The sequence below is a fragment of the Pinus tabuliformis genome, chromosome X, assembly GCF_031772625.1.
Source record: "Pinus tabuliformis cultivar Carrire ecotype Pingquan chromosome X, CPIR1, whole genome shotgun sequence".
NCBI classification, from domain to species: Eukaryota; Viridiplantae; Streptophyta; class Pinopsida; order Pinales; family Pinaceae; genus Pinus; species Pinus tabuliformis.
The window spans coordinates 955,374,307-955,662,664 of NC_142308.1; the positions used below are offsets into that span (position 1 = coordinate 955,374,307).

General features: G+C 39.4%; 1 pseudogene; it reads right to left on the reverse strand.

The window, feature by feature from the left end:
• Window positions 1-9,691: 9,691 nt before the first annotated feature.
• On the reverse strand, window positions 9,692-116,853 carry LOC149142864 (glutamate synthase 1 [NADH], chloroplastic-like; annotated as a pseudogene).
• Window positions 116,854-288,358: the final 171,505 nt, after the last annotated feature.

The following is a 288,358-nucleotide window of genomic DNA, read 5'->3' on the forward strand; positions in this document are numbered from 1 at the left end:
GTGTAAATATCAAAAAACTCATTTTTAAAATCTTTTCGTTTTATAAATGCAAATGCTAATCTTTCCTTGATCTTTGGCAAGGGAGACAAGTGTGGAGCAAGAGGGTTAAAATGGTCTTGATGGCATGGATGTCAAATAGAGGACTAATCCCATATTCAATGATGATTTTTCTCAATTCGGGCTCAAAACAGGATTTCCTATAGGATGCTATAGGATTTCCTATAGGACGCTACAAGATTTCCCATAGGATCCCCTGATTTACTACAGGATGTTACAGATTTACTATACGAAATTATAATTCATCGAATGACCAAGAAAATCAAATCCAAATTGGATGGGACAATTTTTTTTACTGACTATGATGTCTTAGGCCCCCATTCCAAGTGGAATCACTCAGCAATACATTTGTTAACCCATGCTAAAAAATAGAAGAAACATTACTAGTTGAAAATATAGAAATTCGAGAACTAGTGAGCTAGTAAATCTAAAAAATTCCAAACTTAATCAAGTGCAAATGTAGTAGGGTAATTTTTTTTATGAACTAGAATGTTTTTGTGATCTAATGCAAGTGGAACCAACTTGATTGAAGTTCGTTAGCATTCTCTAAAAAATAGCAGAAATTTACTATTCTTTGCCGCAAAGGAGTTCCATAAATCTAGATTTGGGAATAAGAAAGCTAATCCAAGTAGTTCAATGATTACTATGACCTTCCAAAGCTTTTCCAAGGATGAAATTATTCTTGCGATCCTACAAAAGAACTTACATTAACCATTTAACTCAATCCTACAATAAGAAATCATTAATACTAAATGCAGAAGTAGAAGAAAATTAAAACAAGAGATGCATGTGAATAAGAAGTGAAAAGAAGGAAAGAAAATGATACAAAAGGGCTATGAGGCTCTTGGGATGGCCAAGCCCAAGGAAAATCAAATACCTATGGAGGAGAACAAGATTTAGAACCTGAACATGACACGAATCTTCATTATTTTCGTCAATACAATTACATCCTTACAAGAAAATACAATGGAGCTGCAAAAATATGAGTTCTCTCCACAAGAACATTAATGAAAATCTCCTCCTAGAGGAAAATTAAGCTTGGTACTTATAAAAAATGATTAGGAATCATTCCCCATGAATGGAGGAAGCTTTCCCCACCAAAATCCCTTGATTAGTGGATCTGGTCCCCAATACTAGGAATTTGCATTAAATGGTAGGGAACACATTCCTAGATTTTCTCAATCATTGGAGTTCCACAATCTGTGCCATAATTCCATAATATATTGTTGATTTATTATTTATTATTGATCCTCCTGTAGTAGGGAGAAATTCCCTAAATTATCTCCTTCTCCAAATCTTCATAATCTGCCCAATATTCTCATAATATTCCACAAAAAGAAATAATATTAGGCACAAATATGAAATTATTCATAAACCTTCCTAATGAATATATTAAAGTTAAAAATGCATTACCTAAAGCAAGAAGAGAGGTTTAATGTGATGAAGGATGGCCATAGGCCTTAATTTATGTTTAAATTAGAGGCATGGGCCTTAATTTATGTCTAATTTAGAGGCCCATCATACTCCTTGTTGAAAGTGTTGCTCATCCTTTGAGCAACTTAGTGACCTCATTGTGCCTCATTCATGGCCCTGGTGGTCTCTATCTTGTGCATTAATAATCTTGGCTGTAAGTTCTACAAGGACAAGCCCAAAAACATAATTGTGCAAAGAAAAACCATTGTTTCTTGAGACCATTAGCTTGCCTTCTTCCCCTCATTCAAGACGGGTTCTTGAATATTTTTCATTTTAGCAAGGTCTTCCACATCCTTATCAACCTTTTGCTACCTTGTTCCACCATTTGGACACCTCTAAAACCTTCAAAATGTGTTTAGATGAGAACTAGGTCATCCTGTAGTAATTCCCGTCAAAACTACAGGAAACCTACATGAAACCCTTTTTGAGCATAAATGATATTCTGAGCCTAGGAGAGTCCCTCAACTTGACTCTCATGCCTTTTTCCCATTTTTAGGCCTTGGAAAAAAGCTAGAAAGAGATTGGAGACCTCTTGGAAAACATCTTTTCATCATTGCAGTTTGAGTTTTGTTTTGATGGTGAATGCCTCATTTCCTTTTGTTATCTTCTTCTTTTCTCTCGTGGCCTAGATGACTGCCTAATGGCCTTGGAGTTCTTTGTCTTGATTAGGTCTTGCTTACGCTCTGCCATCTTGGGGTTTAGCATAATTTTTTCATTTCTTCCATCTTGTAGCAACATTATGCCTTCCTGTAGTAGTTGTTCCTCCTCTTTTAGGGTCTTCTAACTGTATGGGAGTGATGAGAAATGGTGAAGAGGGATTGGATGATGATGCTAGGGCTCAAAGGGAGTAGTGTAGGTTTGTGAAAATGGAGAGGATGCTCTGTTTTTTTTTTCAATAATGAAATGGGATGGATGAATGATGAATATATAGTGAATATGAAGTGGATAGAGGGCTTGGAGTGTTGTGGTGACCTGGCCTTTGCAAAAATTTCTTCTTTTAACTGTTGTCCTCATTCCTTGAAATCATCACCCTTCATAATTTGAATTTTCAACATTTTATGAGTGAAGGAGTGAGCTGCAATTAACTAGTTGAAGGCGTGTGATACTACTGACCCATCCTTAGCTTATAAAACCTCATCTCTCATGCATTGACAACAAATTTCTAACTATAATATGCTCAAGAGAAGAGGTCAAGAATATTGCATACCTGTACCTACCTGATGGTTGTTGGAGAGACATGCATGCTGTTGCTGAGTTGATGTTGATGTGCAGGTGTTGGGGGACCTATATCAACCTTCCTAAAGAATATCTGACCCATTTCTCCATCATATTTCCTCTTGTAGCTTCTTCTTGGCCTTCCTGTAGATGTTGTTTGTTGGAGAGTGAAGTCCTTGCTTGTATTTGTTGCATGTGTTTTTCTCTTTCTTTTTTTTCTTTGATGTTTTTCCTTGATGTGCAGGTATTGGATGGTGATGCTGATGATCTTAATGCTGCTGCTAAGCTATGGAGGAGCTTCTTTGACCTCTGGATCTCCATGTTGAAGCTAAATGCAACCTGTGATTTTTTGTTTTGTGGGACAGGCTGCTACATGATTTCCTACAGGATGTCTTGTAGCTGCCTCTCCCTCAAATTTTTTTAATCATTTATTCACTTCTGGAGCATGAGGATGGTTGGAATGGGTAGAGAAGGGGTCTACGGATTGGTAAATGAGAGGTATAGCTTTCAGGTGTTGTCCCCTTGTTCTTTGTCTTCATCCTCTTTTGTTTGTTTTTTTTTTTTGAAAACTGTAAATTTTTTGAAACTAACTTTATTGGATGAATGTAGGGGTGATCATGGTGGAGAGAGGCATGGTGATGAGTTGGTGAGGTAGAAATTTATTTTTTGACATAATCAGGTCATCCCCTTTCTCTAGGGTTACTTTTTTTGGGATTCCCAAGCCACTGTAATTCCTATAGGATCATCCTGTAGGTTTACAGGGAATCCTGTAGAAAACACAGAACCCTTGCAAACTGAGCTAAATGAGAAGAAAAATGGAGGGAATGATGGAATGATGAAGGATGTGGAATGGAGAAATGAAAACATGAACTGTATAGGTCCCCTTTGATCCTCTCTTGTTGCTTTGATCCTCCTCTTGTTGTCCTGCAAACAATTTTTTCAAAATTCAGGACAACCTCTTGTAGCAGACTTATTTTGTCCATATCTCCCAAACGGTAGAATGGATTGACCTGAAAATCTCTTAGAATATTTCCATCATCATTATGAACCTCCCCATAAAAACATTTTGGTCAATGGATGCATGGATCTCGAGAAAAACTAAAAATGGCTGAAGGTGATGGAGGCTGATTTCTTGGAAACCGTGCATTGGAATTTGCTGAAATTTCTCGGACATGTTACCATCATCTATATGCATATCCCCATGAAACACATTTTTAAATGGATGAACAGATATCGATAAAATGAAAAAATGGCTGTAGGTGATGACGACTGATTTCTCGAAAACTGTGCACTGGAATTTACTGAAATTGCTTGAGCATGTTACCATCATCCATATGCATCTCCCCCTGAAACAACTTTGCAAATGGATGCATGGTTTTCAAGTTATGACAAAAACAAATTTCTTCTCTATGTATTTTTGTTTCCTGTTGTAAAATAGAGCCTTCCTGTGGTTTTTTAGGGCAGCAAGCAACTGAATGGAAAAAGCTTGAGAATGATGGGTGGATGGTGGAAATAGATGTAGGTGATGGATTGGAATGGCCTTGGTCTTGTTGGAGCATTTGAGCAAAGGAGGAGAAAGTAAAAATTTGACTTATTTTGACTAGGTTTGACTATTTTTTCTTTCTTTGGTGGCAACTTGTTTTTGTTCCTTGTAGATGTTGGAGAGCACCTATATTCATCAAAGAGATACATGGAGCAAAGATTTTTTATTTTTTCCCCTTTTTTTTTCTTCTAGGCCTACTAGCTGCCTCAAGGAGGTTTTCAACTAATAGGTCTGCCTATGCACTTCAAAGGAGGTTTTCACCCAGGATCTTTTCTTTTTTCTTTTTTTCTTTTTTTCCAACTCATTGACCACCTCATGGATGTTTTCAATCAATGAGCCAATCTGAGGTGCCTCCAAGGAGGTTTTCACCTAAGATTTTTATTTTTTCCTCTTATTTTTATTTTTATTTTTTTCTACCGACCCTAATTGAAAAACAAAATCACTTTCAAGTATAAAAATACTTCCAATGGAGCCATGTGCACATCAAGATCACAGACAAAATGATGTGGAGGCTTGAAATGTATGCTTTGACATGTACCTGGATTTGAGTGATCAAATGATTTGACTTTGATTATATCAAGCACAATTGAAGAAGAGAGTATTACTACAACTTAGTGACTATTTGGAACCATATTTCAATATAGTTGTGATGCCTCTGGTCCACTTACTGATTTGGATCATCTTGGATGTCTTCTTCTACCATGACCTTGAATTGTTCCTCTATTTGCTTATTGATCTCTTGAATACATGGAGGATTTGATAGTAACCATGAGGGAGATTTCTCAATCTTTAATTTTGATGTCTTCTCTTCATCAAGTGTAGCCCATGATTCTTTGATCTTCTCTTTCAAACCTTCTTTTTTTGGATGTGGTCCTTCAATGATATCAAAATAATCTCTTTTTTTCAATACTTGTCCTGAGCTATGGTGAATACTATTGATCTCAAGAGGAGATGTTTGGAAGTGTTGTACCTCAACATTGTAAGTGGGTTGAGCTACTTCAATATGTTGGTTTGAAAATGGTGGTACAGGTAGTTGAGTGGGAGTGGATATTTGAGATGGATGTGGTTGGGGTTGTGGTTTTGGTGGAGGTGAATGGTAAGGCTAAAATGGAGTTTGGTATGGAGGATATTGTGGATGGATCCCATAAATTCCTTTCCAACCTTGTTGCCAAGATTGGTTTTGGGGTTGAGATGGCCAATGTTTCCAAGGAAATGGTGTGTTCCAATTACTTTGAGGTGGATGTGCATAAGCTTGAAATTGTGAATTAGGCTCTTGCATCATATCAGGACGAATAGGTTGCCATGGTCCTCTTGGAGCTACATAACATAGCTGCATTAGAAATTGACTTGCTCCATTGTCCTCTTGGTGAACTTCCTTCAAACTTGGTAATGAGGAGCAACATTTAACATCATGTGATTTTGGATGGACAACACAAACATCTTCTTTTGGCTCATTTTATATTCTTAACATTTCTACTTGTTCGGTTAGATTTATAAGAAATTTTGTTTTAAAGTCATCAACCAAATTTCCAAGTTTAGTTTGACTTACTGATCTTGATGTTGATTGACTTACTCTTGCCCTTCCTCTTGATATGTGTTTGCATGTTTCACAAATTTCATCAAATTATAATTGGTATACATCACCTCTACTCATGAGATTAAGGAGATCAATCCATTCATCCCTAATTGTTCTAAGTAAGAGGGTTTTTAGTGTGTCAGATCTTAAATGATGTATTTTTTCCCTCTTAACATTATACATGAACCTCTCTATTAAATCCTCTAGACTCTTATCTTCTTTTTGATTCATTTTAAAGATTTCTTCTTTAAGATCATGATACTTATATTTTTCTAGAAATTTCTTTTGCATATCATTCCATGATCTTATTGAATTAGTCCCTAAACTCATGAACCATTTAAGAGCTCTATCCTTCAATGTTGTTAGAAACAATCTCAGTTTTTGAGTTTTTAATAAGTAACCATAAGATCTACAAACAATTTCAAATTCAAAAAGAAAGGTTTCCGGATCCTCTGACCTTAGACCATGAAATTTTAGAAGAAAAGATGGAGGGATGTTCTTCATGTGCACACTACCATCAATATCTTAAATGGGAAATCCAAGAGGATCTTCCTCATTGTCATAATCTACATCCATTTCTTCTACATTCTTTGCCATATTCTTCTTATACCTACAAAAGTGAATGGTGATGTGGCTCTTACTGCACCACGTGATCAAATGGAGGGTGGGTTGGTGTTGGAGATTATTTTTGTTTTTATGATTGAATGAAAACACTAATGTAATGAAATTTTCTATTTTTGAAATGAAATATGCCTAATGCAATTATTTTTTTGTTTTTGCAAAAAGTACAAAGAAATGAATCAACTAGGGAAGAAAAAAATGCATACTTTGGCACCTCCCTGGAAACGACGCCAAAAAGTGATGAGTCTTGATATTGCAACAAGAATGCTGCAACTCCCAATGTTGCCGACTTTAATTATCAACCCAGGGTTCATACAAAATTAAGAGGTATTAGCACTATATGTGCAACATACAATGTGTCATTCCTTTGCTGTGATGATGTAATGGAGTGCATGTACTGAAGTCAAATCCTAAACTAAATGTAGAGAAATGTTCGAAATGGAACATTAACCTATTGCAAGCAACAAAGTACAAGGAAAGAAACCTATTCTAAGCATAAAGATCATGAACTAAATGTAAAAAAAACCTAGCTTGACCCTATTTATCACATGTGATGATTTAAACTAACTGAGCATGAAATCTGATCTAGAGAGTACTACTACTGTGTGCATGTGTAAATATCAACTAACTCATTTTTAAAATCTTTTCTTTATAAATGAAAATGCTAATCTTTCCTTGATCTTTGGCAGGGGAGACAAGTGTGGAGCAAGAGGGTTGAAATGGTCTTGATGGAATGGAGGTCAAGTAGAGGCCTAATCCTAGCTTCAATGATGATTTTTCTCAATTCAGGCTCAAAACATGATTTCCTACAGGATCCCTTGATTTACTACATGATGTTACAAATTTATTATAAGAAATTATAATTCATCAAATGAACAAGAAAATCGAATCCAAATCAGATGGGAATTTTTTTTTTTATTGAATAGGATGTCTTAGGTCCTCATTCCAAGTGGAATCACTCAAAAAGACCTCTGTTAACCCATGCTAAAAAATAGAAAAACGTTACTAGTCGAAAATCTAGAAATTTGAGAACTAGTGAGCTAGTAAATCTAAAAAATGCTTAACCTAATCAAGTGAAAATATAGTGGGGTAATTTTTTTTTATGAAATATAATGTTTTTTTGATCTAATGCAAGTGGAACCAACTCAATTCAAGCTCATTAGCATGCTCTAAAAAATAGCATAAATTTATTGTTTTTTGCCGCAAAAGGAGTTCCATAAATCTAGATTTGGGAATAAGAAAGCTAATCCAAGTAGCTAAATCATTAATATGACCTTCCAAAGCTCTTCCAAGGATGAAATGATACTTATGATCCTGCAAAAGAACTTACATTAACCATTTAACTCAATCCCACAACAAGAAATCATTAATACTAAATGCAAAAGTAGAAGGAAATAAAAACAAGAGATGCATGTGAATACGAAGTGAAGAGAAGGAAAGAAAATGATACAAAAGGGCTTTGAGGCTCCTGGGATGGCCAATCCCAAGGAAACTCAGAGACCTATGGAAGATAACAATATTTAGAAGCTGAACATGACACCAATCTTCATTATTTTCATCAATACAATTACATCCCTGCAAGAAAATACAATGAAGCTACAAAAATATGAGTTCTCTCCACAAGAACACTAATGAAAATCTCCTCCTCGAGGAAAATTCAACTTGGTGCTTATACAAAATGATTAGGAATCATTCCCCATGAATGGAGGAATCTTTCCCCACCAAAATCCCTTGATTAGTGGATCTGGTCCCCAATACTAGGAATCTGCATTAAATGGCAGGGAACACATTCCTAGATTTTCTCAATCATTGGAGTTCCACAATATATGCCATAATTCCATAATATCTTGTTGATTTATTATTTATTATTTATCCTCCTATAGTAGGGAGCAAGTCCCTAAATTATCTCCTCCTCCAAATCTTCATAATCTACCCAATATTCTCATAATATTCCACAAAAATAAATAATATTAGGCACAAATATGCAATTATTCATAAACCTTCCTAATGAATATATTAAAGTTAAAAATACATTATCTAATGCAAGAAGAGAGGTTTAATGTGCTAAAGGATGGTCATAGGCCTTAATTTATGTTTAATTTAGAGGCACGAGCCTTAATTTATGTCTAATTTAGAGGCCCATCACATTTCCTTCGCAAGGGGACATACATACTATTAGAGTCTGACGAGACTTGCCTAAAAAATCCCGTCAATGGTCTCTACCTCAAAAAAAAATTCATGCATGAAATGTTAGAGTAAGCATGTATGTATAATGACTTATTGTTTATGATGATCACCTCATCATGTATGTATTCTAAAAATCGCTCTCTTATCTCATGTTAATAAATGGATCTTCTACCAGCTTATCACCACGGGTTTGCAGACGATGCATCTCGATGGTCGCAAAATCTTCCTGTTGCAACATGGGCCATATACTCTCATGAACGGACACCTTGTCTCTTCAATGGAATTTGTATTGGGTCAACCACCAACAATGAAGAAGAATATGATGTCATCATAGGCCTCTTGGCCGATGCCTACCACCTAGGTATTTGTCACATGCATGTATTCCTTGATTCCTAGCTCGTAGTATCCTAGTTAAATAGGACATTCCAAGTTAGCTAGAAATATCTGCATGCACAAATGTTAACTAGAAAGTTTGATCAATTCACATTTACACATGTACCCAGAGATCAAAATCATATAGCTGATTGCATCGCTAATCAAATCCTAGACTGGCATGCATCACATATATATAACCATAAAGATATATAAAACATCAACAAAAGATACATCTAGAAACACAAATGCAAAAATCGACTAAGAAGTATGGACACATATATCACATAATGAGAGCCACAAAAAATAGCCTCGTATATACATCAAAAAATATACATGAGTACAAAAATCATTGGCTTGTGACCAGGAAGGATAAGTCACCAAAAATACAGGGGAGCATCCTCATAAATGGGTGCTTGCCTTGGTGGATACATCATCTTGAAATAAAATAAAAATAAAAATACATAGCCAGTCTCCCTAGGGCCCTGGTGGCACCATCTGTGCATCAGGAGCCAAGATGGGACATGCTGTAGCTATCGCCATAGCAATACAATGCAAAGTCAGTCGATGTTCTTACTCTTGGGACATTTTCGTCTCAACCACAACCTCTGGAAGGTGAGCCCACCCCTCAAAGGGCACATGTCCGATCAAGGTCTCTGCTTGTCTATAGGAGTTATGGTACCGTTGTAACTCCACCTCAGCAGTATCTTGAGCCTCAGCTTCCTCAGCTCGCACGACCAGTCTCTTTGTATCCATAGTCCCCTCTCCGGAGGGCCCAACAATCTCCAACGAGGCCATTTCATTGGTCGCTCTAAGCCATCTCGAGGATAAGGTGGTGGCCTTGGTACCCAGGGTCTCTGAGGAACAGGGATGTCCCCCACAATGCCCATGTGCCTTGAATCATGGCCAACCAGAAAGGCCAGTGGACATCCTCGAGTCCCCACATCTGTAAGTAAACAAAGCATAATGTCGATATCATTGTAAATCATAAATACATGAAAAAAAACATATGTATACAAATGACAAATGAAGAAATAACAAGCATATACTTGATGGTCCCCAGGCAGCACTTGGAGGAAGCCCCATATCCGAATCTCCCCGGAAGTCAACCCCATGGTACGGGTAGTCCAATATAAACTGGGGGTTGGACTCGAACCAATGTTGTACCATGTTGGTCCAGTACTGACCCACCTCTCCTCTGCCCTCCCGCAGCATCACCCATCCCCAACGATGCATGCGAGTCTCTCGAGGAGGCCCCACTAGTACTGCAATAACAAGGCGGAGCATAACCACCTCTCGTAAAGTATGCTGCAAAGCACACTCCCATAACCAAAACTCTTCAACATCAAACACTGAACCTGGGTAAGTTATGACATCATCCCCTACTGCACTAGTTGTGCCAAGTCAAAAAATTCCCCCGCCTGAAGTCGCTGCAGAATCAAAATATGCGGCCCTGAGCACCGGTTGGGGGACGTCGAATCCACTAGTCTAACGATCATAGCCAACACTACTCGCTCAGAGAGATCCTCCACTGTTGTGATCCTCATGCAACCATCTAAAATAGGGTTAGCACCATAGTTCTGATTAGCCTAAAACCTTATGTTAGCATCACCTCTCGGAAGTGCATATAAAAACACCTCCTCTCGCGAGATCAAGCCACTAATAAAGTAGATGTCAGTCTTCGCCAATATAAGGAGGTTTGTATGGTGGATAAACATCACCTGGTGATCTGCATCCCAATAACTAAACAGATATCATAGGAACCTGTTCTGTGACCTCATCAATCGGTTCTGAAGAAAATTCAGCAACCCCCACTGCACTAGCTGATGCCTCGCACCAAAATTCTGCGACACAACATTCCAGAGAATATCCTAGTGTTGCTCTCTCTAGATCATCCTATCACCAAGGATGCCACAAGTCAGAAAAGAGAACCCCTTAGGTCCTCAAAAAATCAAAATGGGGGCAAAAAACCAATTTTCCCCCCACTGCGTGCCTGTTGTCCAAAACAACACACGGTGAGCATGCCTGTATCTCATACAGGCACGCACTTGGTGGGAAAATGCTTGGAAAAGTTGTGATGAGCCCTAGTAGGGTTCATCGCGCAAACCCATAACTTAGACGTGCAAAACATGCGTCTGAGTACCCATTTCACATGGGGTCTTCGTGCATAACTCCTATTTTGCACGATGACCGTGCTATTCAAGGAGAGTCACTCGCGCGGTCCTTGAGATTACACCTAAAAAGGCCATACAAGGTAACCCTGTACGAACTAGCTAACCTGACAGATTGGAAATCACAAAGTTTAGGGCTCAAGCTATTACCCTTCTCTAATGACGCGAATCCTGGGTGCACAGGCTGACCAAAATGGAAAGAAACGCTTCAGGAAAGCTCTCTGACCTCCATAGCTCAACAATACAAATGATTGATATTTGGGCCCCATGGCCCTATCTATCACCCTTTTTTCCATCTCTTGGGATACATTACAGAAGCCTGGGATCTCCATTGACAAAACTGAAAAAGACGTGAAGATTAGTCCCACAACACTTCATCATGGCATAATCCCCATAAACAAACAAAAAAATCATTTTCTCGACCTATCGCACATGTCAGGTACTTCTCCAATTCTCTAAGTCCATACCATTCATTTTGTATGTATGCATTAAATGATTATTTCACTTCGGGGTTTGGTTGTGTCCATTGCAAGAACATCACACATGGTCAACTTCAACCAACACCTCGACAAGCAAAAAGAGAGAAGGTTTCATTCTCCACTCAGCATGATAGGATCCCCCTTAAAAATATTTTCATATCTTGACATCATTTCTTCAAAATATGACATAAGTTCCAACATCTCGACCATGTTTATCACCATCTCACACTTGTACATGATAAACATTCATGCTGGTTGACAGAAACCCCCCCCCCTCCATGGCTCTCTTCATCATTGTAGATCCTTCTTCACACAAAGGAGCCATGACCACTCACTCTGACCCGTGAACCATCTCACATGAGTATCTGAAATATTAGCCTCATTATGTTGCATTCATTATGCATTCATCCTATTTTCCCGGACCCTCTCACAATACTAATGGATGCACCTCCATGTCCTACATTTGGCCTATCGTTCATCCGCATCACATAGCCCATTTGTACCAGTTCACCCAACCACCCGACATGAAGACCAACCAATGGGCCCCCCACCCTCAGTATACACATTACACCTTCACACTTGTTATTGTCATCATGGGGCACCTGTCTTCGTGGTCGTACATCCAAACCAAACCATATTCTTTTGGCAAGTGTACAAAGGTTTTTCAAAAAATAAAAAGGAAAAAAAATATACCATACACATTTATTTTTTACAATTCATGGCTCGTTCTAGCCTACAGTCTCTAATCACCTTTGGTCAAAACTCATCAGCAAATCACCCCCATTTTTCACGTCCGTCAAAAATCACTTACACCCATCCTGGAAATCCTACTGACTCCAGGATCATCAGAAAGATTTTTTTGACCGCGTCCATTTGCATATCAAGCTTTGACCTCAGAATAACTAATAAACTATCCATATCCTCCAATATTGGTAACCTTTGTTATCATGACTATATGACCCAATTTATAACAATCTGTTTCTCACATTGATTTCCCAACTCACCATGTTGGGTGGATGAAACCCCTTTCCCGTCGAGTTCAATTAATATATTCCAAGAAAGAGGTAGTACCTTTGATACTCCCTCCCTTAATAAGGATATCCTCGGGTGGCACAATGCGAACCATTATTGCCTAGAGATGTCATCAACCCCCTTGACATTCGACATCAACTCAATCATTCATGTCAAGGTGGTGCCGTTCTTAGTTATTATTGCAATTCATTCACATAGTCGAAGACCCCCACATCACTAAGCACCTCATACAACAATGCTTATATTATGATGTGGCGTAGGTACCTGCCGCCAAATACATGTGCATAACACAACACCCATCAACAAAGTGCTTCACCAAGATATGCATAGGAAAATAATATTTTGCCTATTTGACCAAATAGCACCCCTGAGGGCATCAACGATTTTTCATCGTCAACTACGAGCACATCAACAACCACCACGTTGACTGGACAAAAAATCACTTGTTGTCCGATTGTAATCAATTTCGATTAACCATAATAACGAGCATAGGACATGCCGACCTCGTATAGACTAACCATTATTATAGTTTTTTCACTAGAGCATGGGTATCATTCATACTTAGTCAAGGGGATTTTCTCTACTCATCTCCGAAACACACTATCCTCTCTCTCGAAAAGTTAATCAGACTCCCCAAAGGAAATGAAAACATGATGTATTTCAGCTATACGTTTGTTCCTAACCTCATACATCCATGGGCAACTGTTAACATTGAAAAATCATAAACCTACTAGTATAATCCAAAAGACATTAAAAGTGTCCAGAAGAATATAAAGGAAATCAATTAAGGACGCATGTATATTTCTACGATAAATGTGGGCACGTGGCATATTCTCAAAATTCCGCGTGGTTGCAGAAAAGATGACTCAGCAGTCCAAGACCACTCTACACACTTGAAGCTGATTTTTTGATACAAGATCGGCCTAGTACAACCGAATTTGAGTTTCCTTAGAGAAGTGCAACCCTCAATGGAATCTTCTTATCCTACTCATGTGTCTTTATCATACGTGTACCAAGAGAGGGAATAGGGATTCAAAAAACTCTATATAAACATGCCATGGGAGAGCCAAATTATGTTGGCCAAATTTATGTGTGAACAAAACACCATTACATTGTTGAAACCAAGGAAGTGAAGAGCACTAGCATGTTGGCCCAATTTCTCCTAAGAAACTCAACATCTTAGTGAGTGAAGAGGAATCCACCCTTTGGAGAGTGTTCCCACTTCTTTGAGAGAGAGGAGAAACTTGCAAAGAGATTGAGGAAAAGAAACCCCTTTGCTGAGGATTTTTGAGCTCCCTAGCTCAAAGAGTTCTCTTCAAGTGTATGAGATTCTAATTGTATTCAACCTCTACCACCAACAACCAATAATGGGAGATTTTTCCATATATTATTGATGCGTTTTCTCCATTTGAGCATTGTTTTGTTCATGCACCTCTTTGTTTAAGCTTATGTTTATGTATGCATTGTTTCTAATATTTACAATGTTGTGTTTATTTCATTCTTTCCACTTACAACACCAATTTTTATTGCGATCCTTTACATGTAACAATCCACTTCTAAGGGGGTGTTTTTTGGTACACTTTTGCTCCAAAAGCACTACAACACCAAGATTCATGTCATTTGTAATTGGCCAAACTTGATGACTGTGATTGACCTGCATAGCTTCTTGGGCCTTGCTAAATTCTACCATAGGTTCATCTTAGGGTTCTCTCTTACTTTTCCATTACGTCAAGTGACCAACCATGAAGCTAAACCCAAGTTCTCCTAGTTTGAGTCTAAATAGAAAGCATTCTAGGATATGAAACAAGACATTTTCTCTACATTGGTCCTCATGCTACCAAAATTGAAACAACCATTTGAGATCAAAATAGATGCCTTCAAGTATGCTATCAGTGCAGTCCTCAATTAGTAGGGAAATCTAGTGGTCTATCATAGTGAAATGTACTCCATTAACAAGGAGATCTAGTCCATTATGAAGACATGATGATAGTGGAAGAATTATAGTTTTGAAAAGGAAAAAGTCATATATATTGATCACAAGTCTCCATAATTCATGCAGAAACAAGGAAAGTTACCAAATTAACTCCATCAAAAGTGGTCCAAATAGCTTTAAAAATTCCATCTTAACATTAAATACATGAAGGGTATCAAAACCCATGTTGCAAAATACCTTAGTCAACACCTAGTTGTGACTGTAACCATAGTTCTTAAATATTGTGGGCATGAGACTTCCAATTGAATAGAATTATACCATGGTAACTCTCGCTTTGTTCTCTACATTGGTCCTCATGCTAACAAACTTGCAACAACCATTTACGATCAAAATAAATTCTTTCAACTATGCTATTTGTGCAATCCTCAATTAATAGGGACATCTAGTGGTTTATCATAGTGAAATGTACTCCATTAATAAGGAGATGTACTCCATTGTGCATACATGATGAGAGTGGAAGAATTATAGTATTGGAAAGGAAAAAGTCATATATACTTATCATAAGCCTCTATAAGTCATGTAGAAACATGGAAAGTTATAGAATGAACTCCATCAAAAGTGGTTCACATACCTTTAACAATTCCATCTTAACTTTAAATAAAAGAGGTTATCACAACCCATGTTGCAAACTACCTCAGTTAACTCCTAGTTGTGACTCTAACCATAGTTCATAAATATTATGGGCATGAGACTTCCAATTAGTTAGAATTATACCATGGTAACTCTGGCTTTGTTCTCTACATCAATCCTCATGCTACCAAACTTGCAACAACTATTTGAGATCAAAATAGATGCCTTCAGCTATGTAATCTGTGTAGTCCTCAATTAGTATGGACATCTAGTGGTCTATCATAGTGAAATTACTCCATTAACAAGGAGATGTACTCCATTGTGCATGCACGATGAAAATGGCATAATTATAGTATTGGAAAGGAAAAGGTCATATATACTGATCACAAGCCTCTATAATTCATGCAAATAGAAGGAAAGTTACATAATGAAATCCATAATAAGTGGTCCACCTATCTTTAACAATTCTAGCTTAATGTAAATGCAAGAAGGGAATCACAACCCATGTTGAAAAATACCTCAATCAACTCCTAGTTGTGACTCTAACCATAATTCTTAAATATTGTGGGCATGATACTTCCAATTGGCCTAAATTATACCATGGTAACTCTAGCTTTGTTATTAGTTATCAGACATTGAGTGCAGGCAAACTAGTTTTAGAATTCCACATCTAAGGTAGACTCTTGAGCTATATGGGCCATCTTTATGTTTATTCAAGCAAGCATGAAAAGCTAATTTGAAATACACATTATAGTTAGGTGGTAGGGTATTTCAGTGTGGAGAAGGAGGTGGCTATACTTTAGAAGTATCTTTATTAGCCAAATATTTGTCAAGATGTTCGCTAGAATATTAGGGTGTGCATTGTCTATGTTATCACTAAACCAATGATCTAGAATCAAGGGTTGTACATTGTTCTATCTACCCTACACAAGCCCCAAGGGTTAATCTCCATGGACTACATGTTAATATTTCCCTCGACCAAACATGATCAGGATTGTGTCTTTGTGTTTCTTGATCGATTTCTTTAAGATGAACACTTTAATACCATGTAAAAGGAGTATCCCAACTGTAGCCACTACTAAGATATTTTTTTGTCATGTCTGTATTCATTTGGGGCTACCGTAGACCATTATTTCAAATAGGGATAGTAAATTCTTCAGTACTTTCTGGTCTAGCCTATGGTCTCTGATAAACACCAAGTTGACCAAATTAACTTCCTTTCATACCCAAATAGATGGAAAAACTAAAGTGTTCAATAGAATTACAATGCATATCCAATATATATACAGCCCTAAGCATTTGCATACATGCGATAAGAGTCTCCCATTTGTTCAACATTGTTATAACAAAGAATTCAATGGATCTATTGACCATAGTATTTTTTGGATGAGCTAGCTATTAGTTGTAGGTTTTAAACTTGTACAATTAATTAATGCAATAGATTTTTAATAAAATAAAAAAGATGCAATGGAAAACACACACATTGATATTGAGATTTTATCTTGGAAACCAAAATTGGGAAAACTAACTAACTATATATATATAAATATAATTCCAGTCCATTTTACATGTATTAGAATACAACCACAGTTCCTTAACCAAAACTACAAAACTATGAGAAAAATACCCATGCTCCACAAAATCACTAAAGGCAAAAAATATGTGCTAAAAACCATTAATAATGAATGAAAAGAAATGCCCAAAAATATTTTTTTGGGGTGCTAACCTTAAACATACGTGTAGAGGGGATTTACGCCCCCTTGCAAATCCCTCAAGAAATGGCGGGGGGGGAGGCTTCACTCCACCAATGACCCCACCACTATGTTCTACATAATGTACAACAAATGTGGATAATTGTACAAAGAATATAACACATACCCAACATTAACCCACATTGTTTTCTTTAAACACAAGGGGTTGCAAAGTACATGATCAACAAAACATGGAAATAATCCCCATTGTTTCTTTACACCAAGAAAACTTCTTGTTGCTAAGATATTTCATTAATGAATTTTCAAAATCATTCAAAATGTCAACCTTTCCCAATAACATCTTCTTGTCTTCAATCATATCTCTCAAAAAGTGATACCAAACATCAATATTGTTTGTCTTGAAATGATAAATTGCGTTCTTCTCTAAGAATATTTCACTCTGACTTTTATAATGTATCCTCATAGCTCACTGTATCAACCCAATACTTGAACACAATATTTGTAACCACACCAATTTTTTTACATGTTGGCTTCCATGTGTTTATCTTCTGTAATTGAGAATGCCACAATAGACTATATCTTGATCATCCAGCTGATTACTCCTCTAAATAGGTTAAATACATACCCACTTGTAGATCTTCTACAATCCACATCCCCATCTTAATCTACATCAAGACATATATGTCCAAGAATCTATCCAATTTCGGTGTTCCTTGGTAGCACAAACCATAGCTAGTAGTTATACAGAAATATCTCAAAATCCTCTTTAATATTGTCTAATGCTCCTTCCTTGGTTTTGACATATACTGACTCACTACTCATATTGCATGTGCAATGTCTAGTCTAGTACATACCGTAACATACATTAAGCTTTTGATTGCACTGGAATATGAAAGAAAAGACATATCCTCTTCCTCTTCGCATGTCTTAGAACACTGATTTGTAGATAAATTTACACCTACAACAATAGACACCTTTACTGGTTTACATTTCTGCATATTAAACCTCTACAATATTTCTCGACATACTTCCTTCAACTTAACTAGAGTTTCTTATTTGTTGATCTCTTTTAATTTTGATGCAAAAAAATGAAAATTGCAACATAAAAATCCTTCATTTAAAATTTAGAAAATAACTAAGTTTTCACTTTCTGGATGATTTCCTTGTCATTTCCAATCAACAACATATCATTCACATACAACACCAAATAAATAATATGATCACTAACTAATTTGAGATACACAAAGTGATCTACTTTTCTCCTTGTGAAACCAAGTCCCAATATATAAGTATCAAATTTTTGATACAACATCCTTGGTGATTACTTTAACCCACACATGGACTTTTTGAAGCTTGATTCCTAGCTTTTTATTTCCTTTAACAACAAAGACTTCTAGCTAATTCCTGTAGATTTCTTCTTCCATATCCCAATGTAGGAATGTTGTCTTCACATCCATCCATTCTACTTCATAATCATAAGAAATAAGAATAGATTAAATAAATATAATGGAAGTTAGAAACAAGATAAAAATATCATCAAAGTCAATTCCCTCTACCCAGGAATATCCCTTTGCTACTAACCGAGCTTTATATTTATCCATTCATCCTTTTGCATTCAACTTCTTCTTAAACACCCATTTTCTGCCAATGACATTTCTTTTAGATGGAAACTCCACTAGATGCCAAGCCTCATTCTTGTCCAATGCTGTCATTTCTTTAACCATGGACTTTTTTCTAGAGTTTTCCATCCCTTAAATCCACTATCTCCCTAATATTTCTAGGATCATCATCACTAATAAAAAAATAAAAATTTAAATGGAAATAAGGTGGATTATTCCTTTCTAGCGACCTTCCTTTTCTGAAGTGATCTCCTCAATACTAGAGTATGTGGTACTTCTTCTTCTTCTTCTTGTTCTTTTATAGAGTCTAATTCATCATCATTCAATTCAAACTCTATCCTTTTTAGTCATTTCTCACTTGGTAGGAATTCTTTTTTGACATCTTTGATTTCTCAAAATAGCACATGTATACTATACACAACCTTCTAAATTTCTAGGTTCCAAAGCTTATAACATTTCAGATTATCTTTATATCCAATAAAGATACACTTTTCAACTTTCTTATCTATCTTGTTCCTATTCTCCTTTGGAAGGGTACATAGGCATCATAACCAAATACCATGAGATGTTTAAAAGAGGGTTTCTTACTAGTCCATACCTAATGTGGAGTATAGTCATCCTATAACATCCCCGGGTTAAAAAATCATGTAATAAAGTTAATAAAGGCAAAATAATAACCAAAGTCATGGGACACCTATTCCAAGATGAATTTTGGTAAAAACATCCTAGCAGGTGTTCATTTGGTTTATTAATGGCTAAGGAAATTGGCAAAGGCAATAACAAAGGCTTTGGAAAGGCAAGAGGCATTAATTGGCATTTTATTTCTGAAAATAATGGAAAATATGAGAAAAGGAAGGTGAAAGGTCATAGGTTGCCTGTGAGGAGGAAAATGAAGGAAAAATAATGGAAATTGAATAAAATAGAGGCCTCATTGATAAAAAGGCTTATGAAGATCAGTCCACAACATTTTGTCAGTTTAGCTTTGGATCTCTCTCTCTATTCTCTCTAATCTCTCATACTCTCATACACTTAGGCTATTCTTGGAGCACTCTAGCATTGGAGGAAGGAAGATAAAGGAGGGAAAATAAAGCAAAGGGAAGTAAAGATAAAGCAAGGAAGAGTGGGATCAAGTAAATAGAATGGGATTACTTGTAGGTATTGAGTTGCATGTATGATTTCCTTGCTAGTTTTGGCATGCATGGTACATGCATGTGTTTTTTTGGTTCTCTTGCTATCATTGGCATGGGTTTTTCTAGGTGTGATAGTGGTTCTCAACCTTGCCTTGCCATTTCCGGATGGCCATGGTGTGATGGGGTTTTCTTATTTGATTGAGTTGGATTACTGAATGGTTTTGAAACTGAGTTGGGTGGTCTCAGGGAGAAGCACAAGGCCTAGGAATCCCTAGACTGGTGAAGGTGGGATTGCGGTAAAGCCTGATTGTGTATACCCTCGTTGAGCCTAGGAATCCTTGACTAGTGAATGACGAGATATACATTAAATATTAGAGGGTGGAGATGAAAAAATTATTTATGGTTTAGGTGGAGAGATCTAGAGGCGTCCATGCTTATATAGGCCTAGTGATCCTTGGACCGGTATATGGTGGATTGCGGTAAAGCCTGGTAGTGTTTGTTTCTTGTTTGGGCTTAGGAATCCCTTGGTGGGATTGCGGTAAAGCTTGGTTGTATAGATGAGAGCTTGGGCCTAGGAATCCCTTGGTGGATTTCGGTAAAGCCTAAGGAAGCCTTGGTTGTTTGTTGTAAGTCCCACATTCATGCTTGGAATATGACACAGGGGTGATTGGATGAAAGAAAGATTTGGTTCAGTCCAATATATAGTCGGGTGGTACGTGGAAGTCCTTGGACTGGTTGGCTTTTGCATATGTTAATAAAATCTCTTTTCCTCTTGTGTTTTATGTGTAATGTACTTGTTATTATGTGGATTTAATGGTTGTTCTATCATTATCATTATGTTGGTTATATGTTGTTTATAAGCATGGTTTATGATAGACTTTGGTTATGGATCTCATCATGTTTTGATTCATAAATAAACTATTAATGAATGTATGACCTAATAGACGATAATACAACTATTGTGAGATGGCATCATGCATTTTTTATAATTCTCAAATAAGTATGAAGTCCTTATGCTCAGATGTGTTTATATTATCGGTAGATTACACGTTCATGATGTGTTTGACGAAATATCGGTCATGGCTAGGCCTTGTTAGGTCAGGTCCTTGTTCAAGTTTTGCATTAGAGGCATTTTCATATTTTTATTTATCATTTCTGGAAGTTTCATGAAGTTATGGGAAAAGGCCTAAGTCTTGGCCCTGAAAAAGTGGCTCAGAATCTGGGGTCATTGGCACAGAACTAGCTGAAAAGGGCCACAGACACATGGAGGTCTTGCTGTGGGAGCGACTGGAGGGTCTTAGTCACATGGAAGGATTTTCATGGGAGTGACTGGGGGTCTAGTTTAGTCAAGAAGAAAGTTCTCTCAAGGGTTAGATACCTGGGGGGGTTGGTTGGCTCTTGGAGGTTCTCTAGCTCCCAAGGGAGGTCTTTAAAGTGTTGGTCTATTGGTTCCACTTCCTTAAGGTGATCTAGGAGGTTGAATCATATCATAGTAACTCTTCATCACATGTTTACCCTGGTGGACTGATTAGCTTGGGTAAATGTGGGAGAAGGGTGTTACAAATCCAACATTGATGAGGGTGATCTATTTACTAGGTAACACACAATATCTATTTCCTCTACAAAAAATTATTTTCCTAACCTAGAAACACTAAGAATGCTCCTTGCTTTCTCCATTAACATGCTATTCATGATTTTTTCAACTCCATTAAGTTAAGATGTGTATGGAGTAGTATATTTCCTTGCTATACCACACTTCTTACATAGTTCTTCAACTTCATTTCCACATATTTATCCACCATTATTTTTCCTCAACCCCTTAATTTTATTCTTCATTTGATTTCCCAAAAAATCCTTGAAATCTTTGAATTCAAAGTCTTCAAATTTATTTTTGAGGAGATAGATCCATGTATACCTCAATAAGTCATCTATAAATGAGACATAATACACATATTTTCCCAATGGTGGAACCAATACAGATTCAAACACATCATTTTGCACCAATTGTAATATTCCCTCTAATCTCTTAGCACTAAGGGAGAATATTACTCTATTCTACTTCCCATATAAAAAATGTTCACAAAAATAAAAAAATCCAGAGAGAATTTAGACATACCTTCTACAATACCATTACCATTTATTACTCAAATTCCCTTCTCTCCGATATGTCCCAATCTATTATGCCGCATCATATTATTTTCTCTAGAGATTGTAGGATTTTTTTTCTTCTTCTTATCAACTCTCAATAACAAGAGAATTGTTGCTCCCATCACCAAAAATGCTTCCTAACAACTTATACATATTTCCAATATGAACTCCCCTTAGAAATACCATTTCTCTTTGAACCATTCTATAGGTATCCTTTTCCAAACTTATTTTTACACCTGCATCAATCATCTTGTTTAGAGAAATTAAATTTATGGCCAATCTTGGGATGTGTAGAACACCACGATGTGTTGTAATCCTTCCACTCGTGAGCTTCATATTGACTCTTCTTTGTTCTATGATTCTAGTTTTTGATCCATTTCCAAATAAAACATCACCACCATCATAACTTTCATACTTTCAGAACCACTCCTTGTGAGGATACTGATCTAGGTGGATATTGGTGTCCACCCACCTATTCCACCTAGACCTCCAGTCGATTTCATCTGTTTCCTTTTTTGTTTAAGCATTTACTATTTTTAGCAGTTTTTCGAGTCCTAAACTTTTGAAACAATTTTGACGCCCTAAATGGCATTTTTTTGAGGTCTGCAACAAGCATGTGGTCTTGGCGAGCCAATCAAAAGTCCTATAGTATTTAGAGAGACCTTTCTAATGAGGTATCATACGTGCCAAATGGAGATAATATTACCAAGTTATGACCTCAGGAAGTTGGCTGCCCAACTAACCCCAATGGGGCCCACAAACTCTTGGTGTTACATCTACTGGGGTTAGGGTTTTGGTTGTTTATGGTTTTCTCTTGTTGTTCAATAATAAATAGGCTCTTGAGCCTTATTGTAACACAGTTTAGAGGCATGTAGCCACCACATCTCCTCTCAGAGATAATCTACCATCACCTGAGCTAGTTTATTTCCATTCTATTTGTAAGCATATTTCAATATTTTGATATTAATGAAGTGAAGTGTTATTTCTACTGCATCTCTGTATTTATGGTTATATATGTAATTTTTTACATTCCCGTTTAAGTTTGGATTAGTGGTATCAGAGCGGTCTACTCTTTCTATGTTTTTCTTTTCATGTCCCCAACGAGGTCAGGGTATAAGGAGTAAGGGATCGAACTGGTTGAACATTTGCAAGACCATCCCCACAAACCTCGAAGGCCTCCCATGGCAGAAGAAAATAAATACGAGGGGAAAGGAGATCCTTTCAAAATATTTTTCAAGGAAGCTCTCGAGCGATAGAGGAACGCGATGATAGATAAATTTTCCAAGATGCTCCGACGGCTACTCATAGGCGACACATATTCATCCATCAACCACTCTGGAGGCACCACTCCTTTTAAGGTATAATTTAACTTTGATATTCCTATATTTTAGGGCCAGATAAATGCAGACGCTGTAGATAAATGGTTGAATTTGTTGGAAGGATATTTTTCAATTCATGACTTTTCCAATTAAGAAAATATTACTTTTTCACTTCTCAAAGCCACCCCACACGTCAAGGACTGGTGGGAAACCTAATGTGAATTGAAATAATGAGAGGGAATCCCCACTGTTTTTAGCTGTACCCACTTGGGATTCTTTTCAAGATGCCATCAAGGAACAATATTACCCTGTCAGGAGCTATGAAGATAAATACATAAAGTGGACCACACTACGACAGGGAAGGGACCAAGATGTGTTGGAGTTTACAAATGTTTTCCATACCTTCTGCATGAATTTGGGTATCAAGGATTTTGAGCAGCATTTGGTAATCAAGTACTGCGACTGTTCTACACAAGTACATCTAGGAAGAGATAGAGTTCCTGGACATCTCCCTGCTTGTCACGACATACTGATACATTGTCAAGGTTGAGAAGAAGTTTAAACAGAAGAAGCGAGACTTTGGATTTGCAAATCTGAAGCAAGGAAAAGGTGCCTCGAAACCATAGAGCAAATGCCAAAGCCAAGGCGGGGCAACCCAAGACAACCTGTCAAAGTTGCAAGCAAAGAAAAACACCATGAAGACAAAGAAGGCCACGAGAAAATGGTGTGAGTTCCATAAGATCTCCACTCACAACACAAGTGAGTGCCAGGCCAAGTAGTCACTGGTGGTTGAGTTGAAGGCTTTCGATTCAAAAGAATGTTCTGACTTTGAGTCAGAACCCAATAAGGGGAATGACAAAAGGAAGAAGATCATTGATGCAGATCTCAGTTCCACTGTGGCCACCACCAATATCTAGAAGAATGAGCCTGAAGATCCAGAGGAGGGGGAACACCTCTTCCACTCACATATGTGAGTGAAGGGTTCTCCGTTGGAGTTCATTGTCGACAACAGGAGCCAAAAGAACCTCATTTCAGTAGAGGTCGTGAAGTAGATGGGTCTACTGATGACAACACATACGCAACTATACACCATCGGGTGGCTTTGCCAAGGACGAGATCTCCATGTCAGCCAAAAGTGTCGCCTTCCTTACAACATCAAGCCCTTCATAGATGAGGTACTGTGTGACGTTGCTCCTCTTGAAGTTTGTGATGTGCTATTAAGACAACCATACTTGTGGAAGCGACATGTTGTATATGAATGTAGACCTTGCTGTGTGATTATTACTTTGGGAAATAAGTTGTATAGGATACCAGAGGTAGCCCCACCTACCGCCATCTATTTGATCACTGCAAGGTAATGTAGTAAGATCAATTCCTAGACTAGGAAATTTTTTTTCCTTATGATTCACCCTCAGGGCAAGAAGAAGGTTGTGACCATGACTTCCTAACAAGGCTCCTCCGCACAGCAGCAGCAGATGGACAAGGTCATGGAGGAGTACATGGACATTTTTGCCTCACTTACAAGGGTACCTCTACATTCTCAGGTCAAGCACTCCATTGATCTAACCCAGGGTGTGCCACTACCCAATGGACTAGTCTATAGACGCTATGTTACGGAGAACGATGAGATCAAGAGGAAAATTCAGGAGTTTTTGTAGAAAGAGCACATCAGCTCAATCTCATCACCCTGTGGGAGCTCAATTGTATTAGTACAGAAGAAGGACGAGACATGGAGACTCTGTATTGTCTATCGAGCATTGAAAAAAAATCACTGTCCGAAATAGGTACCCAATCCCACAGATAGATGACCTTCTGGACCAGCTTAAGGGGACCAAATATTTCAGCAACATTGACTTGAAGTTCAGTTATCACCAAGTTCCTATAAAACCCTCTGATGTGTGGAAGAATTCCTTCAAATCGAAGGAGGGCCATTTCGAATGGTTGGTCATGCTTTCCACATTGATGAATGCCCCTTGTGAGACTTCAAAAATGAATTCGCGGTGGCGTATTTAGATGAAATATTGATCTTCAACCAGAGTTGGGAAGAGCACCTCCACCATGTTTGATAGGTCCTTCAAAACCTGCGACAATACAAGCTGTGTGCCAATTTGGAGAAATTCACTTTTGGCATGACCCAGGTTCAATATTTGGGGTACATCATTGATGAGTAGGGTGTGCATGTGGACCCAACCAAGATACAAGTAATTCAGGATTGGCCAACCCAAACCACTCTAACAGAGCTCTGCAATTTTCTGGGTCTTGCCAATTTCTACTATAGGTTCATGTTGGGGTTCTCTTATATCACTTGGGCTTTAAGTCAATTCTCTAAGGGTGGAGCGAAAGAAAAGTTTTTTTGGTCTGAAACCCAACAGAAGGTGTTTTCCAAGTTGAAGCATCCCCTCTGCTCTGCACCAGTGCTCACATTACCTGACCTGCAACAACCATTTGAGATTGAGACAGACACCTTCGACTATGCTATTGGTGCAGTTATTACTCAGCGGGGGCATCTAGTGGCTAAGTGAGACACTATCAGACACAGTCCGAAAGTATCCCACTTACGACAAATAAATGTATTCCATTGTGCAGGTCTGCTGTAAATGGAAGCATTACATTATGGGGAAGGAAACAGACGTCCACATAGACCACTGACTAATGTAGCTCATACAAGCACAAAGGAAGTTGTAGAACGATCACCATCAGAAATGGTCCACCTACCTGCAAAAATTCCATTTGAACATTAAGGAAACACCAATAATGTTGTAGAATTCCTCAGCTGACCACCAGTCGTGGCGTTGATCACTGTGCCTAACTCCTTTGGGCACAAGACCTTGAGGTGGCTGAATCTTTATAAGAGCAATCCAAAATTTGACAACACATAATAGACACTCCTGAAAGGGAAGCAAGTTCCAAATTTTCACCTTTAGGATACACTATTATGCCACTTAGGACACATATTTGTTCCTTCAAATGAGCGTGCCAAGAGGATTTGGGAGGCGTGTTACAATTGGGTCGCTGGACATTTTAGAGTAGAGAAAACAATGGTGGTACTGAAGAAGTAATTTTATTGGCAAAAACTTCATTAGGATGTTGGGAATTACATTAGATCTTGCATTGCCTGCACCATTTCCAAACCAACCATCAAGAAGCAAGGCCTATATACTCCTCTACCTACTCTTAGCTGACCTTGGGAAATTATTTGCATGGATTACATGTCGGGCCTTGCTTATACTAAGCATGACAACGATTGTGTTTTCATGGTTGTTGACAGATTCTCTAAGATGGCCATCATGGCATCTTGCAAGAAGAGTATCGTAGCAGAGGCCACTGCTAAGCTCTTCATTGAGAGAGTGTGGGTACACTTTGGGATCCCACAGTCCATTGTCTTAGATCGGGACAATAGATTCCTGAGTGCATTTTGGTCAAGTCTTTGGTCGATGTTGGATACAAAAATTACTAAGTCCGCGAATTTCCATCCCAAACCAATGTCCAAACAGAGGTTGTCAACATGACAACTATCGACATTCTGCGCATATACAACTCGAAGCATCCACGCACATGGGATGAAAGCCTCCCTCATTTCCAACATAGTTACAACAAAGCTCTCCACAACTCAACAGGCCATAGCCCATTTCAGGTAGGGCTGGGATTTCAGCCATTATGTTCCATTGATGTGGCCATACCATTTGCGGTTACTCAGGCAGATTCAGCTCACGTCTAATACGAAGCTGACAAGGCTAACAACTTCATTGAATGCATTCAACACATCTGCCAACAGGTCCATGATATATTGGACAAAGCCAATGCTAAGTACAAGCAGTTCCATGATCAACATTGAGTGTTGCCCAAGTTCCAGGTGGGCAATAAAGTTTGGCTACAATTGTAGAAGGAGCGCCTCGTTGGACCCCATCGCAAGATTATCCTGCTCCGATATGAGCCATACTCCATACCCAAGGATGTAGGTGACAATGCCTTCAAGCTCAAAATCCCACCGTTCCTTGGTAAGCACATAGTGTTCAATATAGACCACCTTCGGCCATACTTTCCACCATTGTTGGACACATCCGACATTGCAAGACAACTCACACCAACAAAGCTCAATCCAGACTGAATGGAACAGGCCACAACTAATCTGCTCATCGACACACAAATCAAGAACACTCACGAAAAAAAGATCCAACTATACCGATTTTTCAAAGAAAGCCAACTCCTTCACCAGGGCAAGTGGTTCACCAAGGACCGGGTTCAAAATAATTTTCCTGACCTCATGGAGGCTCTACATGCAATGGGGACCATTGCTTCCTAAGGAGGGAGGATTGATCCAAGTGGATATTGGTGGCCACCTGCCTATTCCACCTAGATCTCCAATCAGTTTCATGTGTTTCCTTGTTTATTTCAGCATTTACTATTTTTAGTAGTTTTTTGGGTCCTGAACTTCCGGATCAGTTTTGACCCCCTAAACGACATTTTTTTGAGGTTGCAATAAGCCTTATCCTATCACAGATCCTATAGTACTTGGAGAGACCTTTCCAATGAGGTATCGTATGCGCAAAACATAGATAATATGACCAAGTTACAACCTCGGGAAGTTTGCTGCCCAATTAACCCCAATGGGGCCCACAAACTCTTGGCATTACATCTCTTGGGGTTAGCGTTTTGGTTGTTTAGGGTTTTCTCTTGTTGTTCAATATAAATAGGCCATTGAGCCTCATTGTTAAATAGTTAAGAGACATGTAGCCACCACATCTCTTCTCAGAGATAAGCTACCATCGCCTAATCTAGTTTATTTCCATTCTATTTGTAAGCATATTTCAATATTTTGATATTAATGAAGTGAAGTGTTATTTATGCTACATCTATGTATTTATGGTTATATCTATAATTTATTGCATTCCTGTTTAAGTTCAGATCAATGGTATTAGAGCGGTCTGCTCTTTCTTTGTTTTTCTTTGCATGTCCCCAATGAGGTCAAGGCATAAGGAGTTAGGGATCGAAATGGTTGAACCTTTGCAAGACCAGCTTTGCAAACCCCGATGACCTCACATGGCAGAAGAAAAGAAAGATGAGGGGGTAGGATATCCTTTCAAAATATTGCTCAAGGAAGCTCTCAAGTAACTGAGGAACGCGATGATGGATAAATTTGCCCAAATCCTTCGACGACTACCCATAAGTGATGCATATTCATCCAAAAACCACTCTGGAGGTGCCATTCCTTTTAAGGTACATTAACTTTGATATTCCTATATTTGAGGGCCAGATAGATGAGGACCCCATAGATAAATGGTTGAATTTGTTGGAAGGATATTTTTCAGTTCATGACTTTTCCAATTGGTAAAATATTAATTTTGCACTTTTCAAAGTCACCCCACACTTCAAGGACTTGTGGGAACCTACTGTGAACAAAAGGACGAGATGTAATCCTAACTGTTTTGAGTCACACCCACTTGGAATTCTTTCTGAGATGCCATCAAGGAACAATATTACCTAGTCAAGGGCTATGAAGATAAATACATAAAGTGGACCACACTATGGCAGGGAAGGGACCAAGATGTGCGAGTGTTCACAAACATTAGGGGAAGTTTGAGGTCTAAAATGGGCCTCCTAAGGAAATTATAAAATAATAGTGGAAATAATAAAATAATATTAGATTACATCATCAAATTTTAGAGGGAAAAAAAGAAAAAACTTTTCAACTCATATTTTCAACTTATCTCCCTATGGGTTTACTCAAATTTCAAGCAACAACACTTGTTGGATGTAGAATTTGGTTCCTCATCCAAGGAGTACCCATGTTTCATACTTTTAATGAGCTTTGCTACATGAAAAATCAGAAATACATGAAAAACATGATTTCAATCACGTTTTTCCATGTATTTCTCATTTTTCATGTAGCAGGGTCCATCGAAAGTATGCAACATGGGTACTCCTCGTATGAGGAATCAAAATTTTCATCCAATGAGTACTCCCACTTGAAATTTGAGTAAAATTTAGGGAGATAAGTTGAAAAAGTAGTTTTATTATTTTTTAACCTTTTTACGTTTTTACTTTAAAAATGGTGAATCATTCCCCATGGTTGACATCATCATCTTGAATCCTATTGGTTCTTATAAAGTTTATTTTGGTTGTACATTTTTCTTGGGAGTCCCATTTTAGACCTCAAAAATACCCTAATGTGTTTTCCATACCTTCTGCATGAAGTTAGGTATCAAGGATTCTGAGTGGAATTTGGTACTCAAGTACCATGACTATCTACACAACTACGTAGGAGGAGATGGAGTTCTTGGACATCTCCTCTCTTGGAACGACATACCGATACATTGTCAAGATTAAGCAGAATTTTAAATAGAAGAAGCAAGACTTTGGATCTGCTAATCTGAAGCAAGGAAAAGGAGCCCCCAAACCACAATGCAAAGGCAAAAACTAAGGCGGGCAACCTAGGACAACCCAACGAAGCTGTAAGAAAAGAATAACAGCACGAAGATAAAGAAGGACACATGGAAATGGTGTGAGTTCCATAAGAGCTCCACTCACAACACAAGTGAGTATTGGGCCAAGCAGTGACTGGTGGCTGAGCTAAAGGCTTCTGATTCAGACGCATGTTCTGACTTTGAGTCAAAACCTAACAAGGTCAATGAAAAAGGGAAGCATATTATTGATGTGGAGCCCAGTGCCACCGTGGCCACCACCAAGATCCAAAAGAATGAGACTGAAGATTCAGAGGAGGGGGAATGCCTATTCCACTCACATGTGGGTGAACGGTTCTCCACTACAGTTCATTGTCGACAACAGGAGCCAAAAGGACCTCATTTCAGCAGAGGTCATGAAGCTCCTAGGTGTACCGATGACAGTACATCCGAAACCTTACACCATTTGGTGGATTCACCAAGGATGAGATCTACGGGTCAGCCAATAGTGTCGCCTTCCCTACAACATCAAGTCGTTCACAGATGATGTACTGTGTGATGTTTCTCCTCTTGAAGTTTGTGATGTGTTATTAGGACAACCATACTTGTGGAAGAGGCATGATGTATATGAATCTAGACCTCGCTCTGTGATTATTACTATGCGAAATAAGTTGTATAGGATACCGGAGGTAGCCCTGCTTTCTGCCATCTCTTTGATCACTACAAAGCAATGCAATAAGATCATTTTCTAGACTAGGAAATTTGTTTTCCTTATGATTCGCCCTCAAGGAAAGAATAAGGTTGTGGCCATGGTTTCTAGACAGAGCTCCTCTACACAGTAGCAATAGATGGACAAGGTCGTGGAGGGGTACAAAGACATTTTTTCCTCACCTACAGGGGTACTTCTGCACTGTTAGGTCAAGTACTCCATTGATATGACCCCGGGTGCGCCACTACACAATGGACCAATCTATCGACGCTCTGTTCATGAGACCGATGAGATCAAGAGGAAGATTTAGGAGCTATTGAAGAAAGGGTACATCAGGCCAAGCTCATCACCCTTTGAGACCCTGATTGTATTGGTAGATAAGAAGGATGAGATTTGAAGACTCTATATTGACTATAGGGTGCTGAAAAATATTACTGTTTGGAATAGATACCCAATCCCATATATAGATGACCTTTTGGACTAGATCAAGGGGCCCAAATTTCTTAGAATGATTTACTTGAAGTCTGGTTATCACCAGGTGCCTATCGAACCCTCTGATGTGTGGAAGACTACATTCAAATCCAAGGAGGGCCTTTTCGAATGATTGGTCTTTCCTTTCGGGTTGATGAATTCCCCCACAACATTCATGAGATTGATGGATGACATCTTGCGACCCTTCATGAATGCATTCGTGGTGGTGTATTTAGATGACATCTTGATATTTAGCAAGAGTTAGGAAGAGCACCTCCACCATATTCGACAGGTCCTTCAAACCCCACGACAACATAAGCTGTGTGCCAATTTGGAGAAATGCACTATTGACATGACCCAGGTTCAATATCTAGGGTACATCATTGATGAGCAGGGTGTGCATGTGGACCCAACCAAGATACAAGTCATTCGGGATTGACCAACCCCAACCACTCTAACAAAGCTCCACAACTTTTTGGGTCTTGCCAATTTTAATCACAAGTTCGTGTTGGGGTTCTTTCATATCACTTTGCCTTTAAGTTAAGTCACCAAGGGTGAAGCGAAAGCATTTTTCTTGGTCTGAACCCAACAAAAGGAATTTTCCAAGTCGAAGCATCGCCTCTGCTCTGCACCAATGCTCATATTACCAAACTTGCAAGAACCATTTGAGATTAAGACAAACACCTCTGACTATGCTATTGGTGTAGTTCTTACTTAGTAGGGGCATTCAGGGAATTACCAAAGTGAGACACTTTCATAAATAGTCCAAAAGTGTCCCACTTACGACAAAGAAATGTGTTCCATTATGCAGGCCTGCTGTCAATGGAAGCATTACATTATGGGTAAGGAAACGATCATCCACACAGAACACTGACGCCTATAGTTCATACAGACACAAGGGAAGTTGCAGAACGATCTCCATCTGAAATGGTCCACTTACTTGCAACATTTCCATTTGAAGATTAAGTACAAGAAGGGAAGAACCAATAATGTTGCAGGCTACCTCAGCTGACCACCAGTCATGGCACTAATCAATGTGCTCGATCCCTGTGGGCATGAGACCTCGGGGTGGCCGCATCTTTACTAGAGCAATCCAGAATTTGGAAGCACATACCAGACTCTCCTGGAAGGGAAGAAGGTTCCAAATTTTCAACTTCAGGATGCACTATTATGCCACCTGAGGCACATATGTGTTCCTTCAAATGAGTGTGCCAATATGATTTGGGAGGCACATTATAGTCAGGTCGCTGGACATTTCAGAGAGAAGAAGACAATGGTGGTATTGGAGAAGTATTTTTATTGGACGAAACTTTGTTAGGATGTTGGGAAGTACGTTAGATCCTGCATCGCCTACACCATTTCCAAACCAACCATCAAGAAGCAAGGCATGTATACTCCTCTACCTACTGCTAATTGACCTTGGGAATTTATTTGCATGGATTACATGTTGGGCCTTGCTTACACTATGCACGACAAATACTGTGTTTTCGTGGTCATTGACAGATTCTCTAAGATGGCCATCATGGCGGCCTACAAGAAGAGTATCATAGCAGAGGCCACTACTAAGCTCTTCTTTGAGTGAGAGTGGGTACACTTTAGGATCCCACAGTCCATTGTTTTAGATATCGACAATAGCTTCCTGAGTGCATTTTGGTCGATGTTGGATACAAAACTTACTAAGTCCATGACTTTCCATCCCCAAACCAATGTCCAAACAGAGGTTGTTAACCTGATAACCATCAACATTCTGTGCATATACAACTCGAAGAATCCATGCACATGGGATGAAAGCATCCCTTATGTCCAACACAGTTACAACAGAGCTCTCCACAACTCAATGGGCCATAGCCCATTTTAGGTAGGGCTGGGATTTCAGCCATTATGTGCCATTGATGTGGCCATACCATTTGCAGTTACTTAGGCAGATTTAGCTCATGTCCAATACGAAGCTGACAAGGTTAACAACTTCATTGAGTGCATTCAACACATCCGCCAACAGGTCCATGATATATTGGACAAAGCCAATCCTAAGTACAAGCAGCACCATGATCAACATCGAGTGTCGCACAAGTTACAGGCAATAAAGTTTGGCTACATTTGTAGAAAGAGCGCCTCGTTGGACCCCACCGCAAGATTCGCCTGCTTCGATATGGGCCATACTCCATCACCAAGGATGTAGGTGACAATGCCTTCGAACTCAACATCCAACCATTCCTTGGTCTACACCTAGTGTTCAATATAGACCACCTTTGGCCATACTTTCCACCATTGTTGGACACATCTGACATTGCAAAACAACTCACACCAATAAAGATCAATCCATACTAAATAGAACAGGCCACAACTAATCTGCTCATCAACACGCAAATCAAGAACACTCGCCAACAGAGGATCCAACTATACCGATTTTTCAAAGCAAGCCAACTCCTTCACCAGGGCAAGTGGTTCACCAGGGACTAGGTTCAAAATAAATTTCCTCACCTCATGGAGGCTCTAAATGCAATGGGGACCATTGCTTCCTAAGTAGGGAGGATTGATCCAGGTGCATTTTGGTGGCCACTTGCCTATTCCACCTAGACCTCCAGTCAGTTTTAGGTGTTTCCTTGTTTATTTTAGAATTTACTATCTTTAGTAGTTTTTTGGGTCCTAAACTTCCGGATCAGTTTTGACCCCCTAAACGATGTTTTTTTGAGGTCTGCAATAGGCCCTATCTTGCTGTAAATCCTATAGTACTTGGAGAGACCTTTCTAATGAGGTATCGTATGCGCCAAACATAGATAATATGACCAAGTTACAACCTTGGGAAGTTTTCTGCCCAATTAACACCAATGGCACCCACAAACTTTTGGCATTACATCTCCTGGGGTTAGTGTTTTGGTTGCTTAGGGTTTTATCTTATTGTTCAATATAAATAGGCCATTGAGCCTCATTGTAACATAGTTAAGAGGCATGTATCCGCCACATCTCTTCTCAGAGATAAGCTACCATCGCTCGATCTAGTTTATTTCCATTCTTTTTGTAAGCATATTTCAATATTTTGATATTAATGAAGTGAAGTGTTATTTATGCTACATCTATGGATTTATGGTTATACCTATAATTTGTTGCATCCCTGTTTAAGTTCATATCTGTGGTATTAGAGTGGTTTGCTCTTTCTTTGTTTTTCTTTGCATGTCCCCAATGAGGTCAAGGTATAAGGAGTTAGGGATCGAAATGGTTGAACCTTTGCAATCCCAGCCTTGCAAAACCCAACGACCTCGCATGGCAAAAGAAAAGAAAGATGAGGGGGATGGAGATCCTTTCAAAATATTGCTCAAGGAATCTTTCAAGCAACTGAGGAATGCGATGATGGATAAATTTTCCCAGAACCTTCGATGACTACCCAAAGGTGATGCATCTTCATCCAACAACCACTCTGGAGGTGCCATTCCTTTTAAGGTACATGTTAACTTTGATATTCCTATATTTGAGGACCAGATAGATGAAGACACTGTAGATAAATGATTGAATCTATTGGAAGGATATTTTTCAGTTCATGACTTTTCCAATTGGGAAAATATTAATTTTTCACTTCTCAATGTCGCCCCACACATCAAGGACTTGTGGGAACCTATTGTGAACAAAAGGTCGAGAGGGAATCCTCATTGTTTTGAGTTGCACCCACTTGGGATTCTTTCTAAGATGCCATCAAGGAACAATATTACCTAGTCAGGAGCTATGAAGATAAATACATAAAGTGGACCACATTATGGTAGGGAAGGGACCAAGATGTGCATGAGTTCACAAACATTAGGGGAATTTTGAGGTCTAAAATGGGCCTCCTAAGGAAATTATAAAATAATAGTGTAAATAATAAAATAAGATTAGATTACATCATCAAATTTTAGAGGGAAAAAAGAAAAAAAAACTTTTCAACTCGTATTTTCAACTTATCTACCTATGGGTTTACTCAAATTTCAAGCAACAACACTCGTTGGATGCAGAATTTGGTTCCTCATCCAAGGAGTACCCATGTTTCATACTTTCAATGAGCCTTGCTACATGAAAAATTAGAAATACATGAAAAACATGATTGCAATCACGTTTTTCCATGTATTTCTCATTTTTCATGTAGCAGGGTCCATTGAAAGTATGCAACATGGGTACTCCTTGGATGAGGAATCAAATTTTGCATCCAACGAGTACTCCTGCTCGAAATTTGAGTAAAATTTAGGGAGATAAGTTGAAACTATGAGTTGAAAAAGTAGTTTTATTATTTTATTATTTTTTAACCTTTTTACTTTTTTACTCTAAAAATGGTGAATCATCCCCCATGGTTGACATCATCATATTGATTCCTATTGGTTCTTATAAAGTTTATTTTGGTTGTACATTTTTCTTAGGAGGCCCATTTTAGACCTCAAAATTACCCTAATGTGTTTTCCATACCCTCCACACGAAGTTGGGTATCAAGGATTCTGAGTGGAATTTGGTACTCAAGTATCGTGACTGTTTACACAACTACATGTAGGAGGAGATGGAGTTCCTGGACATCTCCTCTCTTGAAACGACATACTGATACACAGTCAAGATTGAGCAAAAGTTTAGACAAAAGAAGCGAGACTTTGGATCTCCTAATTTGAAGAAAGGAAAAGGTGCCCCCAAACCAGAAATCAAAGGCCAAAGCCAAGGCAGGGCAAGTTAGGACAACCCAATGAATCCGTAAAAAAATAATAACACCACGGAGACAAAGAAGGACACGGGAAAATGGTGTGAGCTCCATAAGAGCTCCATTCACGACATAAGTGAGTATTGGGCCAAGCAGTCACTGGTGGCTGAGATAAAGGCTTCTGATTCAGATGCATGTTCTGACTCTGAGTTAGAACCTAACAAGATGAATGAAAAAGGGAAGCATATTATTGATGCGAAGCCCAGTGCCACCGTGTCCACCACCAAGATCCAGAAGAATGAGCTGAAGATCTAGAGGAGGGGGAATGCCTATTCCACTCACAAATGTGGGTGAAGGGTTCTCCACTACAGTTTATTGTCGATGGCAGGAGCCAAAAGAACCTCATTCAGTAGAGGTTGTGAAGTTGCTGGGTGTACCGACGATAGCACATCAGTAACCTTACATCATCAGGTGGATTCACCAAGGACGAGATCTACGGGTCAGCCAACAATGCCACCTTCCTTACAACATCAAGTCGTTCATGGATGATGTACTGTGTGATGTTTCTCCTCTTGAAGTTTGTGATGTGTTATTAGGACAACCATACTTGTGGAAGAGACATGATGTATTTGAATCTAGACCTCGCCCTGTGATTATTACTTTGGGAAATAAGTTGTGCAGGATACCAGAGGTAGCCTTGCTTACTGCCATCTCTTTGATCACTACAAAGCAATGTAGTAAGATCATTTTCCAGACTAGGAAATTTGTTTTCCTTTTGATTCTTCCTCAGGGAAAGAATAAGGTTATGGCCATGGTTTCCAAATAGGGATCCTCTATACAGCAACAGTAGATGGACAAGGTTGTGGAGGGGTACAAAGATATTTTTTCCTCACTTACAAGGGTACTTCTCCACTGTCAGGTCATGTACTCCATCGATATGACCCTGGGTGCGCCATTACACAATGGAATGATCTATTGACACTCTGTTCTGGAGACAAATGAGATCAAGAGGCAAATTTAGGAGCTATTGAAGAAATGGCACATCAGACCAAGCTCATCACCCTGTGAGAGCCTGATTGTATTGGTAGATAAGAAGGACAATATTTGGAGACCCTATATTGACTATCGAGCGCTGAAAAATATTATTGTTCGAAATAGGTACCCAATCCCATAGATAGATGACCTTCTAGACCAGATCAATGGGGCCAAATATTTCGACAAGATTTACTTGAAGTCTGGTTATCACCAGGTGCCTATCGAACCCTCTAATGTGTGGAAGACTACCTTCAAATCCAAGGAGTGCCTTTTTGAATGATTGGTCTTTTCTTTCGAGTTGATGAATTCCCCCACAACATTCATGAGATTGATGGACGACATCATGCGACCCTTCACGAATGCATTCATGGTGGTGTATTTATATGACATCTTGATATTTATCTCAAGTTAGGAAGAGCACGTCCACCATATTCGGCAGGTCCTTCAAACCCTGCGACAACATAAGCTGTGTGCCAATTTGGAGAAATGCACTATTGACATGACCTAGGTTCAATATCTAGGTACATCATTGATGAGCAGGGTGTGCAAGTCGACCCAACCAAGATACAAGTCATTTGGGCTTGGCCAACCCCAACCACTCTAACAGAGCTCCACAACTTTCTGGGTCTTGCCAATTTATATCACAAGTTCGTGTTGGGGTTATTTCATATCACTTGGCCTTTAAGTTAAGTCACCAAGGGTGAAGCAAAAGAATTTTATTTTGGTCTGAAACCCAACAGAAGGTGCTTTCCAAGTTGAAGCATCACCTCTGCTCCGCACCAATGCTCACATTACCAAACCTGCAGGAACCATTTGAGATTAAGACAAATGCCTCTGACTATGCTATTGGTGCAGTTCTTACTTAGTAGGGGCATTCACGGAATTACCATAGTGAGTCATTTTCATACATAGTTTGAAAGTATCCCACTTACAAAAAATAAATGTATTTCATTATGGAGGCCCATAGCCAATGGAAGAATTACATTATGGGGAAGGAAATGATCATCCACACAAAACACAGACGCTTGTAGTTCATATATACACAAGGGAAGTTGTAGAACGATTGCCACCCGAAATGGTCCACTTACTTGCAACATTTTCATTTGAACATTAAGTACAAGAAGGGAAGTGCCAATAATGTTGTAGGCTACCTCAGCTAACCACCAGTCATGGCGCTGATGAATGTGCTCGACTCCTGTGGGCACAAGACCTTGGGGTGGCCACATCTTTACCAGATCAACCCAGAATTCGGAAGCACATACCAGGCTCTCTTGGAAGGGAAGAAGGTTCCAAATTTTCACCTTCAAGATGCACTATTATGCCACCTGGGACACATCTGTGTTCGTTCAAATGAGCATGCCAATACGATTTGGGAGGTGCACTACATTCGGGTTGCTAGACATTTCAGAGTAGAGAAAACAATGTTGGTATTGGATAAGTATTTTTATTGGACGAAACTTCATCAGGATGTTGGGAAGTACATTAGATCCTGCACCACTTGCACCATTTCCAAACCAACCATCAAGAAGTAAGGCCTATATACTCCTTTACCTACTCCTAGTTGACCTTGGGAATCTATCTCCATGGATTACATGTAAGGCCTTCCTTCTACTAAGCACAATAACGATTGCATTTTTGTGGTCGTCAACAGATTCTCTAATATGGGCATCATGGCAATCTTCAAGAAGAGTATCAAAAGAGAGGCCATTGCTAAGCTCTTCTTTGAGCGAGTGTGGGTACACTTTGGGATCCCACAGTCCATTGTCTCAGATCTGGATAGAAAATTCTTGAGTGCATTTTGGCCAAGTCTCTGGTTGATGCTGGATACAAAAATTACTAAGTCCATGAAATTCCATCCCCAAACTGATGGCCAAAAATAGGTTGTCAATAGGATGATTGTACACATTCTGCGCATGTATAACTCGAAGCATCCACGCACATGGGATGAAAGCCTCATTTATGTACATGAAAGCTACAACAGAGCTCTCCATAGCTCAACAGGCCACAACCCCTTTTAGGTAGGGCTGGGATTTCAACCATTTTGTCGCTTTGATGTGGCCATACCATTTGCCGTTACTCAGGAAAATTTGTCTCACGTCCAATTTGAAGCCAACTGGGTTGACAACTTCATTGAGTGCGTTCAACACATTCTCCAACATGATATATTGGACATAGCCAATGCTAAGTACAAGTAGCACCATGATCAACATTGAGTGCCACACAAGTTCCAGGTGGGCGATAAGGTTTGGCTACAGTTTCAGAAGGAGCACCTCGCTGGACCTTATTGCAAGCTTCGCCCACTCCGATGTGGGCCATACAACATCACCAAGCTTGTAGGTGACAATGAATTCCAACTCAACATGCCACCGTTCCTTGGTCTTCACCCAGTGTTCAATGTAGACCGCCTTCGGCCATACTTTCCACCATTGTTGGACACATCCAACATTGTCGAACAAATCACACCAACAAAGCTCAACCCAGACTGCATCGAACATGCCAAAATTAATCAACTCATGGACACATAGATCAAGAGAAATCAACAACATAGTATCCATCTATACCGAGTTGTCAAAGCAGGTCAACTCCTTCACCAGTGCAAGTGGTTCACCAGGGACCAGGTTGAACAGAAATTTCCTCACCTCATGGAAGCTTTGCACGCAATGGGGACCATTGCTTCCTAAGGGGGGAGGACTGATCTAGGTGGATATTGATGGCCACCCAGCTATTCCTCCTAGATATCCAATTGATTTCATCTATTTCCTTGTTTATTTTAGCATTTACTATGTTGGAAGACTGCCTTCAAATCTGAGGAGGGCCTTTTCGAATGGTTGGTCATGCCTTTCGGGTTGTTGAATGACCTCGCAACCTTCATGAGATTGATGGAAGAAATATTATGACCCTTCACCAATGCATTCATGGTGGTGTATTTGGATGACATCTTGATCTTCAACCAGAGTTGGGAAGAGCACCTCCACCATATGAGATAGGTCCTTCAAACCCCGCGACAACACAAGTTGTGTGTCAATTTGGAGAAATGCACTTTTGGAATGACCCAGATTCAATATCTAGGTGCATCATTGATGAGCAAGGTGTGCATGTGGACCCAACCAAGATACAAGTCATTCAGGATTGGCTAGCCCCAACCACTCTAACAAAGCTCCGTAACTTTCTGGGTCTTGCCCATTTCTACCGCAGGTTCATGTTGGGGTTCTCTGAGATCACTTGGGCTTTAATTCAAGTCACCAAGGGTAGAGTGAAAGCAAAGTTTTTTTGGTCTGAAACCTAACAGAAGGTGTTTGCTGAGTTGAAGAATCACCTCTACTCTGCACCAGTGCTCACATTACCAGACGTAAAACAACCATTTGAGATTGAGACAAACGCCTCCGACTATGCTATTGGTGTAGTTCTTACTCTACAGGGGCATATAGTGGCTTACCAAAGTGAGACACTTTCAGACACAGTCCGAAAGTATCCCACTTACGACAAATAAATGTATACCATTGTGTAGGCTTGCCATGAATGGAAGCATTACATTATGGGGAAGGAAACAATCATCCACACAGACCACTGACCCCTGTATTTCATACAGACACAAGGGAAGTTGCAGAACAATCGCCATCAGAAATGGTCCACCTATCTGCAAATTCCCATTTGAAAATTAAGTACAAGAAGGGAAACATGAATAATGTTGCAGACTGCCTCATTTGACCACCACTCATGGTGTTAATCACTATGCTCAACTCCTGTGGGCACGAGACCTCGGGCTAACGAAATATTTACCAGAGCAAACCAAAATTTGGCAACACATACCAGACACACCTCGAGAGGAAGCAAGTTCCAAATTTTCACCTTTAGAATGCACTGTTATGCCACCTAGGACACATATATGTTCCTTCAAGTTAGCGTGCCAAGATAATTTTCTATGCCCACTACATTCGAGTCACTGGACATTTCAGAGTAGAGAAAAATGTGGCGGTACTATAGAAGTATTTTTATTGGCTGAAACTTCATCATGATGTTGGGAAGTACATTATATCCTGCATTGCCTATGTCATTGTCAAACCAACCATCAAGAAACAAGGCCTATGTACTCCTTTACCTACTCCTAGTCGACCTTTGGAATCTATCTCCATGGATTACATGTCAAGCCTTCCTTCTACTAAGCATGACAATCACTGCACTTTCATGGTCATCGACAAATTCTCTTAGATGGCCATCATGGCGGCCTGCAAGAAGGGTATCACAGTAGAGACCACTACTAAGCTCTTCTTTGAGCTAGTGTGGGTACACTTTAGGATCCCACAGTTCATTGTCTCAGTTTGGGACAAAAAATTCCTGAATGCATTTTGGTCAAGTATTTGGTTGATGTTGGATACAAAAATTACTAAGCCTATGACTTTCAATCCCCAAACTGATGGTCAAACATAGGTTGTCAATAGGATGATTGTACACATTCTACGCATGTACAACTCGAAGCATCCACGCACATGGGATGAAATCCTCCCTTATGTCGAACAAAAATACAACAAATCTCTCCATCGCTAGCACAAAGCTCTCCCTTATGTCCTCCCATTGATGTGGCCATACCATTTACAGTTACTCAGACAGATTCATCTCACGTCTTAGAGTTTGAATCTAACAGGGCTAACAACGTCATTGAGTGTATTCAACACATCCGCTAGAGGGTCCATGATATATTGGACAAAGCCAATGCTAAGTAAAAACTAGTGAGCACCAGTATTGCAATGATAATGCTACAACTCCTGGGCTGCCTTCTTTACTCTTATCAACCCGGTAGTTTGTAACAAACTTGGAAGCGACGGTGTTGTATGCACAAGTACTAGTTCTTACTACAGGTTGTCACTTGGTCAGCGGCAGAAGATCACTAGGAGCTTCAGCCAACTTCTATGGATTCCAAAAGAAGCTCTAGATGTGATGAAAGGAAAGAAAGATAGATGCTATTATAATTGCAGAAAGGAGAAAGACTGAATGTAAAGCAAACCAAGTAAATCCTACTTAACCAACTAATCCTACTTTTGCAGAAAGCAATATGAAAACCATGAAAAGAATGCCATTTATCTATTCAAAGAAGTAAACAACATCTAACTAAGCTATTTCTAGAAGTAAATGAACAAAAAACATGTTTTTGGATTTTTATGTGAATTTGACATGTATGTGATTTATTGTTTGTGAATGTGGGAGCGAATAGGTGGTGTTGAAAGACGGTTTTGGGGCTTGAGAGGATGTAGGATGGTGTGGTTGGGTCCTAGGTGGTCTCAGGTGGCCTTCTGGAGGCTTTTCCCAAACTCGGCCTTCAAAAGAAATCCTATAGGGAAACCTATAGGAGGACACATGAAATCTACAGGAGGAAAAACAACGTTCTACAGGAGGCCTACAGGAGGAGGCCGAGAGTAGTTTTGTCTGTTTTGAAGGTGTGAGAGTGGGTGGAAAAGGTAGATGAGGGTTGAAATGAAGTGTTAGGGCACCTAGGGTCTAAAAAGAATCATTAGGAGAGAGAAAGATGATTGGATTTGCTCAAGGAGAGAGGAATGAATTCTATGGAAAATGCAAGAAACTAAGGCAGAATTGAGGGGAGACTTGGGCGACCTGTAGGGCATGGATTAGATGGAGGATAGGATGGCTGATAAGCTAATCTCCTTTGAGAAGATATCTACTGCATAGACAACTGATAGTCAACCAATGAGATGAAGCAAGCGATGAAATAAGTGCATCTACAAAAACAAAGTTTTGCAATAAACTAATCTAAACTGTGATCTATGAAAGGAAATGCTGATAACTACTGCAAGAAAGGAAAGCATGGGAGAAGACTTTGGTAAATACAGAAGTGAGCATGATGGAGAAGTTTTGAAGCAAAGAAAACTAGACTATTAACCAACTAAAAAGTTGTAAACACTAGAAGTCCTATGAATGAGGAAAATCTGTGTTTTTAGGGCAACAAGGGGGTGTTTGCCTCAGATCATGGTCCCAAAGGGAGGAAGGGAGGCCAAGGCACTGTTGCTAGCCTTTTGAATCTTTTCTTTACCACTGCTTAACTTGCTATAGAAAGCACAAATGGAAGTAAACTACTGAATCATCAAAAGCAACCTATTCTTAACCATGAAAGAAATACATCTAACACAAATCTAATCTACAACTGAAATAAAACATGCAAATACAAGTAAAGAGGAGCTTGGCTACTTGTATTGGGTCCTAACCCAAGAGCTTCAACCCTCTGAGGTAACTCAGTGCTAACTCAAAAAGGATTCCATCCTTATTTCCAAAATAATAACAATATTACATGAAACTGTCAAAATAATAAGCTCGAAGTTGAGCAGAGTTTACATAAGCAAAAGTACAACAAAAATCTGACCCTAGTGAGGCCCTAGGCCTCTCTACTTATACAAATGAAGCTACCAATAGCTTCCTTAAAATCAAGTAGGCTTGGCTCCCAAAACTCGAGATAGTCATCAATTATCCTCCACTTGCTCGGCTGCCTGCTAATGCATGACTTGGCTGCTTGTACTCCGAGCTGAATGAAGGGAAATTCAAAGTGAGGAGTAATAAATGAGGGGGAATCCCTCTTATAAGTCCTCTCCTTTGTCCACTTCAAGTTATTGCTGCCATTTGTCCACTGGATCCTTGAATTTGACCTCAAAATTCATCAATAATCTGCATTAAACACATATTAGACCACATGGCATCATAACTAACTCAACTCACTCTATAAGCATAAATATAATTATAAAATCATACAATAAGCTAAGAGAATGGTTGATTTGACTAGGTTAGGAGGTAAAATGAGCCCATATAATTACCCATTTATGAGGCTCATCATCACCCCCTACTGAAAGTGTTGCTCATCCTCTGAGCAACTTAGTCCATCTCCTCATCTTTTATGGCCCTGGTGGCCTCCCTAGCATCCCATGCTTTTGATGTGGTCTCTTCTTTCTTGTCATAGAATCCTTCCTTCCTGTCTATTTCTTCCCACTGCTCCTGCTCTTCTTCTTCTCTTCTGCCTTCCAGCATGCCTAGTAGCAGTGGGGGACTCAATTTGAGGCCAATCCAATTGACCTTCAGCCTCTGCATGGAGTGCTTATACATTGGCACTCTCCTTAATGCCTCCCTCATCCTCATTGGGGAATGATATTCCCTGATCTGCAGACTGTGTGGTAAGGTATTCCATCTCCTCATACATGCATGTACACAGTCATCCCCAAGTAACCTTTCCATATCCTCAAAATGTGCAATGGCTTGTGCTTGATCACTTATATATCTAGGGGCAATCTGAGGATTATGGGCAAGCAAGTTATGTGTGCTGATGAGTGCCATGGGGTCTGATGGCTCAGCTTTGATCATTAATGGCTCATTCTACTCCTTTATCATCAACCTTCTTATTTCTGCTGCCCTTAACTCTTCATGGTTCATCCATGAGGCCATGGCCATTAGTTGCAGGTCCCCTAGCCTAGAATTGGGGTCCCACACATTCATGTCTGTGAGGGCCATGTTATGCAGGTAGAATTCTACCATCTTTGCCTTATCTTCTGATGTGCTTTGGTCACATAGGTCCATAAACTGCCTGTAATCTTGGAAAGGCATTGTGCCTCTTTGTGCCAAAGTCTTTATCTGAAATTGCAACCATTGGTCCTTGAGATACAGGCCATAGGATTTTGCTGGTGTCCTACATTGCAATGCCTCCATGGACCAGCTGGCCATGCATTCCAGTTGGGTCTGTTTCTCTTGTAGCTACCTTCTTAGCAATTCATTTTCTATTTCAAGTTGGCTTCTTGTAATTGCTTCTCTATGTCTGATAGCACTCAACTCTCTGCCCATTTCTCTGAGTTTGCTCTCTATATGGCCAATATCCTCAACCCCTTTCGATTTGGCTATTTGCATCCATCTATGGGTCCTTATCCTTTCTTTTTCTAATTCAAAAAACAATGGAATTACAATTTTTGTGGAATTATTCTTCCCCCCTCAAGAATACTGTAGTAGGAGCCAAAACTGGGCTTGGGATCAGGTTCTTGTAGCTCTGTTTCTTCCTCCTTTCCCTGTGGCTATCCTTCTACCCTTTTTCAAGCTTTTGTGTCTCCTGTAGTTTTGACAGGGTCTCCTGTAGAACTGTATGTGCCACCTGTAGGAATGTTTTAGGGTCCTGTAGTTCTACCTTTTCTTTCCATGTGGGGGATCTAGGAGTCCCCCTTTCATATGTGATAGGTGCCTTGGAAGGGGATTCTTTTCCTTTGGCAGAGGGTGAATCTTCAATAATAATTGGCACTTTTGAGGAAGGCTAGGGTTTCCCTGTTTTGATTCTTGTGCTCTTCCTAGCCTTGAAATACATTGAGGTCTACCTCTTCCTCTTCTATTTTGGCTTAATTGGTGTGCCGAGGGCAGTGAGAGTAGCGACTGTCTCTCTTTCTAGAGTCTTAGGGGACACTTCTGTCTTTTCTGCCTCTTTTTTGTCTCTGTTTGCTCTGTTTCCTCCTGCTATGTTTCTTCAGCTTTCTCCTCCTTTATCTTGGTTTCTTCCTTCTTCCCTTCTTGTGCTTCTAACTCACCAGTTGCTTCACTTTCTCCCCCTTGCTGCTCTTCCTCCTCACTTCCAGTAGGACTGAGATCATAGGTCAGGGTCTTTATGTCATCTTCAGCTGTCATGTTTCGGAAGATTTCCCATGCTATAGGGAGTGTAAATGTATGGAGGGCTTCTTCCACTAAAAATTTGATTAACCCATGGTGAGCTAGCTGCTCTGGATTTCCTGCTTTTTCTTTAGTACTGGAGTCAATAAGGGACTGCAGGAGGAAGTAGGGGATGTTGAGCTTCTAAGGGGCTGGAGTGTCCATGCCATACCTTAACTCATGAAGGATTCTAAAGTGGTAACCATAGAAAATGTTGTACCTCCCCTCACAGGAAATATACTTGATTATTTGGTAGCTAACCTCATCCCAAGGATATGGTATGCTAGCCCTTCTTATGCCATTTTTATCTTCTACAGGGGTTTCATTGTTTTGGAAGAAGGTTTTCTTAGCAGCTTGGCCAATTGGTTTCTCATCCTTGCTCCAAGGCAATCCAAGAGGAAGGGTAGTGACCCTACTGATAAATTCAGGGGTTATCTCCATGGAAAGGCCTCTAAAGGTGACAGTGGCATGTGTTCTGGTGTGAGGGACCAAAGAGTGGGCAAATTCTTGAGCAATTTCCTCATCAAACCCTCGGAATTTCTCAAAAAAGTTCATCCAATTTTCTCTTGTGAATATGTCCACTACTTGGGGATGTGCATGGAGCCTGGAGGAGTTGGTGGGTTCTTTCCTCATAAAACCTCCTATCATTTTGTTTATGCTTCTTTGGGAAACCAAATGAGGAGAAGGAGACACAATTTTTGAAAAAACAGAGAAACAGAGAGACTGTGTTTTTTTTTTAAGAAATAAGCAGAAATTCTTTTATGTATTTCCTCCACCTAAAGGCTTTATTTCCTCCTCAAAATCAAACCACTGCTTGCATATTTTGATATTCAATGGGGGTATGTATAGAACCTACCTCCTCATCCCAAGAATTGTGCTAAACCCCGTGTTTTCTCCCTTCAAAACAACTCACTGGCCCTCCTGTAGAAGACTGCTGTCCCTCCTGTAGAATCCTTGTAGGTTCTCTTGTAGAACCTGTAAGTGCTCCTGTAGAAAACACCGAGAGCAAGAATATGGGAGAGATCAATGGAGAATGATGGCTACAAGGCTATGGGGGCACGAGGAGATTGCAGAAGCATAGTTTTGAGGAGAGAATGAAGGAAGAGGTGGTGAGAGTGCTCAGGGAGGAGTGCTTATTGCTTTTTATGGATATTTCCGGTGATGGAGGGTGAGCTGGCCAAGTGTACGTTGGCCATATTTGGACCGTTTTTCCCCACCTACCTTTTCATCATGACCTTCTCCTCGTAATCATCCCTCATGATTGCATCAGAGTTCACACTTCCTCCACTACCTGTCCTTGACATCTTTCCTGAGTTGACTGTGCGCACGTGTGGGTGACATCTTCGGATGAATGGAGTCAACTAGATGAAGGTGGCCAAGTTAACTCGCCACATTTCCATTGTTCAACCTCAGCCATCTCGTTGTTGTTTCATGCCTTCTAATTACACACATGCAAACAGAGGAGCGGGTTAGTTACTTACCTGAGATCCGAATGCATTTGTCGTGAAGGCTATGGCTCTTTCTCTTTGCTGCATGCCTTTGTTTCTTTTGATGCATGTTATCTGCTTGCTAATGTGTGGCAGTGCTTTGTACAGGTTCCTCTCTGGCTAGATCTGATCTGCAGGTGTCTTCTTCAACCTTCATATTTGCACCCTCTGGATTTTAATGGGATCAACTGCTACAGGAATTCCTATAGGAGCTCCTGTAGCTGCTTCTCCCTTTGAAACCTCAGCTTCTTTCTATACTTGGAGCTATGAGGATGATTCCAGAGATGTAGATAGAGATGGAGAGGTAATAGGTAGGATTCAGGTGAGGTGGATGGTGGTTTTTTTTTTCCTGTGTTTTTCTAGGGCAGGAAGAAGAGAGATGCTTGGGATGTGATGCAGGCTTGGAAATGATGGCAAGGAGGTTTGAAGACTACAGGAGGATTTATAGATATTTTATGAAGCTTCCCTGTCCCTCAAACTACCTTTTATATCCATTTCTGGCTCTCTGTAATTCCTACAGGAGCCTCCTGTAGAAAATACAGTTTTTGAAAAAGAAGCACAGTGAGGTGAAAAGAATGCCAAGAGTGATGGAGAAAGGTGTGGGAAGGTAGGATAGGTGTTGGTATTGGTTTTAGGGCTCCCTTGGCACCTTTTGCTGCTTTCTATAGTCCTCCTGCAAACCTGCAATGCAACTAGAAATTCATTTTTCTTTTTCTCCTTTTTTTTTGAAAACTAGGGTGCCTCAGGGAGGTTTTCACCCTAATTACCTGCTCTAGGTGCCTCCAAGGGAGGTTTTCACCCAGAGATCTTATTTTTTTATTTTTTTGACATCACTGGGTTACCTCCAAAGAGGTTTTCAACCCAATGATGGGACTCAAGCGCCTCATGGAGGCTTTCACTTGAGTCCTTAGTTTTTATTTTTTCTTTTTCTTCAGTGAGTGGATGAAGTGGAGGCCAAGACATGCTCCACTACCATCACTGTCTTATTAAAATTTTCAATGAACTCTCGCTTGGAGAGGGGTTTCTTGTAGACTTTCAACCGATGTCCATTGACAAGCATGGGAATGGCTTCATCATCAATGGTTCTGATCAGAACTGAACCATTGTCATTGCATTTCTCCACAGTGTAGGGTCCCAACCATCTTGTCCTTAGTTTTCCCTTGAAATCTTTATATCTTGAATCATAGAGCAGTTCCCAATCTCCCTCTTGGAATTGCTTCTCCTTGATGTTTTTTTCATGCCATATCTTTCTCTGACGTTGAACTACCTCTGTATGGAGAAGGGCTTGCATTCTATGTTCATCCAATCCATTGAGTTGAAGTAATCTTTCTTTCTGTGCATGGATGAGGTCTAGGTCTAGTTGAGCTGCCATCCTCAGGGTATTGAATTCAAATTCTATTGACAACAAAGCCTTCTTCCCATAGACCAGCTCATAGGGTATGAACCCTGTAGTGGTCTTCCATGTTGTATTGTAGGGCCAAGTGGCCTCAACTAATCTGTCCACCCAGTCTTTTCTACTGTTTCTCACTACCTTTGCCAAGATCCCTTCCAATGCTCTGTTAGTGACCTCCACCTACCCATTGGCTTGTGGATGGTAAGGGGTTGAAGTCCTGTGCTTGATTCTATGATGTGTGAGCAGGTCTTCAATCAGATTGGAAGTAAACTGACTACCTTGATCTATGACCAATTCTCTTGGATAACAAAACTTGTAGAATATGTTCTCTTTCAAAAATTCAGCTACTTTTTCCTGTCACTTCTTTGATTGCTTTTGTCTCTGCCCACTTTGTCAGGTAATCGGTGCACACAATGATGTATCACTTTTGCTTTGAAGGAGGGCCGATAGGACCCACAAAGTCCATGCCCCACTTCTCGAATGTCTCAAAGGTCACTTGAGGTTGCATGGGCATCTCATCCTTTGGAGTAGGTTTCCCCATCCTCTAGCATCGTTCACATTGGCTGATATATCTTGTCACATCCTGATGAAGAGTGGGCTAGTAGTAGCCTACTTGCAGTATCTTGAAGGCGATTCTTTTTGTTGCAAAATTACCTCCACAAGGCCCATCATGACAGGTCAGAAGGATGTCAAAGACTTCCTCCTCCCTAACACATCTTCTCAAGATCTGATCTGGGCCAAGTTTGAAGAGATTACCCCCAATCTAGGTGAAAGGGGCACTTTTCCTCACTATCTTGCTCTTCTCTTTTGAGGATAGATGTGGTGGAAATTCTGCTAAAACCAAGTAGTTTTCTATATCAGCAAACCATGGAGAGAGTACTGAGATAGCAAACAGGTGTTCATCTGGCATTTGGTCATCCACAATTCCTTCTTCACTTGCAGGCAAATTTACTCTAGACAAAAAGTCAGCAACAACATTTTCTTTACCAAGCTTATCAATAATGTTCAAATCAAACTGTTGCAGTAAAAGCAACCATCTAATAATGCGAGCATTCACATCTAGTTTGTTCATTAAATATCTAATTGTAGCATGATCAGTGTGCACAAAATTTTGATAGCTTATGATATAATGTCTGAATTTGTTTAAATAATGCACAACAGCTAGGAGTTCCTTCTCGGCCACCATATAGTTTAACTCTACCTTTGACAAGTTTTTGCTTATAAAGTATATGGCATAAGGCAACTTCTCGTCAATTTATCCCAAGGCTGCTCCTATTGCTTTGTTTGAGGCATCTGTGTGAATGTGGAAAGGTAGGGCCCAATTTGGGCCACTCAGAATTGGGGTAGTCACGAGCTTGCTCTTCAAGGTATCTAGGGATTCTTGACAGTTTTCTGACCATATAAACTCGACATCTTTGCCTAAAAGGCCAAACAAAGGAGAGGCCAGCTTGCTAAAATATTTAATGAATCTCTGGTAATACCCAGCTAAGCCTAGGAAACTTCTAACATCTCTCACCTTTTGAGGAGGTGGGACCCTTTGGATGATGGCAATTTTGTTGGGGTCCACCTACAGTCCTTGTTGAGAGATTGCATGACCTAGCATGGTCCCTTCAGTCATCAAAAATTCACATTTTTCCAGACTAAGGGACAAGTTCATCTCAATACATTTGTCTAGAACTTTTCCTATATTAGATAAGGCTTCCTGAAAGTCAGAGCCATAAGGAGTAAAGTCATCCATGTATATCTCTACTGCATCATGAACTAATTCAGAGAATATACTCAATACCGCTCTTTGGATAGTGGCGGGAGCATTACACAAACCAAAAGGCAGGACCTGGTATTCAAAGGTACCACAAGGGCAAGTGAAAGTGGTCTTATCTTTGTCTTCCGGGCTGATTTGAATCTGATTGTACCCACTAAACCTCTTTAGGAAAGAGAAAAACTTTTTCCCTGCCAGACTGTCTAACACTTGATCTATGAAAGGTAAAGAAAAATGGTCCTTTTTATTGGCTTTGTTCAATTCCCAATAGTCGACATAGATTCTCCACTTACCATTTTTCTTTGGTACTAGCACCAAAGGAGAGACCCATTCACTGTCAGAGATGGGATAGATGAATCCTACATCAAGCAATTTCTGTAGTTCTTCCTTAACAATATCTTTAAGTGCTGGATTCATCCTCCTTTGAGGCTACTTGACTGGCTTGCAATCCTCCTTGATGTATATATGATGAGTACATACTGAAGGGTGCACTCCCTTCATCTCCTTATAACTCTAGGCGAAGGCATCTAGGTGTTTTCTCAACAAGCTACACAGTTCCTTCTCCTGGGAAGTGGATAGGGATGGATTAATCTTCAAGGTTCTTTCTCGGCTGAACTCTATATTCTTAACACAGAGAGAGGTGGAGTCAGCTGCACAAAGATCAATTGAGGGGTTGTTTTGGGTTTCTCTTACTATGTCCTCTAATGGTGATACACTGGGAGATGGATTCTGAATTAGATTTTCAATCATATCATCCTCATCTTGCTATTTCCCCCCCATGGCGATTCCTAATGCGCAAAGCAGTACAGAATAGACTTCATCCTCATCTTCCTCCTCCAACCAGAGAGTAAAATCATGTTCTAACAAGGGTTGGGCAGGAGGATATAGGATTAACTGCTTGGAAATATGCCCGTTCTTTATGGTCATGTTCCCAGCTCGACAGTTGATGTAAGCATCGGCAATAGCCAACCAGGGTCTTCCCAAAATGAGAGGATACCCAATGAGCTTTACCTTTGGCTAGAGAACTAAGAAATCAACAGGGTACTCTGAAGAATCAATGGAGACCATCACATCTTCCACAATCCCCTTAGGGGTCACGGTGGAGCGGTCTGCAAGTTGTAGCACAGTTGTGGTCTTCCTCAAGGAGCCCTGGAGGTTGAGTTTGAGCATTGTGTCCTTTGTCATCACATTAATGGCAGCTCCCAGATCAATCAAGGTGTGTGGGATCATGGTGCCATTGATGTGGACATTAACTACTAGGCTTCCAACGTCCAGATATTTTGGATAGATTACTTGCCCTAACATCAGGTCGGACAGTTGCCCTATGACATTGATGGTTGGGGCATCTCTCTTGCACCTTCCTGGATGCCTAAAGCACTTCTCTTTGATCAACCTATTGTAGATAGGAACATCTTTTATGGCTTGGAGAAGTAGTATCTTCACACATAAATGTTTCAATTCTCCCAGGAGTTTAGTTTATTTCGAGGTAGGCTGCACTGTTGAGGATAGTCTCTCAGGAAAGGGTGGAATTGCTTTAGGTTCACTTTCCTCTTTATCTTCCTCAACCTCCCTGGGTGGAGGCTGGATATTTGGGAGAACTTTCCCAGATCGCAAGTTAATTTCCTGAATCTCCACAGCATAAGTCGGGCATGATGGTTCCCCACTATACACTTGCTGAGCTTGTTTGTTGTTTAGGTTCGAATTTGGCTGGGCAGTCATATGGGGTTTCTTTGGCAGAGCAGGAGGTAACGGTTGTGGTTGGGCAGGTGGTGGAGGCAAAAGAGCAGGAGGAGAGTTGTATTGGGGTATCCACCCCTAATGATATGCATTCCACTGAGGTTGCGGCTGAGCATAGGATTGAAATGAATGGGTGGCTGGTTGGGAATGATATGGAGATGTGAAGGACCAAGGAGGAGGTGTGGACCAAGAAGGATGAGTAGGGGGGCCCCAAGAAGGTATGGAAGTGACTTGGTTGGGGTTGTACTATGCCTGAGATGTCCCTTGCATCCCCTGCTGATATGGTCTAGGTCCTTGCGACCTCCTTTGGTTTATGTAATATAGCTGTTCAGTGACTCCCTCAGCCCCTTGATATACAGCTTTAAGTCCGGGTAAGCAAGGACACTTGTTCGTAGAATGATTTTCTTCACAGACTGAACAAACTTCTATAGAGTTCAATGGGCATTCATTCCTAGGATGCCTCCTGGTACATCTAGGGCAAAAAATGGCCAAAGTCCTCTCTTATTCCTCTTGTTTCCTTTTGATATGTAAGGTATCCATTTGCATGGCAAGAGTCTGCAGCATCTCACTCTTGAAGTCTTCTAGCATGTTTCCAATTTCTCCTTTAATGGATGAGCTAGAGGAAGAGGTACTGGCTATGGGTTGACTCCCCCTACCTTTCTTTTTGGCTGCTCTAGAATGGTTTCTAAAAACAGTCTTTATGTCCTCATAGGATAGTTGGTAGATGTCTCCCCCGGCCAGTAGATGGAGGGTGTCTAAAAGATCTTCCCGAATTCCCCTGAGCAGGACCCGCTTTAGAGATTCAAGGTCAAGTGTACACTCGACCCTTTTGCAACTGAGCTAGAACCTCTCTTCATAGTCCTCCAGGGACTCATCACTTCCTATGGTCATTCGAAAGATTTTTTCTTTAGTATCTTTTGACCTACAATAGTCTCGATACTTGTTGTTAAAGGCTTGTTGCATCTGAGCCCAAGTTGTGATGCTATTGCCTGGTAATCCCATGAAACAGCGTAAGGCTGCATCCTTGAGAGTAGAAGGGAATAATTTCAACTTTTGCTCATCTTTCGCATAGTCATAGGTTCGAAAGATAATAGCAAACTCAAACAAAAAGGTGTCAGGATCTTTTGTAGTCAGACCATGGAAATGAGGTAGGGCGAAAGGGCTTATATTCTTCATTTTGGTGTCCCCATTGGTCTCTCGAATGGGAAAGGTACCCTCTATTCTCTATCCATTCCCCCTAGCATTTCTGTGTTCAGCCATTGGCTCCAAAGGAATGTTTTCTTCTTCTTCTTCCCCTATAGGTTCTTCAAATATGTCTGGTTGTTCACCTAAGGGTTCTTCTTGATCGTAGCTACGAAGAAGAGAAAAGGTTGGCTGTGTGAAGCAGTGGGGGTGTTGGGCAAATTTTTTCCTGAATTATCTCTATTCCTATGAGGCATGAAGGGAAATCTTTTGGGTTGGTTTTTGTTTCTTTTTCCCACACTGATAGTACCTGCAAAACTAAAATTGATTGAACAAAACAAATTGCAACTAACTGAAATGAACTTACTGAAATGAAATTTGCAGAATTGAAAAGGAAAGCAAGGAAATGCATAACTTGAAAGGAAAGGAAATGACTATTCTACTTTTGCTGAAATAAACTATTAGCAGAATGTTGCAAGAAGAGAATAGAAGAAAGTAGCAATCACAGAATACTCTAATGCTTCCCCAGAAATAGTGCCAAAAAGATTGTGAGCACCAGTATTGCAGCAATAATGCTACAACTCCTGGGCTGCCTTCTTTACTCTTATCAACTCGGTAGTTCGTAACAAACTTAGAAGCGACGGTGCTGTATGCACAAGTACTAGTTATTACTCTAGGTTGTCACTTGGTCAGCCGGTGTAAGATCACTAGGAGCTCAATCCAACTTCTGTGGATTCCAGAAGAAGCTCTAGATGTGATGAAAGGAAAGAAAGATAGATGCTATTCTAATTGCAGAAAGGAGAAAGACTGAAATGTAAAGCAAACCAAGTAAATCCTACTTAACCAACTAATCCTACTTTTGCAGAAATCACTATGAAAACCATGAAAAGAATGCCATTTATCTATTCAAAGAAGTAAACAACATCTAACTAAGCTATTTCTAGAAGTAAATGAGCAAAAAAACATCTTTTTGGATTTTTATGTATTTTTATGTGAATTTGACATGTATGTGATTTATTGTTTGTGAATGTGGCAGCGAATAGGTGGTGTTGAAAGGCGGTTTTGGGGCTTGAGAGGATGTAGGATGGTGTGGTTGGGTCCTAGGAGGTCTCAGGTGGCCTTCTAGAGGCTTTTCCCAAACTCGGCCTTCAAAAGAAAGCCTACAGGAAAATCTACAGGAGGACACAGGAAATCTACAGGAGGAAAAACAACGTTCTACAGGAGGCCTACAGGAGGAGGCCGGGAACAATTTTGGCTATTTTGAAGGTGTGAGAGTGGGTGGAAAAGGTGGATGAAATTTGGAATGAAGTGTTAGGGCACCTAGGGTCTACCAAGAATCATTAGGAGAGAGAAAGATGATTGGATTTGCTGAAGGAGAGAGGAAGGAATTCTATGGAAAATGCAGGAAACTAAGGTAGAATTGAGGGGAGACTTGGGCGACCTGTAGGGCATGGATCAGATGGAGGATGGGATGGCTAATAAGTTGATCTACTGTGAGAAGATATATGCTACATAGACAATTGACAGTCAACCAATGAGATGAAGCAAGCGATGAAATAAGTGCATCTACAAAAATAAAGTTTTGCATCAAACTAATCTAAACTATGATATATGAAAGGAAATGTTGATAACTGCTGCAAGAAAGGAAAGCATGGGAGAAGAATATGGTAAATACATAAGTGAGCATGATGGAGAAGTTTTGAAGAAAAGAAAACTAGACTATTAACCAACTAAAAAGCTGTAAACACTAAAAGTCCTATGAATGAGGGAAATCTGTGTTTTTGGGGCAGCAAGAGGGTTTTTGCCTTACATCATGGTCCCAAAGGGAGGGAGAGAGGCCAAGGCATTGTGCTAGCCTTTTGAATCTTTCTTTAACACTACTTAACATGCTATAGAAAGCACAAATGGAAGCAAACTACTGAATCATCAAAAGCAACCTATTTTTAACCATGAAAGAAATACATCTAACAACAATCTAACCTACAACTGAAATAAAACATACAAATACAAGTAAAGAGGATCTTGGCTGCTTGGATTGGGCCCTAACCCAAGATCTTTAGGCCTTTGAGGTAACTCAGTGCTAACTCAAAAAGGATTCCATCTTTATTTCCAAATTAATAACAAGATTACATGAAACTGTCAAAATAATAAGCTCGAAGTTGAGTAGAGTTTACATAAGCAAAAGTACAATAAAAATCCAACAAAAATACGACCCTAGTGAGGCCCTAGGCCTCTCTACTTATACAAATGAAGCTACCAACAACTTCCTTAAAATCAAGGAGGATTGGCTCCCAAAACTCAAGATAGTCATCAGTCAACCTCCACTTGCTCAGCTGCCTGCTAATGCATGACTTGGCTACTTGTACTCCTAGCTGAATAAAGGGAAATTCGAAGTGAGGAGTAATAAATGAAGGGGACTCCCTCCTATAAGTCCTCTCCTTTGTCCACTTTGAGTTATTGTTGTCATTTGTCCACTGGATCCTTGACTTTGACCATAAAATTCATCAATAATCTGCATTAAACACATATTAGACCACATGGCATCATAACTAACTCAACTCACTCTATAAGCATAAATATAATTAGAGAATCATACAATAAGCTAAGAGAATGGTTGATTTGACTAGGTTAGGAGGTAAAATGAGCCCATATAATTACCCATTTATGAGGCTCTTCACAAACAACGCCATGATCAACATCGAGTGCCTCACAAGTTCCAGGTGGGCGATAAAGTTTGGCTACATTTGCAGAAGGAGCACCTCACTAGGCCCCACCGCAAGCTTCACTCGATCTGATATGGCCCATACCCCATCACCAAGGTTATATGATATGGATCTTAGGGGGAGGCCCCCAAGATATAGAAAATTGAAATGGATCTTGGGGGAGGAGGCCCCCAAGATTTGAAAATTTGAAATGCTAGAAGAAAATTGCAGAACACCCAATAAAAAAAACCAAAAAGAAACCTTTTATTAGAACGGAGAATAACTATAAAAGCTACATTGTGGCAGAAAAAACTGTCCTTTTACAAAATGTGACTTGTTACTTATAGTATTTTTTAGTTACAATTCCACTAGTCAATTCCATGGATGAATGAGTACCATGGGTGGATGTCACAATACCATGGGAAAATACCATGGGTGAATGAATACCATGGGTGGATGTCACTTACAATACCTTGGGTAAATTCCACGGGTGAATGAATAACATGGGTGGATGAATACCATGGGTTGATGCCATTTTCTATTTGGATCATTCCTCCCTCCTTAAGAAGCAATGGTCCCCATTGCATAAAGTTCCCTCTTGTGAAGCCTTTGTTGAATATGAAGATCCATTGAAGAGAAGGGTTTTATGTGGTTAATCCATAACCATGATGAACGAAGATCCGAGGATAGAGATACCCTATAATGCTTGTGACCAACTGTGATACTGATAGTGTGCGGCCTAGCAAATGGACTTTGATGAAGTGTGGGTTTGTGGATGACCCATAACCATAATGAATGAAGATACGAGGATAGAGATACCCTGTAATGCTTGTGACCAACTGTGATAATGACAGTGTGCGGCCTAACAAATGGACTTCGATGAAGTGTGGGTTTGTGGATGACCCATAACCATGACAAACGAAGATCCGAGGATAGAGACACCCTGTAATGTTTGTGACCAACTGTGACTAACAGTGTGCGCCAAGAAAATGGACTTCGATGACAAGGATTTTGGGTGTTGACCCATAACTGTGATGTTGGTTGTTGATGAAGTAGCAGATGCCTACATAGCCTAGGGTGGGAGGGCATGTATCCAAAGAACCCAAGGTGAATGCTGCTATGCTAAAACTGATGAATGTGAAGCAGGTGCCTACTAAAGCGGGGTGGGAGGGCAGGTCTCCAAAGGGAACTCGCTCTGAATGCTACTCCAGAATTAAAATGGACATAACTCAGTCAATATAACTCAGAATATTTATTATCACCTAATAGAAGGACCATTTTACTTCTTCCCAGGTGTTGGAAATCCTTATCTGGACACTCTAGAATCTCAGATTCGCGTTGCAACTTCTCCGTCGTCACAAAAGTTCTTAAAAAATAGCTGATTTTAAATCAGCAATATCTCCCACATCCGAACTCTGATTCGACCCATTTTTTTTGAAATTGAGTGTTTTTTGAGAGGAGCTTAGATCTAAAATCACTTTTATGAAATTATGCATCAAAATTGCAAAAAAAATATAGGAGCGTTGTCATCCACGAATTGTCGTCATAAACATTTCTGCAACATAACTGATTTTAAATCAACGATATCTCCCTCATCCAGACTCCGATTCGGCTGATTTTTTTTGTTTTTGAATTTGGGTATTTTTCTGCAAGAAATCCAGATATCTTATTGGTTTTTGTAAATTTTGCACCAAATATTTCATATCTGATCTGCAATATCTCCGCCCAAAAAACAGTCCTGCAAAAAAATGAAAAAAGAAAAAATCTTCTTGCTTGGCCTAAGAAAATGCTCTGTGGAGGACGTAGCACATTCCTGAAGTTTGTTGAATATTGCTGCAAAATTTGAAAATGAAATATTCATCAAACTCTCATTCCCATGGAATCATAACCTGCTCTTATACCATTGATCCAGATCTTAGGGGGAGGCCCCCAAGGTCTAAAAAATTGAAATGGACCTTGGGGGAGGAGGCCCCCTAGATATGAAAATTTGAAATGCCAGAAGAAAATTGCAGAACACCCAATAAACAAAACCAAAAAGAAACCTTTTATTAAAATGGAGAATAACTATAAAAGCAACATTGTGGTGGACAAAACTGTCCTTTTACAAAATGCGACTTGTTACTTATAGTATTTTTCAATTACAATTCCACGGGTCAATTCCATGGGTGAATGAATACCATGGGTGGATGTCACTTACAATACCATGTGTGGATAAATAGCATGGGTAAATTCCATGGGAGGATGAATATCATGGGTGGATGAATACCATGGGTTGATGCCATTTTCTATTCAGATCACTGTAGGTGACAATGCCTTCGAGCTTAGCATCCCACCGTTCCTTGGTTTGCAGAAAGTGTTCAATGTATACCACCTTTGGCCATACTTTCCATCATTGTTGGACACATCCGACATTGCAAAACAACTCACACCAATAGAGCTCAACCCAGACTACATGGAACATGCCACAATTGATCAACTTATGGACACACAAATCAAGAAAACTCACCAAGAGAGGATCCAACTATACCGAGTTCACCAGGGCAAGTGGTTCACCAGGGACCAGGTTCAACATAAATTTCTTCACCTCATGGAGGCTCTTCAAGAAATGGGGACCATTTCTTCCTAAGGGGGAGGTCTAATCTAGGTGGATATTGGTGGCCACTCACATATTCTAGCTAGAACTCTAGTTAGTTTCATCTGTTTCCTTGTTTATTTTAGCATTTACTATTTTTGGCAGTTTTTCGGGTCCTGAACTTTTGGAGCAATTTTGTCCCCGTAAATGGCGTTTTTTTGAGGTCTGCAGCAAGCCAATGCCTATACAAAATCCCATAGTACTCAAAGATACATTTCCAAGGAGGTATCATATGTGCCAAAAAAAGGTAATATGACCAAGTTATGGCCCTGGGAGGTTGGCTGCCCAACTAACCCCAATGGGGCCCACAAACTCTTAGAGTTACATCTCCCGGGGTTAGGGTTTTTGTTGTTTATGGTTTTCTCTTGTTGTTCAATAATAAATAGGTCCTTGAGCCTCATTGTAACAATGTTCAAAGGCATATAGCCACCACATCTGTTCTCAAAGATAAGCTACCATTGCTCGAGCTAGTTTATTTCCATTCTGTTTGTAAGCATATTTCAATATTTTGATATTAATGAAGAGAAGTGTTATTTCTGCTGCATCTATGTATTTATGGTTATATCTGTAATTTTTTGCATTCCTGTTTAAGTTCAGATTAGTGGTATCAAAGAGGTATTCTCTTTTTGTTTTTTTCTTTGCATGTCCCCAACAAGGTCAGGGTATAAGGAGTTAGGGATCAAACTAGTTGAACCTTTGCAAGACTAGCCTCACAAACTCCAATGACCTCCCGTGGCGAAAGAAAAGAAAGATGAGTGGGAAGGAGATCCTTTCAAAATATTGCTCGAGGAAGCTTGAGTGACAGAGGAATGCAATGATGGATAACTTTAACCAGATCCTCCGACGAATACCCAAAGGAAACACATCTTCATCTAATAGCGACTCTAGAGGAGCCACTCCTTTTAAGGTACGAGTTAACTTTGATATTCCTATATTTGAGGGACAAATAGATGAAGACACTATAAATAAATGGGTGAATCTGTTGGAAGGATATTTTTCAGTTCATGACTTTTCCAATCGGGAAGAGATTACTTTTTCACTTCTCAAAGCCGCCCCACACGTCAAGGACTAGTGGGAAACCTATTGTGAACAAAATGGTGAGAGGGAATCCTCACTATTTTTAGCCGCACCCACTTGGATTTCTTTCTGAGATGCCATCAAGGAATAATATTACCCAGTCGGGAGCTATGAAGATAAATATATAAAGTGGACAACACTATGACAGGGAAGGGACTAATATGTGTTGGAGTTCACAAATGTTTTCCATACCCTCCGGACGAAGTTGGGTATCAAGGATTATGGGCGGCATTTGGTACTCAAGTACCGCGATTGTCCAAATAATTACATCCAAGAGGAGTTGGAGTTCCTGTACATCTCCTCACTTGGCACGCCATATCGATACGTTGTCAAGATTGAGCATAAGTTTAAACAGAAGAAGTGAGACTTTGGATCTGCGAATATGAAGCAAGGAAAAGGTGCCCCCAAACCACAAAGAAAAGGCCAAAGCTAAGGTGGGGTGACCCACAATAACCCAACCCACCGAAGTTGCAAGTAAAGAAAAACACCATGAAGACAAAGAAGTACACAATAAAATGGAGTGAGTTCCATAAGAGCTCCACTCACAACACAAGTGTGTGTCGATCCAAGCAGTCACTAGTGGCCGAGCTAAAGACTTCTATTTCAGATGCATGTTTCGACACTGAGTTAGAACTCGACAAGGGAATGAAAAAGGGAAGAATATCATTGATGTGGAGACTAGTGCCACTGTGGCCATGACCAAGATCCAGAAGAATGAGCTTGAAGATCCAGAGGAGGGGGGATTCCTCTTCCACTCACAGATGTTGGTGAAGGGTTCTCTGCTTCGGTTCATTTTTTACAGTGGGAGCCAAAAGAACCTGATTTTAGCATAGGTCATGAAGTGGCTGGGTCTAACGATGAAAACACATCTGCAATCGTACACCATCGGATGGCTTCACCAACAACAAGATCTCCGTGTCAACCAACAGTGTCACCTTCCCTACAACATCAAGCCCTTCTCAAATGAGGTACTGTGTGATGTTGCTCCTCTTGAAGTTTGTGATGTGTTATTAGGACAACCATACTTGTGGAAGCGACATGCTATATATGAATCTAGACCTCCCTTTGTGATTATTACTTTGGGCAATAAGTTGTACAGGATACCAGAGGTAGCCCCACCTACCTCCATCTCTTTGATCACTGAAAAGTAATGTAGTAAGATCATTCCCTAGACTAGGAAATTTATATTTTCCTTATGATGAACCCTCAAGGCAAGAAGAAGGTTATGACCATGGCTTCTAGACAGGGCTCCTCAGCACAACAACAACATATGGACAAGGTTATGGAGGATTATAGGGACATTTTTGCCTCACCTATAGGGGTACCTCTGCACTATCAGGTCAAGCACTCCATCAATCTCACCTCAAGCGCGCCACTACCAAATGGATTGATTTATCGACATTCTGTTCTAGAGAACAATGAGATCAAGAGGAAGATTCAGGATCTGTTGTAGAAAGGGCACATCAGGCCAATGTCATCACCCATGGGAGTTCGATTGTATTGGTATAGAAGAAGGATGAGACTTGGAGACTCTGTATTGACTATCGAGTGATGAATAAGATCACTGTCCGAAATAGGTACCCAATACCATAGATAGATGACCTTTTGGACCAGGTCAAGGGGCAAAAATATTTTAGCAATATTGACTTGAATTCCAATTATCACTAGGTGCCTATTGAACCCTCTGATGTGTGGAACACTGGCTTCAAATCCAAGGAAGGCCTTTTTAGATGGTTTGTCATGCCTTTCGGGTTGATGAATTCTCTTGAAAAATTCATGGGATTGATGGATGACATCTTGCGACCCTTCACCAATGCATTCATGGTGATGTATTTAGATGACATCTTGATCTTCAACCATAGTTGGGAAGAGCACCTCCACCATATTTAACATGTCAGTGAAACCCTGCAATAGCACAAGATGCGTGCCAATTTGGAGAAATGCACTTTTTGCATGACCCATGTTCAATATATGGGGTACATCATTGATGAGTAGGGTGTGAATGTGGACCCATCTAAGATACAAGTCATTTGGGATTGGCTAGCCCCAACCACTCTAAGAGAGCTTTAAAGTTTTCTGGGTCTTGCAAATTTCTACCGCAGATTCGTGTTGGGGTTCTCTCAAATCACTTGGCCTTTAAGTCAAGTCAGTAAGGGTAGACTGAAAGCAAATTATTTTTGGTCTGAAACCAAACATAAAGAATTTACCGAGTTGAATCATCACCTCTACTCTGAACCAATTCTCACATTACCAAACTTGCAACAACCATTTGAGATTGAGATAGACGCCTCTAACTATGCTATTGGTGCAGTTCTTACTCAACAGGGGCATCTAGTGGCTTACCATAGTGAGACACTTTCAGACACAGTTTGAAAGTATCCCACTTACGACAAATAAATGTATTCCATTGTGTAGGCCTACCGTTAATGAAAGCATTACATTATGTGGAAGGAAACGATCATCCACACAAACCACCGACCCTTATAGATGATACAGACACAAGGGAAGCTACAGAACGATCACCATCAAAAATGGTCCACCTACCTGCAAAAGTTCCATTTGAAAATTAAGTACAAGTACAAGAAGGGCAACAACAATAATATTACAGACTAACTCAACTAACCACTAGTCATGGCATTTATCACTGTGCTCGACTCTTGTGGGAATGAGACTGGCCACATCTTTACCAGAGTGATCCAAATTTTGGCAGCATATACCAGACACTCCTGGAAGGGAAGAAAATTCCAAATTTTCACCTTCAGTATGCACTGTTAAGCCACCTGGGACACATATATGTTCTTACAAGTGAGCATTCCAAGATGATTTTGTAGGCGCACTACATCGGGTCATTGGACATTTCAGAGTAGAGAAAATAGTGGCGTAGTGCAAAAGTATTTTTATTGGTTGAAACTTCATCAAGATGTTGGGAAGTACAATAGATCCTGCACCAACTGTGCCACTTCCAAACCAACCATTACGAAGAAAGGCCTATATACTCCTCTACCTATTCCTATTTGACCTTCGGAATCTATCTCCATGGATTGCATGTTGGGTCTTCCTTCTACTAAGCACGACAACGATTGCATTTTTGTGGTCGTCGACAGATTCTCTAAGATGACCATCATGCCGACCTGCAAGAAGAATATCATAGCAGAGGCCATTGCTAAACTCTTCTTTGATCCCATAGTCCATTGTCTAAGATCGGGACAATAGATTATTGAGTGAATTTTGGTCAAGTCTGTGGCTGATGGTAGATACAAAAATTTCTAAGTCCATGGCTTACCATCCCCAAAATGATGGCCAAACACAGGTTTTCAACAGGATGATCATATACATTATGCGCATGTGCAACTTGAAGCATCCATGCACATGGGATGAAAGCCTCCGTTATGTCCAGCACAACTACAACAGAGCTCCCCACAACTCAATGAGCCACAACCCCTTTTAGGTAGGGCTAGGATTTCAACCATTATGTCCCATTGATGTGGCCATACCGTTCGCAGTTACTTAGGAAGATTTGGCTCACGTCTAATCCAAAGCTAACAAGGCTAACAACTTCATTGAGCACATTGAACACATCTTCCATTAGGTCAATGATATATTGGACAGAGCCAATGTTAAGTACAAGCAGTGCCATGATCAACATTGAGTGTCACACAAGTTTGAGGTGGGAGATAAAATTTGGCTACATTTGTAGAAGGAACGCCTTGTTGGACCACACCGCAAGCTTCTCCCACTCCGATATGGGCCATAAACCATCACCAAGGCTGTAGGTGACAATTTGTTTGAGCTCAACATCCCACTGTTCCAGGGTCTGCACCCAATGTTCAATGTAGACCACCTTCGGCAATACTTTCCACCATTGTTGGACACATCCGACATTGCATAACAACTCACACCAACATAGCTCAACCTGGATTGCATGGAACATGCCACAAATGATCAGATCATGGACACACATATCAAGAACACTCACCAACATAGGATCCATCTATACCGAGTTGTCAAAGCAGTCCAACTCCTTCACCAGGGTAAGTGGTTCACTAGGGACCAGGTTTAATAGAAATTTCCTCACCTCATGGAAGCTTTGCACGTAATGGGGACCATTACTTCCTAAGGGGGGATGAATGATCCAGGTGGATATTGGTGGCCACCTACATATTCCACCTAGATCTCTAGTCGGTTTCATCTGTTTCCTTATTTATTTAAGCATTTATTATTTTTAGCAGTTTTTTGGGTCCTGAACTTCCAAAGCAATTTTGACACCCTAAACGACATTTTTGTGAGGTCTGTAGCAAGCCCAAGGCCATAGACACAACACGAACCTACCAAAAATCTTGTAGTACTCGGAGAGACCTTTCCAAGGAGGTATTGTACGCACCAAACAAAGATGATATGACCAAGTTACGACCCCAGGAAGTTGGTTGCCCAACTAACCCCAAAGGGGCCTACAAACACTTGGCGTTACATCTCCTGGGGTTAGGGATTTGGTTGTTTAGGGTTTTCTCTTATTGTTGAATAATAAACAGGCCCTTGAGCCTGATTTTAACATAGTTTAGAGGCATGTAGCTGCCACATCTTTTCTCAAAGATAAGCTACCATCACCTGAGCTAGTTTATTTCCATTATGTTTGTAAGCATATTTCAGTATTTTGATATTAATGAAGTGAAGTGCTATTTTTGTTGCATCTCTGTATTTATGGTTATATCTGTAATTTTTTGCATTCTTGTTTCAATTTGGATCAGTGGTATTAGAGCGGTCTTCTCTTTCTGTGTTTTTTTTTGTATGTCCCCAACGAGGTCAGGGTATAAGGAGTTAGGGATTGAACTGGTTGAACCTTTATGAGACCAGCCTCACAAAACCTGATGACCTTGCAAAGAAAAAGAAAATAAAGATGAGGGAGAAGGAGAGCCTTTCAAAATATTGCTTGAGGAAGTTCCCGAGTGACATAGGAATGATATGATGGACACATTTTCCCAGATCCTCTGATGGCTACCCACAGGGGACGCATCTTCATCTAGCAACGACTCTGGATTCACCACTCCTTTTAAGTTACAAGTTAACTTTGATATTCCTATATTTGAGGGCTAGATAGATGAAAATGTCATAGATAAATGGTTGAATCTATTGGAAGGATATTTTTTAGTTCATGACTTTTGCAATAGGGGAAAGATTACTTTTTCACTCCTCAAAGTTTCCCCACATGTTAAGGACTGGTGGGAAACCTAATGTGAACTAAAGGACAAGAGGGAATCCTCATTTTTTTCAGTTGCACCCACTTGGGATTATTTCTGAGACTCCATCAAAGAACAGTATTACCCAGTCAGGAGATATGAATATAAATACTTAAAGTGGACCACACTACGACAGGGAAGGGACCAAGATGTGACAGAGTTCACAAATGTTTTCCATACCCTCCTCACAAAGTTGGGTATCAAGGATTCTGTGCATAGTTCAGTACTCAAATACCACAAATATCTACACAAGTACATCTAGGAGGAGATGGAGTTCCTGGACATATACTTGCTTAACATGACATACCGATGTGCTGTCAAGATTGAGAAGAAGTTTAAACAAAAGAAGCGAGACTTTGGATCTGCGAATTTGAAGTAAGGAAAAGGTGCCCCCAAACCACATAGAAAATACCAAATCCCAGGTGGGGTGACCTAGGACAACCTGTCAAAGCAGCAAGCAAAGAACAACACCACATAGATAAGGAAGGACATGGGAAAATGGTGTGAGTTCCATAAGAGATCCACTCACAACATAAGTGAGTGCCAAGCCAAGAAATCACTCGTGGCCGAGCTAAAGGATTTCGATTCAGACACATGTTTCGACTCTGAGTCAAAACCTGGCAAGGGGAATTCCAAAGGGAGTAAGATTATTGATGTGGATCCCAGTGCCACCGTAGCCACCACCAAGATCCAGAAGAACGATCCTGAAGATCCAGAGGAGGGGGAATGTCTCTTCCACTCACAAATGTGGGTGTAGGGTTCTCTGCTGCAGTTCATTGTCGATAGTGGGAGCCATAAGGACCTCATTTCAACAGAGGTCATGAGGCATCTGTGTCTATTGATGACAACACATCCACAACCATACACCATCGGGTGGCTTCACCGAGGATAAGATCTCTGTGTCAGCCAGTAGTACTGCCTTCCCTACAACATCAAGCCCTTCACAGATGAGGTACTGTGTGATGTTTCTCCTATTTAAGTTTGTGATGTGTTATTAGGACAACCATACTTATGGAAGAGACATGTTGTATATGAATCTAGACATCACCCTGTGATTATTACTTTGGGCAATACGTTTTATAGGATACCGGAGGTAGCCCTGCCTACCACCATCTCTTTGATCACTACAAATCAATGTAGTAAGATCATTTCCTAGACTAGGAAATTTGTTTGCCTTATGATTTGCCCTCGAGGCAAGAAGAAGGTTGTGGCAACAACTTCCACACAAGGCTCCTCCGCACAACAAAAACAGATGGAGAAAGACTTGGAGGAGTACATGGACATTATCACCTCACCTACATGGGTACCTTTGTGTTTTAGTTCAAGCACTCCATCGATCTGACCCCAGGCGTGCTACTACCTAATGGACCAATCTATCGATGCTCTATTCTAGAGAACGATGAGACCAAGAGGAATATTTAGGAGCTATTGTAGAAAGGTCACATCAAGTCAATCTCATTACCATGTGGGAGCCTGATTGTATTGGTACGGAATAAGGACATGACGTGGAGACTCTGTATTGGCTATCGGGCACTGAACAAGATCACTATCCAGAATAGGTACCCAATTCCAGGGATAGATGACCTTTTGGACCAGCTCAAGGGGGTTCAAATATTTTAGCAAGATTGATTTGAAGTCGGGTTATCACTAGGTGCCTATCGAACTCTCTCATGTGTGGAATATTTCCTTCAAAGACAATGAGGGCCTTTTTGAATGGTTGTTCATGCCTTTACGATTGACGAATGCCCCCAAAACCTTCATGATATTGATGGACGAAATATTGCGAACTTTCACCAATGCCCTCATTGTGGTGTATTTAGATGGCATCTTGATCTTTAGCTAGAGTTAGGAAGAGCACCTCCACCATATTCGACATGTCTTTTAAACCCTGCGACAACACAAGTTGTGTGCCAATTTGGAGAAATGCACTTTTGGCATGAACCTGCTTCAATATCTAGGGTACATCATTGATGAGAAGGGTGTGCATGTGGACCCAAGCAAGATAAAATTCATTCAGGATTGGCTAGCCCCACCACTCTAAGAGAGATTCGTAGCTTTCTGGGTCTTGACAATTTCTACCGTAGGTTCGTGTTGGGGTTCTCTAATATCACTTGGACTTTAAGTCAATTCACCAAGGGCTGAGTGAAAGAAAAGGTTTTTTGGTCTAAAACCCAACAAAAGGTGTTTATCGAGTTGAAGCATTACCTCTGCTTTGTACTAGTGCCCACATTACCAGACCTGCAACAATAATTTGAGATTGAGACAGATGCCTCTGAGTATGCTATTGGTGCAATTCTTACTTAGCAGGGGCATCCAATGGCTTACCATAGTAAGACAATTTTAGACACTACTAAGCTCTTATTTTAGTGAGTGTGGGTACACTTTGGGATCCGATAGTCCATTGTCTCTGATCGAGACAACAAAGTCCTGAGTGCATTTTTGTCAGGTCTTTGGTTGATGTTGGATAGAAAAATTACTAATTCCATGGATTTCCGTCCCCAAACTAATGGCCAAATAGAAGTTGTCAACATGATGATTGTACAAATTCTGTGCATGTACATATCGAAGCATCCATGCACATAGGATGAAATCCTCCCTTATTTCCAGCACAATTACAACAGAGCTCTCCACAACTCAAAAAGCCACAACCCCTTTTAGGTAGGGTTGGGATTTCAACCATTATGTCATATTGATGTGGTCATTTGTAGTTTCTCAGGCAGATTCAGCTCATGAAACCGATAAGGATAACAACTTTATTGAGCTCATTCAACACATCCACCAACAAGTCCATGATATATTGGATAGAGCCAATTCTAAGTACAAGTAGTGCCATGATCAACATCGAGTGTCACACAAGTTCCAGGCGGGTGATAAAGTTTGGCTACATTTGCAAAAGGAGAGCCTCGCTCGACCCCACAGCAAGCTTCGCCTGCTTTGATATGGGTCAGACACCATCACCAAGGCTATAGGTGACAATACCTTTGAGCTCAACATCCCATCGTTCCTTGGTCTGCACCCAGTATTCAATGTAGACTGCCTTCGGCCATACTTTCCACCATCATTGGACACATAGTCATTGCATAACAACTCACACCAACAGAGATCAACCTGGAATGCATGTAACATGCCACAAATGATCAGATAATGGAAAAAAAGATCAAGAACACTCACCAATAGAGGATCCATCTATACGGAGTTGTCAAAGTAGGCCAACTCCTTCACCAGGGCAAGTGGTTCACCAGGGATCAGGTTCAACAGAATTTTCCTCACCTTAAGGAGGCTTTGCACACAATGGGACCCATTGCTAATTCCTAAGGGGGGTGGAATGATCTAGGTGGATATTGGTGGCCACCTATCTATTCCACCTATACCTCTAGTTAGTTTCTTCTATTTCCTTGTTTATTTCAACATTTACTATTTTTAGCAGTTTTTCGGGTCTTGAAGTTCTCGAGCAGTTTTGACCCCCTAAACGACATTTTTTTAGGTCTGCAGCAAGCCCATGCCAATGTGCCTATGGCTATGGGCCTACTACAAATCCTGTATTACTTGGAGATACCTTTCCAATGAGGTATCGTACATGCAAAACAGAGATAATATGACCAAGTTACGACCTCGGGAATTTGGCTGCCCAACTAACTCCAACAGGGCCCACAAACTCTTGGCATTACATCTCCTTGGGTTAGGTTTTTTTTTTTTAGGGGCTTCTATTGTGTTTCGATAATAAATAGGCCCTTGAGCCTCATTGTAACACAGTTCAGAGGCATGTATCTGCCACATCTCTTCTTAGAGATATGCTACCATTGCTCGAGCTAGTTTATTTCCATTCTGTTTGTAAGCATATTTCAGTATTTTGATATTAATGAAGTGAAGCATTATTTTCTATTGCATATTTGTATTTATGGTTATGTTATCACTCAGGTTGTCCCTCAGGTTGGAGTAAAGGGATACGGCCGAGGTAACCACAAACCAACTTTGGACTGCAGGTTCTAGCCCACCTGCAATCAGAGAGGGCTCTCTATTTCTGATTTAACTTTGTTGATGATGATTTTAGGCTAGTTATTGGGTTCTGGGGTTTCGTTTGTGTTTTGGTGGGAAGATTGATGTTTTCAGGTAAAGAGGCAGGTATAGTGTGAAAGTTTCAAACCATTGGGCATGGAGTCAAGGAGTAAGACTGCTGGTGCGTTTTCCTGGTCACAGGAGGAATAAGGAGCAAGGTAGCTGCACACAAACAATTTTCAAAGTCTAAAGGATGGGAGAATGCTAAGGAAGGAGAGGCAATTAAGAATCTCTCAGTCAGCTTAATAGAGAAGGGCGGATGAGATCTATCTAAGGGCAGTAAAGAATCCCTAGATAACTGTCAAACACATGTGAATTAGGGTAAATATGAGCCACGGGGAATTCATATTCATGTCCAATTCATTTTAGATGAAAACATAAGGAAACAACAGAAATTGAGCCTAGAGTGCAGTTAAACAAGTTCTAAGCTAATCTTTCTTTTTGCTATTTAGATGGTGAAAAATGAAAACAGAGGTAAGAAGCACTTATTGATTCATGTTGCAGCACAATAATTCCATCATTTAGTCTCCACAGACCATTAACAACACATCAGACAGTCATTCCCCCAATCTCTTCAGCAATCTTTGATTAAAGAAAAAGTCTCAGACATACAGTGCGAGTCTCTCATGAAAAGCTATCAATCGACCAACCCTTGAAACAATACAGAGGGTGGTATATATAGGGAAAATTCTCCAAAATTGTTTATTACAGCTGTGACCTAAACAGGTCTGAAAGTAAAAGATTACTTTAACCTAAACCTATCAGAAATAAATGCAAGAAAATATCTATGGGCTGCGCTGAGGGCAGCCGTATCAAAACTGAATTAATGCGTTGTCCTTGGTGGCTCGGTGCAGTGCTTCTGCAATAACTGTGCATGGACTTCTGCTCCATTGTAGTTCGGTGGATTTAAGTGCTTTAACTGTGATTTGAGAGCTGGGATGGGCTTCCACCTCCTGATTTGACTTTGTTGGAGGCCATTCAATGTTGACCTGCTTTGGGAACTGAAGATTTTCATTAAAAAATTTAACTGATACTCTTTGCCGCTTCATCCTTCCTCTGATACTCTTTGACGAATGAATCGGGTCGGTTCTCTCTTTCGCTGTGGGTCAAATCAAAACTTAATGGCCGCTGTTCGGCCCTCTGTTTCCTTTAGAACTGTCTTTTGATCCTTTCTGCATGCCTCGCGAAGAAAAACGGGTCATTCGGCGCCTTTTGGGCTTGCTGGGGGCTGCGCAATGAGGGGCTTTCCACTTCGGCCCTTTTCCCGTAGCCATGTGCGATTAGTGCTAGGCGCTAATCGCGCATGAAAAACTACCTCGGAATTTGAATCCGGGCTTCCTAAGCACGATTTTCGCCTTTCGCCTCAAAATTGATGATGATGTCAGCATGACGTCAGCGGGTGGGACCATGGTACGGCGGATGACGTGGCAGGATGACGTCAGCATGTACGGTGGATGATGTGGTAGGGGTGACTCGGCAGGAGGCCGATGCTGTGCAGATAACGTGGCGCGGTGATGAGGCAGACACGTAGAACTGGATAAGTGACATGGGGCGCATATACAGAAGGCGGAAAGCGGTTTCATCGGACCGCTTTTTGTATGAGGGCGGTATCTGCCAGAGCCCTTATGATGCAATAGAAAGTGGACAAGTGTCTTTTGTACGGCAGAGAAACCGCCTCGCCATTGGAAGCTAATGGCCATGCAGCGGGGCACCTCTGAAATCGCCAAGAGGCGTCGGATGGGGAGGGCCTCATCCGATGGTGGACGGAACAGGTGAATCGGCAGGGGAATAATGGACGGGCGATCGAATATTCGGATCTTCATAAACGCCGCGGGGAGGGTTTATACTTTGGTTTTGTGGGTTTATACAAGCAGGGGAGAACGAAATTTAATGTTTAATAACACTTTAAACATTATCTTTGTGCAAATGAATGCGGAGGGGTAAAGTTATAGGGTTTCGAGGACAGCGAGGTGGGTAAAGGTTCTTGGTCTAACCAGAGGTTTAGACCAATCCCAGTTTCATGACACGGATGGGTTCAAAATAGTCCCAGGTGGACTACAGTGTCCCAGAACTGAAAAATAAATAGCTATAGTTCTATGAGGTGGGGTATGTACATAGGGGAGTTATTAACATAGATTTAGTAGGGGAAGGGAAAAACAGATAGGGATTTAGATAATAGAGTTAGTGGTTAATATGAAGATGATGAGAAAGCGCTAAGGTAAGGAACCTTAGGCTATTTTGGGGAAATAGAACTTTGTAAAAGAATAATGGAAATCCTTGAGTGAGGCAAATCTTCACCAAGGCCCATGTTATGGAACATGATGAGACTAAGAGGCTCAAGCAGATCTTGACCTCTTTGGGAAAATTAGTGAGTGATTTAGGGAATAAGAAGAGAGGGGAGTTAGTTATGTCCAGTTTGAGTTCCTCCAGATGAAAAACTGCATCCTGACTGTGATCTGAAAAGATATAACACTTAGAACCACAAAATTGATCATGGATCATCATTCTGCAACCTCAAAAACTGCCTACCCAACCTACTTTCCTAACATTTTTTCTTCTTTTAGTGGGTGCACTTAGACTTGCAGACCCAGCTTTACAATTTTTTCTTTTTCTGTTCTCCTATCTAAGTCTATACTTATTTTTGCCAAGGGCCCAGATTAAGCAGTTGGGCTCCTTTGATTCTCTACCTATCTACAGATCTGCCAAGATTAAGCTGTTTGGATAGATATCATTTTCTATTTTCTAAAAAAGGAAATTGAAACCTAGGGAGGCAAAGATTAAGCTGTTTGGCCTTCCCTTTTATAGAACATTCTTTTTAAAAATGGTTAAGTCGCCAAAATTTGGAACTCAGCAGTGGCATTTGGACTAGCACACTTCATGGCTTCTTCTTTGGTCTCTTCTGGAAATATGGAACATTGCAGTATGCAAAGTATGACATATTTGGCATGTAAAATGTCAATCATGAAAAATGAACACCTGTTGCAACAGGAGGCTAACAGTGGCTCCACTTGGGGATGGCTTTTCCTTGTGAAAAGCCAAGAACAGCAGGTCAGACTGCCTTGATCTTCTGTGGTTGCTGTGGATTGAAGGAGCTTCTTTATGCTGGCTGTTAGATAATTGAAACTTTGTAATATGAACACCCTTCTCCTTAACTGAAATATTGTGAAATTCATAGCACTGCCTGCTTTCTTTTGCGTGCTTGCTATTATGTAGAATGTTGCTTGAGCATTGCCTTTGAAACATTCTCAAAACATGGATCAAAAACTGATGTGTTTGCTTTACTTTTTCTTTGACCAAGGGTGCTGATATGAACTAAAATACTACTCTGTTTTGATATTTTTGACTGAAGATTGTAAACAGCTCCCCTTTACTATGAATTGTTGTTATGTGATTGTGCCACTCTTGCTGTTTTGTCAAAAATTAGTACAGAGACAGAGCTTTTTAAACTGGAACACATGTATTAGCTGTGTATTCACAAGATTTATTGCTGCTCCTCTAACATTCAGAAAAATAAAACAAAACGTTGATATATACAAATATGACTGTACAAAAGATACATACAAAGCTGCACTGTATCCCTTAAAAGGGATCATGGTAATGTTTCAGCATACGGCCATTGACAGGGCCTTCTTCAGCGGAACTATCCTCTATAGACTTGAGAAAATAAGTGTTATTTCCCTGAACAACAGAAATAACGAATGGTCCCTTCCATAAAAAATCAAACTTGGCATGTTTGCCCTTGTCTTCTCTTTGTGAGTCCCACCTTAGAACTTTGTTACCAATGTAGAAATCCTCAGCTTTAACTCTCTTATCAAACATCTTTTTGAGTTTTTCTTGCAAAATTTGAGCTCTGCCATAAACTTTTTCTCTGGTTTGCTGAAGATGAATGGTCTGATTAATCCTTCTTTGAATGTCATTTGGTTTAGCCTGAATTTCCTGTAACAGTCTGATAGTAGGAATGCCCAGGGATGATGGAAATCTGGCCTCCATGCCATATACCAGCTCATAAGGGCTCATTCCAATGGATTTCTTGCTTGAAAGTCTGTCTGCCCATAGGGCATTTACCAGCTTTTTGTGCCAGTTCTTCTTGTTCTCCTCTAGCACTTTCTTTATGATGTTGATGAGGCTTTTGTTAGATGATTCAGCCAAGCCATTGCCTTGAGGGTAATAGGCTGTAGAGTGGCCCAAGGTAATATGAAATTTGTGCCAAAAACTAACCATCTTTTTGGATTTGAAGGCAGCAGCGTTGTCATTGATAATTTTCTCAGGGCAGCCAAATCTAGAAAGGATATTACACTCAAGAAATTGGATGATGATGGTGTCATTGGCTTGCCTGCAGGGGACGACTTCAACCCATTTAGTGAAATAGTCGGTGGCTGTTAGGATCCATTTGTGCTGGCTAAAGGAAGAGGGATGGATTTCTCCAATGAAGTCAAGACCCCATTGTTGAAAAGGCTTTTCGGTTGAGATGGGTTTCAGGGGCAGGGGCAACAACTTTCTTTTGCCCTCAAAGATTTGGCATTTGTGACATGACATGGCAAACTTCTTTACATCTGCAAAAAGAGAGGGCCAATAGAAACCAACTCTTAAGATTTTATCAGCAGTGGATTTCCAATATAGATGTCCTCCACAGTCACCTGCATGGAATTCTTTCATGACATTGTTAGTTTCACTCATGGTTAAACAATTAAGCAATATACCTTCATGATTTCTCCAAAATAATGCACCATCTATGACACAAAACTTTAAATCTTTCATTTTCAAAAATCTTTTCTTGGTTCTAGACAATCCTGGGGGAGCAAACAGGTTTAACAGTACAAAACATATATCAGCATACCATGGAGATTGCAAAAAGGTCTCACTGATCTGTGGAGTCGCCAGCTCCTGTTCATCGTCCAGTTGGTTAATGTCTAAGGCTTGAAAGTTTGTTTCGGACATTAGTTTAGCTAAACCTTGTCCCTTTATCAGCTTGGTTGGTTTTATTTCTATGTCATACTCAAGGATGTTTGCTATCCACTTGCCTCTTTTGCCTTCTAATCCCTCTTGGGTTAGTATGTCTTTTACAACAGCACTTGGGACATAGGCAATCACATGTGAATATAAAATGTACACTCTGAAATCCTTGATGGCCTTAACGAGCGCATAGGCCTACTTTTCCATGATTGGGTACTTCAAAGTGGCGTCTCTTAAGGCTCGGCTGAAAAATGCAATCGGCTTTTCAGCTCCCTGTTCATCCTTTTGCAAAAGGATAGCAGCTATAGTATGATCAGATGCAAAAGAAAAAATGATAAAATCTTTGTCAAATTGTGGGCTGGTGAGGACAGGGGTTTGGGTTAAGGCCGTTTTGATACTCTCAAATGCTTGCTTGCTTTCAAGAGACCATTTTACCTTGGCATCCTTTTTTAACATATTGTTTAATAGTCATATCAATTCAGCTAGATTTGGGATAAATCTTCTTAAGAAGTTGATTTTTACAAGGAATGCTTGCAGCTCTTTTATGTTTCTGGGATATGGGATTTGGAGGATGGCTTGGATTCTTTCAGGATCTATTCTAATCCCATATTTTGATATGATGTGGCCAAGTAGTTTGCCTTCTTCAAGGCCAAACAGGGACTTCTTGGGATTTAAGGAAATGCCATATTTCCTACATGTTATGAATATTTGCCTTAAGTGCTTGAGGTGTTCTTCATCAGATTTGGAAAATGGGGTGAGATCATCCAGATAGACAACTAGGAAGTCATGTATTTCTTTGGCAAAAGCAATATCCATTGCTCTTTGAAAAGTATCACCAACGTTTTTAAGTCCGAATGGCATCTTAACATACTTAAATGTTCCCCACGGTGTGGTAAAGGCTGTCTTGTCAAGGTCATCCAGGTGAACAAGTATTTGATTGAAACCTGAAAAGCCATCTAGCAAAGAGATTCTAGATGACCCCACTACTCTTTGTAGGATGTGATCCATCTTGGGCAAAGGATAGTGGTCTTTTAGGGAGACTTGGTTTAAATTTCTCAGATCTACACAGAGTCTAATCTCACCTGTCTTCTTTCTTGTGGGCACCAGATTGGATACCCATTCAGAAAATCTGATGGGTGCTATTATGCCTGCTTCAAACATCCTATTTACTTCCTTCTCAATCATGGGAAGAAGCATAGGGTTAATTCTTCTAAGTTTCTGTTTGAAAGGTTTCTGGTTTGGTTTTAAGGGAATGGTGTGTTGAATTATTGAAGTGTCATAGGACTTCAAGTCCTCATAACTCCAAGCAAATACATCTTGGAACTCTTTAAACAAATCAATGTACTTGGGCTTTTGATCGGGTGGTAAATTTTTGGACAATTTGATCATTTTGGGATTCTCTGTTGTCCCGATGTTGTGTTCTTCTATAGCAGCGTTCAATGGTTGTAATTTTGGCTTTCTAGGAACATCATTAGCGTCAAACATGTCTTCTAATGGGGTTAGGCCAGCAGGCAGAAAATTGTCCTTTAAGTCAATGATCTCTGCCTATGTTTTGGCAATTTTTTCCAAATGCATTTGTTTTAGCCGTTCTATGTTTGTTTTGTCAAAAGCAGTGGGGTTTAGGATTTGTTTGGCTGTTGCAGCTGTTACAACTTGCTGGTTTTCATTTGTTTTCTGTTGGACATCATTCATAGCATCCATGTCAATGTTGATATTCGAAAACTCCTGCTCAAGGGTGAGGAAATTGTTGATCTGGGCATCATTTTCAAAAACTTGCCAGTCTTTAACGTTATTTGGGACAGCAGGCCTATGTTTTATTTCGGCAGTAAAGTGATGGTTTGACTCAAAAGGAAGCTTACATGTACTAGCAAAGGTGGCTAGGCTGTGTGCATGAATGTTATGCTCTCTTGAAATTTTGGCCAGCTTGAATTCTGTGAACGCATTAAGTATATTAGTGGCAGCAGTCCTATAGGCCCTCATTCTATTTTCATTGGTTACAAAATTACCTTTCATCTGTTGTATGATTAAGTCAGAGTCCCCTAAAATAGACACTTTTGCAGCTCCTAGAGCTTTGAGCAGTTTAAGGCATAAAAGCAGAGCCTCATATTCTGCCATGTTATTTGTGCATTTGAAATTCAGTCTGTAGGCATGACCATCCGCATGATTGTTATGTGTATTGTGAATCCATACACCTGCCCCTGCTCCTAACTTGTTGACCGAGCCATCAAATTCTAAATACCATGTGACTTCTTGCTTGTGTTTAGTACTGAGAGTTTCAGTCATTCTTGCAGCGGGCAGATTTGAAATTTCTATTTGGGGAGGTTGTTCTAGGATGCTAGTTGCATTAATTGTTGTGACAGTCTCATGGGTATGTGCAACCGATTCTTCGTTGATTTGTGTTTGTTGTTCTAGAGCCAAAGGCTCATCATCAGTTGGAGAATTTGTATTGTCATTAAACAAAATAAAGGAATCCATATCAGAATGGATTGAGTAAATGGGAAAATTTTCAGGCTTACTCTCACTACTTACCACATATTTCATGAGTGTTTCTCTGTACAATCTCTTTGGTTGCCCAAAGACTGAAATAGTAACATAGGAGAGGTCTAGTTGAAGGGATCCTTGGAGTTTTGCTCCCCATGATCTGGACAGGAGCATACCATATTTTGGTGGGATGTCAGCCACCACCACATCCATGAGGATGGTCTTATTGGGATATTGGACTAAGGAGACACACAAGTCTTTAATGAGGCCGAAACACTTGACTTGACTTGAGTCGAATGAGTACAAATCTTTGTAGGGTCTTGTAATATCAAGGTTCAGCTTTTCCATAACTGCTTTGGGCATCAGATTGTGTGATGCTCCTGAATCAAACATAGCGTTGTGCAAAACTTTTTCATGTATATGCAAACTGACATAAAAGGACGGAATAGGTCCATATGTTGTTTTTCCATTAACTTCTAGGCCAAACAACAGTTCAGGGGTATCATCCAGAATATTTACATCATCCTTATTCTTTGGTATTTTAAGTGATCTTTGAATTTGTTGCCTATATACATCGTGCTTGGCAAGTTCTGAAAGGGGGATGGATATCTTCAACTTAGCTATTTCTGCCTCTAAATTAAATGGCTTTTCCAATGGAGTCTTGGTGTTGATAATGGCAGTTTTTCTGTTTCATTTGGATTATCTGCTATTTTCTCTTGTTTATCAGCGTTATGGGAATTTATTGCTTGTGGTTTTTTACCTTCAGGAGGGCTTTTTGGAACGCTGTTCGAGTTTTGCTCAAAGAAAGAAGTGGCCAAAACTGATCTACAGAAGGCTGCGGTTCTGTAATGTCTTCTACAGTCACTTGATGCGGGTTTGGGACAGTTGTATTAGCTGGTTCTGTTATGACAGCCTTGCTCTTAATCTTGTTGGGCTGTTTGCCATCCTTTGTTTTGCTAGGTTCAGAAATGTCAATGGTCCTAGTTCTCAGCTTGTATTGTTTGTGTACTTCATACACAACAGTATCATAACCTTGTTTAAAATCAAAAGACTCACCAGACTTAGTCTAAAATTGACTTATGTTATGCTTATCTTGGTCTTCTTGGCTTAGGAAAGTCTGATGCTCACCCTTTAGATCCATCAGATTCATGTGAGTGTCTTCTGTTTGCTTGTTGGATCTAGATCCTTCAACATAGTTATCTTGAAAAGGGGGTCTTATGTCATGTTCTAGGCTTGACCTACCAACATTTGTGTTCTGTGTTTTCCTAAAATTTGGGTTCCTTATGGTATTGGACTGTTGTCCTTCCCATGATGATCTCCTCTCAATGCTTTCTACTCTTTCTCCCAGCCTTTGTAGGCCACTGATAATAGCATCAAGCTTTTGATCAGAGGCTGAGGGTTCTTCTTTAAAGGTGGTTCTTCTTTCCACTCTAGCTCTGTTTCTTTTGGAAATTAGGTTGGCCTCTACGCTAACAACAACATTTTGCATATCTGCAAGGGTCTGAGGAGCTCTTTCTTTTAACTGGTATGCCATATCCGGGTCGAATCCGTCAGGGAATTTATACAAGGCAAGGTTAGGTGGGGGTCTTAAGTTCTGTGGTATTGCATTATAGACATTGTTGAACCTTGCACAGTATTCCAAAACAGTCTCCTGAGGACCTCTTTTAATTGTATCATATTCAGCTAGTATGTGCAAGGGGTCTTTCTTTTTCTCCCATCTGTTGGTAAAGGATTGGTAAAGCTCATCCGGAGTAGTTATGGAATTTGCAGCAAGTGATCTGAACCAAGTTCTTACATCACCTGTTAAACTTTGAACAAAAATTCTCATTCTCACGCTGTCATCATCTATTTCGTAGTTTTCAAAATAGTCTTGCATCTTTTTGGTATGTTGAAGGGCTATGAAAGGACCGGTACTGTCAAAATAGGTAATTTTAGATTGGTACTCCTGAGGTAAAGCCCCAGGATTAGCGGGTAGTTGCAGGGGTGCATATCTATTAGCCATATTGGCAGGGATAAGTGGGACAACGGGGATAACAGGAATAACAGAAGTAACTGGAACAACAGTTGTGGTATTTGTAGTATGTGCAGTGAATGGAGGTGTGAATGGAGTGTTTTGAGATGTGGATGATGAACAAGGGGAAGTAGGGGTTGAACGAAATAAAACCTTAACAGGAGTTGGAACACAACTTGGGAGAGCTATTTCAGGACTCAACTCAGCAAAATCTTCTTGTCTTTCTTGCTTCCTAAGAATCTTTGGGATTAAGTTCGGATTGTCCAAAGCAACTGGGGGATTTGGGTCTGGATTTGACCTTGTGTATCGTGGATTCTTCTTAGGAGCCAGCTTCCGAATTTGTTTTTTGGTATTTTTCTGGGAATGCTTTTAGAATGGCTGTGTATAGCTTAAAACTAGCATGAAGATTGACTGAAGCAGCTTTTGTCTACTTCTGTCAGTGCAAAGCAAAAACAGTTTCAAAGGCTACCTGGCTGACATTCAGGCTTCATCTGTAGTTTTAAGGAATATACAACAATTAGAAAATTGATTTCTCAGTGGATCCTTCCAACCTGTTATGTGAATTTAACTGAGGATTCCCCAGTGGAGTCGCCATTATGTTATCACTCAGGTTGTCCCTCAGGTTGGAGTAAAGGGATACGGCCGAGGTAACCACAAACCAACTTTGGACTGCAGGTTCTAGCCCACCTTCAATCAGAGAGGGCTCTCTCTTTCTGATTTAACTTTGTTGATGATGATTTTAGGCTAGTTATTGGGTTCTGGGGTTTCGTTTGTGTTCTGGTGGGAAGATTGATGTTTTCAGGTAAAGAGCAGGTATAGTGTGAAATTTTCAAACCATTGGGCATGGAGTCAAGGAGTAAGACTGCTGGTGCGTTTTCCTGGTCACAGGAGGAATAAGGAGCAAGGTAGCTGCACACGGAACAATTTTCAAAGTCTAAAGGATGGGAGAATGCTAAGGAAGGAGAGGCAATTAAGAATCTCTCAGTCAGCTTAACAGAGAAGGGCAGATGAGCTCTATCTAAGGGCAGTAAAGAATCCCTAGATAACTGTCAAACACATGTGAATTAGGGTAAATATGAGCCACGGGGAATTCATATTCATTTCCAATTCATTTTAGATGAAAACATAAAGAAACAGCAGAAATTGAGCCTAGAGTGCAGTTAAACAAGTTCTAAGCTAATCTTTCTTTTTGCTATTTAGATGGTGAAAAATGAAAACAGAGGTAAGAAGCACTTATTGATTCATGTTGTAGCACAAGAATTCCATCATTTAGTCTCCATAGACCATTAACAACACATCAGACAGTCATTCCCCCAATCTCTTCAGCAATATTTGATTAAAGAAAAAGTCTCAGACATACAGTGCGAGTCTCTCATGAAAAGTTATCAATCGACCAACCCTTGAAACAATACAGAGGGTGGTATATATAGGGAAAATTCTCCAAAATTGTTTATTACAGCTGTGACCTAAACAGGTCTGAAAGTAAAAGATTACTTTAACCTAAACCTATCAGAAATAAATGCAAGAAAATATCTATGGGCTGCACTGAGGGCAGCCGTATCAAAACTGAATTAATGCGTTGTCCTTGGTGGCTCGGTGCAGTGCTTCTACAATAACTGTGCATGGACTTCTGCTCCATTGTAGTTCGGTGGCTTTAAGTGCTTTAACTGTGATTTGAGAGTTGGGATGGGCTTCCACCTCCTGATTTGACTTTGTTGGAGGCCATTCAATGTTGACCTGCTTTGGGAACTGAAGATTTTCATTAAAAAATTTAACTGATACTCTTTGCCGCTTCATCCTTCCTCTGATACTCTTTGACGAATGAATCGGGCCGGTTCTCTCTTTCGCTGTGGGTCAAATCAAAACTTAATGGCCGTTGTTCGGCCCTCTGTTTCCTTTAGAACTGTCTTTTGATCCTTTCTGCATGCCTCGCAAAGAAAAACGGGTCATTCGGCGCCTTTTGGGCTTGCTGGGGGCTGCGCAATGAGGGGCTTTCCACTTCGGCCCTTTTCCCGTAGCCATGCGCGCATGAAAAACTGCCTCGGAATTTGAATCCGGGCTTCCTAAGCACGATTTTCGCCTTTCGCCTCAAAATTGATGATGACGTCAGCATGACGTCAGCGGGTGGGACCATGGTACGACGGATGACGTGGTAGGATGACGTCAGTAGGGTGACGTCAGCATGTACGGTGGATGACGTGGCAGGGGTGACTCGGCAGGAGGCCGATGCTGTGCAGATAACGTGGCGCGGTGACGAGGCAGACACGTAGAACTGGATAAGTGACATGGGGTGCGTATAAAGAAGGCGGAAAGTGGTTTCATCGGACCACTTTCTGTACGAGGGCGGTATCCATCAGAGCCCTTCCGATGCAATAGAAAGTGGACAAGTGTGTTTTGTACGGCGGAGAAACTGCCTCGCCATCAGAAGCTAACGGCCGAGCAGCGGGGCACCTTCGAAATCGCCGAGAGCTGTCGGATGGGGAGGGCCCGATTCGACGGTGGACGGAATAGGTGAATCGGCAGGGGAATAATGGACGGGTGCGCGAATATTCAGATCTTCATAAACGTCGCGGGGAGGGTTTATACTTTGGTTTTGTGGGTTTATACAAGCAAGGGAGAACGAAATTTAATGTTTAATAACACTTTAAACATTATCTTTGTGCAAATGAATGCTGAGGGGTAAAGTTATAGGGTTTCGAGGACAGCGAGGTGGGTAAAGGTTCTTGGTCTAACCAGAGGTTTAGACCAATCCCAGTTTCATGACACGGATGGGTTCACAATAGTCCCAGGTGGACTACTGTGTCCCAGAACTGAAAAATACATAGCTATAGTGCTATGAGGTGGGGTATGTACATAGGGGAGTTATTAACATAGATTTAGTAGGGGAAGGGAAAAATAGATAGGGATTTACATAATAGAGTTAGTGGTTAATATGAAGATGATGAGAAAGCGCTAAGGTAAGGAACCTTAGGCTATTTTGGGGAAATAGAACTTTGTAAAAGAAGAATGGAAATCCTTGAGTGAGGCAAATCTTCACCAAGGCCAATGTTATGGAACATGATGAGACTAAGAGGCTCAAGCAGATCTTGACCTCTTTGGGAAAATTAGTGAGTGATTTAGGGAATAAGAAGAGAGGGGAGTTAGTTATGTCCAGTTTGAGTTCCTCCAGATGAAAAACTGCATCCTGACTGTGATCTGAAAAGATATAACACTTAGAACCACAAAATTGATCATGGATCATCATTCTGCAACCTCGAAAACTGCCTACCCAGCCTACTTTCCTAACATTTTTTCTTCTTTTGGTGGGTGCACTTAGACTTGCAGACCCAGCTTTACATTTTTTTTCTTTTTTCTGTTCTCCTATCTAAGTCTATACTTATTTCTGCCAAGGGCCCAGATTAAGCAGTTGGGCTCCTTTGATTCTCTACCTATCTACAGATCTGCCAAGATTAAGCTGTTTGGACAGATATCATTTTCTATTTTCTAAAACAGGAAATTGAAACCTAGGGAGGCCAAGATTACGCTGTTTGGCCTTCCCTTTTATAGAACATTCTTTTTAAAAATGTTTAAGTCGCCAAAATTTGGAACTCAGCAGTGGCATTTGGACTAGCACACTTCATGGCTTCTTCTTTGGTCTCTTCTGGAAATATGGAACATTGCAGTATGCAAAGTATGACATATTTGGCATGTAAAATGTCAATCATGAAAAATGAACACCTGTCGCAACAGGAGGCTAACAGGTTATATCTATAATTTTTTGCATTCCTATTTATGTTCAGATCAGAGACATAGAAAATGGCATGTTTTAGTCAACCAATCGTGAATCATGATCTAAATGAGTACTTGAAGAAGCCAATTACACATACCCTCCTACATTTGAGGATTTTTTTGCTTCTATAGAAGGAGTATCATCAAATCCCTTCCCTTTCTTAACAATTTTGGATTTATATTATTTCCTATAATGTACTTATTTTGTACATCTCTAACATACCATTATGAATTATCCAAGAGATTTAAATATCTCTCTAGATTTAGATCTCCCACTTGAGGACTTATTTATATTTAGATTTTGGGAGTGTCCTCTTAACGAAAAGGCATCTGTGTTCTAAATTTATATATTTTTCTGTCTCATCTCTTCCGATAACAAGGGTGACACTATATAACTAAAACTCATACTATTTGATTTCTACCTATGGTAGCAACTAAACTATGCCATAAGTTAGGTAATAAACACAACAAATTTATATACTTATCTTTATATGAAATATTAATATCAATAAATAAAAGTTGACTTACATAATATTGAAGGAATTCATATGTTCTGTCATCGAGTCTCCATCCTTCATCCTAGGTTATACATTCCCCCCTATAAACAATTTTTTCACGAGGGACTTAAATTGATACAAAGTCCCCGACTTGTTCGACAATCCCTTCAATATAACTTACTAAAACATTCAATAATACTGAATTTGAGAGACACAATTGTATTGTGGTCTTTGATTTTATATCCAAAATTATCCAACATTCTTTCAACATCCCTTTTTTGTAGTGTTGGCACCCACAACAATCCACATATCTTTGTACACCAACAAATTTTCCATTTTGACCTTCCATAGCTCAAAACGTTTCCCATTGAATTTCTTAATCTCTAAATTTGAATTGTTCACCATTTCCTTTCACCACAAGGACCGATTCCACATATATCCTATTATAATAGGGTCTACAACATGCATGAGCAAAAAAAAAATTCCTTAGCCCCAAAAGCACCCCCTTAAAGCCAAAACTACTCTAGTACCAAATGTAGTTTTTAACCCTATATAATTAATTTATACTCTCAAATTCTTAATAAAATAGAAAAGATATAATGACAAACGCACACATTAACACAAATATTTTATCCTAGAAACCCTGATCTGTGGTTGAATGTTAGTTTTGTTGTGCTAATTTCAACTTCAGATTTATAAACAAATGCTTTTCAATTGCTTCATGTGCATAGGTTCCCTTATGGTGTTTGTGAATGTAAACATGTAAAATTTTCAAGTTTTATGTTAAGTTCATGAGCCAAATAACATGAAAAAACAAGTGCTAAACAACAACAATCAAAATGTATATCAAATCATCAATTTGAACACTTAACACAATGTTTTGATGAAGGAGTTCACGCCTCCTGGGCTACATCTCCTTGGTCCAGCTTCCATGGCTTGGGCCTCTATATTAGCTCAATATGGAAAAAATGATGTTTACAAAGCTCTACTGCTCCTGAAAAACCTGCTTCAATGTGCTCAGAATGATCAAATCATCTAGGAACACCTTTTCCTAATCTTTATTTGGTCGAATTTTGCTCCAGTTATGGTCAAAACTGTTTTCCCTAGTAAACCTCCTCTAAAATTGGAGGAACTCTAGTTAACTCCACTGAAACTGGAGTTACCACCGAAAAAGGAGGTACTGCCAAAATCTCCTCCGAATTAAACTGGAGATTAATTAATGTTAGCAATTGATTAATTAAGCACTAATCGTGCTTAGCGCTAATCCGCACAATTATGCAAAACCGTTAGCTGGCAGCTTAAGCAGAGGAGATCACATGTGGCATTAAATGTCATGGTTATGCTCTTCGTAGTCGTTAGTTTGGTGGTAATGGTCACATGTTTTGGGTAATGCTATGATGACACCAGAATTTTCTGCTAACTTTTAACCGTAGCTGTTATGTAATGGTGTCTTCACATGCGAGGGGGTTGGCTCCCTCCTAACCCCTAACCCACAATTCGTTAAACAACAAATACATTTGGAAACCGTAGTAGGTTAAGATCCAATGTGGTGGTGTAGTGGCATTACATTGTGTTTGTTCAGTGCAGGTCGCAAGTTCAACTCTGTCGACCTGCCATAAATTTTACTGCATGCCGATAGACCAGTCCGACCTTTGGGGAGGGACACGTGGTAGCCTCCGGGCTTGCCGCTTGTCCCCTCCTCATTGGTCCATTCTAAATTAGTCAAGACATGCCACATCACCACATCTGATAACCAACCATAGGATGCCACTTGTTGAACTCTGATTGAGCATTGACCAACCTTTGACCCTGCCCAATCACCTGCCACATCAGCAGTACAGACTGCTAACTGTGCAGTGACTGTACATTTTTTTCAAAAATTCCTCTATTTGGCAAAGTGGAAAAAACACGATATCTTCCTCATACGAACTAGATTTTCACTGAAAAGCATTGCATTGGGATCGTTTCGCTGAGACGGACGTAGTTGTTCAAGTTTCGAGTGATTATGAGAACTTTGATTTTTGAGCTAAATACTGAGCACCTAATCAGACCCAAACCAAGAAATAGGTTATATTTTTAAATATATTCCTTTGTATATTATTACAATACAATATATATATATATATATATATTATATATATATATATATATATATATATATATATATATATATATATATAGATATATCACAACATCCATAAACTTCCAAATAATTTACCATAGATTAGAACATAGATGTAGTTCCTTAATCAAAACTACAAAACCATGGGTAAAACAATAATGCACCACAAAATTGTTAAAGGAAAAAATCATGCATTGAAAATCACCAAAAATAGATGTAAAAAACCACCCATAAACATTTTTTTGGGGGCATTGCCCCTGAACCCCTACATGGGAGGGTTTCACCCCTTTGTGACCCACATGTTGCACCTAATGCAATGTACAATGTATAAGAATAGTCATGCAAAGAATATAACACACACCCAACATTAGCCTTCATTGATGTAGCTTTATCCATTTCATCTCCACCAATAAATCCTCCCATGATTTGACTGAGGTAGATAGAGTAGCCAACTTTGTTAAATGTATCCAAAACCTTGAACAACAATTGCATGTTATCCTCTAAGAATCCAATGCCGAGTACAAGTAGTAGTAGGAATAACATTAAGTTCCCCACAAGTTTTATATTAGAGATAAGGTGTGGTTGTATTTGCAAAAAACACACATCGTAGGCCCCACAAGAAGATTAGACCACTCGAATATGGGTAATACACTATTAAAAAGTTTGTGGGTCAAGTGCTTTTGAATTGAGTTTCCCTCCTTTCCTTGGATTGCACCTAGAATTTAATGTGGAGAGGCTATGACCATATTTTCCACCTATAATAAACGCCTTAGAGGTGATTAAGCACTTGGTCCTACACAAATAAATCTACATTGAATTAACAAAACTATAGTGGATCGTATTATGGAGACAAAAATGAAGGCCACTCACTTGCAAAGTATACATTCTATCAATTTTTCAAATCAAGGCAACTTCTTCAATTTGGAAAGTGTCTCATTGGGATTCAAATTCAGTGAAAGTTTCCCCATCTACTTGTTGACAATGATGGATTCTGCCTATGAAGTCCCAATCAAACCTCACACCATTTGGAATAGGAGCCCCAACTGTAAAGTTAGGCTAGTTGTCATAATCTTAAAGATTTTCCTTGTCTACAATAAACAACACAAGAGAAACACATGTACCTTCAAGATGAACAAGTAATTTATCCTTGTGATGTATTCGATTGCAAAGTGTATAATGGTACTTTTACGGAAAGGAAGAGAAAGTGAGTCTTTAAGAGAAAATTAATAGTAGTATACTAATAAAGACACACACATACATGTGAAATAATCGTTAGTCATCTTACAAAATAGTTCAGAAAGAAATAATGATCATCAAAGCATAAGACACATGATTCAATGATGCATACTAAACCCAATGAAAGAGTTCATTTTCATTAGTATGTGTTAACATAAACATACACGACAAACAATGAAGGAATAATCTTACAATCATTCATGACATATGTGTGAAAAGTGTGCTAGCTCCAAGAGCTTCAAATTATTAAGTGAGAGTCCCAAGATACACCATTACAATGATACAACGCTAGTTCCAATAGTGGCACATTAGGCAACTACTTGCTTCAAAATCCTAATATTCTCTCTTATGCCTAGTTTGATAAGATAAGGGGGAAGGTCCTTTTCTTTTGCTATGAGGGTGTATATATAACAAATGAGTTGAATCTCCACCTCCTTTGTGACTCTTGAGATCCCCTTATGACTCTTGAGCTTCCATGTGACCTTTTGAACTCCTTTGAGACCTTTGGACTTCAATATGACTTTTCACATTCTATGAGTGACCTTTGGACTTCCAAACACTTTACATTTTCTCATTTTGGGGATTACATAATTAAGTCCACAAATGATGTGGCAACGTACAATGACACATGAGACTCTTGAGGTTACACTTGGAGAAGCCATGACTTGGCGCTGATGACATGGAACTTCATACTGATGTGTCAATGTTAAGATTTCCTCCTTGTTGCCATATTTGTATCTTCAAGATAGGTTTTGCAAGTACTTCATATTCATCCTCTAAGAGGTTGGGAACATGTGGATATCTCTTTGTGTTCTTAATATTCCTTCTTCTATCGTGATCTAGTTTCCGTTCATCTTCTTGCTTGATGATATCTTTGTATCTTTATCTTCTCAAATGTCTTCTTACATGATCTCCTTGGCATCCTATTTGAGCATCATCCTGTCATCTCAAGATAACAATATCTACAGATGGAATTAACTCATGAAAAGATGATGTCAATCTGAAAATATCCTAGTCTATCTTATTCTTCATGCAACACATTGATTGAGGCGAAACAAAGTGCAAGATTGAGGAGGAGGCTCATGGATTGCACATTGTGTAGTTCTAGGGGGAAGTGATGAAGGTCTAGTCGCTATGACTGCGAAATGCACAGTAGATGAGGGACTGGAATGCATGATTGTGTAGTTGAGGGAGTCAATGATGCAGTGAGGTAGGCTTGCTCACTGTGATTTTGCAATGCACAATTATGGGAGGAATGGGATAGTGGATTGCGCAGTTGAGGAAGCTTGATTACTAAGATGTCGTACTGCACAGTGGAAGCATGACTGGGTAGTGACAATGCCATTTTCCAGTATAGGAGGTAGGGGCTAAGCACTGGGATTATGAGATGTATAATCCTTGGATGTAGTGAAAATGTAGTGTGTAGTTCTAGGAGGTAATGATAGCTAACTGATGACTGAGACTATGCAATGCATAGTTCAGGGAGGCAAGATGATGAGTGGTAGGTCAGGAAAGTTGTGAAGAGAGGAACATTCTAGAAATTTACTAAGTGTGTGATCAGTGAAGTGAAAGATGAGACTAAAACATGTAACAAGGCTTGAGCATGATCATACACATTCCAAAAAGACACTTAACACCTAAAATCAACATTCATCCATTGAAACAATAGTAAAATGAAAATTACATCTACGTGCAACACTTGAGATACACTTTTCAACACAAGTGATGATTGAAACAAGAACGTGCATAGTACTTTTGGAGTAGGTCTAATACATATATCTATGACATATTAAACCCATTAGTACCAGAGAAAATCCCAAATCTGCATCTTAAATATGAGTTATAACTCCCTTTCACAAAGAGCACCAGTTCCCTTAACAAAAGATGACACTTGGAATTTATTCACAAGGGGACTTGGAAACTTAGAGAACAAGTATGGAATGAACATAGTTGCTAGAAACGACAACTCACATGACCAAAGAGAGGCTATAGAGTTTGAATATAGGCTAAAATTTGGAGGGTGTTGTAGCAAGGAAAATCTTGGCGACACACTAGTAGAACTCCAACTTCTCTGTTCTGGTCTAGCTTTAATCAAAGGGTCTATTATTTCAGGAAGTATTGATTCACCATGTGGATAAACTAAGCTTCCCCGTCTAACCTAGTTATAGGTGACATATCTCCTACTTATTTCTCGGTTGAATATATTTACAAATATTACTGTATCTCAATTGTTTCTATATAGGGAAAGGGTAATATGTAGTCACGAGTTTAAGATGATCATCGTTTTAGTTTCATCTTCAGTGTTTCTCCACTGCTAGTAGGCTTGTTCAATACCTCGATAGAGTCACTACAAGAAAAAAATCATTTCTTCACTACCAACAATCTTGATAAAGTTACTTTCTTCACCTCCCTACGCAGGAAACCTTTCTCTTCTTTCACCTCTTATTTTATTTCAATATGCTCATTGGAATTTTATCAGCATTTATATTGCCAAGGTGGAAGAGGTATCCTAGACTATTGAGAGTAAAAGAGGTTGTTCCCTTGGATACTACTATATATCTCTCAAATTAATTTGAACACTATTAGTTTTCCCCTTTCCCTTCTCTACTTGATTGGATCAACATTCAAAACACTATTCAATTACAATATCGAGTCAAGGAATGAAGATCCTAGAAAACATAGAGGTGTCATGGTTTTTCTCAAGGCCTTCCATTCGAGTGGATCATAATTTCCATAGAGACATCAGTAACCTTAAAGATATTAGACCAAGAGAAAGAAGAATGACCTAAAATTAACCAAGTGTTGTTGTATGTCACAAAGCCCTTTTAAACTTTTGCCACATCCATTGGAACCAGACAAAACACTTTCACACAAGGTTTTATTCACAAAAAAAAAAGACAATGAAAAGGAAACAACATGACATGAACAAACAAAGAAAAAAAGGACAAGGAAATAAATATGTAGAAAGGTAGGGACACATCCCTACACTATTATTGGAAATAACACTTGAGATCTTGTCCATTGACAGGAAGAGAGTTCATCTTCCCATCTAAGGATTGAAGACAATAAGTATGGTGGCCAAGCTTATCATGCATAATGAAAGGTTTGATCCAAAGGGATTGGAACTTAGTTTGTTTACCTTTCTCTTCATGGGATTTATCCCACTTCAATACTAGGTCTCCCATATTGAACTCCTTGTTCCCCATAGATTTCTTATCAAACCAACGCTTGATATGACTATGATGAATAGAAAAAATTTCTTTTGATTTCAACCTTTCTTCCTCCAACTTAAAAATGGTGTCTATCCTACTTTAAACAACTAGATATGGTTTACATTTGGATTCTTGAGAAATTTGAAGGGTCAGGAGGTATATATTTAGAGGAAGGATAACTTATTTTCCATACATGAGGAACTAAGGGGAAGTCTACAGAGAGGGTTTTGGTGTGACACGGTCAACCCATAAAGCATTCACCAATGCATTATGCCAATTCCTTTTATTATAGTAAACAATTTTCTTAAATATGTGAATCAAATTTATTGTTAGACTTAGCTAAACCGTTTCCATGAGGATATTAATTAGACACGCGCTTTAAAACAATACCATTTTCTAATGCAAAACCATAAAGTTTTAATGATGAGAAGTAAGTTGCATTATCGTAAACAAGTGACATGGGAACACCAAACATGGTGATGATATTTTGTCTAAGGAAGTTAATGACTTCCTTCTTGTTCACTTGTTTCAATGGAACTGCTTCAGCCTAGCGGGTAAAATAATTTGTAGCGGTTAAGATATATCAGTGTTTCTTTGTGAATGTGGAAATATTTCGCCAATAACACCCAATCCCCATTATTGAAAAGGTTCCTCAATAGTAATGGGATGCAATGGGGTGGTTGAATTCTTATTGCAACCAATGCATCTTTGACAAACAAAACACTTATGAGTGTAGGTGTGTGCATCCTTAAATAGTGTGGGCCAGTAATAACCATCTTGCATGACTTTATGTGCACTAGTGTCACTTGCATAGTGTCCAGTTGGTGACACACTGTGGAGGTATTTAATACCATTTCAGAGTCTTGTGCTTCTAGACATCTAAGAAGGACACCATTGTGATGCTTTCGAAAAATCACCCCATGTACAATCTGATATGATAGATATTTAAGTCGAAAACTCTCTTCTATTTCACTGATAAATGCAAGGGCAAGGTGCCATGCTCTATATATTGTCGTACATTGGAGTACCCAGGTGTGGCTGCATTTGTAGGGGTAGACTATTCAACATTGCATATTTCTATTTCTTGTTCCCATCCAAAGGATTCCTCTTTTGGTGAATTAATCGCTTCCATTGTAAGCTGACAGAGATCGTATCCTTTTATCATATGAACTGGTTTAAATTCTAGATCATATTCTTGAAGGCTTGTGATCCAGTTGGATCTCCTCTCACCCAACTCTTGTTGTACGAAAATCAATCTAACCGTTGGGCGAGGTGCAAAGATGATAACATGAATTTTCATGAGGTAATGTCTAAAGTGCTTCACTGCCTTGTATACTACATAGATTTCTATCAATGGTGGGATAGTTCAATTCATATCCCTGTAAGCCAACACTCATGAATCATATAAGCCACTAATTTCCTTGACCATATTTATGAGTGAGAACAGCTGAAAGAGATGTGTCAGAAGCAAAAGTATATAACAAGAAATCTTTTCCAAAATCTGGACTATACAATGTTGGGGCTTTGACAATTGCTTGTTTAATATGGGTGAAGGCTTATTTATCCCTTTGATACCACTTGTAAACTGCTTCCTTCTTAATCATCTTTTGTGATGACTTCGCAATATGTGCATAATCTAAGATGAACTTTCGAAGGAAGTTAATTTTCCCCAAGAACGATTGCATGGATTTCTTATTCATGGGAAAGGGAATCTATGAAATAATCCTAACCTGTTCTGAGTCTACTTTAATTCCAGTCTTAGCTATAATGTGGCCGAAGAGGTTACCCTCAGACATTCTGAAGATTCTCTTCTTAGGATTTAAAGATGCACCATATTTTTGACATCGCTAAAAAATATGCCTTAGAAAATGAAAGTGCTCATATATTTTATTTGAAAATAACGTAACATCATCCAATTACACCACTACACTTTGTCCAATCAAACCATGGAACACGATTTCCATAGCCCACTAAAAGGTAGCACTTGCATTGATGAGTCTAAAAGGTATACACTTAAATGCAAAGGTACCCCACTTAGTCCTAAACATGGTTTTATGTTTGTTACTTGGTTGTATCTAGAGAATCCATCTAATAGAGAGAACATCTATGACCCAGATACCATTTGAAATATCTTCTCCATAGATGTCATGGGATAATTGTCATGATTTGAATCCCAATTGAGGTTGCGGAAATCAACACACTGGTGTATCTCTCCAGACTTATTTCTTACAAGAACCAAATTAGAGACCTAAGTAAAATTCCAAACTTTGAATATGATTTGAGCATCCAACAAGTTTGTTAGTTCTTTCTGAATAAGTGGTTCAAGCGTAGGATGATATTTTCTTAACTTATATTGAAATGGCTTTACCCCTTCCTTAATGGGTATCACATGCTGTATAATTCAGGTATCATAAGTTTTCAAGTCATCGTATGTCCACACGAACACATCTCAATACTTCTTAAAAAGATGAATAAATGCTTTTTTCTCTTGAGGTGTACAATAGGTGTCGAGATTAATATATTTCAAATCTTATTTCATACCCAAATTTACATTTTTGTGCATCCGTGTAGAATTGTGAGTCTTTGCATTAGTTGGCCCCTTAAAATGGTTCTATAGGTCACACAAATTCTCTAAAGATACCACACCCTTGGGCATGGGGTTTCTTTTATTTTCTTGAGATGCTCCCTACAAGGCTTTCTCGTGCCCATCTTCATCGATTCCCGAATCTTTAAAAAAATCAGCATTTTCCATTTAATCCAGTATCTGTTGGTCATCATTGAAAACATAGAAATTAGTAACATTATCAGACATGGATTGTTTATAAATAATCTCAACTGAAAAACCATCTCTCAATGGCAATAACCTAGAAACAACGTTAGCTAATGTATCTATGGCTGCATTATGAATTATAGGAACGAAATTAATGTTAAAAGCTTGGAAATATGAAATGAGACGTCATACCTCTTGCTAGTAGTTTCTAAGCATAGGTGACACACATTGAATAGTATTTTGTACCTATCGTGTAACAATCTTTGAGTCACCAATTACCTTAAGCACTTCCACATTGAGGTCCATGGATTTATTTAAACCCAAAATGAGTGATTCATATTCAACGAAATTGTTTGTGCACACAAATTCCAAGCATCATGAGATCATATCACTAGTACAAAATGGCTAATTAATTATTAAAAAATTGTCTAAAATTTGCATATAAATGACCATTTTTGAGTCAATGACCAATAGTGGCTAATTTACAATATCTTATAAAGAGACCAACTTTTAGTTGTATTTAGCATAGTCATTAATTGTTTGTCTCAATTTTATCATCTAGTAGTATATTTAGTCATAAATTTCATCATTAATTTAGTCATTAATTATCACAATTAATGACCAAATATACAACAAAATATACTACTACATGATCACCCAAGAAAACCAATTAATGACCGAAGAAAAATGACCAAAATGTTGGTCATGTTATAAGATAATGTAAATTAGCTACTAATAGTCATATATATGAAAATTTTAGTCATTGTTTGAAACCAATTAATAACCAAAGAAATATAACCAAAATGTTGGTTGTGGTATAAGATTTTGTAAATTAGCTACTAATATTCATATATATGCAAATTTTAGTCATTGTTTGAAACTAATTAATGACCAAAGAGATATGATTAAATTTTGGTCATGTTATAAGATATTGTAAATTAGCTACTAATAGTAGTATATATGAAAATTAGTAGCATATATGAAAAATTTAGTCATCATTTGCAATAAAAAACTTATCATTTACAGTAGTCATTTATCTTTTTTTGGTAGCTTCATATTCATTATAGAAATGACTAATTTAGTAATTTATATTCATTTCATTACTTTCATTAATAATCATTATAAACGACTAATTTAATCACTGTATATTCATTTAATTTGTGTTCACTATTAATCAATATAAACTACTAATTTAGTACTTTTAGATTGATTTTAGGTGTTCATTATTAATCAACATAAATTAATTAGTATGATTTTGCAACTAAATTAAAAAATGTCATACAATGTGCATGTTCATCTAATATGAAAACGAAAAGTTACATATGTTAATTACACTACTAAATAATATCAAATACAACTATAAATAATTTCAACCACATAAATTATATTATAAGAAATGTCAAGTATTACAATATCAGTGTCCAACTTAATATTGGTTGGACTACAATTTACACATGAAACATTGTTCCATCACTTCAAAACATTATCATTGTGTTTCCAGGGCATTGCAAGTGAATTCACAAACTCTAAAGACTTGATCGTTAGTCTGTACATGTGTGTCTCACATAGGATATTGGCTTTAAGAGTATCACAAGACCTATTCTCTTCTCGATCTCTTATAGCATTTGTCGCTCCAATGTTATTGTTCTCCTCTTTCTTCAATTTCTATTTCTTACCATCAATACTGAGTTCCTCTTTTGAAAATGAAAGAAGATACAATGCAGAGTATAAGACATGAAAGATGATGAACACTAGAATATAAACTAAAGTAGACTATAAAATATTTATACGACATATACCTCAACATCAACAATGTCAATGTCATTTTTCCCCAGAAAAGAAAGAAACTCAAACAAGTTTTCTTCAGTTGGGAAATAATGGCCATTATGTGGCTAGATGACCTGTATAAACAAAGCAAATAAAATGTCACCATAAAAAAGAACACCTTAGGAACTTAGTATTCAACCTTCAAGAAAAAACCAAACACAATCATGCCAACTAAGTTACATGCTAAAAGGTCAAACTATCGATAACTTGTGAAAACAAATGGAAAGAAAAAGACAACATATAATAAACAAGAGCCACATGGTGGAAATGTCACTACTTTTGTTTTTTGCACATTTCCACCACCTGGCTCTTGTTATAATAAGTTTAATAAAAAGATAAAAACAATTAATATATCTTAGAAGAATAAAATATGAAGTAAGCAATTTAATTAATTAAATAAAAAGATAAGTAACTTTAAAAAAATTGGTTCTACATAGATAAAATATTATTTTAACTGTATAACAATTTCTTATTATTAATATACTGAAAAAATATATAAATACAAATAGAGTTTAAAGTGGAACCTATTGCAATGATCAAAGTGGCGTAATTGAAAGTTGTACATTTTGGTGGCAATTTCAACTTTCACTACCTTAATTCTAAGAATCATCTCTATAGATATAATATCAAAATTCATAGGAAAATTATGTAATCAATAATATATTAGTTAGACCAACTACAATGATGACTTCAAATGTATAAGGACATTAAATTTGTTTGCAAATAACATTGATTAGAGGAAGACCCTGAACTACTACAAACTTAAAACATCCAATCTTTTCCATTTCCACAAGGTAAGAATAACCTCAAAACAAATATGACACAAAAATAATAGAAAAGCATTGATATGCACACCTTTCTAAGAATACCACTTTGACAGCTACCTCTCTCCTCCACTCCAAACACAAACATGGAAGCTCAATAGTCGTGCAACTCCTTAAAGCAACAATTACCAATTTTCACATCTCTCTTTGTTTCTCTCTCTCTCTCTCTCTGTCTCTCTCTCTCTCTCATATGCAAGAAAACATACATAAGGATGCATGAATGCATCATACATCCTATAAAAACACTATCATGGAGAAGAAAGTTGATGATCACATGGGATCGATCCTTGTTTGCATCAAAGGTAAAAATAGGAACACTCAATACAGGGTTGGAGAATGGAGAATGCCTCATATATTTTACATTTATAAGATACACGAATACTAATAAGATGCACAACATATGCGTCCATAAGGAAAAAACATAATTTATATAGAGGAAGGTAATGGAGATATGATATAATAGACTCCTAAAAAAGGGTATGTTAGGATCACTTCCAAGCATAGGCACCAACTGTTAAGTAAAATTCAACAATGACTGTAACCCTTGAGACATTAGAGTCTACTTGTGACTTAACATAGTAGTGACAAACTAGATAGATCTCCTTAGTACAACAAACCATTGTCACATTGAGATAAGAACAAAATCCTGATATTGACATATTTATGTTATTTGCAATATTTTGTATAGTTAATTTACATACAACGATCCTGTGAACATGGGTGACTATCTATCTCTCCATTTTATGGATAGAAAGGAAAGGCCTTGTACGAGCAATATGTCACTAACTAGCTTCGGTATCTACAACTAAAATCTTTGCTACAAAAAGCAGAGCATACATTCCCTCTAGTCTTTGTGCGGGCTTAGAAGAGCCACTTTTAGCAAGTTGCATCAATGGCTCCACCAAAAATATCATATGGTTGAAAAATACAAAGCAATTAATTCAATTAATACCATCTTCAAAAGAAATTTCAATATGCGAATATTTCATTTAAAACAAAATATTTAAAGCTATAAGATCATTTATAACTTGAAACTTTTGAACCATTAGAGCTAGACCACAATATTTACCCGTATCAAAATCTTTGAGTTCTGGCATGCTAATTTCAGACTACAAAGGTGTGCTCTTCACAAATTTTCCTTCTCTTTAAGTCTCATAGCAAAGAAAAAAGAAACATCATTTACAAAGCCATCTATTGATTTTTCAATCCAGGAACCCAAAAACAACAATATTGCAATGCGTGCCTCGACATCCCTGTATTTTTTTTCCAAGAAAGTTACTAAAAAAACAAATCAAATAGTATAATAGAAAAGAACATATCCAAAAATAGAAAAAAAAAAAAACTAAACCTGCACAATGGTTGTAGGACCAGGAGTTATGTTCATGCACATTTTGAGTCCTTCTTGGACCTGTCATTCAAACATAGAAGTTATCCACTGTTTATATAATTTTTCTAAGTTTCTATTGTCAACTACATCCATACACAAAGATTCATTTCTCCTTCTGTGCCACTAAACAACTATCCCCATGCAGAATCCTAAGAGAAAATTTAGGTGCCATGTCAAGAAAAAGGACTAGGAAATCACATTTGCACTCCTCTAAGGGAATAATCATGGATTTCAAACATCAACATCATAGCCAGTGTACATAGGAAGAAAATGGGATACAAATGAAAATGATGAAATGTCCATTAGGACTCAAATCTCTTGTATAGACCCTTTTTCCATCACAAAGGCCTTGGACCAGGCTGCTAATGCTTCCAAAATACCCTCCTTGTTAGTATTAATGAACAAAAATGTGAGACATCCAAAGCAGAGCACTTGACCTTTGATTCCTTTCACAACTTCAATAACAAGGTATGTGAGTGGCATGTTCGGCATGTTGTTGCCATTTTTATTGGGATTATGACTTTCTATAACAAGTTTCCCAGGGGGAACTTATGTTTTGAAAGTGAACATTGGGCGTTTATCCTTGTCCTGCACTCTATCTTACAAGTTTTGATCAACTAGTACTCATTCATCACAAATTTATTTATCTGGGCAATTGCTGGTCTTACTTCAGCAATGACCCAAACAACTAGTGATTATCCATGTCTATAGTCACCAACAACAAAAACACCATCAACACTTGTTGCAAAATTAACGAAGTTGGCTTTGAAATTTGACCTGTTATCCCTTTCCATGTCAAGCTTCTCTGTAATAATATGTCAAACCAAATAAAAAACTAAAATTAGAGTAAGGAGGTAAATGGAGAAATTCTAGAAAATATGGCATGTGTGTGTCTAGTATCTTTTAGACACATAATATAAATGTTGAAAATATGTGTATTCAACGTTATGGATTGGGAAGACTGCAATATCACTGAATTACTAAATTTTCCAAAGAAAAAAATATATTCTAGCAATGAATGTTGTGAACTAAATTCAGATTGGACCTTAATCATTACATTGTGCTTATCAATAAAAATTTGAAGTTTTATATCACCTTAGTCACAACTTTGATGCTTATAAATATAGCTTACGTGTTCTAGTCCAAGAAATCCCATTGTAAGAAAACAAGTTTTGCTTCTATAATCTCATTTGTGCCCTCCATCTCTTTCAATTGGAACTTTCCACTCTCATCTTTTTCCCATTTGACCTTGATCAATTCAAGCCCTTTATCATTTCCATTGTCACCATCTATAGAACTTTTTTTCAACACTTGATATGACTTGGGATATTTACCAAACTTGGTAATAACTTCCTGGTGGCCATAATCTACTCGAAAAACCTTAGGCCACTACGAAAAAGTGAACAAAGACCCATAATCATGGAATTGTACTAGGATACAACATGCTAGAAAATAATATATAGCTAATTTTTATTTAGATGAAGATGAATAAAGACAAGCCTAAGGACAAAGATTCCAAAGAGCACGAGAATTGTGGGGGTGTGGAAGGAGCTCCAAATTCACAACATTACTACATCCATGTCTTATGGTTGTTTCTATACAACCAGTTCTAGTGTCTCCTCTAATGAAAACCAACCCTTTCCCTTTTGCATAAATAAACTTTCCATCTTGCAATCCATTGACCAAAAAACTCTTGGTATTTGAATGAGGGAACTTCATAGAAAAATGTATTCCCATTAATTCATGGCCAGGCATAGGAAGATCCTTGCAGTAACTATATATATAATAAATTGACACTGTACAACAAGGGCCTTGACTCCTATGGGAAAATTCTGAATTAAATCAAATATAGAAAGTGTACCTTGGTTTTGTTGCACTACATGCCAAAAGTAGAACATCATTTTGAGTGTGAAGCTTCTCCACAGAGAAAAGAGAGTCAACTCCAACATTTGCATTCATAACAAAATTAACACCTATTCAAACAGATAGATTATTTTCAAAATAATAAGCATCATAAGACTGACATTAAGAACCATAAAGGAAAGACACATACCCTATCCTCTTCTCAAGTGGATGTGGAACCATATATGTTATAGACATTTTTGGGCACTGCAACCCCAATCAAATATGTCCATAAACCGACGGCTCCTAAGTCCCTAAAAGTGTTGTTCCATCCCCTAAAAGAACAAGGTCAGCTGATTACATCATCTCCCAGAAGTTCTCCATGAAAAACTACTCAGAACTGGTCAAAACTGGACCATCTCACCTACTCCATGGTCAAAGTGCATTGCATCTCACCTAAATGCACACGGGAGGTGTGATGCATACTAAAAATCCCTTCTATGGGGTGCGATGGGCGAGAGTGGACAAATGGTAGAGTCAATTTGTGAGGTCGATGATCATGGAATCTTCCATAAACTTCTTCTGTGACACTTTCCTCTCTGCATTCGCCTAGGGATGAGTAAGAGATCATCAATCTCCAAGTGGAATCAAGAACTATCAGAGAGAGGACACTAATCAAATCTCATAATCTGACTCACCTCCTTGCAATCATCTATATATGGATCCCTCATCCCAGAGATCCAGAGGCTGGAATTTTGTATCTTGTAAGGAAGTGCTGCTGGTTTCTTGGTGTAACATCATAGTGTTGGGTGATCTAAGCTTTTCATGAGGTGAAGAAGGGCTTTCTTGCTGAGAGGATGACGCTGGGTCAGAACAATTGGTTGTAATCCTCTTTGCTATTCTTGATATTAATAAAGCTATTCAAGTTTTCCTCCACATTCTTGTATGATTGATGATATATGCATTTCTGTGGTCAATATATATCTGGTCCTATATTGTTTATGATAGTAGATCTCTGTTCTTGGATAGTGTTATGCTGCTTTGATTCTATAGGTGCTCTTTGAAGTTGGGTAGACAAGGAAGCAAGTGGAAAAGATCTATCAGAAGGGAGAGGAATCAAGCAAGGAACCAAGCGCAAGACAGAGGTTGGTCTCCTTTGTTCCCCTCTTATCTACTTCTCATAAAGGAAAACGAAAGTCGTTTTAGTTTGTTTGTTTCTAAGATAGCTACCAGTCTTAGTGGGACTAGTAGCTCTGCATAGACACTAGATTTCCAGATAACAAAATGGTGACTCCGCTGGGGAGCGAATAGATTGTTTGTTTGTCTATATTTGTTTGCTTTATAAACTTACAGACGGAGCTTGAAGTCAAGCCAGCTAGCCTTCGAACTGCATTTGCTATGCAAGTGAAAAGTAGATCAATGTTGCTTCAGTCTATCTCTAGGTTTTGTTTATGAACTGAAAAATTGATTTACAAACTCTCTAATTGCCCTTGTGGTGGCTCTAGTAACCTCCTTAGATCTACCCTTGTGATTTATTTACTGATTATCACTTGCTCGGCCTAAATCCCTGAACTGTGCTGCAAACTGTGATCAAGAACTGGATCAAAAGTCTCGCATTATACCATCGCACCCTCTCTTCAAGGATATCAGTATGCATCGCACTTCTCGTGTGCTGTAGGTGGGATGCATATTGGAATCCCTGTGTAACAGGTGCGTTGATCAGAAAAGGCTAATTTTGCCTCCAGACTTTGGTTTTTCTTCACTCTTTTTAGCTCTATTCAGGAGTTTTGCTGTCTGTAGTCAGTATACCTCTGTTGGAAACCCCCTTCCTTGCCATTATTCCGCCTCCATTGTGCAAAGAACTGTAAATGTTTTTATGTATTGTGAGCCATTTTTAGTTCTCTTTTACAAAGAAGTAGCGTAATTGAACTGTCGTTTCTTGATTTGAAAGTGTTGCAAGTGACGTTTTCAGTCATAGAAGAGAATCCGATTGTTCTTGATAGTCGATTACACTGTTACTCTTGTATTTGATTTGAATTAGTAGTTTTTCAAGTGTCGAAAGCAAGTTTTCAATTCCAAATCACAAAGTGTCGTCATTGTCTTCATTTTGTCTTGAGAAGAAGCTTGTTAGTAATGTCGCTTTGAAAAATAATTCAAATTTGCGCTTAGCTTTCTTTTTATCATTCACACATTAAGAAGGCTGAAAACAAATACATGCATGTGCATTTGCATTTAGACTGTTTGTTGGTTTGATTTAGGACAGTGCATATAGTATGTGCTCTCTGCTCTATGTTGAAAGAATATCATCTCTCTTTCTTTAGTAGCTAGGATTTTCATTGCAAAAAGAAGATTAAACGATTGTTTATCATCTTAGATTGCATTTTAGGAATTGTATATCTACATCACGCGGTGAACCTGAAAGGCAAATTTCTTAAGCAAGATCAACTGTAAAATAAATTTAATGAATCTATAAATGCTTTGGAACCTAATGCACAACATTTAGAAGTCTAGGCTAGAGACGTATTCTGGTGTCGTAAAGCCTGGTAACTGTTGTTTTCATTGCTGGTTGGGTGATTCCTCCACTTTGAGACAATAAGTGCTAGTACGGACTTGTGCTCCCACGTACCGTCGAGTATATATTGGGAGACCACAATAGGCTATATCCTTTATCCATAGGAAGCCGTGTCTATCGCCCTATCGATAGCAATGCACTGAACACAGCACTCGGGAAGATTGACTGCCATACCGTAAAAAGTATTCTGCAATTTTGCGATTGGTTTGGTAATCCCTTTGTCTAGATTTCCAGAGTAGTCTCTTTCGTTCCTTTTCAGACTCCTTAAAGGAAAAGGTCCATCTGAGCACTTGTCACTTCAAGCTCATTAAAAATCAAAGGTGACTAGAGTCATCTTTTGTTTTTTCTCGACTCTTAAAAATTGAAAAAACAAGTTGTGTCAAAGCGCCTAAAATTCATTTAATTCGGAAACATATTTCCCCTTGATTTTTAGTTGATCGAGTAATCCACAATCGTGGAAGAAAGTCAATGGAAACCCTGTCATTCGTGGAGGCTTACGAGTCAACCATCTTTGTCTCCAGAATCAAAACTATTACGGACGAAGCGAACTCATTTAACCGGTTCGAAATCCCCTGGTAAAGTTAGAACAAGTGTTCCAACACCATCAGAGACTTCGGTTACTCCAAACATTTATGGTATCCCTACCTTTATAGAAGAAGTTTCGCAGCCACCAAAGGACAGTAGAGCTGATCCTAGTGTGAAGGTAAACACTTGTATTACTGAACCAGCTCCATCTACAGCTGATTCGGAAGGTGTTATTCCCCAAACATCTGTCGCTGCAGAATCTATACCTTCTTCGACACCGGAAATATTTTACGGACCTGATGGTCTACCTCTTCCACCTGGTCTGATTGCTATAGAAGAGATTGTGGAGGATCCTCCATCCAGTGCTCCATCGCAATTTGGAGTCTGGATCACCCTATATCCTTCTTCATCAGAAATTAGTCTATCGTTATCAGAAGCTCCTGTAGAATCACTAGGAAATCTTTTGGATAGAATAGAAATGTCTGAACAACCGTCAACATCTAGGACTGTGTCATCTGACACAGCAACGGCAGAACTTCTTGCTGTCACTCCGACAATGTTCGCCGGCATACCATCTATCCCAACTAGCTCTCAATTGCTAGATGGGGCCCACTCAAGGGCTATTTCGACAGTATGGTTTGTTCCCGTTTGTTCATCCGGAATAATATCCAGGAACTCTTATGTTGAGTCTCATCAAATTGATCCTTCACAGTGTCAATTTGGGCAGTCCGGTCCTCAAGGGCAAACCATTCCTTTGAGTACCAGATTACTGCCCTATGGGGGGAAATATACCCTTTCATTGTCTCCTCCGGGAGGACAACCATACGAGAGTTCACAACAAAATTCAGGTTATGCTGGAATTACATCTAGCGGTTGGGTGCCAATACTGCCTCAACAACCAAGAGTTGTATACTTGATACAACAATGTCTACCTATGTCAAATATACCAACTACGCCGGCTATTGTGACGGTGTCGCAAGTACAAGCGTTGCATGTTGTATGCCAACCTCATGTTTCTCAGGTTGTAATGCAACAGCCTCTTATCCCTGCGACTCAACCACAATCGCCAACTAGTGGAATGACACAGGCCCAAACGGGTACAACTACCCCTCATCTTGGTCAAACAGCCAGTATTGGACAACAGCACATGGCTTCACAACCATGGCTAGTGCAATATCAACAACCGCAATTCCAACAAGTTTACCAAGGATCTGAGCAACAAATCTTTGCAAATAATGGGTAGCCGTATATTCAAAACGGTCAAAATCAACCATTCTACAATGGTTATGCCCATCAACCTTACCAAAGTTACCAGCATCAAATGCATTATGCTGGTATGCAAAGACCAACTTCCCAGGTGATTCCATCTTATCCTGGGTATGCTTCGCCAAACCTGAATCAACAGTTACCCTTTGTGGCGACTTTAGAGTTACCAGATCTAAATTGGCTAATGAACGATCCAATTGCTTACGCCCCTTGGTGGCTAGCAATTCCACATAAAATTCCGTCAGATATTCCTAAATTTAATGGAAATCCAGGTGAAGGCCCGTCGAATCATGTGATGAACTTTCATCTGTGGTGTTCATCAAACACCCTAAACAATGATTCGATTAGGCTTCACATTTTTCAGAGAATGTTAACTGGTCCGGCAGCAAAATGATATATCGAATTACCTAGAGCTTCTTTTGATAACTTCAATACCCTAGCCACAACCTTTTTAACCCACTTTCAGTTACCCATAAGGTACGAAACGGGAACAAAACATCTTACCAATTTCAAGCAAACGACGGCCACTCACATATCCGATCATATTCATGAGTGGCGACGTCGTCATAGAATGGTAAAAATGTACATTCCTGATCAGCTTTTAGCTGAATGGTTTATTAAGTCATTATTACCTTCCATTACAGAAGATGTGGTAAAGGGAGGAGTCATCACTGAAGAGAAAGTTATTGCTCATGCACAATATTTAGATTTGATTTATACTCAGTCTGGCATGCTCTATGATAAAATCCCTGATGCTCCCAGACCGAAATTTTCTGTTCCTCCTCCTCCTAAATCGAACAATGACTCTCATGCCGGCGATGGCATGATTGATACAACAGACACGAAATCAACAAAGGCTACATCTAAAAAGGCTCTTAAGATTTCTAGTCAAAATGCAAAAGAAGAACTTCTCGCCTCGAAAGTAAATGTCGTCTCAACTGACAAAGGAAAAGAAACCAAGCAACCAGGAGGCAAGAAGAAAAAAAAGGGAAGAAGAAGAAACAAGAGGAATCATCACCTGAAAAATCTTCTGCAAACCCTTCTGGAGATAAGAAAACAAATCATCCTTGTCTTATATGTGATGAGGATCATTGGATAAGAGATTGTCCATATAAAGCTGAGCTTAAAAGATTCTTCAAGAATTCAAAAACCTCGACAGTATTAACTGATCCGTTTCCAAATCCAGGAACAAATCTGGTTGCCAGTGATAATACTTCCTCGTCCCAAGTGCTGATGTTGTCGGTTTCGAAACAGAAAAATGATGCTTTGGTAACGACAAGGAATAAAGATTACGGGAATCCACAGCTGTCGAACAACAAGGATAAATATCAACCTAGTAGTTCGACAACGACTTCGACAGAAGTTGTGCCGCCCATCATTCTAGAGCTGACAATAAAACTACCAAAGGGATTAGTTCACAAGTCGACATTTAATCTGCATGCCAGAGCAGCACAACATTATAATATAGTGGAAGATCTGGCCCAATCGCCATCTGCTATGTTGACACTTGAGGTACTGCAAAATTTCCCCTCCCAAAAGCAAGCTTTATTATCAGCAATAGGTGGGATGGACCCAAAAGATTCTAATCTTGTGTCCTTTAATCACAAAGGATATGACCCTTAGTTACCAGCTCAACTAGCGTTCCTCATTCAAGTGAAAGCCCTCAACAAAACTGTTCATCGAACAATTATTGATGAGGGGGCATCTACATGTATTATGTCGATGAGTTGCTGGAAAACTTTAGGATCTCCAACCTTGTCATGATCTTCGACGACATTAAAAGCATTTGATGGATGAACATATACCCCATATGGGATTTTAAGTAACTTGCAAGTTGAACTGGGGGGGAAAACAGTAGAAATAGATGTTGAAGTAATCGACGGAAACCTCGATTACAACATCCTACTGGGAAGGCCCTGGATATATGATATGGTTGCCGTTGTGTCGACCTACTTTAGGAAGATTGCATTTCCCTTTCAAGGAGGAATTACAATCGTCGACCAAAAAACATTTCTCCCCAATAGTTCCCAAGTTATGGGAAGCATTCCGATGATCCATGGAAGCCCCCATTCGCTTCAAAATATCGGAGTAGGCCTACTAAAAGACCCTATATTAATGGGGAATTTTGCCTTCCCACCTCCAATCAATTTGGCTGAAGTGGCAATGGTAGGAAATTGCAATACGATATCTTCTATTCAAAAGATCTCAGGAAACGATATTAGCATGGATCATCTGCAGGTATTGCCTCCAAGCCCAATAGAAATATTGTAGCAATCAATGTTTTTGGCATGGGAGGCAAACCAAAATCGATGCTCATCAAGGGTTTGGATAGATAGGTCTAAGGAATATGGCACCCCTTCAGATCCTTGGTCGCAAGTGCATTACACCGACAAAGGAATTGTTCAGTCAATGATAATTGACTGGGCGCCATGGGAAGATTACCACCATCGTTCCCATCTTCCGGATTGTCAAGAAGATACTCCTGATGACCTTCATCATCCTTCAGTTTTTGATTTCCTATCAAATACTGTAAACACGGTGGATTCCGAGCGAAACTTGTCCAATATCGAAGAGACTATCGCCATAAATATCTCAACCAAAACAGATGTTGTAGAGAATATTTATGTTGGAAAATGTTGTTCTCCTTCAGAACTGGAAATATACAAAGTTCTTTTTCGCGAATTCAGAGATGTCTTTGCTTGGTCATATGATGAAATGCCAGGCATTGACTCGAGTATAGTTGAACATGAAATAAAGATGTATCCAGATGTCAAACCAGTACGACAACGACTACGGCAGGTGCACCCCAAGAAAGCCGCTGCCATCAAGGCAGAAGTTGAAAAACTTCTCCATGCTGGTTTTATTTACCCGGTTCCTCTAACCGATTGGGTATCAAACATTGTTCCTGTAATGAAAAAACAAGGAACGATTAGGGTGTGCGTCGATTATAGGGATGTAAATCAAGCTTGTCCAAAAGACAACTACCCTACACCCTTTATTGACCAGATAATTGATGAATGCGCCGGATGTGAAATCTTTTCATTTATGGATGGATTCTCCAGGTATAATCAAATAAATATCCGCCCACAGGACAAGTCAAAGACTGCATTTATTTGTCCATGGGGCACATTTTCATATCGCAAGTTACCCTTTGGTTTAAAGAACGCAGGGGCAACATTTTAGAGGGCAATGAATTATGCCTTCCATGACATCAAAAACGTCGTTCGACCATATCTCGACGATCTTTCGGCTCATTCGAGAAAGCGGACAGATCATCTGCACCAGTTGAGAGTGATATTTCTACGTTGCCGACACTACAAGATATGACTCAATCCACACAAATGTGTGTTCTGTGTTAGTTCTGGTCGTTTTCTTGGCTTTGTAGTCTCAAAGGAAGGGATTCATCTCGACCCATGTAAGGTTCAAGCAATCATAAATTTGCCTCCACCTTCAAATTTACTTCAAATTCAGAAACTCCAAGGGAAAGCAAACTTTTTGAGGAGGTTCATTCCAAATTACGCCGAACTTGCTAAAGGTTATACACGTCTATTGAAAAAAGAAGTACCCTTCGTCTGGGATCAGGTCGCGCAAGCTTCCTTTGATGCTTTAAAGGAATCCCTAATGAAAGCATCATTAATGTACGCTCCTGATTATCAAAAAGACTTTAACCTATATCTGGCTGCAGCGGATACAACCATCGCAATGGTTTTAGTTCAAGAAGACAATGGAATTGAACATCCTATATATTATTTGAGTAGAAACTGAAATGATACAGAAAAAAAGTATTCCTACGTTGAAAAGCTGGCTCTCGCAGCTGTTCAAGCAATACAGAGATTTTGACACTATGTCCTCTTTCGAAAAACTACCATTTTGTCAGATTGCAAACCCATGACTTATATATTGTCGCGACAGTTGCTGGGGGGGAAATATTCAAAATGGATAGAAATTCTTCAAGAGTTTGATCCGGAATTTGTAAAATCCAAATCGAAGAAATCCCTGGTTCTCGCGGAATTAATATGCGATCTCCCATCGTCATCTAACGATGAAACATCCGAAGAAACCATCGTGGATGAATCTTTGTTTCTGATATCTTCAAGCAATCCATGGTATGGAGATATAATCATCTATCTCCAAACCCAAAAATATAGGTCTAATACCTCTCGCTCGGAACAAAAATGTATTCGATACCAATCAAAAGACTACATGATCGTCGGTGATACGCTTTACTGTCGTGGTGTCGATACAGTTCTGAGGAGGTGCCTCACCCATGAGGAGGCTGAAAAAGTCCTGAATGATTGCCATTCAGGCGCGTGTGGGGGGCATCAATCTGGTTACGCTACGGCGCAATTTTTTTTTTACGAGCAGGATACTTCTGGCCAACAATGTTCAAAGATTGCATAACCGTAGTCAGAATTTGCCATGCATGTCAAATTTTCGATAGCAAAACCAGAAGACCACCCGCACCCCTGCAACCAGTAGTTGCTGTTGGGCCATTTGCCAAATGGGGCATAGATTTCATGACATGTAACCCCACCTCGACTGAGGGGCATGGGTATATCATAGTCGTGGTAGACTATTTTACCAAATGGGTCGAGGCGATGCCTACATTAAACAACACCGGCGAAACAACTGCCCTTTTCTTTTTCAATCATGTAGTCTCCAGATTTGGCGTTCCACAGGCCATAGTCACAGATCATGGATCGCATTTGCGCAATCACATGATGGTTGAATTGGCTGCCAAATTGGGGTTGTCCCATGACAGCTCTACTCCATATTACCCATAGGCCAATGGACAAGTTGAAGCAATCAACAAAGTCCTGAAGCGGATGCTGCGAAGGATGATTGGAGTCCACAAAAGGAGTTGGCACCTGATCCTGTACTCAGCCTTGTGGGCATACCGAACATCAGTAAGGAATGCAACCGAGTTTACACCCTTTCAACTGGTGTATGGCCTAGAAGCAATCTTACCAGTTCAGTGTGAGATCTCGTCCCTCAAACTCGCAGTCGACCTTCTCCCCGAAACTTCAGAAGAGGAGGCTCGTTTCTTGGAACTAATCCAATTGGATGAAACCCGTTGTGATGCCACTTTGGCTAACGAAGCCCATAAGAAACGAGTCAAGGTGCAGTTCAACAAGAATGTCAAACCCCGTGTCTTCTCAGAAGGTGACTTGGTCTTACTTTACGACCAAGAATCCGATAAATTGGGAGCAGATAAATTCAAGTCTTTGTGGATGGGCCCCTATATTGTTAAACATGTATTAGCAAAAGGGGCCTACGATTTAGTGGATTATGATGGGATTCCACTGGCGCAACCCTGTAACGGGTTGTACCTTAAGCGTTACTACGCATGATTCAATGTAGTAACCCCTATGCTTTTGTTACATTTTTGTTTTCGCTAAGGGTAATTGTTTTGGTCAAGTAATCCACTTTTTACATTTTTTGCAGATGTCGAACCTATTGGAATCATTTGTTGGATATGCTGACTGAGTGAGTCGTAGTTCGTGGAACCTATCCTCTGCGGCCTGGTCCATTTTTGATCCAAGTGGCGAGTTAGTAAGTTTCAGAGGGGTATGTATTGGTCGGTCAAGAAATAACATCGCTAAATATAGCGTGTTGATAGAACTCCTCTCTTATGCCATCACACATGGCATATGCTGACTTGTCGTCAGGCTAGACTCACAACTCGTCATCCTACAACTCGCTGGTATCTACTCCGTCCGAAATCCAGCTATATATTGCATGTTCCTAAGGGTCAAGATTTTGGAAAGGCAGTTTGATTCTATTCAATATCAGCATATTTCCAGAAATTTAAACACATTAACGGACTCATTGGCAAATTATGTGTTAGATAGACATTTGCAACATTTATAAAAAGAAGCATTTCATCAATATTTGCATCAGGATCATGTAACTTAACCAAAATAGAACTCCGAAAATCAAAAATATATATAACTGTTTATGGTTTACACATAATGTTCTATAACCAAGACAAAATTGGTTAGATGACCCAAAGCTCAAAACACGAGGGGGCACCCTAGTCTAATGATGCTAGTGATAACAAGTCACCACCTGTGCAATCATGTGTAAAAGCCTAGTCCATCGACTCGGCACGCCAGTAGTATGTCACCGCAACCTCAAAGGCAGCTCGTCAGTCCTCACGTCCAAAATACCAAGAGTGAGGCCTTCAACCTGATCCTGCAATGCTGAAAGAGTCTCGGCCACATCAAGGTCGCGAAGGATAACCCTTCCCACAGCCTCTCCTGCTGGAGCGGCAGCTGGCACTCTTAGGTGTACTACTGGCCGAACTGGTCCAACATCTACATGAGAACATGAGTTTTGATTAGTCCTGATAGAAGAAAGCATAAGAACATTATAAAAAAAAATGATAAACAGAGACATGATCAGAGAATTTACCGATGGCACCCCACTGCTCGCCAGCCGGCAGCACCAAATCCGGGTCACCCCGGAAATCCATACCAGCATATGGATACTTGGAAAAAGCCATCTTCTGATGGTTGAACCACTCGAAGAAGGTATCAGAAAAGGAAACCCGGGACTAACCAACATGTCTGGCCATAAGGTCGACCCATCTCTGCATCCGTGGCTCAGTCAGTGAAGGTAAACCAAGTGAAACGTACTACGGCTGCATCAGCGGGATCTTTTCCAAGGCAAAAGCGGTCAAAATAGAACCATAACAAAAGTTCTTCAATCTTCCCTTTTTTACCTTGGTCAGTTGTTCTTTCATCACAAAGAGTACTACATCACACCAGTTGAACACCTTTGGTTCAAGGCATTCCAAGGCATACTGCATATAAGACCTGTTGGCCACATGAAGAGCTGCACTACCAGCCAGTCTAGCAAAAGTGAACAGAATGGTCCTCAAAGACCTATCAGTGATGTCTCGGATATTGATCTTGCCATCCTTACTCGGCTGAGATCCCTCTCTGTAGTACCGACGAATATAATCTCTCACGGATTCACCCCCACGGGCCGAACCTGATAATGAGATGGGGGCACCACGCCTCGATAAGCCGGTCAAAAAATAGATGTCCACAACAGTCAAAGGGATGGATTTGCTTGTAATCTGGAACACCTGGTTGGTAGGATCCCATGCATCGAGAAAATATTGCAACAAGTTGATTTGTTGCCTCATGCTAGAGATGCAGAAAAACTTGAACAGGCCACAGTTCCGCAGTGCATTTACCGTAACCGGATCATGTAAAGCAAGCATGTCCTCTTCTTCATGCTCATGTTCTCGCCATGTAATAGGCATTTTGCTCCAATGAATCTCTGAAAACAAACAAGAGAAGAGTCAGGATCCTGATTTGGTGAAAAACAGGCAAAAATTTCCATGAAAAACTGTGCACAAGTTTCCCTCCTTGCGCCCATCGCACCCCCAGTAGTGTACTGGGTGGGATGCATGCTAACTGGCCAATGGCCAAGCCAGCATGCATCGCACCTTTTGATATAGGAAAGGTGCGATGGAGCCAGGGTGAATTCTTCAAACCCCAGGGGCTCAGAAAAACCAGGAAACATGCTCGGAATTCAAAAAGGAAAGAATGAAACTGAAGAGCTCAGGTTTAGCTCTTACTTGGTCCAAACGGCGCCAAGAATCATCCATAGAATCTTCCGGAATCGGATAGTGAAAATCAAAGGGGAAAGCACCTCCAAAGCTCCAACAAACCAAAGTTCAAATGAAATGGTAAATGAGAGGTAAAAACCACTTTTAAATTACTTTTCACGTAATTCAAGTAAAATATTAGTGTTTTGACTCATTTTTCAAGCATATATTATTCGTTTCTAACTAGTTTGATGAAGCAATTGAGTAGGCAGTACAACCTTTGAAGGAACAAAGTTGTCAATGGTAAAATCAAGGTAATCAATGACCATTTTATTGAGCAGTTTTTATGTGGAGTTCAAGCTCGTTAAAAATTAAACGTAAGCAGTGAGCAAATGTTTCCCCCTAGAGTTTAAGCTCATTCATTAAAAAATGAACCAATTTCCGGTAAATAACCATCGTGAATGCATTATCATCATCCGTTGAAGCCTTGGTCGTGTTCTCATCATCACCTCCACTCTTTATTGGCCGATCATTCACCTCCATTTGATTGTTTACCCTTTTTGAGGAATAGCTGCGAAGAGTGATCCTGTTAGCCATCCTTGTGACACTGTCGTGATTGGAAAATTCCAAACCTTACCTGGAATTAGTTTCTACCCGAATTTATCACTCGTTCCTCGAAAAACAAGTCTCCTTTAAGCTCTTTTCATCTGATTCGTAAAATATGAAAAGATTGCCGAGTAATTGGCCTCTCCAGCTTGTTAAAGTGACCGGAAGTGCTATCCCTCCTTTATATTTTAATCTTTTTGGACCGGAGCGATTATTACACAAAAAGATTGAGCGCTTGTTTTGTTCGGCTCGTTAAAATTATCAAAAATTCATCCCTTTTGTATTATTTTATAATTTTTTGGACTTAAGGGATTATATGACGAAAAATGATTGTTGGAGTTTTCTTTATGTCCCTTCCAGACTCTCTAAAATTGAAAAGGATCGAGTTATCTTTGTCGTTAAACTCGTTAAAACCGAATAGCGACAAATTTTTCCATGCTGACAAGAACGAGTTTCGCTATCGCTAGGCTCGTTAAAACGTAGTGATGGGTTTGCTCGAAGGGAAAATTATAGAACAAGCATATGTTATACTCCTCAATCTTGACAAAAATAAAGAGGTACTGGTTAGCAATGACTGGGGAAAAATTGGGAAGAAAACTTGAAGAAACTCTATTGGTAGCAAGTCGCTCTTGGACATGACACTTTCACTCTACATCCAAGTCGGGTAGGGTTGTTCCATTCACTGGTCATATCACCATTGGTCCATCACACCATCCACATTTGGGGTTAACACTACCAATCCATCATGTCAGTGTCGCCGATATGTTCAAGAGAAGTTGCTCAGAGAATTCACCTGTGTCTCATCCACTGCAATACATTTACGCTCCATTCTTTCATGACCACCACCCTGAACCTTATATCATCAGATCGTTTTCACCTCCATTAAAATCATTTGCTCCGTTTTGTGTCGTAGATGTGGGATTCATTAAGGCCCTCCTATGATGGATCGCTTCTTGTCGACATCAGCTCATTATCCAGGAAGTTGATCTAGGAACAACCCTTTCAGTACTTTGAAGCTTGCATTCCTCAATGGCAAGTTTCTCACTTCCGGCGACAGGTTTACATCAATGGCCTTTGACCGAAAGATTTTGCGTGGTGTTCGACATCAAGTCCCTTTTTCACACCATGTGAATTGTACTGTTGTACCTTGAGGGTCATCATCATTATTGGTGATTCCTCTCGTGCCTGTTAACAACTTACATCACTGGCTGGTAATCAGGCGATGTCTTTCCATGTTCGACTCTAGAACATCTCTCACATGGATAGACTTGTACTTTGAGTGAAGATCGAATGAGATTGAAGACCCTGGATCTAGTTTCATCCATCCGAGCTGCAATATATATTTAGGAAAATAAATACATTAAATGTACATCATTGCTGCACAGATAATCATCCAATCTAAGGGATGATGGCTCTACCAGAATCATCAGTCTGCACACAGACGATTGTCTGTCTTATGTACATGAAAATGAATTTATAAAGCTGAGCATGGGAAATGCCCGCCTCAGCTAGATCATGAAAATATTATGAAGATAATGTATTGTATTGTATCTTATTACAGGTCGCCTTCCAGCTCGGAAAAACTTCGGATCCTCATGATAAAGCATTTCACCCAACATCAAAAATTAATGACCTCATGCTTTAAGGGGCAACTGTTATAGACATTTTTGGGCACTGCAACCCCAATCAAATATGTCCATAAATAGAGGGATCCTAAGTCCCTAAAAGTGTTGTTCCATCCCCTAAAAGAACAAGGTCATCTGATTACATCATCTCCCAGAAGTTCTCCAGGAAAAACTACTCAGAACTGGTCAAAACTAGACCATCTCACTTGCTCCATGGTGAAAGTGCGTTGCATCCCACCTAAATGCACACAGGAGGTGAGATGCATACTAAAAATCCCTTCTATGGGGTGCGATGGGCGAGAGTGGACAAATGGTAGAGTCAATTTGCGTGGTGGATGATCATGGAATCTTCCAGAAACTTCTCCTGTGACACTTGCCTCTCTGAATTCGCCCAGGGATGAGTAAGAGATCATCAATCTCCAAGTGGAATCAAGAACTATCAGAGAGAGGACACTAATCAAATCTCAAAAGTTGAATCACCTCCCTGCAATCATCTATATATGGATCCCTCATCCCAGAGATCCAGAGGCTAGAATTTTGTATCTTGTAAGGAAGTGTTGATGGTTTCTTGGCGTAACATCATAGTGTTGGGTGATCTAAGCTTTTCATGAGGTGAAGAAGGGCTTTCTTGCTGAGAAGATGACGCTGGGTCAGAACAATTGGTTGTAAGCCTCTTTGCTATTCTTGATATTAATAAAGTTATTCAAGTTTTCCTCCACATTCTTGTATGATTGATGATATATGCATTTGTGTGGTCAATATATATCTGGTCCTATATTGTTTATGATAGTAGATCTCTGTTCTTGGATAGTGTTATGCTGCTTTGATTCTACAGGTGCTCTTTGAAGCTAGGTAGACGATGAAGCAAGTGGCAAAGATCTATCAGAAGGGAGAGGAATCAAGCAAGGAACCAAGCGCAAGACAGAGGTTGGTCTCCTTTGTTCCCCTCTTATCTACTTCTCATAAAGGAAAATGAAAGTATTTTTAGTTTGTTTGTTTCTAAGATAGCTACCAGTCTTAGTGGGACTAGCAGCTCTGCATAGACACTAGATTTCCCGATAACAATATAACCTTCTTCAAAATCTTTATCAATGATGGCATATTGAATGCTTTTAATAGATATTGGATTTTCAATTATTCCTAGTACACACAAACCTTCACAAGGATTAGGGCATACACGTCCAATGAATTTTGGAAAATTATTTGTTTCCAGCAGTTGGTCCAATGTTTCTCGCCAATGCCCTTGGTGCATGAATTCATTCCACTGAGGTATTTTGTTACCAAGAGGACATCCACTATTATCCTGCATGGAGGAAAAAGTTTCACGCATTCAAAATACAAACAAATGTACAATCTAGCAAAACAAAAATTATACATGAACAAGGAATGTAATTAAGAAGCTTTGCAATATACAAAAAGGAAAACACTCAAACAATGAATATAATTTATAACATATGAAGTTTGAATTGTATCACTACATTATGTTTCACTTTCTATTTTAATAAATAATTAGGGGAAAATAAATGATGTTTGGACTTTAACTTGATGACAAAATCGGGTTCTGCAATTCATACACCTAGTTGATTGTGTTTTCAGTAGTCGCATTGGCTTGTTTTCCTCAACCACTTATTTCCAATCATACATCTGTACTGTAACATATCTATATGTAAGACTTTCACTCTCATACATCAGAAAACCACTTTTGTAGGTCTCTGTGCCACCAATTTATGTTCACTTTGTTGCAAACTAGATAGAAATGTTAGCCCAATGACCAAGTCATCATACTAATCATTTATACAACTTAATATTTGATGAAATTGTCAAATCAGTTGAAAGAGTCAAGGATTTTATAGGGTGGAGTTAATATTTGATGATGATATACATGTTATATAATTGAAATTAAAATAAACAAAAAATGAGTTGAACTACATGAAAATGTACCTTGTAATCCCTGTCATTTTTTTATGTTGATTTGAAGCAAGTTTTGCCATCCTCTTCAATTCCCTAAAGGAATATTTCTTCATCCTGGCAGCCTCCTCTACTTCCTTGACAATATTCCTAGGCTTCATTTCTTGGAACACTCTTTTATAGTATTGTGGGAATACTTTCACAAACTTTGGGAGGAAAGATTCAAAATTAGCAAGGACTTCTCTTGCCAGCTAACTGTTAGAGTGATGTTGGTATTGTTGTATCATCATCTTCAATGTCATGACATCATCTTCCTCTTCAACATTTTCAAGGTCTACCAACTCGAGATTGCATCTTGAATCAAATTTTCCATCAACATTAAGAGCATAGGAAATACCTCCACTCACTCCAACTGCAAAATTCCTCCTAGTTTCTCCCAAGATGACCATAGTTCCACTAGCAATATATTCACATCCATCATCTCCTACTCCCTCAACCACTTCTTTCACACCCGAATTCCTCACATAAAACCCCTCTGCTACCATGCCATTGAAGTATGCTTATCCACTTGTTTCCCCATATCGAGAAACATTCCCAATGACAATGTTTTCTTTAGGATCAAATTGGCTTCTTCTAGGAGGGTAAACCACGATCTTGTCTCCTGACAAACCCTTACAAACACAATCACTTATGCACACTTACAACTCTAGGTTAACACCTTAACAAAGGAATGCCCCAAGGATCTGACCTACATTGCCTATTATTTTTTTACAAGAATCATGTATGTGGGAAAACTTGTCATATTGTATCTTTTCGTAACTTCATGGCTAGGCATTGTACCAAAAGGTCTATTGAAATTCCTTATGGGAATACCCATGTAAGCAAGTATACCTTTCTCTAGAGCTACCTTTGAAATCGTGATCAGCTCTTGGTCCAAGGCCATATCTACACCATAATCTTGGGCTTGAACATAATATTGAGCAACTTATGGGTGAATCTCCACCACAGGATGAAGTAGCAAAGAATGATTGATATTTTAAAGCTTCTCATTACTTCCTATAACCTATTTATCCATATCTAGCATATCTGCATGACTGACCATCTCCTTTGTAATTTTGAAACCGATCTCAAACACAAGTTCACAAACCTCTTCGACAAGCATAAAGAAGAAATTAATGACATGTTTTGGTTCTCCTACAAATTTTTTCGTTAAAATAGGATCCTGAGTAGCAATACCAACCAGACATGTGCTTTTGTACGCATCATGATGCAAACTATACTGATAAGGGGTGATGTACCAAAATCAAACTCTTTTGCACCAAGGAGAGCAACTATGACAACATCTCTTCTTGTTTTTAGATGACCATCTATTTCTAGAACTGTATGACCACGCAAGTCATTAGTCACGAATCCCTATTGAGTCTCTGCTAGCCCAGCTTCCCATGGCAACCCAAAATTTTTTATTCATGTCCACTGAGATGCTCTAGTACCACCATCATGTCTTGAAATAAATACATGATTTGCATGACCCTTTACTACACCACTTGCTATCACTCCATCTCCAGCTTCAGAGACCAGCTTTATGCTGATTCTAGCTCTTGGATTAGGATTCTGTAGCAAAATCCATCAAAATAGTTAGATACATCTTTCTCACCTTCTAGCACTACAAACCTCATATCTCAAACATGAAACCTTACAACATGTAAAGGCCCCCAACGTTTGGTTCAGAGGAAGGCAGATGGTTTTGACCAACTTTTGTTGACGGTCCTTTTAGGAGATGTACATTTCATTGTTTAGGCTAACAAACATTGGAAATTGTGTGTGGTTCAAGAAAAGAGGGATTGGGAAGAAAGATAATACTCAAAGAAGCCTCCAAATTCCAGACATCCAAAACACACACATCAAATTATAGTCTACAATTTAGATGAAATTTGTGCCTATGCATTTCATGTCAGAAAAAAATGGCCCTACCAATATTTAAGCATAAATTATGAAATTCGTTTTGCATAGATTAGTTAACATAACTACATATAATTTTCAGGAATAAAGCCTTTTAATCTTCAACTAGAATGCCCAACCCATCTCCTTCTAGGATATCCCAAGGCATGCCAAATTCTTAGACCACTGTAAGAACTGAATAAAAATAAAATAGCACATAATAGAACAATGTGTACATATTCTTTAAAAAGTAAAATGAAAATTCTTCCTTTAATTCATTACTCTATAATTTCCTTAAAATCATAAATAAGTTGTGTTATATCTTCAATGGAATAAATATCATGATGTGGAGGGCTAATGAGCCCCACATCAGTAGTTGATTTTCTTGTAACAACAATATCACCAATGGCTTTATGGCCATGAATTTCACCACCTTCACCAGCCTTTGCACCTTGTAGATGAATATTTAAAATAAATGTTAATAAAAAATATCTAGTATAATGTAGGAAGGAGCCTTCAAATGCATGCCTAAAAGTATACCATGCACAAAACATAATAATCCTAACAACATGTCTTGGCAATAAGTGAAAATCGTGATGTTATCTCATAAGATGTGCTCTCCCAAACTACCCCCAGTATCGTCTATGAAGTTCCTTCATGTTTAAAGAAAATACAAATGGGAAGTTGGTCAAATGGCCAATGGAGCAACCTACATCATAGATGGAATTCTCAAACTTTTGGGCGTATATACACATGAATGCACAAATTTTCCAGTCATCACATAGACCTTGAAACTTGATAAGAGTGGACAGAATTTCGGGAAGCTCAAGAACACAATAGAGAGGTAACATAACATATTTGATGTGCCAAGTGACACTGAATGAAGACAACTTTAATTAAAATTTTGAACCACATAATTTTGAAAATTTGTCTACAATTAATAAAGAAATTGATATTTTTTAGTATTTCATGGTGTTTGTAACAATAATAAGTGTCTTTGAGATTACAAAAGTAGTGTCTATGTCATGACAAAATCAGTGTGTATGTCTACTAGTAAAAAGAGATAGAAATGAAGTTATGTGAAAAGCTAGAAAAGGAAAGTTCATTTATGGGAGAAACCAACAAAATGATCAAGATGAGTGATTCATTATCATCATTATACGCATACAACTAGTTTATTAGGAAATATAAATACTCTTCTTCTTGTTAAAAAAGGCCTCAAATTTTCTTACAAAAAATATATCAAAATGGGAAGTTTTCCCACTTACAACGAACTCTAGGCAAGATAGCATTCAACAAGAATGCAAAAGAGTACACCATAATTCCATAGCTAAATACCATGGAATCATTGCTAGAGATGAATTTCACATATACTCCTTGAGGATACATGAGTTCACTAACGTGTTCTATCATATTCCTCTCGATCACCATGGTCACCAAGAAGACAACTTCCCATTTCCCGCTTGACCGAAACCAGGCCTTGCAGAAAACTATACACCCATTTCCCATATTTGTACCCAAAATTCCCCCTACAATGCACCCTATCTCCAAACCATAAGACTCTTTTTTCTATTTAAATAAAATTTGTCTCCTAATTAAATACAAATGCAACCAGTCCATCCCCGAAGCAATACCAATGGTTTTCATTTTCACAACAACTCTACGTTTAGAGGGTGGCATAGAGTTTATGGCCATACTAGTTGCTGGAACTTCCTTCTAGCCCAAAAAGCATAGTCCAACTGATAGAACAAATCAAGTTCACATAACTCACTATTAAAGACAAGGATCTCATGCCTACAAGACAACCTCTAAAACTCAACAATTGGCAAGTGCTATTGGCATTACACTTGATCAGAGCACTAGTTAAAAATGAATTAGAAACAAAGCGAGTTCCTTTGTTTTCCACAACACAATCTCTCATTGTCCTTCTGGCTACCAAAGAGCTAGAGGAACCATCCATACTTAACCAACCAGTTAGTACAATATTGATTAATGTTTCTATGAACCTTGGCAATATTAAGGAAGTTGTGTTGTATTTGTTCTTTAATTAAGGAAGAAATATCATATTATTCTACTACTAACATTGACTACCTTTTTTGCTCTGGGAAATAAAGTTAAACAAGATATCCAAACCCAATACCCTCACTTCTCTATCTACTTTATATTTAGACCTGAGACATCTGATCAACAACATTATCCAGTCATCATTGTTTGCTCCACTCATTGGAATGAAGATATAAGTTACTATTTGCATATGAATTCTGGATCAATATCAAATATTTCAAAGGCTGTAGGGGAATCGACCTCTGAGTCACCTCTGTCAATCTCCCATTCTACACATGTGACAGGCCCTGGTTGCACCCATGGCATTGTTTTCTCAGGAACAAAGACATGGAAGTATGCACATGACATCAGAAAATCATTTAGAGTTAGAAATATTTGATGAGAAAGCATGATTTTGGTCTCTTCCTCTGTCCAAGACATAATGCATCCACATATCCCTCCACACCCACATCTCTCTGGAGTATGCAGTGACTACTGTAGAATATAAAGGAAGGAACTGGAGTGAGATGTACTTCATAGCATGGGCATGGTAGATATATTTCATGAATTTCTTCATGGAAGGATGGGACATGTTGTTATATCATAACAACATCAAGAGCATAACCTGTGCTCAATATAAACCCACTTATGCCTTCAGTTTGGGACCTATTTTGGTGGCTGGAACATGTCTCTCACCGATCTCCGAATCAAGCCTTCCTCCTAATAGGGTTTTAATAAATTTTCCGACACAGATGATTCCACTTCGAAAAAAAACTAGTGGTTCCCCTTACAGCTTCACTAAGGCAAGCCATTACAACCACCCAACCCTGTTTATGATAACTAACCTAATCATGCATCGACTTCTTTCACCGGTGAACCAAAAACTCATTATTCACCTATTTATGGAGGATATTGGAAAACTTCCATGGCATAAATATGCACAAAAATACAAAACTACTTCAACTCAACAAATGAATTAAGTGGTATGAGGTATGATAATTAGTTTCTTCATGTCTTGTAAAACACACAATGGAAAACACACACTAAAACACACACAAGAAGATCAATGCAAACAAAACTTAACAATAGGGAGTCCAAAGTCAATTTCACGATTCACCATACTCACTCCTCCATTGGAATTCAAAGGAAATGGCCTCTCTGAGTGCTCATTATCACCAGCAACATCCCCCGCTCCCTTCCATCATTCACTATATGACATTGAGGAGATTGAGTGACTTGAGATTTTGACCCATTCCACTCTTCAATTCCCCTAGTTTTCTATACCACCCCACTTCACAACCCTGCTCCACAAAAATGAAAAACATGCCCATGATTACAAACTTATTTCAGAAAGGAAATCATATAATAACCCCACTGAAAGACATTAAACCAATGACATATTCAAATCCATCATAGCGTTTAAGTTATTATATGAAAGTAAAAGCCAATACTAGATATGAAATAATAACACTTAAACATACATCATATATGGACAATGCCATTCCAAACATCTCCGAAATTCACCTCAACATTACATAAAATCCTCCGGAACATTATGTAGAATTTATTAGAACAACAAGGAGTGACCTTAAATGCAGTTTTCCACCACATTCAAAATAAAATCCTAGAATTGAAATATAGCAAATCCAGTTAGCATGTGGGAAAATATAGCAAATGAAATCAACATTTGGGATGATAAGCTTTACCTCAGGGTTAGGAAACACAAACTATGGATGGCTATTTTTTGCCAAGGTGGTACAACAACAGTGGAAACAAACTCTAAAATGTTAAAACTCCCACTAAATTAAGAAATACGTTGAGGGAAATATAAAAAAGAAAGTAAAGAAAACTTGTGGTCACTAAAATGAGTAAAAATAGGGCTTGATAAATGTAAGGAAACAAGGAGGGATTTGTTACCTTTTCACCACCAAATGCTAATAAGGAAAAAAACCAATTCCCATTCTATGTATACTTATATATTCAATTGTTAAAAAATAAATTAGGAATTTCACCGAGAGGTGCAAAGGAATGCCGAAAGGAGGAGCCAAGAATGTGGAAGGAAATTATCTCCTTGTGCTACATATCAGGGTACATCATTAATGTCATCTTATGGGGTGCACAATGCCACACTCAAGGGGAAAAACTTTCTAACCTCCAGACCTCAGGAACCACCCCAGTTCTTGCAATCAAAAGGGGTCGTGTCAATGGATGCAATCTCTACCTGAGTCTTACTTTTCTATAGCATCCAAAAATGTTATAGATGATAGCACATCCAATAAAATTCCATGGATTTTGGGCATCGACAAGTGGTTTTCCATCTGTATGTTATGAGACCAAGTTATTAAATCGGTTAAATAAACAAGGACAACAATTTTTAATTTTTTTTGTTAATTTTTATTTTAATTTTTAATTTTTTTAAAGATAGAATAAAGTTTGATAGTCAATTTGACTATTGCGACAGTGCTCCAGACCAAGTTATCTCTTAATGGGCCTGATTTGATTCTTTCCCCAAAGATTGGAGTTAAATTTGAGTCAACTCAGCCCTGGAGGAGTTTGGTAGAGAGGCAATTAAAAGACCAGTATAGTGCCAGTGGGAGAAATACCTCAACTCCAACCCAAAAAAAGGGGAGATATACTTATAACCTAAAAATATATACTTTCAACTTTCAACCATTTTACCATAATAGAGTACCAACGGTATTAGGGGAAGAGTGGCTCACCTGCTCAAATTGGTTTTCGTTGATCTTTTTTTCCATCTCATTAGATATCAAAATGATTTTTTTGCGTCGAGAATATGGTAAGGTTTCCAAGTTTGAAATATAAATATTGAGAACCAAACTCTACCTGACAACTATGATAACTAAAATTTGCTGTGGATTGTCAATCCATCGTTGCGACCCTCTTGGTCTAAAGTGTTGTATAATTTATCTATCCACATAGTAGAATTTCCTTCCTTACCTTATACTTCAAGTTCAATATGGCCTGAAGTAGTGATTCAAAGATCTCCTTCCTTGAATCCCAATCGACAAAATAGAAGGCTTATTGAATTTATCCACCTCCTTGTTTAAGGATTGCCACAAGGCATTTGAGGGATTTTCCCTATATTTTCAACACTACCATGTAGCAGAGTTGTCACCTTTGCTTATAGTGCTAGAATACCTGCGACCTAGAGCTTTTACGTACTCTAAGGGACTTCGAAAATCTCTATGTGTTATGCAATCACCACCCTCTAATGACTCAATTACACAACCATGAGTGACTCTACCATTCAAACTGAGAGATGAGCGACTAATGGTGGAAACCCTATTGTACACTAAATCAACATCCTATTTCAAATTTGTGGAAGTCTAATATGCGATCATTGCGAGAGAAATATCATGCACGTAGCAGACAATTGACCTGATATCTAGACTTGGATTCTATATTTTTGAAATGTGACTCAAAATCAAACCCTAAAATCAATCTATGGTCTCTACCAGTGACCATGTTTTGAAATTGATTTTAGGATTTCACATTTCAGAGAACGATTGAAATCTTCATGAGTCCCACTAAATGATATAGGATTTTATGATAGTGCAGACTCTTACGCATTGAATACAAAGGACAACTATGAGAGTACAACTCCCTCTTCATTGAATAATCCTCATGTCTCTAAAGTCTACATTCAGATCCTTATGTCTCTAAATAAGCCTCATGTCTCTAAATTCTGCGTTCAGTGATTCAATTTGTATTGGTGCAAGAGGTGAGGAAGAGGAACCTCAGTGGCATCATTTGGAAGTCAAAATTATGGTGGTTTTCCTTTGATTCAATTCATTTTCAGTTCTCGAGCTTGAACCAGACCAATTTACTCCCAAAATATTAGACTGGGCGGTTCCACCTATTTCGGTCTGGTTATGATAACAATGTTTCATGATTCATATTGCACACCCCCTGGAATCAATCACTAACTCACCCACTCAAATCATCACACTCTCCCAAACATAATTCTTCATGATGGAATTACAATCCTCCACCATGGAATTTTGCTATACTTTCTCACCCACTACTTCCTCATAACTAAAAGGCTCTACATCAATGATGGAAGAGATCAATGCAACATAATTCAGAAACATTTAGGAGGTTGGTGCACTCAAAAGAGTATCTTTGGAGCTCCAACTTGCTTATGTGCATCTCGCAAGTCTAGGTAAGACACATAGGCTTCCTAGCTACACTAGAAGGTGTTGTGGCCACCAACAACCCCCCTCCTTATTTAGTATTAGCAATAAGACTATGTAAGTGGGGACCCTTAGTCAAAAAATTCAAAAAACCAACTCATATATGTTACTCCTTAAGAAACATCGCATTGCGCAAAGAATGATAGGGTATTTTCTTATGAGTCAAAATGGTAAAATGCGAGATCGTGATGCGAACTCCATCGCACTGCGTGCATTAAGAAAAGCTCACGTTAGAAAACCTTAAGAAAATGCCGATATGCAAAAACACCGATATGCGATATTGCATATCGCATCTCGCAAAATTGCATGAAAGACATAACGATTTAATGATTAAGCGATTTGCGATCTTGCGATACTGTGATCCGCGATCTTGTGATAGCACGATCAAGCAACCTTGCGATAGCACAGCATGACGAAATTGCGGTAATGCGATACAGCGATATGCGATGCAGATCGTAAAAACATTCCATCGCAGATTTTCCTGGCTCAATATTCAAGAAAAAGTTTTCTGGTTACGTGCTTTAATGATGATTAATGTATTATATGCCAGTTGTTAATAAAATATGGTTTTGTGTTGTTCGAAGAGCCAGTTCACGTCAGGTGGCGTGTTTTTGCATATCCGTAGCATTTAAAACTTTCCTGTCGTTATTTATTATCATTACTCTCCTCACCTGTGAACTGCAGGAACGAAAAACAAAAGTTACACAAAGCAATGTGCAGGAAGCTATGAGGAAAAAGGGTAAAACTCCAATGTTTAAAGACGGAGAAAAGACACTCTCATAAACATATACCACATGCAACAGAGACGCAGATTCACAGAATTCTGCTGAGCCATCCATTACAGATCGTTCATATATAGCCATGGTTAAATGAGCATTGAAGGATGCTGATATCAACAGGAAGTTTAATGATCAGGGTCAAGAGCTCACAAGGACATTATTTTTACAAATTTTGAAGCTTTATACCCGATAAAGATGAAGATGTGCAAAAGGAAAAAACGCATCAGAGAAGCCCGGATCAAAGAACGGAGGCAGTTTCCGATGTGCTAATTGCGCATCGCTGAGAAAATTGTTCGAGAAGGAAATCCCTCTAATGGCTCAGTCACCTATAAGCCCGAGAAGTGCAAGGAAGCAATGGCAAAAAAAACAAACTAGAAATAGAAAGCTAAAGAAAAGGCAGAAGCAATCCAAAGGGTTAATCAAGTGAACTGAGATTATTACTGGGCATACGCAGTAAATCCACATAGTCAGAGGATGACTCTCGAGTATATCATCGACTTTGCTGAGAAGGTGGTGCCAACTCTTACCAATTCTGTTTGCTTCGCTCAACCAAAAGCAGAAGACAGTCAGCCGACTCTACCCAGGCAAATACTGAATGCTTGCAACATTAAGGAGAAAATGCAGAAATAGTTAGATATTAGATTTAATTTTTAGAAATAGTTTTGCTTTATTTTTGCTTTAAAAAAGGGCGGTCATTTAAACCGTATCCCGAATCCGTGTAATTAAGTTATTTAGTTAGTAGTATTTAAACCCTTCTCATGCATTTAGAGAAGGGTCAAGAAATTTATCAAAAACCTGTCCTCAGAACATGCACTTTTGCACCCTCAGAGGAGGTTTTGGTGAATGAATGGATCAAGATTTGTTGATGTTTGCATTTGATGTCTACTACTGATGTTGCACTTCTGTACTCTTAGTGGATGTTAGAGCAAGGAGAGATAAATCATTGTCGCTTGAAGCTTATGAGTAGGACTAGTCATAAATGGTACTTTTATCTCTTGACCATTTCTGCTTATATGTTAAAGTGATATACAGTTTTTAGTTGTTTATGTATTATTGCATGAATGCCTGAGTTATCATTTGGCACTTTTTGTACGGTGATAGCTATTTATTTATGCTTAATGTATGAATAGCTCATTATACGATATGTTTTTCACAACTGTTTCGTCTAACATTTTATGCGAAGTGGTTCATCCTTATTAATTTCCTTCCTTATAATAGCTGAATGATCTTTATTACCAGTTGTTATTTGAAATCTTTTTAGATCGCATAATAGAAGAATTACATCCCGGGTTAGTATAGACTTAGATGTTGTTGCTTATTAGTTTACAGTAGCATAGCATTAGATTACAATTAGAATTAGAATATCTTAAATTAGGAACTGTTAGACCAGGAACATCAAACTCTACACACACACACACTCATAGATTGGGAAACTGGTCCTATTATCCCCAATCGGACCCGCTATACCAAACGGATAAGGAGCTGCCAACCAAGGTCCGGACCGGGCAGGTATCCCCCTTGTTGTAGACCCGATTTTCGGGGCTTCAACATATTTGGCGCTAGAAGGAGGGCCTGAACTATGAATGGCAAGTAAATATAAATCTGAATACCATTCTGAGAGTAAATCGCCCTCACCATCTCCCTAGACTTCTCCATTACACTTAAATCCAAAGTTAGAAGTTGCTCGAGTATCAACCGCTGCTACAAACCCTGACATTTCAGAACAATCCACAGTTGAACTTCCTGAAGTCGAATCTCTGATTCACAAACTTCAACTATTTTCCATTTCTCCTCAAAGGTCTGATAAATCTCAAGGCAGCGTGACTTCGCAATATAACCCTGCTCATCCCCTGACCATGATAAAGAGTGAAAAGTTTGGCGTTCAGCCAATCGAATTACCTCTTCCCACCAGGAAAAGAGCCAGGAAATCACCTAAAGAGTCTGACAGTGAGACCCTTTCGTCAACATCATCCATCTCAACTTCTTCACCGTAAAGTCAACCATCCACTCTGCCACTTCAGATCATCGTCCATCCATCCACGAGAACCCCCACAACTCTTCCTCAGTCATCTACAATCGTAGTATCCTCATCTTCCCAGCCATAGGGATCATCTTCTTCACTTTCCACTGTTAGTAGCACAGCCATGGCCCAATCTCCATGGAATAACCCTGGGGCAGTCTTAATGCCTACACCCCTGAGTCAAATACCGGCCCATCCTGAGTGGCTGCCTAAAGTTAATCCCGAGGCAGGCATGCTAGCAGAGGAGCACATAAACAACTTTATGCTATCCATTAATCTCAATGGGGCTACTAATGAAGATGATGTTGTTCGACTCTTTCCTTATACTCTGCAAGGAACAGTTGGGTCATGGTATTTCTCATTACCCTTCGGATCTATCACTAGTTGGGATATCTTCCAGGAGAAATTCCTGACCAAGTTTGGTGATGACAGGTCTACGGCAACATTAATCAACGACCTATCCAACCTTAGGGCCGAATCTAGAGAGCCTATCAAAGATTTCAATTTACGTTTCAACAAAATTCTAAACAAAATTCCTACTGCTTCCCAGCCCAGCGAAGAAGTACGATGTGAATGGTATATCACCGCTCTACCATCAAACATAGCAATCTTCGTGGATAGGGCTAATAAAACAACCTTAGCCGATAACATGAAAGAAGCAATAGCAGTAGAGAAACGAATAATAGCCCTGGAAAAGAAATCTGCGATAGAAGAACGTAAATCCAAGAAAGTCACCTTCAAGGAAGACTCCAAGAAGAAACAAGCAAAAGATCCATTCGATTTGGAAGGATTGTAGAAAGTTCTAAAGACCATGTCTAATGAAATGGTCGACATCAAAAAGCAAGTAGCAAAAACTTCTTCAAAAAAGCCCTACAGAGCTTTTAAAAGAGGCCCTTCAATGGATTTAAAGCCACCCAATGCTATTTCAAATGCTGAATCCAAAGAAGAGGATGAGGAAATTGCCACTTAAGGGAAAATTGATGAAGAAGACGCTGTGGAATTACAAGGAATGTGGGATTTAATCCTCCCACAAGAAGAAGATCAAGAAGTATTCCCAGTTAGCACACGAAGCAAAAATCAGCTTGATCCTCCCCAAACTATCCCTAAGCCAAAGAGCGAAAGCTTTGCAATAAAGGATAAAGTCGCAACAAAGAAAACGACATCAAAAGCGACTCAAACCAGCCCAGTCCAAACAGATGAATCAACTCCATCTAAAACACTGATCGTGTCGGATGAAATGGAGTACAATATTATAGAAGATATGAAAAAGACTAGGGCCAACATCACCCTTTATGAATTGAGCAAGTTAAAGCATCAACAGAAGATAATGATGAAAGAATTACATGCCGTGCCAGTTGCACCTTTGCCTGCTGCTGTACTTTCTCAAGCTTCTCATAACATGGGAAGACCTCCAACTAACACGATCAATAAGATTGATCCAAATGACATCGCTCTAATTGGAGGAAGATCAAGATCTCATACTCCCCCGTTTCTCCTTACTTATGAAATTTTCAATAAAAATGTGCACAATTGTTTGGTAGATTCTGGTGCTTCATCTAATATTTTACCAAAGTCCATATGTGCCAAGTTAAATGTTCAGCCGCAGAAATCCGCTGTGCGCATAGTTCAGCTAGATCGATCTCAAGTTGAAGAGATTGGCGAACTAAATCAAGTAACCATAAGGCTGTCATCCAACCCGAAGGTATGTCAAGTTATTGACATTCTAGTTGCTAATATTCCAGAATTCTATGGCTTAATTATTAGCAGGGATTGGTTAGAAAAACTTTATGGATACTTCACAACTAACTGGTCGCACATGTGGCTGCCCTACAACGGTAAACCGAATCAAATAAAAGTTGAACGAGAACTACACCAGAAATACATAGTAATGGAGCTAGAGGGGGAAAATGAACCAGTAGCATATAACAACAGCATTATTGGCAACTACTCGATAGATTCTTTCCTCGACAATTTCAATGCTCATGCATCACCCTATTTATAACACTCTGTTTTGTCCCAAGTCAAAAAAATTTCTCGAACTGATAGTTCGAAATGTATCAATTTTTTAGATAAACCTGTAAATAAATCTTTGTTTTGGAAATTATTTTTTGATGGTTCTAGATCTGACGAAGGAGTAGGAGCAGGATGCATTCTGATTAGTCCAGAAGGAGATAAAATCATGCTCACATGCAGACTCGAATTTGATTGCACCAACAATATAGCAGAATATGAGGCTTTGGTCCAAGGGTTGTACAAAGCGATCGGGTTAGACGTCAAGTACCTTCAAGTTTTCAGAGACTCTGAGATTGTGGTTAAACAGGTATGTAACACTATACATTGCTTATCAGGTCATTTAAAACATTATCAATCCTTAGTTCAAGATCTGACTGAGCATTTCATAGCGTTTAATATCTCTTTAATTCCCAAACTCCAAAACCCGAGTGCAGACCTTTTGGCTAACGTAGCTTCTAAGCTGATTCCTTCAGAGGATTTTAGTCCAGATAGATTCTCAATGGAATTAATCTTTAGACCATCCATTCCTGATAACATCACAAATTGGAGAGTATTAAATGATGATCCTGATATTGTAAATTTCCTCACATCTGAAGGATCCTACTCCAATCAAATAATTGACGAAGACCAACATGATCGAAAATTACAACAAGATAGCACTAACAATGCTATACCTAAGTCGGTAGTCAAGTTAGAAGACTTTTACGATTTGAAGGATCAGTTTAAAAGGTCTACCAATTCAAAACTCCAAAGTTCAACCTTGAACTACGAATTAGTAAACCTAAGAACCGATGCTAAACCACGAAACATTAATCTAGGTCTCAGCCTAGCCCTAAAGAAAAACTAGCGTATATTCGTCTTTTGAGACAATATAAAAATGTTTTTGCCTGGAATTATGATGAACTGAAAACATACGACGCTTCCATCATCCAACATACTATTCCCATGATCGATAATGAAAAACTTGTCCAAAAAAAGCTGAGAAAGATCCATCCCAATTTAGAAAATCAGATAAAAACGGAGCTTAACAAGTTATTGAAAGCCAGAATAATCTTTCCCGTCAGACATTCCAAATGGGTCTCCAATATGGTACCTGTTAGAAAGAAAAACGGACATATTAGGATCTGCTTTGATTTTCGAAACCTTAACAAGGCCTGCCAAAAGGATAATTTTCCTTTACCACCTATGGAACATATATTGCAGGTAGTGGCGGGCTCAAAATTAATGTCTTTCTTGGATGGATTTTTAGGATACAATCAAGTGTTGGTACATCCTGATGATCAATTGAAAACCACATTTAGAACTAAATGAGGCACATACGCGTATCGAAAGATGCCATTCGGTTTGATTAATGCTGGTGCCACATTTTAGAGAGCCATGGACATCACATTCAAAGGTTTAGTCAATAAATCTATAGTAATTTATTTGGATGATATAACAGTGTATTCAAAGAAACGAAGCGACCATCTTAAAGACTTGAAACAAATCTTCCAACGGTGTTTAAGGTATGGAATTTCACTTAACCCAAAGAAATCTTTTTTCACACTAAGTGAAGGGAAACTTCTAGGATTCATAGTGTCAAAATCCGGTATTCACATTGATTCCGACAGAATCAAAGAGATTTTTGAAATATCCTTACCTCATAACAAAAAAGCCATGCAATCTTTCCTTGGTCAGATCAACTTTGTAAAGAGATTCGTTCTGGAATTTTCATGAATCATGTCTCCTTTGCAAACCATGATTAAAAAGAATTCAAATTTTAAATGGGGCCAAGATGAACGTGAAGCATTCAACCTAATAAAAAAAGCTATTATTAATGCTCCATCGTTAGCAACTCCGAATTTTTCAAAACCTTTTGTTTTATACACATTTGTCTCAGATAGGTCATACGCTGCGATACTCACTCATGCAAATCAAGAAAAAGCGGAAGCCCCAAATGCTTTTTTCAGCTCAAATTTACAGGGTGCTAAATTAAATTATTCAGACGTGGAGAAACAGGCTTATGCTGTTTTCAAAGCGGTCAAATACTTTAGACCTTTCTTACTCAAAACCCATACTAAAATTATAGTACCATTTCCACCGGTAAGGAACCTTCTAGTACAGAAGGATGTGGGTGAGAAATGATCCAATTGGGTTACTGCCTTACAGGAATATGACATTGAGATTAAACCAAACATTGTGAGAGGTCAAGGCTTCTGCAAAACGCTGGCTGGAGCATCGCAAATTTCTGAAATTCCATTTGCAGAGGTACAAATATACGAGGTAAGCCTAAACGATGCAGAGTCATTATACACTGATATCATTTATTATCTTAAGAATGGGTATGCTCCTTCACACCTCGATCATACTAAGAAAAGAGCTCTAAGGTTGAAGGCCAAACAATATCAACTCATAAATGATATTCTTTTTAGAATAAATTATGATTCTGTTCTTCTTAGGTGTCTTGAGAAATCTGAAACTGAAAAAATTTTGCAGGAACTCCACAATGGGCCAGCAGGCGGACACTATGCTGGAGATGCTACTGCACATAAAATCTTGCGCGTAGGATATTACTAGCCCACGTTATTTAAAGACTCGCACAGTTACGTGAGGAAATGTCAAGTCTGCCAAACTACTACTAGAAGACAAAGAAGCCATCCTTACCACTACATCCAGTTAACATTGACCAACCTTTCAGTCAGTGGGGATTGGACATAATAGGTGAGATCGTTCCTTACACTTCTAAGCAGCATAGATACATCCTCACAGCAACAGATTATTTTACTAAGTGGGTAGAAGCAGTTCCACTCAAGACGACTAATGCTGAAAATATCGTTGAGTTCATAGATCAATTTATAATCACCAGGTTTGGATTGCCTTCCGCTTTAATGTTTGAAAATGCATCATACTTTTCTGGAAATGCAATGACTGAATTTGCACTTAAAAGAGGATTCAAACTTAAATATTTGGCCAATTATTACCCACAAGGCAATGGGTTAGCTGAGTCCACAAATAAAAACCTAATCAGGATTATCAAAAGAGCAGTTGACCAAAATCATAAAAATTGGCACAAGGCTTTGATAAATGCTTTATGGGCAGATCGAATAACGCAAAAAGCTTCTATTGGCACTTCTCCCTTTAATTTAGTTTATGGGAAAGAAGTGGTTCTTCCAACTCATGTATCAATTCCCTCTTTGTCTCTAGTTCAATACATTGATGAAGTACCCACTTCTTCCTTATAGCTAAGACAAATGGAAATAATCAAATTAGAAGAACAACGAGAATAGGCTAAGAAAACGCATGCTCATCATCAAGCACTAGTAAAATCCTCTTTTGATTCAAACATAATGACCAAAAAAGATTTCCAGATGGGAGACTTAGTTTCAAAGTGGGACAATGCTCATGAAGAGAAAGGCAAACATACAAAATTTTAAAGAATGTGGCTTGGTCCTTTTCAAATTGTAGAAGTTATAGGTCCATCAACGTTTGTGTTACAGGGTTTAGCAGGTAAGAGACACTCTTTGCCTATTAATGGACAAATTCTCAAGAAATATTTTCCATAGAAGATTATTCTTCTATTTTTTGTAGAATAGTTGTTTTCCTTTTTCATAATAAAACCAGTTGTGAGTGGTTACATTAGGCATTTACGAAAAAGACACCAATTCTCTTTCAGATTTTGAACTTTTCGCTTGTATAAATAGCAAATATTTTGGAAAACTGATCTTTATTATTGACAGATACAGTTAAAGACTCTAGCCCAGATATGATACTAGTTTCAACTTCAAAAATTTTGATGAAAACAACCTTTAGTGAAGAAATTGTTTTATCTCAGTACAATGAAAGGTATCAATAACAAAATAAAGATTCTCTGTAGAACAGTTGTTTCCAAAAACTCTATTATTGTCATCCAGAGCTATCTTAAGGAAACAATGACTTCCTCCCTGCTAAGGAAAATCACATCTTTCAGAGGAACAACCCAAGGATACACTTTATCTTGAAGAATAAGAGGTCTCATCACGAGCCGGCTTATCATAATCACAGATATTATAACTTGCTGACTTTTCCAACACTGTACACCACAATAGGGCAATAACTCAAGATTGTTGCAATCAAAAGACAAGGGGTCTCATCATGAGCCAGCTTGTTTAGAAAAGTTATAAATCAAGTGAATGACTGTGTCATAATTTGGCTACCAAACCAAGACATTGTTCTTTAAGAGTAAAAAAGAAAATCAAAGTAATAAGTGTGGATATGGATTTTTCTTTGAAAGTTGTAGGCTGCCTTAAGTAGGATACAGGATAATTGCTGAGTAACAGGTAACCCTGTCGAGGCTATAAAGGCCTGCTGGCAGCAGAGGCTCTACCTACGACAAATGAGCATATTTAAAATTGGTTTATAGAGAAGACTATGTTTTATCTTTACAAGACCAAGTAATGACTGATGTAAATACAAGGACTAGCCTGAAGAAGAAAATAATCAAAGTGGAAAATAGTTGAAACAAAATATCATTGACAGGTTAGAGCATAATGTACTTTCTCTTTCCATAATAAAGTTTAATTTTCTGAAAATTTTCTGTTTTGGAAGTTTAGAAAATTCAATAGAATAACAGAGATAATTGGTTCTTCCAAGTGAATCGCCAATTGTTGTGGCCACCAACAACACCCCTCATTATTTAGTATTAGCAATAAGACTATGTAAGTGGGGACCCTTAGTCAAAAAATTCAAAAAATCAACTCATATATGTTACTCCTTAAGAAACATCGCATCGCGCAAAGAATGATAGGGTATTTTCTTATGAGTCAAAATGGTAAAATGCGAGATCACGATGCGAACTCCATCGCATCGCATGCATTAAGAAAAGTTCACGTTAGAAAACCTTAAGAAAATGCCGATATGCGAAAACGCCGATATGCGATATCGCATATCGTATCTCGCAAAATTGCATGAAAGACACATAACAATTTAATGATTAAGCGATCTTGCGATACTGCGATCCGCGATCTTGCGATAGCACGATCAAGCAACCTTGCGATAGCACAGCACGACGAAATTGCGGTAATGCGATACAGCGATATGAGATACTGCGATGCAGATCGCAGAAACATTCCATCGCAGATTTTCCTGGCTCAATATTCAAGAAAAAGTTTTCTGGTTACGCGCTTTAATGATGATTAATGTATTATATGCTAGTTGTTAATAAAATATGGTTTTCTGTTGTTCGAAGAGCCAGTTCACGTCAGGTGGCATGTTTTTTCATATCTGTAGCATTTAAAACTTCCCTATCGTTATTTATTATCATTACTCTCCTCACCTGTGAACTGCAGGAACGAAAAACAAAAGTTACACAAAGAAATGTGTAGGAAGCTATGAGGAAAAAGGGTAAAACTCCAATGTTTAAAGATGGAGAAAAGACGCTCTCATAAACAGATACCACATGCAACAGAGCCGCAGATTCACAGAATGATGCTGAGCCATCCATTATAGATCATTCATATACAGCCATGGTTAAATGAGCACTGAAGGATGCTGATATCAACAGGCAGTTTAATGATTAGGGTCAAGAGCTCACAAGGACATTATTTTTACAAATTTTGAAGCTTTATACCCGATAAAGATGAAGATGTGCAAAAGGAAAAAACGCATCACAGAAGCCCGGATCGAAGAACGGAGGCAGTTTCCGATGCGCTAATCGTGCATCGCTGAGAAAATTGTTCGAGAAGGAAATACCTCTAACGGCTCAGTCACCTGTAAGCCTGAGAAGTGCAAGGAAGCAATGGCAAAAAAAACAAACTGGAAATAGAAAGCTAAAGAAAAGGCAGAAGCAATCAAAAGGGTTAATCAAGTGAATTGAGATTATTACTGGGCATACGCAGTAAATCCACATAGTCAGAGGATGACTCTCGAGTATATCATCGACTTTGCTGAGAAGGTGGTGCCACCTCTTACCAATTATGTTTGCTTCGCTCAACCAAAAGCGGAAGACAGTCAGCCGACTCTACCCAGGCAAATACTGAATGCTTGCAACATTAAGGATCAAATGCAGAAATAGTTAGATATTAGATTTAATTTTTAGAAATAGTTTTGCTTTATTTTTGCTTAGAAAAAGGGCGGTCATTTAAACTGTATCCTGAATCCGTGTAATTAAGTTATTTAGTTAGTAGTATTTAAACCCTTCTCATGCATTTAGAGAAGGGTCCAGAAATTTATCAAAAACTTGTCCTCAGAACATGCACTTTTGCACCCTCAGAGGAGGTTTTGGTGAATGAATGGATCAAGATTTGTTGATGTTTGTATTTGATGTCTGCTACTGATGTTTCACTTCTGTACTCTTAGTGGATGTTAGAGCAAGGAGAGATAAATCATTGTCGCTTGAAGCTTATGAATAGGACTAGTCATAAATGGCACTTTTATCTCTTGACCATTTCTGCTTATATGTTAAAGTGATATACAGTTTTTAGTTGTTTATGTAGTATTGCATGAATGCCTGAGTTATCATTTGGCACTTTTTGTACGGTGATAGCTATTTATTTATGCTTAATGTATGAATAGCTCATTATGCGATATGCTTTTCACAACTGTTTCGTCTAACTTTTTATGCGAAGTGGTTCATCCTTATTAATTTCCTTTCTTATAATAGCTGAATGATCTTTATTACCAGTTGTTATTTGAAATCTTTTTAGATCGCATAATAGAAGAATTACATCCTGGGTTAGTATAGACTTAGATGTTGTTGCTTATTAGTTTACAATAGCATAGCATTAGATTACAATTAGAATTAGAATATCTTAAATTAGGAACTGTTAGACCAGGAACATCAAACTCTACACACACACACTCATAGATTGGGAAACTAGTCCCATTATCCCCAGTCGGACCCGCTATACCAAACGGATAAGGAGCTGCCAACCAAGGTCTGGACCGGGCGGGTATCCCCCTTGTTGTAGACCCGATTTTCGGGGCTTCAACAGAAGGTTATGAAGAATCAATCCACTTTCAAAACCTTGATTATCTGATTTTAAAAGTTTTGATTTCTCCATATCAATGTTTAAGACAACAAGTGTTTCTCCCTCCTCATCCTCCACTAGAGGCTCTTGATACCTCTACAACCAAGCATCCTAATCTAGCTTCACTTATTGAATCACTACTAACTTTCTCTTTGATAAAATGTAGACTATATAAGCCTTGAAGGCATCATTGTAACCAGAAAAAGTACCCTTCCAACTATAGAAATGTAATTTCGTTCCTCTCCTTAAGAATTTTAATATATACAAGATAACCAAAAAAGTGTGATACCTATGTTTTCTCACCAATCAGAGCTTCCTTTGATATTTTTTCCTTCAATACCCTAGGAGAACATCTATTAGGATGTAGATAATTGCATTGCATACCTCTATCCAAAGTTACATAGGGAGATCTAGGTCATGAACCATAACTTTCATTCTCTCAACGATGGACCTATTCTTCCTTTTAGCAACCCCATTCTATTATTGGGTGTAAGGAATTGTGAACTCCCTCTTGATACCCTACTTCTCCACAAAATAAATCAAACTCCTTTGAGGGACACTCTCCTCCATTATCAAATCTCAGTGCCTTCATCTTCTTACTTATCTAGTTCTACACAAGGTCTTTGAACTATTGGAACCTATCAAATACCTTTGATATTCATAAAACAAATCTAAGTTTTCCTATTATCAACTGAAAGAAATGTAATAGATATTCCTTGTCAAGAAAGTTGATGACATTGGTCCACACACATCTAGATCAAGAACTTCTCTCAATCTATGCTCACTACTTGGGAAAGAAGTCTTAGCATGCTTTTCAAGAGCACATCCTTTACACACTCCTCTATCCTCTCTACCTTGAAATCAAGCAATATTGCCACCCTCTCCTTCAAGAAAGGTAAATATCCATAGTTTAAATGACCTAAACATCTATTCCAAAGCTCACATAAATTGTCAGTGCTCTACACCAAAACTCCATGCTTCATAGGGTATGTTAGCAACTCGTAAAGGTCATCCTCACGCACTCCTCTAGCTAAAATTCAACACAATCAAGGTTGTGCTTTATGATGATTACTCACCAATCATCAATCTCAACCATACACTTGAAATCTATTATACAAGAAATTGAAATCTATTATACAAGAAATCAAAATAAATTGAAATCTATTATACAAGAAATCAAAATAAATTGTTAAACTAGGGACATACTATACCTCATGTAGCTCAAGAACCTCTCCTATTAGTATGAGGGATGAGAACTCATCCCAATGACTAAGTACTTGACATCGTCACCAAGCTCCACCTACATGCTAGAAACACCTTCTTCTAGTCTAAAAAAATTTCATATCTTAGCTACCATGTATCTCAAAGATCCATTGTCTACATACTACCTAAACACCCAAAACAATGTTGGTGGAAATACAAGACACATGGAAAAGGTTATTTCCAAGCTAGATGCAAGGCTACTCCTATGGAATCTTCTGCACTTCCTCCAAGTTGTTTCTACTACTACTACATACCCTGTCCCTTCTTCTCCAGATGCTAAGAGGCATACTAACCAAACCTACAACACTTAAAGTACTTCAAATGGCTCAAATATTTCTTCCCCTAGTTTGAAGATCATGAGCCTTCCTCTTCTTCTAACCCTTCCCAAATCCTCCCTTCTTTCCTCCTTTCCTCACCATTCCAATAAGGGTTAGGTCTTGAGCTCTCTCAAAACCAGTTGAAATCATCTCTAACCTTTTGTCTCCTCTCAAATAAAGTGGACCCACAAATTTTCAGAAGTGGGTAACTACACATGAGCACAAATACATGGAAAAAAATAATTTTTTGATGGACCAGGGCCATTAGAGTGATCTAAACTAGCTCTCTCATCAAGTTTTTCTCAAATGGAAGCAATTTATCTCTCAACTCTATGATCTTCATTGAATAACTTTTTATATAGTATTGATTTTTCTTGTGTAGGTTACTGCAAGTTAGCTTGCTCTTTAGAAGCTTTTTGGAAGACTAGGAAGACATATTAAGTTTTAACACTTTGGTAAAAAATGACGAAGGTATAATACATCTCCTTCATCATATTATTCTTTTCCATCTAAGGAGTCAGTGATCGTTCACAAAATCAAGGAATATTCCTTCGACTTCACTAATTTCTTAGCATGTTATGCCAAGTCCTTGAGATCAATGAACAGTGCAACTTTCATATCCACAAGATGCCCTAGTTAAACTTCCTCCACGAGATTTTGCAGCTTGCATTTCCTTAATACAATGTTAGAAGCACCCTCCAATATGTGACACTCTCAAAGACCAAAACCAACCATCACTACAAACCCTAAAATCACACTTGAACAAACAGACCAGAGAAAGGAAATCAGATTTGCAACCTATCATAGGGGTATATTGTTTATCTTAGGCCAATTACAACCTTCCAATCACCAGAAGATCCTAGACATCTCACCCAATAACCTATCACAAATATGAATCTTCTTCATTCATTGAAGCTTGGGCATCATCCTACTAAAACCCTTTGAGAACTCCCTCTCACAGTTAGTAGCCCATTACATACGTAGTTCTAGAGGATTTCAGTGAATGTGTTATGATACGATGCTAAATTTTGGACCATGGTAAACAAATTCTGCACTAAAATAAATCAACTTGAAGAAAGGTAGATTAAAAACCCAAAGCCTCAATCAAAACAACAATATTGAATATGTTGATCTACAAACACATACTGCTGGAAATACATAACACTAAATATTGCATGCATCTTCTATTTACAGAAAAGCAGAAAAAATTCATTTGCCAACATTCAAACTAAAAATCTCCAACAAGTACAATGGTGCACCCTAGGCCTCTTTTATAGAATAAGATACAGAGAGAAGATGCAATGTATCTAGTCATTGTCATGAAGTCCACAAGGTGACTTAATCAAACCCTACCCTTAATCTACTCAACAATGGATAAAGTGCCAGATGTAGCTCATCTTAAGTGGAGGACAATGGTCACATGCATGCATGCACACCCCTCCTTTGGATTTTCACCTCCTCAACCCCTTGTGACTCAATCAAACCCTAACCTTAATCTACTCAACAAGCACACCATCTTGCATGGATAAAGTGCCAGATGTAGTTCGTCTTAAGTGGAGGACAATGGTCACATACATGCATGCACGGCCCTGCTTTGGATCTGCACCCTCCTCAACTCCTCGTGTGAGTAACCTAGCATATCTAGGACTCTATGCCTCACTCTAATAGTATATAATGCATTCAGAAACAAACTTTGAAATAGAAAATCTAACTTAAGTGGATGAATAGTCTAAAACAGGTTCTAGAAGAGGTTGGCACATGCATACTAGAGGCATGCATGCACCCTTACTCTCTCTCCCTACATAACACCAACGCCGCTCCAAAGAACACTAGTGTTGCACAATCATACTAATCTATCGTGCCCTCACTCTAACTACACTAGAATCAAAGTAGCATCTATTGGAACTATTGTGCCATAGAGAAGGAGAACAAAAAAAACTAAAAATCTAATGATGTGAGGCGTCGAACTCAAGACTAACTAAGGATTTGGATCCTTAATTAAAATGCCAAATTAGGCCTTTTGACAAGGTGTCATGATCCAGATTTAAACAGGAATGCAACAAATTACAGAGATAACCATAAACACAGAGGTGCAGCAGAAATAATACTTCATTTCATTAATGTAAAATATTGAAATATGCTTACAAACATAAATGGAAATAAACCAACTAGGGCGATGGTAGCTTATCTCTGAGAAGAGATGTGGTGGCTACATGCCTCCGAATTGTGTTACAATGAGGCTCGAAGGACTATTTATTGTTGAGAAATAATGGAAAACCCTAAACATCCAAAAACCTAACCCTAGAATATGAAACGCCAAACTGTGGGCCCCGTTTGGGTAAATTGGTACATCAACTTCTCGGGGTCGTAACTTTGGCAGACGATCTCTGTTTGACGTGCACAATATCTCGTTATAAAGATCTATCTGAGAAATACAACTTTGGGAAGAACAACATCAGTCCATGGACCCATGTTGCTCCCATTTTTCCCAAAGTACGTCGTTTAGGGCCTCAAAACGGCTCTGGAAGTTCAGGACCTGAAAAACTGCTAAAAATAGTAAACTGTGCTACAATTAAGGTAACTGAAAAGCTGAAAGAAACAATGGTGGGGGTCCAAGTGGACTTGGCAGGTGGCCACCAATATCCACCTGGATCATTCCCCCCCCCCTTAGGAAGCAATGGTCCCCATTGCGTTGAGTTCCTCCATGAGATGAGGAAACTTCTGCTGAACTTGGTCCCTAGTGAGCCACTTGCCCTCGTGAAGGAGTAAGCCTACTTTGACAACTCGATACAGTTGGATATTCTGTTGGAAAGTGTGCTTGATCTATGTGTCCATGATCCGATCAATTTCAGCTTGTTCCATGCAATTTGGATTTAACTCTGTGGGTGTGAGTTGTTCTGCAATGTCGGATGTGTCTAGTAATGGTGGAAAGTATGGCTGAAGGCGGTCCACATTGAACATTGGGTGCAGGCCAAGGAATGGGGGAATTCTAAGCTCAAATGCATTGTCTCCCATAGCCTTGGTAATGGTGTATGGACCATATCAGAGTGGTCTGAGTTTCCGATAGGATCTAGTAAGGCATTCCTTTTTAAAATGCAACCAGACTTTGTCGCCCACTTGAAACTTGTGTGGCACCCAATGTTGATCATGTCGCTGCTTGTAATTGGCATTTGAATTCTCTAGAATCTCATGGACCTATTGGTGAATATGTTGGATGTGCTCAATGAAGTTGTTTCCTTATCTGTTTTGGACTAGACATGAGCCGAATTTGCGTGAGTAGCTGCAAATGGCATGGCCACATCAATGGGACATAGTGGCTGGAATCCCAAGCCCACCTGAAAAGGGTTGTGGCCAGCCGAGCTGTGGAGGTCCAGGTTGTAGCTTTGTTGAACATAGGGGATGCTCTCATCCCATGTGTGTAGATGCTTTGAGTTGTACATGTGCAGAATGTGTACAATCATCCTGTTGACAACCTCTGTCTGGCCATCAGTTTGAGGATGGAAGGCTATGGACTTAGTGAGTTTGGTGTCTAGCATCAACCAGAGACTGGACCAAAATGTACTGAGGAACATGCTATCCCGATATGAGATGATAGACTGTGGGATCCCAAAGTGTACCCACACTCATTCAAAGAAGAGTTTAGCAGTGGCTTCTGCTGTGATAATCTTCTTGCATGCCACCATAATGACCATCTTCAAGAACCTATCGACGACCACAAAAACATAGTCGTTTCCATTCTTAATGGAAGGAAGGTCTGACATGTAATCCATGGAGATGGATTCCCAAGGTCGACTAGGGGTAGGCAACGGGGTATAGAGACCTTGCTTCTTGATGGTCGGTTTGGCAATGGCATAGACAGTTCATGATCTGATGTACTTCCTATCATCCTGTCGAAGATTTAGCCAATAGAAATACTTTTGTAGTACTGCCACCATTTTCTCGACCCCGAAATGCCCAACAGCCTGACTGTAGTGTGCTTCCCAAATCATCTTAGCATGCTCGCTTGAAGGAACACAAAGGTGACCTAGGTGGCATAACAGGGCATCCTAAAGGTGAAAATATGGAACATGCTGACCCTCCAGGAGTGTCTGGTATGTGTGGCCGAATTCTGGGTCACTTTTGTAGAGAAGTGGCCAATCAGAAGTCTCATGCCCACAAGAGTTGAGCACGGTGGTTAACGCCATGATTTGTGGTTGACTAAGGCAATCTGCAACATTATTGGTGCTGCCCTTCTTATATTTGATATTCAAATGGAACTGTTGCAGGTATGTGGACCACTTCTGATGGCGATCATTCTGCAGTTTCCCTTGGGTCTGTGTCAACTGTAGGGGTCGGTGGTCTGTGTGGATGACCGTTTCCTTCCCCAAAATGTAATGCTTCCATTGTCGGTAGGCCTGCACAATGGAATACATCTCTTTCTAATAAGTGGGATACTTCTAGACTGTGTTTGAAAGTGTCTCACTATGATATGCCACTGGATGCCCATGTTGAGTAAGGACTACCCCAATAGCATAGTCAGAGGCATTTGTCTCTACCTCAAATGGTTGTTGCAAGTCTGGTAATGTGAGCACTAGTGCCGAGCAAAGGTGATCTTTCAACTCTGTGAATGCCTTCTGTTGAGATTCAGACCAAAATAATTTTTCTTTCGCTCCTCCCTTGGTGAGTTGACTCAAGGGCTAAGTGATATGAGACAATCCCAACACGAACCTGTGGTAGAAGTTGGAAAGACCTAGAAAGCTACGGAGCTCTGTCAAAGTGGTTGGAGATGGCCAATCCCGAATGACTTGAATCTTGGCTAGATCCACATGCACCCCCTGTTCATCAATAATGTATCCCATATATTGAAATGGGTCATGCCAAAAGTGCATTTCTCCAAATTGGCACATAACTTATGTTGCCGCAATGTTTGGAGAACTTGTCGTATGTGTTGGAGGTGCTCTTCCCAACTCTGGCTGAAGATCAGGATGTCATCCAAGTATACCACTACAAATGAGTTGGTGAATGGTTGCAAGATTTCATCCATTAGCCTCATGAAAATTATAGAAGCATTCGTCAATCCGAAAGGCGTAACCAACCATTCGAAAAGGCCCTCCTTGGATTTGAAGGCAGTCTTCCACACATCGGAGGGTTCGATTGGTACCTGGTGATATCCTGACTTCAAATCGATATTGCTGAAATGTTTTGCCCCATTCAGTTTGTCCAGGAAGTCATCAATCCGTTGGATCAGATACCTATTACGGACAGTGATCTTGTTCAGTGCCTGATAGTTAATACAGAATCTCCAAGTCCCATCCTTCTTCTGTACCAACATGATCGGGCTCCCACAAGGCAATGAACTTGGACAGATGTGACCTTTTTGTAGCAACTCTTGAATCTACCTCTTGATTTCATCATTCTCCAGAAGGAAGTAGCGATATATTGGTCTATTGGGCAGTGGCGCACCTGGGGTCAGATCGATGGAGTGCTTGACCTGACAGTGTAGAGGAGCCCCTGCAGGGGAGGTGAAGATGTCCTCGTACTCCTCCACAACCTTGTCCATCTATAGTTGTCGTGTGGAGGGGCCCTGTTTAGAGGTTGTGGCCACCCTCTTCTTCTTTCCTTGAGGGCGTATCATCAGGAAAACAAATTTTCTGGTTTTGGAAATGAGCTTACTACATTGTTTTGCAGTAACCAAAGAGATAGTGGTAGGCGGTGCTACCTATAGTATCCTGTACAACTTATTTCCCAAAGTAACAATAACAACACTGGGCCTTGATTCATATATGGCATGTCGCTTCCACAAGTATGGTTGTCCTAATAATACATCACAAACTTCAAGGGGAGCAATGTCACACAGTACCTCATCTGTGAAGGGCTTGATGTTGTATGGAAGGTGACACTGCTGGCTCACACGAAGATCTCGTCCTTGGTGAAGCCACCCGATGGTATACAGTTGTGGATGTGCTATGGTTGGTAAGCCCAGCCACTTCACGACCTCTGTTGAAATGAGGTTCTTTTGGCTCCTGCTGTTGACAATGAACTGTAGCAAGGAGCCCTTTACCCACATTTGGGAGTGGAAGAGATGCTCCTCCTCCTCTGGATCTTCGGGTTCCTCCTTCTAGATCTTCGTGGTGGCAACGGTGGCGTTGGGCTCCGCATTGATAATATGATTCCCTTTGTCATTCCCCTTGTCGGGTTTTGACTCAGAGTTGGAACATACATCTAATTCTGAAACCTTTAGCTCGGCCACCAGTGACTACTTGGCCCGACACTCACTTGTGTTGTGAGTGGAGCTCTTATGGAACTCATACCACTTTCCCATGTCATTTTTCGGCTTCGTGACGCTATTCTTTGCTTGCAGCTTTGGCGGGTTGTCTTGGGCCGCCCCACCTTTGCTTTATCCTTTTTTGTGTGGTTTGGGGGCACCTTTCCCTTGCTTTGGATTCACAGATCCAAAGTCTCGCTTCTTCTGTTTAAACTTTTGCTCGACCTTGACGACATATTGGTATGTCGTTCTGAGTAAGGAGATGTTCAGGAATTTCTTCCTAGATGTATTTGTGCAGGCAGCCGCGGTATTTGAGTATAAAATGCTGCTCTGAATCCTTGATACCCAACTTTGTGTGAAGGGTATGGAAGATATTGGTAAACTCTGGCACATCTTGGTCCCTTCCCTGCCGCAGTGTGGTCCACTTTATGTATTGATCCTCATAGCTTCCGCCAGGGTAGTACTGCTCCTTGATGGCAACCCGGAATGAATTCCAAGTGGGTGCGGCTGAAAATAGTGAGTCGGTACTTTCATCCTTTTGCTCACAGTAGGTTTCCCACCAGTCCTTGACATGGGGGGATGCTTTGAGAAGAGCAAAAATAATCTTTTCCCAACTGGAAAAATCATGAACAGAAAAATAACCCTCTAGCAGATTTAACCATTTATCGACGGCATATGCATCTATCTGACCCTCGAATATAAGGATTTCAAAATTAACTTGTACCTTAAACGATGTGGCGTTTCCAAAGTAGTTGTTGGAAGCCGATGCATCGCCCCTGGGTAGCCACTGAAGGATCTGGGAAAAGTTGTCCATCATCGCGTTCCTTTGTCACTCGAGGGCTTCTTTGAGCAAGATTTTGGTAGGATCTCCTACCCCCTCATCTTTCTTTTCATCCGCCATGGCAGGCCATCGGGATTTGCGAGGCTCATCTTGCAAAAGTTTGACTAGTTCAAGCCCTAACTCCTTATATCTCGACCTCGTTGGGGACATGCAAAGAAAAATAGAGAAAAAGTAGACCCCTTTGATACCACTGATCCAAATTTAAATAGGAACATAACAAATTACAGAGATAACCATAAACACAGATATGCAACGGAAATAATACTTCATTTCATTAATGTAAAATACTGAAATATGCTTACAAACATAAATGGAAATAAACCAGCTAGGGTGATGGTAGCTTATCTCTGAGAAGAGATGTGGTGGCTACATGCCTCTGAACTATGTTACAATGAGGCTCGAAGGCCTATTTATTGTTGAGAAATAATGGAAAACCCTAAATATCCAAAACCTAACCCTAGAATATGAAACGCCAAATTGTGGGCCCCGTTTGGGTAAATTGGTACATCAACTTCCTAGGCTTGTAACTTTGGCATACGATCTCTGTTTGACATGCACAATATCTCGTTAGAAAGATCTATCTGAGAAATACAACTTTGGGAAGAGCAACATGGGTCCATGGACCCATGTTGCTCCCTGTTTTCCAAAAAAAACGTCATTTAGGGCCTCAAAACAGCTCCGAAAGTTCAGGACCCGAAAAACTGCTAAAAATAGTAAACTGTGCTACAATTAAGGAAGCTGAAAAGCTGAAAGAAACAATGATGGGGGTCCAAGTAGACTTGGCAGGTGGCCACCAATATCCACTTGGATCATGTCACCCACATCACTAATAGAAATTCAATACATGAATTTGTATGCAAAGCTATAGCAACACATGGGCATTGCAAGGCGATCAACCCACACTGAACAATCTGTGGAGTTGTAGCAAAGCATGATCATCACAAGGATTTGAACTCAAGACAAAATTCATGTTGATATGGATCCTTAATCAAAATTCCAGACCAGGGTATTCAATAAAGTACCCATGTCATTGGTGGATATGGGATTGAAGTCAAGAAGATACAATAGCACAACTTGATGAATATCCGATGCAATTATTGTTTTTAAATATACAATAGTACAAGCTAATGAATATCCTATGTTTTTGGTTGTCTTGATAGATTGCCCTTCATCTATATATGCAAAAATGAAGGGGTATATCTTAGTCAACATAGGCCGCATCTGTGGACCACTAAGGTCCAATCCATTGAAATGTGCCACATCCATGCGCTGTCAAGATTGCTAGTACTTCCACTTGGCCTCAAATGCAGCGGTTAACTCTGTCAGTCATATTAAAGAAGAAACATGTATTTGGGGGATATTGAAACCATACCAGCGCTCCACAAGAAATTGAAACATGTATTTGGGGGACACAAGAAATACAGGAGTTGTTGTTGCTCCACAACAGGCTTACAATGTACGTTGTAAATCTATATAGTGTGTAGACATGGCACCTCATAAAGAACTTAGTCATATAGCCTTTAAACATTGCTTGAGCCTTTATCTTGAAGATGGATAGAGTATGCATTTAAACACTACGATCAAGGATGGAGTACACATTTAAACACTATGACTGAGGATGGAGTAAGGCTCCAAGAGACTAAGGGACAAAGTGTTGAATTTTGATGGGAGGGAATGAGAAAATGGAGCGAAGAGATTGGATGGGTTGAACAGTGTTTTCCTAGCCAGCTCTAGAGAAAACACTTTTCGGCTTAATTAGGGTGAAATTGTGGTTTTGGTGATAGTTTTTGCGAAAAATTTAGTGTGTATATATATATACCTTTCCTATTTACAACAAGGATATGAGAAATTTTATTTTGTGTTAAGTTTAAATTTTTTATTAAAATTATGGGAAACTACAATGTTGGTTTAGTAGTGAATTTTCCTTTGTTATTTAAGATTCAAACACATGGCCTTTTAAAGTTAATATTAGTCTGTAGAACAGTTAGGCTATCAAAATAATAGTTAAAAAATAAATAGTAATGTTGTCTATCTAATAGAAAAAAATACACATATTTTAATCCAATTTTGTTGGGAAAAATAAATTTTAAGGCTTTGATTAATATAATATTGTTCTTGTTTTTATGAGGTTTTAAATCTAATTAAAGATTCATAAACACTTTTAAGAATGGTAGGGTCATTGTACCTATTTCCTGTAGGTAGTCCTTTGTTGCAAAAACTATGCCAGGAAACCAACTCATCTAGCCTTTAGGTTCAAGCTGGCCCTTGAACCAGAGGGGGCTCCCTTAGTGGTTATGAGGCTTTGTTTAACGTTGTTCATCTGTCACTAAAAAATAACCTTTGAAGCATAATGGCCAGATTTATGGTTTTAATTTAGGGTGGTTGGCGATCAATGACAATCCCTATCCATGAGTTAAGGCCTCTCTCACAAGGTCCCTTCAGAACATGTCAACTTCCAACCTGACATAATGACTTAGCTTTTCAAGGATTATGATAGAAGAATGTAAGGATATTCCTAATAATTAAGCAATCATACAAACTTCTTAACAACTAGTGAAATTTGGATGTGCGTAGAAGATTTCTGTATCCCAACAAAATATATTCAAAGGAAACTGAAGGCCAAACTGAAACCAATTCTAAGAGGAGCTATTTCGAATAGATATTCCAATAAGCTAATATATTTTAATGGATATCATAAGGCATAAAGAAAAAACAAGTCAAAGAGGAGTTATCTTGGACAAACAGTCCAATAAGCTAACCTCTTTCTAAAGGTTACGAATTTACAGGGGATTTTAGAGAGATTAAGACTTAATCTACACTTACCCACACCTTCATATAAATGCTTTGAACATGTGTAGAAATAAGATATGAAACACTAGAAAGACATACTAGAAAACACAAAATTATGTCAAACTAGAGCCAGAAGGCTTTCATTAGAAATATTGTAATAGAATCTATTACAAAGTGAAGAGCCTTGGTATCAAAATCCCACACATATTACTTCAATTGATGAAGTATTTATACAATTTCCTCACAAAATATCTTGATAAAAATATCAAGAGCTATTACAAATATATGAAAAATATATTACAAAAGTAGAACATAAATAAAGGTAAATAAAACTATTTGAAGAGTTTTGGTACTATCCTTGAGGATTTATGTTGATAAAGAAGATCAATTTGAATTTGGTTGAAACTCATATTTGATGACGTGGCCTCCAAGTCACTAACTGTCTTTGAGCTTTTTCCTCCCGAAATTCTGAAAAATAGGTTCCTGTAATACCTTTGTTTCTCCCAAACCATAATAGATGTTAGAAAAATGGGAAAGGTTTTTGTAAATGATGATGTTGACAACACAAAAATCTTTCAGTTTTTGAAAATTCATTTCCACCTGCTCGAAAACCACATTTGAAAACACTGGCTAAAAACACGAAAATTCGGGAAAACATGTTAGAAAATTATATATTACGGAGCAATGGAACACATAAAATATTGCAGAAATATAAACACAGAAAACACACAAAACAAGAGAGACACAGATATACGTGGTTCACCCAGTTTTGGCTACGTCCACCCTGAACAGCCAGTCCTTCCTTTCTATTATCCAGCAAAATGAAGAGACACAACCTACAGCAAATCCGTTGTAATATCCTCTGTTTTCTCTCACAGTCTCACCTCTCTGTTTCTCGCTCACAGAATACACATCTATATCTCAGCCTCAAATACAATACCCTCATACAAAGAGAGGGGTTGCCTTCTAGGGCAAAAAACCCTAAACTAAACATAATTTCTACCGTTAGATCATCCGCCTAATGAACGGCCCAGATTGACTAGAAATTACTATACTTTTACAAGGCAATTTTACATTTGTTTTTAGCTTCGGGGGTGCTGCCCCTAAGCCCCCGTCGGGGGACCGCTGGCCCCCGGACCCCCCATCTGGGGGGGATCGGCCCACCCGGACCCCCGCGGGGGGGACAAGTCCCCCCGCACCACCCCTCGTGGAGGGGTGTACAAGACTTCCTGGGGTATACATCCGGCTGAAACAAAGACCTTTGAACAATCATGCTCCACACACAACAATCTCCCACTTAGAGAATGATTGTAGCAACTCCACTGCTGCTTCATTTGTTGGACAATGAATCCTCTTTGGACCTGGCTATTTTTCATCTTCATCGTCATCCTTGAAGACCAATTGAAACTGAGCATGTTCTCAGTTTCTCCCTAGTTACAACTTTTGTTAGCATATCTGCAGGATTCTTGCTAGTGTGTATCTTTTCCAGCTTCAACTCTCCATCTTCCAACACTGATCGTATGAAATGGTACTTGAGATGTATGTGTTTAGTCCTGGAATGAAATGTTGAGTTCTTTGCAAGATGAATGGCGCTTTGACTATCACTGTATAACGTGCCCATATCATGCTCCTTACCCAATTCACCCATAAACCTTTGTAACCAAATCATTTCTTTACTAGCCTCTGTAGCAGCAACATACTCTGCTTCTGTTGTTGAAAGTGCAACAACACTTTGGATTTTTGAAACCCAATTGACAGTTGTTCCTCCAACAGTAAATACATATCCTGTAGTGCTCCTCCTGTTATCTCTGTCACCTGCCATATCTGCATCAACATATCCTTGTAGGGAGATGTTTGAACCACCAAAGCATAATGCTTTATTTATGGTACCTTTCAAATATCTGAGAATCCATTTCACTGCCATCCAATGTTCCTTTCCTGGATTGTTCATATACCTGCTTACAACTCCCATTGCATGTGCAATATCAGGCCTTGTGCAGACCATTGCATACATTAAGCTTCCAACTGCTGATGCATATGGAACTTTAGACATATAATCCATGTCTTCTTGGGTCTTTGGGCACATCTCCTTGCTAAGTTTGAAATGGCTAGCAAAAGGTGTACTAACTGGTTTTGCATTGTGCATGTTAAATCTTTTCAACACCTTTTGTATGTACTCATTCTGAGACAATGTTAATTTACAATTTTTCCTGTCTCTAGTTATTCTCATACCAAGGACTTGTTTTACAGCTCCCAAATTCTTCATTGCAAATGAATTTGCCAATTTTCTTTTGAGCACATTTATTTCCTACATGTTAGATCTTGCAACAAGCATGTCATCTACATACAATAACAATATAATATAGCTGCCATCATTTTGCTTTTTCAAATAAACACAATGATCAGAGTGACATCTAGTATAACCTTGTTCAGACATAAACTTGTCAAATTTTAGATACCACTACCTTGGAGCCTGTTTTAAGCCATACAAGCTCTTCTTCAACCTACACACTAGTTTCTCCTTCCCTTTCACCTCATATCCTTGTGGCTGCTGCATATATATCTCTTCCTCCAAATCCCCATGGAGAAAGGCTGTCTTTACATCTAACTGCTCAAGATGCAAATCTTCAGCTGCTACAAGACTTAAAATGGTTCTGATTGAAGTCATTTTAACAACAGGAGAAAATATTTCATCAAAATCAATACCTTTCTTCTGTGCAAACCCCTTCACCACAAGTCTATATTTATACCTCTGTTTTCCTCCATCTTCTTCCTTCAGCCTGTAAACCCATTTATTCTTCAATCTAGTTTTTCCTATAGGCAGCCTGACTAAATCCCAAGTCTGGTTATGCATTAAGGAGTCCATCTCTTCTTCCATGGCTACCTCCCACTTCTTCCTGCTTTCAACCTGCATTGCTTCTTCATAACATTCGGGTTCACCGGAATCAGTCAACAATAAATAATATAATTAAGGAGAGTATCGTTCAGGGGGTCTACTTATCCTGGTAGATCTTCTAACACCACTTTCGGGTGTTTGGGGTGCCTGTTGTTGCTGTGGTGGTTGCTATTGTTGTGGTTGTTGATTATTATTATTTTCAGGCACCTTTACTTTTTCAGTGATTTCATCAAGAACTGCGTATTCCTTGTTTTCATTTTCTTTCTTCTTTTCCTGCAACTGATTCTTATACAAGACCTTTTCATTGAATATTACATCTCTGCTCCTAATGATTTTGTGATTTTCATAATCATATAAGCGATAACCAAAATCATTAACACCATATCCAATAAAGGAACAATTCTTTGACTTTGCCTCAAGCTTTGTTCTATTTTCTTTATCAATATGGACAAAGGCCTCACAACCAAAAGGCTTTAAAATAGAGTAGTTTACCTTTTTACCTGTCCATGCTTCCTCTGGAACACCACCATCCAAGGAACTTGAAGGCCTTCTGTTTATTAGATAAACAACAATATCTACAACATCTGCCCAAAACTGTAAAGGCAATCCTGCATGCAATCTCATGCACCTTGCATGCTCCATGATTATTCTGTTCATCCTTTCTGACACACCATTTTCTTGTGGTGTTCTTGGAACTGTCTTCTCTCTGCGAATTCCATGCTCTGAACAGTACCTATCAAACTCTTTGCTACAATATTCACCTCCATTGTCTGATCTAAGACACTTCAATTTCTTTCCTGTCTCAATCTCAACCAAAGCTTTCCATTTCTTTAAAGTATCAAATACATCAGATTTATTCTTAATACAATAAATCCAAGTTTTTCTAGTTGCATCATCAATAAAAGTAACATAATAACGAGAGCCACCGAGAGATGATACCTGAGCAGGTCCCCATACATCTATATGCACAAGCTCTAATTTTTCATTCTTCTTTTCTTTCCCAACTCTGAGAAATCTGACTCTCTTCTGTTTTCCATAAATGCAATTCTCACAGAAGTCCAAATCAACATTCTTCAAACCCGGCAACAAATTCCTTGAGTGAAGAATCTTCATCCCCTTTTCACTCATGTGTCCGAGCCTATGATGCCATAATGTTGCATCTGCTCCTTTGGAAGTTAAAGCATTAACAGAGTTAGAAATACCATTGCATAAATACAATGTACCAACCTTTTGGCCTTTTTCTATTACCAGGGCTCCTTTGGTGACCTTCCAAGCTTTATCTGTGAAAGTTGTCACACAACCTTCACCGCCTAACTGCCCTGTTGAAATCAGATTTTTCTTTAGATCTGGAACATGCCTTACCTCCTTTAATAGACATTGGTTTCCATTCTGCTGTTTTACAAGAACCTTACCCATTCCAACGATTTTACAGGGTTTATCATCACCCAGACGAACTTGTACAAAATCTCCTTGAACACAGTCATGAAAGTATTTCTTATCAGGTGTGGCATGGAATGAAGCCCCTGAATCTACCACCCAGGAATCAGTAATATTTTCGAAAGAAAGAATCAAAGCATCTTGTAACACCTCACCTGTAACATTTGATTCATGATTGTTTTTTTTTTAAGTATGGGGGTTTACGCAGTGCATATATTAGATATCATTTTGGGATTCAACTGCGTTAAGTAAGTCATTCACGTATGACCATTTCCATGAGAGGTAGTTGTAACTGACTAATTTCTCATGATTTTTGAATAGTTCACTTAGCACTCATTGCATCAGGTGATGCTCACAGGGGTGAAGAAGTGGGATTGAAACTAGTGAAATGAATCACATAGCATCAATCATCACTTCCGGGGCTTGCACCCGGTAACCAGGACTTCCCGGGAGGTCACCCATCCCAGATTGCCTCTGGCTCAAGCGCGCTTAACTGTGGAGTTTTCCCCACAATCAAGCCCACTTAGCTTGCTACCCCATTTGCAAAACCTTAGCAAGTATTGTGCCTCATGAACCATTCAATTAGAGATCCCTTCACTCTTTTTGAATTTAAGTATGGGGGTTTACGCAGTGCATTATATTAGATATCATTTTGGGATTCAACTGCGTTAAGTAAGTCATTCACGTATAAGCGATTGTTTTCTTGTTGTGCATCTCCTTCTTTTCCCTTCCGAGATCTACAGTCTTTCTTTAGGTGTCCTTTCTTTCCACATTTCCAGCACACTATCCCCGATCTAGACTTGGACCTGCCTTTCCTTGATTTACTGCGATATCCTGAGCTCTTTCCTCTTTCCATTTTTCTTCCTCTAGACTCTGCACTCAAAGCATTTCCCCGTGTCTCACCGGAGCTTTTCTGTCGCATTTCCTCACTAAGGATAGCACCGACAACATCATCAAACTTTAAAGTACTAGATCCAGAAACGGAGTTACTAATGGCCATTACCAAACCATTCCAACTTTCTGGTAATGAGCACAAGAATAACAGAGCTCTAACTTCATCATCAAAGTTTACCCCTATAGAACTTAACTGACTTGTAACTGTATTAAAATCATTTAAATGGTTTGCAACAGATCCACCTTCCGACATATTCATATTAAATAACCGTTTCATAAGAAATACCTTGTTTGAGGCCGAGGGTTTTCATACAATTTCGATAACGTCTGCATCAAACCCTCTGTCGTGGTTTCCTTTGAAATGTTGAAGGTGACTGACGTAGCAAGGCAAAACCGTATTGTTCCGAGTGCCTTTCTGTCGAGAAGGTTCCATTCTTCGTCTTTCATACCCGTTGGCATCTTTGTTTTTCCGCCCAATGGTAGGTATAGATCTTTCTGATACAGATAAACTTCCATCTGCATCTTTCACAGCGAGAAGTTTTGGCCGTTAAATTTCTCGACCCTAAACTTACCATCTTCCGCCATTGCTCCCACTCGAACCAGGAACCCTTCTTTCCTGCGAGTTTATAAGCCAAATAGACCTTCGGCTCTGATACCAGTTGTTAGAAAATTATATATTACGGAGCAATGGAACACATAAAATATTGCAGAAATATAAACACAGAAAACGCACAAAACAAGAGAGACACAGATATACGTGGTTCACCCAGTTTGGGCTACATCCACCCCGAACAGCCAGTCCTTCCTTTCTATTATCCAGCAAAATGAAGAGACACAACCTACAGCAAATCCATTGTAATATCCTTTGTTTTCTCTCACAGTCTCACCTCTTTATTTCTCGCTCACAGAATACACATCTATATCTCAACCTCAAATACAATACCCTCATACAAAGAGAGGGGTTGCCTTCTAGGGCAAAAAACCCTAAACTAAACATAAGTTCTACGGTCAGATCATCCGCCTAATGAACGACCCAGATTGACTAGAAATTAGTATACTTTTACAAGGCAATTTTACATTTGTTTTTAGCTTCGGGGGCGCTGCCCCCAAGCCCCCGCCGGGGGACCACTGGCCCCCGAACCCCCCCATCCGGGGGGGATCGGCCCCCCCGGACCCCCGCGGGGGGGACAAGTCCCCCCCGCACCCCCCCGCGCGGAGGGGTGTACAAGACTTCCTGTGGTATACATCCGGCTGAAACAAAGACCTTTGAACAATCATGCTCCACACACAACAAAACATGCCTACAAAGATTCATCCGAATCTCCCAAACCATAACCTATGTTACAAAATGGAGAGAGGTTTTTGTAGATTAGAATCCAAGGAACAAAAAACTCCTCTAGTTTACCAGAATTAATTTATGATTATCCACAATATGCTTTGCAAAAAGGTGACTGAAACATGAAATTTCTGGAAAATATGCCTTTAAAGAATCATTAGCATTTCCCAAATCATAATAGCTGTTAGAAAACTGAGAGAAGTTTTTGTACGAGTATGTTATCAACAAAAACCTATTTTCATTTTTTAAAATTAGTTCTCGGATTTTTGTAAACCATGTTTGAATTTACTTTATTACATCATTTAAACATGTTTAAATGCATGATAAACTAAATCAACCAGCTAATGAAACTTAAATTTATATTTTTAGGGCATATTTACTCTTGTAGACCCATTTATTATTTATAAAATACTAAAACCTATTATATCATCAAATTTAAATTATCAAAACTAATCATGTTACAACATCAGCTCCAATGGGGACTACTTCCCCCTATGGGATGCAGAGAACTGATAGACCAGTTTCCTTTAGTGTTGGGCATGGAGTCATACCATAAAACATCAACCACTGATTTTCCATCTTATGTAGAAATATAACCAATCCCCATGGATTAGTGTTGTCATTTGAATACTGTGGTAGTGCACACTGCAACCTACCACTGTAAAATGCAACCATATGCCTACACTAATTTGGATATGCATTCATACTGAAATCTGAAAACTAAAAGTTTCTAGAGACTGAAAATATAAGTAGATCTATCACATACTCTTCAAATCACACCACTCATAAAAAACAAACACGTTGATCTACTGCATACTGAAACTCAGAATATCTATTCAATCCCCACACCTCTATCTAACTGAACTGAAAATCTTTACACTGTTAGGTGTAATCTGCTTTCCGATGTAACCAAGTGTTGAGTGGATTTATTGATAAACCACATTGCCAAAAACAAAAAATCTGAAGAATATGAACAGTATGAACATGAAATCCCATGGGAAACTTATACTCACACATGTATTTTAAAAGCTGCATCCTCTGTAGACATTTTAGATTTTTGACCATGGCTGAGAGGGAGAGACATATACTGCTGATTGCAAGTATCAATGAACCTTGCATAGCAGTAAAGGAAACTAAAATTTCGAAATGGTGGGATCGATTACGTAGTGGAATCGCCATATGAAAAAGTGGAGTCGCCAGGTGAAAGCAATGTAACTGATAATAAATGCCTACTCCTTGTTCACCAACAAGGAATAGATCTAATCTTTATTGTTCCCCGAAGAAATATATATTCGTTACTTCGCTCCCCAGAAATGATGCCAGATGTTGTACCTATTTCCCATAGGTAGTCCTTGGCTGCAAAAACTACGCCAGGAAACCAACTCAACCAACCTTTAGGTTCAAGCTGGCCCTTGAACCAGAGGGGGCTCCCTCAGTGGTTACGAGGCTTTGTTTAACGTTGTTCACCTGTCACTGAACAACAACCTTTGAAGCACAATGGCCAGATTTATGGTTTTAATTGGGGGTGGTTGGCGATCAATGACAATCCCTATCCATGATTTAAGGCCTCTCTCACAAGGTCCCTTCAAAACGTGTCAGCTTCCAGCCTGACATAATGACTTAGCTTTTCAAGGATTATGATAAAAGAATGTAAGGAGATTCCTAATAATTAAGCAGTCAGACATAATTCTTAACAACTAGGGAAATTTGGATGTGTGTAGAAGATTTCTACAGCCCAACAAAATATATTCAAAGGAAACTGAAGGCCAAACTGAAACCAATTCTAAGAGGAGCTATTTCAAATAGATAGTCCAATAAGCTAATATCTTTTAATGAATATCAGAAGGCATAAAGCAAAAACCAGTTAAAGAAGAGTTATCTTGGACAAACATTCCAATAAGCTAACTTCTTTCTAAAGGTTATGCTTTTACAGGGGATTTCAGAGAGATTAAGACTTAATCTACACTTACCCACATCTTCTTATAAATTCTTTGAACATGTGTAGAAATAAGATATGAAACACTAGAAAGACATACTAGAAAACACAAAATTCTATCAAACTGGAGCCAGAAGGCTTTCAATAGAATTCCTATAACATAAGCTATTACAAAGTGAAGAGCCTTGGTATCAAAATTCCACACATATTACTTCAATTGGTGAAGTATTTATATAGTTTCCTCACAAAATATCTTAATAAAAATATCAATAGTTATTACAAATATCAAAAAATTGTATTACAAAAATAGAACAAAAATAAATGTAACTAAAACTATTTGAAGAGTTCTGGTACTATCATTGAGTATTTATGTTGATAAATAAGATCAATTCGAATTTGATTGAAACTCATATTTGATGAGGTGGTCTCCAAGTCACTAACTGTCTTTGAGCTTTTTCCTCCTGAAATTATGAAAAATAGGGTCCTGTAATACCTTTGTTTCTCCCAAAAAATAATATAATATAGAAAAATGAGAGAGGTTTTTTTAAATTAAGATGTTTTAAACAAAAACCTCTTTCTAGTTTTGAAAATTCATTTCCAACTTCTTGGAAACCGCATTTGAAAACACTGGCTAAAAACAGGAAAATTCGGGAAAACATGCCTTCAACAATTCATCAGAATCTCCTAAACCATAACCTCTGTTACAAAACAGAGAGAGGTTTTTATATATTATAATATGAGGAACAAAAACCTCCTGCATTTTACTACAATTAGTTTATGATTATCCACAATATTCTCTGCAAAAAGGTGACTGAAACAGGAAATTTATGGAAAATATGCCTTTAAAGAATCATTAGCATCTCCCAAATCATAATAGTTGTTAGAAAACTGAGAGTGGTTTTTGTACATGAGGATGTTATCAACAAAAACCTCTTTCAATTTTTTAAAATTTGTTCTCGGATGTTTGTAAACCATGTTTGAATTTACTTTATTACATCATTTTTATTTATTTTTTGCTGAAGCAAGAGATGAACCTTCTATTCCAATAAACCAAAAGTAGTGTTACAACATATACCAAAAACCTGACTTCTTCATGGAATCAGGAGCTATCAAGGGAATTCTTCCATAGATATGACCCTCCCTTCTACAAAAAGTAAAGCTAACCTCTCAAATAATACCTTCGGTTGACCTCTATGATTTTTAACCCAAAGTAAAACTCCGCTAACTCTCACGTCACTGTCTTGAAAGGCCTGATAGGACTAGCGGCCCCACAAAATAACACGACCAAATCTGACCATTGATTCACTCTACAAAATTGAATGGCTCGGAGACAAATCTCATTGCTAAGAAGCACGGTCATTAATGCGCGATGGAGGGTGGTATTCCTTACCACACCCTTGCCACGTGTTGGGAGCCTAATGGAATCACTCCCAAATTTCCAATACCACTTACCATTCAAAAGCCATGCAATCACCTGGAAACTGCTTTGTGACTGGTTTTCCATTCCGTAAGAGGAATTAAGGAAAATATCCGCCACTGGAAAGATCCAATCACCCTTCCTGCGAAAACTTGCTTTGGAACTTGCATTGGAGATTTCCGCTAACTATATATTGATCCCTATGTTGCAATTCAAAGGAAAAAGGAGACTAGTCAATTTATACCAGGGTATTATGTGACCGCTCTGAGCTTGCCCTTCTTCAAGGTACCAATCGGGGTAATGTGTTTGAACCTGCTCATAAAGCTTCATTCCTTACCTATCCCACTGGTCCAATGTCTAAAAATTTCTCTTTCCTTTACCACTTGTTCATTGCAGAGAGCTTTTAATATTCTTTGAGGCATCTCCTGCCACTTCATCTCAATCCTGCATTCTGAATTCATCACTCCTTGGTTGGCTAGTATATCCGCTAGTTTATTGGCTTTTTGTCGAACATATTTGAAGCTAATAGTGCAAAGACTCAGGAGATGTTTTTGAATTCTTTGGTACACTTGTATTAGTCTCTAGTGATTTGAGACCTTCTCCGGCGCTGTTCCACAACTGATTCTCTTAACCGCGTTAATGGAGATTTCTGAGTCTGCTTCTATAATGACATTTGAGCTATGATTTAGTTTTAGAAGCTCTAGACATTGTTCCAATGCCATTAATTCAGCCATATTGTTGGTGGCTTTACCTAAATGGCAGTGGAATGTGAATATTATGTTTCCTTCTTCATCTCTTAACACCTCTCCATAACCTGTTGTTCTAGGGTTGCATTTTGAAGCCCCATCAATATTGCATTTTAGATAACCTTTCGGTGGAGGATGCCAGAACTCCTTTTCCATTTCCAAATCTTTTTCCTTTCTACTTAGTCCATAGGGAATGATTTATTGCATTCCCAGATGCCTGAGAGTTCTCAATTCATTCTTTGTGGGAGAATTCTTGGGATAATTACACACAGTGGTGCAAACTGTCTCCTTAATCTGTTTCAATATCAGATCCATCAGGCGAAGAGGAATAGTTTTTTCTTCCTTGAAAATTCTTTTATTCCTTTCTTTCTAAACATTCCAGATAATGAAGCTTGGCATAAAGGTCTAGGCCAAATTAAGGAGCTCATTCTCTGAAAATATTTTTCTCCACTTGTTTAGGGTATTAATGATACTTCCTTTGTCTCTCTTTGTCTATTGAAAAATGGTGTCAAAAGAATCCCATAGCCATGTGGTGTAGGTGTAGCTATTGAGAATATGCTCCATTGTCTCCTCTTGAGCTTCACATAGTTGACATCTAGAAGGCCCAATAACAACCATTTTCCGAATATTATCCCAAGTTAATATTTTCTTGTGATGAACTAACCACATGAAAAGCTTGATCTTCATCCACCCTTGGTGGCTCCAAAGTCGTTGCCAGGATTTCGCCGAAGCATAGGGATCTAGGTTCACGATAATTCTTTTTGCTTCCTTAATATTAAAGTTGCCTTCTTTATTGAGGCCCCATCTTAACTGATCCTACCCATTTGTTACCAAGATATTCCTTTGTTTTAACATGCTCATGAGTTCCTCTACTTTTATTTTTATGGGGTTGTCATCTTTGCAGTCTATGCTTCTCCAGTTTCTCCACTTTCTGGAGTTATGAGGAAGACTCTAGAAATATTTAACTTTGATTAATCCTTGGGAGTCTGTTTCCTGCTTGAGGCTCATAAAGTCCTCTCTTAACAGTGTTGGTTCTTGTTTCCATTTGTCTTCCCAGAAGAGAGCTAGATCTCCTGCTCTGATTTCCCAAAAACTGTTGTTTTGTACTAGACTTCTATTTTCCCAGGCTTTATTCCAGATGTAAGAGCCTTTTATGTTTCCAGACATTCTTATAAGATCACTTGTTTGCCAGGAGCTTGCATATTTTTCTTTCCAGGTTTTAGCCCATTGAGCTTCTGGTTCTTTAACCCATCTCCACCAGAGCTTGGCTCCTAAAACATTACTCAGAATCTCTTGATCATCCAAGCCTAGACCTCCGTGACTTTTGGGTTTACAGATTTTATCCCAAGAAACAAGGGCCCATTTCTTCCTTGTTTCCTCCTTGCCCCAAAGGAAGTCTCTCTGGATATTCCTGAATTGCTGTAAGACCCCTTTGGGAGCTGGGAGGGCTGATAAAAATAAAATATGGATTGATTGCAGAACGACCTTTGTCAAAATCAACCTACCCACTAGGTTCAACGATCTGATAGTCCATTTTTTGACTTTGTCTTGCATCTTGTTGAGCACCAATTCCCAAATACTTTTGTGTAATGGTCTGGCTGTAAGGGGCATTCTCAAATAATTTGAAGGGAGGGAATCGCTTTGAAAGCCTAGAATTCTGGAGATATTTCTCTGAATTGCAATGTTAGTATTGAAGAGAAAAAAATTTGATTTGGAGAGATTAACTTCCATACCTGTAGCCAAGGCAAAGTCATTTAGGATTTGTTTGTACATTGAAGCTTCTTTAACTATGAGAATACCTTGCAGCATGGTTTCATCCACAAATTGTTGGTGAGTCATTGCCTGACCCTTCTCCGTTTATTGGAGTCCCTTAATTTTTCCCAAGGCTTTGGCTTGTTTAATGGACCTGCCCAGACCTTCCATCATGAGGATAAAGAGAAAGGGAGAGAGTGGGTCTCCTTGCCTGAGGCCTTTAGAAGGAGTGAAGATCTCGGAGGGCGAGCCATTCACTAAAATCGAAAAGCTGGAAGAAGTTACTAGAGCCATAATCCATCTGAACCAGTTGTGATCGAACCCAAAAGTAGTAAGGACCTTCTTGATATAGATCCAGTTCACCTTGTCATACACTTTGGCAATATCTAATTGCATGATCATACCAGCCTACCTCTTGCTGGTTAGCGAGTGAACTACCTCATGGGCTTGAATAATGTTATTTAGGATTTGTCTTCCTTCCACATAACCAGATTGTTCCCCTGAAATTAAAGAAGGAAGTAGAGGTTTGAGTCTGCTAGCCAAAATCTTGGATATAATTTTGTATACCTCATTGCATGAAGCAATGGGTCTGTACTTATCAGTAGTCAAGGCTAAATCCTGTTTGGGGATCAGGGAGATGAAGGAGGTGTTGAGGGATTTCAGAATAGTCATGTTTCTTTTAGAATCCTCCACAACATTCAGAATATCCTGTTTGACAACATTCCAGAAGGACTTAAAAAAATCTACATTGAAACCATCTAGTCCTGTAGCTTTTCCATTCTGCATATCTTTAATGACCTCACTGACTTCCTCTTCGGTTACTAGTTTATTCAGGTTAAAATTGTCCTCTCTAGACACCAGCTTAGGGATATTTTTTGTAATTTCCTTAATGCATTTCTCTCTATCTAGATTATTTTCCTTAGTGATGCCTCTAAAATGTTGTACTAACACAGCTTCAATATTCTTATGAGAGGTCTGAAGCTCCCCATTCTCATTCAATATTGAAGAGATTCTATTGTGCGCTCTATTAGCCATGGTGGATCTATGGAAAAATCTGGTATTACATTCACCTTCTTTGAGCCGTTGAACTCAAGACTTATGTCTCCAAAAGATTTCCTCTTGTTTGCATAAATTCTCCCATTCTTGGTTGTGTTTATCAGCTTACTCACTTTTGACTTTATCAAAACCATCTATGATCAATGCTTGATTTAGTTCCTGTAGTTTGATTTCCACTGATTTTTTGATCACAAAAATGTTACCAAAATCCTTCTTGTTCCATTCTTTGAGTCTAAGTTTCATGTGCTTTAGTCTTTTATGTAGGAGGAACATTTTAGTGCCCTGGATCTGCAAATCTTCGGACCACCATTTTTCAATGTTGCTGATGAAATCTGGGTGGGAGAGACAGATATTCTCAAATCTGAAGGGTCTATCCCTAGGAGAATCGATCCCCTTGATTTCTAATTGAATCGACCAGTGATCAGAGCCTCCAAAGGGGAGAAATCTAACTGTTATTTCTCTATTTGTGAGCATCAGCTCCTCTGAGATCAAAAATCTGTCTAACTTGGAGGCGACCTGGGCCTCACCTCCTCTTTTGTTGTTCCAAGTAAAAAGGCCATTGTGCGTTTTAGAGTCAACCAGTTTCATATCTTCTGTGAAGGATTGGAACACTACGGAATCTTTACTTAGTAATCTAGTACCTCCTTTTTTTTCCAAAAGAGATTTAATCATGTTGAAATCTCCTCCCATGACCCAGGGTATTTCTTCATGTCTGCTTCTAAGATCTACCAGGGAGTCAAGAAATTTTAGTTTCTCATCTATTCTTTGAGGACCATAAACATTTGTGACCAGGAAGGTGTCCGAAACCCCCACTGGTTGAATGATAACTGATAAATAATTTCTTGATGCCTCTGCATCTATTATGCTGATTTTTTGGGGGTTCCATAGAGTGAGAATGCCCCCAGCTGTGTACTATGCTTTAAATTATAGAAACTCAAATCTATTAAGTCATTTGCCATGGATTTGTTTTAATTTCTAAATGGAGCATTTTGTTTTCTGAATGAAGATTATGTATGGCATTACTAGTTTCATTCTGTTACTTAACATTCTTTGTTTTCTTTTACTACCTAGACCTCTAATATTCCAAGATATGAACTCCATAACTAAATATTTGTAAAGGAGTAACTGGTTAGATCTTTCATTTTACCCGAATCTATCATTAGCTTTCCACACTCCATCAAGAGCTCATTTTTCGTTTTCCTGGCCCTCTTCTTTCTTGGATTTCTAGTTGCTAATCCTGGAGTTGATTTCATTGTTTTCACATCTATGTGCTCCTGCTTGTGAATGTTTTTACCTTTGTCCAACCATCTTTCCTGAGTTTTCCATAAGAACAACTACTGTATTATGTTGCATTCTTCTTGAGGCAGTGAATCTATTCCTCCTTTGGTTCCCTGAATCAACAATCCTTCGAGATCCAGGTTTTCCTTATCGAGAATTTCTTGTAGTTCATGATCTTCCAACTCTGTTTCACTTTGGGTCATTTCCTTGTCCATCTCCATTTCTATTTCACTTATCATTGTCGCTTTTTGAGAGCCAATATCTTGATATTGTTTGTTGTCCTCTTCTTTCTCTTTTTCATTAGGACTTTCCTCCTAAGATTGGTTTTCTCTTGTGATTTCTTCATTCTCTTCCAGTACTTGAAACTTGTTTTTACTGACCTTCTTCCCCTCGTTATGTTGTTTCTTTAGCCCCTTTTTTCATCCTTTTCCTCTACTTGTCACTTTCTGAAAGCTTTCTGAGTCCTTTATCGTATTAAGTTTACCTTTGTTGTCTGCTTTACTAAGAGGGCAGTCTTTGAACAGATGTCCATGTTCATGGCATCTACGACATCTGAATGGGATATGCTCGTAGTCCACTGTCTGCACCCACTCCTCATCAAAAACTTCCAAGATAACTTCATCCAGAAGCGCTCCTGATAGATCCATTTCCACACATATCCTTGCAAAGGAGGTATATTTCCCTCTTCTTGTGGCTTCAAAAGCTTTGACAAAACGTCCTAGTTTATTGCCAATGGCAGCTAGCGATTTAGTTTGCCAATAATCAAGAGGTAGAGAATAGAGCCTTACCCAAACTGGAACTGAAGAGAAAGTCTCCCACTCTGGGACAAAGTTCATCCTCCAAGGCCTCATATAGAGACCAGCTGTTGCATAAAAGTAGGGTCCTCCTTCGAATATTCTGTCTTTATCTTCGATGTTTGAGAACACCACTATGAAGAATCCCTTTGACCCAAGATGTAGGTCAATGCTTCCTTTGGGTTTCTAGTGATACTTGATCCACGTCTGTAAAGCTTTTTCAGTGGGCCATAGTCCCATGAATTTACAGATAATGGCGTAGGTCCCCATGTGTTCCCTGTGTGCCTGCAGAGCAAGATCATTTAATATTACTCTAGGAGTGATTTCTGCTTTTGGTTTGCAAGGTCCCTTTTTTTTTTTGTCTCTTGAACCCTGACTTTTGTCTTCTTCCTCCTTGTCCTTTGTGTTGTTGTTTTCCTTGGTCTTGGTCCCATTTATCTCCTTTTCATTATTCATGTTCCTTTCATCTGCAAAACCTTTGTTGTTCACCATCAATGTTTTACCTCTGCTGGCAACAACGTCTTTGTAGGAGGGAGTCGAGCTCCCTCCTCTGCCACCCTCCATTAGAAATGATCCCTGCAATTTTCTGTAACCCTAGCTGAATGCTTCAGCTCTCCCGCGTCCCAAAAGCCTCCACTTTATTACATCATTTAATCATGTTTAAATGCATGATTAACTAAATCAACCAACTAATGAAACTTAAATTTACATTTTGAGGGTGCATTTACTCTTGTAGATCCATTTATTATTTCTAAACTACTAAAACCTATTATATCATCAAATTTAAATTATCAAAACTAATCATGTTACAAAAAGGGCCATAAGCGAAAATATGATCCAAATGTAGCAATAATCCATCATTGAATTCCATTCTAAATCGCGGCTATAAATTGTTACATTTTTTGTGTCATTTAACCTATGTCATAAATGGATAGAGTTCAAACTTTGATAGATATAAACTAATCAATTATTTTTTTAATCATCACTTTGGTTTGATCTCTAAAAATGTAAAAGTAATAATCTAAATTAATACAATATAAAAACCCACTTTAACTTTGAGGCGAGAGGTTTGTCATGTTATGGTTTGCTATCAAGTTGGAAAAACTTATTATAACGATTGCCTAGGTTCAAGTCACAACCTGAAAAGGTGTCCTTCTATGTCAATGTATTCAACACCAAGTGTAAGTCCTAAAATAAATTGACAATGCATGGATACAGTGAATTTTTTTATCATGACTTAGTTTCTAGAACCATTTTAGTGAAGAGAAAACATGAGAAAGTGGGTGGGGGTGGGGATTTGAACCTTGTGCCTCTCACTTGCAATATTAATGAATTTCAAAGAACCCACTTAATATGGGTGGGGGGGAGAGATATTTGTTAAGTTGTGGTCTAAAGATAAGTTGGAGTTCTTAACTTAATGATGACCGGAGATCAAGTCTCAATCCCAAAGTACATACTCCTGTCTGCTTGTATTAAAGGTTTTGTGGAAGTCATAGATAGAAGAAGTTAATGGCCCATGGATGTGGCCATAATATTTCTAACACCAAATTATTATGGACTTAGTCGTAGTAATCATTTCAATGTTGAAAAAACATGGGGGGGAGATTTGAACCTTACACATCTCTCTTGCCATAATAATGACATTACCAATTGGTTATGATAATCCTCCATAATTTTGGTGGGCCTTAAGGATAACATGGGTAGACTTTAATCTAGATTTCTATGTGTGGTCAATGTTATGTGTGTCTCACACACTACTAGGCTACCCATGGCTACCTTAAGGTATTGAGTAAATATGTCATTTGTAGATGTTGAGGAGACCATGGGTCAACATTGGCCCATATATATGTGGGAAAGGGTTGTATTATATGTGCATTATGCATTTAGCCACTACCACTAAATGTTTGCATTTTTTCTTTTAGTTCTTAATGTTTGCATTGTTGTGTATGTTCATAATGTATGTTCAAGCTAGATAAACAATTAATCGATATCCAAGTTAAAAACTAGTATCATGAGTTCAATGGATGTGACCTAGATAATAAAAATTGTAGATATGCATAAAAAGTTAAGTCTTAAACTAAATCCAATGTGTCATCTACTAATTGACCAACATTTCTCCTTGCAGGAATTCTTTATAATGTATTTGACTAGCTATAAGCTCACTCCCATTTTGGATAATCTGTTAGCTTTTGAATTTAATTCCCTGTGAATGTGATTAAAGGATATAGCCCTAAAGATTCTAATTAGATCCATAACTCTAATCATCCATTGATCCAATAACTAAGTGTTTAAGGAAGTATAACCTTTTAGCAATCTATAATAGCCTTTGAATCCCCTATCATTTGTAAGTTTAGACTGCTGAAGTGACACAATTAAAATGACTAGCATAAATGGCTAATTTGTATTATTGTAGTAATTGTTAGGTAGTCGTATTTTTTTTCTTAGACTAAATTAGTCATTCAGGTTAGTCATTTTTAGTTGTATCACTAATTAACTAGTGATATATTTTAACCCGAGACTAAATTAGTCATTTATGTTAGTCATTTTTAGTTGTTTCGCTTAAGATTTCTCATTTTTTGTAGTATTTCACCTAGAAAAGTTGTGGTGACTAAATTTTTTAGTCACCTAGTCATTAATTTCTCATTTTCTACTAGTGTATGTTTGTTCTTTCACAATTCTATCAAAATACAACAAGCTATGGAACCCTCCCATTTTTTTGAACCATAAAAATACAAAATCCAAATGTCAGCAGCAACATGGTTAGTTCCCACACTAGTATTATTTACGTCTATGTTACAAAAATCATAAACACTAGTTGGATTACAAGGAAGGAGTTCCAACTATGTATCTGGTGGTACAAGGGATCGTTATGCAAGATAACATCCGTGATCAACTTCTAGAAAACAATTTCTAAAAATCATTTGCGCATAACGGATACGCTCATTAGGAGCTTCAAGCATCGCAATGATATGTTTCATGAAAGGCTCACTCTTGACTCAAATTTGATTGTTCTTACCCTTGTATGGAAGCCATAAATGTGAAAAATCTATAGCAAAGTATCCTTGCAAGTTTCTAGACCAATCTCAACTCAAAAGCATGCCATAAGCTTCTGGAATGTTCACAACGACAATATCAATACATTGGTAAACTCTATGGTATGATGATAAATGAGTTATAACATTATTGAGCTCACCAATTGCATGTACAAAATATCTATCCAACTAACTTATCTTGGCATTAGTCTTTTCCCATTTAGCATTAATTTTATTTGCAACAAATAGAGGCATGACATTCATAAAGGTACTAGAATCAACTAAGAAATTATGAACATTATAATTAAAAATATCAAAATTTAAAAGAAAAGTGGGGCAAGTGGATATAGTATTTATGTTAGCTACATTAAAAATCGATTCGAGGATGGTAGGGAACTTACCGGACGAGGCTTGAGAAGCATAAACCGCTCTACCTGTTGGAGGCTGAGAGGAAAATGTATGAATGATCAAGTCATGTTTCCCTACTATCTTAGCTAGTTCATATATGGAAATATTTTCACAAGCCTTCTTCATATGTTCAATAATATTGTAGTAAATATCTTCATCTTGAGCAGGGTGTGTTGAAGTGGTAGGTGGTGTAAATTTGTTTGAGGCCTCAGGGGTGGTAGACTTGTTCTTATTATTTACAGAAGCACTATTTAGAGGTTATGTACTCCTAGAATTTTTTGGAGTGCCTTGAGCATGATTACTAGCAGGTAAGATCTTTCTTAACAATTTCTTCCTCACATCTTTCTTAGGCACCGATCCTTTGATCCTCAACTTATATTTCTTATCAAGTTGTTGAGGAGGAGAATCACCTATTGGGGGCTCACCAACACTTTATCGATCATTGTTGAATATAAGATCAAATGTGAAAATTGAAGCACCAACATTTGATTTTTCCTTTGTTGAAGCAACTTCATCAGTCTCTTGAGTCTTCTCCAAATTATCTTATGATAACAAACTTTCCATAACATTTGCAACCAAAACATTCATATTGTGTTTCCACTCAGGGCATTTTTTCTCTAAATGAGCTTCTAGATGAAAGGTATAATAGTTATCCATGCTAAAGTTCTCAACATTGAATAAAACATTGGATCTTTGTGCAGACTTATCTAGTTGATTGAAATTCTTCTTAAGAAATGACTTAAAAGACTTGTTTTTGGTAGAACCCTCACTTGACTTCATTTTGAGTTATGATACTTTGTTAGTTAGCAACTTGAAATATTTAGTCAAGTTGTCCATTTCAAAAGGATATTTCTCTTTATATTTGGCGGAAGAGGCTTGTTATAGACATTTTTGTGCCCTACAACCTCAAGCATGAAATGTCCATAAACCAAGGGCTCCTAAGTCCCTAAAAGTGTTGTTCTAACCCCTAAAGGAACAAGGTCAACAGATTACAGCTTCTCCCAGAAGTTCTCCATGAAAAACTACTCAAAATTAGTCAAAACAGGATCATTGCAGCTGCTCCACTGGCTAGGTGCGTTGCATCTCACCCAAATGCACTGTGAGGGTGTGTTACATTTCAAAACTCCCTTCTGTGGGGTGCGATGGGCGAGAAATGACAAATGGCAGTGTCATTCCGCGAGGTGGAGAGGCAATGGAAGCTTCCAGAATCTTCTCCTATGACACTTGCCTCACTGAATTCGACCAAGGATGAGTAAGAGTTCCTCAGTCTCCAAGTGGAAGCAAGAACTGATAGAGAGAAGACACTAATCAAATCACAAGTTGACTCATCCCCCTTATAGATATCTATATATGGATCCCTCATCCCAGAGATCCAGAGGCTGGAATTTTGCATATTGTAAGGAATTGCTGTTGGTTTCTAGAGACAAAAATCAGATTGTTGGGTGATCTAAGCTTTGTTTGAGGTGAAGAGGGGCTTCTTTGCTGGGAGGTTGATGCTGGGTCGGAACAACTGGTTGTAACTCCTCCTGGATCTTTTATTGTTTATCAATAAAAGCTATTTGAGTTTTCCTCCATGCTTTTGTATCATTGATGCTTGTTACATTTGTATGGTCAATTTAAATCTGATCCTAAGTTTTTTATGAATATAGATCTATGTCTTTGTATAGTGCTATGCTTCTATGATCTTACAGGTACTTTGTGAAGCTGGGCATGCAAGGGAGCAAGTAGCTGGGGACTATCAAAGAAGAGAGGGATCGAATCAAAGGATTAGCGCAAGACAAAGGTTGGTCTTTCTATTCCTCTCTATCTATGATTCATAAAGGAAAAACATAAGTAGCTTTTCTCTGTTTGTTTCTAAGGTAGTTGTCACACCTTAGTGGGATAGAGTAGTTCTAAATAGACACTTTTCCCTGTAACAAAATGGCGACTCCACTGGGGAGATAATTAGTTTGTTTGTTTATCATTCTTTGTTGTTTGTTTCATAAACTTATAAGTAGCATTCGAACTGCATTTGCCATAACAAATGCAAAGTAGATAACTGCTTCTTCAATCCATCCACTGGATCTGTTTATGATTTAAACAACTGATTCACAAACTATCTGATTGCCCTTGTGATAGCTCTTAGATCCTCCTTAGATCTACCCCTGATTGTTGCATTACTGATTGCTTTTTACTCGGCCAAAAACCAAGAATTGAACTTCAAACTGTGACCCGGAACCCGGACAGAGTCTCGTTTCTGGCCCAGCGCAGGTACTGTGTAGAGATTTTGAATTTCAGTGCACTTCCCGAAGGGACAACCTGCGCTGCATTTCAGATTCTCTGTGTTACAGGTGCGCTGATCAGACTAGCTCTGTGCCTTCTGTGCTTCATTCTTTCCAGTTCTGTCCCTGAATTTTGCTGCCTGTGATCAGTATATGTCTGTTTGAAACCCCTTTTCCTTGCTGTTATTCCGCCTCCTTTGTACAAAAGATCTGTAGATGTTTTTGTGTGTTTTTTGAGTTGTTTACAGTTCTCCTTTGCAAAAGTAGCATAATTGTACTGTCGCTCTTTGATTTGAAACTATCGCAAGTGTCGATTTCAATCGTAGGAAAGAGTTTGATTGCTGTTGATGGTCAATTATCCTGTTACTATTGCTTTTGGTCTGAATTTGTAATTTTCTAGTGTCAAAAACAAGTATTCATTTCAAAATCATAAGGTGTCGTAATCATCTCTATTTTTGATTTCGAAAAGAAGTTTGTTTATGTTTGTCGCTTGAAAAGAAATTCATATTTGTACATCAACTTTCTTTTTAGCATCTATATACTAAGAAAGTCGAAAAACAAATACATGCATGTGCATTTGCATATAGACAGTCTGTTTGGCTTGATTTAGGAAAGTGCATTTACAGTGTGCTCTTTGCTCTTTGTGAAAAGATTCTGTCTTTCTTTTCCCTAGTAGCTAGGATTTTCATTGCACAAAAGAGATAAAAAGTTTGTTTATCATCTTTAGATTGCATTTTAGGAATTACATCTACATCTCGTGGTGAACCCGAAAGGCAAACTTCATAAGCAAGATCAACTTAAAATAAATTCAATGAATCTAACAACGCTTTGGAACTTAACGCACACCACTTAGAGGTCTAGGCTAGAGACGTATTCCGGCGTCGTAAAGCCTGGTAACTGTTGTTCTCACTGATGGTTGGGTGATTCCTCCACTTTGAGACGATAAGTGCCAGTACGGACTTGTGCTCCCATGTACCGTCGAGTATAATTTGGGAGACCCCTATAGGCTTAAATCCTTTATCCATAGGAAGCCGTGTCTGCCGCCCTATCGATCACAATGCACTGAACACAGCATTCGGGAAGATTGACTGTTGTACCGTAAAAAGTATTCTGCAGTTTTGCGATTGGTTTGGTACTCCCTCTACCTAGACTTCCAGAGTAGTCCCTTTCGTTCCTTTTCAGACTCCTTAACGGAAAAGGTCCATCTGAGCACTTGTCACTTCAGGCTCATTAAAAATCGAAGGCGACTAGAGTCATCTTTTGTTTTTTCTCGACTCTTAAAAACTGAAAAAACAAGTTGTGTCAAAGCGTCTAAAAATTTATTTTAAACGGAATATTCATTACCCCTTTCCTACGTTGATCTTGGGTTGAGAAAATGGAATCCACCAACCAAGGAATTCCCCTTGGAGGAAATCCTAGTCCTTTCTCCTCTTGGGGAGATGTTGGTGCACCCCATATGGCCACATTGTCGCTTCCAGGACTGACAATTGGTTTGCCTGTATGGATCTTCTCAACCTCTGTCGTTCAGAACACCACTATTCCTGAACAATCGAATCAGCAATTAGACGAGTCCAGAGTTACCCACCAACCTTCTACTTCCTCTAATTCTTCCTCTCCTCCTTCCTCTTCGCTTGATGAGGTTGGTAAAGCCAAAAGTCAAGTTCCTAAGGAGAAGAAGGAAAAGAAGAAGAAAGAGAAGAAGAAGAAGAAGGAGCCAAAAGCGAATGGGGGCAAACGAGTGTCGTCTAACGAAAATCCACACACTGCACCGACCAGGCCTAAATCGCCATGTGTCATTTGCAAGGGAGACCACTATCACAGAGATTGTCCTTGCATCCCTCAGATCTTAAGCGACTGGTCTCCTCGTTTGCACAACCCGGTGTCATCAACCTCTGATGATCATGTTGAAAACACACCGTCAACTAGTGAAAGTGAAGCCCCAGGACAAAAAGGAAAATATAGATTTCCTTGTAAACTGTGCGAAGGCGATCATGCCGTCCACCGTTGTCCCTTCTTAGACAAAGCTAAAAGAGTTTTGGATGATCGTCCGGTTTCATCGTTACGACTTCCTCCTGGATATAGAAAACTCTTGCCGAGTCCGTCACCAATTGAAAATCCGGTTGGCCCGCCCAGGTGGTCAGCTGAAGCATCTATCATTGAAGATAAACCATCTGAATCCATACCAGACAAAAGTCAAAAGGTCGAGGTGGCAGTTGACCCGGTTTTGCCTTCAGAGGTTCCATCTTCAGATGATACAATCACTGAAGAGAACAAGGATGACACCGTCCAAATTCTTTTCATAAGCACAGACTCCAACGAACATGGGGGCAATTTACCCGTTCCTTTACCGCAGGAAGGAAGTTCGTCAGAGTCGTACCCTGCCGTCTATTCGGTCCCACCTCCAAGCAACCTAGTTGTCTCCCTCGACTGGAATCAACTAGGCAGACCTCGTTTACCAGCTAGTGTACCATTCCGAATTATTGTTCAAATATATAGAATGGTTATGGCTGGTACCATCATAGATGAGGGGGCTTCTGTGAGTATCCTTTCCTCAACTGCTTGGAAAGCGCTTGGTTCGCCATCGATTTTGCCTGAGATGAGAAATCTGACAGGCTTTGATAAAGGAACCAATCGACCATTAGGGATCCTTCCCAATGTGCCCATAACATTGAGAGGGAAAACCATTCACATGAACGTGATGGTAGTTCAAGGACCCCTGGATTACAATCTACTCCTTGGACGAGACTATATTTATTGCATGAGAGCAATTGTCTCATCACTCTTTAGAGTGATGTGTTTTCCGCACGAAGGAAGAGTGGTCAAGCTCGTAGACCAGCTTTCATTTCTCGGATCACGCATAGCAAATAGTCATATACCATCCCTAAATGGTCTTTTCACGCAAGAAATGTCTCAATCTCCAGTCCGTCCACCCGATGAGCGCGAGTGATTTGGGGGGACATGACTGAAACCTAGGGGGCATGCACCCTGGTCTGCTTCGGTAAGAAAACTTCGGGTATAGGGTAGGTTTCCGCGGGAGAATATGACTAGTCTATACCCCCGTCCGTGATTGGAAGAGGGGGTTATTCTAGAACAAGATTCTCTTGTCAAAGTTATGTGAGTCGGCGGGCATCGCCACTCACCTTTGTTTATTTCGGTAGACATCGCCAGAGAAGTGTTTTGTTTACGCCGTAAATAGAACTATCTTTGGTAACCTGTAAGAGGTAGGCCTCTCTCGCTAAAACAAATGTTTTATCAGAAAGAAGTATGGGTAACCTTGAAACTCTGTTTTATACCTGGGGGCATGCAAACCTTTTGGAGTGCAAGCGAAGAGCGACTATTTATTTTTTTAAATTTATAGGACCTCTAACCCTTTAAACTCGTAGGATTGGTCGTTTCCTAACTTGCATAAAGAAAGGATGTGGGGAAAATCTCTAAAAGTTGTTGTTTTTATATGAGACATTCTTATCACACGACTGGATTAATCGAGCAGTGTTACCGCAAGGTTCAAGCTCGTTAAAAAATAAACCCGCATCGAGCAGTTTTAGCACATAGTTCAAGCTCGTTTAAAAATAAACATAAGACATGAGCAAATGTTTACCCCCGCGTTTAAGCTCGTTAAAAAATGAACTATTCCCCGGTAAATAACCATCGTGAATGTAGTACTTCAGCCTTTAAAGCCTTGGTCGTGTTTGCACCATCACCTCCACTTTTGCATTGGCCGATCATTCACCTCCATTTGATTGTTTACCCATTTTGAGGAACAGCTGCGAAGAGTGATCTCACTAGCCATCCTTGTGACACTGCCGTGATTGGAAAATTCCAAACCTTACCTGGAATCAGCTGCTACCCGTTTTATCACTTGTTCCTCAAAAGACGAGTCTCCTTTAAGCTCTTTTCAACTAACTCATAAAATATGAAAAGATTGTCGAGCCATTGGCCTCTCCAGCTCGTTAAAGGGGCAGGAAGTGCTATCCCTCCTCTAGATTTTAATCTTTTTGGACTTGAGGGATTATTACACAAAAAGATCGAGCGCTTGTTTTGTTCGGCTCGTTAAAACTATCGAAAATTCATCCCTTCTGTATTGTTTTATACTTTTTCGGACTTAAGGGATTAGATGACGAAAAAGGAATTTTGGAGTTACCTTTACGTTTCTTTTCAGACTCTCTAAAATTGAAAAGGATCGAGTTATCTTTGTCGTTAAACTCGTTAAAAAGATTAATAGTGACAAACTTGTCTTTAGATGAGAACGAGTTTCACTATCGCTAGGCTCGTTAAAACATAGCGATGGGTTTGCCCGAAGGGCAAATTATAGAACAAGCATATGTTATCCTCCTCAAGCTTGACAAAAATAAAGAGGTACTGGTCAGCAATGACTGGGGAAAAATTGGGAAGAAAACTCAAAGAAACTTTGTTGGTAGCAAGTCGCTCTTGAACATGACACTTCCACTCCGTGTCCGAGTCGGGTTGGGTTGTTTCATTCACCGGTCACATCACCATGGTCACGCCATACCATCCACATTTGGGGTTAATGCTGCCAATCCATCACATCAGTGTCGCCGATATGTTCAAGAGAAGTCATCTAGAGAAGTCACCTGTGTCTCACCCACTACCATACATTATACTCCATTCTTTCATGACCGCCACCCTGAACCTTATATCACCAGATCGTTTTCACCTCCATCAAAATCATTTGCTCCGTTCCATGTCATTGATGTGGGATTCATTAAGGCCCTCCTGTGACAGATCACTTCTTGTCGACATCAGCTCAATATCCAAGAAGTTGATCTAGGAACACCCCATTCAGTACTTTGAAGCTTGCATGCCTCAATGGCAAGTTTCTCACTTCCGGCGACAGGTTTACATCAATGGCCTTCGACCGAAATATTTTTGCGTGGTGCTCAACGCCAAGTCCTTTATTCACACCACGTGAATTGTACTGCAGTACCTTGAGGGTCATTATCATTATCGGCGATTCCTCTCGCGCTTGTTAACAGTTTACATCATTGACTGGTAATCAAGCGATGTCTTTCCATGTTCGACTTCAGAACATTTCTCACATGGATCGACTTGTACTTCGAGTGAAGATCGGACGAGATTGAAGACCCCGGATCTAGTTTCATCCATTCGGGCTGCGATATATATTCAGGGAAATAAAAACATTAAATGTACATCATTGCAGCACAGATAATCATCCTACCAAAAGGATGATGGCTCTATCAGAATCATCAGTCTACACTCAGACGGTTGTCTGTCCTATGTACATGAAAATGAATTTATAAAGCTGAGCATGGGAGTGCCCGCCTCAGCTAGATCATGAAAATATTATGAAGATAATGTATTGTATTGTATTTTATTACAAGTCTCCTCCCAGCATTGAAAGAACTTCGGATCCTCATAATAAAGCATTTCACCCGACACCAAAAGGTTAACGGCCTCATACTTTAGGGGGCAACTGTTATAGACATTTTTGTGCCCTACAAACTCAAGCATGAAATGTCCATAAACCAAGGGCTCCTAAGTCCCTAAAAGTGTTGTTCTAACCCCTAAAGGAACAAGGTCAACAGATTACAGCTTCTCCCAGAAGTTCTCCATGAAAAACTACTCAAAATTGGTCAAAACAGGATCATTGCAGCTGCTCCACTGGCTAGGTGTGTTGCATCTCACCCAAATGCACTGTGAGGGTGCGTTACATTTCAAAACTCCCTTCTGTGGGGTGCGATGGGCGAGAAATGACAAATGGCAGTGTCATTCCGCGAGGTGGAGAGGCAATGGAAGCTTCCAGAATCTTCTCCTGTGACACTTGCCTCACTGAATTCGACCAAGGATGAGTAAGAGGCCCTCAGTCTCCAAGTGGAAGCAAGAACTGACAGAGAGAAGACACTAATCAAATCACAAGCTGACTCATCCCCCTTACAGATATCTATATATGGATCCCTCATCCCAGAGATCCAGAGGCTGGAATTTTGCATATTGTAAGGAATTGTTGTTGGTTTCTAGAGACAAAAATCAGATTGTTGGGTGATCTAAGCTTTGTTTGAGGTGAAGAGGGGCTTCTTTGCTGGGAGGTTGATGCTGGGTCAGAACAACTGGTTGTAACTCCTCCTGGATCTTTTCTTGTTTATCAATAAAAACTATTTGAGTTTTCCTCCATGCTTTTGTATCATTGATGCTTGTTACATTTGTATGGTCAATTTAAATATGATCCTAAGTTGTTTATGAATATAGATCTATGTATTTGTATAGTGCTATGCTTCTGTGATCTTACAGGTACTTTGTGAAGCTGGGCGTGCAAGGGAGCAGGTAGCTGGGTACTATCAAAGAAGAGAGGGATCGAATCAAAGGATTAGCGCAAGACAGAGGTTGGTCTTTCTATTCCTCTCTATCTATGATTCATAAAGGAAAAACATAAGTAGCTTTTCTCTGTTTGTTTCTAAGGTAGCTGTCACACCTTAGTGGGATAGAGCAGTTCTAAATAGACACTTTTCCCTGTAACAAGGCTTGGGAGTTATTAGAAGCATCTTTGGAGTCTTTTGAATCTTCTTGATAAAAAATTACCCCAATAGACCTTGAGTCTTTCTCAACGGTGTTTGCTTCTGCAAAGCTAAGAGCCAAAGTATCATTTGCAACGCACTTGACAAAAACAAAAATGTTAGTAGGAAAGGAAACAACATAATAATCTTTAGTAATCAAATCATGTGGTTGTACATTAGTGGGGAATTTATTCAAAATATGTGTGAATCTCAGATTGAAATATTTAACCTTCTCTTTATCCCCCATCTTAATATTTTCTAGTTCTTTAAGTAACATGGCTAGAGTTTTATCATTAACAAAGTTTTCTAAGAATAATTGTTTAAACTCCCTCAATTATGGATTGAATTCAGTGGAAGGCTATGATACCAAACTAATCCTCTACTTTCTAGAGTGTATAGAAATAATATACAAGCAATATCATCAAAACATGCCTCTAACATCTATAAATGCAAGTAGAAGTCATCAATAAGGTCTTTGACCTTTGCCTTCTTATCAGGATCATACCTTGTAAGCAACTTTTCCAGGTGCTTTGGTAAGTGATGGAGTTTACCCAGAAGAGAAAGAATCCCTTGGGCCATCCAATCCAATTGGTCATTGGCCATGTCTTCGTTCTCCTCCTCCTCCTCACTTTTTGATTATGAAGTCTCTTCTCCTTCACAATTCAAATTCTCATTATTATAAGGTTTTTCTTCTTCCCTCAACTGTTCCTCATCATAAAAGTGAAATTATTCCCTGTCTCCTTCCATATTTTCCTCAATAGGTGGTGGAAGATCCCCTTGTTGATGTATCCCTTCAAAAGAATGTTATGCAGCCAGACTAAGAAATAGAAGATAATATAGATCAATGAATTGAAAATCGGCCTCTTTGAGGGGGAAACCTCTTTTACATCACATAAATGAACAATTCTTGGATGACACAAATGACAAGACCTCCTTGATATATATAGGAGTCTAAGGGGTCACAATATAATCAGAGCCTACATAACAATAATAATGTAAGGGCACAAAAATAACAATCGTTGGTTTCTATGGGCCAAAAAAACAACAATATGGGGACTGCATGGGCACAACAATACCAGTAATGGGGATACACTAACAATAATAATAAGGGGGATACACTAACAATAACAATAAGGGGGCTACACTAATATTATACGAACCTAACATGCCCCTGTCCTTCAAAAAGAGTGTTGTCCTCAATGCTTGAGTAGTTCTAAATTCTTCTATATAAAATTCTCATCCTCCCATGTTGAATCTTCAAAGGGTAAGTTCTTCCACTTAATGAGATACTCCAAAATTGAACGATTTTGTAGTTGTCGGGTTCTTTTTTCCATGATTGCTTTAAGCTCCAATATGATTTTTCCTTCTTTTCCAAGTTGTGGAAATTTTGTTTGAATTGGGAGCGTGTCATCAATAACCTTTTTTAAGCATGAAACATGGAAAATTGGATATACTTGGGAAGATGTAGGCAACTCCAATTTGTATGCCATAGTGCCAATCCTTTGCAACACTTTGTAAGGACCATATTACTTGGGTGATAATATATTATCCTTCTTAGCTTACTTGATGGACATTTTTTTGTATGGTTGTGTAAAAATACCCAGTCTCCTACTTCAAAACTTATTTCACTGTGTTGTTGATCCACCTATTATTTCATTTGATTATGCACCAGAGTAAGGCTATCCTTTAAGAGTTGGAGAACTTGTTGTTGATGCTCGATGTGATATTCCACTGCTTGAACCTTATAATTTTATCTTAAATATGATGTGATGGACTGTGGATGATATCCATAAAGTGCCATAAATGGGTTCATTTTTTCTACAGTATGGAAGGAGGTATTATACCACCATTCAATCATAGTTATCCACTTTACCCATTATGTTTGTTTCTCAAATACAATGCAACGAAGATATCCTTCCAAAAAAAATTTCACTATCTCTGTTTTCCTGTCAAATTGAGGATGATAAGTTGAGCTATGAGCTAATTTAGTACCGAGACAAGAAAAAAATTAAGACCAAAATTTCTAGTGAAAATGGGATCTCCGTCACTTACAATAATATTTGGGTTTCCATGTAGCTTTTGAATTGTTTCCATAAATGCAGTAGCAACTTTACTAGCTTTAAAATGATGATATAATGCACAAAAGTGTGCATACATGGTAAGTCTATCAACTACCACTATGATGACACTATTTCATTCAAACTTGGCTAAAACTATGACAAAATAAATGAGACTTCATCCTAATGCTGAATTGGAATGGATAAAGGTTGTGACAAACCCAGGGTATTAATTGTCTCAACTTTATTTTGTTGGCAAACCAAACATTTTGCAACAAAATTCTGAATATAAGATTTAAGGCCATCCTAAGAAAATTACTTCTTGACCCTGTGGTAAATTTTTAAAAATCCTGAGTGCCCTCCTAAGGGGGAGGTGTGAAATTCCAAAAGAATCTTTTGTTTGAGTTTGGAATTCTTACATAGATATAAGCGATTTTTGTACCATAATGAATCATTTTTCCAGATAAAGGAATCAGATGTACTGGGATCTTGTTGCAACTTTTGAATGAGTGTCCACACCTCTACATCATTCTTCCATTCATCCCTTGCTTCAGCTATCCAATAAGGTTGGATAATAGAAATGACATAGAGCAATGCTTCCACACCCTCATCCTTTCTTAAGAGTGCATCTGCAACAACATTTTGTTTCCCTTTTTTGTAGATGATTTCAAAGTCATAACCCAACATCTTTGTGACCCATTTTTGCTACTCTTACGAAGATAATCTTTGTTTCAAAAAGTATTTAAGACTATCATGATCTGTTTTTACCTTGAAGTGTCTTTCTATTATGTAAGGTCACCATTTATTTAGTGCATTTAGTATTGCCAACATTTCCTTCTGAAAATAGGTTTATGTAAATACTTTCCCTTGATTGGACGAATTTCAAAAGCAATGGGTCTTCCTTCTTGAATTAAAACAACACCAATTCCATTTCCTAGGGCATCACATTCCAAAATAAAGATTTTTGTAAAGTCTGTTGTAGCTAAGACTGGTGATGGGAACATTGAATCTTTAAGATATTCAAAGGCCTAGGTTCTTCTCGAATCCAAGAAAATGCATCTTTCTTTAGTAATGTTGTTAGAGGCACTACTATACTCCCACAATCATTAACAAACTTGCGATAATACCCTGTCAACCCAAGAAATCCTCGAAGATGCTTTAGGGTTGTCTATATTTTCCATTCCTTAATTGATTTAATTTTGTTAGGGTCTACCTCAACACCCACATGAGATACAATATGACACAAATATTCCACCTCCTATACTCCAAAGAAATGCTTGGAGTTTTTTTCATACAATTGTTTCTCCTCCAATATTTTGAGCACCCTGTTAACATGTTTAACATGATCCTTCCCAGACTTGTTGTTGATTAGTATACCATCAAAAAATACTAACAAAAAATTTCTAAGGGTGGGTTTGAAAATGGAATTCATCAAACCTTGAAATTTGGAAGGCTCATTAGTAAGACCAAAAGGTATGACTAGAAATTCATAATTACCTTCATGAGTTCTGAATGTTTTCTTAGAATGTCTTCAATCTTCATTCTAATTTGATGATATCCTGAACAAAGATCTCTATTGGTGAAGTAAATTGCTCCATGTAATTCATCCAACAATTCATCAATGATATGAATGGGAAATTTATCTTTAATAGTGACCTTATTGAGCTCCATATAATATGGAAACATACACCATGATCCATCCTTCTTGTGCACCAATACTATTGGAGTAGAGAAAGAACTTTGACTAGGTTGAATTATACTAGCCTCTAGCATTCTTGCAATCATACGTTCAATTTCACTCTTTTGGATATACAAATATCTGTAAGGACTGATCTTTGGAGGAACAATTCCCGGAATCAAGTGAATAGAATGATCATAATAATGAATAGGTGGGAGGAATTTGGGAGTCTCAAATAACTTGGAATGATTGTCCAGGACGTTTTGGAGATCTGGAGAAATCGATGATTTAGATGTTTGAACCTCTAGTGAGCATAATTCTGCAATTACGCCCCGCTGTTATTTATTCAAAATTTGTGTCATTCCATTAGAGCTTATTATCTTTCTTGGTTTTTTTGTGATACCCATTAATCAAATTCCTTTCCTTCCCAGAAAATTTCAAAAAAAAATCTTGAAACTTAAAAGCTATCATCCCCAAAGACTATAACCATTGGACTCCTAGTACAATATCAACACCACCCATTCAAATGGAAATAATTGGACTATTCAATACATATTCCCCCATGCCTAACTTGATATTATGGCACTTGCTAGAGCAATTTGTAGTTCCTCCATTTGCAACCATCATTTGACACTTTGGTGTCGGATATAGAAGAAATTCAATTCCTTGACTATCCTACAATGAATAAAATTATGGGTACTACCAGAATCAATCAAAACCATTATGATTTTCTTCTTAATATATCCTTCTATATTGAGAGTTTGATGAGTGGTAATTCTTGCCAATGCATTACAAGTTATGGTTGGATTCATTTCTTCTTTCTATAGGGTTGGTTCTTGGTGTATATCCTCTTATTTGGATGTTTCTTTTTCCTTTTCTTCCTCCTCTTCATAATCTATGTAAAATAATTTATTCTCAGTTCACTTTTGACCTTTAGTGTATTTTATATAACAACTATTAAAAATCCATTTTACTCTTTTTTCCTCCAATTGTTGTGGTATCAACCTTGTAGGTTGTGGGAAGATAGGAGCAACAATACTTCCATATTTATAACTGTGAGTGGTAGACTTCCTTGTTTCCATAATTTTTCTTTCAATTTTTCTTGCCACCCCAATGCTTTCTCTAATGGATCAGGTTCCCAAAGACGAACCTCATGTTGGATGTTGTCCTTTAAATTCCCTATGAACACATCCCTATGCTCCTTTCGAATATTAGTTACCCTGATATTCAATTTTTGGAAGTCCTCAATGTGCTCCACCATTGAACCATTTTGTTCGAGATTTATTGGCTAAAGAAGGTGTTTTTATTTGTATCCTCATAATGTGTTATCATTTCATCTGTAAACATTTACCAAGTGACAACTGGTTTTCAAGAAAAAATCCATCAATACCATACAAACTGATTTGGTTCTAAATATAAATATGCAATTTGTACGTTTTGTGTGTGTTGCACATCATGTAAATCAAAATATTGCTCCATCTGTAGTATCCATGTTATTGGATCCTTGCCATCAAAATTCCTCATATCGATCTTTGGAATGTGGTTGGTCTTGAACCCAAAATTAAAGTCTCTAAATTCATGATTTCCAGTCCTTTTATTCTCATCATGAGTTTCATGGAATACGTCGTCGCCATTAGGAAAAATTTCTTGTAGCAACTTTGTCAAACATTCCTTCAAACCTTCCATATCTGACTTTAAATCTTCATTCTTAAAATTCATGCCATCCTTCAAATATTCCATGTCTAATTTTAAGCCATTCTTCAATTCATCCATATTAGCTTCCATTTTATTTTTGGTTACTCTTTGCGAGAGAGATATTTGTTGCACTTGGTCTCGTAATTTTGATATATCATGCGACATTTCTTCCTATTCTTCATATTTCGTAGTAGAACTTTCTGGTTGCTTACTAGGTTTTTTCATTTTTTTACTTCAAGACATTTTGGAATCAAACAACGATATATATACTTCAATATGCCCTTTGAATCACTTCAAATTGATTTTTCAAACAAAAGTTATGCAAAATTTAAAAAAAAATACACACATTTTCTTGCTTTTTAGGAGCTTGATAGTGAAATTGTTGTATCTCTGTAATTGTAGCTCTCCAAGGTCTGAAATTTCATCCTGTGGTATCCCTTTGATTCTTCTTTCCAAACCAAAAAGTTAGACCGAGATTGGATTCTTCAAGAAAGATTTATGTCTAATCTCCCAGGATTTCTTGATTATAGAATGATTCAGTAGAATGAAATTGCATGAAATGCCACATGTCACTGTTTCGACCTTTGGCCCTACAAATTATACAAAAAAAACTAAATTTCATCCAATTTCAGTTAATTTTTACAAAATGAAAATTTGATGCTTAGAGAGAGTTATGATGATTTTTTGTAGGTCACCTGTTTGAGATTGAATTATGGAGCACACAAAAAACCTAACTTCTTGGGACCATACCTCATAAAATATAACGAACCAAGATCTGAAATTTCTGCATGAAGTTCACTAAGATTTCGACTCAACTTGGTCGAAATTTTAGCTTTTGAATCCTTGTATAAAAACAAATATAGAGAAAATTCCAAGATGACATGTTTGAAGCACTGAAACCCTATAATCCAAAGATTTGATACCAAATGTTATGCAACCAAATCACAAAACAAAAGAAAAGATAGATCAACAACTTAAAAATCAACCTCATTAAGGGGAAAACCTACTTTACATCACATAAATGAACAATTCTTCGATGATACAAATGAAAATAACTCCTTGGTATATATAGGAGTCTAAGGGGTCACAATATAACGAGAGCCTACATAACAATAATAATTTAAGGGAAAAACAATAACAATAGTGGGTTTCTATGGCCAGAAAAACAACAATATGGGGACTACATGGGCACATAAATAATAATAACGGGGCTACACTAAAAATAGCAATAAGAGGGCTACACTAATATTATAGGGACCTAACAAAGAATTAGCTAAATCTTCAAGGGTTACATTAACTAACTCTTCCACTGAAGAAACCAACAGCCAACGATGGGTTTTCTCTTTATATGTTTGCTTATGAGGAAGAAAGGATGAGATAAGAAGCAATCCAAGAGCTCTAGCAAATTGACGAGTGATAGGTTGAAGTGTCCAGAGTTGGTCATAAGTGACTTCATATAAAAGCTTTGGATTTTGGTGAGATGACTCTCCTTTACTAGAAATATGATTTGGAGTTAGGCTTAGACAATTATTGCCTTGCAAAAAAAGTTTTTTATGTGAATGTGGCGAGTTATCAGCCATAAAAATGATTCCCTCCTTCTAGCCCTAGAATTGTTGACAACGTTGGATTCCACCAACAGTAAGAGGATCTCCCCTATATGAAGTCCCAATTAGACCTCACACTGTTTGGAATTTGATCCCCAACTAGAAAGTTAGGCCAGTTGCCATAACCTCAAAGATTTTCCTTGGTTGAAATAAATGACATAAGAGAAATTCATTTACTTTCGAGATGAACAAGTAAGTTAGCCTTGTGATGTATTCAATTGCAAATTGTATAATGGTTCTTTCACGGAAAGGAAGAGAAAGTGAGTCTTTGAGAGAAAAGTAATAGTATTATCCTAATAAAGACACACATATATATATGAAATAATTGTTAGTAATCTTGAAAAATAGTTCACAATGAAATGATGATCATGAAAGCATAATACACATGATTCAATGATGCATACTAAAGCCAACGAAATAGTTCATCTTTATTATTATGTGTTAACATAAACATACATCGAAAAAATGAAGGAATAGTTTTACAATTATTCATGACATATGCATGAAAAGTGTGCCAGCTCCAAGAGATTCAAATTATTAAGTGAGAATCCCAAGATACACCATTACAATGATACAACACAGGTTCCAATAGTGGAATGTTAAGCAACTACTTGCTTCTCAAAAGCCTAATCTTCTCTCGTATGCCTAGCTTGAGAAGCCAAGGTGAAAATTCCTTTTCTTGAGATATGAGGGTGTATATATAACAAATTAGGTGACTCTCCACCTCCCTTGTGACTTTTGAGCTCCCCTCATGACTCTTGAGCTTCCATGTGACCTTCGAACTCATATGAGACCTTTTCACTTCTATATGACTTTTCACATTCTATGAGTGACCTTTGGACTTCCACACACTTTACATTTTCTCATTTTGGGGATTACATAATTACATCCACAAATGATGTGACAAATTACAATGACACATGAGACTCTTAGGGTAACACTTGGACAAGCCATGACTTGGCACTGATGATATGGGACATCATAGTGATGTGTCAATGTCAATATTTCCTCCTTGTTTCCATATTTGTATCTTCAAGATAGGTTTTGCAAGTACTTCATATTAATCCTCGAAGAGGCTGAGATGATGTGGAGCTCTCTATGTATTCTTGATCTTCCTTCTTTTGTCATGATCTAGTGTCCCTTAACATTCTTGCTTGATGACCTCTTTGATATATCAACTTCTCAAGTGTCTTCTTACATGATCTCCTTGGCATCCTCTTTGAGCACCATCCTGTCATGTCAAGATAACAATACCTGTAGATGGAATTCACTCATGACAAGACAACATTAGTTTGAAAATATCATAGTCTAACTTTTTCTTCATGGAACACACTAATTGAGTTAGACCATAGTGCAGGATTGAGGAGGAGGTTCAAGGTTTGCACAATGCATAGTTCTAGGGGGTAGTGATGAGGATATATTCACTATGACTATGAAATGTGCAGTGGCTTAGGGATTGAAAGGTAGGACTGCATAGTTGAGGGAGTCAGTGATGCAGTGAGGCAATATTGCCCACTATGATTGCACAATGTGCAGTTCTAGGAGGACTGGAACAATGGATTGTGCAGTTGAGGAAGCTTAACTCTTGACTATTGTGCAGTGTGTAGTGCTTCACCTTACTAGGTAGTGACTGCGCATTTTGAAAGTGCAGGAGGCTTGGATTGAGCACTGGGATTGCACAATGCATAGTCCTTGGAGGTAGTGACTGCATAGTGCATAGTTAAAGGAGGAAAGGATGGCCAACTTGGGACTGAGACTACACAATGTGTAGTTCAGGAAGGAAATATGATGAATGGTTGGTTGGGAAAGTTGTGAAGAGAGGAACATTCCAGAAATTGGTTAAGGGTGGGATCAATGAAGCAAAATATGAGACTGAAAAATGTAACAAGGCTTGAGCATGATCACGCACTTACAAAATGATCAACCACATGCCAATAAAACACTTAATACCCAAAATCAACATGCATCCATTGAAACGACAACAAAATGACACTTACCTCCAAGTGCGACACTTAAGATGCACTTTGTGACATAAGTGACGACTGCAACAAGAAAGTGCATAACACTCTGGGAGTAGGTATAATACATATCTCTATGACAAATCAAGCCTGTTAGTACTAGATAAAATCCTAAAACTACCTCTTAAATATGCGTTATAACTCCTTTTCACGAGGAGCGACACTTCACTTAACAAAAGATGACACATGGAATTTCTTCACAAAGGGACTTGGAAACTTCGAGAACAAGTATATAATGACCTTAATTACTAGAAATGACAACTCACATGGTTAAAGAGAGGCTCCAAAGTTTGAATACAGGCCAAAATTTGGAGGGTGTTGTAGCAGCAAAAACAATCCTCTGAGAATTTAATGCGATGGATACCATTAATTCCTAAGGGGAGAGGACTGATATAAGTGGATATTAATTGCCATCCATCTCTTCCACTAGATCATTATTGTTATCCATCTTCACAATTTTTTATTATTTTTGTTTCTTAAACTTTTGAGGTAGTTTTGAAGCCCTAAATGATGTTTCTTGATGATTTTGGGGCTTGGGATTTCCATGATATTCCCAATCCTTGCCAATAATTGTACTTCTCAGTTAAATATTTTCAATGAGCTACTACGCACCCCAAACAAAGGTTATATGAAAAATTTTCACCCTCGAGAAGTTGATGTATCAACTAACCACCATGGGGCCCACAAACCTTTTGATGGTTTTCCTGTTAGGATTATGGTTTTGTACCTTCAAGGTTATTTCTCTATGTTAAAATTTCAATATATCAACCTATTTTAATATCCTTTTGTGAATGAGTGTAGCTATTATCTCTCTCTTTTCATAGAAAAGCTACCAACATTCTAACTAATTTGTGTTTTGCATTCTTTCATTGTTTTTCCTTTAATAAAAGTTGGGTTTTTACTAATTGCTATGCTCCTTGTTATATTTCTATGTGTGTTCCATTTCTTATCCAAAATTCATTTTTTCCCTTGTAAAAGCAAATCATAGTGGTATTAATGTCTTTGTAATTATTGAACCAAAATTTTAGACTATCTTTATATTGTATTAGCTAATGGTGTTTCCTAGAGTGTTGCAACACTAAGGTTTCTAATTTGAAATTTCAACAATGGATCTAGAGATATTTTGACTAGTGTAATTTTCCTAAGGGTTGTTAAAGTAACATTTTTAAAACTAATATTAATAACAATATATCTAGATATAGTTTGTTTAGTGTTAGGATGGCATCCCCTGGGTCAGTTTTGGGTTAAAAACCCAAGTTTTGATGTAAATTTTGACAAAAAGATGTAAAGTCTCCGCGAATTGTGGATGCGGAGCGCGTAGGTAGACAGGAGTCAAAAAGGGTTTTTACCCTCGTTATGTAAAGATTGATTTGGTTTTGAGATCTACCCTTGGTCCATGGACCATGGGATTGTATAAATAGTGTGTCTTAGAGAGGCTAAGGCAGATCTATGCTTTTGTCTATGGGTATGATGAATGGAGTCCTAGGGAGTTAACATAGAGAGGTAAGTCTTAGAGGAGGAAAAGGCTTTGTAGCTAAGTGCACAAAGGCCTAGAGTAGTGTCCACAACTAGTGCGAGGACCCCTACAACTGAGTGTGCAGGGGAGTTTTGATTTTGTAACCTTGTACTGAAGATCAATAAAGAAGACTATTAAAGAAATTCATATGTTTTATCGATTTCCTTCTGTTGTTTATGTTGCGATATAAGTTGTGATGAAATAATGTCTTTATGAAATAATGATGTATTAATGCACGAATCTACTGGATAAGTCTTATTAAGAGAACGCAATGCATGTTAAGTATTTATGCAAAGGTTATAATAATTTCTGATAAGTTTATTAAGCACTTAAGAAAATATGTGTGCATTCCAATCTAATGCTAGCCTATGATGCACGTAATTAGATAACCTATCTATTAAAGGTCCACATAAGCCAATCGTAGACCTCCGCGGAGGTCTAGAGGCCATTTGAAGAAAACTGCAATGCCAAGCCCTAAGGGCTTAGAAATATGCACGAAGGCAGATCTAGGACATAAAAAGGACATCACGCTGATCTTTGGATGCAAAAACTTGGTTCCAGTATCCCCCCATATTGCTTCAGGTGAGACTTTAGTCAGCGCTATGCGGGTTGATGCCGAAAGGGCTAGTAGTGTAGGGTTTTGTTTGCCACAACTAATTCTGAACCTGGGTCAGGACCCACTAAGCCAACAAATGGTTGGATAGGAAGATCCACGAATTTGCGGTGCAGTAAAATAGAAATTCATTCCTGTCAAAAGAACAGTGTTTGGACATATATTTGTACATAGAAATACACAAAATTTTATTTTGCACCCTCTTGATCAAATTATATGAGTGGATAGCTAAATTGGTAGACGGCCAGGGAAGGTGGAGACTTGAAGGTCCAATAGTGTGGACTCTCAAACTAGTGTGGAGGTTGGAAGCTTCTGAAGATAAGATCGCGTGTGCTGTTGACCACTAGCTTGATCGAGTCATAGGAGGCTTTATGACAAAATTCACGGTTGATACCTCTGTCAACTACAGTGAAGCAGAGTGATGTTTCTTCAAAGGAGCATGAGGTAAGTATATAAGATCTTTGAATACTTGGATTAATATGCTGTTATGTGAAAAACGGGTTATGCCATTACCTTGATGTTCAGAGCTACATGAAGTGGAAATATTTTCAGAGATCGAGGGAAAACATGTCTTGAATATAGCCCGTTGATTGGACCTCCTTCGAGTGACGACGAGGGAATGGTATAGGCTTCACCGCAGAGTGTTGTACAACTGATAAGGCAAGGTTTTCCATGAACTCATCATCCATCCAATCCACCTCCACCTTCACCTCCACAACATACAACTTTTCCCACACTGCCACCACCACCGCCGTTTAACATGTCGAACACAATGAAGTTGCTAGTTTTTAAGGGTATAGGGAGTGAGGATGCGGATAAATTTTGGTTTGTTGCAAAGGCTATGTGGACAACACAACAAGTTACGAATGATAATATGAAGAAGGTTCAGTTGGTTACCGCTCTGCAGGATCACGCATTGACATGGTATGTCAAGTACTGCACTGATAATCCTTTGGCATCGTTAGCAGACGCTAAGGCTTCTTTGAAAAAGGAATTCAGTAAGCCTAAGTCTGACTCACAATCAGTAGTTGGATTCAAGGAGATCATGATGAAGGCTGGTGAAACTCCTTGGGATTTAGATCAAAGATTGAAGTGTGTGATCTGTGAAGCTAATATGCACTTGACAGATAGTCAGCACCACGAGTGGTTTATAGCCTTGCTCCTACCACACCTAAGGCTTGCTTTATCACAGCAGAAGATAGGGACTCAGGCGGAAGCCATGGAAATCATGATGAGATTGCACGAAATGCCTATTCAGGACGTGTCTTTGGGAGTTCAACAAATTCACTCGTAGTTGCAGAACCTCTGCTTGGAATCGCAGAGCTTGAAATAAGAAAAAGAGGCTAGGTCGGAGGTGCGCGAGGAATTTTGGTGCCTCAAGTGTAAGAGTGAGGGGCATGATAATGATCACTTCCCTCTCTTTGCAAATTATATCACACGGGAGGACCAATGCCCTTGAGGCAAGAAGCTCTAGTAGGACAAAGTACGGGACCTGCACTATGGTGCGCTATTTGTCAAGTAGCCGAAAAACATGTAACATATAATTTCCATTTGTTGCAAAATTTTATGCAGACACCACAACAACTATTCTGTGATTTCTACAAATCAGTGGGCCACAATGAATGCCAATGTTGTAGCTACGAATTGATGATGGAAAGAACGCCTACTTATCGAATGCAAGTAGAAACTTATCTTCCGGACTAGGGCGCTAGGGGAGGGTGTAGAGGATATCAGGCGCGCGGACAAGGCCAAGGAGGAGAAAGACCTGGTAGAGGTCGCGGAAAAGTTATTTTCTATAATTTCGGGACGCCAAGGAACTACACATGGGAGTGTCAGAATCAAACGCACCCATCATGTTAGTCTTGCACTTAGTTTGACCATACGATAGAATAATGCCCTGTGTTGATAGCCAAGATGCAAGAGAAGAAGGTGAAACCTCAACACCCTACACAAAACTTACAGATGATGAGGGAAGAGCCTCGTGAGGAGGATCCAAATGTGAATATGGTACTAAGAAGTGGAATCATGACCGGTGACGATAAAGGACAACAACCTGAAGAGAATGGGTGGGTCCGCAAGGCCCCAGAAAAGGAAGTTTCCTTTGATCTAGAATGTGTGAAGGAAACATTTATGGAGGAGAAGGAAAGGTTCGTAGGGACATCTACCTCAGGAAGTCAGGACAAAATACCGGAAACTAGCGTGCCCACAGAGATTGATCCCTCTGTAATCACCACATTCCTGGAGACTTGCATGAAACTTTTGTGTGATAGCGAGGCTGTGGAGGGGCTATAGAAGTTGATAAACAAATGTGCTGGTAAGGAAAATACTCTTGATGGACACTGTGTAGTCAGAAAGATTGGTAAACATAAGGCAAGAACAACACGCGAGATGAGGCTCACTGCGCAAATAGGAGACTATGAGATGGACCAAGTTATTCTGGATCTGAGATCTGATTCGAACGTTTTTCCTAAACAAACATGGGAGAGAATGGGGAGACCTGTGCTGCAATGGTCTCCTATTCAACTTAGGATGGCAAACAAACAAAATATTATCCCTATGGGGCAACTACATAGAGTTACTATAGACATAGAAGGTGTGAGCGGGCTGGCTGTTGAAGTGATAGAAATCATTGATGACAACAATCCATACTCTGCGTGCCTTGAAATTGACTAGGCCAATGATATGAATGGAGTCATCAACTTGAAAAAGTGGACAATGTCGTTTGAAAGGAAATCACTCCGTGTTGTAGTACCGTTGGACACTGCAAAAGGACTGCACTATACTGAACTGGTCCACGACTATGAGGAAAGTGATGATGATTTGGATCAAATCTACAAAATTACAGCATGAGACCAAGATTGGATTAATCCAATAGCTGATGGGAGGAGTGCATGGGACTGTGAAAGCTCATGTACCTCAGATTCAGATGAAGAATTGGAACATTAGCAGAATCGGTTGCATGAAGTTATCTACATTGTACTGTAACATGATGACTAAATCGATGCACTGCATGTCATCAAAGGTAACAAATTTACCCTATTATGATGGTTTAACTAATGTAAATAAATTTTTTGATGCCTTTGAAAGAGAAGTCCCTGAGGATCATCGCTTTCAAGAACTTGATTTGGCGTTGCGCGCTACACCCACATAGTGGTGGGGTACGCACAAGGACAACTTTGATGAATGGCGCGAGTATAGGAGAATGATGAGGTTGCAATTTGGTCATCCTAAAGTGCGATTAACTAAAAAATATGATGGGAGAAATGACCTGTGTGATCATTTGGTGAAATGGACTAAATTCTACGGAACAGAGTTGCAGCCAGAGTGGGTGCACTTATTCTGTCATTCTCTAGATATAATCCCCGTGAATTGGTACTTGGAAATGGAGCTTTGCCATGGCACCACAGAGTGGGATATTAAGGGAAGGTTTCTTAGTGACCTTCAGTTTTGAAGATGGGTTTGAAAGCATTGATGAAGCTCTGCAGGAGGTTAAGGCGGCAATCTTCAGAATTCCACAGGATCCCATCACCCTAATAGAGGGTGATCTCGACGAGATCGGTGACAAGGTGCGCGACACTACAACCGAAATGTTGTGGAAATTCGAGCAACAGTACATGTAGTCACTAGGAAATGTCCAGAAGGATTTGCACGAATTGAAGATCCAAACTAGCTTAATACAGGTGGGCATAGGACAAGTGAGCGTCGCACAGACAAGCCTGACACTGGGGACAAGTTAGGCTGTAGAACTAGTAAGAATAGTGGACCTTAGAATAGTTGCTCTACCAAAAGGGTCCCTGAGCAAGGAATCGACTGATGACAAGATCATCCTAAGTACCCTGAAGAACGATGGCCTCAATATTGCAGCGCTCCCCAACGAATTTCTTCATGCGTTGCAGATAGGAGTGATAGTGGAACTGAGAGCTCGGGAGCAGCGTGCTCTCAGTTTAATAAGTGAGTACCGGGTGAAAAATGAAAAAATGTTCATCGAGAAGACGTAGGCCCTGAAGTAAAGGATACTATCCAGGCACAGAGTTCCCAACTGGCGGACGTGGTTGCAGAGGCATGCAAAACAGTGCTAGAGTTGCACATACCTGAGGACGCACAACCAGAGGCGAAGATTTGGAAACTAGCTACAGGCATCCGCGATGCAAAGCAGAAGTGTCAAGAGTTCAATTTGAACTCAACATGAAAATCATGGAGCTGTAGCTCAAGTCACAGCCTTCGACTCCACCCGAGGTGAGGGAACAGCACAGAGCCGCCATCAAGAAAGGGATGACTAATGTTGATGTCGTAGTCATTGATTGCACAAATTTGTTTGAATAGGAAATGGAGTTAGTGATGACCCTGTTGAAAGACCCCAACATGCAGATATTGAGTATAGAGATCCGTGAGCTCCAAAAGCAATATGATGAGGTTTAGGGCGACAACGCACTCCATTGCTACAGCATAGCGCCTCGCCAAGTTGTAGGAGAGGAAGCAGCTCCTTGCACAGGTGGAAGCTGCTCAGAAAAAAGAGGAAGTACTTAAGGCCAGGTTGGGTCCTTGGTTGTTAGAAGCCTACCAAGTCTCAACCAACATTCAAGAGAAGCTGATGAACTTGCATCTCACACAGCAGAATATCAAGCTAGCCAACGAAGGACCAACTCGTCGAACAAGTGAAGCAGGCAGCTACATAGAGTGTTGCTAAGGTAGTAGTTGTGTAGGTCGAGATGGGGGATCTTCACAGTAAGATCACCATGCCAGCCGAGTGACTCGAGGGCGAGTCATGATCTTTGTGTTGGGGGCCTGTTGGGATGGGGTCCCCTAGGTCAATTTTGGGTTAAAAACCCAAGTTTTGATGTAACTTTTGACAAAAATATGTAAAGAAGTATCTATGAATTGTGGATGCGGAGCGTGTAGGTAGAAAAAGTTCAAAAAAGGTTTTTACCCTCGTTATGTAAATATTGAGTCGGTTTTGAGATCTACCCTTGGTCTGTGGACTATGGGATTTTATAAATGGGTGTGTCTTAGAGAGTCTAAGTAGATCTATGCTTTTGTCTATGGGTACAACAAATGGAGTCCTAGGGAGTTAGAGAAGAGAAGTAAGTCCTAGAGGAGGAAAAGGCTCTGTAGCTGAGTGCACAGAGGCCTAGGGTAGTGTCTGCAACTGAGTGTGCAGCGAAGTTTTGAGTCTGTAACCTTGTACTGAAGATCAATAAAGAAGATTGTTGGAGAAATTCATATGTTTTATCTATTTCCTTCTGTTGTTTATGTTGTGATATAGTTTGTGATGAAATAATGTCTTTATGAAATAATGATGTATTGATGCGCGGATCTACTAGATATGTCTTATTAAAATGAAATGCATGTTAAGTATTTACGAAAAGGTTATAATACTTTTTGATAAGTTTATTAAGCACTTGAGCAAATCTGTGTGGATTCCACTCTAATGCTAGCCTATGATGCACGTAATTAGATAAACTATTTGTTGAAGGTCCACAGAAGCCGATCGTAGACCTCTGCGGAGATCTAGAGGCCATTTGAAGGAAACTATAGCGTCAAGCCCTAAAGGCTTAGAAATCTGTGCGAAGGCAGATCTAGGACACAAAAAGGACATCACACTGATCTTTGGATGCAGAAACTTGGTTCCAACATCCCCCCATATTACTTCAGGTGAGACTTCAGTCAGCACTACGTGGGTTGATGCCGAAAGGGACAGTAGTGTAGGGTTTTGTTTGCCACAACTAACTCTGAACCTGGGTCAGGACCCACTAAGCCAACAACTAGTGGTATTTCCCTAAGAATTTTAAAACTAAGGTTTTTGAATCATCTTTCACTTTGGGTTTAAAAAACCATCTTTTGAATCTAGTGCTATCATTATTATTCATTTTCGCAGCATAAGTTTTCTCTTTTCATTGGAATTTTTTGTGAAGGCTTGCTCCATCCTAGTTCAAATTCTACATATGAGATATTTTTAGGAAAAAATGTAGTATTTTCCATCCTCAAGTTCTACAAGGGTGACTTATGCATACCTACTTATGTCATATTTGAACATAATGGAGTCAAAGTGGATATTTTCCTTAAATAATGACATTTCTTATATTTGGGTTGACCAAAGAATGATATGTAAACTATTGTGGATGTTCCACTAGGGCATTTTGTCAAAATAGATCTTATAACAATATGAGATCTTATATTATGCAAATAATTTTACTTAGATCCTGGATTAATTAATTACTATCTTTACTTGAATTTTATGAAACAAATAAAATACGAAAATGAAATAATAGGCACATGTACACACCATCCACACAAATGGATACAAGATTTATATATGGAACATCTATACTGGAGAAAACCTAGTCAAAAGGTGACATCTAAGCTCTTCTCTCTTTGCTTCAGTGATATAATTCACATACAAAGGAATGGGAACTCATTGTGGAGTTACCTTTTGATATTGTGTCATTAATGACTAATATAGAATCCTCCTCCTCTATTATCCTTTCAAAATACCACTCCTATATGTTTTTCTAACTCATGGAACAAGTAAAATGCTAAAGAATGGAGTCCTTTGCTCCACCTATTGGCCCAATGTTTAACATAACCTATTGACCATATAAGGTTAGGCATTTTTGCATACTTGATCGTCAATTAGTGATAAGGTATTGGAACTTCTAGAACCTTATTGAAATTCCACTTGGGTAGCACCACATGTCTAAGTAATGGGGGATGACCTAGCATCAAAAAGTACCACAATGCTCAACAAGGTAGGTCAACTTGTGGGAGGCATAAGTTTCACATATGAGTACCGATTGGAGTGAATTTCACATCATTGGAAAGGTCTCAAAGCGTAAAAAATGTCAAGGGTGTTCATTAAAATTTCATACATCGTGATCCCAAAAATGTCATTTGATGCCTTGAAATGGATTCATAAGGTTATGGACCCCGATTTTCCAAACTGGAACCTACCTCTAAAATGGGCCCTATAAGAAATTCATCCTATTTTTCCACTCATAAAGTACCAATATAGATGATAACATTTATGATGATCCAATTCAAACCAAGTAATTAAGAAACCTGTATGAAATATTTGTCGTAAGAAGGGATATGTCTCCAAATCTCACATGGCTTATATTCAAAAAACTTAAAAACTTGCAAGAAAAGAGCAAGATGTTGTAAAATGTACTTTCAGTGATATTGTTCAAACCTAGTATAATGCACATGAAATCATAGACTATATATGGGTTTGATCTAATGTGCCAAACCCTTCATCAAATTATGACTTCCTCAATGCTCAATTTCAAATTTTGTGGATCAAGTACATGGGCCTATATTCCAATACACTATTATATGATCCTTTTTGGTACATGCACTATCTTTGGTGGAGTTTCTATTCACAATATGATATGAATATTTCATTTAAATTTTATGGAGGATTCTTGTATGGATGATTCTCGATAAATTACAATTGATCTTTATCTATCAAAATTTGATGTAAATCCTCCTATTGGTGTACCTCCCATGGTGACTTCCTCTATTCTATTTTTGAAATCAAAGGACAATTTATGGTGCACACTTGGTGGTGTAATTTTACTACTACATATTATCATTTCTAGGGTGTGATGACAACATTATTGACCAACCACATTTGTAGACATTCTTTATGTTCCATGGGTTGGTGGCTCTATAGTGGATGCTTCAATCTATTGTTATCTAAGCTGAATCATTAAGATGGATGGAAAATAATATAATGATACAAACTGAATCGCATCTCCCCATGTTGGGAGGCTTTTGGTCCCCAAAATATTCTATTGAATGAGATGAGGGAATTTTTCCTCCATCTTCTCTTGGGTGTACCATTTATCCTTTCCAGGAAGTTGTCCTTTTAACTCAATATAACAAAGTTCATGCTGCCTCGGTCTTCTAGTTCTAGACTTACTCTACAAAACTATATCTTCTTTCAACCCTTCTTGAGCATTTGGTGCCTAATCCTCTACATAAGGGAGGACCTAGTCCTCTTCCTGGTCTAACATGGAAGACTCAAAGAGTTTCAGATTCCCTACATTCAATAATGAGTAAATGTGCATGTATGGAGGTAGAGTGAGTAAATAGGTGTTATCTCCCACCTTTTCCAATATCTCAAAGGGACCATATCGCAGATCCTCGGTTTTATTAATTGGGCCCTCTAGCCTCTCATTGTTCAATTATAACCATACTCTATCTCCAACCTTGGATGACCTCTTTATTATGTGTTGATAATGTCTGGCCTTGTATTTTTCCTATGACTTTTATGATTTCTCCTATACCTATATATGGATTTTTCCTGACTTCTCAACAATTTTTTCTAGCCTTAAGTAATCCTTTGTAAGATCCTCCCTCACTCCTCCTTTTTTCCCATATGAAATTTCCAAAGGTGAAGGTGGTAGATATCCAAAACAAGTTTCAATGGGGACTTACCAGTAGAAGTGTAGAATGCTCTATTATAAGAGCATTATATATATATACCATATTTTCGTCCTAGATATTGAGTTGATTTTTATTTTACCCACTCAAAACCTACACTAAATTCCTATTAACTACTTTTGTTTACCCATCTATCTGTGGATAGAATGTTGTAGACATCTTCAACTATATTCTTCCACAATGTAGTCCAAAACGCATTGAGAAATCTTGTGTCCCTATCTAAAATGATGCTCCTTAGTATCCCAAAGTGCACATAGACCTATCCAAAGAACAAGTTTGTTGTTTCTTATCCATTGATGATCTTTTTACAGGGAATATAAACACACAGCTTGTTGAACCTATTAACTACTACGGACAGATAGTCATGTCCCTTCCTAATTATTAGTAAATCTCCCACAAAGTTCATGCAAATGCTTTCCCAAGGATAAGTGGGTACAATAAAGGGATGATATAGACCTTGTTTCTTATTACTAGACTTGTCGGTATGGAAAAGCATGCATCCACTTATGAATCAATATAATTTTTTGTTAATTTTAGATAATAATGGTATGTTCTATGCTTAAGAGCAATTTACTTCAATTTTTTTCTTATTAGCCCAATATCAATTTCCAGATTAGGGATCACATTAACATGACAGTAAATGAAGATAGAACATAAATGAAAACAGTAGAAGACAAGCCAAGACAAGAGGACACAAGATGTGGCGCATGCCAGGGTCAAACCCCAATGTGGGGAAACCCTTTGATCAATTCTTCTTATTATTATTCAAAATTTAAGTAGAGAGAGTACAATATACAAAATTCATTGCCTAATAAAAGTCAAATCTGTCCAGTTAAACAACAGTCACATGAAGCCCTAACCAGAAAGTCAACGTGGTAGAATTTCTCCTCCAAAACATCTCGGTCAAACCTAGTCAACTCAACCTCCAACAATAGTCCAAATCAACCCAAAATAGTCCCAAAAATGTCAATCAAACTTAGTCAATGTAGAGTCAAACCTGCGGTCAATCTTCCCTACAGTCAATGTTGGTAAAACAACTCTAAATTCCTTGAAATCTATGCCCAGAATTGAGGCTTGCACAAAAAAAAAAAATCTCCAAAAGGATTGTATTAAAATAAGGTCAACTATTGCCCATTCAACATTGGTTAAACCTTTTTCTATTTGAGCAATGCATGAAACATAAGATCACAGACTGCCCTTCACACATTTGGAGGAGAGAGGCTACCCAGAAATTCGTACACCCAATCAGATGAGGAGAGAGAGAGATATGTGAGTGATGAATGATGTCCAAATGAGGTAGATGATCCTTCTATTTATATGCAACATTGAGGGTGAAGAGACATGTCTTTAGGGGATTCTGAGCCTACATTAGTTTGTTGGCCGACCTTGACAATCTGTCCATAGAAGAAATAAATTCATAATTCCATTTGTACATGTTAGAATGAGATTATCTTTAGATCAATCCTACACATCTCGGAAAGAGGAATCCAATAAAAATATTAGCTACATCATATGAGATATCCAAGGTGGAGTTTGGACCTAGGTGCCAAATTTAACACTTTTCTTGCATCTTGGCCCAATGCAAACACCTAGTATGCAAGTTCGTCATTATATTCCCTACACCAAAGTGCCTTGCAACCTTGGAGGTGTGAGCCTCTCTAATAAGCTACAGACACTCACCTTTAGGAACACATAAATTATCCAACCTATAGAGTAACTTGTCCTAGATATGGTAGTTAATTGTGTTGTCACCATTGTGAACATGAGTCTAGCTATGAAACTATTGAAACACCTTATTGAAGTCCTCATCCTATGAATATGCATCTTTGCATCATCATGGGTGAATGGCTCCATGTGAATCAAGGTTCCAAAAGTTGTGATCTTTGAGGTGGGTGTCCTTGAAAGCATGCCAATAAACTTTTTTGTGCTATTCTTCTTATCCTTGATCACTAAATTAATTTTTTGTAAAAACCCCATCCACTTCTAAATCTTGGTTTGTTATAACTTTCTTTGGACTTGAATATACTATAGTGGTTGGTGATCTATGTGGACTAATGTTTCCTTTCGCATTAGATAGTGTTTCCACTTCTTCATAACTTGCAATAGGCCATAAATCTCCTTGTTGTAGGTAGAGTAGTTAAGAAGTGCCCCATGAAATACTTTAGAATGGAAGTATACAAGCCTTCCTCCTTGCATCAAGGTTGATGCCATATCATACCCACTCACATTTGTCTCCACTTCGAAGGGATTTTCCAAGTTTGATAATGCCAAAAGTGGTGCTTGACTAGTATTCTTTTTTAACTCCTCGAAGGTCCTTTGCTAACCCTTTTCCCAATGGAAATTATTTCGACCCATTATTATGGCATATGGTGGTACTACTGCTACTAAAAATGAGGCTATGAATTTCCTGATGTACTGTGCTACCCAACTGAAACTCCTAACCTCAGAAACATTAGTAGGCATAGGCCAGTTCATGATGGCCTCCATCTTGGTAGGATCTATCTTCAACTCTCCTCCACCTATCAAAAAACCCAGATACCCCAAATATTGTTGTGCAAACTCACGCTTCTTGGGATTTTCTAGCAGCTGGTGTGATACAAAAGAAAAAACCCTCCTAAGTCGTAATCAAACTTCCAAAGCCTCCAGAAGGTGCATTGTGGCAAGAGGACATGATTTCCTCGAATTGGGTGTGAATGATAAGGTTTTTTTTATATCTATGAGAGATATTAGCAATAGGTTGAGAGTAGATTAGATCTAAAATGATCTAATCCTTGTTATTTGTATATGTAACCTTTGAGTGTTGTGAGGGCCAAAGAGGAATCTATATCACACCGAGAGGGCGGCCAGACCTTGAGAGGCTGTGCAATATGTAATCAAGCTTCATATAATTTGAATCCATGTATTTTGTATGTCTTTGAACATGTATGTGTTTAAGTTGTGTGTACAAACCTTATGTATATGTGTGATCCTAAGTGAAGAGCATAAAGAGATGTAATTTGAATTTCTAGTAGGAACTACATACTTAGTGATTGTGTCATAGTTCTAGATCATAGAAGACCGGTCATCGATCCCTAAAGGATTGGTGATGATGTAAAGATTAATCGACCTGCAAGTGGGTATTAATAGAGTAGACATAAATCCACCAACTAATAGGTAAACTTCTCGTCAAGTTTTATGATCTTGGGTTCTTATACCTTCACAGAGTCATAACAACACTGAGAAACCATAACAAGTTTTACTCGTTCTACCAGTTAATGGGGTTGAGAAATGGAAAAATATCCAAATTTTAATGTGCTATCCCTTGGGACCTCAGGGGAACAACACATAATGGAAGCTCAAGAGATGACGGATTTTCATGTTTTAACAGTAAAGTATGAGCCCAATTGTTATAGAAATTTTTGGGCACTGCAACCCCAATCATACATCTCCATAAACCAAGGGCTCCTAAGTCCCTAAAAGTGTTGTTTCACACCCTAAAGGAACAAGGTCAGTTGATTACATCATCTCCCAGAAGTTCTTCACAGAAAACTGCTCAGAACTGGTCAAAGTTGGACCATATAGACTGCCCAGTGCAGAGGGTGCGATGCATCCCACCTGCTCAGTGAAAAAGGGTGCAATGCTTACTGAAAAGCCCTTCTGTAGGGTGCGATGGGCGAGAGTAGATAAATGGCAGAGACAGTTTGCAAGGTGGATCGTCATGGAATCTTCCAGAAACTTCTCCTGTGACACTTGCCTTTCTGAATTCTCTCAGGGATGAGTAAGAGATCATCAATCTCCAAGTTGAATCAAGAACTATCAGAGAGAGGACACTAATCAAAATCCCAGAAGTTGACTCACCCCCCTGCAATCATCTATATATGGATCCCTCATCCCAGAGATCCAAAGGCTGGAATTTTGTATCTTGTAAGGAAGTGTTGTTGGTTTCTTGGTGGAACATCATAGTGTTGGGTGATCTAAACTTTTCATGAGGTGAAGAAGGGATTTCATGCTGGGAGGATGACTCTGGGTCAGAACAATTGTTGTAATCCTCTTTGCTATTCTTGATATTAATAAAGCTATTCAAGTTTTCCTCCACATTCTTGTATGTTTGATGATATATATTTGTGTGGTCAATATATATCTGATCCTATATTGTTTATGATTGTAGATCTCTGTTCTTCGATAGTATTATGATGCTTTGATTCCACAGGTGCTCTTTGAAGTTGTGTAGATGAAGGAAAAGCGGCAAGGATCTATCAGAAGGGAGAGTAACCAAGCAAGGAACCAAGCACAAGACTAAGGTTGGTGTCCTTTGTTCCCCTCTTATCTACTTCTCATAAAGGAAAGCAAAAGTAGTTTTACTTTGTTTGTTTCTAAGATAGCTACCGGTCTTAGTTGGACTAGCAGCTCCAAGTGGACACTAGATTTCCCGATAACAAAATGGCGACTCCACTGGGGATCAAATAGATTGTTTGCTTGTCTATATTTGTTTGTTTTATAAACTTACAGGCGGAGCCTGAAGTCAAGCTAGCTAACCTTCGAACTGCATTTGCTATGCAAGTGCAAAGTAGATCAATGCTGCTTCAGTCTATTTCCAGGTTTTGTTTATAAACTAAACAATCGATTTTCAAACCTTCTAATTTCCCTAGTGGTGGATCTAGTAACCTCATTAGATCAACCCCTGTGATTTATATTTACTGAACATCACTTGCTCGGCCTAAATCCCTGAACTAAGCTGCACACTGTGACCCGGAACCAAGTTGAAGTATCGTCCCTGAACCATCACACTTTCTCCTCTTGGGAACCTGGATGCATCGCACCTCCTGTGTGCAGTAGGTGCGCTGCATCACACTTTCCCTGTGTTGCAGGTGCGCTGATCAGACAAGACCTCTTCTGCTCTCAGATTTTGGTTTATGTGTTCACTCTCTTCAGCTTTAATCAGGAGTTTTACTGTCTGTGATCAGTATACCACTATAGAAACTCCCTTATTTTGCATGATTCTGCCTCCATAGTACAAATAATTGTGTTTTTTTTTTTATGTATTGTGTCCCATTTACAGTTCTCTTTTACAAAAAGTAACATAATCAAACTGTCGTCTTTTGATTTGGAAGTGTCGCAAGTGTCATTTTTAGTCAAAGAAAAGAATCCTATTGTTCTGGATGGTCGATTATATGGTTACTCTTGTATTTGATTTGAATTAGTAGTTTTTCAAGTGTTGAAAACAGTTTTCAATTCAAAATAGCAAAGTGTCGTCATTATCTTCCTTTCGTTTTTGAAGAGAAATTTGTTAGTACTATCGCTTTGAAAAGATAATTCAGATTTGTACTTAGCATTCTTCTTGTCATTCACACATTAAGAAAGCTGAAAACAAATACATGCATGTGCATTTGCATTTAGACTGCTTGTTGGTTTGATTTAGGACAGTGCATCTAGTGTGTGCTCTCTGCTCTATGTTGAAAGAATGTCATCTCTCTTTCTTTAGTAGCTAGGATTTTCGTTGCAAAAAGAATATTAAACGATTGTTTATCATCTTAGATTTCATTTTGGGAATTGTATATCTACATCATGCGGTGAACTTGAAAGGCAAATTTCTTAAGAAAGATCAACTGTAAAATAAATTCAATGAACATAAAAACGCTTTGGAACCTAACGCACAACATCTAGAAGTCTAGGCTAGAGACGTATTCTAGCATCGTAAAGCTTGGTAACTGTCACTTTCACTGTTGGTTGGGTGATTCCTCCTCTTTGAGACAACAAGTGCCAGTACGGACTTATGCTCCCACGTATCATCAAGTATATATTGGGAGACCACAATAGGCTATATCCTTTATCCATAGCAAGCCGTGTCTGCTGCCCTATCGATCACAATGCACTGAACACAGCATTCGGGAAGATTGACTGCCGTACCATAAAAAGTATTCTGCAATTTTGCGATTGGTTTGGTAATCCCTCTGTCTAGATTTCCAAAGTAGTCTCTTTCATTCCTTTTCAGACTCCTTAAAGGAAAAGTTCCATCTGAGCACTTGCCACTTCAAGCTCATTAAAAATCGAAGGCGACTAGAGTCATCTTTTGTTTTTTCTCAACTCTTAAAAAGTGAAAAAACAAGTTGTGTCAAAGCATCTAAAATTTATTTTAATCAGAATAATATCACCATTCCCACGTTGGTCTTAGGTTGAGAAAAATGGAGTCCACCAACCAAGGATTTTCGCTTGGAGGAAATCCTAGTCCTTTCTCCTCTTAGGGAGATGTTGGTGCACCTCATATGGCCACATTGTCACTTCCAAGATTGACGATTGGCTTGCCAATATGGCTCTTCTCGACCTCCGTCGTTCAAAACACTGTGATTCCTGAACAATCGAGTCAACAACTGGATGATACTAAAGTTACCCCCCAACCTTCTACCTCGTCTGATTCTCCCTCTCCTCCTTCCTCTTCGCTTGATAAAGCTGGTAAAGCCAAAAGTCAAGTACATAAGAAGGAGAAGAAGGGGAAGGCGAAGAAAAAGAAGAAGAAGAAGGAACCAAAGGTGAAAAGGGGTAACCAAGCATCGTCTAGTGAAAATCCGCACACTACACCATCCAAGCCTAAATCTCCATGTGTCATTTGCAAAGGAGACCACTATCATTGAGATTGTCCTTGCATCCCTCTGATCTTAAGGGATTGGTCTCCTCGTTTGCAAAATCCGGTGTCATCAACCTCTGAAGATCATGTTGAAAATACACCATCAGCTAGTGAAAGTGAAGCATTTGGACAGAAAAGGAAATGTAAATTTCCTTGTAAACTGTGTGAAGGTGATCATGTCGTCCACCATTGTCCCTTCCTAGACGAAGCTAAAAGAGTTTTGGATAACCGTCCGGCTTCATCGCTATGGCTTACTCCTGGATATAAGAAACTCTTGCCGAGTCCATCACTAGTTGAAAATCCGACCAACACGCCATTGTGGCCAGTTGAAGCATTTGTCATTGAAGATAAACCCATTGAATCCATACCAGATGAAAGTCAAAAGGTTGAGGTGGCAGTCGACCCGGTCTTGTCTTCGGAAGGTCCATCTTCAGATGACACAATCACCGAAGAGAATGAGAAAGACACCGTTCAAATTATTTTCGTAAACACAGACTTTGATGAACATGGGGGCAGTCTACCCGTTCCTTTACCACAGGAAGGAAGTTCGTCAAAGTCATATCCGGCCATCTATTCAGTCCCACCTCCAAGCAACCTAGTCGTTTCCTTTGATTGGAATCTACTAGGCAAACCCCGTGTACCGGCTAATGTACCATTCTGAATCATTGTACAAGCTTACAAAATGATCATGGTCGGTACCATCATAGATGAAGGGGCTTCTGTGAGTATCCTTTCCTCAACTGCTTGGGAAGCGCTTAGTTCACCATCGCTTCTGCCTGAGATGAGAAATCTGACAGGCTTCAACAAAGGAACCAGTCAACTGTTCAGGATCCTTCCCAATGTGCCCATAACGTTGAGAAGGAAAACCGTTTACATGAACGTAATGGTAGTCCAAGGACATCTAGATTATAATCTACTCCTTGGGCACGACTATATTTATAGCATGGGAGCCATTGTCTCCTCACTCTTTAGAGTAATGTGTTTTCCGCATGAAGGCCGAGTGGTCAAGATCGTAGACCAGCTTTTGTTCCCCAACTCACACATAGCTAATAGTCAAATGCCATCCCTAAATGGTCTTTTCATGCAAGGAATGTCCCATAAATCTCCGGTCCATCCACCTAAAGAGCACGAGTGATTCGGGAGGACATGACTGAAACCCAGGGGGCATGCACCCTAGTCTGTTTCGGCAGGAAAACCTTGGGTATAGGGTAAGTTTCCACGAAGGATTTAAGATTGGTCCGACACTCGTCCGTATAGGAAGAGGGAGTTAGACCGGGATAAGATTCTTTCATCAAGGTTAGGTGATTGGAGCCTTTGTCCAGATGGACTAAGCCGAGGAAGTGTTTATGTCTGCTGTGCGGATGGAAACTATCTTGCGAATGCAAGAACTTCTAAATGGTAACCTGGGAACTTTACTTCACTATACCTGGGGGCATGCAAACCTTTTTTCCTGAAAGTAAAGAGCGACCATTTATTTTCTTAGTTTGTAGTTTCTCAACCCTTTAAACTCATAGGATTGGTCGTTCCTAGCTTACATAATGAAAGGATCCGGAGCAAAGTTTCGAATGGTGCAAGCTCCCTAAAAATTGAACCTATCGATGAGACATCCTTATTATACGACTGGCACGAGCAGTTTTTATGCGAAGTTCAAGCTCGTTAAAAATTAAAACTTAGCAATGAGCAAATGTTTCCCCCAGAGTTTAAGCTCATTAAAAAATGAACCAATCCTCGGTAAATAACCATTGGGAATGCATTATCATCAGCTTTTGAGCCCTGGTCGTGTTCTTACCATCACCTCCATTTGATTGTTTACCCCTTTTGAGGAACAGTTGCGACGAGTGATCCTGTTAGCCATCCTTGTGACATTGTCGTGATTGGAAAATTTCAAACCCTACCTGGAATTAGCTGCTACCTGAAATTATCACTCGTTCCTCAAAAGATGAGTCTCCTTTAAGCTCTTTTCACCTGACTCATAAAATATGAAAAGATTGCCGAGCAATTGGCCTCTCCAGCTTGTTAAAGCTACTGGGAGTGCTATCCCTCCTCTATATTTTAATCTTTTTGGACCTGAGGTATTATTACACAAAAAGATCGAGCACTTGTTTTGTTCGTCTTGTTAAAATTACCGAAAATTCATCCCTTTCATATTATTTTATACTTTTTCAGACTTAAGGGATTATATGACAAAAAAGGATTATTGGATTTTCCTTTACGTCCATTTCAGACTCTCTAAACTTGAAAAGGACTGAGTTATCTTTTTCGTTAAACTCGTTAAAACCAAATAGCGACAAACTTGTCCAGATAGACAAGAACGAGTTTCACTGTCGCTACACTCGTTAAAACATAGCGACGGGTTTGCCCGAAGGGAAAATTATAGAACAAGCATATGTTATCCTCCTCAAGCTTGACAAAAATAAAGAGGTACTGGTCAGCAATGACTGGGGAAAAATTGGGAAGAAAACTTGAAGAAACTTTATTGGTAGCAAGTCGCTCTTGAACATGACACTTTCACTCCACATCTGAGTCGGGTTAGGTTATTCCATTCACCGGTCATATCACCATTGGTCTATCGCACCATCCATATTTGGGGTTAATGCTACCAATCCATGTCAGTGTTTCTGTTATGTTCAAGAGAAGTCGCTCAGAGAATTCACCTGTGTCTCATCCGTTGCAATACATTCATGCTCCATTCTTTCATGACCACCACCCTGAACCCTGTATCATCAGATCGTTTTCACCTCCAAAATCATTTACTCCGTTTTGTGTCGTAGATGTGGGATTCATTAAGGCCCTCCTACGACAGGTCGCTTCTTGTCGACATCAGCTCATTATCCAAGAAGTCGACTTAGGAACAACCCTTTCAGTACTTTGAAGCTTGCATGCCTCAATGGCAAGTTTCTCACTTCCGGCGACAGGTTTACACATATGGCCTTCGATAGAAAGATTTTGCGTGGTGTTCGATGCCAAGTCACTTTTCACACCACGCGAATTGTACTGTAGTACCTTGAGGGTCATCATCATTATCGGTGATTCCTCTTGTGCTTGTTAACAGCTTACATCATTGGCTGGTAATCAGGCGATGTCTTTCCATGTTCGACTCCAGAACATCTTTCACATGGATCAACTTGTACTCTGAGTGAAGATTGGACGAGTTTGAAGACCCCAGATCTAGTTTCATCCATCTGGGCTGTGATATATTCAGGAAAATAAAGACATCAAATGTACATCATTGCTGCACAGATGATCATCTGAATCAAAGGATGATGACTCTATCAGAATCATTAGTCTACCACACAGACGGTTGTCTGTCTTATGTACATGAAAATGAATTTATAAAGCTGAGCATGGGAATGCCTGCCTCAGCTAGATCATGAAAAATATTATGAAGATAATGTATTGTATTGTATCTTATTACAGGTCACCTTCCAGCTCGAAAAAACTTCGGATCCTCATGATAAAGCATTTCACCCAACATCAAAAGATTAACGACCTCATGCTTTAGGGGGTAACTGTTATAGAAATTTTTGGGCACTGCAACCCCAATCATACATGTCCATAAACCAAGGGCTCCTAAGTCCCTAAAAGTGTTGTTTCACACCCTAAAGGAACAAGGTCATCTGATTACATCATCTCCCAGAAGTTCTCCATAGAAAACTGCTCAGAACTAGTCAAAGCTGGACCATACAGACTGCCCAGTGTAGAGGGTGCGATGCATCCCACCTACTCAGTGAAAAAGGGTGAGATGCATACTAAAAATCCCTTCTGTAGGGTGTGATGGGCAAGAGTAGACAAATGGCAAAGACAGTTTGCAAGGTGGATTGTCATGGAATCTTCCAGAAACTTCTCCCGTGACACTTGCCTCTTTGAATTCGCCCAGGGATGAGTAAGAGATCATCAATCTCCAAGTGGAATCAAGAACTATCAGAGAGAGGACACTAATCAAAATCCCAGAAGCTGACTCACCCCCCTGCAATCATCTATATATGGATCCCTCATCCCAGCGATCCAGAGGCTGGAATTTTGTATCTTGTAAGGAAGTGCTGTTGGTTTCTTGGTGGAACATCATAGTGTTGGGTGATTTAAACTTTTCGTGAGGTGAAGAAGGGCTTTCATGCTGGGAGGATGATGCTGGGTCAGAACAATTGGTTGTAATCCTCTTTGCTATTCTTGATATTAATAAAGCTATTCAAGTTTTCCTCCACATTCTTGTATGTTTGATGATATATGCATTTGTGTGGTCAATATATATCTAGTCCTATATTGTTTATGATTGTAGATCTCTGTTCTTCGATAGTATTATGCTGCTTTGATTCCATAGGTGCTCTTTGAAGCCATGTAGATGAAGGAAAAGCGGCAAGGATCTGTCAAAAGGGAGAGGAACCAAGCAAGTTACCAAGCACAAGACTGAGGCTGGTGTCCTTTCTTCCCCTCTTATCTACTTCTCATAAAGGAAAGCGAAAGTAGTTTTACTTTGTTTGTTTCTAAGATAGCTACTAGTCTTAGTGGGACTAGCAGCTCCGAGTGGACACTAGATTTCTCGATAACACCAATATTCCATCTCAGGATAAGGATCTTGGGGAAATAGTTGGAGTTCTCAGGAGTTTGAGATAAAGTTAAGAGGGCTCAATTTGAGAATATTGGCACTAATATTATAGGCTAAGAAACTTTAAGTTTAAGCGAGGGTTTTATACATGGTGTGGGGCTAGCACCTAGAGATAGTGTCAAGTGAAACTTGGGGATTCAATGTGACCTCAAAGTGAATGAGAAGAGATCGTAAGTTATGTTGTTACAAGAGGTGAGATCAACCTATTTTTGTGGGCCCATAATCCGCAGGTATGAGGATTAAACCCACAAAACTTGATATGAAGGACTCTGTGAATCTATCTTCATAAAGGGGCATTAGAGTAGGGAAAAGGATTTCCTATTTGTTGGCGAGAGGAGAACAACTTCTAGTAGCAATTGACTACAAGTTGTTGATAACTCCATAATTGCAATTGTGGGTAGAGTTGTCTAAAGAAAAAAGTAGGTGAGTCTCTTGAGAGGAAGTGAGAGAGTGAAGAAGCCTACAACTATGGTAGATTAAGAGTGGAGGAATCCCAAAAGCTTCTAGTGGAAGGAACTAGGAATACCAAAACACCAAATTTAGGGAGAGAAGCTTGGTGTGGCATTTTGTAACAAGGTGAAATAGACTTGTTACTGTAGAGTCTTAGTTGCAACTCACTGTTGAGCATGAGGAGAAGATCAACGATACTTGAGGAGAAAGAAAACTAATATTGAAGATGAATGAGGTGCAAAAATGATGACACATGATCAGGAGATCATGAAGATTTTATACCCAATGAGTTTAATGCAATTGAAAAAAACCACTTTAGTTATAGTAAAAAATTTGAAGCCTCTAGAAGGCACATTGTAACAAGAGGAGATGATTTCCTCTTATTGGGTGTAAATGATAGGTTTTGTTTTGATATCCCTAAGATATATTAGTGATAGGATGAGAGTAGATCTAAACTGGTCCATGTCGTTTCCTTGTTATTTATATATGTAACCTGCGAGCATTGTGAGGTACAAAGAGGAATGTGGACCAGGCCCTGAGAGGTTTTGAACATGTAATCGAGCTTGAGCTTAATTTGAATACATATATATTTTTTATGTATTTTAACCTATATGTGTTTATTTTTTGTGTACAAACCCTATGTATATGTGTGATCCTAAGTGAAGAGCATAAGGAGCTGCAGGTTGAATTCATAGAAGGAATTGTAGACATGTTGATTACCTCATAGTTCCAGAGCAGAGAATACTAGTTTTCAATCACTAAAAGGATCGACGATTATCTGAAGAGGAATTGACATGTGTATTGAGAGAGCCAATGGAAATATGCCAACTAACAGGTGAAATTCCCCTCAAGTTTTACATTCTTGAGTTCTTGGACCATCACAAAATCATAAAAATGTTGGGAAACCACAACAAGTTTCGATCCAAGACCATTTTCCCAATCTACAAGTTAACAAGAGATGAAAAAATATTTGATACCTTATTTTCTGTCTCTTGGGAACTCAGGGGAACGAAACATATTGGAAGCCCGCGAGACAAAAAAATTTCATATTATTTGTATTAAAGTCTAAGGTCAAGACCCAATTTTCCTAAATTGGGTCCTATCGGTAAAAACGGTCCCGTGAGCTGATTCCTCCACTTCTTCCACTCCAAATGAATTGAGATGGATGAAAAGCAATATAATGATCCAATTTGGATCACACCTCCCCATTTTGGGAGGCTTTTGGTCCCCAAAAGATTCTACTAAATGAGGTGAGGAAAATTTTCCTCCCCCTTCTCTTTGGTGTACCATTTATCTTTTCCTCGAAGTTGTCCCTTCAACCCAATCAACCAAAGGTCATGCTGCCCTTGTATTGTAGTTATGGACCTATTCTAAAAAAATGTATTTTATGTCAACTCTACATGAGCATCTGGTTCCAAATCCTCCATAGAAGGTAGGACATGTTCCTCTTCCTGATCTAGCATGGAAGGCTCATAGAGTTTCAAATTCTCTACATTCACAACTAAGTAAATGCCCATACATGGTGGTAAACTGAGTCTATAGGCATTATCATCCAACCTTTCCAGTATCTCAAAGGGACCATACCTTAGAGCCTTAATTTTCTTACCAATCCCATGCAGCCTCTCATTGTTCAACTATAACCATACTCTATCTCCCACCTTGAGTGACTTCTTTGTTTTGTGTTTATCATGATTGGCCTTATACTTCTATTGCGACTTCTGAAATGTTTCTTGTATTCGCACATGGATCTACCTAATCTTCTCTATACATTTTTCAGCCCTTAAAGCATCTCCAGTAAGATCTTCCCTCACTCCTCCTTGCTTCCCATATGCAATATCCAAAGGTGAAGATGGAAAATATCCAAAACAAGTCTCAAATGGGGACTTTCCTATACAAGTGTGGACTGCTTTGTTGTAAGAATGCTGTATATATACTAGATTTTCATCCCAAATCTTTAGATGCTTCTGGTTGTATCCCCTCAGAAGCTACACCAAAGTCCAGATGACTACTTTTGTTTGCCCATCTGTTTGTGGATGGAATGTTGTAGATCTCTTAAACTTTGTGTCCATCTTCTCCCACAATGTAGTCCAGAATGCATTGATAAATCTTGTATCACTATCTAAAATGATGCTCCTTTGTATCCCAAAGTGCACCCAGACTCGTCCAAAGAATAAGATTGTTTTAGATAGAGGAATGACCCATTATAGAGTTTTATGAACCCAATGTTTCGAACTACCAAGTGAGTTCATCATCAGGGGATGCATCAATAGATATTCTGAAGATATTAATGATGTATCCATGAGCTATATTTCAGAGTATATATATAGGTTATGAAAGAAATAATATAAGAAATTTGGTCGGTCATTATCTGATTAGTTTGTTAATATTTAGATTTTTATTTTTATTTATTTATTTATTTTTATTTTTTAATTATTTATTTAATTAATTTGTTTAATTAATTATTATTTTATATATATATATTAATTAAACAAATTAATTAATTAATTAAAAGATTGATTAATTAATTAATTCATTTAATTAATTAAATAATCAGTTTATTTATTTAATTAATTTGTTTAATTAATTTTATTTTTTTTTAATTCATTTCAAGTTTTATTTTAATACTATCAAATGATTAGTTATGAAATAATCAATTATTTATTTAGATGTTTATATTTGTTTTTATTTTATTGTTTAAGGAGGATGTTAGATAATGTTTTCTTGTTGTTTTGTTTTTTATTTTATTAATTTTTTAATGAGAGAGGAGGAATTAAATTATTATAAGGGATATGAGTTAATTATTGATTCTTTAAGATTTCAAGTAAAGGTTTCCAGGGTTGCTTAGTTTTAATCCATCATCTCAGTTGAAGTTGTTCTTCCCTTTTTCTATTTCAATGGCTTCTTTGATTTTCCTTTTAAGATAGTGGTCTTCTTTTCTAACTAGTTTGACTTCTTCCATGCAGATGTAATGAGAGGAAGAGTGCACATGTTCTGCTAAGGCCAATTTTGAGGTCCTTTCTCTTCTTAAGTCGGTAGTGTCTTCTTTAATTCTGATGTTAAGAGACCTACCTATTTCACCTATGTATTCCTTTCAGCACGAGTAAGGAATAACATAAACACATTTTTGAAGGTTAGGGTTTATGGGATCTTTGACTGGGCTGAATTGTCTGATGGTATTGGTAGGGGTGAAGGCTACCTTAATGTTGTGTTTATTAAGAATTTTAGTAATTTTATCAGTGATGCCTTTTATGTACGGAAGGGAGACCTTAGGAGTTGATAAATTTTGATCTTTGATATCATTATTATTCTTGTTTAGGGATAGGTTCATGGCTTTCTTAACGATATTCCTATTATAGCCATTTAATTCAAACACTTTGTGAAGATGGTTGAGTTCATCATTTAAATGGTCAGGATCAGATATTCTAGCCACCTTAGTGGTTAAGGTCCTAATGATGCCAATCTTCTATTTAGGGTGGTGATAAGAATTTGCATGTAGATATCGTTTTGTATGGGTTTTCTTTCTATAGACTTGGAAACCAAGTGAACCTTCTTTTTTAGTTAGAAGGATATCCAAAAAGGGAAGCTGGTTGTTATTTTCAATTTCAATAGTGAATTTTATATGGATAAAAAGGCTATTTAAGTGATTGAGGAATAGGTAAAGTTTTTCTTTTCCATGACTCCACTTAGCAAATATGTCATCAACAAACCTTTTCTATTCTGCAGGGGTGTATGCAAATGACCTAAGTACCTTCTGTTCGAAGTGCTCCATAAATATATTGGCAACTATGGGGGGATAGAGGAGAGCCCATAGCCACACCATGGGTTTGTTCATAAATTTTACCTTTGAAACTGAAGTAAGAGGATTTTAAGAAAATCTCCAGAAGATCCACAGTTTCTTTATCAGTGATGTTGCTCATGATATTAATAGCTTCATCAATAGGAATCATAGTATAAAGAGATACAATATCAAAGCTAACCATGAGATGCTCGTCCTTCATTTCTATGTTATTAATCCATTGAACAAAAGAATAGGAGTCTTTAATATAAGAAGGGGTTTTACCGAACAGGGGTCTAAGTTTTTTGGCCAGTTGTTTCACTAGAAGGTAAGTAGGGGAACCTATGGTATTGACTATAAATCGAAGAGGTATGTTAGGTTTATGGACTTTAGGAGCACCATAAATTCTAGGAATAATGGAACTATTAGGGATGGTTTTCTTTTTTGTGATGTCATCCAAAGATGATTCTTTGATTTTCTTAATTACTTCCTGCATAATTTTCTCACTGGGATCTTTATTAATAATTTTATAACAACCACTGTGATTTAGATGTTCTTCCATTTTAATGTCATAATCCATTCTCTTCGTGATTACAATTGTGTTGCCATTATCTGCCTTTAGGATGACTATGTTTTAATTTTTTCTGAGGTTGTTTAAGGCTCTTTTTTCTTCTAAGGATATGTTAGATGCGGGAGGTTTAGAAGTTCGAAGAATTTTTGCAATATCTTGTTTGATTTCTTCACTTTTTGCAATATTTTTGCAATAAGTTTGTTTCTTCTTTCTTGTTGTTGGTATTTTTATAGGGCATTAGAACACATCTTTTTGAACATCTCAACTACCACGAACATGTAGTCATGTCCCTTCCTGGTTGTCGGTAAACTTCCCAAAAAGTCCATGGAAATGATTTCCCAAGGAAAAGTAGGTACAAGTAAGGGATGATATAGATCCTATTTCCTGTTGCTAGGCTTGTTGGTACAACAAAGCATGTATCCTCTTATGAACCAAGCTACCTTCTCTTGCATCTTCGACCAATACACATACCTATGCCATTTAGCCATGATATTCCCTACACCAAAGTGCCCTACAACCTTGTAGGTGTGAGCCTCCCTGATTAGCTTCAATCACTCACCTTTAGGAACACATAGCTTATCCATCCTATAGAGTAACCAATCTTGGAGATGGTAGTCAACTGTGTGTTGTAGCGCTACAACCACCCTCCAAAATTTTGGCCTACACCCAATTTCGAAGCCTCCCTTGAGAGTTTCACTTAATGGCTGCGCACACTCGGGTTCACTCCGTGAGCTTGTGTTAGTCTTCGCACCCACCTTGCTTGATAATTTCACCCAATTTCTTGCATGTTGATGTCAAAGTCATGCTTGCGACCATGTTCTGTTTATACTTAAATTATTCGCTTCGTGTGTACTTGTTGTGTCCTCTATGTAAACATCTATTGCACTCACACACAAAGTCACATATATTGTTGCGCAAGCGTCGTCACGGTCGACCGATCAATCACAAGTGTTGCGCTTGTCGCTTACACTGTCGGTTAGTCTTATTGAGCATGTGTGTCTAGATGGTTTGAGTCATCTCGTCGGCAAGTCATGTAAGTGTGTGTTTGCAATATCACATATGCATCTTTCGCTCGTTCACACACCTAGTCACTTTGTTGAAGTTCCAATGACTAGATTCCCCTCTGACAGTCGGACCATCACCCTACCATTGACTGGAATGACTGTCACCCAGAACAATGTAGAAGCACCAAGCAAGCCATTTCAAGTTGCATTATCCACAAGAAAATCAATAAACCTTCATGCTGGTCAACTAGAGAGTTTGACCCAGCAGCCACCCTAGGAGTGAGTCCCCTCAAAAATTGCACAAAGGCTACAGACCTTGCTCGCTCTACTAACTGAGAAAATTGTCCAGACAAGCTAGACAGACACCCAGTGCCCATCCCTGTCTCCCTCAGAAAATTGCGCAGTTTTTCCAGCCATCCCTCCCGACAATCGACCGACTGCTCATCCAGAAAATTATGCAGTTTTCGTGAGCAAGTCCTCTGCTACCCATCAATCCACTCAACTCAGAAATTGCACAGAGGTGACCAACAAGGCAACCTCCCAGTATCAACAAAGTTTTTCCTGCCAGAAGCTCCCAGCAGCCGACTGACAGTTCCCTCTAGGAATTGTGCATTTTTTGCTACCAAGCTCCAACAGCTAATTGCCAGTTCCCTCCATGAATTGTGTAGTTTTTGCTACCAAGCTCCTGTTGCCCATTTGTTTTGGAAAATATGCAGATTTTTCCTACCCAGCCTTTCCGCGGCCTGAAAGTTTCCTCTCAAAAACAACGTAGTTTTGTCCTCCATCTGAGCCAGACCCCACAAACATTCACTGTCGATCTGGATTTCCGATCTTCATCACCCAGTGACTCCTACGTAGTTTTCATCAAGAGTGCCCTGATCCTCCATCCCGCCTCGCAACCATGTCGCCTCTCCCAGTCAGCTACATCCGAAATGATCATGCATCATGGTATACTAGGAGGTTTAAACATTTGATGTCATCTCGTCATGAGTGACTGCAGACACAAGTACACAAACAAACATGGCGTAATGATGGATGGGATGAACAAAGGGAACACATACAAAAGGAAAAGTTCATCAATGGATGAAGAAACGATGCATGAAAAGACATGTGCTCACAAATGGATGATCATGCAAAGATGTGTTCACAGACAAACAAATGAGCAAACATGCAAGATGTGTCCACGAACAGATGAACGAACAAACATGCACCTTTCACGAACAAATGAACCTGTCAAGATTACCAACATACAAGCAAGGAGCAATGTGTGAATGCAACATCAAGTGAACCAATAAATATCAAAGACTCCACGAACTTGGCCATGCGAACGTGAAACTGTGACACACCATGAGGACATCCATCACCTAGCAGCACTGTAGCTCGACATGCACACTAACAGCAGCACGAATGTACTAGCACTGTCATGTCGAGTCATGTCATGACTCATGTCGTCTACATCTTTACTGTGGGCCATACTGTCAATCAATGTAATGTAACGTGGAAGTACAAGAGACCCACTTGTTATACGAAGAGTCATGTAAAGTTGAAAAGTCATGGAAGTCAAACAGTCATGAGGGTAGTCGAACAACCACAAGGGTAAGTTTCACCCTTGGCTATAAATACCCCCTCATTTGTACATGGAAAGGAATTTTCACCTCAGCTCCTCCCACATAGCCTTGAGAGTCTGTAATCTTTTCTTTGAGGAGTAATTAGTGGCTCCAATGCTCCACTCACAGGGTTAGTGACGTATGGTGTAACGATGTGTCTTGGAACTTTCGTTTAATTCAGAAGCCTGTTATCAGGACAACACGTTTTCACACATGTATTGTAATTGTTGAAAGACTAATCTTAAACACATGTAATGCATGTTGCTTTAACCTGTGTTTAAAACTTGAACTAATTCACTTGTTGTAATACATATATGTTAATGTAAATGTGTTGTATATTTTGTTAATTTTGTCTTTCCCTTGTTGACTACTCTCTCGGAAATCAGATAGGCCTTTCATAGAAAAATTGTTATAACAACCTTTGCACTTGCGCAGACTAATCCGCTGAGTGTTATACGTGTTATCTTACCTTGTGTTTTTTGACTGCCGCATCCATGTGGAATGTTCTGCCAGAAGCTGTGCATGTCCTGTTGTGTTGTGTGTTCCTAGCAGAGTTGGGACTCACTCCCACCCTCTCCCTCTACGGTGAAAGAACCATTGACACAAGTGACACTTACAATCACCAGGCACGCAAACCTCACTTTTCGAAAGAAACAACAAAACACTCTCCTGTGCTGACAAGTAAGAGTTGAGGCAAATCTTTAAGATAATGGAAACCGGGCCATCATACAGGATGGGACTCCCACACCAAACGGTGTGAGGTCTAATTGGGACTTCATATCGAGGTGATCCCCTAAATTTGGCGGGTCCAGCACCATCAAAATTTTGGCGCTAGAAGGAGGGCCAGATGACAAGTTGAGCCCTCACATATTTTTTGAATCTCTGCATATCTATCATGACTAACTACAGAGTTTCTCTTCCGGAGTGTATGTCTTATGGAAACGACTTCATTATCTTGGAAAAGCTCTCAGATAACTTGTCACATAAAACATATGATGGTGGAGGCTATGTAGCCTTGCTTAGGCACACGGTCAACATTGTAGGCTCATGTGAAAGACATGGAAGCTTTGAAGAATACATGACATGCGTGCTGTTCATCTACATGCTTCAAGGGCACCCAATGCACTGGTGTGCCACGTTGCCTAAAAATCTATTCATTCTCTTGCTCATGTGGTCACAGAGATAGACCGTGCTTTCAATAAATTTAACCATAAAGCAATTGACAAAGAAATTCTGGAATTCCGAAAAGCACCTGATGAATCCATTGAATAGTTTCACACACGCTTTTGTAATATTGCATTGTTACAGGGAAAAGTGTCTATGCAGAACTGCTAATCCCACTAAGGTGTGGTAGCTACCTTAGAAACAAACAAAGTAAAACTACTTTCGTTTTCCTTTATGCAAGATAGATGAGAGAATAATAAAGGAGACCAACCTCTGTCTTGTGCTTGGTTCCTTGCTCGATTCCTCTCTCTTCTGATAGTCCTTTTCTACTTGCTTCCTTGTATGCCCAGCTTTACAGAGTACCTGTAGAATCAAAACAGCATAACACTATACGAGAACATGGATCTATTATCATAAACAATCTAGGATCAGATGTAAATTTACCATACAAATGCACAAAACATAGATTACACAAGAGTATGGAGGAAAACTTGAATAGTTTTATTGATAATCAAGAAAGAGCCAAGAGAGTTACAACTAGTTGTTCTGACCCAGCATCATCCTCTCAGCAAGTAAGCCCTTCTTCACCTCATGCAAAGCTTAGATCACCCAACATTATGATGTTGCCTCAAGAAACCAACAGCAATTCCTTACAAGATGCAAAATTCCAGCCTCTGGATCTCTGGGATGAGGGATCCATATATAGATATCTGTAAGGGAGATGAGTCAGCTTGTGATTTGATTAGTGTCTTCCCTCTGATAGTTCTTGCTTCCACTTGGAGATTGATGATCTCTTACTCATCCTTGGTCGAATTCAGAGAGGCAAGTGTCACAGGAGAAGTTTCTGGAAGATTCCATGCTTCTCCACCTCGCGGATTGACACTGCCATTTGTCTCTTCTCGCCCATCGCACCCCATAGAAGGGCTTTTTGAAATGCAACGCACCCACTGAGTGTACTTAGGTGAGATGCAACGCACTTTGCCTATGGAGCAGGTGAAATGATCCTGTTTTGACCAGTTCTGAGTAGTTTTTCATGGAGAACTTCTGGGAGAAGCTGTAATCAGTTGACCTTGTTCCTTTAGGGGTTGGAACAAAACTTTTTAGAGACTTAGGATTCCTTGGTTTATGGACATTTTATGCTCGGGGTTTCAGTGCCCAAAAATGTCTATAACAGTTGCCCCCTAAAGCATGAGGTCGTTAATCTTTTTTGATGTCGGGTGAAATGCTTTATCATGAGGATCCGAAATTCTTTCAAGCTGGGAGGAGACCTGTAATAAGATACAATACAATACATTATCTTCATAATATTTTCATGATCTAGCTGAGGCGGGCATTCCCATGCTCAGCTTTATAAATTCATTTTTATGTACATAGGACAGACAATCGTCTGAGTGTAGACTGATGATTCTGGTAGAGCCATCATCCCATAGATTGGATGATTATCTGTGCAGCAATGATGTACATTTGATGTCTTTATTTTCCTGAATATATATCGTAGCCCGGATGGATGAAACTAGATCCGGGGTCTTCAATCTCATTCGATCTTCACTCAAAGTACAAGTTGATCCATGTGAGAGATGTTCTAGATCGAACATGGAAAGACATCGCCTAATTACTAGCCAATGATGTAAGCTGTTAACAGGCGCGAGAGGAATCACCGATAATGATAATGACCCTCAAGGTACTGCAGTACAATTCACGTGGTGTGAATAAAGGACTTGGCGTCGAACACCACACAAAATCTTTCAGTCGAAGGCCATTGATGTAAACCTGTCGCCGGAAGTGAGAAACTTGCCATTGAGGCATGCAAGCTTCAAATTAATGAAAGGGGTGTCCCTAGATCGGCTTCTTGGATAATGAGCTGATGTCGACAAGAAGCGATCCGTCATAGGAGGGCCTTAATGAATCCCACATCAATGACATGGAACGGAGCAAATGATTTTAATGGAGGTGAAAATGGTCTGGTGATATAAGGTTCAGGGTGGTGGTCATGAAAGAATGGAGCGTAAATGTATTGTAGCGGGTGAGACACAGGTGAATTCTCTGAGTGACTTCTCTTGAACATATCGGTGACACTGACATGATGGATTGGTAGCATTAACCCCAAATGTGGATGGTGTGATGGGACCATGGTGATGTGACCGGTGAATGAAACAACCCAACCCGACTTGGATGCGGAGTGAAAGTGTCATGTTCAAGAGCGACTTGCTACCAACAAAGTTTCTTCAAGTTTTCTTCCCAATTTTTCCCAAGTCATTGCTGACCAGTACCTCTTTATTTTTGTCAATCTTGAGGAGGATAACATATTCTTGTTCTATAATTTGCCCTTCGGGCAAACCCATCGCTATATTTTAACGAGCCTAACGATAGTGAAACTCGTTCTTGTCTGCTATGGACAAGTTTGTCGCTATTAGGTTTTAACAAGTTTAACGACAAAGATAACTCGGTCCTTTTTAATTTTAGAGAGTTTGAAAAGGGACGTAAACGAAACTCCAAAAATCCTTTTTCGTCATCTAATCCCTTAAGTCTGAAAAAGTATAAAACAATACAGAAGGGATGAATTTTCGATACTTTTAACGAGCCGAACAAAACAAGAGCTCGATCTTTTTGTGTAATAATCCTCAGGTCCAAAAAGATTAAAATCTAAAGGAGGGATAGCACTTTCGGTCCCTTTAATGAGCTGGAGAGGCCAATGGCTCAGCAATCTTTTCATATTTTACGAGTTAGTTGAAAAGAGCTTAAAGGAGACTCGTCTTTGAGGAACGAGTGATAAAATTGGGTAGCATCTAATTCCAGGTAAGGTTTGGAATTTTCCAATCACGACAGTGTTACAAGGATGGCTAGCGGGATCACTCTTCGCAGTTTTTCCTCAAAAGGGGTAAACAATCAAATGGAGGTGAATGATCGGCCAATACAGAGTAGAGGTGATGATGGGAACACGACCAAGGCTTTAAAGGCTGAAGTACTACATTCACGATGATTATTTACCAGGAATTGGTTCATTTTTTATTGAGATTAAACGATGGGGGAAACATTTGCTCATTGCTTATGTTTATTTTTTAACGAGCATGAAGTCTGTGTTAAAACTGCTCGATTAATCCAGTCATATAATAAGAATGTCTCATATATAAAACCGGCAATTTTTAAAGTTTTGCCCCACATCCTTTCTTTATGCAAGTTAGGAAACGACCAATCCTACGAGTTTAAAGGGTTAGAGGGCCTACAAATTTAAAAAAAAAAAAATGGTCGCTCTTCGCTTGAACACCAAAAGGTTTGCATGCCCCCAGGTATAAAATAGAGTTTCAAGGTAACCTTTTATTCTACCGACAAGACATTCGTTTTATCGGGAAAGGCCTACCTCTTTCAGGTTACCAAAGATTGTTTTATCTGTCCTGCAAACAAAACACTTCTTCGGCGATGCCTACCGAAATAGACAAAGGCGAGTGGCGCAGACGCCTCCACCCACATAACTTTGACAAGGGAATCTTATTCTAGTCCAACCCCCTTTTCCAATCACGGACGGGAGTGTCAGACTAGTCATATATCTCTCGCGGAAACCTATCCTATATCTAAAGTTCTCCTGCCGAAGCAGACCAGGGTGCATGCCCCCTGGGTTTCAGTCATGTCCCCCGAATCACTCGTGCTCATCAGGTGGACGGACTGGGGATTGATGAGACATTCCTTGTGTGAAAAGACCATTCAAGGATGGTATATGACTATTTGCTATGCGTGAACCGGGGAATGAAAACTGGTCTACGAGCTTGACCACTCTTCCTTCATGCGAAAAACACATTACTCTAAAGAGTGATGAGACAATGGCTCCCATGCAATAAATATAGTCTCGTCCGAGGAGTAGATTATAATCCAGGGGTCCTTGGACTACCATTACGTTCATGTGAACATTTTTCCCTCTCAATGTTATGGGCACATTGGGAAGGATCCCTAACGGTCGACTGGTTCCTTTGTCAAAGCCTGTTAGATTTCTCGTCTCAGGCAAAAGCTATGGCAAACCAAGCGCTTTCCAAGCAGTCAAGGAAAGGATACTCATAGAAGCCCCTTCATCTATGATGGTACTGACCATAACCATTCTATATACTTGAGCAATGATTCAGAATGGTATACTAGCCGGTAAACGGGGTCTGCCTAGCTGATTCCAGTCGAAGGAAACAACTAGGTTGCTTGGAGGTGGGACCGAATAGACGGTCGGATACGACTCTGACGAACTTCCTTCCTGCGGTAAAGGAATGGGTAAATTGCCCCCATGTTCATCGGAGTCTGTGTTTACGAAAAGAATTTGGACGGTGTTATCCTTGTTCTCTTCAGTGACTGTATCATCCGAAGATAAGACCTCTGAAGGCAAGACCGGGTCAACTACCGCCTAGACCTTTTGACTTTCATCTGGTATGGGTTCAGATGGTTTATCTTCAATGATAGACGCTTCGGCCGACCACCTGGGCGGGTCAACCGGATTTTCAACTAGTGACGAACTCGACAAGAGTTTCTTATATCCAGGAGGAAGTCGTAACTGTGAAACCAGACGATTGTCCAAAACTCTTTTAGCCTCGTCTTAGAAGGGACAACAGTGGACGGCATGATCGGCTTCACACGGTTTACAAGGAAATTTGCACTTTCCTTTTTGTCCAGGGGCTTCACTTTCACTAGTCGACGGTGTGCTTTCAACATGATCATCAGAGGTTGACGACACCGGGTTGTGCAAACGAGGAGACCAGTCCCTTAAGATCCGAGGGATGCAGGGAAAATCTCTATGATAGTGGTCTCAATTGCACATGGCGATTTAGGCCTAGTCGGTGCAGTGTGCGGATTTTCACTAGACGACGCTTGGTTGCCCCTTTTCGCCTTTGGCTCCTTATTCTTCTTCTCTTTCTTCTTCTTTTCCTTCTTCTTCTCAGGTAATTGATTTTTGGCTTTACTAGCCTCATTAAGCGAAGAGGAAGGAGGAGAGGAAGCATTGGACGAAGTAGAGGGTTGGGAGGTAACTCTGGAATTGTCTAGTTACTGACTCGATTGTTTAGGATTTGCAGTGTTCTGAATGACGGAGGTTGAGAAAATCCATACGGGCAAACCAATCATCAATCTTGGAAGTGACAATGTGGCCGTGTAGGGTGCACCAACATCTCCCCAATAGGAGAAGGGACTAGGATTTCCTCCAAGGGGAACTCCTTGGTTGGTGGACTCCATTCTCTCAACCTAAGACCAATGTAGGAAAGGTGGAGATTATTCCGTTTAAAATAAATTTTAGACGCCTTGACACAACTTGTTTTTTCAATATTAAAGAGTCGAGAAAAAACAAAAGATGACTCTAGTCGCCTTCGATTTTTAATGAGCCTGAAGTGACAAGTGCTCAGATGGACCTTTTCCGTTAAAGAGTCTGAAAAGGAACGAAAGGGACTGCTCTAGAAATCTAGGCAGAGGGATTACCAAACCAATCGCAAAACTACAGAATACTTTTTACAGTATGGCAATCAATCTTCCCGAATGCTGTGTTCAGTGCATTGCGATCAATAGGGCGGCAGACATGACTTCCTAAGGATAAAGGATTAAGCCTATTGTGGTCTCCCAAAATATACTCGACGGTATGTGGGAGCACAAGTCCGTACTGGCACTTATCATCTCAAAGTGCGGGAATCACCCAACCAACAATGAGAACAACAGTTACCAGGCTTTACGACGCCAGAATACGTCTCTAGCCTAGACTTCTAGATGTTGTGCATTAGGTTCCAAACCGTTGTTAGATTCATTAAATTTATTTTATAGTTGATCTTGCTTAAGAAATTTTCCTTTCAGGTTCACCGCGTGATGTAGATGTACAATTCCTAAAATGCAATCTAAGATGATAAACAGTCTTTTATCTTCTTTGTGCAATGAAAATCCTAGCTACTAAGGAAAGAACGACATAATTCTTTCAACAAAGAGCAAAGAGCACACACTATATGCACTGTCTAAATCAAACCAATCAAACGGTCTAAATGCAAATGCACATGCATGTATTTGTTTTCAGCCTTCTTAATATGTGAATGATAAAAAGAAAGCTAATGCGCAAATCTGAATTACTTTTCAAGCGACAATTACGAACAAGTTTCTTTTCAAAATCAAAATGAAGACAATGACAACAATTTGCGATTTGGAAATGAAGACTTGCTTTCGACACTAGAAAAACTACTAATTCAGATAAAATACAATAGTAACAGGGTAATAGACTATCAAGAGCAATCAGACTCTCTTCTATGGCTGAAAATGACACTTGCGACACTTTCAAATCAAGAAACGACAGTACAATTACGTTACTTTTTTGCAAAGGAGAACTGAAAATGACTCAACAAATACACAAAACATTTACAGTTCTTTGCACAATGGAGGCCGAATATCAGCAAGGAAATGGGTTTCAAACAGAGGTGTACTGACTACATGCAGCAAAATTCTTGAATAGATCTGAAAAGAGTGAACAGAAACCAAAATTCAGGAACAATGCCTAGTCTGATCAGCGCACCTGTAACATAGTGAATTTAAAATGCAGCGCACCTACTTCACTCGGGAAGTGCGCTGAATTTCAGATTCACAGAACAGAGAGTGCGTTGGGCCAGGGACAAGACTTTGCTTGGGTTCCGGGTCACAGTTTGCAGTTCAGTTCAGGGATTTTGGCCGAGCAAGTGGTAATCAGTAAATCAACAATAGGGGTAGATCTAAGGAGGTTACTAGAGCCACCACAAGGGCAATTAGAGAGTTTGTAAATCAGTTGTTTAATTCATAAACAAAACTCAGAGATTGACTGAAGTGGCATTTATCTACTTTGCATTTGCATAGCAAATGCAGTTCGAAAGCTACCTGGCTCAACTTCAGGCTCCATCTGTAAGTTTATAAAGTAAACAAATGTAGATAAACAAACAACCTAGTCGCTCCCCAGCGGAGTCGCCATTTTGTTACAGGGAAAAGTGTCTATGCAGAACTGCTAATCCCACTAAGGTGTGGTAGCTACCATAGAAACAAACAAAGTAAAACTACTTTCGTTTTCCTTTATGCAAGATGGATGAGAGAAGAATAAAGGAGACCAACCTCTGTCTTGCGCTTGGTTCCTTGCTCGATTCCTCTCTCTTCTGATAGTCCTTTGCTACTTGCTTCCTTGTATACCCAGCTTTACAAAGTACCTGTAGAATCAAAACAGCATAACACTATACGAGAACATGGATCTATTATCATAAACAATCTAGGATCAGATGTAGATTGACCATACAAATGAACAAAACATAGATTACACAAGAGTATGGAGGAAAACTTGAATAGTTTTATTGATAATCAAGAAAGAGCCAAGAGAGTTACAACCAGTTGTTCTGACCCAACATCATCCTCTCAGCAAGTAAGCCCTTCTTCACCTCATGCAAAGCTTAGATCACCCAACACTATGATGTTGCCTCAAGAAACCAACAGCAATTCCTTACAAGATGCAAAATTCCAGCCTCTGGATCTCTGGGATGAGGGATCCATATATAGATATCTGTAAGGGAGATGAGTCAGCTTGTGATTTGATTAGTGTCTTCCCTATGATAGTTCTTGCTTCCACTTGGAGATTGATGATCTCTTACTCATCCTTGGTCGAATTCAGAGAGGCAAGTGTCACAGGAGAAGTTTCTGGAAGATTCCATGCTTCTCCACCTCGCGGATTGACACTGCCATTTGTCTCTTCTCGCCCATCACACCCCATAAAAGGGATTTTTGAAATGCAACGCACCCACTGAGTGTACTTAGGTGATATGCAACGCACTTTGCCTATGGAGCAGGTGAAATGATCCTGTTTTGACCAGTTCTGAGTAGTTTTTCATGGAGAAATTTTGGGAGAAGCTATAATCAGTTGACCTTGTTCCTTTAGGGTTGGAACAACACTTTTTAGGGACTTAGGAGCCCTTGGTTTATGGGCATTTTATGCTTGGGGTTGTAGTGCCCAAAAATGTCTATAACATGCATACCGATTTCCTGAAGATGAAATTGATTGGGAATTTCTCGATGGAAGATTTGAGTAGCTTCTTCACATATCCGAAAATATGAAATTCTTGAAATCACTTGAACCCTGCTAAGCACACTTCAGTGATGGAGCTGCACAATCATAGGCATGCACAGTTGTTGTCACAAGTGATTGTCTGCCTTCACCTCATCAAACAACTCCACCACCGTAGAGTGATGTGGGAGAACATGCACACAGAGTTGTTGAACTGTCACATCCTCCCACCCCACCTATTGTTGATATCTGTGTAGATTTGGCTTGCAAAATTGTTGGTTGTCACGTGGATTCATTCCCTCAACCTCCATCCCCAGATTCTGTTGATCCTTCAGATTATATTGTCTTTTTCTCTTCCGTTCCAGACTCCTCACCTACTATGAATGACGATCAAGTTGTCGACGTAGTTGGTACTATGTAGCCAACTAGTGCCATCATTCATGATGAGTGTGTGTGGGAATCTAAAGAAGAACCTGCGGTGAAGGATGACTCCATTCCATTCGCACCTCACCTGCTCTATCTTGAAACCCCTTGTAATTCTGCCACTGTTGATTTCCCCTGTGAAAACTCATTTCCGGATGTTTCTACTTCCAATCGTTCACAGGACATGTCATATGTCATTATATCATTACATTATGGAGAGGACACATATTCCTCTGAAATTACATCCAATATTCCATCTGTTAACACCCTTGTTGTTCCCTATGACTCCCAAGGGAATACGGCCGGGGTAACCACTAACCAATCTTTTGATCACCGTTTCTAGCCAAAACTGTGATCAGAGAGGGCTCTCTCTTTATGATTTGTATCTGTTATGATAGTGTTTTAGGCTAGGTATTATGCACAGGTTTTGTTTATGTTTTGGTTGAAGATTTTCTTTCAGGTCTTGTGATATAATGTTCAAAGAGTCAGATATCATTGGGCAATGGAGTCTATAGCTGTAGGTGTCTAGAAACCTTGAGGTGAATTGGTGAAACTTACAGGGCCATTTGGATACTTCATACAACAAAATTTTTGATTTATAACACAAACAGGTGAAAAAACCAGTGAAAGCAATTAAGAATTTTCACTAAAGTATTTAAGTATTTCCACCAAACTAGATATGAGAAACGGATAGATGTCTCAGGAGCAAACTTGAATTCCTGGGAATGTCTATCACTGTAAAAGATATAGTTTTAAAGTGCAGCAATTAAGAATTACACTTCATTCACTGTATCTGAAGAAAACATGGATAATAGCTCAGATTGAGTTCAGGGTAATCAGTGATTAAATCCTGGAACTATTCTTCTACTTTACTATTAAGTGTAACACATTTAAATAATAAAAGAGAACAAAAGACTCGAAAACATGTAACACAGAGATTTAAGAAAGACTTATTGTTTTACGAAACACTCTGGAATCCTGCAACATTCACCATTCATCACAATGCATCAAGGTACGCCAAGCTTTGGAAGTTCCATTCACCCTTTGTATTATTTCTCTGAGAAACTTACAGCAAGTGAGATCTCCGAAATGAAAATAACAACAACCCCCCAAGCTTCAGTGAGGGGCGAATATATACATACGATTTTACAAAAATATCTGAGTTCTAAGTTATCTCAGACTTAATGTTCTCACCAACTTTTGAGATATTATTATCAGAAATTTATTACAGCATTGAATACAAGATAAAGGCGTCTTGATGTTCTGTCAGAAGATATTTTGGCCTTTGGGAGCTGCTAAGTCGGTTGGGATACTTTGATCAAATGCTGGAGAACCCGACTTTATGGCTCGTGCGCTGTATTTTGGGTCTGCCACCTGTGATTGTGATTGCTGCTGTGGTGAGTAAATAGCTCTGCCGAGCTGGCTCAGCATCTGTCTTTTCCTTGTGGAGTTATCCACCAAAATTCTGCCTGTGCATGACTGTTCATAAACTGGAGGAAATTAACGCTACAGGTTCTGGCTTGATAAGATTATCTGTGTCAAATTCCTCCATACTTCCTGTGTGGGCAATTGATGATTTATGATTGCCCCCATAGTCTCATCTGCTTCTGTATACTTAAAGAAATTTGGTGGTGTATCAAACAGGTGATCAATTTCATTCATGATAAAAAACAGGTTATCCACCCTATCATACAAATTCTGTCCTGATGCTGGCCTTGCTTCTGCTGAGGTACTGGGCTGTTTTGCAATTTGGGCTGCAGCATGGGCATCCACCCTTTTGATGTAATTTTCCAGGGTAAGCAGTCTTCCTACACTGCTTAAAATGCTGGGGAGGCCTCTATTTTGTAATGCCAGGAATCTGTCCAGGAATTTGTTGATTTCGGTCTGCATGTCCTGTGTTCTCCTCTCCAGTGTTCCAACTAGGCTTCTTAGTGTCAGTACTCTTTTAACTACTGAGATTGTTTCAGTCCTGTTAGTAATTCCCATGGTGGCCAGCTGAGAGCTTGTCTTGTTATTTAAAATATTGATCATTCTGCTGGCAGCATCTGGCATGTGGCCAAGGCTTGCTCTTGCTCTGTGTATTTCCTTGTTTGCCTTTGTGATGAGTACTATTTGCTCATCCATAGTCTCAATATACTGCCACTGATTGGTGATGGATCGACCAATGTTGCCCCAGAGGACTGCTTTTAATTCTGCTGTTACTTTTTCTAGTGCAAGCTCTTTTTCTAGTTCAGCTATTCTCTTTTTTAGAGCTTTTATTTCCCTTTCCTTTGCAGCCTCACTCTGCTTGCTCTTATCAAATCTTTCATTTACCTTAGTCAAAGACCTTTTGACTTCATCAAGCCCTTTCATTTGGGATTCAAGAACTCGGATCTCAGCTTGCAGCTTCTGCATATCCAGACTAGGAGTCTGCTCTGTTGTTGGCGTAGTTGTTGCTGTAGATGGTGCTGTAGTTCCTGTCTGCTGAGGAGGAAGAGTAGTTGTTGGAGGGGCTTCTTCAAGATTGATTACTTCCAGAGGGGGCTGGGAAGTTTGGCCCTCTTCTCTCTGTTTTAATGATGTCTGTAATGCTGCCTTTGCAGCTTCTGATTGTCCTAGCTGGTCTTGAGTCCGAACCAGCTCCTTGTATAAGGATATCATCAAATCCATAGCATCCTTTTCTAGCCTTTGCTGAGCAACTTCATCTGTTTGAGGATGGATGGTGGCTGGGAGCTTGATTTTCCTCCTTAAGGCAGCCATGTCTTGATCCCTTATCTTCAACAGTTCCTGGATACCTTTAACATCTTTAGGATCATGTCCTATTTCTATAATTACATCCTCCAAGGACTTGATTCTGTTGTCCTTGGCTTGTGATGATGCTCTCTCCAATTCCAGCTGAGAGGCTGTATTATCAAGGCTGCTCTTCAATTTGTAGTTTTCCAATGTTTCATCTGCCAAGGAGGCATACACCATTTCACCAGTTTGTTTATGCAGTTCGATTTTATCCATAGGGTGTATATCTTTGGCCAGAACCTCCATGTTGGTCCTTAGGTAATCCGAGGTAGATTGGGGGTGCAGAGTTGTGGGCATGAAGTGACTCATGATCATTTTGCCTTCACTTACATCAAAGGCAGACATGAGTCTTTGCTGATTGGTGGGAGCCAGGTTCAGCAAATGATTGTACAGTTGTACTTTAATAGGATCACTCCTCCTTTTAATGTCGATAAACTGCTGTTTGATGCTTACCTGTCCTTCTTTGTGCTGGCTGGAGGAGCTGACCTCCCCTCCCATAGCTCTATCATGTTCATGCTGGAAAGAACTGGCTGATACTTCTCGGCTGGGTGGGCCCATGCCCGATGCTTGTCTTATTGCCTCATCATCTTCTGGGAAGTCATTCAACCTTTGCCTTTTCTCTCCCTGATCGATGGATGAAGTCAGGGGAGTCTCTCTATCTCTTTTCCTGGTTAAGTCCTCCTTTTGTGGGGTTTGGAGGACCGATGTATCAAAGGTAGTTTCTGCCCTAGGAGGCACTATATTCTGAGCCTGTTGCTCAGTGGAACTAGGAGTGTCAATCACCCTTTCTTGCTGCAAGGGTTGCTGTTCCTTAAGTGGCATTTCTTCTTGCTGTTGCCCTTGTTCCTGCTGTTCCATCTCTTCTTGCTGTTGTAGCAATGTCTCCACTTGTTCTTCTGTCAATGGAGGTGGCTGTTCCACCTGCTTCCCTTTATCTTTGCTTGCTGTCTGCGGTGCCTTCTCGGCAGTTTGCTGCTGTGTTGTTGATGATGTAGTAGCTGCTCCAAGCTGTCTTCTGTATGAATCAGGAACCTGTCCACAATTTTCCAAGTCAGCTTGCTTTTGTATATTACTAGCTTCTCTTTCTAGAAGCTCTTCAGCAGTTATTTCTTCTTCTAAGGTACCCTCTTCCCAGCTTAATGCATTGGCATACTGTTCAATCTCAGGTTGTCTCTTGTGTGCATAACCACCCAATTTGTATTTTATCCTCCTGAGGGAGACAAAATGATTGGGGTCATAGGGTATCCATTCAAAACTAGTTTGCAGTCTGAGGCCTTCCAGGATAGTGTTTGCCTCTTTCCATCCCTCCTCTTTTCTGTTATATAGGAAAGGACCCAGCTGGCTCCTCACCTTTAGCTGTGACTTCTTGTTCTTGCTCTGAAAATGCAGGTAGTCTGAGTTGCCAAACTGTCTGAAATATTCCAAGGCAAAAAGCCTCATGGGGACATACCTTGGCAATCTAAAAGGTGTCAACTCACAGCCATATATTCTGATGACTGTGTGGTTTTGGTAGAAGTACCAATTACCAATGCTGTAGGTTTTGTTTAGGTGAAGAACTCTCTTCATGTCATCAGTTAGCCTTGGAGGAGGAACACCATGCAATACTGTCAAGGCTGGATAAATGAATAATTCAATGAACTCATTGTATGTGTAAGGTGACACAGATGTATAGTGGAAGACAGAGGTCCAGAACACCACTGATCTTGGATTTCCTTGGGCATTGAGTTGCTTCAAAGGAAAAGAGAAGGTAGCTGGTTGATAAAACAAGAAGAGGTGGTATATGTATGAGGTATACCTGAATAATCTTTCTCTTTTTAAGTTCATAAACTGGTCATGGATTTTATCTGCAATGTATGTAGCATAATCATAATGCACAGCTGGGGGCTTACCAGGAGAGAATAGAGACAGGATTGCTATTATGGTTTCATCCACATCCTCCATTCCTTTGAATCCTAGGGCATAGCTGATCAAATCCACTAACATCCTGCCCAATTCATTCAAGTACTGATATCCAATAGGAGGAGTTCTGACTGATTCAGAGCCTGGTTTTACAAACAACTGATTGATTTTAATGATTTGGTCAATTGACAGCTTGCTCCCTTTCTTTATCAAATTCTGCATATTGAGGGGGGTCAATTGCTTGGCAGTATGGAAGTGCAGCATCTCATTAATACTCTCTGGGGTGATCTAGAACAGGACTGAGCCTGTGGGGCTGATGACAGCTCTTTGATTTGGGTCATAGCATTCCTGGCAGCTGTATATCAACTCTGGCATAGGATTCACCTGGGGGAGGTTGTAGATTGGCAGGTTTGAGTCCCAAATCCCCAAGATGTCTGCTCCACTCAGGTGCTGGGCTTTCAACTCATTCAGCATCTGGATATTGTATTTGGAGCCCATAAGAAACCAGTCCAGCATTTGGTAATCCATATCTCCCAGGGCTTTCCACTCCAATTCCTGGTGCGGGGCATTGAGGGGCTTGATGTTGAGAGCAATGGGAGTCTCCATGATCTTCTTCAGAGTTCAACAATTGCAGGTGGATGGTTTAATGGAAGCAACACAGAATAGAAGTGATTTTCTGTAAAAGCAGTTTGTATCTCAGATACCAGAGGAGGAATTTACACAACAGCAATTGAAATATTGTTTGTTTCAGGAGCAGGGCTTCTCTATGGTCTCACTATGTCCTCTTTTAGCGGGTGAATTGAGTTTAACCAGAAATTTGCCGGGAATACGCAGTGAATGATGTTTTTGAGCGAAATTACAGGTATTAAGGCTCGGCCGATGTTTTTGGACTTCACAGTTGCAAATGTGGATGTGCAGAGGGAAATGGCCGGTGAAAATATAATTTTTAAGGTCTCCTTAGCCCTCTGAGTGACTTTAATTTCAATAACAGGCGTATGGAGGGCAGCAAGCAGTAAATACCTGTTAATTGACGAACAGAGGTCGCATGGGCGCGCACGGTTGATGCTGTGGAGGTCGCCTTGGTCAATTGAGCAGGTTGGCAGAGTTTTTAGGACGTAAACGCTCATGCAGAGAAAACAGTAGAGAAATGTGCAAACAATGGAAAAATAGACGTTTTTTGGCTTAATATGGGCTTTTTATGATTTTGGCGCTTTTTAGTGATGACGTCAGCATGACGTCATTGGTGGGTCAAGGTCAAGTGACGTCAGCTGACGTCATCGGGTGACGTGTCAGTACACTGTTGGTCCATGGGGGATGGTGCGGTGGCAGCCATGTCAGCGGCCAGGTGGACGAATAACAGGGGTGAGGACAAGCAGACATGACGTGGCGATGTATTGGTGGAAAACAGTTGGCGGTTAGGACCGTAGCGGTTACAGTTAAGGCTAGCCGCTACGGTCTCTCGGGGCGGTTTAGGTACGGTCTCAGAACTGTCAGACCCGGCTCCGAGAGCCTTCATCGCGCGACGCGTGGAGTGGCCCTGACGTGACGCAACGTCACCTTCTCGGGCGTTAACGGTCGGCTGCGGGGGCTGCTCCGATATTACTGTGGATCGTCGGATCCTCGGGACCTGATCCGACGGTAGGCGGAGCAACAACGTGCTCGGAGTATATGCGCGGGCGGAAAACTTTGGGTTGTGGGTTTTTTAATGGTTTTTCAATGTTTTTCCATTTAAACAAACTGCGCGCTAACCCTTTGGAAATGTGCCAGAGGCGGGCTTTTTAGACTTTGGGTAATTTTTGCAAGGATTTAAGGGTAAAAGAGGGTTTATAAGGGTTTTTTCAATGCAAATGGCGGTTTGAGGAGCAAGTTGGCTTGTAGCAAAGGGGGAATGGGACGTGATAGGTTCACCAAGGTGACCAGAGGTCACTTTGGTTCCTTTTGAAGAACATATGGCTATAATGCCAAGAGGAGGAGTATTTATAGAATTTGGGGCTTTATACACCATAGTGTTAATATTATTAGGGGAAGGGTAAGATAGGGGAGCTATATAGTAGAATTAGAGGTTAATATGAATGAGGGAGCAAATGAAGGGGATCTCACTGAGTTTATCTGAAATTGATTTAGTTTTGAGAGTAGATCAAAATGAAAATATCTTAGACAAGAAATGTGGCCTTTGTATGAACAAGAATCACCATAAAACCATGATCTTTCTCCATGAATCTCAGCTGAACAGGGAATGTTAATAATGGAGTGAAGGGGGAAAGGGAGGTTAGTCATGCTCCTTGCTGCAATGTGATGGAATTAACTACTTTGTCCATTGATAGACTTTGCCTTGGCAGTACATCTTTTGACATATGTGCAATAGTGAAAATGCCCTTTCTGCAACCACAACTGCTTACCCAGCTATTTTCCTAGCATTTTTTGTTTCTCCATTGGAGGGTGCACTTGGACTTGCAAACCCTTACTTGCCTTTTCTTTTCTTTGGCTTTTTCTTTATTCTTTTCTATCTACTTCTACCCTTATCTCTTCCAAGGTCCCAGATTAGGCTGTTGGGATCCTTTTCTCCTCTACCTAAACTACTTGTCTGCCAAGATTGAACAGTTTGGACAGACTCCTTTCTCTATTCTAAAACAGAAAATTTAAATATGGCATGACCCAGTTTAAACTGTTGGATCATCCATCAAAATTGGAATAAGGTCATCAACATTGAAACACTTTACACACCTTCTGTTCTTTAGGAAATATGGGATCTTTGTGATACCAAAGCAGAGCATATTTGGACTTTCCTTGGCCAATCATGAAATATGAAACCTATTGGTATAGGTATCCAACAGTGGCTCCACATGGGGATGGTTTTTCTTTTGAAAGACCAAGAACAGCAGGTCAGATTGCCTTGGTTTTTGACTGCCCACCTCAATCTTGAAATCTCGCTGCTTTGATGTATCAAAACTGTGTGCCTCCTTTTTGAAAGACCTCTGATCCTATTGCCTCTTGCTAGTTAGTGAATCACTTGGAAAACTGTATTTTACAATCTAAAACAGAAAACAATATGTACATCTGCATATATACAATGAATCCTTAGGTTCCACTCATGGGGAATAGTCAAAGTAGTGCTTCAGCATCCTGCCATTGACAGGACCTTCATCCAAGTCAGTTTCAGTCAGACTTTTGAGGAAGTAGGTGTTGTTACCTTGTACTGCTTGGACAGCAAATGGTCCTCTCCATAAAGAGTCAAATTTTCCATGTTTTCCTTTCTCTTCTCTTCTTGCATCCCACTTTAAGATTTTGTCCCCCACATTGAAATCTTCTGCTTTGGTTCTCCTATCAAAGGCCTTTTTCAATTTTTCTTGTAATATCTGCACTCTGCTGAAAACTTGTTCTCTAGTTTGCTGTAAACAGATTATCTGATTGATCCTCCTTTGCATATCATTTGGCTCTGCTTGACTTTCTTGCAGAAGCTTCATAACCGGTACTCCTAGTGATGAAGGAAATCTGGCTTCTAATCCATAGACTAACTCATATGGGCTGGTCCCAATTGATCTTTTTGTTGTTAGTCTGTCTGCCCATAAAGCATTGATTAGTTTCTTATGCCAGTTCTTTTTGTTCTCTTCTAGCACCTTCTTTATGATATTTATTAAACTTTTGTTTGATGATTCAGCAAGGCCATTTCCTTGAGGATAGTAAGCAGTAGAATGGCCCAAAGTAATGTGAAATTTATGGCAGAAGTTCACCATTTTCTTGGATCTGAAGGCAGCAGCATTGTCTGTTATTATCTTGTCCGGACAGCCAAATCTAGCCAGTATATTGTTTTCCAAAAACTGAATGATTACTGAATCATTTGCTTGTCTGCATGGGGCAGCTTCAATCCACTTGGTGAAGTAGTCTGTTGCTGTTAAAATCCATCTGTGTTGTCCTGAAGATGAGGGATGAATTTCCCCAATGAAATCCAAGCCCCACTGTTGGAAAGGTCTTTCTGTTGCAATGGGCTTCAAAGGAAGCGGCAACAGCTGTCTTTTGCCTTCAAACAGTTGGCATTTGTGGCATGAGGTTGTAAATTTCTTAACATCAGAGAACATGGTGGGCCAGTAATAACCAGCTCTCAATATCTTGTCCACAGTGGACTTCCAGTACAAATGTCCACCACAGTCTCCAGCATGGAAATCTTGCATGATATTGTTAGTTTCATTCTCTATTAGACAGTGCAGCAATATACCTTCATGGTTTTTCCAAAGTAAATTTCCATCTATCACACAAAATCTAGATGTTTTCATTTTTAGGAACCTGCACTTAGTTCTGGACAGTCCTGGGGGAGCACACAGGTGTTGTAACACATAGCAGATATTAGAGTACCAAGGAGATTGTTCAAAGGCTACATTGATCTTTGGAGTCGCCAGCTCTGTTTCACTGTCCAGTTGGTTGATATCTAAGGCTTGGAAATTTGCTTCTGTCATTAATTTGGCCAAACCTTGCCCTTTTATCAGCTTTGTAGGTTTTATTTCAATGTCAAATTCTAGTATATTGGCAATCCATTTCCCTCTCCTACCCTCTAAGTTTTCTTGGGTAAGAATGTCTTTGACAATAGGACTTGGTACATAAGCCACAACATGGGAGTAAAGGATGTAAATCCTAAAGTCTTTAATAGCTTTGATCAAAACATAGGCTTGTTTCTCCATAATTTGATACTTTAGAGGGGCATCTCTAAGAGCTCTGCTGAAAAAGGCAATAGGCTTCTCACTCCCTTGGTCATCTTTCTGTAATAAAACAGCAGCAATAGTATGTTGGGAGGCAAAGGAGAAAATGATAAAGTCTCTGTCAAACTGAGGATTGGTTAACACTGGGGTTTGAGTCAAGGCCAATTTTATACTTTCAAAGGCTTGTTTTGCTTCGACAGTCCATTTGACCTTTGAATCTTTCTTTAGCATATTGTTTAGTAATCTGATTAATTCTGCTAAATTAGGGATAAACCTTCTTAAAAAGTTGATTTTCCCTAAGAATCCTTGCAACTCCTTGACATTCCTTGGGTGAGGCATTTGTAGGATAGCTTGTATCCTATCTGGATCAATTCTTATGCCATCTTTTGAAATAATGTGCCCTAAGAGTTTCCCTTCTTCCAAGCCAAATAATGACTTCTTGGGGTTTAAGGAAATGCCATATTTCCTGCATGTTATGAAAATCTGTCTCAAATGTTTCAAGTGTTCTTGGTCAGATTTTGAAAAGGGTGTAAGATCATCTAAGTAAATGACCAAGAAGTCATGAATCTCTTTTGCAAAAGCAATGTCCATTGCTCTTTGAAACGTTGCCCCTGCGTTTTTCAATCCAAAGGGCATTTTCACATACTTGAAAGTTCCCCATGGGGTTGTAAATGCAGTTTTGTCTTGATCATCAGGGTGTACTAGGATTTGATTGAAGCCTGAGAATCCATCAAGCAATGATATCCTTGAAGCCCCTACTACTCTTTGAAGAATATGATCCATTTTGGGTAACGGGTAGTTATCTTTGAGTGATACTTGATTCAAATTCCTTAAATCTACACAAAGTCTAATCTCACCAGTTTTCTTTCTTGTAGGGACCAAATTTGAAATCCACTCAGAGAACCTGATTGGTGCTATGATACCAGCTTCGAACATTTTATGTAATTCTTTCTCAATGGAAGGAAGGAGCACAGGATTGATCCTTCTCAATTTCTGTTTGAATGGTTTTTGATTAGGCTTGAGGGGAATGGTGTGCTGGATGACAGAAGTATCATAGGACTTTAGATCCTCATAACCCCAAGCAAAAACATCTTGAAACTCTTTAAAGAGGTCAATATATTTGGGTTTTTGATCAGGGGGCAAAGAGGCAGATAGCTTTATTATTTTAGGCTTGTCAATAGTACCAATGTTGCATTCTTCAACTGTTGCATCTAATGGCTGCATCTTTGGCTTCCTAGGGATGTCATTTGAATCAAAAATATCCTCTAGTGGGGTAAGGCCTACTGGAAGGAAATTGTCTTTGAGTTGTATGATTTCAGCTTCAGCGTTGCTCATCTCTTCACAGTCAATTTGGTGAATTTGCTGAATGTTTTCATTGCTGAAAATGGTTGGACTCAGTAATTGTTTTGCTGTTCTAAGTGACATTGGGTGAGCAGACTGTTGAAACTGTATTTGTGATGGACTTGCTCCCTCAAGTATTTGTGATTGACTTGGTGATTCAAGTATTTGTGATTGACTTGGTGACTCAATGTCAATATTTAATCCTGTGAACTCTTGTTGCAAGGTTAAAAAATTGTTTATTTGCATGTCATCCTCAAATACTTGCCATTCTTTGACGTTGTTTGGAATAGAGGGTCTGTATTTGACCTCGGCTGTGAAACAGTTATTGGGTTCTAGTGGGAATCTGAAGGTGCTGGCAAATGTTGCCAAACTGTGTGCGTGGAGATTGTGGCCCCTTGAAATTTTTGTGATAAAGAACTCAGAGAAAGTCTCCAATATTTCAATTACAGCAGACCTGTAGGACCTCAATCTTTTGTCATTGGTGACAAAATTTCCTTTTACTTGTTGAATTACTAGATCAGAGTCTCCCATGATGGAGAGTTTAGGAGCTTGTAGTGATTTTGCTAGCTTTAGGCCCAGCAACAGAGCTTCGTATTCTGCCATATTGTTAGTGCATCTAAAATTCAATCTATAAGCCCTGCCTTCTGCATAGTCTTTCTCTTTGTTATGTATCCACACTCCAGCTCCTGCCCCTAACTTGTTAACTGAGCCATCAAATTCTAGGACCCACAGGATGTCTTGCTGAACAGGAGATTTAAAATTCTGTTCATGGGTGGCAATGTGAGCATGAGTTGGGGTTTCTTTTCCCATTTGTTTTCTAGGACAATTTCATCACTTTTTTGACAATCTTTGACAACTAGAGGAGGGATACTGTGTATTGTTGGGCTGATTGATGTTTGGCAGGTGATACTTGTTTGATCAATGTTTTGTTCTTGTATGAGTGTTTCGGTCCTAATTTCATTGTTTGAGAGGCTTGTGCTGTCATTAAACAGGATGAAGGAGTCTATGTCCGAATGGACAGCATATATTGGAAAGTTTTGAGGCTTTTCTTCACTGCTGACCATATACTTCATGAGTGTTTCCCTGTACAGTCTTTTTGGTTGCCCAAAGACAGAGATAGTGGCATATGACATATCTAATTGCAGGGAGCCTTGGAGCTTGGCTCCCCATGATCTTGATAACAGCATCCCATATTTAGGTGGGATATCAGCGACTACAACATCCATTAGAATGGTTTTGTTGGGATATTGAACCAGAGACACACATAAATATTTTATTAGGCCTAAACATTTGACTTGGCTAGAATCAAAAGAAAACAGGTCTTTGTATGGTTTTGTTATATCCAAGTTCAATCTTTCCATGACTGCCTTTGGCATAAGGTTGTGAGAGGCGCCTGAGTCGAACATTGCATTATGCAGTATTTTATCATGAACATGCAGGCTGACATAAAAAGGTAAAACCCCTGTGACCATAGTTTTTCCATCTACCTCTGGGCCAAACAGTAATTCTGGAGTGTCATCCAGCACATTCACATCATCTTTGCTAGTAGTGAGTTGAAGGGATTTTTTGATCTGTTGTTTGTATATGTCATGCTTGGCTAGCTCTGAGAGAGGAATTGCTATTTTTAGCTTGCCAATCTCTGTGCCTAGGTCGAAAGGTTTGTCAACTTGGGTTTTAGAGTCACGGATACCAGTCTTTTCTTTGTTCATCAAATCTTCTTGTTGGATTTCATCTTGATTTTGAGACCTGCCCCTTTTACTCATGTCTTGAGGGGTAAAATTTGAATCAGGGTGAGAGGACGAAGTTGCCATGGGCTCTTGTAGTGGGGACAGCAGTTCAGTAACCTCCTCAACTACAATTTCTTCTGCAGGAAAGTTTATTTTGTCATTGGTTCTGTGATCATGGTTTCTTTAGACCTCTGTTTATCCTTTATCTTGTCGGGCTGGTTTACATTCACAGTCCTACTCCTCAGTTTATACTGTTTATGGACTTCATATACAGCAGTATCATATCCTTGTTTAAAGTCAAAGGATTCTCCTGATTTAGTTTGGAATGTTTTGCTTTCATCCTCCTCATGGTCTTCTTGCGTTAGGAAAACATGGCTTTTACCATCCAGACCCATTAAGTTAATTTCAGGATCTTCACTGAGCTGATTGGCTGTGGAAGTTTCTGCATAGTTTTCTTGAAAAGGGGGTCTAATGTCTTGGTTAGCACTTGTCTTTCCTATGTTTGGGTTCTGAGTTCTCCTGAAATTCGGGTTTCTAGGAGGGTTTCTTTGTGATGCCTCCCATGATGATTTTCTTTCAACTGTTTCCACTCTTTCACCCAATCTTTTCATGCTGTTTAGTATTGCATCCAGCTTTTGATCAAAACCTGAGGGTTCTTCTCTGAAGCCAGTCTTCTTTTCCAACTTTGCCCTGTTTCTTTTGGCAATTAGGTTAGCCTCTACAGTGACTGCAACCCTTTGAGCTTCCGCAAGGGTGGGGGGGTCTCTTTCTTTCAATTGATAGGCCATATCAGAATCAAAACCGTCAGGGAAGTTATACAGGGCCAAATCAGGAGGGGGCCTTAAGTTCTGTGGGATAGCATTATATACATTGTTAAACCTAGCACAATATTCCAAAACTGTTTCTTGGGGACCTCTTTTAATAGTGTTATATTCACCAAGTATGTGGAGAGGATCTTTCTTCTTCTCCCATCTCTCAGTAAAGGCTTCGTAAAGTTGATCAGGTGTTGCAATGGAGTTTGCATTGAGGGATCTGAACCAAGTTCTAACATCCCCAGTTAAGCTTTGAACAAAAATTCTCATCCTGACATTGTTATCATCTATTTCATAGGTCTCAAAGTGGTCTTGCATCTTCTTAGCATGCTGGACAGCTGTCAAAGGGCCATGGGAGTCAAAAAATGAGATTTTGGTTTGGTAGTCTTGGGGTAGAGCTGGAGCATTAGCTGGTATCTGCAGAGGTGCATACCTGTTGGCCATGTTTATGGGATTTACAGGGTTGCCAGGAATAAATGGGACAGCAGGGATTACTGGTGTAACAGGGTTAATGGGATGGGTAACACATGGGGAACTGGTTGAAAGAGTATGTGCAGTGGGTGAAGATGTAAGAGGAGGACTTTGAGGTGTTGATGATGAACTAGGGGAACTAGGAGTGGACCGGAAAAGAACTTTGCAGGGTGTGGGAATGCAGATAGGCTGATCTGAAATTATATCTGACTCAGCAGGTTTCTCCTGCTTTTGCTGTCTCCTAATGTTCTTTGGAATGATATTTGGATTACCAACAATGATAGGTTGATTAGGGTCAGGGTTTGCCCTAGTGTGCCTTGGGTTTCTTTTGGGAGCCAGCTTCTAATTTCTTTTGAATTTGTACAAGAAGTTTATATATGCAAGGACTAGATGCGAATTTTGGAATGGCTATATATGTTCCAAAGCTGGGATGAAGATTCCCTAATTAGCTCTTCCCTAAAGCTGTCCCTGTATTACAGAAACAGTTCTAAGGCCTCTTGGCTAGTTTCAGGCTTGATGGTAGCTTTGGAAAATAGATAGTAATTGAAAAATCTTAAGAAGTCCCCAGTGGAGTCGCCAATTATGTTAACACCCAGGTTGTTCCCTATGACTCCCAAGGGAATACGGCCGGGGTAACCACTAACCAATCTTTTGATCACCGTTTCTAGCCAAAACTGTGATCAGAGAGGGCTCTCTCTTTATGATTTGTATCTGTTATGATAGTGTTTTAGGCTAGGTATTATGCACAGGTTTTGTTTATGTTTTGGTTGAAGATTTTCTTTCAGGTCTTGTGATATAATGTTCAAAGAGTCAGATATCATTGGGCAATGGAGTCTATAGCTGTAGGTGTCTAGAAACCTTGAGGTGAATTGGTGAAACTTACAGGGCCATTTGGATACTTCATACAACAAAATTTTTGATTTATAACACAAACAGGTGAAAAAACCAGTGAAAGCAATTAAGAATTTTCACTAAAGTATTTAAGTATTTCCACCAAACTAGATATGAGAAACGGATAGATGTCTCAGGAGCAAACTTGAATCCCTGGGAATGTCTATCACTGTAAAAGATATAGTTTTAAAGTGCAGCAATTAAGAATTACACTTCATTCACTGTATCTGAAGAAAACATGGATAATAGCTCAGATTGAGTTCAGGGTAATCAGTGATTAAATCCTGGAACTATTCTTCTACTTTGCTATTAAGTGTAACACATTTAAATAATAAAAGAGAACAAAAGACTCGAAAACATGTAACACAGAGATTTAAGAAAGACTTATTGTTTTACGAAACACTCTGGAATCCTGCAACATTCACCATTCATCACAATGCATCAAGGTACGCCAAGCTTTGGAAGTTCCATTCACCCTTTGTATTATTTCTCTGAGAAACTTACAGCAAGTGAGATCTCCGAAATGAAAATAACAACAACCCCTTAAGCTTCAGTGGGGGGCGAATATATACATACGATTTTACAAAAATATCTGAGTTCTAAGTTATCTCAGACTTAATGTTCTCACCAACTTTTGAGATATTATTATCAGAAATTTATTACAGCATTGAATACAAGATAAAGGCGTCTTGATGTTCTGTCAGAAGATATTTTGGCCTTTGGGAGCTGCTAAGTCGGTTGGGATACTTTGATCAAATGCTGGAGAACCCGACTTTATGGCTCGTGCGCTGTATTTTGGGTCTGCCACCTGTGATTGTGATTGCTGCTGTGGTGAGTAAATAGCTCTGCCGAGCTGGCTCAGCATCTGTCTTTTCCTTGTGGAGTTATCCACCAAAATTCTGCCTGTGCATGACTGTTCATAAACTGGAGGAAATTAACGCTACAGGTTCTGGCTTGATAAGATTATCTGTGTCAAATTCCTCCATACTTCCTGTGTGGGCAATTGATGATTTATGATTGCCCCCATAGTCTCATCTGCTTCTGTATACTTAAAGAAATTTGGTGGTGTATCAAACAGGTGATCAATTTCATTCATGATAAAAAACAGGTTATCCACCCTATCATACAAATTTTGTCCTGATGCTGGCCCTGCTTCTGCTGAGGTACTGGGCTGTTTTGCAATTTGGGCTGCAGCATGGGCATCCACCCTTTTGATGTAATTTTCCAGGGTAAGCAGTCTTCCTACACTGCTTAAAATGCTGGGGAGGCCTCTGTTTTGTAATGCCAGGAATCTGTCCAGGAATTTGTTGATTTCGGTCTGCATGTCCTGTGTTCTCCTCTCCAGTGTTCCAACTAGGCTTCTTAGTGTCAGGACTCTTTTAACTACTGAGATTGTTTCAGTCCTGTTAGTAATTCCCATGGTGGCCAGCTGAGAGCTTGTCTTGTTATTTAAAATATTGATCATTCTGCTGGCAGCATCTGGCATGTGGCCAAGGCTTGCTCTTGCTCTGTGTATTTCCTTGTTTGCCTTTGTGATGAGTACTATTTGCTCATCCATAGTCTCAATATACTGCCACTGATTGGTGATGGATCGACCAATGTTGCCCCAGAGGACTGCTTTTAATTTTGCTGTTACTTTTTCTAGTGCAAGCTCTTTTTCTAGTTCAGCTATTCTCTTTTTTAGAGCTTTTATTTCCCTTTCCTTTGCAGCCTCACTCTGCTTGCTCTTATCAAATCTTTCATTTACCTTAGTCAAAGACCTTTTGACTTCATCAAGCCCTTTCATTTGGGATTCAAGAACTCGGATCTCAGCTTGCAGCTTCTGCATATCCAGACTAGGAGTCTGCTCTGTTGTTGGCGTAGTTGTTGTTGTAGATGGTGCTGTAGTTCCTGTCTGCTGAGGAGGAAGAGTAGTTGTTGGAGGGGCTTCTTCAAGATTGATTACTTCCAGAGGGGGCTGGGAAGTTTGGCCCTCTTCTCTCTGTTTTAATGCTGTCTGTAATGCTGCCTTTGCAGCTTCTGATTGTCCTAGCTGGTCTTGAGTCCGAACCAGCTCCTTGTATAAGGATATCATCAAATCCATAGCATCCTTTTCTAGCCTTTGCTGAGCAACTTCATCTGTTTGAGGATGGATGGTGGCTGGGAGCTTGATTTTCCTCCTTAAGGCAGCCATGTCTTGATCCCTTATCTTCAACAGTTCCTGGATACCTTTAACATCTTTAGGATCATGTCCTATTTCTATAATTACATCCTCCAAGGACTTGATTCTGTTGTCCTTGGCTTGTGATGATGCTCTCTCCAATTCCAGCTGAGAGGCTGTATTATCAAGGCTGCTCTTCAATTTGTAGTTTTCCAATGTTTCATCTGCCAAGGAGGCATACACCATTTCACCAGTTTGTTTATGCAGTTCGATTTTATCCATAGGGTGTATATCTTTGGCCAGAACCTCCATGTTGGTCCTTAGGTAATCCGAGGTAGATTGGGGTGCAGAGTTGTGGGCATGAAGTGACTCATGATCATTTTGCCTTCACTTACATCAAAGGCAGACATGAGTCTTTGCTGATTGGTGGGAGCCAGGTTCAGCAAATGATTGTACAGCTGTACTTTAATAGGATCACTCCTCCTTTTAATGTCGATAAACTGCTGTTTGATGCTTACCTGTCCTTCTTTGTGCTGGCTGGAGGAGCTGACCTCCCCTCCCATAGCTCTATCATGTTCATGCTGGAAAGAACTGGCTGATACTTCTCGGCTGGGTGGGCCCATGCCCGATGCTTGTCTTATTGCCTCATCATCTTCTGGGAAGTCATTCAACCTTTGCCTTTTCTCTCCCTGATCGATGGATGAAGTCAGGGGAGTCTCTCTATCTCTTTTCCTGGTTAAGTCCTCCTTTTGTGGGGTTTGGAGGACCGATGTATCAAAGGTAGTTTCTGCCCTAGGAGGCACTATATTCTGAGCCTGTTGCTCAGTGGAACTAGGAGTGTCAATCACCCTTTCTTGCTGCAAGGGTTGCTGTTCCTTAAGTGGCATTTCTTCTTGCTGTTGCCCTTGTTCCTGCTGTTCCATCTCTTCTTGCTGTTGTAACAATGTCTCCACTTGTTCTTCTGTCAATGGAGGTGGCTGTTCCACCTGCTTCCCTTTATCTTTGCTTGTTGTCTGCGGTGCCTTCTCGGCAGTTTGCTGCTGTGTTGTTGATGATGTAGTAGCTGCTCCAAGCTGTCTTCTGTATGAATGAGGAACCTGTCCACAATTTTCCAAGTCAGCTTGCTTTTGTATATTTCTAGCTTCTCTTTCTAGAAGCTCTTCAGCAGTTATTTCTTCTTCTAAGGTACCCTCTTCCCAGCTTAATGCATTGGCATACTGTTCAATCTCAGGTTGTCTCTTGTGTGCATAACCACCCAATTTGTATTTTATCCTCCTGAGGGAGACAAAATGATTGGGGTCATAGGGTATCCATTCAAAACTAGTTTGCAGTCTGAGGCCTTCCAGGATAGTGTTTGCCTCTTTCCATCCCTCCTCTTTTCTGTTATATAGGAAAGGACCCAGCTGGCTCCTCACCTTTAGCTGTGACTTCTTGTTCTTGCTCTGAAAATGCAGGTAGTCTGAGTTGCCAAACTTTCTGAAATATTCCAAGGCAAAAAGCCTCATGGGGACATACCTTGGCAATCTAAAAGGTGTCAACTCACAGCCATATATTCTGATGACTGTGTGGTTTTGGTAGAAGTACCAATTACCAATGCTGTAGGTTTTGTTTAGGTGAAGAACTCTCTTCATGTCATCAGTTAGCCTTGGAGGAGGAACACCATGCAATACTGTCAAGGCTGGATAAATGAATAAGTCAATGAACTCATTGTATGTGTAAGGTGACACAGATGTATAGTGGAAGACAGAGGTCCAGAACACCACTGATCTTGGATTTCCTTGGGCATTGAGTTGCTTCAAAGGAAAAGAGAAGGTAGCTGGTTGATAAAACAAGAAGAGGTGGTATATGTATGAGGTATACCTGAATAATCTTTCTCTCTTTAAGTTCATAAACTGGTCATGGATTTTATCTGCAATGTATGTAGCATAATCATAATGCACAGCTGGGGGCTTACCAGGAGAGAATAGAGACAGGATTGCTATTATGGTTTCATCCACATCCTCCATTCCTTTGAATCCTAGGGCATAGCTGATCAAATCCACTAACATCCTGCCCAATTCATTCAAGTACTGATATCCAATAGGAGGAGTTCTGACTGATTCAGAGCCTGGTTTTACAAACAACTGATTGATTTTAATGATTTGGTCAATTGACAGCTTGCTCCCTTTCTTTATCAAATTCTGCATATTGAGGGGGGTCAATTGCTTGGCAGTATGGAAGTGCAGCATCTCATTAATACTCTCTGGGGTGATCTGGAACAGGACTGAGCCTGTGGGGCTGATGACAGCTCTTTGATTTGGGTCATAGCATTCCTGGCAGCTGTATATCAACTCTGGCATAGGATTCACCTGGGGGAGGTTGTAGATTGGCAGGTTTGAGTCCCAAATCCCCAAGATGTCTGCTCCACTCAGGTGCTGGGCTTTCAACTCATTCAGCATCTGGATATTGTATTTGGAGCCCATAAGAAACCAGTCCAGCATTTGGTAATCCATATCTCCCAGGGCTTTCCACTCCAATTCCTGGTGCGGGGCATTGAGGGGCTTGATGTTGAGAGCAATGGGAGTCTCCATGATCTTCTTCAGAGTTCAACAATTGCAGGTGGATGGTTTAATGGAAGCAACACAGAATAGAAGTGATTTTCTGTAAAAGCAGTTTGTATCTCAGATACCAGAGGAGGAATTTACACAACAGCAATTGAAATACTGTTTGTTTCAGGAGCAGGGCTTCTCTATGGTCTCACTATGTCCTCTTTTAGCGGGTGAATTGAGTTTAACCAGAAATTTGCCGGGAATACGCAGTGAATGATGTTTTTGAGCGAAATTACAGGTATTAAGGCTCGGCCGATGTTTTTGGACTTCACAGTTGCAAATGTGGATGTGCAGAGGGAAATGGCCGGTGAAAATATAATTTTTAAGGTCTCCTTAGCCCTCTGAGTGACTTTAATTTCAATAACAGGCGTATGGAGGGCAGCAAGCGGTAAATACCTGTTAATTGACGAACAGAGGTCGCATGGGCGCGCACGGTTGATGCTGTGGAGGTCGCCTTGGTCAATTGAGCAGGTTGGCAGAGTTTTTAGGACGTAAACGCTCATGCAGAGAAAATAGTAGAGAAATGTGCAAACAATGGAAAAATAGACGTTTTTTGGCTTAATATGGGCTTTTTATGATTTTGGCGGTTTTTAGTGATGACGTTAGCATGACGTCATTGGTGGGTCAAGGTCAAGTGACGTCAGCTGACGTCATCGGGTGACGTGTCAGTACACTGTTGGTCCATGGGGGATGGTGCGGTGGCAGCCATGTCAGCGGCCAGGTGGACGAATAACAGGGGTGAGGACAAGCAGACATGACGTGGCGATGTATTGGTGGAAAACAGTTGGCGGTTAGGACCGTAGCGGTTACAGTTAAGGCTAGCCGCTACGGTCTCTCGGGGCGGTTTAGGTACGGTCTCAGAACTGTCAGACCCGGCTCCGAGAGCCTTCATCGCGCGACGCGTGGAGTGGCCCTGACGTGACGCAACGTCACCTTCTCGGGTGTTAACGGTCGGCTGCGGGGGCTGCTCCGATATTACTGTGGATCGTCGGATCCTCGGGACCTGATCCGACGGTAGGCGGAGCAACAACGTGCTCGGAGTATATGCGCGGGCGGAAAACTTTGGGTTGTGGGTTTTTTAATGGTTTTTCAATGTTTTTCCATTTAAACAAACTGCGCGCTAACCCTTTGGAAATGTGCCAGAGGCGGGCTTTTTAGACTTTGGGTATTTTTTGCAAGGATTTAAGGGTAAAAGAGGGTTTATAAGGGTTTTTTCAATGCAAATGGCAGTTCGAGGAGCAAGTTGGCTTGTAGCAAAGGGGGAATGGGACGTGATAGGTTCACCAAGGTGACCAGAGGTCACTTTGGTTCCTTTTGAAGAACATATGGCTATAATGCCAAGAGGAGGAGTATTTATAGAATTTGGGGCTTTATACACCATAGTGTTAATATTATTAGGGGAAGGGTAAGATAGGGGAGCTATATAGTAGAATTAGAGGTTAATATGAATGAGGGAGCAAATGAAGGGGATCTCACTGAGTTTATCTGAAATTGATTTAGTTTTGAGAGTAGATCAAAATGAAAAGATCTTAGACAAGAAATGTGGCCTTTGTATGAACAAGAATCACCATAAAACCATGATCTTTCTCCATGAATCTCAGCTGAACAGGGAATGTTAATAATGGAGTGAAGGGGGAAAGGGAGGTTAGTCATGCTCCTTGCTGCAATGTGATGGAATTAACTACTTTGTCCATTGATAGACTTTGCCTTGGCAGTACATCTTTTGACATATGTGCAATAGTGAAAATGCCCTTTCTGCAACCACAACTGCTTACCCAGCTATTTTCCTAGCATTTTTTGTTTCTCCATTGGAGGGTGCACTTGGACTTGCAAACCCTTACTTGCCTTTTCTTTTCTTTGGCTTTTTCTTTATTCTTTTCTATCTACTTCTACCTTTATCTCTTCCAAGGTCCCAGATTAGGCTGTTGGGATCCTTTTCTCCTCTACCTAAACTACTTGTCTGCCAAGATTGAACAGTTTGGACAGACTCCTTTCTCTATTCTAAAACAGAAAATTTAAATATGGCATGACCCAGTTTAAACTGTTGGATCATCCATCAAAATTGGAATAAGGTCATCAACATTGAAACACTTTACACACCTTCTGTTCTTTAGGAAATATGGGATCTTTGTGATACCAAAGCAGAGCATATTTGGACTTTCCTTGGCCAATCATGAAATATGAAACCTATTGGTATAGGTATCCAACACCATCTATCATTTCTGAAAACACATAGGGTGAACATCCTTGCTTCTCATCTACTCCTATGCACAATTAGTCAAATCATGAGGATGCCGACGAATATCCTGGATTTTCTCATCTTGGTTGTTGTGATCTCTCTACTTCTTCATCTGATCACAATGTTGATTCAATTGTTGTTAATTTGTCTAATCCATTGGTCTACGATGATATATCTGTCGACAAAGTCAAAACCCCGCAGACTGTCGAGGCACTTCATCCCAAGTTGATGGTTATGTCACGCCCTCATTGTCCTGAGGTTGGTTTCGCTTCTGATCAGGAAATTGTTGAAACATGCAAAGCTCCTCATCACTCTCTACTTTGCATTCAAGATCAATCCAACACTCATATTTTACTTCCTCCACTCAAAGTACATGATCCTATTGCTCATGCATTGGAGCAATCTTACACGACAAGCACACTTACACAACGTAAGTGCTCTACCTTTCTCATGTTTTCTTGCATGTCATAGTTAAGAGAATGCATACACTCAACATCTGCCCGTAGTGTATCACAACAACATGGTAAGTCTACAGAGTTCATGTCATGCACTTTCACTCATTTGTTCTATGGACGCTTGTAAGCTCAGAGCATGTACATCTTCATCGTTAAATCTTTCATGCTTGTTGGTTTGCACAACTACGATGTTCGCAAACAATGCCTTCACCAACATGAGTCGGCCAATGCGTCGGTGGCTTCATTAGAGGTATCGATTCACGTGAGATGACCCATGCACTTTTAGCTTAGGATTAGGAGTAGTGTTTGCTTTTGAATTGTTTGCATGCATGCATGTTTTTCTTCTTTCTTAGTGTGTTGCTTGCTTGCTTGTTTGTTTGCTTACTCGCTTTGCATATGCATTTGCTTCTTCTTCTTTCTTTTCATTTCATTTTGTTTTCCTTTCTTACTATCTTTGTTCTTATTTGGTTTGTTCTGCTTACTATTTTTGTTTACGTTTATTTTGTTTTCTTGATACCTTACTATTTTTGTTTCTGGAAATAAGCGCTGCCAACTACTACATTCTGGATTTTGAATAGAGTATGTGGTTGAGATTTGAAGAAACTTGTGATGCTACAGAACTTCCCAGTATTGTGTCCATCTTCTCTATGCTTGGCTATAACCTTCAGCCAATGAAGTCCTGATGGAAAATACGAGCCTTCTGCAAGGGAAGTTTTGGTCCAACCTTGAGCCTGCGTCCACACTGGGAAGCCCCATGCTTGTACTCAACCTTATGCTCTCAATAAGTCGGGATCCCTCCTCCGCCCCAAAAATAAATAAGTGCCTATGCACATTCCTCTTGAAAAAATACAAAGGCGAAAGAAGAGAAAGGCTTCCGATGCAGACAAGTGAAGCATGCAACTCCAATGGGGTACTGACCAAGCTCGCTAGCAATGGAGAAATGTGTGTGTTCCTACGTGACTCCGTTGGGGTACTATCTAGGCCTATTGGTAGTGGAGAAACACCAGAGATGAAAACTTATACTCAAAATCTTCAGGTCATGAGCTAAACTACCCTTCTCAAATTCGAAACATTGTGAACAAGCTGAATTTTTTATTTTGTTTGACTGAGTTGGAAAAAGGTGAACCGCGTATTTCTACAAGGTAAGTGTGGAAACCGAAGTAACCCGCACAACAATTCAATACTCCCTGAAAGACCAAGGCCTTGTGTTATCAATGAACCAAAATAGAGAAGCTGGAATTCTACCAGTCTGTCACCAAGTGTTGTAGTGGCTACAACTACCCTCCAAAAATTTGGCCTACACCCAATTTCGGAGCCTCCCTTGAGAGTTTCACTTAATGGCTGCACACACTTGGGATCACTCTGTGAGCTCATGTGAGTCTTCACACCAACCTTGCTTAATCATTTCACCCAAGTTTTTGCATGCTGATGTCAAAGTCATGCTTGCGAACATGTTCTGGTTATAATCAAAGTCATCTCTTCGTGTGTACTTGTTGTGTTCTCTATGTAAAAATCTGTCGCACTCACACAAGGAATCACATACACTATCATGAAACCATCGTCACGGTCGACCAACAATCAATCACAAGTGTCACACTTGCCGCTGACACCATCGGTCAGTCATGTTGAGCATGTGTGTCTAGATGGTTTGAGTCGTCTCGTCATCAATTCATGTAAGTTTGTGTTTGCAAGATCACGTATGCATCTTTCACTCATTCACACACTTAGTCACTTTGTTGAAGTTCTGATGGCTAGATTCACCTCTGACAATCGGACCATCACCCTGTGATCGACTCAATCGATTGTCACCTTGAACAACACAACAGAACCAAGTAGGCCATTTCAAGCTGCAATGTCCACAAGAAAATCAATCAACCTTCATGCTGGTCAACCAGCGAGTTTGACTTGATAGCCACCCTAGGACTGTCCTGCTCCGCTGACTGAGAAAACTGTGTAGACAGGATGGATAGACACTCAGTGCCCGTCCCTCTCTCCCTCAGAAAATTACACAGTTTTTCCAGCCAGCCCTCCCGACAATCAACTGACTACTCACCCAGAAAATTGCATAGTTTTCATGAGCAAGTCCTTTGCTGCTTAGCTTAGAAACTAAACAGAGGTGACCAGTAGGCCAACCTCCCATCATAAGCGAAGTTTTTCCCGCCAGAAGCTCCTAGCAGCTGACTGACAGTTCCCTCAAGGAATTGTGCATTTTTTGCTGCCAAGCTCCCACTGCCCACTCATTTCGGAAAATGCATAGATTTTTCCTACCTAGCCTTTCCATGACCTAAACTGTTCCTCTCAAAAACTGCACAGTTTTGTCCTCCAGCTAAGCTAGACCCCACGGAGAGTCACTGCCAATCCAAATTAACCATATTCATCACCCAGTGACTCCTACGCAGTTTTCATCAGTAGTGCTCGGAGCCTCCATCCCACCTTGCAACCTTGTCACCTCTCCCAGTCACCTACATCTGAAATTTTCATGCATCATGGTAGACTAGGAGGTTTATGGATTTGATGCCGTCTCATCATGATTGACTATAGACATAGGTACACAAACAAACATGGCACGATGATGGATGGGATGAAAAAAGGGAGCACATGAAGAAGGAAAGGTTCACCAACAGATGAACAAATAATGCATGCGAAGAGATGTGCCCACAAATGGATGATCATGTAAATATGTGTTCGTGGATGGACAGACAAGCAAACATGCAAGATGTGTTCATGAATGGACGGATGAACGAACACACACCTTTCTCAGACGGACGAACCTGTCAAGATTACCAACATACAAGCAAGGACAAATGTGTGAATGCAACATCAAGTGAACCAATGATCATTGAAGACTCTGCACACTTGGACATGTGGAGGTGAAGCTGTGACACACCATGAGGACACCCATCACCCAACAACACTGCAACTCGACATGCACACCACCAGCAACACGGATGTACTAGCAATGTCATGTCGAGTCATTCCATCCACATATCTACTATGGGCCATACTGTCAGTCAATGTAATGTAATGTGGAAGTCCAAGAGACCCACTTGTATGAAGAGTCATGTAAAGTCAAAAATTCATGGAAGTAAAAGAATCATGAGGGTAGTCGAATAACCACAAGGGTCAGTTTCACAATTGGCTATAAATACCCCCTCATTTGTACATGCAAAGTACTTTTCACCTCAGCTCCTCCCACGTAGCCTTGAGTGTTGGCATTATGATTCTGGTTTGGCTCTCTGGTACAGGTGTTGTACTTGATGGCAATTCACTCAAGTGGCAAAACTCTGTTTTAGGCTCTCAAAATGATGAAAAATAAGAGGTTCGCAGGTGCATCATTCAAAAGATGCGGACCCGCAGGTTCGCCATCTAGGAAGTGCGGATATACCCGTAGGTTATCCGTTCATAAGGTGCGGTCCCCCAATTCACTCTCTCCAATGCAGAGAAGTGCGCTCACGTGGGGTTTCTTATGTTTGGTCCTTGGTATTTAGACCGTCGTTCTGATCTTATGGTCTTGACCCGTGGTATAGGATCTAAATTATTTGAACCCCTATTTGGATCCCTTGTATTGGTTTTCGATGGTTTGTCCCATGGTTTGAATAAGGGCTTGCCTATAAAAAGGAAAGGAGATCACTTGGCTAGACACTTGTGAAATTTGAATATCTTAAGATCTGAAAGTTTGGGTGTTTGATTTTAAAAGCTAGATCTAAATCAAGGAGAAAATTTAAGGCGAATCTATTGATAAGTCGTGATCTCTCGGGCGCATGATCAGATCTGTGGATCTGACTGACTGTGGCACATTGGAGGACTGTTAATTTGGCCCTAATTAGAGGTTCGCAGGCATTCCACTGCATGAGTGCGGGGGTACGCAGCGCAGGAGAAGGCGTAGTGCGGGGGTACGCAGCGCAGCAGAAGGCGTAGTACGAGGTACGCAGCGCAGGAGAAGGCGCAGTGTGGAGGTACGCAGGGAAACAGAAGAACAAGTTGCGGAGGTTCGTTGTCAGGCGGGCCGTGCAGGTGCGGATCTGAGCAGAGGTATGTAGGGCAGCAGAACGAGTGGTGCGGAGATACGCAGAGAAGTAGACCGACCAGGTGCAGATCTGCGCAGTTTAGATACAGAAGAGCTGCGGGTATTCGCATGCCACTATTGGTGAAGTTGCGGACCTATCTTGAAACAATTGTTGGCTGTCTTTTATCTATTGCTGCAAAGTTCTGGGTTTAGATTTCTAGTATTACTTTTATGTTTACAGCATTCTGAGAAGTTGGGTGATTCATTGGTTGATTGTATAAGGAGATTGGGTGATTTGCATGTACTTGATGATTATTTGATCTTCTTGGATCCAATTTGAAAATTAATGAAACGTGGTCCCTAAAGAATTAAAAGAGCAAAGGGGGTTGTAGCTCCCTTCCAGGAGAGACTGGAAAACTAGAGAGAGTTGTAGCTCTCTGCAGGTTGCAGCCTGTGTACTGGTAAAGGACTGCACCAGTACAAAATCCTTGTAAAAGAAGTTTCTAATTGAAAGAAGATAGAGACATATTGCAGCAGGTGGTTTTCACCCACATTGGGTCTCCACCTTATATCTGGTGTTCTTTGGTGTGCTCATCTATTTTTCTTGTTCTTGTTCATTATTATATGGCACTGACATACAAATTAATGATCAATATCTGAAGAATAAATTAAAGTATAAATCTGGAAGGCATATTGAAAAGAATTTGATAATACTGATTCACCCCCCCCCCCTCTCAGTATTATTTCCAACAATTGGTATCAGAGCAGGTTCTTTAGAAGAAGCTTGATTGCTTGAAGAAAGATCTTTCATCATGAGCAACTACGAGAGGGAAGAATCAATCAGGCCACCGATTTTTGATGGGACAAACTTTGTTTATTGGAAGGTAAGAGTTATTGCCTATCTTCAATCTCTTGGTACAAAAGTCTGGGATATCATAGATACGGGGTATACTTTTCCATCAACAACTCCTATAGATCTCGCTGAGAAGAAGAAATATGAAACAAATGCAAAGGCGGTTAATACTCTATTAGGATGCCTATCTCAATCAGAATTTGTAAAGGTAATGCAGTTTAAATCCGCAAAAGAGATATGGGACAAGATTGTTCTGAGCTATGAAGGAGATGATCAGGTAAAACGAGCAAAACTTCAAACCCTCAGAATTCAGTATGAAAATCTCAAGATGTATAATGATGAAAGTGTGGCTAACTATTTTCTTCATGTAGATAAGATTGTTAATTGTATGAAAAAATTGGGTGAAGAAATAAAAGAGGCTGTTGTGGTTGAAAAAGTTCTAAGATCTTTGTCCCCTAGGTTTGAATCTAAAGTTTCTGCAATAGAAGAAAAAGAGAATCTACAAAGCCTTAAAATGTCACAGCTGCACGGAATTCTAACTGCTTATGAAATGAGGAAAGGATGTCCATCAGACAGGAGAGAAGCTGCCTTCAAGGCTTCAGGCAAAGGAGAGTACTATGAGTCAGGACACATGTCAGAAGAAGAAGAAGAATCAAATTTTGTCCGAAATCTTCAACGAGGTACTGGTCGTTTCCGAGGTAAGCTACCTTTCAAATGCTTTGCTTGTGGAAGAGTCGGTCACTATGCTACCAAATGTCCTCACAAGGATAAGATTAACAAAGGGAAGGAACCTGTTAGATGGAACAAGAAACAGAATGCAACTAAGAAAATTTACTACACTCATGAAGACAGTGATGGCCTATCAAATAGTGACGAAGATGAACGAGGTAATGATTATAAACTTTTAATGCCCTTTGAAGATGATGATTACATGGACGCTATAGATGTAGATGGTTTTTATGAAGAGATTTCTCGACTCAAAATATGTTTAGAAGAAAAAGATATGATCATTGATACTCTGCAATTCCAACTTGATGAAAAGGAAAAATCTCTTGAGAAGTTAGAATGTGAAATTGTTGGCCTTAGAAAAGAAATTGAGAAAACAAAGGCTCTCAATCTTAAATTTGTTAAAGGATCTGAAACTCTGGATGAGATTATCAATGTACAGCGTTCTCCACTAATCAAGACAGGTCTGGGTTATAATGGAGAAACATCTCAAGCATCCACATCAAAGAGTTATCTTGATGCAGCAAGGAGGAATGAGCAAAAGCCCAATGGAGATCACCAGGTAAGGCAGGGACGAAATACATCAAGAAAAAATAAAGACTACCAGGTAAACCAGGGGCAATCCATCTTAAGGGTGAACAAAAGCTACAACCAGCCACAGGTAAAAACTTCTCAATTTGCTTCAAGAATGGATGACAATAGAAATTACAATCATTTGGCTGGTAAATTTGATAATCGCAGAAGTTTCTTCAATGGCCAATGTTTCTCTTTCCATAACTTTGCTCACAAAGCAGCTCAATGTGTTGCTTATAAGACAATCATGACTAGAGAAGCTCAAAAACAAAGAAGTATGACTGGGATTACAAAAAGGACCTATAACAACTTTTCTGCCCTTGAAAATGAAATTGAATGTTCTATTTGTAATAACTTCGGTCATGAAGATTCTGAATGCAGAAGCAGGTTTCAACAGACAAAGGAACAAGCCTCAAGCACCAGAACATGGAGAATAAAGGAACCACAAACAGAAAGATGTGGGATAGCATTTTAGGCAGAAGGATAAGAAAATCTATGGTACATCGACAGCGGATGTTTGAAGCATATGATAGATGATAAAGAAAAACTTGAATCATATACTGCTTTAGAAAAGGGAAAGAAAGTTTCTTTTGTAAATGATACCCCTGCAGCCATAAAAGGAAAAGGCACTGCTCAGTTGAAATAAAAGGTCAAAGCTGGAAATGTTTTATATGTTGATGGCTTGAAGCATAATCTACTAAGTGTCAGTCAGATGTGCGATCAAGGAACATAGGTAATATTTCGATCAAATGGATGTAGTGTTCGTGATCTTGATACAGGAAAAACAGTGATCAAAGGCAGAAGAACTCCAAATAATCTATACATATTTGAAGAAGGACAACAACAATGTTATTTGAGCAAAGCTGATGAACATTGGTTATGGCACCGAAGGTTGGGGCATCTAAGCTTTTCACAAATAAGGAAAGCATGCAAATTCCGGGCAGTTCGTGGTCTTCCAGATATCAAAATTCCAGACAACACCATATGTAAATCATGTCAGTTTGGTAAGCAAACCAGAACAAACTTCCCTAAGAAGGAAGGATCAGCCAGCAGGCCTCTTGAACTAGTCCATACAGATGTATGTGGTCCATTTAGGACAAGGTCACCTCGAGGAGAAGAATACTTTATATTATTCATTGATGACTTCTCCAGGATGGTTTGGTTGGGACTTATGAAACACAAGGACGAAGCATTCGAAAAATTCAAATCTTTCAAAGCCTTGGCTAAAAATGAATCAAGTCACAAAATTAAGTGCCTCAGGTCTGACAGAGGTGGGGAGTTTACCTCAAATGATTTTTCGATTTCTGTGAAGAACATGGAATAAGAAGGGAATTCTCTACAGCTAGGACTCCTCAGCAAAAAGGAGTGGTGGAAAGGATGAACAGAACGGTCCAACAAATGGCTCGTGCTATGCTTAATGAGTTTGGTACTCCCGCAACCTTCTGGGGTGAAGCTGCTTTTCTTGCGGTTGTTATTCTCAACAAAACAAATGTCCGAGTGAACAACACTCAAACTCCTCATGAGCTCTGGTATGGTGAGACTCCTTCGGTAAAGCATTTCAAAATTTTTGGAAGCAAATGCTATATTAAGAATAATGATGAATAGCTTGGCAAACTTGAACCTAGAGTAGATGAAGGCATTCTCCTTGGTTATTCTCCCCACAGCAAAGCATATACGTGTTACAATAAAAGACTTGGAAGAATTGTTGACAGCATTGATGTAGTAGTTGATGAAAAAGGATACATTCCTAGACAAGTAAATTATGAAAATATCGAAGAGGATGAAGACTATTCTCCAAATCAGATTGATGATGAAGAAGAACCTCAAGAGGCACCAGAGGAACAGATAAGGATAGAAGAGAAGACTCCATCCAGGTACATTCAGAAGAATCATCCAGAATCTCAGATTTTGGGGCAGAAAGAGGCAGGTGTACAAACAAGAAGAACAATTGCAGAAGCCTCAAGTTATTTGGCATTACTCTCCTCCACTGAACCACAAAATGTAAGAGAGGCATGCAAAGATGAATGCTGGGTCAAGGCAATGGATGAAGAACTTGAGCAGATCGAAAAGAACAACACTTGGGAGTTGGTTCCTAGACCAAAAGATAAGAATGTCATAGGGACAAAATGGATCTTCAAAAATAAGTTGAATGAAAATGGGGAAGTAATAAGAAACAAGGCCAGACTTGTTTGTAAAGGGTATGCTCAACAAGAAGGAATAGACTTTGAAGAAACTTTTGCTCCCGTTGCTAGACTTGAGGCCATCCGAATGTTCCTTGCTCTCTCAAGCTTTCAGAAGTTCAAAGTATTTCAAATGGACGTAAAATCAGCCTTTCTGAATGGAGACTTAGAAGAAGAAGTGTACATTGAGCAACCAGATCGGTTCATTCTTGGGAATGATCCAAATATTGTATGTAGACTAAAAAAGACTCTCTATGGTCTTAAACAGGCTCCAAGGGCTTGGTACTACCGTTTGGACAAATATCTTCATCAACAAGGTTTTTAAAAGGGAACAACAGATAGCAATCTTTATATAAAAATTAAAAATGACAAATTGCTAATACTTGTTGTGTATGTAGATGATATTATCTTTGGCAACAATGAAGAAGCTATGAGTCAAAGCTCTGCCTTGGTGATGCAGAAAGAATTCGAAATGTCTTTGCTTGGAGAACTGACATATTTTCTTGGATGCAAATCCAACAAAATGAAGGCGGGATCTTCTTGTCTCAAACCAAGTATCTCAAGCAGGTTTTGAAGAAATATGGCATGGAAGATGCAAAACTAGTATGTACCCCCATGGTCACAGGATGTAGCCTCAGTGCAAATGATGAATCAGCAGCAGTGCATCAACCAACCTACAGATCTATGATTGGAAGTCTACTTTATTTGACAGGTACCCAACCAGACATCATGCATGCAATGGGAATAGTTGGAAGATTTTAGGCAAATCCAAAGGAAACTCATCTTCAGGCAGTGAAGAGAATTTTCAAGTACCTTCAAGGAACTCAAAACTATGGCTTATGGTATCCTAGAGATACAGATCTCACACTTCATGCTTATACAGATGCAGATTGGGTCGGAAGCGTGGATGACAGGAAGAGCACAAGTGGTGGTGTATTCTTTATGGGTTCCAGATTAGTATCTTGGTTCAGCAAGAAACAGAGTTCGATTGCTTTATCTACAGCTGAAGCAGAATATGTGGCTGCTGCATCTTGCTGCACTCAACTCCTTTAGATGATGCAGACCTTGCAGGATTTTCAGATCACTTGTACTCCACCTATCTCCATCTTATGTGATAATACAAGTGCAATCAGCATTTCAAAGAACCCAGCCATGCATTCAAAGACCAAGCACATACAAATCAAGTATCACTTTCTCTGGGAACAAGTGCTTGAACAAAAGGTCACGTTGGAGTATGTTCCTTCTAAGGAACAAGTTGCTAATATACTCACCAAACCATTGCCCAGGGAGACCTTTGAATACCTTAGGCAAAAGCTGGGGTTTGTTGATGCATCATCCTGTTGTTGAATCTCATCTATTTCAGAGATTGTTGGTTGTATGCAAGTTTCATATGGGGTATACGCGTACATTTGCTGGGTTGCGAATTGATCGAAGATCGAATGGCACAAGTTCAAGGGGAGCATATATTCTTCTAATAATGCATTGTTGGCATTATGGTAGAAGATCTTGGAGGAAGTACAGAAGGAGAACATGGATGCTGATCTGAATATTGCTGCAATATGTCTCTATCTCTTTCACGGTCATCTATGGTGTATGGTGGATTATGGTTCTTCTTGAAGAATTTTTTTTCTTTTGCAGATCTGATCTTTAGTCAGGGGGAGCATGATTAGCAAAGCAAATGCCTAAGCATGTTCTCAGGGGGAGCATAACCCTTTGCCCTTGATGTCAAAGGGGGAGAATGATGTTGAGGATCTTGAGGTTGCCATCAAGTCCAAAGGGGGAGATTGTTGGCATTATGATTCTAGTTTAGTTCTCTAGTACAGGTGTTGTACTTGATGGCAACTCACTCAAGTGGAAAAACTCTGTTTCAGGCTCTCAAAATGATGAAAAATAAGAGTTTCGTAGGTGCATCATTCAAAAGATGCGGACCCGCAGGTTCGCCATCCTGGAAGTGCGGATATACCCGTAGGTTATCCGTTCATAAGGTGCGGTCCCCTAGTTCACTCTCTCCAATGCAGAGAAGCGCGCTCACGTGGGGTTTCTTATGTTTGGTCCTTGGTATTTAGACTGTTGTTCTTGATCTTATGGTTTTGACCCATTGTATAGAATCTAAATTATATGAACCCCTGTTTGGATCCCTTGTATTGGTTTTCGATGGTTTTGTCCCATGGTTTGAATAAGGGCTTGCCTATAAAAAGGAAAGGAGATCACTTGGCTAGACACTTGTGAAATTTGAATATCTTAAGATCTGAAAGTTTGGGTGTTTGATTTTAAAAGCTAGATCTAAATCAAGGAGAAAATTTAAGGCGAATCTATTGATAAGTCGTGATCTCTCAGACACGTGATCAGATATGTGGATCTGACTGACTGTGGCACATTGGAGGACTGTTAATTTGGCCCTAATCAGAGGTTCGCAGGCAATCCAGGGCATGAGTGTGGGGGTACGCAGCGCAGGAGAAGGCGCAGTGCGGGGGTACGCAGCGCAGTAGAAGGCGCAGTGTGAGGTACGCAGCGCAGGAGAAGGCGGAGTGCGGAGGTACGCAGGGAAATAGAAGAACAAGTCGCGGAGGTTCGCTATCAGGCGGGCAGTGCAGGTGCAGATCTGAGCAGAGGTACACAGGGCAGCAGAACGAGTGGTGGGGAGATACGCAGAGAAGTAGACCGACCAGGTGCGGATCTACGTAGTTTAGATACAGAAGAGCTGCGGGTATTCGCATGCCACTATTGGTGAAGTAGCGGACCTATCTTGAAACAATTGTTGGCTATCTTTTATCTATTGCTGCAGAGTTCTGGGTTTAGATTTCTGGTATTACTTTTCTGTTTACAACATTCTGAGAAGTTGGGTGATTCATTGGTTGATTGTATAAGGAGATTGGGTGATTTGCATGTACTTGATGATTATTTGATCTTCTTGGATCCAGTTTGAAAATTAATGAAACGTGGTCCCTAAAGAAGTAAAAGAGCAAAGGGGGTTGTAGCTCCCTTCCAGGAGAGACTGGAAAACGAGAGAGAGTTGTAGCTCTCTGCAGGTTGCAGCCTGCGTACTGGTAAAGGACTGCACCAGTACAAAATCCTTGTAAAAGAAGTTTCTAATTGAAAGAAGATAGAGACATATTGCAGCAGGTGGTTTTCACCCACATTGGGTTTCCACCTTATATCTGGTGTTCTTTGGTGTGCTCATATATTTTTCTTGTTCTTTTTCATTATTATATGGCACTAACATACAAATTAATGATCAATATCTGAAGAATAAATTAAAGTATAAATCTGGAAGGCATATTGAAAAGAATTTGATAATACTGATTCATCCCCCCCCCCCTCTCAGTATTATTTCCAACTGTAGAGCTATAAAAGGGTCTCTTTCACCTCTAATTACCTCACATTAATATGTCAATTCAGGAACGTTTGGTTATTTCAAAGAGTGACTCAATCCGAGGCTATTTGTCAGAGTAATGCAAGTAGTACAGTGTCCTACAAGATACAAGAGTAAACTGATGCTTGTCTATAACTAAGTTCCTTCAAATGACTAAAGCACACATTCTCAAAATATCAGTCAAGGGTCCGACAGCAGTAGTCCATCCCTTTGGAAACTGATGGAAAAGGAAACTAGAGCATGGATCACGGGTCTGGGAGCAAGACAGTAAATGCACAGGCTCACTACAGCCACAGATCGTCTCTCACACCAAATGCGAGCAAATGAAATGGCAGATAGAAATGGAACGGCAAATAGGAAATTAAACAGTAAATCTAGAAAGGAACAGCAATGCTTAAAATGGAACAGCAATTCTGAAATGGAACAACAATCACTAAAGCTAAACCTCGCGAGTAACAATCACACTTTATACTATCAACTCAAAAGCTCTTATCGTAATCAAAACTCCAATCTTTCATTCTCCAAGCAAATCACACAATCCACTAAAGGAACAGTAATAACTCTCAATTATGGAACAGCATGTGAAAGTCATACACACATAACATTCTAAGAAAGTAATCTGAATTTAATCCCAATCATCAACAGGAATTATAACTGTGTTTCCAAATGGAACAGCATGAACTCTGAATCATAAAGAACACTCCCTTCAGATCATTACCTTAACACACATACTTAGCATAGAAGCTTCATAACGCAAGGATAACACTGTTCAGTTAAATCCAATAAGATTTCATCCACTCTGAAAGTATTGATAATATAATGCAGAGTCAATGGAAAGAACATTAATGAATGAATCTTAGCAGAGCATGTAATGTAACTTATAAAGCATATCAGATTACCAACTAGTGACGATAAGCAAACCACACAGAAATCAAATCGTAGTGATACAGAAGCAAGTGTCCTCCGGGGCCGGGCCCTTAGCCTCAAGGGAGACGCGAAGATGAGATAATCACCAAGTTTATATTAATACATAAAACAGAAAGTACAATGAGCCAAGTTCAACGAGACTCGATGATCAAAGTTAAGTATTTAACAAAAAGTTACATAAAAAACCTCTCTCCAGACTAACAGTGCCGCCCCTTTATATAAGGATAACGGCGAAGATGTCTAAGTGGTAAGATAAATAAAGCAGTGATCCCTCAGGATCGAAGATCCTGAGGGATTCGCAAAACTATTAATCCCTAATCACTTCTTTCTCCTCCGCCGAGCTGGTGCCTTTTCCTCCTTTTCCAGACCGGTTTGTTTCAGCTTGCTTTGCCTTGTCTGCACTCGGTCCTTCGTCAAAGGGACAGCAGTTACCCTGTTCTTATCTTCTTCTTTGGAACAGCAGCTCCTCGTTTCTACCCTTTCCTGCACAGGAAAATGACAATTATCAGCGAATAAGTCTTTGCATACTACTTCCACGTATTCTACCACAATTCACTATTGTTTTCCTCATTCATGATGTGAAATATTCATAAGTCCTATTGAAAAGCCACTAAAATGATCATTAAAAGCATAGCTTTTTAGTACTCCACACACCCCCCTGCTTACCCTGTTTCATGCCCTCATGAAAACGTTGTAGTTGACATGTAAAGCAGTGAGAGAGTAGGTTGGAGAAGGAATCTCATGTGGAGGCCTAGAGCCATGGTGAGTGACTAGATAGTCAAAGAACTGGCCTGTTTGACCTTCAGGCATCTCATATAGGGCTTGATATCTGGGTGCAGGGTGCCAGATAATTGGACTGCGGAATCTATATCCTAACTAGGATGGCCCTGCCCTCAAGATGCTTTTGCCATAGAGGTTCAAACGATTGGCGGCTAACTGAAAATTCTCATACTTAAATGGCTCCCTGAGCTGGATGTTTGGATTAGAGGTTCAGTACCGGAATTTGGCTGCATCAATGGCGAGGTCTTTGATAGAAAGAAAATATTCTAAACTTTGTCGAATGAGTGCCTCGTGCATGGGTCCTAATGTTTCAATGACACCTAGAGTTCTCATAAGGTTTCTAAGTGCTCTCCATAGCTGTGCTGGGTCCCTAGGCTCAGCCCTTACCCACAAGTCTAGGTCATTTTCCTATCTCTGAAAAGTGTTATAGGCTTTGAGCCATTTAATCTGATTGACCCCGAATGAGATGAATGCTTGCAATTGAATGTCCCCAACAAAAGGGCCAGGGTTCAACTCAGTTTCCTGATCTAGCACGAGGTTATGCAAATAGAATTCACATAGCAATCTCTGAACCTTCACTCCATAATGTTTACAACAATCTATAAAGTCATTGACAGTATTAATTTGTATTGGGGCACCTGCTTTAACAGCCTTTATCTTTAATTGCAAGTATCGCTCCAATAAAAACAAAGCATAGTTTTTGGCAGGGGCCCTACATGCTAAAACGTCATTGTATAAAGAACACAAGGTATCCATCTGTTTGATAACAGTATCTAACCTACGGGTTACCTTTGCAACTTTCTCCTGTTCCTTTTGCCACCCTTCAAAGGCCTGGCTTTCAGATTGATTAACATTCCGTAGTTGTTGTTGGAGTTCTTCATACTTCTCACGAGGGACTGTCTGCTCTCTAAGCCTCTCCATCTCTTGCTGAGCCTCTTTCAATCCTTTGTGCAGAGTCCTTGTCTTTGGATCTCTTTTCCATGCATCAGTGGAGGCCGGGAGTTTTACCTGAACTTTCTTATTTCGTTGCTTTGAGTTCAGAACCCTTATCACCCCTGAGGGTGGTGCCTCTGTTTGAATCTCCTTGTTGTCTTTTTCTATTTTAACACGAATACCGGCTGGCAACTATTCCTTTTCAAATGGAACAACAGTCTATCCCTTAGCTTTATTTGGAACAGCAGCAGAACTTTTAGCTTGATTTGGAATGTCAGCTGGGCCTTCGGCTTCATTTGGAACAGCAGCTGGGCCTTCAGCTTCAATTGGAACAGCAGTTGGATTTTGGGCAGGGTTTTGATCATCAGAGCGATTTTTAGTCCTCCGCCGTTTTATCCTGTGGTTTCTTACTGCAGTGGTCATCTTTTTCTTACTGGCGGTCTTCCTTGTCCTCTGCCTTGCTTTCAGAATCCTGATCTGTTGGTGGAGCTGGGCTATTATGCTCAATAACCTCCGTTGTTCCTTTCGTAATTCTCGAATTTCCAATGTTTTGTTAGAAGGAACAACATGCTTTTTGCTGCGTTCTGGGCCTTGACCAGTCCCTTGATTTTTCTCCTGGGGTACTTCTTCACTATGTTGTGCTGGCTGTTCCGGGGTAAGAACCCTAGCTGATTCCGTGGCTTCGCTTTCTACTCTCACTTCTTCTGGAATTTCTTCTGGTGCTGTGGGAACAGATTGTTCCCTCTCAGTATCTCCTGTCTCTTTTTCATCATGAACGGGCAGATTTCCTTCCTCTGCCTCTTTTGCATGTGATTTTTCAGGTGCATCTTCTTCCTGGGGTTTGTCGTGGAGGTATGGTGGAGTGGAAGGTTGGCCATACTCACCCATATTGGCCAAGATTGCGGCCAATTCCTCTTCTCCCACTGGGTCCTGTGGAGGGCTACCTCCCTGCTGTCCCATTTCCTCCTCCTGCCTGGATTGTCCATCTTCTGCCTCAGGATGCTCAATTTCTATTTCAGGGTTCTCGGCTTCTATCTCAGGGGGCTCGGCTTCTGTCTCAGGGTGTTCAATTTCTGTCTCAGGGGGCTCGACTACTTCATCATTTTCTTCTTCGGATCGCTTAGCCTTCTCGGCCTCCCCTTCCTTTTCTCCTTCAACTTGTTCTTCTTCTATCTCTGGTCGTGTGGGTTGTTCATCCTCAATTACCACTGGCTGGCTAGTGCTTTCCTGGAGTTTTTCCAGCCTTCCTCTTATTCGGGCTAACCGGACTGATTTTCTGCATTTCTCTGGCTGTTCCGGTGTCTCAGTGTCATGCTTCCGTTTTGCTGACTCCTGGCGGGTTTCTGGTCATTCGGATGTGCTTGCAACAGGTTTTTGTTTTCTTAATTCTCTGTGTTTTTCCGGTCGTTCTGGTGTGCTTAGAGTATGTTTACATTTTGGGGAAGGTGCTGTCGCTCTCCCCTCTATTATTGCAATTAATTCTTTCCAGCTGCTTTGCTGCTAGGTGAGACTATGACTAACTATTAGTCGGATTAATCCATGGTGGCTGACAACTGATTCTACATGCTGTGCCTTTTTCAGGCTTCGTGCGGCGTCATGGAGTAAAGAATTCAAAAGTGCAGGAAGGTTTACAGAGCATTTCTGTTTTAAAACAGCTAAGAGTTTAAGGTGTCATGGCCTTACCACGTCTTTTCTCCCCTCGCAGGTAATGTAGCTTTGCATTGTTCTCGCTAGTTCTGCCCAGGGTTCTCCTAGCGTTGCTGGTAGGACTCCCTTCCCTTTAACTGTTAAGCTCTGGCCTTCGTCCTGGAAAATTTCCATGATCTTCTGGAGTCTTTCCTTCTTCAATGTCCATACAGGTCCGGTAGCTGGTAGTCCCAAGACTTCCGCAATTATATCATCGGTGACTGCTATTTGCTTCCCCCGTACCGTGGAGTGATCCTCCTGCAAATTCTGCAGAAATTCTATTGCTACTATTTCATTGGACTCCTTTAGGCGACTGAGATAAGTCAGCCACCCTGCTCTTTCCAGGATCTCCCGAGCAGCAGTGGAGACTGTCAACTTATGTGGTTCGCTTCAAACTGCCCTGCCTCCCATGGTTTCACTGTGGATTCACAATGGAACAGCAGCAGCTTGTGCTGTTTGAAACACAGAGAGAGTAGTGATCGTCGGATTTGGAAAAAAACACAGAGTATGCAACAGAAATGAGTTATGAATAGCAACTTGTATAGAAAAATAGAAATGTCATGCCGTTAAACCGTGCCATTTCCTGGTATGCTATCTTTCCCGAATAGTGAGCTGACACATAACCCGGGGAATCATGAGGTGAACCTCCCCCCCGCAATGCGATAGGCTGCCCCAGCCATCAAAGAGAGGAGCGGCACCCCGATCTATAACCAAGTCATAAAGGAACAACGTATGAAAATATGCCATGTTTAGAAAAACAACTATTTGTCGAAATCGAGGCGTAAAGTTGGATCGCTTATTACGTAAGAGGTTGCTGTGATATGATGCGAGCCCAGGGATAGGACGTCTGTCGTACTTGCCAAATCTGAAGTGGTCATTGTCACCTCCTTTGCCATGATTGGTGTAATAAATGTCCATGCGGTATATAAATCGGGAGATAATGTATGATTAGTGTCTAGGATATAAGAGACAAAAGAGTATTAGTATCCTACCTATTGGTGTAATTAATGTGACCTCAATACCATTAACAGTGCTCTGCTGCCGACAGGTGTCCATAACCTTCACAGAGTTGTTTATTTCACCCGCGGAACCATGATCCTTTGTGTGCATATTAAGGAATGCGATGTCAAAGTGTAGGTCATTATGCTGGCTTGGTAACCAGGTAGCCATAATGCCATTCACGAGGAGGGGGCGAAAAGTGGGCAGGCCGGCTCGTGATGAGACCTCCTGTTCCAAGGTTTTTTCTTTTACTATACCTTTTGGACCATATCCCTGGTGTGGTGGCCATAGTGGGAATGCCACTTCGCTTCCATCCTCATGATCATGGTAGGCTGGCTCTTGATGAGACCCCCTATCCTGCATTTGACAATTTATAATTCATTTGCTTTTTGTTTCTCTTTTTGATAAAGTACTATTCCTTATATATCCACAAAGGGTGGTTCAACACTCCTTAAGAGTAGGAATGGTGGAATAAGTATTATCATCTCAATAGGAGGATATAAACCCTTTGCTCTTATTCTTGAACAAAATCAAAGAAAAGAATGGCATGATAAAAGATAACCAATCAGGGCAAGATTAGTAAGACAATGATAGCAAAAGATAAGTACATCATTCCTTCTGACCTCTTACCAATACATAGCCTTATAAAGATAGTGATTTATAATTGCCTAATTTCAGTGTGTTGTGATTTGGATTCATTGCATAAGTGCATTGCTTGTCTCTAAAAGACTTTTGAAAGAATAGGGGTAAGAAGCATCCTTACTTGGACCAGCAAGAGGTTAGCTGTGTCACAAAGAGAGAAGAAGTATACTAGATGAATAAAGAAGCATGAGTTCAAAAAAAGGAGCAAATGCAGAAACAACAGAACACAGCAATGCCGTTCCTTTTGAAAAAGGAATAGCAAAAAAAATCAAAATGTGTTGTTCCTTTTGAAAAGGAACAACAGGAAATCCAAACGTGTTGTTCCTTTTGAAAAGGAACAGCAGGAAATCAAAACATGTTGTTCCTTTTGAAAAGGAACAGCAGGGAATCAAAACGTGTTGTTCCTTTTGAAAAGGAACAGCAGAAAATCAAAACGTGTTGTTCCTTTTGAAAAGGAACAGCAGAAAATCAACAAGTGCTCTTCCTTTTGAAAAGGAACAGCAGAAAATCAACAAGTGTTGTTCCTTTTGAAAAGGAACATCAGAAACAGCAGAAAATCGACAAGTTCTGTTCCTTTTGAAAAGGAACAACAGAAAATCGACAAGTGTTGTTCCTTTTGAAGAGGAACAACAGAAAATCAAAAAGTGTTGTTCCTTTTGAAAAGGAACAGCAAAAAATCAACAAGTGCAGTTCCTTTTGAAAAGGAACAACAGAAAATCAACAAGTGTTGTTCCTTTTGAAAAGGAACAGTAGAAAATCAAAAAGTGTTATTCCTTTTGAAAAGGAACAGCAGAAAATCGACAAGTGTTGTTCCTTTTGAAGAGGAACAGCAGAAAATCAAAAAGTGTTGTTTCTTTTGAAAAGGAACAGCAGAAAATCAACAAGTGTTGTTCCTTTTGAAAAGGAACAGCAGAAACATGCAAATGCCATTCGGCAGAAAAATTGAAATCTATGTATGCACAACAAGTTTGAAAAAAAAGATTATGTACAAATTGTGAAAAGAAATAAATTCCTTAATGAATTACGGATGAGGAAGATTTCTCTTCCTCCCCTAAGATCTCCATATCAGCATCTCTTTGTAGCTGTTGGTAGAAGGATTCCCGAGTGAGTGGTTTATGATAAAGACGAACCCGATGGCCATTCACTTTGAAGGTATATCCAGAACCGTCAATGGTAGTTAAAGTGATGGTCCCATTGTCATGTACCTTCTGGATTTCGTATGGTCCTAACCAACGAGTCTGGAGTTTCCCAGGGAAATCCTGAAACCAAGAGTCATATAATAAGGTCCAATCTCCTTCATGAAAGACTTTGTTTTTTATAAGGGCATCATGCCATTTAGCTCACTACTGTTGAATCAATGTTGTATTTTGTAGTGCGGAGAGCCTAATTTCGTCCAATTCATTGATCTATTGTAGTCGATTAATCTGTGCTTCAGTTAAATCTAAGCCGACTTCCTGTGCTGTTCGTAATGTTTGGATTTCAAACTCTATAGGGAAAATGGGTTGTTTTCCAAACACTAGTTGATAAGGTGAATAACCAGTGGTGTTTCTCCATGTTGTTCTATAGGCCCAAAGTGCTTCAGGTAGTTGGGCAGCCCAGTCACGCCTATGTGAGGCAATGGTTTTTGTTAGGATCGATTCTATTATCTTATTGCTGCTTTCTACTTGTCCGTTCGCCTGTGGGTGATATGGAGTAGTAATTTTGTGCTGGACATGATAATTATTAAGTGTTGCTACTAATCTATGGCAAGCAAATTGTGGTCCTCCGTCTGTGATTATTTCCCTTGGAAGGCCATAACGCACAAATAGATGGAAGAGGAACTGTATAACAGAGTCTTCTGTGGCCCTAGGCAATGCTTCTGCTTCAACCCACTTGGTGACATATTCTGTTGCCACCAAGATATATGTTCTCTGATTTGATGAAGGGTTGATGGGTCCAACGAAATCAAGAGCTCATCGCTCAAATGGTTCGCTAACTAACTAAGGTTTAAGGGGCATCTCATCAGCTTGACCAGGACGTCCTGCTCGCTGGCAGCTGTCACAGGCTTGGACAAATTTCTTTGCATCTCTGAAAATTGTGGGCTAGTAATATCCTGTCTGTAATACTTTGTGTCCCGTTCTACGCTTAGCGAAGTGTCCCCAACATGGTCCGTCGTGACAGGCTTTTAGGATGTCGAAGATTTCATCTTCTCGAACACATCTCCTAATATGCATGTCTGCCCCTGTATGAAACAAATAGCCCCCAATCCAGGAAAATTGAGTACTCTTCTGAACAATCTATTTTCGCTCATTAGGGGTTAAGTGTTTTGGTAGTTTTCCTACTGCAAGGTAATTGGCAACATCGGCATACCAGGGTGTTCGAACGGTAATAGCAAACAGATGTTCATCCGGAAATTGATCTTCAACTGCTGCTGCCTCAACTGGCTTTGGCATTCTTGAGAGAAAATCGGCTACAGGGTTCTCTTTGCCAGGCCGGTCCTTGATTGTGATATCAAATTCCTGCAATAAAATCAACCATATAGTTATTCTGGCATTTGTGACAGGCTTATTTGCTAAGTATTTTATGGCGGAATGATCCGTATACAAAATAACAGGATAGCCTGTAATATAATGTCTAAATTTATTGACAGCATGTATTACAACTAGGAATTCCTTTTCAGTAACAGTGTAATTTAATTCAGCAGGGGATAAATTTTTGCTGATATAATAGATAGCATATGGTTTTTTATCTTCTTCCTGCCCAAGGACTGCTCCAATGGCTGTATCTGAGGCATCAGCTGATATTTGAAATGGCAGGTCCCAGTTTGGTCCTCGCAAGACTGGGGCTGTAGATACCAGCTTCTTTAAATCCTTGAAAGCACGTTCACATTTGTCTATCCACAGAAAATCAACGTTACCAGTTAGTGCATATAAAGGTGCAGCAATATGTGAATAATGTTCTATAAATCGTCTATAATATCCAGAAAATCCAAGAAAGCTGCGTACCTCTGTTTGAGTAGTAGGAGTGGGAATAAGCAAAAGTATTTGGATCTTGGCCGGGTCTACCTGAATGCCGGCTGCTGAAATATAATGTCCTAGAATAAGTCCTTCAGTCATCATCATGTAACATTTTTCGTGACTTAAGCAGAGCCTGGTAGCTATACAGCGTTGTAGAACTTTTTCTAGGGTATTTAGTGCTGGATCAAAATCATCTCCATAGGGTGTAAAGTCATCCATATACACTTCAAGTCCATCATTTATTAGATCTGCAAAAATGCTAAGGATAGCCCTTTGGAATGTGGCGGGAGCATTACATAGGCCAAATGGTAGGACTCGGTAGGAAAATGTCCCCCAAGGACAAGTGAAAGTTGTTTTGTCCTGGTCTTCAGGGGCAATCTGAATCTGATTGTATCCACTGAAGCCATCCAGGAAGGAAAAGAATTTTTTCCCTGCCAGAGTATCTAGCACTTGGTCTATGAATGGGAGTGGAAAGTGGCCTTTTTGTGTTGCTTTACTAAGTTCTCTGTAATCCACACAAATTCTCCATTTCCCATTCTTTTTTGGTACGACCACAAGTGGAGAGACCCATTTACTGTCAGAAATAGGATAAATAAAATTAACATCTAACAGTTTCTGAAGCTCCGCTTTAACCACATCTTTTAAATGAGGATTGAGTCTTCTCTGCGGTTTGCGTACGGGTCTAACATCTTTTTCTATATAAATGTGGTGTGTACACAAATGTGGGCCGATTCCTTTCATATCAGGGTAATCCCATGCAAACGCCTGTTGATATTTTCTTAATACATGGATTAGCTTAGTTTCTTGTTCAGGTGTGAGGTTGGCATTGATATTTAAAGTTTTTCCCGGTTCAATTTCCACAATTTTACTATTTGCGACAGAAGTAACAGGTATTGTTTGATCATGTGTGTCTTTCAGAGGATCTTCCTCTAATTCATTATCAAATGCTACTTCTATCATGTGACATTATGTGCAGGATTCTGTTTGACTGATGAAATTATTAATGGCATCATCTTCTGTTTGATCTTTAAAATCAAGTTCCTCTTGCAAGGTCAATGGAGATCTAATGTTATCAGTAAGGTATGATACAGGATACTTGTTAGTTCTAATTATTGTGAGACTTGGCTGCGCTGGAGGGTATAGAACCAAATTCTTAATATCAGGTCCTCTAGTTATGGTCATATTTCCTTGCCGGCAACCAATGTAAGCATCGGCGGTGGCAAGCCAAGGCCTTCCTAGGATTAGCGGGTGTCCATCAAGTCGGGTTTTTGGATTAATTATCAGGAAATCGGTCGGATATTCCCAGGAGTCTACAGAGACCATGACATCGTGTAGAGTACCTTCCGGTCTAATCACAGATCGGTCAGCTAATTCTAACAAAGTAGAGGTAGGTTCTACAGATGTAATGCCGAGCTTTTGACAGGTGGTGGTTGTTAAAATATTGATTGCAACACCTAGATCAACTAAGGCATTAGACAAGGTCTGACCGTAAATTTGAACAGTTACAATTGGATTTCCTGGGTCTTCATATTTGATGGGTGTTTCTTTCCCGGATAAGAGATCAGATAAAGTGCCGACTACTTGGACTCTTGGATTAGTTGTTATATTCCTCCTTGGTTTCTTTATGCACAATTCTTTAATAGTTTTTGCATATATAGGAATGTCTTGAATGGCTTGGAGGAACGGGATTTTTATGTACAAATTTTGTAATTCCCCCAGAATGTCAAAGTCAGGGTACTGTAAAGGTCGAGGTATGACTAATCGTTCTGGGAATGGGGGAGAGGATGTGGTTGCTTGATTATGAGACTGCTGATTATTTACATCCTCTCGTTGCAATTGATGTTCTCTTACTAACTGATCTTCATTATGAACTGTTTTATCCCCCTCATTTTGAATGATATGTCCAGATCGTAATTGAAGATCATTACACTCCCGCAGATCAAGTTCTATTTCTGGTGATTCAATGATTTGAAGAGATTGGACTGGTCTGTTATTTGGATTGGGGTTGGGTTGGGCTGGGAGTTGCGGTCTCAAATTAGACTGGGGATTTTGTTGTAGAGCTGGCAGAGTAGGTTGAGGGAGCGGAATAGTTCCTACTGGCTGTTGCATCGGTCTTTGCCAGTTCGTCTGCCAGGATGAAGTTTGTGAAGTAGGGGGAGTCCATTGTGGAGGAAATGGGCTATTCTGCCAATATGGTGAATTATAAGGGAAATTCAGCCAACTAGATTGATTTGGATGATTCAGCCATGGGTTTGAAGAAGGAAACGGTGGTGGTGACCAATTTGGGAATGGGGGTGGGGGCTGATTTTGCCACATATTATATTGTTGAGCGTTATATTGTGGAGGCTGAAAAGAAGAGGTTGGGTCTGAAAACATACCAGATTGTCTTTGCTGCCACTGGCGGCGCTGGTTGATCAAGTACACTGATTCTGGTTCTTCCTCTGCTTCCTTATATACTGCCTTTAATCCAGGAAGTGAGGGGCAACTTTCCGTAACATGATCGTTTGTACAGATGGCACATGTTTGGACTGTATCCAGTGGACACTCCTTGTGGCTATGTTTTCTTCTGCATCAGGGGCAGAAGATTGCCAAATTTGTCCTGCCTCCATCTGCTTCTGCTTGGCCTGCAAAACATCAAGTTGTGTAATTAGTGTCCCTAGAATATCAGTTTTAAAATTTTCTAATAAATTTCCAATCTCCACACGCGTTACTCCTTCTGTTGCTATCTTATTGTCTCTTGCAAACCGATCATATTCTGCCGATTTAATTCTTGTGCTGCCTCTCGAACTCCTGATACATAGATCAATAATGTCAGCAAAATTCTCTTGATAAATATCTCCTTTTCCCATAATGTTTAATGTTTCGATCCACTGTTCTTTCATGCCCCTTATCAATGCAGTTTTTAACACATTATCAGGTAAAGGTAGTGATGCATAAGGAGATCTTTGTAAATTATATTGAAAACGTTCCACATATTCCTCTAATGTTTCGTTTGGTTTGGCTGTCATTTGAAATATTTCATCTTTCAATTCTCTAGACCTACAATAATCCTGATATTTTTTTAAGAAGGATTCTTTCATCTGATCCCAATTGTTGATGACCCCACCACCTAGTCCCATAAACCATCTTAGAGCAGCCCCTTTTAATGTTGAGGGGAATAATTTCAATTTCTGGGGATCGGTGGTGTAATCATATCCCCTACACAACACATCAAATTCGAATAAAAATGCATCCGGATCTTCTGATGTAAGACCGTGAAAGGTTGGGATATGTTGAAGAGGGATAGCTTTCATGGGTGCATTTGCTGCAGAATCCACTATAGGATATTGTAAGGTAGAGGTTTGAGTATTTGGCTGATTCTGAGCCATGGGATCAAATATGTGCCAATAACCTTCTGGGATATCTAGGAGGGTATTCCTAGGTTGAGAGGGAACGATCTTAGCAGGGATAGTTTTAACAGCACTTCCTTTATCTGGGATAAGAGGAATACCTGATGTTTGAGGGGATTGAATTCCTTCAACAATGATTTTCACAGCACTCCCCTTATCTGGGCTGTTTACTGGCTGATCTGTTCCAATGAGAGATTTTGGTTCTTATGTTTCCCCTATTTCTCCTTCTCCTTCACAGAAGTTACTGAAATTCCCTTCCTGCAATAGTTCTGGAGTAGAATTTTCAATTTCCTGAAAGTCCTACTCTTCAGTTTGACTATGCACCTCAGCAAAGGCTACAGATGGTGATCCTGTGGCCTGAAGGGAACTAGTAGGCTGCTTAGAAATGGTTTTCCTGAAACCTACTGATGGCTGAGATTCTGTTTTCTTATAGATTTCATCTATGAAAGTTGTTCGGCCAAGGGTCACCGGCCCCTTGGCTTTTTCAGGTTTGGATGGGAGCTTAATATTCTTTTCTGTTTTTTTCTGCTTAGTCATGCACTCAAATAAACTGCTAAGTTCTATTCAATCAAAGCAAAAGCAAATCTGTTAGGAAAGCGGACAATGGAGCAGGGCTTTTACATGCTCTGTACGCAGGTTCTTACCTTTCGTTTTTAAAATCCAACTCTTTCCTAGCAGGTTCGTACACCACTCTGAAGAAACAAATGGCTACACTCTTTCCCCGGAAACGACGCCAAAATGTAGAGCTATAAAAAGGGTCTCTTTCACCTCTAATTACCTCACATTAATATGTCAATCCAGGAATGTTTGGTTATTTCAAAGAGTGACTCAATCCGAGGCTATTTGTCAGAGTAATGCAAGTAGTACAGCGTCCTACAAGATACAAGAGTAAACTGATGCTTTTCTATAACTAAGTTCCTTCAAATGACTAAAGCACACATTCTCAAAATATCAGTCAAGGGTCCAACAGCAGTAGTCCATCCCTTTGGAAACTGATGGAAAAGGAAACTAGAGCATGGATCACGGGTCTGGGAGCAAGGCAGTAAATGCAGAGGCTCACTACAGCCACAGATCGTCTCTCACACCAAATGCAAGCAAATGAAACGACAAATAGAAATGGAACGACAAATAGGAAATTAAACAGTAAATCTAGAAAGGAACAACAATGCTTAAAATGGAACAGCAATTCTGAAATGGAACAGCAATCACTAAAGCTAAACCTTGCGAGTAACAATCACACTTTATACTATCAACTCAAAAGCTCTTATCGTAATCAAAACTCCAATCTTTCATTCTCCAAGCAAATCACACAATCCACTAAAGGAACAGTAATAACTCTCAATTATGGAACAGCATGTGAAATTCATACACACATAACATTCTAAGAAAGTAATCTGAATTTAATCCCAATCATCAACAGGAATTATAACTGTGTTTCCAAATGGAACAGCATGAACTCTGAATCATAAAGAACACTCCCTTCATATCATTACCTTAACACACATACTTAGCATATAAGCTTCATAACGCAAGGATAACACTGTTTAGTTAAATCCAATAAGATTTCATCCACTCTGAAAGTATTGATAATATAATGCAGAGTCAATGGAAAGAACATTAATGAATGAATCTTAGCAGAGCATGTAATGTAACTTATAAAGCATATCAGATTACCAACTAGTGACGATAAGCAAACCACGCAGAATTCAAATCGTAGTGATACAGAAGCAAGTGTCCTCCAAGGCCGGGCCCTTAGCCTCAAGGGTACACCGCTTTAAGTTAATCCAGGCGCGAAGATGAGATAATCACCAAGTTTATATTAATACATAAAACAGAAAGTATAATGAGCCAAGTTCAACGAGACTCGATGATCAAAGTTAAGTCTTTAACAAAAAGTTACATAAAAAACCTCTCTCCAGACTAATAGTGCCGCCCCTTTATATAAGGATAACGGCGGAGATGTCTAAGTGGTAAGATAAATAAAGCAGCGATCCCTCAGGATCGAAGATCCTGAGGGATTCGCAAAACTGTTAATCCCTAATCACTTCTTTCTCCTCCGCCGAGTTGGTGCCTTTTCCTCCTTTTTCGGACCGATTTGTTTCAGCTTGCTTTGCCTTATCTGCACTCGGTCCTTCGTCAAAGGGACAGCAGTTACCCTGTTCTTATCTTCTTCTTTGGAACAGCAGCTCCTCGTTTCTACCCTTTCCTGCATAGGAAAATGACAATTATCAGCGGATAAATCTTTGCATACTACTTCCACGTATTCTACCACAATTCACTATTGTTTTCCTCATTCATGATGTGCAAGATTCATAAGTCCTATTGAAAAGCCACTAAAATGATCATTAAAAACATACCTTTTTAGTACTCCACACCAACATTGAGATTCTATAATATTTTCTTTCAGGAGTAAGTAGTGGCTCCAACGCCCAGCTCACGGGATTAGTGATGTATGGTGTAACGATTAGTCTTGGAAATTTTGCTTAATTCAGAAGCTTGTTATGAGGCCAACACATTTTCACACATGTATTGTAATTGTTGTAAGACTAATCTTAAACACTTGTAATGCATGTTGCTTTAACCTGTGTTTAACACTTGAACTAATTCACCTGTTGTAATACATATATGTTAATGAAAATGTGTTTTATATGCTGTTAACGCTATCTCACCCATGTTGACTACTCTCCCAGACATCAGGCAGACCTTTCAAAGAAAACTTGTTATAACAACCATTGCACTCGTGCAGACTAATCCGCTGACTGTTATACATGTTATCTTACCTTGTGTGTTGTGACTTCCGCATCTGTGTGGATTGTTTCGCCAGAATCTGTGCATTTCCTGTTGTGTTGTGTGTTCCTAGTAGAGTTGGGACTACTCCCAACTGACTTGGGACTCACTCCCACCCTCTCCCTCTATGGTGAAAGAACCATTGACACAAGTGAAACTTACAATCACCAGGCACATGAACCTCGCTTCTCCAAAGACAAAGAAGCCACTCTCATGTGCTGACAAGTAAGAGTTGAGGAAAATCTTCAAGATAATGGCAATCGGGCCATCATACCAGATGGGACTCCCACACCAAATGGTGTGAGGTCTAATTGGGACTTCATACTGGGGTGATCCCCTGATTGTTGGCGAGTATAGAATCGTCAACATTGTGATATCGCCATTGTGCGCATGACTCTAACTTTGCAACTACTTATACACCTCCTTGAAGTCCTCATATTCTAAATATGCCTCTATGTATGCATCATAGGTGAATGGATCCATGTTCATAAGAGTCCCCATAGCTATAACATTTAATGTTGGAATCCTTGAAAGCATGTCATCCAATTTGTTTGTGTTTCCCTTCTTATAGTTGATTACCAAATGAAACTGATGTAAAAGCCCCATCCACTTGTAATTCTTGCAAGTACTATAATGACTAGTGATCTGTGTGGATTACTGTCTCCTTTCCCATCAGATAGTGCTTCCACTTCTTCACAGATTTCACCATGGTAGAGATCTCCTTGTCGTATGTATGGTAGTTAATAACTTCCCCATGAAATACTTCTGAATGGTGGCATACAAGCCTTCCTCCCTACATCAAGACAACTCCCATAGAATACCCACTTGCATATGTCTCCACCTCAAACGGTTGTTGCAAGTTTGGTAATGCAAGATTGATGCTTGGTTGATCTTATTCTTTAGCTCTTCGAAACCCCTTGGCTGACCTTTTCCCCATTGGAAACACTTTCCACTTATTGTTATGGCATGGAACGGTGTTGCTACCATTGAAAATGAGGCTATGAACTTCCTCAGGTACTGTGTTGCCCCAATGCAACTCCTGACCTCAGAAACATTTAGTAGTCATTGACCATTTCATGATGGCCTCCATCTTTGAAGGATCTATCTTTAGTTCTCTTCCACCGATCACATACCCCATATACACCAAAGACTACTACGCAAACTCAAATTTCTTGAGATTTTCTAGTTGTTGATGCTTCTTAAATGTTTCTAGCACCGACATCAAATGTGACATATGCTTCTCCCAAGTAGCACTATATACCAATATATCATCCAAATAGAAAATAACAAATGAATCTATAAAAGGGTGTAGTACATCATTCATTAATCTCATAAATGTAGTTGGTGAATTACATAGGCCAAATGGCATGACTAACCACTCATACAAACCTTGCCTAGTTTTGAAGGTGATTTTCCAGGTATCTTCTTCTTTGACTTGAAACTGGTGATATCCAGACTTTAAGTCCAACTTGGTGAAGTACTTTTCTTTCTACAACTGATCTAGTAGATCATCTATCTTGGGTAGGGAGTATATTTTCTTAAGCATGATTTTGTTTAATGCCCTGTAATCTATACACATCTGCAAAGTCCCATCCTTCTTCGACACAATGATGATGGGTGACCCACATGGTGATGTAATCGGTCAAATGACACCCTATTCTAGCAATTGCTGCAATTTTTTCTTCACCTCACTTGCTTCTATAATAGACTGCATGTTCAACCCAATATTTGGCAATGGAGAGTCTGGCAATAGTTGGATCTCATGCTCCACTTCTCTCATAGGTGGTAACCCTTTAGGCTGTCAGAACACATCCTTGTATGCCTATAACAACTCCTCCATTTTTTGTTTTTGTTTATTAGTACACCCCTCTAGGGATGCCTTGCATTTTATTGACTCCTCTGCAGATTGATTTTCTCTTAAAAACAATAAAACATACTTCTTACTGGAATTGATCAATTTCTTATCTTGGTTGGAACTTACTAGTGAAATTTTTAACCTTCCTTTGTGCACGTTGATGATGAACTATTTTCCATCCTTGATGAGCCAATACTAGTTGTCTCTCCTCATGAATATTGCATCATGCATATACATCTATGGAATCCACAACCCAACTCCACATACATCAAGGGAAACCACATCTAGATCTACTTCATCAATAAAATCAACACTGATAACAAATCTAATTTTACATCGTTTTTCTACCTTCAACTCTGCATACTTATTTACCCATCCCAATGGATATGGGTTTGGATTATCATGAACTTCCAACCCCAACTTCTTGACCAACTCTTTGCAATGAGATTCACCTGCGCTCCTGAGTCAAACAAAGCATCAATATTTGTCTTCTTGACTTGTATCTTTATATGAGCCAATACTGGTTGTCTCTCCTCATGAATATTTCATCATGCATATACATCTATGGAATCCCCAACACAACTCCACATACATCAAGGGAAACCACATCTAGATCTACTTCATCAGTAAAATCAATGCTGATAACAAATCTAATTTTACATTGTTTTTCTACCTTCAACTTTGCATACTTATTTACCCATCCCTGTGGATATGGGTTTGGATGATCATGAACTTCCAACCCCAACTTCTTGACCAACTCTGCTGTAATGAGATTCACCTACGATCCTGAGTCAAACAGAGCATCAATATTTGTCTTCTTGATCTGTATCTTTACATGGAAGAGTTTGGTCATTTATTTCTCTTCCTGTTGTTGAAGGATACTCAGATTCACCTCCTTCTACATTGATGTACAAATGATCTTCTCATCCACGTCTGATTTTCTCAAATCAGTGGCCATGAGATTCTTCTTCTTATTATCTTTATTCTTGTTCTTCAGGTTTATCTATGGATAAAACTTCCAACGCTTCTCCTATGTATGGGCATCAATGTTGCAGTGGTTACTAGGATCTTTACACTGGTGTGTTGTGGCTACCATATTTTTATCTTTTCCCCCCTTTTGCTTCTTCTCCCCCTCCTTAGATGCATCCTGTTTCTCCTTCTATTTCGATCCACTTGATTGTGCTCTCTTTAGGCCTATGCTTTCCATTTACTACTCCTATACACAAGCCTCATCCACCGATTTGGGCTTGAATAACATCACTTGTTCATGTAGATAGCAGCGCAGACCCCACAAATACTGGAGGAGTACATCTGGGTTCCTTGGAGAAATACCCAACATTATAACCATCTTCATCAATTACGTGGTGTACTCTTGCATGATTTGGCCCGACTTTTTCCTTAAGTAATGCCACCAGATCCATTGGTACTCCATGTACCCAATGGGATAAAACTATGACTTAATGAGGGTTCTGAAATCTTCCCACTTATTCATTAGAGGTTCTCCCTCCAACCTCAAGGTTTCTATGTGGCTCTCCCACCAAGTTAGTGCATGTTCCTATAATTTCAGCTGCGCGAATGAGATTTTTTTCCCTTCCTTGATCTAACACTGAAACAAACTTCCAATTGCTGCAACCAGTGTTTCAGCTTCATACTAGTGATCTCGCCATGGTACGACATGATATCGACTTTTAATTCCATTTTAAACAAATATTGTTTCAAGACACTCAAAATGGGTTGACATTTTCTAGGTTCTTTCTTTGGCTATTTCTTTGTGTCTTCTCGATCTACTGACCCCCCTTCTGATTTTTCCTTTGTGTTCCAACCCCCATCTTCTCCAAATATCCCCAATTTATTAGTTAGGGCCTCCATGAGGAGGTTTAGATTGCGGTTTATATCTACGACTTATTGTTCGATCTGCGAAAACCTCACCTCTGCAGGATCATGCGGTTCATTTACAGATTCGTCAACCATGATTAGGGTTTTATGATTTTTATCCCTGTCAATCTAGATCCCTACAATCTCCACAAACTAACCAAAGAAACTTTCTCTGATACCAAATGATCCGTAAACTATCATGGATATTCCACTGGACAGTTTTCCACAACAAATCTGATAATATTATATTTAAAATCTAAGATCCTACACTATTACAATTTTATTTAATTTCTAGATATGTAGATTTTATTTTAATTAGTGCATGCACGTGAATGGAAATTATGTAGAAAAGTAGAGAATGGCAAAATAATCTCACTCACACATAAGACAAAAAAACGTGCTCTCTGGGAAACCCTTTTGGGAGAAAACCCAGCTCGAAGGTGAGGTTGCTTCGCTCTCTTTCTATGTCTGGAAATATGGTTGCGGGTACAAAGAAGTAATGCCTGTGGCCCATGGGATGCTACAATGCACAAATCCTCTCTGTGTGCTCTACCTCCTATCTCTCCTAGCTATGTTTTCTCAACTATGGAACAAAATTCTCTCGAAAGAATGGAATGACTCTTCCTCCTAGTGGCCTGGTTATAACACAACCCGATAGCTCGATACCCCAAAAAATGTCGTTTGATGCTTCAAAGTGCTTCTAGAAGGTTTCAAACCTTTTTTTGCCAAACTAGGTCATGTTGTCAAAAATGGTCCCGTGAACTTATTCCTCCACTTTTCGACTCCAAATGCAATGAGAAGGATGACAAACAATATAATGATCCAATCCAGATCATATACACTATGCCCTTGCTTTTTCTTGAAGTATTGCCATTAGATCCACTGGTCCTCTCTATACCTGATAGGGTAAAATTGTGACTTTATGATGGTTTTAAAATCATCCCACTTAGTCATTAGAGGATCTCTCTCCAACCTCAAGGTATTCGTGTGGTTTTCCCACCAGGTCAGGTCATGTCCCTCCAATTTCATTCAAGAAAATCAAATCTTATGTTCTTCCTCTATATGATGAACGCAAAAATAAACTTCTAATTGTCACAACCAATGATTTACCTTTAGAGCATCAATATCACTATGATATGTCTTGATGTCAACCTTCAATTCCATTTTGAATGGGCACTGTGAATGGTTCACAACATTTGAACTGGGTTGGTCCTTTTCAATTTCTTCCTTAGATTCCATCTGTAGTACTTCTCGATCTACTGATTTCCCATATGATCCGACCTTCATGTTATAACCTCAATATTCTTCGTACAACTCAATCTTGTTGGTCAGGGCTACCATGAGGAAGCTTGCAGAGAAGTTTATATCTTTGACTTGAGCTTTTAGTTGCGCAAGCCTCTCTTTTGTGGGATGTTGAGGGTTATTGTAATATTTGTTAGCCATGGCTAGGGTTTTGTGACTTTCTTCTTAATCGATATGGATCCCTTGCAACTTCCAACAATATACCCAAAGAATCTTTCTCTGATACCAATATGATCTCTAAAATACCATGCATATTCCACTAAACATTTCATCAAAATAGATATGATAAAATTATGCTTAAAAATTTAAAATCTACACTGTGAGGGTGCATTTCTCCTTAGGCTTCTAGATCTATAAATGATTTTTTATTGCATATGCATGAAAATTATAATTATGTATAATGTTGGAAATAATACTGAGAGGGGGGGGGGGGGGGTGAATCAATATTATCAGATCAATAATTTAATTTTCAAAACTGATTTGTATATGCTACTTTAGCTTAGTGAACTTGCGTGTATACCCAACTGTACTTAATGCAACTAGCGTATATGCAAAGATCTTTTGATTTACCCAAATTATCATGCATTGAACTCTAACCATTATATCAGGAATTCATTATATAGTGCAATAAAAATAGAATAAAGCATCACACAAAAGCAACACACATGAACACCAAGATATAAGGTGGAAACCCAATGTGGGTGAAAACCACCTGCTATTGTTGTCTCTGTCTTCTTTTAATAATAACAAAATTCTATTTACAATTTTTGTACTGGTACAGTCTTATACCAGTACGTAGGCTTCTACCTGCAGAAGGCTACAACCTTCTCTCATTCTCCAGCTTCTACTGTAAGGGAACTACAACCCCCTAGCTCTTCTACTCACTGATATGTTTACTAGTACGTAGGTGCTGGCCTATAGAAGGCTACAACCTTCTCTTTTCTTCTAGGAACCACATTTCATAAATTTTCAGACTGGATCCATCAACAACATCATTCAATTATCAAATATATCTGCATCAACCAATCTTCTTTTGAACCAACCACAACCGAATCGATCAATCACTTTGACAATCCATCAATCTAATCATTCAGAATGTTGTCACCAGAATACAGTAACCAGAATCCAAGCCAGAACCCAGAACACTGCAACAGCAAACAGAAGCAACTAAAACATATTTTAAAAGGTATACGCTATTTCTATGTGTCGAACTTGCGTGCATACGTGCTTTCCTCAAAGCGAACTAGTGTACAGATCTGCAAATAAAATTTATGTTGTATATGCTGCTTTGATATTCAGAACCAGCGTGTATACGCTTCTTTTCTAAAGTGAACCTGCATATAGATTTGTAAATGATGATTTAAACATTACAACTCTTCCAGACTTCGGTCATACCCAGATCATCATATTTACAGACTACAACATGTGCCAGTTATTCATATATATGATCAAACCATATAAAGATAATTCACTTCAAGCCTTAAGATCATGATACATCATTAGTTCTTATCCTTCATAAAATGCTAAGTTTCATCCTTGGTTCAGATCAAGCACAACACCATAAGCCAATAACCTACATATTAGATCTCACACTTCATCAGATATTCGATACTTGCACACCTTGGCCTAATGATCTTCTCCTCCTTTTATAGTTTTAGGCCTTTCTCAATACCATGGACCAAAACCATTTAGAACCAATACCTTGGAACCAATACCTGGGGTCAATACCTTGGACCAGATACCTTGGACCAATACCATGGATCAAAATGCTTCGGACCAAAAATTTAGTTTTCCAAGGTATACGCGCTTTTCCTTCCGTGAAAGTGCGTATGTACGTATATGCAACTTGTATACAATGAACCTACGTGTATATGCAGCTTTGTCAATGGTGAACCTGTGTATACCTCTCTTTTCTTCATTCTGTAATTCTTTGCTGTTTACTTGATTCCTGGAAGCTGCCCTACATTTCATCACATCTGTAAACACTACTGTCATGCATTCTGTCACATTTGATATCTCTTTTATATATTCATCTAGTTACCATATACAAGTGAGTTGTTCTTCTACAAGTGGGTTGCCATCAAGTAAAACACATACATCATAATGCCAACAACCTCCCCCTTTGGACTTGATGGCAACGACAACCACACCAAGTCACTCTCCCCCTTTGACATCAAGGGGAAAGTATCATGCTCCCCCTGAGTGCATGCTGAATTCTTTGATATGTTGAAGTGTCACTGATTGAGCTCCCATGATCGAGTTCATGCTCCCCCTAAGCATAAGAAAAGTCTGCAAAAAGAGACTTTATACATACATCACAAATGACCTTCCTATCACTAATGACTCATACATATGTCCATCTCCCAACCAAGTGGGGATATACCAAATGTGACTCATCCACCCAACCAGATGGGGATATACCAATTGTTTATACATGTCAAAAACAAGAAATATTACATCATCCATCCCATGCATAGTGAGGTTACAAATTAGGTCTTTTCATGACATTTACATTAAAAGATATACATGACATATATAACAGAGACCAAATATCTTAAACAAGACCATGAAAGTCATCAGCAACTGTCATATGATCTGCACCATTAGCAGAGTATCCAGACTAGCAACCTATATAAGTCCATCATTAGTTCCCAAACTATCATCAACCATGTTCTCCCCCTGAACCTGTTCCACCTGTTCACTGTCAGATCTTTTTCCTGAGTCTAGCCCACTACTTTTCTTCAAACGAACATATATGCGATTGTGCCCACAGAAACCCGTGTATGTACGCGACTATGATTTACGAAACTTGCGTATAACCACCTTTCTTTAAAGAAAATAGGATTTAACAACAGGATGATGCAGCAACTACTCCCAACTTTTGTCTAAGATATTCAAATGTCTCTCTGGGCAGCGGTTTAGTGAATATATCAGCAACCTGTTCTTTGGAAGGAACATACTCCAGTTTGACCTTTTGTTCAAGCACTTTTTCACGTAGAAAATGATATTTGATGGGTATGTGCTTGGTCTTGGAGTGCATGGATGGATTCTTTGAAATACTGATGGCACTTGTATTATCACATAGAATGGAGATGGGTGGAGTACATGTGATCTGAATGTCTTGCAAGGTTTGCATCATCCAAATTAGTTGTGTGCAACAAGATGCAATAGCCCCCGTATTCCGCTTCAACTGTAGATAATGCAATTGAAATTTGTTTCTTGCTAAACCAAGGCACTAACCTGGAACTCATATAGAATGCACCACCACTAGTGCTTTTTCTGTCATCAACACTTTCTACCCAATCTACATCTTTATATGCATGAAGTGTAAGATTTGTATCTCTAGGATACCATAAACCAAAGTTTTGTGTTCCTTGAAGATATTTGAAAATCCTTTTGACTACCTGAAGGTGTGTTCCCTTAGGATTTTCTTGGAATCTTCCAACTATTCCCACTGCATGGATGATGTTCGGTCGAGTACCTATTAGATAAAGCAGGCTACCAATCATGGATCTGTGAGTTGGTTGATGTACTACTGATGATTCATCATTTGAGCTAAGACTACATCCTGTTACCATTGGGGTACATACTGGTTTAGAATCTTCCATGCCCTACCTTTTCAGAATCTGTTTGAGATATTTGGTTTGTGAGAGAAAAATACCATCTTTATTTTTTTGAACTTGTAGACCAAGAAAATAGGTAAGCTCACCAAGCAAAGACATTTCAAATTCTTGCTGCATTACTGACGCAAAATTCTGACTCATGGATTCTTCGTTGCTACCAAAAATGATATCATCAACATACACAACAATTATTAGCAATTTATCAGTGTCCATCTTTGTATATAGATTGATATCTGCTGACCCCTTTGAAAAACCCTGTTGGTGGAGATATTTGTCAAGACGGTAATACCATGCCCTTGGAGCATGTTTTAGACCATAGCGATATTTTTTGAGATTTCATACAAGTTTTGCATCATTTCCAAGAATGAATCCTTCTGGTTGTTCAATATAGACTTCTTCTTCTAATTCTCCATTAAGAAAGACAAATTTTACATCCATTTGGTATACTTTGAATTGTTGAAAACTAGAAAGAGCAAGAAACATTCTTATGGCTTCAATTCTAGCAACAGGTGCAAAAGTTTCTTCAAAATCTATACCTTCTTGTTGAGCATATCCTTTGCAAACGATTTTGGCCTTGTTTCTGATAACTTCTCCATTTTTGTTCAACTTTTTTTTGAATATCCATTTGGTTCCTATGATATTTTTATCATGAGGTCTAGGAACTAATTCCCAAGTATTATTCTTTTCATTTGCTCAAGTTCTTCATTCATGGCCTTGACCCAACATTCATCTCTGCATGCTTCATTTACATTTTGAGGTTCAGTGGAAGATAGTAATGCTAGATAGCTTGAGGCTTCGGCAATAGTTCTTCTCGTCTACACACCCACCCCTTTTTCCCCTAAAATCTGAGTTTCTAGATGATTTTTCTAAACATACCTGGATGGAGTTTTTTCTTCTATCGTTATCTCGTCTTTTGGTGCTTCATTGGTTTCTTCTTCAGAACCAGTGTGATTTGATGTGGGAAAATGATCCTCATCTTCTTCATTGTCATAATCTTCGGTTTTTATGTATTTTGGATTTTTGCATGCTTCATCAACCACAACATCAATACTTTCAATAATTTTCCCAAGTATTTTATTATAACATTTATATCCTTTACTTCAGGAAGAGTATCCAAGAAGAATACCTTCATCTGCTATGGGTTCAAACTTACCAAGTTTTTCATCAGTCCTTTTGATGTAACATTTTCTTCCAAAAACTCTGAAGTATTTTACAGTAGGAGTCTTACCATACCAAAGTTCATGTGGATTTTGAGTGTTGTTTACTCGAACATTTGCTTGGTTGAGAATAGTGACAGCGGCGAATGCAGCTTCACCCCAGAAGGTTGCAGGAGTTCCAAATTCATCTAGCATAGCACGAACCATTTGTTGAACACTTCTGTTTATCCTTTCTACAACTCCATTTTGCTGAGGAGTCCTTGTGGTGGAGAAATTCCTTTTTATTCCATGTTGTTCACAAAAGTCAAAGAATTCATCCGAGGTAAATTCCCCTCCTCAATCAGATCTGAGGCATTTGATTTTGCGATCTGATTCATTTTCAACCAAAGCTTTGAAGGCTTTGAACTTTTCAAATGCTTCATCTTTATGCTTTAGAAGACCTATCCAGCACATTTTGGAAAAATCATCAATGAACAATATAAAGTATTCTTCTCCACGAGGTGACTTTTTCCTTGATGGTCCACATAAATCAGTATGAACAAGTTCATGAGGGTTACTAGCTGATCCTTCCTTTTCGATGAAGTGAGATCTGGTTTTCTTACCGAATTGACATGATTTGCATATAGTATTTTCTGGAATGTTGATATCTGGAAGATCACGAACAACCTGGAATCTGCATGCTTTTCTTATTTGAGAAAAGCTTAGATGTCCCAATCTTTTGTGCCATAGCTAGTTTTCATCATTTTTGCTTAGATAGCATTGTTGTTGTCCTCCCTTGAGTATGTATAGGTTTTTTGGAGTTCTTGTACCTTTGATCATGGTTTCTCCTGTATCAAGCTCACGAACAACACATCCATTTGATCGAAACACTACTTCATTTCCTTGATCACACATTTGACTCACACTCAATAGGTTATGCTTTAAGCCATCAACATACATAACATTCCCAGCTTTAACTTTTTATTTCAAGAAAACATATCCTTTACCTTTTATGACAGCAGGAGTGTTGTTTCCAAATGAGACACTCTTTTCCTTTTCTAAGGCATTATATGGGTGTAGTTTTTCTTTGTCACCTGTCATGTGTTTTGAGCATCCACTGTCGATGTACCACTGGTTTTCTTGTCCTTCTGCATACAAGGCTATACCACATATTTCTGTTTGTGATTCTTTTTTTCTCCATATTTTGGGATTTGATGGAGTTTTCTCCTTTTGATATAGTTGCTGAAATTTACTCCTGCATTTAGATTCTTCATGGCCAAAGTTGTTACAGATTGAGCATTCTATTTCATTTTCAAGAAGAGAAAAGTTATTATAGGAACTTCTCTTGATCCCTATCACATTCCTTTGATTTCGTGCTTCTCTAGTCATGATGGTTTTGTAAGCAACACATTGAGCAGCTTGTGTCCAAAATTATGACATGAGAAACATTGACCACTAAAGAAGTTCCTGCAATTATCAAATCCACTGACCTGGTGATTTTAGTTTCTATTGATATTCATCTTTGAAGCAAATTGAGTACGATTTACCTGAGGTTGTTTGTGGCTTCTGTTCATCCTTGAAGTAAATTGAGCATGATTTACCTGGTGATCTGCTTTATGCCTTTGCTGACAATTGTCAAACCATCCACTGCTCTTTGCTGCATCAAGATAGCTTTTAGTGGAGGTTGATGGCTTCTAAGATTGAGATGCTTCTTTAGTATATCCAAGTCTTGTCTTTATCAGAGGAGAACTATGCACTTTGATAATTTCATTTAAGGTTTTTGATCCTTTAGCAAATCTAAGATTTAGAGCTTTTCTTTTCTCAGGATCCTTTCTTAGACCCACAATTTCACATTCTAGTTTTTCATTGTGTTTTTCTCTTTCAGCAAGTTGGTATGTCAAGGTATCTATAATCATATTCTTTTCTTCTAAACAGATTTTGAGTTTAGATATTTCTTCCTAAAGGTCATCTTAATCTAAAGCATCCAAGAAATCATCATCTTCATAAGCCATCAGAAGTCTATAGTCATTACTATTTTCATCTTCATCACTATTTGATAAACCATCGCTATCTTCATGAGTATAGCAGCTATTTTTACTTACACTTTGTTTTCTATTCCATTTTGCAAATTCCTTCCCTTTATCATTTTTATCTTGATGAGGACATTTGGCAGCATAATGACTGACTCTACCACAGGAAAAACATTTAAAAGGTAGTTTACCTCTGAATCTTCTAGAACCCCGTTGAAGCTTCTTGAAAAAGTTTACTTCCTCTTCTTCTTCTGAAATATGTCCTGATTCATTGAGTTCTTCTTTTCCTTTTGCTGAAGCTTTAAATGCAGCTTCTCTCATATCCGATGGACCTCCTTTTCTCATCTCAAAGGCAGTTAAGATTCTGTGAAGCTATGCCATAGTAATAGTCTGTAGATCCTGCATTTCTTCTATGGCAGATACTTTTGATTCAAATTTAGCAGACAAGGATCTTAAAACTTTTTCAACTGAGGTAACTTCCTTTATCTCTACACCCAGATTCTTCATGCAATTGATAACCTCATCTATACGTAAGAAGTAACTAGCTATACTTTCATCATTGTGCATCTTGAGAGTTTCTTATTGAATTCTAAGAGTTTGCATTTTAGCACATTTTACCTGAGAGTCTCTTTCGTAGCTTAGAACGATTTTGTCCCATATTTCTTTGGCTGATTTGAGGTGCATAACTTTGACAAACTTTGATTGTGACAAACTTCCCAATAATATATTAACAGCCTTGGCATTGGTTTCATATTGCTTTTTACCTGTTGTATCTATAGGAATTGCTAATGGAAATGTATATCCTCCTTCCACAATTTCCCAGACATCTATTCCAAGTGATTGAAGATAGGTTGTGGTTCTTACCTTCCAATAAACAAAGTTTCTCCCATCAAATATTGGTAGTCTGATGGATCCCCTGCTTTCTTGATTACTCATGATGCTGGATCTTCCTTTAAGTGATCAAGCTTCTTCTGAAGGACCTACTCTGATACCAAATGTTGGAAATAATACTGAGAGGGGGGGGGATGAATAAGTATTATCAGATCAATAATTTAATTTTCAAAACTGATTTGTATACACTACTTTAGCTTAGTGAACTTGGGTGTATACCCAATTGTACTTAATGCAACCAGTGTATGTGCAGAGATCTTTTGATTTACCCAAATTATCATGCATTGAACTTTAACCAGTATATCAGGAATTCATTATACAGTGCAGTAAAAATATAATAAAGCATCACACAAGAGCAACACACATGAACACCAAAATATAAGGTGGAAACCCAATATGGGTGAAAACCACCTACTGCTGTCGTCTCTGTCTTCTTTTAATAATAAGAAAAATCTGTTTACAATTTTTGTACTGGTGCAGTCTTATACCAGTACGCAGGCTTCTACCTACAGAAGGCTACAACCTTCTCTCATTCTCCAACTTCTACTGGATGGGAACTACAACCCCAGAGCTCTTGTACTAGCTGATATGTTTACTAGTACGTAGGTGCTGGCCTATAAAAGGCTACAACCTTCTATTTTCTTCCAGGGACCATGTTTCATAAATTTTCAGGCTGGATCCATCAACAACATCATTCAATCATCAAATATATCTACATCAACCAATCTTCTTTTGAACCAACCACAACCAAATCAATCAATCGCTTTGACAACCCATCAATCTGATCATTCAGAACACTGTCACCAGAATACAATAACCAAACCCAAGCCAGAACCCAGAACACTGCAACAGTAAACAGAAGCAACTAAAACATATTTTAAAAGGTATACACTATTTCTATGTGTCGAACCTACGTGCATACACGCTTTCCTCAAAGTGAACCAGCATATAGATCTGCAAATCAAATTTATGATGTATACGTTGCTTTGATATGCAGAACCAACGTGTATATGCTTCTTTTCTAAAGTGAACCTACGTACAGATTTATAAATGATGATTTAAACATTACAACTATTCTAGACTTCAGTCATACCCAGATCATCATACTTACAGACTACAACATGCGCCAGTTATTCAGATATATGATCAAACCATATAAGATAATTCACTTCAAGCCTTAAGATCATGATACATCATTAGTTCTTATCCTTCATCAAACACTAAGGTTCATCCTTGGTTCAGATCAAGCACAGCACCATAAGCCAATAACCTGCATATTAGATCTCACACTTCATCAGATATTCGATACTTGCACACCTTGGCCTAATGATCTTCTCCTCCTTTTATAGTTTTAGGCCTTTCTCAATACCATGGACGAAAACCATTTAGGACCAATACCTTGGACCCAATACCTGGGGTCAATACCTCGGACCAGGTACCTTGGACCAATACCATGGATCAAAATACCATGGACCAAATACTTCAGAACAAAAATTTAGTTTTCCAAGGTATACGCACTTTTCCTTCCGTGAAAGTGTGTGTGTACGTATACTGAACTTGTATACAATGAACCTGCGTGTATATGTGTTATAGACATTTTTGGGCCCTACAACCCCAAGCATGAAATTTCCATAAACCAAGGGCTCCTAAGTCCCTAAAAGTGTTGTTCTAACCCCTAAAGGAACAAGGTCAACAGATTACAGCTTCTCCCAGAAGTTCTCCATGAGAAACTGCTCAGAATTGGTCAAAACAGGATCATTGCAGCTGCTTCACTGGCTAAGTGTGTCGCATCTCACCCAAATACACTGTGAGGGTGCGTTGCATTTCAAAAGTCCCTTCTGTGGGGTGCGATGGGCGAGAAATGACAAACAGCAGTGTCATTCCGTGAGGTGGAGAGGCAATGGAAGCTTCCAGAATCTTCTCCTGTGACACTTGCCTCACTGAATTCGACCAAGGATGAGTAAGAGGCCATCAGTCTCCAAGTGGAAGCAAGAACTATCAGAGAGAAGACACTAATCAAATCACAAGCTGACTCATCCCCCTTACAGATATCTATATATGGATCCCTCATCCCAGAGATCCAGGGGCTGGAATTTTGCATATTGTAAGGAATTGTTGTTGGTTTTCTGAGACAAACATCAGATTGCTGGGTGATCTAAGCTTTGTTTGAGGTGAAGAGGGGCTTCTTCGCTGGGAGGTTGATGCTGGGTCAGGACAACCGGTTGTAACTCCTCTTGGCTCTTTTCTTGTTTATCAATAAAAGCTATTTGAGTTTTCCTCCATGCTTTTGTGTCATTGATGCTTGTTACATTTGTATGGTCAATTTACATCTGACCCTAGATTGTTTATGATTATAGATCCATGTCTTTGTATAGTGCTATGCTTTTGTGATCTTACAGGTACTTTGTGAAGCTGGGCGTGCAAGGGAGCAGGTAGCTGAGGACTATCAAAGAAGAGAGGGATCAAATCAGGAGATTGGTGCAAGACAGAGGTTGGTCTTTCTGTTCCTCTCTATCTATAACTCATAAAGGAAAAACAAAAGTAGCTTTTCTCTGTTTGTTTCTAAGGCAGCTGTCACACCTTAGTGGGATAGAGCAGTTCTAAATAGACACTTTTCCTGGTAACAAAATGGCGACTCCACTGGGGAGCTAATTAGTTTGTTTTTTTATCATTCTTTGTTGTTTGTTTCATAAACTTACAAGTAGCATTCGAACTGCATTTGCCATAACAAATGCAAAGTAGACAACTGCTACTTCAATCCATCTACCAGATCTGTTTATGATTTAAACAACTGATTCACAAACTATCTGATTGCCCTTGTGATAGCTCTTAGATCCTCCTTAGATATACCCCTGATTGTTACATTACTGATTGCTTTTGCTCGGCCAAAACCCAAGAACTGAACTACAAACTATGACCCGGAACCCGAACAGAGTCTCGTTTCTGGCCCAACGCAGGTACTGTTTAGAGATTCTGAATTTCAGTGCACTTCCCGAGTGGACAACCTGCGTTGCATTTCAGATTCTCTGTGTTACAGGTGCGCTAATCAGACTAGCTCTGTGCAGTTGTGGCTTCTGTGGTTCATTCTTTCCAGTTCTATTCTTGAATTTTGCTGCCTGTGATCAGTATATGTCTGTTTGAAACCCCTTTTCCTTGTTTTTATTCCGCCTCCTTTGTACAAAAGAATTGTAGATGTTTTTGTGTGTTTGTAGAGTCGTTTACAGTTCTCCTTTGCAAAAGTAGCGTAATCGTACTGTCGTCCTTTGATTTGAATCTGTCGCAAGTGTCGATTTCAATCGTAGGAAAAAGTTTAATTGCTGTTGATGGTCGATTATCCTGTTACTATTGCTTTTGGTCTGAATTTGTAATTTTCTAGTGTCAAGAACAAGTATTCATTTCAAAATCGTAAGGTGTTGTAATCGTCTCCATTTTTTGATTTCGAAAAGAAACTTGTTGATATTTGTCGCTTGAAAAGAAATTCAGATTTGTGCATCAACTTTCCTTTTAGCATTCATATACTAAGAAAGTCGAAAACAAATACATGCATGTACATTTGCATATAGACAGTCTGATTGGATTGATTTAGGAAAGTGCATTTAGAGTGTGCTCTTTGCTCTTTGTGAAAAGATTATGTCTTTCTTTTCCCTAGTAGCTAGGATTTTCATTGCACAAAGAAGATAAAAAGTTTGTTTATCATCTTAGATTGCATTTTAGGAATTACATCTACATCTCGTGGTGAACCTGAAAGGCAAACTTCATAAACAAGATCAACTTAAAATAAATTCAATGAATCTAACAACGCTTTGGAACTTAACGCACAACATTTAGAAGTCTAGGCTAGAGACGTATTACGGCGTCGTAAAGCCTGGTAACTGTTGTTCTCACTGATGGTTGGGTGATTCCTCCACTTTGAGACGATAAGTGCCAGTACGGACTTGTGCTCCCATGTACTGTCGAGTATATTTTGGGAGACCCCAATAGTCTTAATCCTTTATCCATAGGAAGCCGTGTCTGCCGCCCTATCGATCGCAATGCACTGAACACAGCATTCGGGAAGATTGACTGCCGTACCGTAAAAAGTATTCTGCAGTTTTGCGATTGGTTTGATAATCCCTCTACCTAGATTTCCAGAGCAGTCCCTTTCATTCCTTTTCAGACTCCTTAACAGAAAAGGTCCATCTGAGCACTTGTCACTTCAGGCTCATTAAAAATCAAAGGAGACTAGAGTCATCTTTTGTTTTTTCTCGACTCTTAAAAACTGAAAAAACAAGTTGTGTCAAAGCGTCTAAAATTTATTTTAAACATAATATTCATTACCCTTTCCTACATTGATCTTGGGTTGAGAAAATGGAATCCACCAACCAAGGAATTCCCCTTGGAGGAAATCCTAGTCCCTTCTCCTCTTGGGGAGATGTTGGTGCACCCCATATGGCCACATTGTCGCTTCCAGGACTGACAATTGGTTTGCCTGTATGGCTCTTCTCAACCTTTGTCGTTCAGAACACCACAATTGCTGAACAATCGAACCAGCAACTAGACGAGTCCAGAGTTACCCACCAACCTTCTACTTCCTCTAATTCTTCCTCTCCTCCCTCCTCTTCGCTTGATGGGGTTGGTAAAGCCAAAAGTCAAGTACCTAAGGAGAAGAAGGAAAAGAAGAAGAAAGAGAAGAAGAAGAAGGAGCCAAAAGCGAATGGGGGCAAACGAGTGTCGTCTAGCGAAAACCCACACACCGCACCGACCAGGCCTAAATCGCCATGTGTCATTTGCAAAGGAGACCACTATCACAGAGATTGTCCTTGCATCCCTCAGATCTTAAGGGACTGGTCTCCTCGTTTGCACAACCCGGTGTCGTCAACCTCTGATGATCATGTTGAAAACACACCGTCAACTAGTGAAAGTGAAGCCCCAGGACAAAAAGGAAAATATAGATTTCCTTGTAAACTGTTCGAAGGCGATCATGTCGTCCACTGTTGTCCCTTCTTAGATGAAGCTAAAAGAGTTTTGGATGATCGTCCAGTTTCACCGTTACGACTTCCTCCTGGATATAAAAAACTCTTACCGAGTCCGTCACTAGTTGAAAATCCGGCTGGCCCGCTCAGGTGGTCGGCCGAAGCATCTATCATTGAAGATAAACCATCTGAATCCATACCAGACGAAAGTCAAAAGGTCGAGGCGGCAGTTGACCCGGTCTTGCCTTCAGAGGTTCCAGCTTCAGATGATACAGTCACTAAAGAGAACAAGGACGACACCGTCCAAATTCTTTTCATAAGCACAGAGTCCAATGAACATGGGGGCAATTTACCCGTTCCTTTACCGCAGGAAGGAAGTTCGTCAGAGTCATACCCGGTCGTCTATTCGGTCCCACCTCCAAGCAACCTAGTTGTCTCCTTCGACTGGAATCAACTAGGCAGACCCCGTTTACCGGCTAGTATACCATTCCGAATCATTTTTCAAATATATAGAATGGTTATGGCCGGTACCATCATAGATGAAGGGGCTTCTGTGAGTATCCTTTCCTCAACTGCTTGGAAAGCGCTTGGTTCGCCATGGCTTTTGCCTGAGATGAGAAATCTAACAGGCTTTGATAAAGGAACCAGTCGACCATTAGGGATCCTTCCCAATGTGCCCATAACATTGAGAGGGAAAACCGTTCACATGAACGTGATGGTAGTTCAAGGACCCCTGGATTACAATCTACTCCTTGGACGAGACTATATTTATTGCATGAGGGCCATTGTCTCATCACTCTTTAGAGTGATGTGTTTTCTACACGAAGGAAGAGTGGTCAAGCTCGTAGACCAGCTTTCATTTCCCGGATCACGCATAGCAAATAGTCATATACCATCCCTGAATGGTCTTTTCACGCAAGAAATGTCTCAATCCCCAGTCCGTCCACCCGATGAGCGCGAGTGATTCAGGGGACATGACTGAAACCCAGGGGGCATGCACCCTGGTCTGCTTTGGCAGGAAAACTTCAGGTATAGGGTAGGTTTCCGCGAGAAAATATGACTAGTCTGTACTCCCGTCCGTGATTGGAAGAGGGGGTTATTCTAGAACAAGATTCTCTTGTCAAAGTTACGTGAGTGGAGTAACCTCCTCTACTCACCTTTGTCTATTTCGATAGACATCGCCGAAGAAGTGTTTTGTTTGCGCTGTGAATAGAGCAATCTTTGGGCAGCCTGAAAGAGGTATACCTTTCCTGATAAAACAAATGTTTTGTCAGCTCAAACAGAAGGTGACCTTGAAACTCTGTTCTATACCTGGGGGCATGCAAACCTTTTGGCGTGCAAGCAAAGAGCGACTATTTATTTTTT